Here is a 288,358-nt window from a genome sequence, read left to right on the forward strand (position 1 = left end):
TATCATTTACCCTTATATTCAATTTTTGAGAGTCCTCAATGTGCTCTACCATTGAATCATTTTGTTTGAGATTTATCAATTGGCTAAAGAAGGTGTTTCTCTTTGTATCCTCATAATGTGCTATCATTTCCTCCATAAAAATGGACCAAGTGACCATTGTTTATGAGATGAAAGTGATCGATACCATGAAAACTAAATGGGTTCTAAATATAAAGTTGCAATATGTACCTTCTGTGTGTTTTTCACATTATAGAATCAAAATATTTCTCCATCTGTAGTCTCCATGTTATGGGATCCTTACCATCAAACTTCCTCATATTGATCTTTGGAATATGGTGGGTCTTTAATCCAATGTTAGATTCTATGAAATCATGTTTAACATTTCTTTTTTTTTCTCATCATGAGTTTCCTCAACTACCTTTTCACGATTAGGAGGCCTTTCTTGTAGGAGCTTTGTCCCACCTTCCTTCAAATCTTCCATGTTTTTCTTCAAATATTCCATGCCTTTATTCAAAAATGCTTCTATAACATCGATATTAGCTTCCATGGCATAGATAAAATTATTTATCTTAGCTTCTATCGCATTCTTCAAACCATCCATCCAATTTTGCTTACTAGGTGTTTGTATTTTCTTGATTCGAGTCATTTGTTTTCTTGCTTTTAGGAGCTCGATATTTAAATGACTATAACTCTGTAATTTAGGATCTCCAAGTTCTGAAATTTAGTCATGTGGTAGCCCTTTGAGTCCTCTTTCCAATGCCACAAGTCTTATTGAAATTTGATTCTCCAAGAAAACGTTATGCTAAATCTCCCAAGATGACCTGATTATATACGTTTTCAGTAGAGCGAACTTGTACGAAGTGCCACATGTCACGGTTTATACTTTCGGCTCTAAAAACTATACCCAACAAACTAGAATCCATCCTCTTTCTATATTTTTTTACGAAATTTGAATCTGATGCATAGAGAGAAAGTTATGATGATTTTCCCACGGTCACCTGCTTATGATGGAATTCGGGAGCCTGCAAAAACCCTAACTTTCTCATATCATATCTCCGAAACTATAGCAAGCCAAGACCTGAAATGTGGAAAAGAGGTTCACCAAGATTTCATCTCAAATGGGTTTTAATTTCAACTTCTGAGAATTCATAAAAAAAAGTTAGAGCGAACATTCCACGATGACCTGTTTGAAGCAGTGAAACCCTAGAATGCAAAGCTCTAATACCAAACGTTATGCAACCAACTCACAAAAAGATAGAAAAGTTAGATCAACGACTTCAAAATCAGCCTCTTCGAGGGGGAAACCTCCTTTAAATTACACAAATGAACAATGCTTGGATGATACAAATGACAAGACCTCCTTTTTATATAAAGGAGTCTAAGGGGTCACAATATAATGAGAGTCAACATAACAATAATAATGTAAGGGCACAACAATAACAATAATGGGCTTCTATAGCACACAATAATAATAATATGGGGACTACATGATCACAACAATACAATAAGGGGGTTTCACTAATAACAATAAGGGAATGCACTAGTAGTATAGGGACCTAACAAATTGCTTGGAAATGTCATAATTTTATTGCAAATACTTAAATTCAAATGACTTGGTGAAATTTTGCATTTAACAATAATCTCCAATCTGAAAGATTAATGACACAATTTTAAGATCAGCTTGAAAGTGAAGCATTGTGTAAATTCCTTTTGCCAAGTTTCTGTACCATGTCAAGTAAATGTAAATGATGAAAATGTGTCGCAGCATATTGAGGACTTGATATAATAAATCTATTCAAACCTGGCATGTCAGGCCTCTATACATTCACAGCAACAATTTCTCCAAAATGAAGTTGAGCTTTATAAACCTATCCCTACGATACTGCAACAATAAGATTTGAACTAATATTAGTAAAATATTTGATACTGATGTACCAATATGAAGATGAATGGAATGGATTGTCACTAACATTGTGGGACTCATTTATTGCCTGGCATGCAATCTAAATGCCTCTAGCGAACTTTGTTTGGTAGAAACCTAAACGGATGTTGTAGATTTGAATACATTTATTTATGGAAGTTGTAGTTGAATTCTAACATTTAGAAGTTAATCTAGAAAGCAATTAATAGACTCGCAATGCTAACATCAACTACACTAATAGTTGGAAATTTGGCATGCGGGATCTTTGCTCTACCAAAAGATATAAAACCACCAATATTTTACATAGAATTATATTTTTTGTTAAACGCATACATGGAATGGTGAAGAAGATATGAAAGAATAGGTGTTCATTTCATTTATTATTCACAATGACGTACATTTATACATTTTACATGACCATTGGATTTATATTCTAAGGTCTCTAGAGTCCAATGATTGTTCAACTTCCACACCATAACCCTTGGTGGATTAGGTGTCCAACATCCCCCCCCCGCTTAATCCAAAGGGGTATATACGAGTTGAGAAGAGAGTTGTAATAAAAAAATATGGCAACCAATGGTTGAACGTGCTCTCTGAAAAAATGTTTAGGTGGGAGAAATTTAGGTCTCAACTAGTAGTGGATTAAGGATGACCACCAACATTGGAACACTTAGTGTAGTTCCTGAAACTCTTCCAAATATGGAAAGAAGTTAAAGTCTTCTACTAGAGGAAGTGCTCCCAGTTTTTGTGAAAAGGGAGACCTTTGGGTCTCAACGCAGAACGCTTAGTTTGATTCCCGATACTCTTCCAAATCTGGCAAGAAGTTGAAGTCTTCTACAAGAGGAAGTGATCCTTAATTCTCTAAAGGGGGAGATCACCAATCTGGAAAAGGGAGGTCTTCAACCTGTGGTGGTTTAAGGAAGGCCACCAACCAAAGGAATAGTTAGGGGCTTCTTTATGTATATGGCTACAACTCTAAAGTTGGGTATGGTTGTCTTTGGTTGTAGGCTCAGGTAGCAGGTTCAGGTTGTGGTTCGAGCTCGCTTGATGTGGATTTGAAGCTTGTATATGACCATTGATTCCCTCCTTGTCAGATGCAAGGTAAGAAGATGAAGAAAACACAACTACAAGGCTTTTTAATACTCAAGAAGAAATTCTATGATATGATCATAATATCTTCTTGTTCATTGAAGCCCATTTCCAAGAAGCAATTCATCCAAGATGAATATTTGTTCTTGCAAGAGGCTTGTTTCTGAGGAATTTGTTTGAATGATGAGTGTGTTGACCATAATGCTCACATGGGTGAAGATAAAAAACATGATCTTTCACATGGCCAACTCTATGACAATGTTGGCATTTGGAAATCTATTGTATATGAGGAGCAGGAATAGGTGAAGATGAATCGTCATGAAGAAATCTAGCAATCTGAAATTGAATGGGCTTGGAATAGTCTAGAGTATGAAAGGGCATCTCCTTGTCATATCAAAGACTTATTTTGTGCTTGTTGCTGACAAGCTCTTCTCAAGGTCGGATGATAGGCTTGGGAAGTGCAGTTTGAATTTTTACATCTACATGGAAATCTACTCTTGAAATGGGCACATGATTGGAGTCAACTTCAGGCTCAAAAAGGGGATTATTCTAAACAAACACAAGTTCAGAATGATTTATTTTTTATTGTAATTCATCTAGTTGTAGTTCTGATTCAAGCTGCAAAAATTCAATTTTCTCTTGTGCATTTTGAAAAAAATTCTAATGTCAGAGAGTGTTTTTGTTGATTATCATGGTGCTTTCAGTAATAGATACGATTAGAGTTCTCAATAACTCTAATAAATAGTTAATTTGAGCCATTTAAAATGTCAATTTTTCTCTTACTTTTTTTTTGAAACTCCACCTGGGACAACACAAGAGCACCCAACCACCTTCCACAAACGATTCAACGCAAATGAATCACTGTCCAACACACATAAATCATTGCTTAATATACAAACAATGTATAGCCAAACATTTTGTAGTCCCTTCGTCTAGTGTGCGAACAGAGTTTGTAACCACTCTATTATATGCATGTAATACCATATTTACAAGCGCACCAACCTTAAAATCTTCGTTGAATGATCTTTGATACCTGGTCCAACATCAAATCACATGCATCGGTTCACTCCAGTGCACAAAATTCAATGCACATTATTTTTTCCCAACACAATATATCCATCCAAGGAACCGACTAGAAAAACATTATGCGCACAATTCTCACTTCGATGTACAACCTATAGAACAGATCCTGTTCAAGTAAGGTCCACCACAGACAATGGATGAATCCACCATGGACACAATAAATCCATTTCCCAAACCAAAATACCCCATAATCAATAGGAACCCACCATTCACGAAGACAGTGGCCAATTTTATCTTCATTAATTACCTCTGGATAACCATCATCATTAGAGCCTTTGTGCCCTTTGGTTACCTCGCAAGTGGTAACTGCAACTTAAGAAGAAAAATGTGTAGAATTAAAAGTCCATTAGTAGCATTGAAATGGTCATAGCTTTACCACTTCTAATGCTTTCCATTAATTCAGAAATACTAAATTGAGTTTGAACAAACCCAGGAAAGACAGACTCTGAAAGAACAAATTGAACACAAGGTACGTGAATATTGAGTGCGCTTACAAATAAAATTTGAGCCGGTTCTACTCAAGGCGGAGAGGAATGTGTATCCTTATTGCACTAATAGAAGCACACCATTTCGTTTGGTGAAATATAGAATATTGTAAAATTGGTTCTTTTGGGCGAGCTCACTAGAGTCCTTTAATTCTTAGATGTGTTGTGCTTTTGCCAAGTCAAAAGCAGTGGAAGGATGTATAAGACCATACATTAGATTATCGACAATCCCAACTTCTTAAGCAACAAAGCGACCAAGCAATGGAGGGACCAAGCAAAGTAATGTACATTGTATTTTGGAGGGTCAGTTCACTAAAAATTTGGATTCTATGACACACTGTCTCACATTCAGATTCTCAATAAAACCCTAAACCATATAGATTGTTTCACGTTACCCACACTATCAAATTAATTGTTCTCTTGCTTGCTCCTCTCATACCATGAATTATGCTTGTCGAACTCAAGTGACTGTCAAGAAATGCATGTGAATGGGTACAAAAATGGTTGAATATCAAACACTGACTATGGTATGTAGTATGGTCGAAATCCAGTATGGTTGAATATCGAAGACTGAGTATGTAGTATGGTTGAATATCAAAGATTGAGTATCGTTGGGAAAAAATTTATACAATCAACTCAATTCCTTCAATAGGCTATAGGGTCACAGATAAATCTTTGAGTGGATGTTAGAGCTTAAAGAAACATATCTGACAAGCCAAAAAATGGAAAAAATATAAGTGAGACAAGCATGAATAACATAACTAATTTTGGCACATCAGGGAAACAACGGTTGAGAAGGTTGAGTGCACGCAGGACTTGAGGAGGACAGGTCTGACAGGTGCATAATTGAAAGGGTATGGACAGGGTCGAGGTCTGGCCACAAACATGCAAATAAAGGCCACAAAAACAAGTGGCTCTTGAGCAAGGCAGGAATTTTTCAGCTATGATACCATGTTAAACACACAGAAAATAATATACAATAGATTAAGATGAATCAGTGCATGCATTTATATTCACAAAGGTATACATTTATAAATTGTCTAATGACCCTTGGTTTTCATATTCCAAGTGGTCTCTTGGACTCCAATGATTATTCAACTTCCACACCATAACCCTTAGCAGATTAGGTGTCCAACAATTTTTAGCAGCAATCCTTTACTCTGCTTCAAGAACCTTTAGTGGGAAAATCTCTGGAAAACTTTCAATTTTGTTTTCTTGTTCGGTTTTACTTATAAAATATTTGAAATTTGACCTTCAAAGATTGAGCTGCAACAACAGCTCCAACTAGGGGCAGCGCCTTGCTCACAAGTGATCCGGAATCTCTAATTTACTAGCATTAACCAAGATATTTTCTTTAATTTATGTTAGTAGAATTGTGTGAAAGAGCATCTAAAAACCATGTATGCAAACACATAAAGGATATCATAAATACAATGCACACAAAGGTCGATAATAGAGTTCGTCCAATGTGGACTACGTCTCTAGGCCCTGCTTAAATAGTGGGGAGGTTGCTTGACTCATCTCATTAAAAGAAAGGAAAGTACATGGAAAAATACATCATTATACCTCCATTCCTGAGAGTGACTTGAAATTTGACTGCTCAAATCACAACACCAATATGTATGCCTCGTCCTTCTGAGACATTTGACTGTAAACATTACCTACTTCTGAAAGGCGTATTTTTGTCTCAAACTTCATGCCCATCGATTAATGATGAAGGTAGGTTTCTTCCATGACCCCTAAATTTCGCTGCCCATATGCAAAAAATGACTACACTATTGCAATACTTGTGAATTATGGTTAAAATGAGTACAAAGTTTTCCACATTCCACTAACTGTAATTTTGGCCCCACATGGGATCTTTTAGATTCCTCAAAGATTCTGCACAGAATATTATTTGGAATATCCCCCCTCGAATCGTGTCTTTAAGGTTCCATCAACTATGGGTTTCTCTTGCTCATGGTTCCACTCTGCCTGGTTCCACGAACACGTGGTTCCTCCTTTTGGTCGCTCATGGCTCCATTGGTCCTTGAATGAAAATGATATGGTTTTAAATATATTGATTTGGGCAGACTTTACAAAGTCCAACTCATTGGTTTGTTGTAAAAATGCTAAAATGGTGTGTGGGTGGCTTTGGGACAAACCTCGTAGGCTCCTAATATGGCCTTTTGTTAAAACAAAATTTTAAAAATGAAATGCTTCCTTTCCTACATAACACGTTGGTTTTTAAAGACGTTGATATAGTTCAGTGTTTCGTAAAACCATATAAAAAACAAAAACGGTTTGCCAAAATTCATGAGGTTCCAAGGCCACTTTGACTATTTGGAGGTGCCACATGGAACCATGTGATTTGGACACGTGGCATGATCTCATTGGTGAAAAACTTCCCAATCACTATGTTGCATATCCTGTCAATGAATGTCATGTATCGGCTTGCGGTGTTGCCATGTCACTTTAAAGTGCGACATCAACTATTGAGGGTCCCACCTAGGCCTATGTTGATGCATTGCCACATGTCATCTATATGGCATACCATGTGGCATAAGGTTGACTTTGACTTTTGACTTTTTGCCAAGTTTGACCAAAACTTTAACTAGGCATAAAGTTTGCATACAAACTTGGATTAAGGCATCGTCTGTGTCATTGAGAAGCTTGTGATGAGCTCTTCAATCTGGTCCTAGTTTCACTAAGATTTGCTAACTTTGATTTTGAGGTTTTCCAGAGACACCTAGATCATTCCTCCCCATGAAGGACTTTTGGTCCTCCAAAAGTATAAACAAGTACTACGATCTCAATCTGCATAATAGATGTCTCTAAAAGGCCACCTACCCTTTCCTTCACCTTTGTAATTTAGAACTTGGAATGATGAAACTGACACATGTATCCATATGAAAACTTGTAACTGTCAATACATGTTCAACTTGCAAGACCAAACAAGACCATACTTTCCAAGAGTTTATAACAGAGTCATGGTCAAGTTTTACATCATAAACCATATTGTTTTCTATCCAACTAAAAGGCCAAAATATCATTATGTTGCATATACAAGTGATGTTATACATTCATCACTTTTTTTAGAAAATTGTCTTCAGTATCCATCACATGAATGAATTAGTTAACAATGTTTTTTGATCGAACTAATGGGTTCATCATCAAGACGAAAAGAAGGAGAAAATTTGATCCAACAAGGAACTATAAAGAAAAAAAGAGTCAAAAGAAAATGATCGTTAGAAAAAATGAAAAAATTGGTCAAATAATTGTTAAGAAATAATAATAAATTAATATAAACACATAATATAATTATCTGTTTATGTGTTTACTATTATTTATTAACAGTTATTTTACTAATTTTTTCGATTTTTATAACAGTCATTTTGTTTTGACTTTTTTTCTTTATAATTCCTTGTTAGATCATATTTTCTCCATCTTTTCATCCTAATGATGAACCATATTAGTTGGTTCGAAACATGTTGGAAACTAATTCATTCATGTGATGGATCCTGAAAACGATTTTCTAAATAATTCTACCCACAGTTAAATAATTCTACCCACGGGATCCACAGATCTTGGTTAATGCCAGTAAATCAGAGATAACCATAATCATACCAAACTTGATCTGGAATCTCTGATTTACCAGCATTAACCAAGATCTTTTCTTCAGTTGATGTTAGCAGATTTGCATGAAAGAGCATGTAAAAACCATGTATGGAAACACATAAAGATGAAACAACACAAAGGAGATCATAAAGACAATACACACAAAGGTTTGATAATAGAGTTCGTCCATTGTGGACCATGTCTCTTAGCGCCTTCAATAGTGTGGAGGTCACTTCATTCATCTCATCAAAAGGAAGGCAAGTACATGTAAAAATAAATCATTATACCTCCATTCCTGGGAGTGACTTGAAATTTGACTGCTCAAATCACAGTAATCACAACACCATCATTCGTCTCATCATCTTGAGACTTTTGACTATAGGCATGACCTACTTCTGAAAGACACATTGTTGTCTCAAACTTTATGTCTATAAATTAACGATGAAGGAAGGTTTATGCCATGACCCTTGAATTATACTACCAAGATGAAAAAACTAACTACACCATTGCGATCCTTGCAACATTCCGGTTAAAATGAGTATAAAGTTGGCCACATTTCGCCACCTACAGTTCTACCCCCACAGAGAATTTTTTAGATTCCTCAAAAATTCTACATGGAATATTCTTTAGAATATTCCCCCTAGAACCATGTCGTCGGGGTTCCATCAACTTTGGCTTTCCCCTGCACGTGGTTCTGCACACTCATGGTTCCTCCTTTTGGTCACTCACAGCTCCATTGGTCCTTGAATGAAAATGATGTGGTTTTAAATATATCGAGCTAGACAGACTTTAAAAAGTCTAACTCATTGGTTTGTTGGAAAATAGCTAGTGGGTGGCTTGGGGTCATACCCTGTTGGCTCCTAATATGGCCTTTTGTTAAAATAAAATTTTAAAAGTGAAATGCTTCCTTTCCCATGTGAATTTATAGTTATGTTGGTTTTTAAACACGTTCATATAGTTTGGTGTTTCCTAAAACCATTTTTAAAAAAAATGGTTTGCCAAAATTCATGAGGTTCATGTGCTCGCTCCAAGGCCACTTGGCCTATTTGGAGGTGCCATTTGGAACCATGTTATTGGGACATGTGGCATGCTCTCATTGGTGAACAACTACTCAATTAATATGCCACATTCTATAAGTGAATGTCATGTGTTGGCTTGCAGTGTTGCCACGTCACTTTACAGTGCCACATCACTTGTTGTGGGTCCCACTTGAGCCTCTGCTAATGCGCTACCATGTGTCATATATACATATTGCCACGTGGTGGAAGGTTGAATTTGAATTTTGACTTTTTTCCAAGTTTTACCAAAACATTGAATGGGCATAACTTTTGCATACGAACTCTGATTGAGGTGTTGCTTACATTGCTATAAAGCTTACGACCAGCTCTTCAATTTGGTCCTAGTTTCGTTGAGGTCCAAGGAATTTTATTTTTGAGGTTTTCCAAAGCCACCTAGATCAGCGAGATACTGAGAATAGAAGACCAGGTGCCTTATTGGGCATGGAGTCAAATTAAAAACTGAAATTGTCTTCAATTAGCTCTAAAATTTATGAAAAATGAAACCTCCCTGAGATGGAAATTGGGACGTTTCTCAATTTTATCTTAGATTTCCTTTACGTGATAATTTCTTGTGAGTCTTTTAGTGTTATTATTATTATGTTTTCTTTCTTCATCAAGTAATTACCATAAAACATGAATATCACATAAGATAATAAAACACAAAATATAGGCTCCAAGCCAAGGCAAAATCCCTCAAAGGGGAAAACCCAAAAAATATCTTCTTAGAGAATCAGTTCAAATGAGATATCCAAGACCCATAACCACATAAATTTCCACCTCTAGATACCAAGTCAAACCTTCCTTCCTTCCGGCAGATTCATCATTAAGAGACCAATAACAAGAGGCAAACAAAGACAAATATTCCACAAACCCTAGCTACAAGAAGAAATCATTTCTTCCAGACTTCATCCTCTAAGTCTTCTGTTAGAAACAATGATCACTACTAAGTGAGGGGGTGAATCATTAGTGATATCCTTTATATAAATTTTCACCAATTTAGAATTTTTCCACAAACTCAAATATCCATGCACATCGACAACATTAGTTCATCAAAACATATAAGCAACAATAAACTCAAACCATACAATCATGAGAAATAACCATGTGAAATACAATCATGCACACATAAGAACACAAGTATTTCCGGTGGAAACCCTTTCGGGAGAAAACCAACCTGTTGTTGTTGCACTGCTCAATTATTTTATTAATTTGTTGAACAAATTGTACATGGATTAACTTACACCCATAAGTTGGAATACTTGGCTTCCTCTATAGTATGTTGGCATCTATCAAGTCAGAAATGTGTTTCTCTTGTAGATCTATGGACTACCATCTACTAGAATATTCCACGACCAATGATCCTCACCCAACTACTATTTTAATGTCCAACTCCTATTGGATGGAGAGATATCTTCCTATTATTGAATGCTAAATCATTGTCTATACTGAAGCCTCCATGCCTTCACTTCCTCCATGTGAACCATGTTTCATAAATGTTTCATACTAGGTTCACAATTTTATCAACATGAGAAACCCAACAACACCATTGTTTTGAACACAAAATATGAATCAAAAACTTTCCCAGAGAGGGATTTTACTTCTCTTCTACTCACACCAAAACACTACTCCCAAACACACCACAAATGGTCAAATCTTCTCCACTCTGCAATACATAAGATTTGAATTTTACATACACACTCTATGCAATAAAATGTGAGTAGCTTCAGTAAATTCTACTCACACAAAATTCCCCCACAATATCATACTCTCACACTCTCACAAAAAAAAACCAAATAGACTCAATGCCTTCTCTATTTATCAATTTTCTGTGTTGAGTCACTTAGTAAATGCTGCGGGTTATGGACCACTCAAAAATCCTTTTCAGACACTTCAGATTTGGGTGAGATAGGCTTCTTGACCAAATCAACCACTAAATCTTCTAGCCCTTTGATATCTTCAACCTTGATCATCTTCTAGAGGGCCCACGAAAATTTTCAACCATATGTCGAAAAATTCTGATCAATATCACAACAACACCAAAATTAGTTGAGCAGCGCGAGGAATGAAGAGAAAAACTCATGAAAAACCTCATTCGCTCCCACAAAACAGCCTCCATGTGCCTGGAGGTCCTCAGTCACTCCCATATGCTTGGATCCATGCAACTGGAGCTTTTCAGCCACTCCCATGACTTAGCATGCATGCAACTAGGGCTAAGGATGATCAAAACTCACTCAAGTTTTCTCAGAAACTGCTCAAACTTCTTCCAGAGCTTGAAAAGCCTTTGTAGGACCTTTGTAAGTCTCTGGAACCTCTGCAACACTTCATCAAGTCACTACAATATCACCAACATCATCACAAGTCAAACTAGTTTAACTAGGATGCCAACCAACAACCATACTAAACATATGGGCCATCAACCTTCTCTACAACATCTCTGCCATCAGTATGCAACTCCATAACCTATCATACATCCTCCAGTATCTTCACAACCATCTAAATCATTCACAAACACATGTAGATCATCTCCAAGCCCAAAGTATAACATCATCAACATGAGAGACATAATCTGGGACATGGAGATCAATCAAAAAGGCTCCTCAACTCTAACTCCTATAGCAGCCACGAACATCTATATATAGCAACATGATCAAGGAGATCATCATCATCTCCAAGCTAGTAAACATGCCAAGGACCATCCATCACATCTCCAAGCTATTTTAGGCTAGCATATATTTCAAGGACCATCTACACCTCAACCATACACAAGTCACCTGCAGCCACCTATACACATACATATCCAACACAACTACAACCCAAGCAACCAGTTTGAAATCAATGCCAAGCAACCAATACATCTTCAATGCATATCAATGCCACCAATATCCCCCATTGGCATTGATGTCAACCCCTGCTGAAGCAATCATCTGATCAAACAAACTCGCATTCTCCCCCTTTAACAACAATGGCAAAGGGCTAAACATGTCAAGGATGAATGTTATGTACTCCTCTACATGTAAGGGGCTCCATCAAAAAAAAAACAAACTCCACACACAATCATATGCAAGTGATGAACAATGGAGTGCAGGATAACAACACTCCCCCATATAACTGAAAAATATGTGCAATAACTCCCCTTGGACACAAGATATATCCAAACAAAAAAAAGGTGTGGAAACACATATCTCCCATGGAAGCATGATAATAAGCAACAACATTAATAATTGGAACACATGATCTCTCTCCTTGAAGCAGTAGCAGCATAATCCATGTCATAATAATAGCAACAGACCAAATCACCAACACATGACAGTAGCAACATAATGTGACCAACTAGAATCAACAACTCTAATAAACTCCATAGTAGTAGAAACATATATCTGACCAACTCTGTAGCAACGGTAGTAAATGCATCATCTTCACAATGTACTCTCTAGCAGTAGAATACTCAAATATCACCAACAGCAATGCAGCATCTCTCTAAAGTAAACATGGTAGTAGAAAATCATGATGACAGGTCACAACAGTATGACCAACATACTCCATTGAATGCAAACATCTCCATGGTTGAATGTGTGTATGTATATATATATATATATATATATATATATATATATATATATATATATATATATATATATATATATATATATATAGATATATCACTTCCAATCCCTCATTGCCACATGCAAGAGGCTACTCCACATGGACCAAAAACTATGACCAAAAGATATGCAACAAAGTACATGGCTTCATAGACTTATCACATGGCTACAAAGATGATAATACATGGTTGTACAATGACATCAATAAGCCCATATATGCTTGAACCATAACTCACATGACTCTCTCTCAATGCATACATGACTCTATATAGTCTTTTCATGACAAGTATGAGACTATACATGAATGATACATGAAATACATGGTTGTGCCGACACTACTATCAGCCAATACATAGCTGAACCAACTCCCATAACTCAATATGTAGCATATGTCAATCATGGCTCATAATTCTATGACCAATACCAAATGATTTACAATAAAAATCCATGATCTCATGTGTATAATACAAGGCTCCATCAATGAGATATACTGCTGATAAATGAGACCGAGTGATGAAACATCAGAATGCATGGCTGAAATATACACTCACTACAATGACCATACACCATGGATCACCTCTATCCTTGACATGAATGAATACATGACATAAATGATTAGCAATATGACAACAAGATGATAACAATACATATCATATGAAGACATGTGACAGTCTCTCCAAATCACCAACCATAAATCATGATCTCAGCAGTAGTAATCAATAGTAGATAACAATACATAGTGGCCCATCAATAATATGCATTAGCAACATCATGAACCAGCAACATATATCAGCATCATGAATCAGAAATGTAGCATCTAAACAACCCAATATATCGTATCTTTACAGCTATACATGGCAGCAACAACAACCATCATATGGAGTATGATCCTCTACAAAATATCCAAAAATTGATAGCAACATATAATGATGTAATAACGGTAGCAAAGTCACATCAGCAACCATACTCAAAACATAAGCATCATCAAATGTAGCAGCATAAATATGAAACACATCCATCATAAATATAAGCAATGTACTAATCTCCATGACACCAACACATGCATAAAATCATCAACCCAAATGCTTAAAATATCCCAACCACATGCCAAATCATATAAGAAGCATATAATCCATGCATGATCAAAAAATATACATCTGCAACTTATGAGCACATAGCATGAGATGCATAGCCAACTCCTCCAAGGGGCCATAATGCCATTGAAATATTGGAAGCATATAAAGTGCTCCCCCTAAACATGTGCCATCTCTCTTCCTGATCACACCTTAGCAAAGACAACATCAGTAGAAAAAATCCATCATCAAGAAATCATAATCAAAGAAATAAGCATCAATAACATCACATCTAACTGCATGCAAAAACAAGATGCGCCATATACTCCCCTTGATCCTATGAAGGCTTCACATCCATTTTGCAGTCTAAAAGATCTATCATGCAAGAGTAGAATGCAATATGTGTTGATCTCTTCTACTTTGAGTCTGATGAGGAAGAGTACTTTCTTGGTCTCTTCTTACAATTCACTCTTCCTTTCAACACATATATATTATCTAGGATCTTGACTCCTCTTGCGATCACTCTTTTTAATCCTTCTTTGTTGATAAAGAAACCTTTGGATTTGAAGACCACTTCATTACCTCCATCAACCATCTGGATCACACTTATAATATTGTGCTTTAGGCCCTCAATGAGTCATACATCTTCAACATTGGTCCTCTTTTCACCAAGGTTGGCCTTGCCACTTCCTAAAACTCTTGCCGGTTCACTTCTTTCAAAAACAACATGACCACTTTTGACTTTCTTCAAGAAGTGAAATTTTCTCCTATCTCCTGACATATGATGTTAACATCCATTATCAAATTTCCATTTATTATCCTCATCACATGAACAAAGAGCAATACCACACTTTCCTAACTGTTCCTCATTTTTTTCCACATAACTCCTTATTGGTTCCTTTGATGTCCATGCACTTTTGGTTGTTTCTTTTGTACTAATGGTCTCATGTATCTAGGCATCAGGCAATCCTTGGCCATATGTCCAAAGTTGTGACACATATAGCATTCTACATGACCAAGATAAGAAGCAAAAGGATCTATTATTTTGTTCCTCGTGCTAGATTTCCAACTTCTCATACTAGACCTACAATCAATGGCCTTATGGCCAAAAAGGTTACAAGCATAACATAAACCATTAAACAAATGTGTATACCTAAAGGAAGATCCCATCCTTTGTTGTCCAAACTGCTGCATAGATGTGTCCAATTTGCTCCTACAAAAAGTTGCTATATTTCCAAATTGATGGCAATTGAAACAATCAACCTCATTCATCAAGGGAGAAAATGAATTATGATTTCTCCTTTGAATTCTACTATTATCAACTCTAGTAGCGTATGATCTTATTGGCATAGAAGCTCCTTTCAAATTTCTACTTTTTTTTTTGTGATGAAATTATTGTCTCTTCTCTCCAATATTGTCATGGCTGCTCACAATCTTCATTGTAGGCTTATTTGAATATGTTCTATTAATTTTTCCTACATCTAAACTTGCATATCCTCTTTGAAGGTTAGAGCTAGATTTGTTCATTACTATGTTTCTCTTAACCTTTTCAAGTTGCTAGTATTTTTCTTCAAGTTGCTTTCTCAATTTATCTGCTACATTTTCAAGTGCTTCTACATAATATTTCTTTTCCTTTTTCTTGTTGCAAATTACTTCTTAGTCTCTTTTTTAATCTGCCAGTTTGGTTCTCAATGTAGTGAGATCCTACTTGAGACTTTTCTCCTTCTCACCACAAATCTGCAACAATTTCTTATGATCTACATGCAGCTGTTAGTTTTTCCACTTGAGCAGCTAATTCTTTGATCACAACCATTAACGATTCATATTCAGCTTTAACAATAGAAATATCCTTCTTATCTTCACTATGTGGCTCTAGAGAATCGTCAAAATCATAATTCAAAAAATCTTTCAAAATATTACCTCGTGACACATTTTATTTGGCCGAGATTTCAGAATTTGAAGCTTCTTTTGCAATGGACAGGTTTTCTTCCTTCTTCAAATTCTTTGGCTTTTGAGACATCCTCCTCTTGCTTTTGGCCATAATCCATGATCTAATCTCCAAGCAAACAAGCTTCACTAAAGAGCACTAGCTATGATACCAATTGTTGGAGACAATGATCACTATTGAGAAGGGGGGGGTGAATTAGTAGTGATGGCCTTTATATAAATTTTCACCGATTTAAATTTTTTCCACAAACTCAAATATCCATGCACATCCACAAAATTAGTTCTTCAAAACATACAAGCAGCAATAAAATCAAATCATAACAATCATGAGAAATAACCATGAAAAACACAACCATGCACACATAAGAACACAAGTATTTCTGGTGGAAACCCTTTCGGGAGAAAACCACCCTGCTGTTGTGGCACTGCTCAATTCTTTTATTAATTTTCTGAACAAATTGTACATGGATTAGCTTACACCCATAAGCTGAAATACTTGGCTTCCTCTACAATATGTTGGCATCTATCAATTCAGAAATATGTTTCTCTCACAGATCTACGGACTACCATCTGCTAGAATCTCCCACGACCAATGATCCTCACCCAACTACCATTGGACTATCCAACTCCTATTGGATGGAGAAAACTCTTCCTACTACTGAATGCCAAATCATTGTTTATATTGAAGCCTCCACACCTTCACTTCCTCCAGGTGAACTATGTTTCATAAATTTTTCATACTAGGTTCTCAATTCGCTCAACATGAGAAACCCAACGACACCATCATTCTGCATACAAATTTTGAATCAAAATATTTTCCCAGAGAGGTATTTTTCTTCTCTTCTACTCACACCAAAACACTACTCTCAAACACACCACAAGCTGCCAAATCTTCTCCACTCCAATACATAAGATCTGAATCTTGCATACACAATCTCTGTAATACAATGTGAGTAGCTTCAGTGAATTCTACTCACTCAAAATGCCCCCACTATAGCATACTTTCACACTCTCACAAGAACTAACTAAATAGACTCACTGCCTTCCTCTATTTATCAATTTTCTATGTTGAGTCACTTAGTAAATGCTACAGGTTATGGACCACTGAAAAATCCTTTTCATATGCTTCAGATTTGGTTGAGATAGGCTTCTTGACCAAATAAACCACTAACTCCACTAGTCCTTTGATATATTTAACCTTGATCAACTTCTAGAGGCCCCACGAATGTTTTTCGACCATATGTCAAAAAATTTTGATAAATAACATCACCACAACACCAAAATTAGCTGATCAACGCGTAAAATGCAGAGAAAAACTCGTGAAAAAACTCATTCGCTCCCACAACAAAGCCTCCATGTGACTAGAAGTCCTCAGTCACTCCTATAGGCTTGGCTCCATTCGACTAGAGTTTTTCAGTCACTCCCATGACTCAAGATGCACGCGACTAGGGCTAAGGATGCTCAAAACTCAATCAACTTTGCTCAGAATTTTTTCAAAATTTTTCTAGAGCTTGACAAGCCTCTATAGGACTTATGTAAGTCTTTAGCACCTCTGCAACACTTCATCAAGTCACTGCAATATCACCAACATCATCACAAGTCAAACTAGGTTAACTAGGATGTTAACCAACAACCATACTAAACATTTGGACCATCAACCTTCTCTACAACATCTTTTCCATCAGTATGTAGCTCCAAAACTTGTCAGACGTCCTCCAACATCTACACAACCATCTCAAGAATTCACAAACACGTGTAGATCCTCTCCAAGCCCAAAGTATGACATCATCAACATGAGAGACCTAATTTGGGACATGGAGACTAATCAACAAGGCTCCTCAACTCTAATTCTTGTAGTAGCCACTAACATTTGTATGCAGCAACATAATCAAGGAGATCATCATCATCTCCAATCTAGTACAAGCTAGTAGACATGTCAAGGACCATCAATCCCATCTCCAAGATAGTCCATGCTAGCAAACATGTCAAGGACCATCTACACCTCAACCATACACAAGCCACCTGCAACCACCTATACACATGCATATCCAACACACTTGCAACCCAAGAAACCAGGTTGACATAAATTCCAACCAACCAACACATCTAAAACATTGCAACACACATCAATGCCAACATCCTCTTTGCAATTCTTTGAGATATTTCAGACTGAAAATCCACCCAACTGTGTGTGCAAATGAACTCCATCTTCCCTCTAGTTATATAGTTTAGAGGGGTGCAAACAAACATGTCCTCTGGGGCAAGGTTGACTTAACATGTAGGCTGACTTGGAATTTAGAGGGATTTTTGTCTAAAAATTACATAATTAAAAATCCTTTTTCTTTTTATTTTACATTCAATCAAAATTGGACTTTGACTCAAAGACCTAAAAGCATGAAGAACATGTTTGTCTAGAAAAATAATAATATTTTTTCTTTTTCTTTTTCTTTTTCTTTTTACATAAAAATACATAATGGTATAATTTATGAAGACCGAAACTAGTTACATTATTCAACACTCCCTCTTAACTAGGGACGTATTCATAATTATATACCCAGTACATGGATACTCTCAAACTGAAATATTCTCAAGCATCAACATCATGACAAATAATGTCAACATGGCAAGGCCTTAACTTGACAAGCTCTTTCTTACATAAGAGCATAATGTTGGGAGGCTTTACATGAGATACCACACTACCACTTCAAGGCACATACCCCATCCGGATGTTCACTAGGTGTGTCATTTTAGGACTATTATTATCTTGGATTCCTAATTCTCAAATAATATTAGTCATCTTTGACCACTCTAATCTTTGATACTTCTCCAATCCTTAAAGAGTGTCAGTCCACTTCCTATCTTGAATTCTTTATCATCAAGGAGTATCAATCTCACATACTTATCCAATCCTCTAGAACCCATTCTCCCTTCATGGCCTTCACTAGACGTATAGTTGTTAGTCATGTTCTAGTGCATGAAACATGAAGAAGAGAACATAATTTCCATCTCACTCTCAATTATAGAGGATATCCTCATTCCCTCTTTATTAGGGAATATATCCTTGCTCCCTTTTAAACATTTAAGGAAACTTCTTACTCCCTCTTAAGCATAGAAGAGATCCCTTATGTGGAGTACTGGAGAAGGTATGTTTTTATTGACTATTTTGTCATCTTTTCTTTAGAACTTGTAACATATTTGCATCATGAACTGGGTAGATAATAGGAAATCATGACAAATCTATAAGATTTATATGCAACATGAAAACGCTAATAATTGCCATTTCTTATGCAGGAAAATGGAAAAACTAAAGATTGCCGCTCCAAAGAAAAAGATAGGGCCAAGCTAACTGTTGTCCCTTTGGCGAGGAACCATATGCAAACAAGACGATCTAAATTAAAACATCTCAGCCAAGGAAAGGAAAAGCAGACTCAGCATAAGAAAACGATTGGATAACTTAGGATTAACAGCTTGGCGAATCCCTCAGGATCCTTTGATCCTGAGGGATCGTTGCTTTAACTATTTTCGCATCCTTGATATCTCTGCTTCAGCTGTTATAAGTAGGGGTAGCACTGCTAGCCCGGGGAGGAGACTGTTAATTTTTATGTAACTTTGCTTTGTATTTGAAACTTTGATCATCGAATCTTGTTGAGAAGTGATCCACTGTAACTCTGTTTTAATGCTTTAATATAAACCTGGTTGTTGTTCCATCTTTGATCCTAGAATAATTTCAAGCGGTGTGTCCCTAGAGGCTAAGGGCCTGGCCCTGGTGGAACACTTGCTCCTGTATCATTATCTTTAGTTCGTGTGTGGTTTTCGTTGTCAGCTTTGATCGGTAATCTGGTGTGTTTTGTTATTTTACATTACAGCTTTGTTATATTTATAATATCGTTCTCTGCAACAAGAAAGTCGTATTGTTCATTTTGACCTTATAACGTATTGTTGTTCCTTTGAGTCATTAATGTAACATTACTGTACTTTACAGAATGCTATTGCCGTTAAATTGCAGAGTAACCAAGCTATGATATTCTTAAGTTGGTATTACTGTATTCGTCTATGGTTTACACTTCATACGATTGTTGTTCGATTGACATCGTTGTTCCATTATGAATTGTGATCGTTATCCTCTCTAACTGAGATCAATATTTGTGGTATCAGACGCAGATTACTATTTCTCTTAACATCTTCGTGTGTTGTGTGTTATTTATTTCGGTACTGTATATTCACAATTGGCTCTAAGCGTTATTCTATATTTCATTGGTAATCGGTTGTCGTTCCATTTCTATTTGTTGTCCGATTCATCCTTTAAGTAAAGATTGCCCTCTGATTTCTGTAGGATACGATTGCTGCACTCGTTCCTGTAGATTAAGGTGTTGTTGTTTATCAGATTTAATTGTTGTTACATTTTCTAGTTGCTATTCCATTTCTTAATTGATGTTCCATTTCCTGTTATCTGCGTTATTGTTGCTTTGGTGTGCAGAACGATCTGAAACTGTAGTGGGCGTTGGCATTTGTTGTCTAGTCCCCAAATTGATGATATGTTCCTTGATTACCTTTATTTACATCAGTTTCCAAAGGGATGAGTTATTGTTACTGGACCCTTGATTGATAAATTGCTTAGTTTTCTGAGTGCATGATTTAGTTTTTAAAGTATTTTGTTGTAAGTAGGTCTTGTTTCAAGCATCCGTTTACTCTTGTGTTTTCTTGAGCTATACTACTAGCATTACTCTGACAAATGACAACCTCAAACTGAGTACACTCTTTGAGATAGCAAATCGTTCCTAGATTGACAAGTTAATGTGAGGTAATTAGAGGTGAAAAAGACCCTTTTTACGGCTCAACACCTTACTTCCTTTTAATTGGTAACTCATAATCCACAAATATATTAGTTTATAGTCCTTCATGAAGATCTTAGCTACATGGTTCCTCCTTTTCTTCACATCTCATTAAATTGAGCTTTCATCTTCCTAGAACTAGATTGTGACAGGATTCAGGCCATCAACCTCTGAAACCACTTTCCTCTAGTCATCATCAAGAAAGGCATTATATTGAGTCAAAAAAGGTAGAGCTAGACATAGCTTTTTCTCATCATGAAAGTTATCTTCATCATCGTATGAACATCAAGTTATCATTTTGTATTGCTACCTTTCCATCCAAAGATTATATAGACATCTTGACCACATAATCTTCCAAGGATAACCAAAGCCATCCACTCAATACATGTATTCATTGTATTGAGTTACAAACAAACAAATGTAGATGCACTTGTCTCAACTAACATTCTTCCAAGTGGAAAAACCATATACCAACAAAATAATTAATGCCAAAACATCAACATCATGATTACCTCAGCCTGATGGAATTTCATCAAATTGTGATTATTTGTTCCTTTTGAGATCAACATCCTTTTGTATGGTCTATCTCCATACTATAGTACTTTTACATACTCCTAGCCATTCAGTCATTAGTCAAAGAGAATTCTTCTTTCTTCAACTAGTCATCTTAGTCCACTTCCTTTGGATCGAACTACTTCTTATTTTGAATATAGGACTTTGTTCATGTTGTAATTGTATCTGCAAACTTCTAAGAATCTTGCTTCCATACTCTGTGAGTATGGTATACTTTTGTTATTTCATCATAATTCTTCTTCTATATATTGAAGAATCTCCTCATAAATTTGTTCATGTGGAGGATCGTCATGAACCTTTCTTATCATTACATGAGGTGAAAATGTTGTTGCATGAATAGGTTCCAATCCTTCTTCTATGGATTTATCTTTATCGGTGCTCTCTTTCTTTAAGAGTCCATATCTGATGTTGATCAATATCATCAAACGAACTCTTCTTCCAACTTCTTTACATGATTTAGCAATATGTCTTGTTCCCTCTAAAGTCATGATTCCTTTTTCTTGTTTTATTTTCCTATTGCAATAAGGTTCTACTTTATTTTTCAATCATCAATATGTTATTTAATGAACTCATTAGTTGGAAGATTCAACATCATGTTTATCATTGTCCTTACAGTTCCCTCCCTCCATCATGCTCATCATCAACAAGGAGTCATCATCAAGTATGAGTCTTGCTTTGCTTTGATATTTTTTTCCTTCTCATCTTGCTTCCTTTATGATATAACTGCAATTTTCACCAACAAGTACAACCAAGAAAAATATATAAAGACAATAGAATGACGTCATTATTGGCAATTGAGGGTTTTCATGGTTTCTCATAATATGTACTTTAAAAGTTCTAATTACAAACCCTGTATTTATTGATCTAACCCTTGATAGGCTTTTCATTTTCAATGGAAACATTAGTCCTAGGGTTTCAACTTTCAAGTCTTAGGATTTATTCTCTTCAACCCTTGCTAAGGTTTTATCACATGCCCTAGATTATCCTTTGCAAACCCTAGATGTTAATGGCTAGGGTTTTCTTAGAGGGAACAACCAATTATGGTTATGGTTTTTACTATACTAGGATCCTCCAATCCAAGTCCCATCTAGGGTTTATGAATCCTAAACACTAGAAACCTTCAAAAATGTAATATTTAGAAACCCTAGATTCTTATCATGCAAAGTAAGTTGCAAAATCCTAATATTTAATAGACGCTATGAAATGCACATAAAATGAATTGTACATACCTTTGCGCCTCTTCTTTAAATTATGTATTTTGCCACATATTGTTCTTCAAGTACATGCTCCACAATGTCTTGATCTCACAATCCAAAACATTGTAGAAGTATTTGAAACAGGCTTATTGTCATAAGAAATCATTGTTATGTATGTCCTTTGTTATATGTGTGACTTCCACTCTTGGACCAATGTGACCAGGATATAAATACATGGATTGTATCTTCACTAAAACAATGTTTCTCACATACTCCTCTGTATATGAGTGGTCAAGGTATATTCCCGAGCTAGTGTTTTCCTACAAGCTCTCTATGAAAAACCTATGATCAAGACGGAGTAAGGTAAACTGATCTACTTTAAAGAGATCCCATGCATGAGCATTAGTATTCATACATATCAAGAGTTCTTCAATGAACTCCTAATTCCCGATAGATCATGTTGTCTTCAGTTTATCACATAGAAATTCTTTATTTCTTTTGGCATACTTCAAAGGTAGGTTGAATTTATTCCATGATTATTGCACAATCATTGTAATACATATCATAAGACAACATTGCATTGTTATATCCAATGGACGACATCATCAACTTCAAATCACATACTCACACTGTGTATTATTTTATAGATAAAATCATGAACCATTGTCCAATCATTACATGCCATACAGACTTGGTGGTGCCACAATGATATGTTGATGCATGTACCATAACCAATTTCGTTGTTGTGTATCTTATGAGCCATTACAACCTATGAACGAGTTACGACTTACGTGATCCATCAGGCCATCGTAATTACAAAATGGACTATTGTATACTAAATAGAGAATGAGCCATAATAGTTCATCGAATCATTGCCTCAAGCACCCGAGTCATTGAAGTTATGGAGTATAAATATTTACGCAATAATTAGCTATCCATAATCCATTTTAGATACCAAACAATTGATATCAACAATTTTTTGTTATTTGACGAGAGTTTGTGATCCACTGATGAGTTATGAGAGGAGCCCCAGAGATAAATGTCGAACTCTAGATGAGCCACAATAATTCGTGTGAGCCTTAACTATGAAGAATCATAGATAGATAGGCATTGAACAACAAACTCGAGCTCTTGTAGAAATGTAAACCACAAGAACAAGACGAGTCATCTGAATCATAGATAATGCAAGTCTCATCACTTTAATACGAGTTATGCCACCATTATTAGATGTGATGTCACTTCTTTAAGACACATGCGTCATTTATGCTTGAGCCAATACCATACAAGGGTCATAAATAACAAAAACAAGCTGCTATTTTCACATATAATGCTAGGGTTGCCATAGTGACAAGCAAGTGAAGACATTGAAACAAGTGTACAAAATATTGTGCGGTTAGAGACTCATCAGTGTAGATTGAACCTTTAGGGTTTCCGCAGAGACATCTTTCATACGAGAGAATCATAGAAAATATATATTGATTTCTTATCGAGGAGAGCGAGCTATTTTGATGAGCTTGTCCATAGTTCTGAGGCATAGTGTTGATGGTGTTGGACCGACCAACATGCAGGGGATCTCCATGGTATGAAGTCCCAAATAGACCTCACACCAATTGGTGTAGGAGTCTCATCCGGTATGATGGCCTGGTTGCCATTATCTTAAATATTTTCCTTAGCTCTTGCTTGTCAGCACATGAGATTGGTCTGTTTTGTCTTCGAATAGCGAGGTTCGAATTCTTGGTGAGTGATTAGTGTTACTTGTGTCAAGGTTCTTTCACCGCAGAGGGAGAGGGTGGAAGTGAGTCTCAAGTCGAAAGGGAATAGTCCCAACTCTGTCAAAGACACACAACACAACAGGACATGTGCAGATTCCGATAGAGTAGTCCACACGAATGCAACAGTCACAATCACACAGTGAACGGATGGCACATACAACACCCAACAGAGTAGTCCACACGAGTGCGACGGTCGTTATAACAAGTTTATGGGAATGGTTCTGTTGAGTGTCTGGCGAGATAGCCCACACGGGCGAGACAACGTTAACAACTTATACAACACATTTTTGTAAGCATATGTATTAGAACAACCGAAATAGTTCAAATGTTTTAACATAGGTTAAAGAAACATGCATTACAAGTGTCCAAAGAATAGTCTTACAAATAAATACAATACATGTGTGAAAATGTGTTGGGTTGTTATTAGGCTTCTGAATTAAGCGAAAGTTCCAAGACACATCGGTACACTATACATCACTAACCCCGATATCGGGGCGTTGGAGTCGTTGCTCGCTCCTCAAAGAAAAGACTACAAACTCTCAAGGCTATGTGGGAGGAGCTAAGGTGAAAATTATTTTGCATGTACAAATGAGGGGTATTTATAGCTAAGGGTAAAATTGGCCCTTGTGACTGTTCGACTTCCCGCATGACTGTTTGACATACATGACTCTTCAGCTTTACATGACTCCTTATATTTACATGTGGGTCTCTTGGATTTCCACGTTACATTACATTGATTACAATAGTGTGGCCCACAATAGTTATGTGGCCGAGATGACTCATGACATGACTCAACACAACAGAGCTAGTGTGTTCATGCTGCTAGTGGTGTGCATGTCGAGTTGTAGTGCTGCTGAGTGATGGATGTGCTCTTTGTGTATCATAGCTTCACCTCTGCATGGCAAGGTGTGGGGAGTCTTTGATGGTGTTAGTGTTCGCTTGATGTTGCATGTGCACGTCACTCCTTCACTTGTACTTTGGCATGCTTCATGTGTTCGCCTGCTTGCAAACAACTCTCCTTGCATGCGCTCCTTGTTCATCACATTCGTCATCGCGCCATGTCTCATCCAATCACTCATGACGAGATGACATCAAATCCAAAAATATCCTAGTATACCATGATGCATTGTCATTCTCTTTCGGATGTAGGTGACCGAGAGAGAGGACAAGGCTCTGAAACTGTGCAAGGCAGATTTCAAGCCAGGATGCAAGCTCCAGGCACTATCTATGAAAACTGCGTAGAGGTCACTAGGAGACTGAGATGGGCAATCCGGATCAGCAGTGACTATTCGCAGGATCTGACTCGGTTGGAGGTATGATCTACACAATTTTTATAGGGAGACAGTGCAGGAAGCAAGGGAAGACTAACAACAAAAATTGTGCAATTTCTCCGGGGAGCTAACAGCGGGTTGTGGGAGGCTGCTAAGAAAAATTGCACAATTTTTCTGGGAGCTGGCAGTAGGTTGTTGGAGGTTGTTGGCAAAATATGTGCAATACTAGGAGGCTGGCCCACTAGACATCCTTGCACAGTTTCTGAGCTGAGCGAGATGTTGGTAAGATGGGAGATTGCTCATGAAAACTGTGCAGTTTCCCAAGTGAGTAGCAGGTCGATTGACAGGGTGACTGACTAGAAAAACTGCACAATTTTTTAGGGAAATGTCGTGACGGACACAAGGTGTTTGTTCGTCAGATCTGTGCAGTTTCTTCAGTCAACAGAAGCGGGCATGCTTGGCAGCTTCTACACAATGTTTTGGAGGAGTGAGGCCTAGGGTCACTGCCCGGTCAAACTCTCTAGTTGACTAATTGGAGGCTTGGTTGATGTGCTTGCGGGCAGTGTAGATTGAGATGGCTTGCTGGGAAACTTCTATGTTGTTCTAGGTGACAGTTAGTAGAGTCGATACAAGGATTGCGCAATGCAGACTGCACGAGAGGTAGGGTCAAGCTTTGTGCAATTCTAGGCAACATACCATGTTCACTGAGGGTTGAAACTACGCAGTGCAGCTCAGCGGAGGTCCAACTGTTGGGGTTGTTCTGGTCGACATAGCTTCAGAAAAATGACTAAGTGTGTGAATGATTGACTTCGTACATGCATGACCTTACAAACACACACTCAACATGACTTGATGACAAGACGCCTCAAACCATCAAGGCAACATACACTCAGTGTGACTAACCGACGGTGCGAGCAACAAGCGCGACACTTGTGATAGATCGTTGAACGACCGCGAAGACACTTGCGTGACAATGCATACAACTTCGTGTGTGAGTGAGACGGATGTTTACATAGCGAATGCAACTTGTGTACACGAAGAGGGACCTTGCGCATAGCCAGAACATGGCTACAAGCATGACAATGTGACCAACATGCAAATAGATGTTCAATGAATGGTCAAGCAAGAAGGGTGCAAATACTCAACAAGATCTCATGGAATGAGCCCGACTACTTGAAAACATAAAGGAAAAACCCAAGGAAGGCTCTAAAATTGGATGTAGGATGTTGCAGTTGCTACAACACTTAGCGACACACTAGTTGAATTCCAGCTTCTTTTTTTTAGTCCACTGACAGCACAGGTCCTTGGTCTTTTAGGGAGTATTGAATCGATGTGTGGGTTACATCAGCTTCCCCACTTACCCCGTGGATAGACCTGGTTCACCTTTCACCAACTCAGTCAAACACAACAATAAGTTTCATCTTGATCACAGTGTTTTGAAATCGGGAAGAGTAGTTTGGCTTGCGAGTTAAAAAATTTCAAAGTATAAGTTTTCATCTCTGGTGTTGCTCCACTACCAGCAGGCCTGGACAGTACCCCGACAGAGTCACAGAGGAACACACGCATATCTCCACTACTATCGAGCCTGGTCAGTACCCTAGTGGAGTTGCATGCTTCACCTCTCTATGCGGGAAGCCTTTCTCTTCTTTCGCCTTTGTATTTTTCAAGAAAACTATGCATAGGAACTTATTTATCTTTGGGGTGAAAGAGGGATCCCGACTTATTGAGAGTTGAAGATTTTGTTCCTTCAGAAAATCATGTAAGACCTCTGACATAGGTTTGCTTGTTTAGATTTTTCCCCTTCTCCGTTTCTACTAGTTAGATGAGCTTGAACACACAAAGCAGAAGGATGAGTATAGGCATGGGGTTTCCTAGTGTGGACATAGGTTCATGGTTGGACCCAAGCTTCCCTTGTAGATGGCTCGTATTTTCCATCAAGACTTCATCATCCGAAGGTTACAATCAATCACAGAGAAGACGGACGCAGGATTGGCCAAGTGTTGCAGTGTCACAAGGCTCTTTAGATCTCAGCCACATACTCATTCAAAATCCAAAACTCAATAGAGGGAAGCACTTATTTACAAAACCAGAAATAGCATGATACTAAACAAACAAAACAAAATGAAACAAAAATAGCATGCAAATCGGAAAAACAACAAACAGTAAACAAACTATGTACATGGAACGGGGTGCAGCCCAGCCTACTGAAAACAGAGTTTGAGAACTTGGTCGTTAACAGGAAGGCTGTCAACCCTCCTGTCAAGTGATTGCAGACAATACGTGTGCAGGCCAAGCTTCTCTTGAACCAGTATCATACTATCAGGTTTCGCTACTGGAACTTGGTGGTATCCCAAAAGACAACTAAGAAAAGACAAGATTCCTACTCCAGATACTGCGTGTAACAGAGGTTCCAATGACGGCACAAGGTAGTTGTTTTTGTTTTGGGAGTTGTTCAAGTTTCAGAAATCAATGCATAATCAGATTCCCCCGGATTTCTTACGTACATAACTTAAATAAGAAACCCATGTAAAATAATGAACTTTGTAAGTGATCCAAGCATCCAACAACTTAGTTAGTTCTTTATGTATAAGGGGTTCAAGTGATGGATGTACCTTACTCAGTTTTTGTTGCAATGGCTTGACTCCTTCTTTGAATTGAATCCTATGTTGGATTATTCACATGTCGTATGTACTCATTTCATCATATTCTCACACAGATACATCCTGATACTGTTTGAACAAGCGAACAAAAACTTGTCGCTCCTACAGTGTGTAGCACGTACCGAGACTAACGAACTTCAGATCGTGGTCTATTCCGCGATTGATCTGTTCATTGATCATGGTGGAAATGTAGTTTTTGTTGTTTCTTGACCCTTGAAAGAAGTTTTTCAAGTCATAAATCCTTTTGAGAGAAACCACACCCTTGGAGATGAGGTTATCTTTCTTGTCATCAGTTGCAGCTTGCAGGGACTGCTCGTGCTCATCTTCATCAGTTGTTGTGTCCTTGAAGGCATTAGCATTGTCCATGAAGTGCAGTGTTTGTTGATCATTATCAAAAAATGCGTAGATTAGTTATGTTATCAGGGATAGAAGGCTTGTACAAAATTTCAATAGTAAATCTATCCCTAAGCGATGACATGTTAGCAGATGTGTTTTTGCTAAGGTATCAGTAGTTGCATTACGCGTTCTTGGCACAGCAATTATATTGAATGCTTGGAAGTTCGATATTAGTCACCATACCTCTTGCTAGTAACTTTTGAGATGAGGTGATAAAAAGTATATGGTGTTACATACCTACTGTATCATGATTTTTGCATCACCTACCACTTTGAGCACAATATTGTTGAGGCTAATGGCTTTTTTCAAGCCTAACACGAGTGCTTTGTATTCAACAATGTTGTTCGTGCACTCGAACTCCAAGCGACTCGAGATCAAATGTTTCTTGTGCTTTGGGTCAATCAAGAAAAACCCAGCTCCACAACGATCTTGTGTCTTTGATCTGTCAAAATACATGGTCCATATCTCACCTGTACATGGACTATTTGACACACTTGTACTATTTCTACTACTGTTGCTACTACTAATGTTACAATGTGTTGTATAGGTTTCATTTCCATCACTTCGGCAAGGAAGGAGACCCAACTGCGTGTCTGGTGGGGTTGGAGCTCGTCGTGCGAGATAACACCCCAGTGTTGTTTCCAAGAGGCATTTGTCGAACATGAGCTCTGTGAAGGCAAACGGTTCATTCTCGCCATTGATGGGAGTGATGTTATGCCTCATGTATCTCTCAGATAACACCTGGATTTGATTTTTTTTTCCCTTATACGGAAGCCACAAGTGTGACCAGTCTGTAGCGAAGTACCCATTCAACTTTCTAGACCAATCTTTGTTGAGTAGTAAGTCATATGCTTCCGGTATGTCCACAAAAACAATGTTTATGCACTGGTGAACTCAGTCGTCATGAGATATTCAGATAATTACATCCCGAGGTTTGCCAATGGATCGTACGCATGTCCGATCGAGTTAGATATTTTGCGCAAATGTCTTGCTCCATTGCGCATTGATCTTCTTGGCAATGGTGAGCGGTATGACGTTGGCTAATACACCAGAGTCATGCAAACAGTTGTGAACATTGCAGTTAAATATTTCAAATGAAAGCAAGAATGGAGAGCAAAAAGAGTTCACTTCTTCCATCCGAAGTGTGTTGAGCACAGTTGTGAGTGAACCAGGAGATGTGCAAGTTCCATTGCTCGTAGAGGTTGTGTTGTCTATAGATGTTTTCCCCAGAGCAGGCAGTAGAATATCCCATTGACTTTGAATCTTAGCCAACTCGAACAAATTGATGTTTGCATGATTTTTCTGCATGTCTTCCACAATGTTGTAGTCTAGATCGGGTGGACTCACCAAGATGTTTGGGGTCAGACTTGTGTTCGTATTGTCTAGCGCAGTGTTTTGCAGTTTTCTACTCATGGACGTACTCTTGTCCGCCACTGTCTTCCAGGGATTGTTTTGTGTTTTCTGCTTTTGGATGGCTGGTGGATCAACCTTCCTTAGCAGTTCAAGCCTTTCTCGCATTTCCCCAAGTGTAGGGGGAGCCCCTTGACTCCTGAGATTGTAACGACCATTTTTCCTTTGGGGATGCTTCTTGGTGTTTATTTTATGCACTGCTTTTGAGCACTGATACATGTTGATAACATGCCCAGTGTTGGCTACCTCATCAGGTGCAGCATCTTTGTCATCGTCTGTGTCTCTCGGCTAACACTGTGTATTGCTCACTACATTTTTCATACAGTCGCATATTGAGCCTGTAATTCATTACCAATCCGAACAAGACCCTTCCGGGTGATGGTCTTCATGGAATGAGCAAAAATATTCATTCACGCATTGTTTGGTTTGGAACATTGAGCTGGAGCTCTACATAGCTTTAGTCGGGAAGTGATTGTTTCCTGATGACATGCTTCCTTTCTATTGTCTGGGTGGTCGGCTGCTCACATATGTGTTGATCATTTGTTGTTTCAACTCAGACACTTCTATTGTCAAGTTATTGACAAGACGAGTAAGGGTTTCAATGTCACTTGCTTTCTTGTCTTTACCCTTACCTTTTGCAACCTAGGACCTCCTGCTCACATCTCTGGAGTCTTTTGCAGGTTCATCATCCTTGATGACTCCAATTGCACGCAGGTCCTTCTCTACAGCAATTGCCTCGTCATAGTTTTCTAATAATGTTGGTTTCGTAACTCGCTTGAGGAACTGCGCAAAATTGGTTGGTAGTGTGGACGTGTAGTAGTCGACAGTGATGGAGTCATGAGGTTTCATTTCCGCTGCAAACTTATTCAATATGCAAAGAAATGTCTGATTGAAATATTTTACCTTTTCTCTCGACTCCATTTTCAAATTGTCCAACTCTTTGAGAAACATGGTCGAGGTCTTGTCATCAGCGAATTTTTCCAAAAATATCTGTTTGAACATAACCCAGTTATGGATGGAGTTGATAGGAAGGTTGTGATACCATACTGTTGCATGGCCATATAAGGTACATGGAAACAATTTGCATGCAACGTCATCATTCCGCACCTCAAGTGTTTTCAATTATAGGTAGAAGTTGTCCAAGTGGTCTTCTACCTTCATTGTGCTATCGAGGTCAAACTTTGTGAGCATTCTCTCTAAATGCTTTGGCATCCTGTGCAAAGCACCCGGGAGAGCCAATGGTCCCTGAGTCACCCATTATAAGTTTTGTTCAACCATGTCTTCTTCTTCTTTGTCCTCCTCCTCTTCTTCAGAATAGGACAGTTCCAACTCTAAGTTTGTTGGTTCTTCTCTTCCTCCACCTCCTTCGCTGCCCTCCCCTCCGCCTCATGTATCGGAATCTGAGCCCAAGATCACGAGGGTCTCTCATTCTCCATGTTGGAAGACTGAAGTTTCCTCTCCATTCTCAACAGCTTCTACCAGACCTTCAAGTGTGGCAAGAATTGCTTCTTCCACTGATGATACAACAACCCATGTTGGAGTGGTTTTTGGCTTCCTTTGATACGTATGGAAGATGATGTGTTCTTGGGATCAGTCCGACTACTTTTGCGAACTGACGGGTGATGGGATGCACAGAGCGGAGGTTCTGATACAAAATTTCATGTTCACATCTAGGAGGTGAGGAGTAACCAACTTCAGAGCTGCGCGTAGGTGAGAGTGAGTGCGATTTACTGCCTTGACCAGATGATCGATGCGTGGGGGTGAGAGGACATTCATCCATAAACAACTGGTAGCCCTCCTTCTAGTGCCAAAAATTTTCATGGTGCTCAACCCACCAACATTCAAGGGATCTCCCCAATATGAAGTCCCAATTAGACCTCACGTCGTTTGGTGTAGAAGTCCCATCCGGTATGATGGTCTAGTTGCCATTATCTTAAAATTTTGCCTTAGCTCTTGCTTGTCAGCGCATGAGAGTGGTCTTTGTCTTCGAACAATGAGGTTCGTTTCCCTGGTGAGTGCTTAGTGTTACTTGTGTCAAGTTTCTTTCACTGCAGAGAGAGAGGGTGGAAGTGAGTCTAAAGTTGAAAGGGAATAGTCCCAACTTTGTCATAAACACGCAACATAACAAGACATGCGCAAGTTCCGGTGGAGTAGTCCACACGGATCTGGCAGTCACAAACACACAGTGAATGGATAGCATGTACAACACCTAGTGGAGTAGTCCACATGAGTTCGACGGTCGTTATAACAAGTTTATGGGAATGGTTTTGTCGATTGTTTGGCGGGATAGCCCACACAAGTGAGACGACATTAACAACTTATACAACACATTTTCGTAAGCATATGTATTAGAACAAACGAAATAGTTCAATTGTTTTAACATGAGTTAAAGCAACATCCATCACAAGTATCCAAAGAATAGTCTTACAAACATATACAATACATGTGTGAAAACATGTTGGCTTGTTATCAGGCCTCTGAATTAAGCGAAAGTTCCAAGAGACATCGGTACACTATACATCACTAACCCCGATACCAAGGCATTGGAGCCACTGCTCGCTCCTCAAAGAAAAGAGTACTGACTCTCAAGGCTATGTGGGAGGAGCCAAGGCGAAAATTCATTTGCATGTACAAATGAGGGGTAATTATAGCCAAGGGAAAAACTGACCTTTGTGACTATTTGACTTCCCTCATGACTATTTGACTTACATGACTCTTCAACTTTACATGACTCTTTAGATTTACATGTGGGTCTCTTGGACTTCCATGTTACATTACATGGATTACAATAGTGTGGCCCACATTAGTTGTTAGACACATACAAGGAAAACACAGAATATGAATGATAAACATTAGACTGCATATATTATTGACATGATATACATTTATAGTACATTGATGTGACTCTTGGATTCATATTCCAAGTGGTCTCTTGGACTCTAGTGGTTTTTCACATTTCACACCAACCCATAGAGGATTAGGTGTCCAACATTCCCCCCCTTAATCCTAAGGGGTATGTATGAGTCCAAGAAGAGAGTTGCAATACAAAATGTGCAAAAATGAATGGCAGCACTAGGATGAATGTGCTCTCTGAAATGTTGGTATAAGGGGGGTGGTTTAAGGATGATTTCCAACATTGGAATTCTTAGTGCAGTTGCTGAAACTCTTCCAAATCTGGCATGAAGCTAAGCTCTTCTGCTAGAGGAAGTGCTCCTCATGTTTTGAAGAGGGAAACCTTCAACCTTGAAAGGGAGGTCTCACCCCGCATAAAAAGGGAGAACCTCAACCTAAAAAGGGAGGTCTCAACTTGAAAAGGGAGGTCTCAACTTGTGATGGTTTAAGGATGACCACCAACTCTAGAATGTTTAATGAAATTCTTGGAACTCTTCCAAAACTGGTAAGAAGTTGAAGTCTTCTACTATAGGAAGTGTCCCCAATTCTTTGAAGAGGCATCACCAACTAAAGGCATGCTCAGAGGCCTCTATGTCTCTAGCTACAACTCTGAATCTGGTATGGAAGGTTGTGGATCAAGCTCGCTTGATGTGGCTTTGAAGCTTGTAGATGACCATCACTTCCCCCCTTGTAAGATACAAGGTGAGAAGATGGATAAAACTCAACTACAAGATTGGTCAATACTCTAGAACAAGTTTTGACATATGACCGAAATATCTTCTTGGCTATTGAAGCCCATTTCCAAGAATAGATCCATCCAAGATGAATCTGTGTTCTTGCAGGAGGCTTGTTTTTGAAGCATATGTTTGAAGAATGAGTGGTTTTATGACATTTCTCACATGGATGAAGATCAAAACAATGATCTTTAATATGGCCAACTTGGTCACAGCATTAGCATTTAACAACTTTTGGCAGTGAATGTGGAGCAGAATCTAGAATAGGTGAAGGTGAACTGTCATGAAGGAATCCAACACTCTGAAATTGGATGGGCTTTGAGTAATCTAGAATGTGAAAGGAACCTCCTTATCATATCCAAGATCTATTCTATGCTTGTTATGAACAATCTCTTCCCAAGGTTTGATGACCGACTTGGGAAGTGCGGGTTGAATTTCGGCTTCTGCATGCAATTCTACTACTTCATTGGGTACTGGATCTGAATCAACCTCAATCTTACTAATTTCATCACTTGTTGGATGTTGATGGGTGTTTATTTTAACCTTAAACAAAGGATTGTTTTGAGAAGAAAACAATTTAGAATGACAAATATGTTGAAGCTCATCTCGCTGGAACTGGGATTCAATTTGCAAAAAATCAATCTTTTTTTGTGCATTATGTAGGTAGGCCTGAATGTCATAGAGAGTTTTTTTTCTGATGTTTACCTTCCCATCAATAGTGGAAAGTATTAGGGTGTTTAGTAGCTCTAATAAATCATCAAATTTGGCCATTTTCAAGTTAACGCAAAAAATCAAAGAGCACTAATTCACCAAGTGCACTAACAATACACAACTAACACTAGCGTGCATACACAGTCCATGGTATAGTTGATTCAATGCACCAAATATTCCATAAGAGAGTTCAATAGACTCGATGCCAGAACAAGTGGTGTTGAGACCAAAACTTGCTAAAAATATGTATATACAGAGTATAACCTAAAAAAATAAAGTTGGTTACAAAAGCTCACGGGCAATGAGATTCTTCCATAAAACCCTTATCCACTGCTTTCCAACCACTGGAAAAATGGGAGGAGCTATCATTCCCTTCAGAAATTACTATATGCAGTGGCGGGAGACCGTGCCAGAAAGCTCATCCTCAATGAAAAAAACCATATTTCTAGAAATGGACGGCTTCATGGAAATAGTATGCTCTGCATCATAAGCTTTAACTTTGGATGGCTTATTGCTTTCCAAAAATAGTACTCTTCTTAATTCAGCTAGATCTTTATCAGTCAGCAGAGGATTTCGATGCTTCTCTACATGTTTCGACGGCTTAGGCGTTGCAGGAAATCTTAATGGACTATCATTTATGAAAGAAGAATGTGCAGGGCTTATACTTTGAAATAACAAACATTTATGTCGCTACCCCTGGTCCAGGGTTTTAAAAGCAAAATGTGTTTCCTTTGCAACTTTAACAGCTTCTTTGAAATCCTTTGAAACGTAACACAACGGCTCTAGTTCGTGGTGCCCGAAGTTAAAAACTACCTTTACCAAGACATCTAAAGGCAAATACGACAAGTTCTTTCTGGGATAATTCTCATTTTTATCCACAATGAGTATAGGGAAGGGTTTCACCGGAGTAACGCAAACTTCCTCCTCGTCAGGCTTCCATCGCAAATTGTAGACCCACTATATGGGAGTCCACGCCTTTGCTGCGCCAACTACTATCAGCCTAAAATACAGGCAACGACGTATGGTGGTGGGTAAGCGATGGCTTTGATATGTTACCAGCAATATTATTCAACGGAGTGAGGAATAAAAACAATGGATGTTGTCAAAGGCTCACGCTCAAAACTTGCTCCTCAAAACACAAGAAATGCCAAATTCGATGTCCATGATTTGAAGGACAAAGTGGCATCCTTCACTTCTCCACTACGCCTCGTAAGGATTTCTCATCCTCAGAATGTTCAATGCTTCAATTATTCATTAGAGATGCCTTATGCAATCTGCAACATTCATCAGCTATGAACATAAAGTTGGGTTTTTTTGGCATTCCTTCAAATAGTCAAAAGTTTTACAATGTCGACACTCATGACCTTGGGAAGGCATAACTTCTTAGGATTGTACACTCAGAGCCTATGCCAAATGAACATTCGAGCTACAAGAAAAGAATTAAGATTGTAGGAGATGAGGAACAAGCACATTTACCAGTGAAACAGACATGTGCACGATGAAATGAATACTAGATTTTGGGAATCTTTCATAGAAATGATAAGGATTCATAAAGATGAATGCACCATTCAATGCACATAACTCACGCTCCATTATTCGTAGAGGACATAGAAAGACATATTCCTCTCCATAGTCACAAGGACGAGTCTTCTTAGGATAGAGGAATGGCAGAACTGAGGGACGTTACCTCTATCAGAACCCACAAGGAAGAGAGTGGTTACTGGGATTTCATGACTAGCACTTACTACGATTTACTGCGATTTCGTTGAGAGAGAGGAGTGTTCGTTGGTTTGATGAGTGACATGATGGTACCACATTAACATTAATAATTCTTCTAATTCATGGGCAGAGCTGAGTGGGCAGGTCTATTGGATGGAAACAAAACTGATAGGGAGAGAAAGTGTTAAGTTATGGTATGTTCTATTCTTAGAGCAGTTTACTTATCTTTCTTATTATTATCCACGGATTAGCAATCACATGTACATAAAGTAAAGTGCAGATACAACATTAAACGATCGACAGAAAACAAGCCAAGACAAGAGACACAGGATGTGGCGGCTAGCCAGGGACAAACCCCAATATGGGAAAACCCTTTGATCAAATCTTCTTTTATCTTCAATAATTCAACAGATAGAAATAGTACATAAATCTGATTTACATCAGCAGCAGCAAACCCTAGATCAGCCCTTAAACTAGGGCATACAATATCTTGCAAACCGGCCGTCGGATCGGCTTGATTCCTTCACCAAAAAATGTGGCCTTCCACAGAGTCAGGTTCACCTACAGCGCAGTTCTAAGAGGGAGACTAATGGTCAACGTGGTCAAACTTCCAATCTGCAGTTGCAGCCCTAAATCTATGTCCTTCCTTCCACACGTGTGAGAGAAGAGTCTCTTTTTGCGCAGTAGGAGAAGAGCCTCTTTTCTGGGCAGGAGAGAGAGAGAGATGTGATGAGATGAGTGTGTCCAAATGAGGAAAAGACCTCCTGTATTTATACACAATTTTTTATGATGAATAGATGCATCTATTGGGCTTCTGAGCCTACATGAGTTGCTAGTCGGCTTGATAATTATTCCATCATCAAAATAAATTCATATCTCCATAAATACTTATCGGAATCGAATGATCTTTAGATCAATCCTACACCTCTTGACGAGAGGAATCTAATAAAAATATTATCATCCATGAATAAGATGACCCACATGGAGTTTGTACCTAGTTGCCAATTTCAACACTCCCTCTTAATTAGGGAGAACTCCATCTACAATTCGTCTGTCAATTGCTACTATTCATCCATCAAATGCACTGCCCTGTACAGCGTGACCCTTGCCCTGCTCTGCTCTATTCTACTTTGCTCTACTCTACTTTGTTTGAATTATGAAGAAGAAGAAATGATCAAGGATGTATCATACCATCCTCCACTGACTCAAAGTCAGTATTAGAGTGTGTACCACTAGTCCCAGACCAGTCCTCAACTGACCCGAAGTTAGTGTCATGGTGGGTACAACTCCTACCATTGGTCCCAAACCAATATCATTGATCCCAGATAAATGAAGGTCATCCTAGCATAGGGAGTACGGTAGATACAGCAATGTGTCCATCGGTACTACTATGGTCCCTATCCTCATTTCCCTGCTCATTGATCAAATGAGAGGTACTTCCCATGAGTCCCAGACTGCATGGGTAGGATGCCTCGATAGGAGAACTAATCAATCCTATCCACAGGAGAGCAAATTATCCTGCCCCACAAGAGAGTGAATCATCTTGTCCCACAAGAGAGCGAATCATCTTGTCCAGTGGATGCCACGGAGAACTAATCATCCTAGCCCACAGGAGAGTGAATCATCCTGTTTTACAATCGCCATGGAGAACACATCATCTAGGCCTCATAGGAGAACTAATCATCCTGCTATACAATCACCATGGAGAACACATCATCCAAACCTCACAGGAGAACTGATCATCCTGCTACATAGTCATCACGGGGTGTCACAGGGAAAGTTTTGATTCTTTTACCTTGTACACGTACACCACCAGGGGATGGTGAGTCACCCTATGGTCATATGTCGCTCTAAGAAGTACCCCCCCCAGAGCTCCCAAAGATTAATACATCATATAGGACCCTCATCAGAGAGTCTTTGAACGACACCAAGTCGTTCTCAGAAAGTCAGGAATTCGACCTTCCATAGGGGCTTTGTCAGAATTTCGGCGACCTGTTCATCTGTACCAATATCTTGGAGCCTTACTGCTCCTCGCTGCACCATATCTCGAATAAAGTGGTACCTGATATCAATATGCTTGGAGCGATCATGAAATATGGGATTCTCTGACATACAAATCCCACTCTGGTTGTCACATAGGATCACGGTGGTATCCAATGTAAATCCAAATAGCTCACTGAAGAGCTTTCGCAACCAGACTGCCTCACAAGAGGCCATGTAGCAAAAATATACTCTACTTCGGTGGTGCTCAAAGCCACCAACTTCTGCTTCTTGCTCATCCAGGATATCGAAGCAGATCCCAAGGAGAAACAGCACCCAGAAGTGCTCTTACAGTCCACCACATTGCCTGCCCAATCAGCATCAGTGTATCCAAGTAGTCTCACATCTCCGACAGTGTTTCTCAATCCATAAGTAATTCTTCCACAAAGATATCTTAACAGATTCTTGGCACCAATCCAATATATGTGGTGAGGTTCAACCATATGTTGACTTAATGTTTTGACTGCGGAGCATATATCTAGATAGGAGTTCACTAAGAACATTAATTCTCCGACGAGTTGCTGATACTCGGTGGAATTTTGTAACACAGGTCCAGCAGCACTACCGCTTAACTTTTTGAAGTCAAGCTCCATCGGGGTAGTTACAGGCTTGCAGTCCACCATACCAAATCTTTCCAAAATTTTCACCACATATTTTCCTAGAGATAGGAAAATTTCCCCTGGCTTCTGCCAAACTTCAAGTCCTAGGAAATAGTGCATCAGTCCTAGGTCCTTCATTTCAAATTTAGAAGCCAACTCCCTTTTACATTTGTGAATGAGAGGGTCTGCACCTGTTAGGAAGAGGTCATCCACATACAACACCAATATGAGAGGTTTGTCATCTTCAACCTTAAAGTAAAGGTTAGGATCGGCTTCACTCCTAGTGAATCCCAGCTTCATCAAGTAGCTATCAATCCTCTCATACCATGCTCGGGGTGCTTGCTTCAGCCCATATAGAGCCTTCTTCAACCTGCATACATGAGATTTTCGATCATAAATCTCAAATCCTTCAGGTTTCTCCATGTAGACCTCTTCTTTGATCGAACCATGCAAGAATGCGGTCTTGACATCCATCTAATGTAGGTTCCATCCTTATGAAGCCACAAGGGCTATGATCGAGCGGATGGTGGTATATCTAGCAACAGGTGCAAATATCTCGTCATAGTCTATACCTTCCTTCTAGGAGAAGCCACGAGCAACAAAACGAGGATTATAATTTTCCGTACTTCCATCTGTTGCATGCTTTATCTTGTAAATCCATTTAGAAGTGACAACTATCTTGTCCTAGGATCTAGGAACTACTTCCCAGACATCATTCTTCATAATAGACTCATATTCTTCGGTCATAGCATCCTTCCATACTTGGTGCTTGACGGAATATGAGAATGATGAAGGCTCATTTTGTATGATCGTTCTCATGATGGTCAGGTATCCCTGATACCTGTTAGGTTTCTTACTTTCACAGAAGGTTCCTCGGGGTGCAGTGTGTCCTTCAGCATCATCGAGTAGCCCCCTAAGCCAAGAGGGCCTCTTCCTAGAAGAGGAAGGATCAGGTGGATCAATATGATCCATGGGTTCATCCACATCAGGCATTGTTACGTCATCTTTTTCTTTTGGTTCCCTAGTGTCAGCTTCTTGAGATCTCCTTGAAGTAGGAAGATTGTTCACCTTGCTGAGAGCCATATCTTCGTCAAAGGTGACATCATGATTAATCATGACTTCCTTTGACTGACTACATAGATTCTATAGCCCTTAGTATTTTCACCATAGCCCACGAAGATTCATTTCTTTCCAAATGCACCCAATTTATTCCTTTTCTCTTTCGGCACATGAAAATATATAGGGCTTCCAAAAATTCTAAAATGAGATATGTCAGGTTTCTTACCGGTGAACACTTCTTCAGGAGTCTTGGAGCCCAATGCTTGATGAGGGCAGCAATTTTGTACATATACGGTGGTGTTCGCAGCTTTGGCCCATAGAAACTTTGATCATGGAGCATGGCACAGACAGCTTCCCCAATCGTACGGTTCTTCCTTTCCACCACACCTTTATGTTTAGGAGTATATGGCGTAGTAGTCTCCCTCTTAATGCCGGTCTCTTTACAAAAGTCATGAAACTTGTTAGATTCATATTCATTCCCATTATCAGTCCTTAAGATCTTGATCTTATTTTCAGTTTGATCTCGATCAACGCTTTGAAGTGTCGAAACCAAGAGAACACTTCATCCTTCTTTTTCAACAAGTATATCCAGGCCTTTCGAGAATAGTCATATATAAAAGTAAGGTAATATGAATATCCTCCCAAGGAGTTCACAGGCATCATACCAGATATGTCTGAGTGAACCAACTGTAATATATTGAAGGTCTTGCTTTGGCTTGAGGGGAATGGTCCCCTTTTGAACTTTCCTTCGGCACATCCCGAACATACACCTTCTTTCTCTACTCGGAATTCGAGCATCCCTGTCACCATTTGTCTTACATCGGGTAGAGCTTTATAATGAAGGTGGGAAAACCTCTGATGCCAAAGTTCGAACTGAAGAGATGTGTCACAAGACATGACACCTAGTGAACTTCCATTGATCTGATATAATGAATCAACACAAAACCCAAGAGTAAAGGCATCTTTAACATTGTTTTTCCATACATGTACCTTGCCATTGATGAAGGTCACCTTGTAGCCTTTGTCTTCCATTGCTGAGATGGACACCAGGTTCCTTTTGAGGTCAATTACATATAATACATACTGTAAGTGGATCGTATTACCTTGATTCAATTTAAGGGAGACATTGCCTACACATTTCACGGGATATTTCATATTATCTCCAAGGACAATTTCCAGGTTAGTTTCTTTCTCTATCAGATTATGGAGAACTTCTTTGTAACCAGTGAAGTGCCTTGAGGCACCACTATCAATAAGCCAATTTCCCAGCAAGTCCGGAGGAGCAGAGGTAGATAGAGAAGCTGGTAGATAATATTCATCCTGCTTATTGTCAACAATGTTAGATTCATACCTGGAATTTCTTGCCTTCTTGAATGGTTGTCCTCTTCCTTGATTCCCAGCACTCCTTTTACCTTTGCTATTAGATTTTCCATTCCTTTGATTTCCATGAGAGGGATTTTGATCGTCGTCCCGGTGAGAGTTCCTTCTATCAGGGCATTCCCTTGCATAGTGACCTGCTTTATCGCAAATGTAACATTGTCCTTTTCTTCCACCCTTAGGTCCAGCCTTTCTTTTTTATTTAGTCCCAAAATTATTTATTTTCTTAGTATGAGAAGAAAAGGCAGCAGGAGGACCTTTAGGCATGGGCATTTCTTTCTCTTCTATCCTTGTTTCTTCTTGAATGCATCTTGCCATTAATTCCTCGAAACCAGGAATTACGTTATTGTTGAGAAGAGTAGTCCTGAACATGTACCATTCGAATGGTAATCCTCCAAGGGTTGAGAGTGCCATTTCCCTATCAGTAATAATTTCTCCAATAGATAGGAGATCGTTCTTGATCTCAGTGATTCTTAAGAAATATGCTTACATGCTCTCATCTTTGCCCTTCTTAATTTCCTTCAACTTATTTCTAAGAAACAAAACTTGATTTGCATCATTAAATTTAAATAAACTCACCAGTCTATCGTAGATTTCCTTGGAGGTGTTCAGGTTGGATATGTAGGCCACCAAGCGCTTGTTGATAGAGTCCCAGATGATTTTCTTTGTTTTGACTTCACCGGTTTTCCATTTGTTCCTGGCAGCAGCGGGTGCATTTGATGGAGGCTCAACAATATTTCTTCTCACACGGTCCAACATTCCTTGATCTTCTAATGTTAAATCGAGTGACATCTTCCATCCATGATAGTCTGACTTCTCACGGAGCTTGTCTTCGGCAAGGAAGAGTGTTGAGGACCCCATAATTCTTTTAGGATAGCCTTGCCAATCTTCTCTTCGGTGATTTCTCTTGCTCTTGCTCAGGCTTTTTCTTCACCTCAACTCCGATGCCATGTTAAGTTATGGTATGTTCTCTGCTTAGAGCATTTTACTTATCTTTCTTATTATTATCCACAGATTAGCAATCACATGTACATAAAGTAAAGTGCAGATAGAACATTAAACGATCGACAGAAAACAAGCCAAGACGAGAGACACAGGATGTGGCAGCTAGCCAGGGACAAACCCCAATATGGGGAAACCCTTTGATCAAATCTTCTTTTATCTTCAATAATTTTACAAAGAGAAATAGTACATAAATTTGATTTACATCAGCAGCAATAAACCCTAGATCAGCCCTTAAACTACGGCAGACAATATCTTGCAAACCAACTGTCGGATTGGCTTGATTCCTTCACCAAAAAATGTGGCCTTCCACAGAGAGTCGGGTTCACCTACAGCATAGTTCTAAGATGGAGACTGATGGTCAACGATGGTCAAACTTCCGATCTGCAGTTGCAACCCTAAATCTACGTCCTTCCTTCCACACATGTGAGAGAAGAGTCTCTTTCTGCACAGTAGGAGAAGAGCCTCTTTTCTGTGCAGCAGAGAGAGAGAGATGTGATTAGATGAGTGTGTCCAAATGAGGAAAAGACCTCTTGTATTTATACACAAATGTTGATGATGAATAGATGCATCTGTTGGGCTTTTGAGCCTACATGAGTTGCTGGTCGGCTTGATAATTATTCCATCATCAAAATAAATTCATATCTCCATAAATACTTATCGAAATCGGATGATATTTAGATCAATCCTACCTCTTGACGAGAGGAATCTAATAAAAATATTATCAAACATGAATAAGATGACCCACATGGAGTTTGGCCCTAGTTTCCAATTTTAACAGAAAGGCCACAAAAATAGTGGCTCAAATATGAGCAGGGAAGGAGATCGCCCGCTCTGATACCATGTTAGACACATACATGCCAGACACAGAATATGAATGATAAACATTAGATTACATATATTATTGGCATGATATACATTTATAGTACAATGATGTGACCCTTGGATTCATATTCCAAGAGGTCTCTTGGACTCCGATGGATGTTCACATTCCACACCAACCCATAGAGGATTAGGTGTCCAACAGTAGTGATGTGACTGAGATGGCTCATGAAATGACTCGACACGACAAAGCTGGTGCGTTCATGCTACTGGTGGTGTCCATGTTGAGCTGCAGTGTTGTTGAGTGATGGATGTTCTCTTGGTGTATCATGGCTTCATCTCCGCATGGCAAGGTGTGCAGAGTCTTCGATGGTCTTGGTGTTCACTTGATGTTGCATGTGCACGTCACTCCTTCACTTTGTACTTTGGCATGCTTCATGTGTTCGTTCATCCATGAACAAGTCTCTTTTCATGCACTCCTTGTTCATCCCGTTCATCATTGCGCCATGTCTCATCCATGTACCTGTATCTGCAATCAATCATGATGAGACGACATCAAATCCAAAAATTTCCTAGTCTACCATGATGCATTTTCGTTCGCTTTCGAATGCAGGTGACTGGGAGAGAGGACAAGGCTCTGAAGCTACGCAAGGCATATTTCATGCTGGGATGTAGGCTCTGGGCACTTTCCATGAAAACTGCACAGAGGTCACTGGGAAGCTGAGATGGGCAATCTAGATTAGCAGTGACTGTCTGTAGGATCTGGCTCGGCTAGAGGGCAGATTTGTGCAATTTTTTCAGGGAGACAATGTAGGCAGCAAGGGGAAACTGACAGCAAAAATAGTGCAATTTTTTTGGGGAGCTGACATCAGGTTGTGGGAGGCTGCTAAAAAAAGTTGTGCAATTTTTCTAGGGAGCTGGCAGCGGGCTACGAGAGGTTGCTGGAAAAAACTACGCAATGTTGGGAGGCTGTCCTATTGGACATCCTTCCATAGTTTCTGAGCTGAGCTAGATGATGGGAAGTTGGGAGACTGCTAGTGAAAACTGCGCAGTTTTCAGGGTGAGCAATAGGTTGGCTGATAGGGTGACTGGCTAGAAAAAATATGCAATTTTTTAGGGAAGTGCAGTGACGAACACAGGGTGTCTATCCGGCATGTTTGCACAGTTTCTTCAATCAGCGGAAGCAAGCATTCTTGGCAGCTTCTGCGCAATTTTTTGGAGCGAGGCCTAGGGTCATTGCCCAGTCAAACTCTTCGGTTGACCATCTGGAGGCTTGGTTGATGTGGTTGCGGGTAGCGTAGATTGAGATGCCTTGCTGGGAGACTTCTGCGATGTTCTGGGTGACAGTCAGTCCAGTCGATTCTAGGATATTGCAATGCAGACTGCACCAGAGGCAACCTCAAGATCTGCGCAATTCTGGGCAGCAATCCATGTTCACTGAGAGTTGAAATTGCACAGTGCAGCTCAACAGAGGTTTGACTATTGGGTTTGGTCTGGTCGACATAGCTTCATCGAAATGACTAGGTGTGTGAATGATTGACTTCATACATGCATGACCTTGCTAACACACAGTCAACATGACTTGACGACAAGATGCCCCGAACCATCAAGGCGACATACGCTCAGTGTGATTAACCGACAGTGCAAGCAACAAGCATGACATTTATGATAGATTATTGAACGACCACGACGGCACTTGCGCGAAAGTGCATACAACTTCATGTGTGATTGCGACGAATGTTTATATAGTGAATGCAACTTGTGTACATGAAGAGGGACCCTATGCATAGCCAGAACATGGCCGCGAGAATGACAATGTGACCAAAATGAAAATAGAAGTTCGATGAATGGTCAAGTGAGGAGGGTGCAAAGACTGAACACGAGCTCATGGAATGAGCCCGAGTGCTTGCAAACATCAAGGAAAAACCCAAGGAAGGCTCTGAAATTGGATGTAGGCCAAAAATTTGGAGGGTGTTGCAGCCGCTACAACACATAGATATATCATTCTAAGCCAAAAAAATATTGATCTTCATACCTCCTTATTCAACCACAACTCTAATACCATGTTGGAAATCAGGAGGGATTTCAATTGTATCTTATATTTTCTTTACATGATAATTACTTGTGATTTTTTCAACATTATTATTAATATGTTTTCTTTCTTCATCAATCAATTACCATAAAAATGAAGATCGCAAAAGATAATAGAATACAAAATATAGGCTCCAAGCTAGGGCGAAACCCCTTCAAGAGGAAAACCCAGAAAATACCTTCTTATAGAATCATATCAAATGAGATATCCAAGACCCATAACCACAAAAATTTCCACCTCTAGATGCCAAGTCAAACCTTCCTTCCTTCCAGCAGATTCATCAACAAGAGACCAACAACAAGAGGCAAACCAAGACAGATCTTCCACAAAACCTAGCTCCAAGAAGAAATCATTTCTTCCAAACTTCGTCCTCTAATTCTTCTTTGCCCTTCTCTGCGATATTTCAAACCAAAAATCCATGCAAGTGTGTGTGCAAATGAGTTCAATCTTCCCTCAATTTATATAGTTTAGAGGGATGGAAATATATGTCTTTTAGGGCAAGGCCGACTTGACATGTAGGTCGACTTATCGTCTAGAGGGGTTTTTGTCCCAAAATTACATAATTAAAAATTCTTTTTATTTTTCTCTTACATTTTGTCCAAATTGAACTTTGACTCAAAAACCTAAAAGCATGTAGAACATGCTTGTCTAGAAAAATAATAAAAAAATTTATTTTTGTTTTGTTTTGTTTTTTACATAAAAATACATAATGGTACAATTTATGAAGACTGAAATTAGTTACATTCTCCAACACCCTAAAACCTTTGTTTTTTGGACCCTTATTCTTCAACTGACCTACTAAAATAAAAAAATTTGAAAGTTGTAAAGAAATGATCATCAAGTGAACTTATTTATGTACAATATTTTTATGGATAGGGTAACTGAATTCCATCAAGTTAAATCAATTTTCCAATGGTACCAAGATAGCATCAAGGCATTTAATCTCATAGCATCTCCCTTTTGAACTTTAAAATGTAGAAATTTTGAATAATTTAACACATATTCAACAGAGATTATCCTGATCGTGTACTATTTCGGAATACATACACAATACATAAGCTCCTCTACGTTGATCATCAATATAGCAGCATCAATAACAATAAAACATCAAGAGCATTCACACATTAACATAGTATGTAACCCGGGAAAGCATCTCGCTAAAAACCCCACACTATCTGTATATTAATGATTGAGAACATGTAACATTACAAAGTACAATGCTTATCACAAGCAATCCAGTACCAAATCCACCTGTTACACACAATACAGCTAAGATCTGATCTCCAAATCTATTCCACTGCTTGCCTGCCTCTCCAGCTCAATACCTGCTCAAGAACTGATGAGAATGGTTTACCAAACTCATATTCACCTGCAAAGAATCACTCACACTCTATTGGACGTGAGCACAAGCTACAATTCTTGATATTGGCCAATTCATTGGCATACTCAATCCCTCTGATTGTGCAAATCATCATGCACAGCTATAGTCACAACTGATAGCAATCTGATCCTCTAACACCTGTCCCTGCTGAACTGAACATGCACTGACATGCAACTGAGTTAACTGATGTATTCTATAGTTGCATTATGAGTTAATAACTTGTGAATTAATTAATAACTAATTCACCCAACTCATCTCTAGTCTATTTGCCAGTTAGACTAAATACAACCAGTTTAACAAAGCTAAACTGAACACAACTCCATCAACTCCACAATCAACTCCACCAAACTCAACTGATTGAGTTCTAACTGAAGTCATGCATGCAACAACTCAACTGACTCATAAGAAAAGCGTACTTCCTTCTGACAGCTGCATGGGCCACATCTATAGCTCAAACTGAAGTGCTCCAAGAGAATAAGATCAAGTTTATAGCCCAAATATTATTATGAGACAATAATATTTGACTTTTCTATTTTTGACAGCCAGTCTAAAAATAGACTTTGATCACTCACACTGTGATCACTCACACTATGGTCACTCACACTGTGATCACTCACACTGTGATCATCCACACTGTGATCAAAAATAGAACATGCGCCATAATTTGCCTGCGGGCCCACTTAGTGAAGGCGACTCTTTTCACTAAGCTCCATCATCTTGTTGCAATCTCAACACTCCCTCTCGACAAGATATGGATTATCAGCAACCCCTATCCTGCCTCGGTGGTACTCGAATTTGCTCCTGGTGAGAGCCTTCGTCAGAATATCAGCATCTTGATCCTCCGTTGGAATGTATGAAAGCAACATGATCCTCCGCTACACACAATCTCTGATATGATGGTACCTGATGTCAATATGCTTAGATCTATCATGAAATACAGGATTAGCCGAGAGTTTAATGCAACTCTGGTTATCACAGTAAATCACAGTAGGATCCAAATGAGAACCGAACAAACCAACCAGGATCTTCCTCATCCATATAGCCTCGCATGCAGCCAAACTTGCTGCCATATACTCGGCCTCCGCTGAACTGAGTGCCACGGATCTCTGCTTCCTGCTGTACCAAGAAACTGCTGTCGATCCAATACTGAAGACCTCTCCTGATGTGCTCTTTCTGTCCGTTGGGCTCCCTGCCCAATCTACATCCGCGAAGCCACATAGCTTCACCTCATCCTCTTGTCTGTACCACAAACCATATCCCGATGTGCCTCTCAAGTAGCGCAATACATGCTTGCCCGCCTTCCAGAAGAGCTTGGTAGGCTTAACCATAGCTTGTGAAAGCTGGTTAATTGCATAGCATATATCGGGTCATGTATTGACCAAATACATCAGCGACCCCACCAACTGTCGATAAACAGTGGCATCCACTTCTTCTCCTGAAGTGGCATCCTCCTTCCTCCAACCTCCAGGAAGAGGAGTATCAACAGGCTTGCAGCTATGTATGTTGAACTTCTCCAGTATCTCCCGAGCATACTTGCCCTGAGAAACAAACAGTCCACCACTGCGCTGCCATATTTCCAATCTTAGGAAATAGTGAAGGCGACCCAAGTCCTTCATCTCAAACTCTGTAGCAAGATCCTTCTTGCATGACAGTATCAACAACTCATCACCCGTTAGAATCAAATCATCAACATACAGTACAATGATAAGCAACTTACCCTCCACCACAATCTGGTATAGGTTAGGATCCGCCTCGCTCTTGGAGAATCCAAGTCCTGTGAAATAGCTGTCTATCCGTGTGTACCAAGCACGTGGTGCTTGCTTCAACCCATACAGCGCTCTCTTGAGCCTACACACATGCGACTCGCTACTGAAGACCTCAAAGCCTTCGGGTTGCTCAATGTACACCTCCTCCTCAATGACTCCGTTGAGGAACGCAGTCTTCACATCCATCTGATGAATGTGCCATCCCATATGCGCTGAGAGAGCAAGAATCGTCCGTATGGAAGAATACCTTGCGACAGGTGCAAAGGTCTCCTCATAATCGATCCCCTCTATCTGTGAAAAGCCTCGGGCAACAAATCTTGCCTTGTACTTCTCCACACTCCCGTCAGCTGCCTGCTTGATCTTGTAGATCCATCTCGAACCCACCACTGATTTCCCTTCCGGTCTAGGAACAATCTCCCATGCACTGTTTCTGACAATAGAATCATACTCTTCCACCATGGCGTCTACCCATGCGGGATCCTCCACAGCTTCCTCGAAAGAGGATGGCTCAGTCACAACACATTTGCTCATCAGAGCCATGTATCCTATGTATCGATCAGGTGACTGTCTCTGCCTGCGTTGGGCTGTAGGTGGTCCTACAACTTTCTCTGCATCTTGATCCAATCGCTCAGCTTCTGTCAAGCGCTTTCGCCCTCTGATGGTTGGCGTTGCATGAGTGGTCTCTTCCACTCCATGAACCTCATCCTGTGGCTGATCCACGTCCTGAAGCTCATCCTTAGGAACTAATAGCTCCTCATATGCATGCAAGTGTAGCTCCCTCTCAAGCGAACACTTCATGGCTTTCTCCTCCTGAAATTTTATATCCCATCGCACGACAGTTTTACCACTGTCTGGCAAATACACACGATAGTTGTGGGGCGTATCAGTGTACCCCACAAATATCCCAACCTCTGCGGTCGGCTCCAACTTCTTCCTGGCATCCTTCGTCACATGCATGTAAACGTTAGCACCAAAAATCCTCAAATGAGAAAGATCAGGCTTCTTACCAGAATAAGCCTCCTCGGGTGTACTCATGCCAAGTATCCTATGAGGGCAACGGTTCTGCACATAAACTGTTGTATTGCATGCTTCCACCCACAAGTGAACGGGTAGGCCCTGATCATGCAACATTTCCCTTGCAGCACCCAAAATCATTATGTTCTTCCACTCAGCTACCTCGTTCTGTTGTGGGTTATGGGGAGCTATGACCTCTCTTCGAATCCCTTCTGCCTTGCAGAAATCCTTGAACTCGTCCGAGATTTATTCACCACCATTATCGCTCCTAAGAGCCTTCACCTTCTTCCCTGACTCCTTCTCGACCAGTGCTTTGAATTCACAAAACTTTGAATATGTCTCGCTCTTCTTCTGCATGAAGAAGATCCAGCACTTACGAGAGAAATCATCAACAAAAATCACATAATACCTGTGTTTTGCTGTCGAAGCAACTGAGAAAGGTCCACACACGTCTGTGTGAATTCTCTCAAGGATCGTCGTGGCACGACTATCCTTCTCGTGAAAGGTGGCTTTCACAAACTTCCCCAAGGTACACCCCTTGCACTGATCTGACTGCGCAAGTGTGCCTTTAGGAAGCCCTGTAGTGATCTGCTACAGTATCTTCAAGGCTCCATGGTGAAGGTGACCCAATCTCCTGTGCCACAACTCGCCATCATCCCAGCTCACCAATCCTTCTGCCTTGCCTGCCATTGTTGCGCATCCATCTACATGCAACTGATAAAGGTTCCTCACTCGAACCCCTATCTTTCGGGTCTCACCAGTTTTCTTACTGCACAGGAAAGCCTTTCCCTCGCTGAAAACAACATCATACCCCTTGTCTTCTAACATCACCACTGAGATGAGATTCTTCGTCAATCTTGGAACATGCATGACTTCCTTCAATACGAAGGGTTTACCAGACTCCCTCTCAAAGGAAATGGTACCGATACCGGTCGCACTGTATCTACCATCATCGCCCATCTCGATGTGCACTCCAAGATCTTTGTCCTCCAGATCAGAGAACAAATCTCTATCTCCCGTCATGTGAAAAGACGCACCACTGTCTAAGAACCACACCGATCCCATCACACTTGAAACCAAGCATGCGATCAATGAAAAATCAAGCTCAAACTGTGAGGCTAGAGCCTCTCCTGCTGAAGATCCAGCAACCTGCTTGTTCTTCTTCTTCTGCGGACAATTAGTGGCATAGTGTCCGTGCTGGTGACAGTGAAAACACTTCACCTTGGACATATCCTGCTTCTTGCCTTTCGCACCAGACTTAGAAGCTTTCTTGCTCTTCCCTTTCTTTGCTTTGGCAGCCAAAGCACAATTCTCTTCATCATCTCCCTTTGAAGAAGATCCGTCCCTGGTATTCCACCTAATCTCCTCCTGCACAAGATCTGACCATAGTCTTTCCCATCCTGGCAATTTCTCCCAACCATTGACAGAGTCCTGATAGGAATGCCAACTCTTCAGAAGACCAAGGAGATCCAAGCTCACCAAGTCCTCATCATCGACAGTAACCCCCACAGTTCCCAGCTCATCTCGACACTGAGTGAACTTCGTGAGATACTTGGGAATATTGTCACCCTTCTCGCATTTGATGTTTCTGAGTTTATCTTTGAGCGCCAGCTTCCTCTGATCGCTCTTGCTTTGGAATAATTCTATTAATGATTTCTACATCAAATATGGAGTAGCCTTTCCATGGAGGCTAGACACAATGTGATCCTTCACGCCCTCCAATAGAATCCTTCAACATTTTGTGGTCTTCTTTTGCCAAACTTCCGCCTCAGCAGCATCAGTAGGCTTTTGGATATCCGTATCTATGAACTCCTTCAGCTCGTTATCATCCAATACTGCCTCTATCCTGTCCTTCCATGTAATATAGTTTGAGCTGCCCTCAAGAGCATACTCCAATCGCAATCCGTTGAAAGACATTGTTGCGTTGTCACCAAGAAAACACTGCTGCAAATTCAAATTCCACCAGCAACCAACTCAACCGCCTCGGATCTAAGATTCGTGAGAACACAATATTTCTCGTACAGAGATTGACAGTATGGGCATTCACCGGATATCTCACCTTCCAAAGGAAGGATGAATCCAGAGGCTACCTGGCCCGATTACAGACTCTGCCTAAAGAAATAGAATGTAAACACTTCCTGAATAGTAGATCTGATGATCAACAGCTCTGATACCATGTAGAAATTTTGAATAATTTAACACATATTCAACAGAGATTATCCTGATCATGTACTATTACGGAATAGATACACAATACATAAGCTCCTCTACGTTGATCATCAATATAGCAGCATCAATAACAATAAAACATCAAGAGCATTCACACATTAACACAGTATGTAACCGGGGAAAGCATCTCGCTAAAAACCCCACACTATTTGTATATTAATGATTGAGAACATGTAACATTACAAAGTACAATGCTTATCACAAGCAATCCAGTACCAGCTCCACCTGTTACACACAATACAGCTAAGATCTGATCTCCAAATCTATTCCACTACTTGCCTGCCTCTCCAGCTCAATACCTGCTCAAGAACTGATGAGAATGGTTTACCAAACTCGTATTTCACCTGCAAAGAATCACTCACACTCTGTTGGACGTGAGCACAAGATACAATTCTTGATATTGGCTAATTCATTGGCATACTTAATCCCTTTGATTGTGCAAATCATCATGCACAGCTATAGTCACAACTGATAGCAATCTGATCCTCGAACACCTGTCCCTACTTAACTGAACATGCACTGACATGAAACTGAGTTAACTGATGTATTCTATAGTTGCATTATGAGTTAATAACTTGTGAATTAATTAATAACTAATTCATCCAACTCATCTCTAGTCTATTTTCCAGTTAGACTAAATACAACCAGTTTAACAAAGCTAAACTGAACACAACTCCATCAACTCCACAATCTACTCCACCAAACTCAACTGATTGAGTTCTAACTGAAGTCATGCATGCAACAACTCAACTGACTCATAAGAAAAGCGTACTTCCTTCTAACAGCTGCATGGGCCACATCTGTAGCTCAAACTGAAGTGCTCCAAGAGAATAAGATCAAGTTTATAGTCCAAATATTATTATGAGACAATAATATTTGACTTTTCTATTTTTCACAGCCAGTCTGAAAATAGACTTTTATCACTCACACTGTGATCACTCACACTGTGGTCACCCACACTGTGATCACCCACACTGTGATCACTCACACTGTGATCATCCACACTGTGATCAAAAATAGAACTTGCGCCATAATTTGCCTGCGGGCCCACTTAGTGAAGGCGACTCTTTTCACTAAGCTCCATCATCTTGTTGCAATCTCAACATAAAAAGAGGCAGGAATATGAGTAGGAGAAAATGATCCATGGGAACTAACACATACCCATAAAAAAAGAGATTACCTAAAAAAATGATCTTATTCCCAGACTGCTCATAGACTCCATATAATCTGCTATAGGATCATAAAATATATGAGAAAAGAAATCAACACTATCAACAAATTCCTTTTCTTTGAATTCTTTAGCAGCTCACTAGTTATATTATGAAAATTTTCCATCAACAAATTTATGGGATTGTTGGAGATATTTTCTTTTACAAGGAAATCATCATTAATTTTGTATTCTTCAACTTTGGGATGTCTGTAAAAAATAGTGATATTTGCCTGAAACAAGATGCATATGACCAGTTTCTTGAAATTTTCTTACCTTCATTTCAAGAACACCAATATTTTCTTGTGGTTGTGTTTGACATGTGCTCATAGCTTGTTCTTGGTCTGAATCATATACATCATAAATAGTAATGAACTATGAGGATTTAATTTAGCTCAATAACTCATTCTTTACTGTTGAACAATGGTTCTTGGTGTAGACTTTTTTTCTTGAATCTCAACTTCACAAGTGCCTTCAACTACATCATTATGAATCTTGAAAAAAAAATCAAAGTCAAAATGCTCACAACGGTCTTCAAAAAGAATCTCTTGTGAACACAAGGTCCTGCAAAATGAATTAAATGTTGTATGGAAACTCTTCACAGAACAAATGCTTGAACAAGGTAAATATATGTACCAAAGCCTAGAATCTTGGTCCAAAGAAAACATGAACAAATTAATTTTCACATCTTCACAAAGAATGCCCCGTTACTCCATGCATTCATGAAAGTCGTTAAGATGTTGAACCAGACTTTCATATGCATTTCCACTGAATCTTGGAAGATACTCATCCCACTCATGAAATGCAGTTGCATGATGAGGATAACTATCAATACAAGAGAAATATAGTGGGGCAAACTTATTGGCCAAGAATGCAAGGATTTCCATTACTAAAACCCCAGAGAAAGAAGAACACCCAAAGTGAAGTCAGCAAGTGATGATATACAACCATTTATTGGTTCTTGTCACCCTCAAGAATCAATTCATAAATTCAATAAAAACCTAGGGAAAACATTTTAAACTTCGTCCCCGGCAATGGCACCAAATAATGTTGTCTCCTGGAGACAACCTCTTGTTACAAGAGGTCAGTGCCTAGGACATCCACAAAACTAATAAAGATTTAATGAAAATTTTTCGTTTTTAAATGATTGGTTGAAGCTGGAAAAATTAAAATCTGCGATGAATACATCTAATTCAAAATAAATTTATAATTTCCAATCAAAAATCCCTCATCTGAGGATTGCAAACTTTTAAATTGATATGATGGAGAGAATAAAACTGAGAGAGAAAGTTTTAAATAGCTTGAGAAGAATAGAATTCAAACATTAAACCTTGAGAATGAAAGATGAATAACATAAGCAATTGAGAAATTATGAGGGAATTTATGGAAAGATGGAGAACCCATTAAGGAAACTTCCAGTCAAATCATAGGTACCATTTGCTACAAACCGTGACATTGGTAAATCTATAATTTTGATCAAAGTTAATCATGTTGCTCATACACCTTTCTCAGCGGATGAAAATTTAAATGAAAAATCAAAACACAAGAAGATACATACAACAATTCTTGCTCAAAATTGGGAATTTTCTTCAAAAAGTTCCATTTAGAATTTTTGTTTGCTTCCCTAAGAGTAACTGTCAAAGATTAGTTACGAAACTATTTTTTTGACAGTTATGGAACTTTTTTTTTAAATGAAAATCAAAATTTTAAATATTATATATATTAATATATAATATTTATAGTTGCTTTTAAATAAAACAAGATTTTCCCTAGTATAAATATGTACATTACATCATATATCAGGCTTTTAAAACTATGACATCAGATATATATAAATAGAATGTGAACCCCAGTTGAGTCCCAATTGTACTCATGCACATGTCAGAGATGAGTTGGAATGGTTTTGGAAAACCAAAAAACCATTTTGCAACACTTCCTGTGGTGGTTTCAGAAAATGTAAGAGAAGGGTGTCGCAATAGATCTCGGCCAGATATTTTCAAATGGGTGGTTTTACCAAACCGCTTTGCGACACCCCTCTCTTGTTAAATTTTGATGGAGCAAGAGCCATCACATGTCATTGATATGGAGTATAAATTTTGTAGGCCATTGATTGTTTTGGCACTTGTAAGAAATATAACTTTTTACTTTTTTTGACCTGTACTCCATAAGTTCCAGTCCCAAATTTCAAACTTTTAAAAGGAAGGTCAATGTTTTCAGTCTCCACTGTTTCGCAATAGATCATTACTCTATCTCAATCTGTTTATATCTCAATGTTGTTGTGACAAATTTAAGTTGCAGTCAGTCAAAGTTGATATCTCCTTTACTTAGGAGATGATACCAATTGTTGAAGAGTGTAGAATGTCTCTCAAGAACTACAATGCTCGCCCTTTTTAAATCTACTCCTTCATATTTAGAGCTCTAGAATTTGTATATCTCAAAACACAAATTATGTATTTAAAAGTAACTGTCACAGTGAATGGTGAGTCACATCATTGAGAACATAAACAAGCTTCTGCTTCTCATAGGATCTAATCATCATAGCTTGACTCTTAGGATCCACTTCCAAATAGTGCCCTGGAACTATTCTCATTGAAAAATGTGTTCAGAAAGTGGCAATCATTTTGATATACTAGGCGTATATACTTTAGAATAACTGGAAAAATCGTTCACAGTTTTTTATATCCGCTCGCGAGGAACTCAATTGGGGTCCTTCTACAAAAAACCCAATCGTGAATTTTAAAAATTTGGATTCATTTGTCAAAAAGTGCACTTGAAAATCACTGTCTGAAAACCCTACCTTTTTCTCAATGCTTCATTTTGTCCATTGTTGTTTTAGAAAAATGAAAAAAGCAATGTAGAAATTATCAACACCATTAGTTTTGTTCCAATAAGGTTATTTTTGAATAATGTTAGAAATGTATTTCTTGATGAAGTCTTGAATTCTGTGAACATTATTTCTTTAATCATGCCTCACAATATTTTCATATGTAACTTGTGTGTTTTTCCATTTTCTTCTGTAAAACCCAATTCTTAGGTTTTTGCTCATAGTTGTTGAGTATGACGAGCTCACTTTGAACATTGTCTCTTTTTCTCTGGAATTTTAGAGTTTCCAAAATTCAAACTCCCAAGCCACGCATTTTATTTTAGCTCACATGTCAAAGAAACTTACCCTTTGAAGTTAGTTTGATAAAATTTCACCATAACCTAGCATGTATGAAATGATTGCCTAGAAATGTCATAATTGTATTGCATTTACTTAGATTCAAAGGAATTGGTGAAATTTTGTATTTAACAATACTCTCCAATCTGAAAGATTAAGGACACAATTTTAAAATCAACTTGAAAGTTAAGCATTGTGTAAATTCATTTTTCCATGTTTTTGCACCATGTCAAGTAAACCTAAATGATGAAAATGTGTAGCAACATATAGAGGACTTGATTTATCAGAAGGTAAAAATGTCACGCCGAGCCAATTGTGTTGTATGACTAGTGTTATGTTTGATAACCTGCATCAAAATCATACAAGGCAAAAAATACCTTGCATTCTATGCCTCTAGGATATAATCAATCTCTTCAAACTTGCGGCATGCCAATCCTCTATACTTTAACAGCAACAATTTCTCCATAATGAAGCAGAGCTTTATAAACATGTCCCTGTGATACTGCAACAATAAGCTCCTAAGTAATATTAGTAAAAGATTTTAGATTAATGTACCAAGATGGAAATGAATAGATTGGATTGTCACTGATATTGTGGAACTCATTCCTTGCATGGAATGCAATCTCAATGCCTCTGGCAAACTTCATTTGGTAGAAACTTGAATAGATGTTGTAGATTTGAATACATTTATTTATGGAATTTTTTTAAGTCTAACACTCAATAGTTGATCCAAAAAGAAATTAATAGACTTGCAATGCTAACATCAACTGCACTGATAGTTGGAAATTTGGGATGCAAGATCTTTGCTCTACCAGAAGATATAAAACCACCAATATTTAACATAGAATTATCATTTCTAGTGGTAATCCTTTCTTCTACCCAAGAACCTTCAATGGGAAAAGATCTGAAAAAACTTTCAATTTTGTTTTCTTGTCAGGTTTTGCTCGCAAAATATTTGACATTTGATGTTGCAAGATTGAGCTCCAATAGGTGCCAGATGGCATGCTAAGGTTGACGTGAACAACATTTATGAGAAAAAAATTCTCATAAGCATAACTTTTAATCCAGGTCTCAAATTGATGAAATAATTATAACGTTGAAAAGCTCTCACCAAGTTGGACATGATGATAACATTAGTATCTAATTCCACAAGTTTTTAGAAAATGGCATTTTTCCATGACCCCATTTTCTTGTTAGATATTAAGAATCGGAATCAAGACATCAGTGACACCTTCTTGTTGTAGCAGCTACAACCACCCTCCAAAATGTTGCCTATGCTTCAATTTTGGAGCCTTCCTTCTTATCCATGGGAGCTCATCTTTCACTGATCCAGGTATTCAAGCTTCGTCTTAGACTTATCTTTTCATTTGTGCTTGTGCTCGCTTTATTTCTAACTCACAAGTTAATCTCCCAACTTGATCTCACAACAGTTTTTGAGTGTAGAAAATCTATGTAGGTTAACCCGATAATGCAATATAAATCAAAGCAGAATACTACAACCTACTTCTACTTTCAATTTGTGGAAGCTTAAAGATCAAGCTGAACAATATAACCAGAAGAAAAATAATCAATGGCACAATACACATGAAAATACTTTGGGGAAAGCCTCAGCCAAAAACCCCACACTATTGTATTATCATACATGGTGGAAATACATAGGAATTATACAAAGCCCTAGCTCTCAGTACAATCCTCACAGATGCTCACAGGAAATCTTGGCTTCTCTCTGGCCTTCCTCTCTACCCTCCAAGCTCCTATTTCCTTGTGTTGTTCCTTGTGGATGATTTACCTATTACCAAGTGGAAAACCTTTCCTTCAAAACTATGCAATCCTCAAGGATAAATCCTTGACTACATGCATGAGTTTTCTACATGAGAAAACACATGAAACTAATAGTACATTGTCCTTAAACATTAATCTCAACTAGGTATTTCTCATAATAGACATGCATGAGTTTCTGATGAAGGAATATTCAGTTAACTAGAGTAGCACTAGTTGAGTGCATTAATGCATCAACTGACTTTTAACTCATTATTAGTTCCTCAAATAGTTTGGAACTAATTTAACTGGACTTAATTCAGTAAACTGAGTTAACTAATTACAACTCAAATATAACTCAATCTTATCTCCTTAATTTAAGGGATAACTCTTGCATGACTTCAGAAAGAATTCTAACTTGAATTTCTCCAACTAATTGATTTAAAATAAATTAATTAATTATTTCCAAGTAGCTGTTAAGACTAAATTCGATTTTAATTCACAATTTAATGCAAGGACAAATTAAATTGGAATATTCTTGTTGTCATATTTCAACACTCCCTCTCAACAAGAAAGGGATTATCTGCCACCCCGATCCTGTCTCTATGGAACTCGAATTTACACTTTGACAATGCCTTTGTCAAAATGTCAGCATCTTGCTCCTTTGTCGAAATATATTGCAGCAACATGATCCTCTCTACCTGTGAAAATCCACGGGCAACAAATCTTGCCTTATGCTTCTCCACACTACCATCAGCAGCTTGCTTTACCTTGTAAAGCCAACAGGAACTCACAACTGACTTGTTCTTCAGTCTCAGAACCACGTCTCAAACACTGTTACGAACTATGGAGTCATACTCCTACACCATAGCATCAACCCAAATCGGCTATTGCACTGCTTCCTCAAAGGAAGATGGCTCGGTCTCAACACATTCCACAGCAAGGGCTATGTATCCAGTGTACCTCTTAGGTGACCTCCTCTGTCTGCACTGAGAAGATGGTGCTCCCACATTCTCTCTCGCATCCTCCAACAATCTGTCAGCTTCTCTTGTGTGCTTTCGTCCATCTTTGGAAGACTCTGCTTGAGTGGATGTCTCGACTCCTAGAACCTCTGCATGCGGCTGCTCCGCATAATTCTGAGGATCGTCCTTCTTAGGAACCAACAGTTCCTCCACAACCTGTAGTTGGAGCTCCCTCTCAAGGGAAACTCGCATGGCCTTCTACTCATCAAACTTGAGATCTCTGCAAAAGACTGTCCTCCGACTGGTAGGCAAGTACACCTGATATTTGTAAGGTGTATCAGTGTACCCCACAGATATCCCCAACTCTGTTGTCGGCTCAAGCTTCTTCCATGCATCCTTTGTCACATGGCAATATACCGATGAGCCAAATATCTTGAAGTGACCCATATCTGGTCTCTTGCCAGAGAAAGATTTCTTTGGTGTCTTCATCCCAAGTATGTGATGCAGGTTCTATTCTGCAAATAGACCATTGTTTTGTATGCCTCAGCCCACAAGTGAAGTGGTAGGCCTTGGTCATGCAGCATTGCCCGCACTGCCCCTACAATAGTTATGTTCTTCCTCTTGGCCACCCCATTCTGTTGTGGCTTATGAGGTGTCTTCAACTCTCGTTTAATTCCTTTCACTACACAGAAGTCTTTAAACTCTTGAGAGACATATTCTCCACCGTTGTCACTTCTCAAGCCCTTGATCTTCTTCCTTGACTCTTTCTCGACCAAAGATTTGAACTCACAAAACTTTGTGAAAGTTTGGTCCTTCTTCTACATGAAATAAATCCAGCATTTATGAAAATAGTCATCAATGAAAATCACATAATACCTTTGTTTTTTTGTGGATGCCGTCGAGAATGGTCCACACAAATCAGTATGAACTCGCTCTAAGATAGTCTCTGCTCGACTGTCTCGATCATGAAAGGAAGACTTGGTGTACTTTCCCAAGGTACAACCTTTGCATGTGTCAACTTGCTCAAGTTTACCTTTGGGAAGTCCTATAGATATCTGTTGCATTATCTTCAAAGACCCATGATGCAAATGGACGAACCGCCTGTGCCACAACTCGCCAATGTCTTGGCTTTGCACCAATTCTGCTTTCGTATTCAATGTTGCACAATCATCTACCTCTAGTTTATAGAGATTCTTCACCCGAATCCCAATCCTCTTGGTCTGACCCGTGGCTATGTGTCTTAGGAATGCCTTTCCTTTACTAAAGACAACATCATAGCCTTTGTCCTCCAACATCACAACCGATACCAATTTCTTCTTCAGTCCATGCATACACATCACATCTGTCAAGGTGAGAGGAGCTCCATGCTCCCTCTGAAAAGCAATTGTTCCCACTCCTGAAACACTATACCTTTTATCGTCACCCATCACCATGCACATCTTAAGGTCTTTCTCCTCCAAGGCACTGAATAAATTTTTATCATCAGTCATGTGGAGTTAGGCTCCACTGTCAAGATACCAAACACAACCCATCATCGATGACACCATGCATGCGATGAGAGTAAATTCCATTTCAAATTGAAAGGCTAATGCCACACCTTCTGATCCTTCCGAGGATCCCTTCTTGGACTTATTCGATGGGAAATTAGTCGCATAATGTCCCATCTTGTGACAATTAAAGCATCTTACTTTAGACATGTCACCCTTCTTCCCTCCATGAGAAGAATTCGATTTGAAATGGGAAGCCTTCCCCTTCCCTTTCCTTGCCTTACTCGCTAAGGCCAGATTTTCTTCATCATCATTCTTGGATGAAGAACTATCTTGTGTGCTCCTCCTAATCTCCTCCTACATGAGATCTAACCACAGTCGTTCCCAATCCGGCAGTTTCTCCCTTCCATTCACAGAGTCCTGGTAGCTATTCCAACTCTTTGGAAGGCCAAGGAGAGCGAGGCTCACCATATCATCATCGGCAGTAGTTATTCCCACACTGCCAAGCTCATCTCTACGGGTGGTGAGCTTGTTCATATATGTGGAAATAGTATCACCCTTCTCCATCTTGATTCTTCGAAGCTTATCCTTGAGCACCAATTTCCTTTGGTCGCTAATGTTATGGTAGAGGTCCTTCAATGTCTTCCACATTGAAAATGGAGTATTCTTCCCATGGAGACTCAAGACAATATGGTCTCGAACTCCCTCAAGGATGATCTGTCTCACCTTCACCACACACTTCTTCCACTCAGCCAACTCTTGTGCATTAGTTGAAGCTGACTTTTGGATTTCTTTATCAATGAATTCCTTGAAGCCATTGTCTTCTAATACAACCTCTACTCTATCTTTCCATGCTATGTAATTCGAGCTACCTTCCAAGGCATACTTGAGTCACAAGCCATAGAACACCATTGGCCAACCTTAAAGTATGATATGAATTCGATTTGCACCTACAACCCTGAACTTCAAACTTTGAATTCTCTTCTCAGTATATTGTTCATAGCTTCGATACCATGTAGATAATTTCTACAAATCCAGCTCTGATACCATGTACAAAATTTGTGTAGGTTAACCTAATAATGCAATATAAATCAAAGCATAATACTATAACCTAGTTCTACTATCAATTTGCAGAAGCTTAAAGATCGAGTTGAAAAATATAACTAGAAGAAAAAGAATCAATGGCACAATACACATGAAAATACTTTGGGGAAAGCCTCAACTAAAAACCCCTATTGTATTATCATACATGGTGGAAATACATAGGAATTATACAAAGACCTAGCTCTCACAGCTAGCCATCTCTTAGTACAATCCTCATAGATGCTCAGACACAATCTTGGCTTCTCTCCAGCCTTCCTCTCTACCCTCCAAGCTACTATTTCCTTGCATTGTTCCTTGTGGATGATTTACCTATTACCAAGTGGAAACCTTTCCTTCAAAATTATGCAATCCTCAAGGATAAATCCTTGACTGCATGCATGATTTTTCTACATGAGAAAACACATGCAACTGATATTACACTATCCTTGAACATTAATCTCAACTGGGTCTTTCTCAGAATAGACATGCATGAGTTTCGAATGAGGGAATCTTCAGATAACTGGAGTAGCACTAGTTGAGTGCATTAATGCATCAGTTGACTGTTAACTCACTATTAGTTCCTCAAACTGTTTGGAACTAATTTAACTAGACTTAACTTAGTAAACTAAGTTAACTAATTACAACTCAAATATAAATCAATCTTATCTCCTTAATTTAAGGGATAACTCTTGCATGACTTCAGAAAGACTTCTAACTTGAATTTCTCCAACTAATTAATTTAAAATTAATTAATTAATTATTTCCAAGTATCTTTTAAGACTAAATTCGATTTTAATTCACAACATAATTCAAGGACAAATTAAATTGGAATATTCTTGTTGCCATATTTCAACATTGAGCTTGCCTCCAGAAACTACGCAATCCTTGAGGGCAAGCAGCCTTGATGATGGGAATTGCGCAATCCTGACTAGAAGTCAATCTTGAGCTAAGAAATTGTGCATTCATGGAAGGCAACCCAACACTGAGCCTAGAAATTGTGAAATCCCTCACTAAGCTCAAAAACTGTGCAGTGCACTAAGTCGGAAAGTTGCCCAATTCCCCGGAACTACGCAGTATCTCCCAGCAGTGTGCATGGCAAGTTTCCCCAGAAAAAGAAAAAAATATAAAAGGGAAAAAGCATCCCTGAAAAATAGGGATCTAATTTTAGCATCCTGAAGGAGGCACTTTCGCCATTTTTAGAAACTTCCACCAAGTGTCACTTTTTCCTTGATTTTCAGCATGCGTGTCATAAACCCTAATTCGCTCAAATATGTTTAATCAATGCCTCTAGAACGATGATTGCATATCTAAGCTCCTATTGAAAAATCACCCAATTTCAAAAAAAATGGGTTGAATCGGAGTTCGGATGTGGGAGATATCGCTAATTTAAAATCAGTTGTTTTTTCAGAACTTTTGTGACGGCGAAACAGTTGCAGCACGAATTTGAGATTCTAGAGTGTCCAGATAAGGATTTCCAACACGTGGGAAGATGCGTAACGGTCATTCTGTTTCCAAAAACATGTTATAATAAATATTCTGAGTTATATTGACCTATTTATGTCCATTTTAAATCTACAGCAGCATTTGGGGCGAGTTCCCTTTGGAGACATGCCCTCCCACCCCGCTTTAATAGGCACATGCTTCACATTCATCAATTTCAGCATAGCAGCATTCGGCTTAGGTTCTTTGGAGATGTCCCTTTCCACTCGAGGATATGTAGGCACCTACTACTTCATCAACAATCAACATCACAGTTATGGGTCAATCACACAAAATCCTTGTCATTGAAGTCCATTTGTTGGGCCACACACTGTTAGTATCACAGTTGGTCACAAGCATTATAGGGTAGCTCTATCCTTGGATCTTCATTTGTCATGGTTATGGGTCATCCACAAACCCACACTTCATCGAAGTTCATTTGCTAGGCCGCACACTGTCAGTATCACAGTTGGTCACAAGCATTTAGGTCTATCCTCAGATCTTCGTTCATCATGGTTATGGGTCATCCACAAACCCACACTTCACCGAAGTCCATTTTCTAGGTTGCACATTGTCAGTATCACATTTGGTCACAAGAATTATAAGGTATTTCTATCCTCAGATCTTCGTTCATCATGGTTATGGGTTAACCACATAAAACCCTTCTCTTCAGTGGCACTTCATATTCAACAAAGGCTTCACATGAGGGAAATTCACGCAATGGGGACCATTGCTTCTTAAGGAAAGAGGAAAGATCCGAATAGAAAATGGCATAAACCCATGGTATTGTAAGTGACATCTACCCATGGTATTTATCCACCCATGTTATTTGCCCATGGTATTGTGACATCCACCCATGGTATTCATTCACCCATGGTATTGTAATCGAAAAAGGATATAAGTAACAAGTCGTATTTTGTAAAAGGACAGATTGTCCACCACAATGTAGTTTTTACAGTTATTATTTATTTTAATAAAAGTTTCTTTGTAGTTTTATTTACTGTGTGTTCTCTCATTTTCTTTCTGGCAATGCAATTTTTCAGATCTTGGGGGCCTCCCCCAAGATCCATTTCAATTTTTTAGATATTGGGGGCTTCCCCCCAAGATTTGGATCACTGGGACTGCACAGTGCGTAGTCCTCATAGGCAGCCAGCCCCTCTTGTAAATGAGAATTGCACAATCCTCCCTATCAGATGCTCGGTTTGCTGCTTGACCATGCGTTGCAAGTAGATTTTCTTAATACTGATATTTTCTTGCCACGAGTGTCTTTTTTGTCTCATAGGTACAACAATTTTTTAGCACCTCTCCAACAGTCACTGTTACCATGGCACCTAAGAGAGCTGATTCAAAAGAAACCACTGAAATTAGTACTGGGGAAGCAGTTGAGCAAGTGCCAGTAGACTTGTTAGTGTATGCAGACACTCAGTTGTTTATAGAAAATGGATCATCATTGACATGGCAGCAGGTTAAAGATGCTTTTGCAAAGGACTTTGAGGCAGACTTAGAGGACCAGTAGGTGTATCTCAGCATCCGACAGTCAAGACTATACAAGGTTGCATGCAGGTATCCAGCCTTCCCGTGTGCATATGTCATCAGCTGGATTGTCTCACACATTGATGAGAAGACGATGACATTGAGTAGTGCCAGCGGACAGAAGCTTTCCACCTTCCGGGCAGAAGACTATCAGCGCATGTATCACTTTCCCGAGCCAGTAGAGTGCATGGACTCACTTTTCTATGCCACCCACAACTATGTGAACACAAGAGACATTGTCAAAGGTTGGGTGAAAGAGCCATCAAAGTTTCGACAGACACCCACCCATGTATACAAGACAAAGTCCCTCAAGAAGGCCTACCATCTCTTGGTTATCTTAGCTTGCAGGATCCATGGTCAGCATAGCACAGAACCTTTCTTCAAGGGTGGGCATTCTTATTGGACCAGGTGGTGAACGAGGGGAAGCCTTTCAACTGGTCAGATTTGTTGGCTCGGCAGTTGAGGGCGAGTGTAGCACAGGCTTGAAGTCCTCCCGATGGTGAGAGATCAAGTTTTTATATGTATACATATTTACTGGATGCAATCTATGCACAACAGCAGTTCCCTAGCATGAACTAGACATGGACACAATGGGAACCTTCTGCACATATCCGTTGCAAGTTGATTTTGGATTGATTGCAGTTAGAAAGGAGTAATGGAACAATTAAATGACCACTTCATCATCCCATTGTACAAACTCATCTTTGAAGAAGATCCACCTTGCATGTCACGAGGAGCAATGGAGGCAATAACAGACATCGCATATTTGTATGCCTCACTAGATGGCACCTTTCTTAGAGCCTTTGGCGGAGAGAAGCCTCTGCATGTTTTACCAAGGTGTGCCGCCGACAAACTTCTCATGCAAGAAGTGTCATATCATCTCACCACAGAGTTGTCAGCAACGCTGCATAGGAAGAAGAAAGCACCATGGCCCACTCTTGCTTTGCAAATTGGATTATACGAGATAAAGAACTTGAAAGTCGTGGATGCCGAGGGAAAGGAGATAGTGAAGTTTGAATTCGGTACTCGGGACTTTAATCCATATGATCCTCGTGGTATTTGTAAAGACCATTGTGCAAGAGTTTACTTTCCATGGATCAGCGGGGAATTCCATTGGCCAAAGGAGGATCCATGGAGGTATTGCTACAATGCCTCTAGACTCCATGAGCTGGTCAGTTTAGTAGGGACTTCACAGGATGCTCCACAGACGGCAGAAACTCCGAAAGAAATAGCAGCAGAAGGAAGCAATCTCGTGCAGGAAAAGAGAAAGAGGAAGAAATTTGATAGTCTAGAGGGAGAAAAAAGTTGCAAGATGAAAGAAGATCCTATTATCATGAAAGCAGCTTTGGAAGCAGAAGCAAAGAGGAAGCAGAGGATACAGAGAGCAAAGTGGAGGAAGAGAGAAAAGCAGAGGTTGCAGGAAGCATAACTGAATTTGTAGGAGACAAAGCAAAAACTGAAGGAAGAACAGGAATTGAGGAGGAGAGAACAAGAAGTAGGAAGAAGAACAAAGGCAAGGAGCAATGACAAAGGAAACAACGTCAATACATGTTGAAGAGAAGAAACATAACCAACTAGCAGCTGAGGAGGAAGGTGAACAGATGTAGGATCAGGAGCTTGCTCAGCAGATTGAGCACTTGATTGAAGTGATAGACATGGATATGGAACAAGAGCCGCAAAATGAAGATGTTGATCTGATGTCGAGCACACCACAGGTCATCCCTTAGTCTCCACCACCTCCAGCAGCAAATCCAACCCCGAGCGAGGAAGGGGGTTTTGTTCCCCTTGATGATGATCTGGTAATGGATGTGTACATCTGTCATTTTTTGAGTTCCAAAAGAGAATTTTACAAGCATGAAGAAACATCCAAATTCCGTTACCGAAGCCAACTTGGCCTATGCAAGAGCAAGAAGATCAAACATCTAGTATTTGACAACCAAGAATGAGCAATTGGCATAGAACTTGCAGGCTGCTAGGCAAGGGGTAGAAAACTCCGTGCTGCAGCACAAAATGAAGTTTTTGCATAGGTTTACTTAGAGGAGATGAGAGCAGCGATACTTTTTGAGGCATCAACACTCGGAGAAACCATGCAGAAGCTTTATGAGGGGTTTGTCACTATACATAAAGCAGTTGTATGTTTACATGGCTTATAGTATCAGAGCAAAGAGTTTGTTAAAATTCTCAAGAACATACAAGTTTTCATTGCCCATGTTCAAGAGTGGACAATGCAATATAAAGGGGCACCGCTTGACTTAGTGAAGAAGATGAAGCCACAGGCGGAGCTGGAGAAAACGAAAGTTCGGATGTTGATTCATAAGAACAAGCAGCTCACCTCATTTATTGGTAGAATTCAGGCCTCATATGTACGGTTATTCAATAGTTTGGATGTCTTGGTGAGAACACACCAGATCCCATCAGTCGATTCACTCACGAAAGCTAAATCCAGGAACCAAGTCTAGCAAGAGATCGAAGAGTACTTGGAGCAACTAAGACGATTGCCACCAAGGAGGACTTAGAGTTGAACAAATAAAACATGTAGAAGTACATCGGTGGTCCTGTCCAAGTCAGAAAAATGTTGCTCATGCTTCAGAATGAACTTGAAATTGGTTCCAAGACATTTTACCGATATGCCATGGAGGCTAGAGTCCACTTTCAGCAAGACACCATAATGCAGTTTGGGGACATCATCACACAGTATCAATCTTGGCACCAATATGTGACCGAAAAGAAGCAAGTAGAGGTTGTTGAGCTAGATTTCTCCCAAACTCAAACATCAGTATTCTATCTTGTTAGGTTATCAAGTTGTTTGTACCCTATTTTGTCTTATATGGGTACAAGTGTAAAATGTAATATTGTTTGTAATTATGTTGTAAGTGAAATTCCAGGTGTCAATATTGGAATATGAAGAGTCATCATGTAATGTAATGAGTCATTTTTGTAAATAAGTTGAAGAGTCATGAGGATAGTCCAAAGGTCACAAAGGGGAGTTGAAGAGTCACCCCCTCTTGTTATAAATAGAACCTCATAACTCATGTAAATGACTTTTGGGAGCCAAGATTTTGTCTAGGCTTAGGCTTAGAAGGAACTTGGGAGTATTGTGAAGAGCCTTGGCTTCTTCGTAGCATAGAGCGAGTATACTTATTTGGAGGAGCAGGTGTTCTTCACTTTAATATTCCACTATTGGGGCTAGTGATTCGTCAATTGTGTATGTATGAATGGATCTTTCACTTCTAATAAAATCAGAGTTAGCATGCTTGATCTGAAAATGGAATGTACTTTTCTAAGGGTGCAAGGTATCCATTTCCCATAATTGCAAATGTGAGCTACACACTCCAAGTGACCTCTAAAAATGTGAAAACTTATTATTTCTTATACAAAGATAGACTGTAGTGGCATTCACCAGACATGTCACCTCTAAAGAGAGGATGAGTTCCAGAGGCTACCTGACCCTCTACAGGCTCTGCCTAAAGAAATAATAAAGTAAACACTTAGAAGTCTTTGACATACATATACTTGAAATTTGATGTCTTGCGGAATAAGACAAATAACTTTCTGCAGCTGAATAAGTGATTATGTGTGTATGCAAGTTATGTATATTTGTTGTTTAATACTTTATATTAGTTTTGTTTAGCATATCATCTTCAGCAAATAAAGACATCAAAATGATAAAGCAGTTCACCCCTTCTGGGCTACATCTGCTAGACCAAGCCTGTCCAACTAGGCTTGTATTCTTGTATTAAAAATGCTGCAAAGGCTAATACAAGAATATGGGTGTCTCAAAAGACAGATCTGACTATAAATACAGAATCAGAAGATATGAATTAGCTAAACATGCTCTTTCCCAAACACTAAACAGTGAAATTTGTACCTTATACAGTACTTTCCCCAATTGGCCCCAGTGGCCCTTTAAACTTGCATGGAGAATTTCGAGGTGAAGATGACCTCAATTGGTTCTGAAACCTCTTCCATTTGACTCAGAAGGTCGAAAATAGTAGGCATAGGCTTTTGAATCACCAAAAACGGATGAACATAGCCTCCAAACAGCTCAAGCTCTGAAATGGCCCTAGTGGCCCTGAAAACTTCCCTAAAGCTAAATAGTGAGAAGAATGCCTCAGAAGGCAAAACGAGCTATAGAAATGGATTCAGAATGCTGAAAACCTTCAAGAATGACCTTCGTTCCACATTCAATGGCTGCACAATTCCCAATGTAGCTCCCAAACTGATTTGGCCCTAGTGGCTCCCGGAACTTCCACGAAGCTAAAACACCTGCAAATGACCTCAGATGGCTGTGAAACCTATGCCAATGGCTTCAGAAGGTTGAAGATACCCAAAATCAAAAAAAAATTCGTCCAAAAAGGACTTTCCTAGCCAAAGTTATGGCCATTTACTCCCAACTGCCAGCTGGTCCTAGAAAGACTCCAGCTAACTTTAGTTACGGCCAGATAGGCCCGCCAAATATGGCGGGTCCGCCCAAATTTGGCGCTCCGCCAAAATTTCCGCCAACTTGACTGCAGTTATTAATGCGCATGTGACCAAAAATTTCGGCTGGCAGTTTGCATCGGATTGCGCGCCGGCGGTTTAGGGGGTTGAGCCCACGGTTATGGGCCGAGGGTCACATGAAATGGGGCTGGCCCCCTTAAGGCCCTGCCAAAACAAATTTAAACTTCTTAATTAATTCATTCCACCCATGTATCAAAAGTCAACCATATGGTGTAATGGTAAAGCGTTGGAGTGTTATTGCACAGGTTGCGTGTTCAAACCCCTTTGCTGCCAAAATTTTAACGCACACCATAAAATTGCGCTGACATCATGATGTTGTCACTTGGGCCACGTGGCATCCTCTGATTGGCCTGCCCGAAACCAACACCCATACATATGCTGACGTTACCATGGACACGTGGCAGCCTCCGGGCCTGCCATGTGTCAGCCATTGATTCGCTGCCTAAAAAGAATATTCCCTAGAATATTTCAAGGAATATTCTTTTTTTTAATTTTTTTGAAAAATTCAAAAATTAAGGGTTATTGGGCGATTTTGTTTTTGGCATAACTTTCTCATACGGCGACCGTTTTTTGAACCGTTTGCGGCGCCAAAATCAGGAAGACGAGATCTATCCGGTCATTCAAGTTCCAATCAGTTCTGAGCACTTTCATTTTTGACCATTTTACGACACTTGGTCCTGAGCTCCTGATCACACCTCCCAAATGAGAAGGCTTTTGGTCTCCAAAAGCTCACTGAATCTCTGACCTGAACTGTACCGCACTTGAGGAACAGAAATATCCTCTTCCGTTCAGCCAAAAGAGCATACTGATGCCAAAATGTCCTACCTTATCAATTGTCGTCATGGCGAATGTTGATGCATAACCCAAGTACTCGTCGAATCCCGACCAAGCTTGTTCACCAGACAAAATGAAAGTTTGCAGAAACCAGCAATGAAACTTGCTGTATATGAGCTGAAATCTTTCTCTAAACATGTGGGCTTTCCAACTGTCACAATGCCCATCCATGGCACCTCTGCTCCAGAAGAAGAGCTGCCTCCCAAATGAGAAGGCTTTTACAAAGATGAAACACTTCATCATTTCTCCTCTTTACAATCTTGGAGATCAAATTAACTGTTTCCAAGTCAATATTACATTACATGCATGGTTAAAAACAAAGTAATCAACTCTTCAAGTTAATCACACATACATGTTTAAAATACAAGGAAATCATCATGATCCCTGTGCTCATGCATATCATTCTCATGCATGCAGTTTATCCTTCAACTTTCTCTTACGTAGAATATCCTTGATCACATGTTAATGTACTTTCAAAGCTGAAATGAATATAACTTTCGCTGCGATAGAGTGAGTCTCATACTCAGCTTTTCCATCCTGCAACTTGCATTCCCTTAACAAAGAAATGCATTCAATCAAAAGACATGCAACTTTAATTGGATAAGAATTTTAACCATTTCTTACCAATCCATTTGAAAGGCGCTTCCTTTAACTGCACATTGATATCAATATGTGTATCATCCTAACACATATCAATGATGGAAACTTCCTTCCCATTCTTGCCATACTCTTCCTCCAATTTCTTCAACTTTCGTGGAAGCATTGTTGGATTCAAAGTCCAACACCTTTCAGCAGTATGTCCATGCTTATGGCAATAAGTGCAACACATGTTCATCTTCTTGACAGCCTGATTTGCATTGTTCAATGGAACTTTGGCTTCTTGCCTCCTTTCCTTCAAAAGTTTCATGTATGTTGCCATTCTTTTCCAACATCTAGAAACATTATGGTTAACCAAACCACAAAAAGAACATGCAATTCTTTTCCGATGCTTATGTGGAAATTTTCCATGCTTTACATGATCAAAGGAAATATGATTGAAATCAGATTTATACCTTTCTCTTTCACCTTCATGACCTTCATGAGGAGGTGAATCAAATGAAGAAGAAGCTCCTTTTGGAACACCATGAATCCCTTCAATGGTTTTAGAGCTTTCACCACTCCCTTGTTTAAGTGCATGCTTATGCACACCTTCTTCTTGCAAGGTATGTTTCAAACTATTGCATTCCTCAAGGATACAACCTTCACAACCTTGAGATAGAGAACCTGAAATGAAACTCCTTCTAGGAACTGTTTCAATTGCCTTCATGGCTGTTTTGGAACTTTCTCCATAAGATTGTCCATAGCCAAGACCCAAATTCTTAGGCCTTACCTCAACCATTATTGGCTCAACTATACCCTGTGCATGTTTGCCCAATCCTTTTCCTTCATATCCCATTTTGGACATCAACTTGGACCCTATGCCTCTGGTATGTTTCTCAAAAGAACCAACATAAACATTCTTATAAGAATTTGAAGACGAACTAGAATTGTTTACCTCTTCTTCAAGCTGATACTTGGCTAAGGCTTCTTTGGCAACAAGGAGTTGTGTCTCCAACTCATGCATCCTTTCTAGATTCATGTTTGCAATATGAAGTTGGCCTTCCATTTCCTGCAATTGGTCAGAAAGCAACTGCTTCTCTTCCCTCATGGAATTCAACTGCTCTTGAAGTCTAGAGCTCTTTCTTTCATCCTCATACATTTCTCTCACCATATTCATCATGATGAAAAATTCTTGCTTCAAGCCTTCATCAAAGAATCTTGTGAAGGAGGACGATTTTGAGAACTCACTTATGGAAGTTGTCATTATAAAAATGAACAAAAGAGCTTCAGCCAACTCAAACAACAAGTAGTTTGCAGAATAATAAAGCAGTCAATCTTCAACACTGCTTAAGACACCTTTCAAGCTACACAATCAAGCTAGTGATGTCAGTCAAGCAAACCTAGTGCTCTGATACCATCTGATTTGAAAATGGAATGTACTTGTTTGAGGGTGCAAGGTATCCATTTCTCATAATTGCAAATGTGAGCTACACACTCCAAGTGACCTCTAAAAATGTGAAAACTTATTATTTCTTATACAGAGATAGACTGTAGGGGCATTCACCTGACATGTCACCTCTAAAGAGAGGATAAGTTCCAGAGGCTACCTGGCCCTCTACAGGATCTGCCTAAAGAAATAATAAAGTAAACACTTAGAAGTCTTTGGCATACACATACTTTTTGCATTTCATGTCTTGCGGAATAAGACAAATAACTTTCTGCAGCTGAATAGGTGATTATGTGTGTATGAAAGTTATGTATATTTTTTGTTTAATACTTTATATCAGTTTTGTTTAGCATATCATCTTCAGCAAATAAAGACATCAAAATGATAAAGCAGTTCACCTCTTCTGGGCTACATCTGCTGGACCAAGCCTCTCCAACTAGGCTTGTCCTCTTGTATTAAAAATGCTACAAAGGATAATACAAGAATATGGGTGTCTCAAAGGACAGATCTGACTGTAAATACAGAATCAGAAGATAGGAATTAGCTAAACATGCTTTTTCCCAAACACTAAACAGTGAAATTTGTACCTTATACAGTACTTTCCCCAATTGGCCCTAGTGGCCCTTTAAACTTGCATGGAGAATTTCGAGGTGAAGATGACCTCAATTGGTTCTGAAACCCTGCCATTAGACTCAGAAGGTCGAAAATAGCAGGCATAGGCTTTTGAATCACCAAAAATGGATGAACATAGCCCCCAAACAGCTCAAGCTCTAAAATGGCCCTAGTGGCCCTGAAAGCTTCCCTGAAGCTAAACAGTGAGAAGAATGCCTCAGAAGGCAAAACGAGCTATAGAAATGGATTCAGAATGCTGAAAACCTTCAGGAATGACCTTCGTTCCACATTCAATGGCTGCACAATTCCAATGCAGCTCCCAAACTGATTTGGCCCTAGTGGCTCCCAAAACTTCCACGAAGCTAAAACAGCTGCAAATGACCTTAGATGGCTGTGAAACCTGTGCCAATGGCTTTAGAAGGTCGAAGATACCCAAAATCAAAAAAAAAATCGTCCAAAAAGGACTTTCCTAGCCAAAGTTATGGCCATTTACTCCCAACTGCCAGCTGGTCCTAGAAAGACTCCAGCTAACTTTAGTTATGGCCAGATGGCCCGCCAAATATGGTGGGTCCGCCCAAATCTGGCGCTCTGCCAAAATTTCCGCCAACTTGACTGCAGTTATTAATGCGCATGTGACCAAAAATTCCAGCTGGCAGTTTGCATCGGATTGCACGCCGGCGGTTTAGGGGGTTGAGCCCACGGTTATGGGCTGAGGGTCACATGAAATGGGGCTGGCCCCCTTAAGGCCCCGCCAAAACAAATTTAAACTTCATAATTAATTCATTCCACCCATATATCAAAAGTCAACCATATGGTGTAATGGTAAAGCGTTGGAGTGTTATTGCACAGGTCGCGTGTTCAAACCCCTTTGCTGCCAAAATTTTAACACACACCATAAAACTGCGCTAACGTCATGATGCTGTCACTTGGGCCACGTGGCAGCCTGCGGGCCTGCCACGTGGCATCCTCTGATTGGCCTGCCCGAAACCAACGCCCATACATATGCTGACGTTACCATGGACACGTGGCAGCCTTTGGGCCTGCCACGTGTCAGCCGTTGATTCGCTGCCCAAAAAGAATATTCCCTGGAATATTCCAAGGAATATTCTTTTTTAAATTTTTTTGAAAAATTCAAAAATTAAGGGTTATTGGGCGATTTTGTTTTTGGCATAACTTTCTCATACGGCGACCGTTTTTCGAACCGTTTGCGGCGCCGGAATCAAGAAGACGAGCTCTATCCGGTCGTTCAGGTTCCAATCAGTTCTAAGCACTTTCATTTTTTACCATTTTACAACACTTGGTCCTGAGCTCCTGATCAATGCTTTCATGCATATGTTGTGAATATAATAGGACTATTCTTGTTGTATTTGCAATGTATGTTATTTAACTTATGCTTATGCTTATGAACTATTTCATTTGCATTTGTATGAATCTTGTTGAATGTGTGTTGTTGTATTAATTCATCACTTTAACTTGTGGACTATTCCGCATCTTAGCTTGTGATGTCATTACGCTCGTGTGTTCCTTTCAAGATGCATATTATTACAGGCTTCCAAGGGGCACACTTCCTTTCCCCTTCGTCTGTTGGAACCTTCATACATTGCACTTGACTTTCCACATGGTCACACACTTTCTCTCACCCAAAGTTATCATACTTTACTCTGTGCATTTTTGCAATCAAGGCATAACATTACCACTCACCGCTGGGACTCCTACTCCAAATGGTGTGAGGTCTAGTTGGGACTTCATATCGGGGAGATCCCATGAATGTTAGTGGGTCCAGCATTATCAACACTTCTATATCCACATTGTTACAAGGGGGTGATAGGGAGTGTTACAATTGTACACAAAATATTTTCATAACCATGTTTTCATTCCACTAGCATACACAATAGTAAAAAATAATCAACCCAAAGAAATAGAAACAAACCTTACACAAGAATAGATGATATGGTCTATACGCATATAAGGCTAAACCCAAAATAAGACTTGTACAACTTGATATCCATGTGATTATTTCATAATTTCTCATCTCCTTGTTGTACAAATAAGGTAAATAAACCCTCCATTGATGCACCACTCACAATCTACAATGATCCACTAAACTATAATCAAACATGTGGGAATGACATAAGAGGACCACTATATGGAAATAGTGATTCAAACAACTACCAAAGTGTGCCATTAAGGCTTAAATCAAAAGTTATATTACATAGAATGCCACTAGGAAATAGTAGATAGCTTGACAGAGATGTCTCCTAAGAAAACATTTTTGTCTCCTCTAAACCCACCCAAATTATAAAAGATAAATTTTTTCCAATTAAAAAAAAAAAGTATATTCAATAGAGTATGGAACATATTCATCATGTGTCAAAGAAAAAAATACGACAAAATGGATTAACCAATAACCTCCCAAGTCCAAAATATTTTGCCACTATCTATATGCCCATCGTCTTTCATCCTACACTTCAAAAACAATTAATCACATCCAAATGTTTAGTTATAATTAGAGTCTCCCTAAGAAATTATAGAAATACCATAGTACCAAAACTCATAATAAGTTTCAACCATTGATTAAATACTTTTTAAAACCCCTAATGATCCGAATTTAAACAGGAATGCAACAAATTACAATTATAACCATAAATACAAAGATACAGCAGAAATAATACTTCATTTCATTGATGTAAAACACTGAAATATGCTTACAAACAGAAATGGAAATAAACTAGCTCGGGCGATGGTAGCTTATCTCTTAGGAGAGATGTGGCAGCTACATGCCTCTGAATTGTCTTACAATGAGGCTCGAAGGCCTATTTATTGTTGAGAAATAATGGAAAACCCTAAACATCCAAAACCCTAACCCTAGGAGATGAAGCACCAAACTATGGGCCTCGTTTGGGTAAATTGATACATCAACTTCCCGGGGTCGTAACTTTAGCATACGATCTTCGTTTGATGTGCACAATACCTCGTTAGAAATATCTATCTGACTACAACTTTGGGAAGAGCAACATCAATCCATGGACCCATGTTGATCCTAGTTTTCCCAAAAAACGTCGTTTAGGGCCTCAAAATAGCTCCAGAAGTTCAGGGCTCGAAAAGCTGCCAAAAATAGTAAATTGTGCTACAAATAAGAAAACTTAAAGAAACAATGGTGGGGGTCCACGTGGAATTGGCGGGTGGCCACCAATATCGACCTAGATCACCTAACTATCTAAGTACTTTTCTAATCAAATATCAAGTCTAGGTTAAGTTGTGACTCCATCGAGAAATTCTTTCAATATTAGAAACCAAGGATATTATAGTGGACCTTGTTTTTAATGTTCTTTATGTATGTGAATACAAGTGATCAATTCAAATCGTGATTTATTCTCTTTTAATTGTATGGCTAAAGGCTAAAGGGAAATATATATTGAATATATTAATCATCATTCATCCACTTAATGACAAGCATCAAATCACCATAAATTTGCAACCTATTGATCCCTTTTGCACTTGCCAACATCATTAATGACCTAAGAGCCATTAGTTTAGCATAATTATTATATCCAATACCTAAACATGCCTTAAATTTATAGTAGTGCCTCCCCTCCATAAATAAAATCCCCCCCCCCCCGTCCAAACTACTTTTATTATCATTTCCTTGATAAGCCCATGGGGCATAAAATAGTCAGCCAAAGAGTGTACTATTAAGGCGTTCCTTTTGAAGGTCATCAGTTCAAAAACCATACAAGGGTATCTAACAAAAGAAAAAAACCATTCTCTTGACAAACCCCAGCAAAGAAACCCCAAGGCAGTGAATTATATACCTAAAAGACTCCCAAGTATCAAGTAATTTGACTTTTAAAGAATCCTTTTTTAGAATTTGAAATATAGCAGCGACCTATAAAGAAACTTGAAATGAAGGGATGGTTCTATTTTTAAACAAAAGTGCATTACGAGCTAAACGCCCCAAAGTACAAGCACTAAAATAGATCTAAGCTCCTTGATCCCTCTAAAACCGAATCTATAAGCAATGTTCGATATTGTCCCTAGACCAAACATTTCCAAGGCCATAAGTCTTGTTAATATCCAACTATACTAAAAGTAAGAGGACAAAATATGGCCAAACATAGGATGGTTTCTTCACAATATTTGCATAAAATACAATAAATAGACCCTTGTACCTACCTCTTCTAAAGAAATTCCCAAGTTAATATGCTATTACTCAAACCTAGCCCCGTGCTTATGATAGATTTTTTGGGAGCTCTTATCTTCTATAGTTCAAACCACCACCACTCCAAGTCATGCCTTTCCTCAAAATGCAAAGCAATATAAGCCAGTCTAGCTATATATTTCTCCCCAAACTTATTCATATTCACCAGTTCAAATAGTCTACTTCCTCCTTAATATGAATATGGCCCTTTTTTAACTCCAAATACGAATTCCATAAATTTGAAAATGTCATTGAACTCGCAATATACCAACATTATAGTGAATAAGTTATATCATGTTATCTATGATTTCAACCAACGTCTTTTTAACTTTGTTAAATATAGCATCAGTAAATTATTAACCTAGTAGAAGCGAGATCTACTAAATAACTTACACAACTATGTTCTTAACTCAGTTAGCGGAAGTAAAGGAAAATAATCAATCTCATAAAAACGACACCAATTCTACCAAATCATGTTCTTTCATTAATAATCCAAATTTACTTGGGCTTTCGTCTAGGGATAATCGCCCAACTAAGAAAATATATAATACAGAATAAACATGGATTTGATCCAGCAAATCTACCCTAGATTGGTGTTGGATCTTGTTTTCAAATCTAGATCCCCAACTTCTCTACAATCCATCGAACCCAACACGCTACTCATTGAGATGCTTCTCTAAACCTTGTGTTGTTGTAGTGTGTCTTTTCCATCTCCCTAGCCTTGTCTTTATAACTTTACATCGAGATAAATCCATAACCCTAATCTCCCAAGTGATCAACGACTGAGATTAGATCTCACCTCGCTTGAGATCAATGGTTGAGATCAAAAAATATTCACTAAAGTACTTTACTTTTCCTAAGTTTACTTTAGCGCAATGAGCCAACATAAAATATGTGTTTTCTCCTAAGTTAGACTTAGGCTAAGTTATATTAGAAGCTTGCTCACTCTAGAATAAGCACCTAAGAAGCCTATGCATGACTTTTACACTCCTAGACACATAGGCCTATGCAAAAGTATCTACCTGAGATACAAGCATCAACACTCCCTCTTAGCGAGGGAGGTAATTATTCCACCTAGAAATGGCTCTGATCTCAAACTTGCATCTACTGGCATAGTTTCTCCCTCTAAACTAGAAGACTTCCCTACCATGATCCTCAAAGACTCATTCCATGTGAACTTGTTGCTAGAAGCCTCCTGCTCCTGAACATCCTGTAAGATTGTACCAAGAGACCTTCTTAACATATTGGGAGGTTTTTGTTGACTGCTCCTCCCCTCCTAAGGTTGAAGGTTGACTCCCTCTAAGCTACTCAACCTTCAGAGCTACCTACTCTGTATTCTTTGTAACGATTATAATTCATGTTGTTACTCATATAGGCTGGCCCTTTAGCCTATATAGGTTTCTCTCTCTAACTCCAATGATGTGACCATTGTCTGAGCTAGATCCCATTGGACTGATTAGTGCTTGTCCACCTTGGAATGCTACACCAAACCCATTTTCTCAATCATTAAGATTGAGAGTAAACTCCACCTAATTTCTAGGACCCATAGCACGTCCTTCACTTCCATCCTGCCTCCTGACTCAAGTTGGAATAATATTGATCCAACCCCCCTAATTGCATGCTTCGTATCAACACCTAACTTCACATCCAGTTTTGAGTCCCACTTGGTCAAGGTGGTGAACTTCCCTCATGCTCTTATCATATGTCTTGTGGCACAACTATCTAACAACTACACACTCACTCAAAATCCACTCGAGATAAGGTAGGAAACAAGTGTGAATTTTGTCTCAAACTTCCTAGAAAATTCCTCCTAGCTTTTGTTGATGTAGCTACAATTGGTTGTGTGCCCTTTCCCCCTTTATTCCTCTCTGTGCACTATGAAGGATAGTGTCTTGTCTTATGACAAGAGAAACACTTGAACTTAGTCAAGTCATCCTTCTTCAAGTGTGATATTCACTCCTCACTCTTGCTCAAGCTATTTCCTTTGCCTTTTGCAATCAAAACCACATTCTCATAATCTCCCTGATTGTTGATCTTGTCCTTTGATTGTAACCTGATTTCCTCTTGTATGCAGGCATCCTTGAGCCTATCAAATGTGGTTAGCTTATCTGGAGCAAAGGCTCCTCTGATGAACAGATCCCATGCCTTTAAAAATAGTTCAACGCCACATTTACTAGTTTTAAGTCTTCTACCTTTACTCCCACTGGTACAAGTTGATCATGAATCTACGTGATCTTCATCAGATATCTCATCACTGAGTCAGATCTAGTCATCTATGTAGTCCAAAGCATATCCTTCAATACCTTCCTATTTATTGTCCAGCTTTGGTATAATCCTAAAATTTCTTTGAACATCTCATTGATTGTCTTCTTCTCGATTAAGTAAGGGGTCAACTGATCATTTATAACATCCATAAGTACCCTTTGTGCCTTTATCTCCTTCATTGCCAAAAGGGCCTTCTCCAAAGGATCTAACAACTCTATAATCTCGGTCTCAACAATCTCCCAGAGATTCCTTGGGAATTTTGATTCTATCCAATCTATCTTCGTACTAAAAATCCATCGTAACCATTTTTAACCAAATCTTGTTGAATACTTTCTAAAGAAATCCTTTTATTTATTTATGTTGTCTATCTACTACCTGCAACTTGTACTCTTCTTTATGTGGGTGTGGCATCTCTACATCACCATGTTGTTGTGTGTCACTGCTACAATCCAACACGACCTGTTCACCCACAACACAGTCTCTCCTGACCTATCTACTCACAGCTCGACCGACTGAACCTTGTTGTTTCTGACCTATATGTGTTTCTCTAGAATGTTTTGTTGAATTATACATCCCTCTCGATCTAACTAGTATGCAGATATTTAATTGTTGATTTTACTTTTGGAGCATTGTCATTCGTAAGGATTCATACGCTAAGTACAGTCTCACTCGATCTAGCAGTTGTTGACTAGTTTACCCTTTTTTTTCCAAACTCTCAATGGTTGTCACCTATAGCACACCTTGACATCACCCTACTGACCCCTTACGCCGTTATCTCATGACACTATCAGCTACTCTACCTAACTGTGTCCCCCCCCCCAAGCCACTGTCGTCTACCTCACATGTCGTCTCTCAACTCCCCAATTGCCTTTAAAAGATCGTGCCTTGAAAAAAATGGCCCTACACCTGCGGCCTCGACTCTATTTTGTGCCTTTGTGCCTTGGTATCCCAATTTGTTTTATTGTGGCCCACTGACAGGGGTTTCTCATATATCTGCCACCCCCGAGTTATTTCAACAATTAGTGTGGAAGCAAGATATGTTATTGGATGGGCCATCGAACTTTTCAACCACCCAATCCCCCCCCCCACCAACCTTTTTGGCCCCTTCTTTTTTTCTCTCAACCAACCATGTCATAGAATGTATGGTTTGCAATCCCAACCCCTTTAAAAAATCTTGCCATTATATAATTGCAGACAAATCTAATTCAGTGATCATGTACAAACCTAGCTTCCTGTAATTTTGAGATCATTTTTCAAAGATCAGGCTCTGAGACAATGTTAATTTTGTTAAAACTAACACCAATAAATTATTAACCTAGTAGAAGAAAAATATACTCAATAATTTACACAGTTAGGTTTTTACCTCACTTAGCAAAAGCAAAAATAAAATAATCAATCTCATAAAAATGACACAAATTTTGCCCAATCACAATTTTCATTAATAGTCCAAACTTACTAGGGCATGACCGAACTAATAAAATACAAAATACAAAATAAACTTGGATATGATCTAACAAATTTTCCCAAGACCAATACTCGACCTTCTTTATAGATTTAGATCTCGTACCTTTTGTTATCACCAAATAGGGGTTTACATTGTTCCTAGTCATGTTCTTAGATAAGTGTCAAGTCACCATATGTTTTAATGGGTATGTGATAGGTTAGGAGTCTCAAAGGTTTCATTTTTCATATCCAAATAAAGTCTAACATCCTTTTTCCATGTTTCATGAGTCTTACATTCTTTTTAGAAACTCATAGCTTAAGCCATTTTGAAAATTTTTGGAATTAGCCCCGAAATCACGTTTTCGTAGCGCAAACAGTGTAAAATCTCTGTTTTGCGCCACAAAAACGTTGCTCTTTTCGTAGCGCTTTTCCCTGTGCGCGATGAAAGCGTGGATTTGTAGAACAATCTTGTCAAACATCAATCCGTTAATATTCTGTTAAAATTTTCATTATTAGGTGTCAGTCCTTAAGCATGCTGCCATCCAAACTCATTATTTCGAATTTAGGGTTCATTATGAAAGATAATTTCAAATTTGAAAGGGTTCGCTAGTCTCATCATTTTAGTTTGCATGCAAACCCTCAAACAGAATTATTTTCGAATAGTAAGCTTTGGTAATTTTTCACCAAGGTTTTCCTCATCCATAATTCAGGCGAGGCTGACCGCCATTGGCAAGCGAGGCTGATCAACATAATTTCAAGCGAGGCCGGTTTTGTTACAAGAATTCAGAAGGAAAGATGACAGAGGAGAAGAAACGTCACAGGTCTGGTCATTGTTTAAGAACAGAACTTGAAAGCACCGAGGTCTTAGTCAGAGACAAATCAGTTGTAGAAGCCTTCAAGAAAGCAGGATGCTAGAAGTTTTGTAAGAAATTGCAAGGAGGACATACTCAGGTGACAAAGGAGTTTGCACTACATTTCATTGGCTCAAGCACAAATGTCAGAATCCTGAGCTTGCAAATTTCTCCAGAGGTCATAGCTTTGGTGACAGAGATCCCTAGGGGGCAAGATACATGGTTCAAAAACTTCAGATTCGACATGGAACCATGTAAGGTGTTTCTAAAGCCAAAGTTTGTAGAAACCGACTTAACCAAGGCAGTTCCCAGAGACTACATCAAGGACAACTATGCCAATTTGCTCTTCAATATTCAACGTTATTTTACCTGTGAAGGCAGATATCAAAAGGTTTATTCATATCATTTTAAACTCCTGTTACATTTTACTGGTATGATTTCTTTAGATTTGCCTTACTTCTTATTTCGAAGTGTAGCTAAGATGGCAGATAAAGTACAGTTGAAATCTCAAGGATGTGAAACTTCCATGTTTCATCATGGTCTAATTAAACTGATAGTTCTACATGAACTCAAAAAAATCAACAAAGATTGGTCTTCGTTTTTGTTTTTATGTTTATTTGGGGCAGAAAAACAAGGTGTAGACATTAGCCCTAGGGTTAAAAGAACTCCATCAGCAAAAACCAGCAAGTCTGTAATGTCCAGGGCAGAAAGGTATGTTAAGTTGAAACCTAGGAAGCAGGTGAAAGAGCAAGTAAGAAAAACACCAATAGTCATTCTTGAAACTCCTAAATCTACAAAGGAAAAGATATTTGAGGTTAAAGGAATGACACAAGAATAGTCAACCAACAAACCAGTTCAAAGGAGATTGACTAGAAGTCAAATTGCAAAGGAGAAAGGTAAAAGAGTGATCTTGGGACAAGGTTCAAGCTTGAAGGGTGATTTAAATGATATTTTAAAAGCCATTCATATTGCAGAATCCCCTTTGATACAAGCAGATGTGATAAAATTTGATCAAGGAAAGTCGAAGAAAATGAAACCCTCCAAGAAATTGGAATTTGAGGATGATGTTACAACATTTGTTTTCAAACCCAGAAAACCCTTAACCAGGCAATCCAAGAAGATGCAAGAGTCCAATATTGAGCTGGAGAGAACAGAAGAAGCCTCTGTTGTTCAAGAAGCGTTGATAGACTTTCCGTCTCCAAGACTTGAAGGTGACAAAAACACAATTCCTGCCACTCAAACAGAAAAGGTCAGTTATGAGGTTATGGAAGAAAGGTTAAAAGCTGCTAACAATGAAATTGCTAGACTAAGAGTGAGAGCAAGAGGGCATGCTATTGAAAGGACAGATTTCAAAAGGATGAAGGCTCTCTGGGAAGCTGAAAAGGTTTCCAAACCAGAAATAGTAAACAGTGAAACTCAGTACTACACCTGGATTGTTCCTGCAATCAAAGAAGCCAGATTTGTAAGGAGGATTAATGCTCAGCTGAGAGCTACAAACAGGAGATTGAAGAGACAAATTGAAGACCTAGAAATACAATTAACCAAATCTGGAAAAGGGTCTACAGCAATAATGAAACAAGGTGATGAAAAAGGGCAGTGAAGGATATATCTTAAAACAGTTTTGGCACATAAAAAGAGTTTTGGGCATATAAAAGGAAGGACAGCTGTGAAGAAGAACATCCTATAAGCGTAAGTGGTTTTGATTTTTGGTTAATCATATCAGTCTTCATGGAATTTTGAAAAACTTCCAAACTACAGATTTTTGAAGGTCGTGTTGAAAAAGAGCATACACAACAGTTTCGTAGCGCGCTACGAAACTACTGAAGATGATCATTTAGCACTTATGGATGTTTTCCGGAGGTAAGGTCTGATTAGTTCCAAATTTTGAAGTTGTTGGTAGACATGGGATCATATATGAAGTTTCAGATGGCAGTGGTGTAGAAAGCAAACTTCCGAGAATTATTTCATAAGTGATGTAAAGGTTGTGCTACGAAAACAGAGTATTTTCGTAGCACAGTAATGTTTCATCCTTTCCTCCATATATTCGAGTTTCCTTTTTGCACAGGTGGAAAATGATGTTTTAATGGATTATTAATGCATGCCACATGTACACCAGCAAAACTGCTCGAAGATAAGCATAAAAGATTAAGGGCCTTAAAAGGAGGAACTGTGTCTCCTAGTTTTCAGGACAGTTAGGTCATGATTCAGCTGGTTTTGTAACAACACTGTGGACATCATCAACCTCGAAGACATGGGTTGGCAGCTGATTAAAGAATGTATTGAAGTCATAGATAAGGTTGTTAAAAGCATGTTTTAGGAGTTTCACTCCTATTTGTATTAGGACTCTTAAAGACAGCAAGCTGTCAAGTTGTAGTTAAGTAGTTTGTTTTATGAATAGATAGGTCCAAAGATGGATCATAGTATCCAAGGTTGTAAAACTCTATATAAAGCTTGAGAATCGAATTCCTCGGGGTTGGGAATTTCATTAGCAAAAGAAAGTTGTGTTACTGTAAGAAACTGTGGTTTTTCAAACTTAATACAGAGATCAGTTTGACTACTCAAGATTCACAAGGAGGTTATGTGTTTGATGTTCTTATGGCTTTTTACAATTATTTATTTGTAGTAGTATGAGGTTTTTATACTTAGAATTCATTGGAAATGCTCTAACTCCCTTCACATGCTTGTAGACTTTGTTGATTCACTGTGATACTGTTTTATTTATAAACCTAAACTCTAAGTGCCTTGACTTCCATGTTTTGTTGATCATGTTGTTTTGTTGAAGACTATCTTGACTCCATAGCCCAATAGATGTTTGCTAATCTTTGATTCAACCAGTTATACATTTGTCCATTTCTGTTCCTAGAGTTAGCCATCTAATCATTAATTAAAAATCCTAAACCTATTGAGAGAGCCCTCTCAGGTTGAGGAGGCTAAGCCTCAACCAAAAGATTGGTTTGAAAGAGTTACTCAGAGTCTACTTGATCAGCAGCCTATCAGGGTCAGATTTTGATGCACTCCCTCAAACCTAGCACACTGCTCACTCAGATGTCTTCCTCAATCTTGTGTTGTTGTAGTGTGTCTTTCCCATCTCCCTAACCTTGCTTTTATAACTTTACATTGAGCAAAATCTCTAACCCTAATCTCCAAAGTGATTGACAACCAATATTAGATATTGCCTCACCTGAGATTAACAATTGATATTAAAGCATATTCATTAAAGTAATTTACGTTACTCTTCCGAAGTTTACTATAACTCAATGAGCCAACATAAAAATATGTGATTTTTCCCAAGTTAGACTTAGGTTGTTACCTTAGCAACTTGCTCACACTAGAGAAAGTACCTAAGGAGACTATGGGCAACTTTTGGATGCCTAGACACATAAGCTTGCACATAAGTACGTATTGCAGCTACAACCATCAACATTTCTTAGGGAAAGATACAAAGAACAATTCCAATAGACAAAAGAGGAATCATTTTCTCTCATGGAGAAATGGTTCATATTGTAACAAACTTCATAGAAGAAGAAGCAAGGAGAGTAAGCATTGAAGAGTGTAGATTGAAAAAACTTTGCAATGGATAACAAAAGATGCTTGTGAAATACAAACCTCCTATGTATATCGAAGAGAACCATGACCCACCAAGTTCAAACAAGAACTATTCTAATGCTTAAAGATTCTCTTATGTTTTGTTTAATATTTTGTAAGATTGTATGTTTATAATATTGGGTCAATTCAAATGTATGGTTCTATCAAGTTTAGTGGTAAGGATAAATTTGAAAATGAAAAAATTTGCTATATTTTATATTTATGGTGATATGGGCCAGATGGATAAGCCCATTTTCGTTTGTTTAATTGTTAAGTATGGATAATGTTTTTTGGATCTATTGTGCCAATAATACATTTTCCTTGTAAAAGGGCGTTGAAAAACATTAGTATCTCCTTGTAATTCTTAAAAATAAGATGTTTTACATAAATTTAAGTTTTCGTTTATCAAAGCAAAGAATATAATCTAGCATGTTTTAATAATAGGGATAATCATAACTGACTCCCATATTTGGTAAGCTTTTGTACTCTAAATTTATTTTTCAAAGTTTTAATATCCATGCAAATAAGAGTTTTTAGACTTATTGCTTAAGAATCACTACGTTGGCATCCATTACGAAAATTAGAACCCCATCACCAAATAAATGTCTTTTTGTGATGATTGATAGGACAAAAATCATTTGAAATTCTTTGACCATTAAAATTGAGAGGGTTGGAGGGGTGGCAAGATTGGAGGTACTCTATCACCCCGGTGGACAAACAGAAATACGAAACTCATTGCTTAATATCCATGCAAATAAAGTCATTTAGACTTATTGCTTAAGAATCACACTAGCATCCATCACCATAATTAGAAATCTAGGACCAAATGAATGCCTTTTCGTGATGATTGATGGGACAAAAATCATTTGAAAGTCCTCGGTCATTAAAATTGATAGGTTTGGAGGGGTGGCAAGTATGGAGTACCCTATTGCCATGGTGGATGAATAGAAATACTTGGAATCAACTTGACAAACTAACTATCTATCCATTCCCTCAGTGGAAATACTTGGAATCAACTTGACAAAATAACTATCTATCCATTCCCTCAGTGGAGTGACTCTAACAACACGATCAAGCACTTTAATCTTGGTACTACTCTAGTGGATCTTAAACTAAACTCCTTGTATAAAAGAATTCTAAGCAAACTTTCTTTTCACCAACAAACCAAGCATGTGCTAAGAGATCTCAACATCTTGGAAAATCCCCACGCCAACCAAGGGATCAACCTAACTCCTGGCACAATGAGACTAAATGGAACATTGAAGAAGGCTCTAGTTCCTTCAATCTTAAAATAATGAGCAAGGGAAAAGGAGGCAGCTTCATGATTAATAGTGCATGAAAGGAAACATGATTCAAGGAGGGGATCAAAGGCCACATAGTTAACAAGGAATAGAGACAACCCATCTACGAACAATCATTCATTCAGGCTGAAGTACGAAACCTGCATAATGCTGAGGGGGGTTTTGAAGGCTGAATGAGTGGAAATTGTGCTTAGTCGAAGGGATGCAATCATGATAGCTTCAGGTCAGCAGTCCCCTATGTAAAACGACAATGGATAGAGAATCAGCAGGGCATGGGATAATGGAGGATCTAAGTGGGATTGCTGGTGCGATAAATTCCAGGTCATCAATCGAGAATCTTCTCTATTGTCACAGGTTTCAAAGGTGGCGTTGCAGGGGAAAATCATATGCCCATCCTGCAGAAAATTAAAAGGCCCATTAAATGGGCTCCCCTGGCATGACGGCGTAAAATTGGAATGCTATGTTTCTCCCGAGTTGCACAAATTAAGCGCAAGAAAGATTTTGCCTCTATCCATTCGGGGAAACCAATGGCAGCCATAAGGGGAATTTTGAGTCTCAAACAACAAATGTAATTAACATTAAAAGAACCTTTAGATTTGAAATTATCATTAAAAGAACCATTAGATATTAGATTTGAGATGATGATGTTATTCCAAGAGATTTGAAATTAGATATTAGATTTGAGATGATGATGTTATTCCAAGGGTGAATACTTTTTTTAAGGGAAAAGAAGAAAACTACTTTTTTAATCGTATTTTTTAACTTTTTACTGAAATATATTAAGAGTTTACAAAAATGTCAAGTGTAGACACCCCGATGTGGAATTTATATTAAATTCCATGTGCTCACTTTGCACAAACATTTTCAAAATTTCGAATTAATTTTCAAATTTCGAATTTCTTTCTTTCTAGAGTAAGATTTTTTTTTCTTAACTTTCATTTAAAAATTTGTAACTCTTATTTTATTATTTTCCTTCCAATGCCATTTTACACCTCAAAATTCACCTAATAAACTATATTTTTTTTTCACTTTCATTTAAAAATTTGTAACTCTTATTTTATTATTCTCCTTCCAACACCCATTTTACACCTCAAAATTCACCTAATAAACTATTAATCTTACTCCAATAGTGGGAAGGCAATACAAAGGATGGGACTCAGGTGCAAAACCCGACAGAACCCGACAGAATGGAAGCTCCAGGTCAAATGAAAATTGCTCTTCTGACCAGGGGACTTGACAGCCACTCTTATTTTATTATTTTCCTTCCAACGCCATTTTACACCTCAAAATTCACCTAATAAACTATTAATCTTACTCCAATAGTGGGAAGGCAATACAAAGGATGGGACTCAGGTGCAAAACCCGACAGAATGGAAGCTCCAGCCCAAATGAAAATTGCTCCTCTGACCAGGGGACTTGACAGCCTCTCAACTTAATGGGACACCCTCATGGGCATTCTAATGACTCAGAGGAACAAAATCTATGAACTATGAATTAGAACTGGAAATAAGAGGATTAAAGCAAATTGAAGGAAATGCAGGTGCTGCAATAGGGAGGAACTGGAACTTCTAAGGCAGTGGCATCTACTGCAAACTCAGTGCACGTTGCCTCAGCTGGAATATCAGACCTGAACCCGGTAGATCCTTTAGAGAATATAATAATCTTAGATGACTAGTTTAGTTCCTCTTCTCTCAATTTTTGCAAATGCCAGCCAAATGTTATAAGGTTTCAGGCATCTTCTACAAACTCTATATTTTTCAGTTCTTATGAATGTATGTAACTGATCTTGATCACAGGAGATCCGTGAGAGATCGGTGATTTTTAAATATGCTTTAGAAAATGCTGATATTGCTGTGCATCTGCATAGAATTTGCTAATATAAATCTCACAATTATTTTTACAAATTGATAGGGTTGGGAAAAAGCCATTGTTATACTGCCTCTGAAATAACCTTGCTAGGTTACCCTTTACAATCAAGCTTCTGTATAACAAAAAATTTAAAAGCAAATATGCTGCAATAGAAATCTGACTTGCAACTTGTGTAAGCAAAAACAAGTGACTAGATACCTTAATCGAGGTATGCATGTCTTAGAACAGAAGTAACATCATTGGAGTAGCTAAGCGTCTAATTACAATGAGCGAGACTATTGATGTATCATCTGCTCATCAAACAAAACATCATATAGTCGAAGGGAAAGCTGTAATGTCCCTTAACATGGAATTACATACTCTGGGAATAAAAGACTACCGACTTCAGGAAAATTTTATGCCACTCCAACAAAATGGAGACAGATCAACCAATTTAAAGTGCTTACATTTTTTTATAGCCTTTTGGTTTAGAAGGAACACCCTCAAAAAGGTCCACGCGCTCTTTTATGAAATCTCGACAAGTTCTTGCAACTTTATCATTTGGGTCAAAAATAAGTGCTTGATTATATGCTTTGAGTGCAGCTTTCAGATCCTTCTTCTTCTCAAAGGCATCACCCATATTATTCCAAGCTGTTACATATCCCGGCTGAAGTTCCACAGCCTTCTCATAGTGTATGATACCCTTATCTAATTTTCCATCACTTGCATAACTGAAGCCAAGTGCATTATGAACCTGAATAGTGTAGAGAGAACATTAGAACAACACTATGAATCACTTGCGAAAGCATGGGCAGAAAGTGGATTACAGACAGAACTGTCAATAGAAGATCCCAAACAAGTATGATAAAATGACACTAGTAGCATAAAAGAGATAAACGGCCTAATATTCCATATATTAAATTTCACGCACAAAAAATTACATTAAACAATACACTAGGGATGAAGGACTAGAGGAAACAACTCTTATTTGCTTGTTTCCTTCAAAACAATGTGCATATGTAAAAGATAATTTTTAAAAAGAAATTCCACCTGTGCCAGATCTTGAACATCACCCTCCCATTTCTCGATAGCCTGTTCAAGGTATTTAGCAGCAAGAGGGTAAAACTTTTTCCTCAGCATCACTGCACCCAATTCAAAGTATTCCACTGCATTGGCTTCACCACTACGAACTCGCTCCTGTACATTTGTGCATTTTTTTTCTAATTTTAGACACAATAATAGAGAAATAATGTCAATAAGTTTGCTAGATATTTCCACATAAATGCAGTCCATGACAGGTTCTCCACTCATTTAATAAGCAACCCTCACTGCAGGTATTGTCATTGGTCCCATGCAATTCGGTTGATTGATCTTCATTAGCATTCCAAGAAGACAAATTTTGGTTAAGCAACCACGAATATCTTCTGCTCAGTAACTCTAGAGAATTTAGTATGTACGGTATAAAGATGCTCATTCATGTGGCATCCATAATACACTTTGAGCAATACTTTTAACATTGTCTTTAGAGTTCTAGTGTCGCTGATGGAATATAGTAGATGATTGACTCAACCTACTTTGTGTAAAAGAATGCCTTTCAGTCTGTAGTCTAGAACTTCTCAATATGAATATATATGCATGAAAGTATAAGATTCAATCTCACCACAGCTACATCATGGTTATCTGAAGTTTCATCTACAAAGTATCCCTACTCTCAAGCATTGCAGATTTTTCATCAAATATTCCTTAAATCAGAAAATACAAAAACTTGCACATAAGAGAAGACATCAAGAATGCATTCACCTGCAATTCTTTGGCAGCATTTTCAAGCTCTCGGCGAATAACGACTTGGCGAACAACAAAAAAGCTCCCAACCCCAAGCAAGCTAATTAATGCTCCAAGGTAAATTAACTGTATTCCAAATTCAAATAATTCACCAACTTCATAAACTGCATTTGGTGTCACAGCTTCACTAGCAAATGCAACTTCTGCAAAGCTGGAGGAGGAAGAAAATCCAGACAGAAACATCCAAGTCCAAAAATGAGAATCCAAACTGTGCTGCTTGTCCTTGCCCGGATGTAAACTCCTTCTGGAAACTTGAGACCCAAATTATCAAAGAATGTTAAAACAAGTGCCCACACTGATATTAAATGTAACCACATGAAAATAGAGAAAAAATAAATTGCATTAATGGAAAGGTATGAAGACAAGCCCCGGCCCAGCAAACATGCAAAAGAATAGGACAGCTAAATATGTTGAGAGAAATTATACTCAAAAGATACGGGTACAGTAGAATGACTGATAAATCCAAGGGATGAAGGTATGATAGTAATATGTACCTTCCGGATCAATTGCTGCCACTATACGTAGCTCCCTGTTCCCTCCAAATAACTGTTTTCTTCCAAAGCAGGAGAAGAACACAAGATTCATCAATATCAGTCTTTTGCATCACCCAAAATGTACATGTATCGTCATCATCATTGAAAGATAATTCAAATAAACTGATTCAACACATCATTGGAAGTTAAATGATGCAAAAACTAATATTATAAAAATCATAGAGCATTCCTATATTATTCATTCCTAATCAGGAATGCTCCTCTGATTGAAATTTGCCATGTAAGATATGAAAAAGGTTTCCAATTAAAGCATGGTAGGTTGTGTTTGAAGACCAACAGAGAGAGATCATCCATTATCAATTCAATCTGTTTAAGGTGTCAAAGCCTACAGATTTTAAGGAAAGTCCAGTGAAAAGTAATAACTAGATTAACCCTCTTTTATTGAAACATAGTTGACATATAACATAACTTAGTAACAAATCGGCAATAAAGTATGTTATGATAGATATAATGATATAATCTGAATCTTGACAGCTAGTTATTATTATTTAATCATAAAAGAGACGTGTTTTCTTGATACAGAAATTACTGACAGTTGTGTTATTCTTGATTCTAACAAAGCATAGCAAAAGGAAAATGTGCTGAGCATTTAGCAAAATTCACTAGCCAACTGAATTGAGGGTTTCAACTTATGTTGCACAGGCACTAAAGAGAAGTCCCCAGCATTTTTCCCACCTCCAAGGGACAAAGGACAGCAGGAGATGTCCCATGGGACATAGGGGCATACCCCACATCACCAGAATGTTTCCCGAAACATTCTGGGGACATCCACCTGCAAATCCAGATATCCCTCAACCATACCAAGAACATCTATCGAATCCCTCTCAAAATTGGCACCTCTTAAGCATTTGTTTCATGACATTTAAAAAAAATGCCTTTACTGTCATTTTACTTCGCATGCTTTAGATTTCATGGTCCTTGCTTGCAATTACAACTGTGTCCATAGTTTGGCCTTTCCCACCAGCTAGGCAAGTTAGCATTACCTGGTTGCTCCAAAGGTAATTCGGAGCATGGTGCACTTCAGCAGACTGGCACACTCAGCAGATTCATATAGCTCCAACTTCTTGCAGCATGGAGTTTTGTGTTTGGGGATTGCAGCAGCATCAGACCTCTAAGAAGGTGCAGTAGTAATAATCATTCAGTATGAGTGTATGGCACATGCATGCAGTAAGCATGCATGTGCTATGATTAGACTTTCAGTTCCAAATTTAGAATTCCAGTTTCCCATGAGATTTAGAATCGCTCTTTCATATTTAGATGAGATTGCTTTTCTCACATTTAGACTAAGCTCTATTATGTTTAGAAGTAATGTTCCAGTTTGCAATAAGGCATATGCCTTTTCATGTTTTAGCAAGTGATCTTCTGTTCTAGTTTTAAAGCACTGTGTACGAGAATGTTTCCTAGAATAAGTTTGGTGCTGATTCCAAGGAAAAAACATGCATGCATGCTTGTTTTCTCCTAACTGGGTACTCCGTCTTAGGAAGAGTATTGTCATGCACAAATGGGCACACTGCACTAGGAGAATAGACTCAGGGTTAGGTTTTTCATGCTGGGAACATCACCGGGACTATCCAGATACATTGTAGCCACAACCTTCATCTATAAAAGAAGGCAGTGTGGGTGAGTTATTTATTCCAGTTTTGAGCCAGTGATTTCAGTTTTAAGCGAGTGTTGCAGTGTTTTCTAATGCCTCTGTTCTCAGTAATATAGATTTGCTGACTGTTTGAGTAAGAAATGTACTTACAACCCAGTAATTGTTTTCTAATACCTCTGATCTGAGTAATATGGATTTGTTGAGTGATGACACTGTTTAGTATGAAATTTGCTTACAATTCAGTAATTTTCATAACATTATTATATGTAGGAAGTGATATGTTCTAGTTTTAGAGTGCTGTGCATGAGAAGGTTCCGGGAATAAGTTGGATGCTGATTCATAGGAGAATGCATGCATGTATGCTTGTTTTCTTCTAACTGGGCAGTCAATCCTAGGAAGAGTATTGCCATGCAGGAGTGGGCATACTGTTCTAGGAGAATAGAATTAGGGTTAGGTTTTTCATGCTGGACACGTCACTGGGACAGTCCAGATACATTGTATCCACAGCCTTCATCTGCATCTATTAAAGAAGGTAGAGTGGGTGAGTGATTTAATCCATTTTTGAGCTAATGATTTCAGTTTTGAGCAAGTTGAGTTTTGCAGTGTTTTCTAATACCTCTGTTGTGAGTAATATAGATGTGTTACGTATTTGAGTATGAAACCTGCTTACAATCCAGTAATTTCCTTACATGTTTTATATGTAGATTAAAAGTTAATACAGGTGGCTGTTCTGATTTCTTTTCTTAAATTATTATGCAGTATCTACACTTGTGAACTAAGTCACATGACACGAGGACACGAGACACGGAGGACACGTAAATACGAGTATTCAATACGAAACGCAGCGACCTGGAAACAGGACACGAGGGACACGTTTTATATTTATATATACACACCGAAATATAGTTTTTTATCCATATTAAATTGCAGGCTGCAGCTTATCTAATCAAATTAAAATATAATTACTTCAAAGTTCACATTTCGTGGGCTTAAGTCGAGGAAGTTGTTCCAGATGATGTTGGGCTTATACAAGAGCTATCCTCTTTTTAGAAGTGTCTTTGCATGAGTATGTGGAGAATAATGATAAGAAATTGGTATAAATCTGCCTTAAATCCTAAGTATCTCTCACACTTTGGGGTAGTAAATAATTATACATTGGAAATGATTCCTCTTGCAAGTTAAATGGATTGGTTAGTCAATGAATTAATACTAGTATAGGAAGGGATTTGGAGTTTAACTAGCATGACATTTAATAGTATCATGGAATTTCAGTTTGAAAGAGGGCACAACCACAACATATTTCCATATTATTACACTTTGTGATGTGGAGGAACTGTGTAAAGGATCAAAGAAATGCAAGAGTGATGTGGCAAATTAAATGTAGTGTCTAATTAGTGATGAGAACAATAGTTTGAGAGAGTAAGAAATATGATCACATGCATTCACATAAATACTAGTTGGTTGGTTATAGAAATACCTATGCCAAATGTAAAATTAAAATAAATCACAAATATAAGAAAGAATTAAAGATCAATAGTCATATTAATGGCTCCATGCACTTGTTTATAAATATAATAGTGATTGACCTAGCTATATATCAAAACTTTTTCTTGACTTTCATGGATCATTCTATGCCATATGCAAACTATGATCCTCTCTCCACGCTCAATTTCTAGAATATAGCCCTAGAGGCTACCAAATTCAAATAAACTATGGTATTCACACAAGTATATCACGATATGGATGAAATTCACTGTCGACTATATTATGCTTATCAATTATTAACCTTCTACCTGTATAATAAATAAAAGAGAAATGTCTACCTGTTTGGTCCGAGGAGGGTATCACATTTGCAGCAGGTGGGTGGACAGAAACTGAATGCGTTGCATCCAGTGATTGGACAGAAACTGATTGCGGACAGAAACTGATTGCATTGGTGCCGGTTGTTGAACAGAAACTGATTGCGTAGTTGCTGATTCAGATATTGCAGGCATTTGTTGAACAGAGACTAAAGGCGTTTCAGCCTGTGGTTGAACAGAAACTGAAGATGTTGCAGCCGGTAATTGAACAGAAACTGAAGGCGTAGCAGCTAATTCAGATGTTGGGCTTATACTCGAGGAAGTTGTTCCAGATGATGTTGGGCTTATACTCGAGGAAGTTGTTCCAGATGGGCTTTAAAATCTATGTTACCAGGATTCGGATACGGATACGGATACGGATCCGGATCCGGATCCGCTAGTTTTTTGAAAATGCAAGATCCGGATACGGCAAGGATACGTCACGTACAAAAAAATAAAATATAATAATATTTTTAAAATTTTAAAAAACACTTTAGAGTTCAAAAATCAATTACTCCATTGAACCATCAAACACTTTTAGAACCGAAACCATTAGATATATTATGAATAGGAAGACTGAAACACTGAAATGATGCATCATCCGTCATACAAAGTAACAAAAAAGATCATAATATCATAAATGTTAACAGTAAATACATTTACATATCTTCAAATGGATCTCTATCTTCTGCATATTGCAACTCTACATCATGAATAGATGATGGGGGTCCTGGAATGTAGGAAGTTGCATCAGTAGGTTGGACTGGTGGTGGAACAATGTCCTCAAGTGGGTTGAGGTGAGTCATGGCATTTAGTGTCAGGTTCAAGTCAGAGATCTTAGGCTCCACATCCCACATCCTATTCGGACCTTTTTTATACTCTGGTTCAACATGTGATAGAAGACGGAGGTTGGAATGAACATAAACAAGATCCTCAGCCTTTGCCGCTCCCAGCCTGTTTCGCTTCACTGAATGGATGAAGCCATATGTACTCCAATTCCTCTCAGCTGATGAGGAACTAGCAACCTGTGATAATAACTTGGTGGCTAAAGTAGAGAGATGAATGCTATCCCCACCATGGAAGCCCCACCAAGTAATAGGATCAAGATGTCCTCGATCGTCCATAGCTACTGGATCTGAAAAGCTACCTGTAGACTGTACAAACCCTCCAAATTCTTGGCGGACTTCTATTGCAACTCCCATATCTCTATAAATTTTCCTCAAAGCTATTTTGTATCCTTGTACCACTTCAGAATCCTTGTTTGGTGCTGTTCTACCTGGTAAAGACAAAACTTTGGAATGATAGTATTTAGGGTGCAATGCATATGCCAGAAGGTGTAATGGTGTGGTCATTTTGTTCCACCTTTCTGTAACTATGTCTTTCACTAAATAATAGAATGTTTCATCAAGGTCATTTTCACTTGCCCTGATAATTTCCCTTATCCTCTCTAACATACTATCAATGTTTTCATAAACTTCCCCCAAGCAAGGTGTATCTGTATCAAATGCCCTGATCAAGGTCAAGATTGGTTCAGTGAACCGTAGAAGATATTGGACCTTGTCCCACCATGCATCATCAAGAATGATGGACTTGATATTTTGCCCTCTATCAGAAGTGGAAGTCCTCCATGATTCCCAAAGAGGGTCAATGACCATTGCTTGTAATGCTTGTCTCACCTCCACAAGCCTCTTTATGACAAGAGTGTGGGAGGCAAAACGAGTTTCAGCAACCTACAAGTTTCAAAAAGTACAAAAGTCAAATCTCAAATTGAAATGAGAAATCATATATAAATTTGCAATTAAAAGAATTTCCAATACAAATAATATTGATTAAAAGAGAATACCTTTAGTAGCTCCAACTTTGCAAAACCTCTATAAATGGCTTGGGACATTGAATGATTGGTTATGAACATTTGGATTTCCTTTGCTGCTACATATATTTCATTAATCCATTCAATCTCACCAATCTTGGCAAGCATAAGGTTCAGTGAATGTACTGCACATGGAGTCCAAAAGATGTGATCATATTGACTCTCCACAATCAAACCTGCAGCTTTACAAACTTGTGCATTGTCCGTAATGACTTGGACAACATTATGTGGCCCCACACTTTCTATTGCCTCAATAAGAATTGTGGATATGAAAGATGCATCTTTCTCTATTCCACTGCAATCAATAGCCTTCAAAAACATTGCCCCTTGGGGGCATACTGCAACAACGTTAATTAATGGACGGTTTCTTTGATCTCTCCATCCATCAGAAATGATGGACACCCCTGTTTCTGCCCATGTATCCCGGATTGCCTGTAGTTGTCTATCCACAGATTGTCTTTCTGATGCCAACAAAGTAGTGCGGACCTTTTCATATCCAGGGCTTTTGTACCCTTTCGGCGCTTCATTCACTGCTTTAATCATTTGTTGCCAATAAGGGGAACGCACCAAATTGAATGCTAGCCCATTTGCATAGATGCAACGAGCTACATGTTCATCAGCTATCTCTCTACCTTGATTATTGAATGATGCTTCAAGAGGACCTAGAGTGGGCCTTTTATTAGTTGTGGCAATAGGCCTAGATGGCAATGGAGGCCTAGTTGTAGAGCTTTGCACAGGGTACTTTCCCTTAGCATGCTTCCTATCAGCAACGTCTTGCAAAGATGCATAGAATTGCATTTTTCCAGGACTCAAACCTTTGCCAAGTTTGCCATTTGCATCTTTTGGTCCGGTGCATACTTGCACCCCTGTGTTAGTTTGACCAGTGAGATGGGCCTTCACTCTAGTATATGAGCCATTTTTTATATCTTGGCATTCATTGCACTTCCATTTAAATGAACCACCTCCGGGATTTTTTCCAATAATCTCCACATACTGCCATAGAGGAGATTTTGGGTCTGTCTTGATGATTTCTCTTTCACTCTGCGCGGGCTGTGATGGCTCCATAATGATATATAAATTACGTTACTGATACTCACAACTGCATATAAAATTCAAAATATAATGTATTAAAATTTAATAATATTAATTATCCATACACAATTTGAATTAAATAACTAATATATTTATATATAGACAAAAACTAAAATATATATGAGATTTTAAAAAATTAAATATTCATTTGAAAAATTGAAAGCTACATATATTATATATATAATTATAGTAGCATTGTTTTATAAACGCTGATAATTTATATTTATAAACTCTGATAATTTAACAGGTATCAGATGCCAGAAAACAATGCTACTATATTTATAAACGCTGATAATTTTTACTAAATTAATAATTTAATATTTATAAACCCTGATAATTTATGATTGATATCATACTGAAGTCTGATAGTAATAAATTAATAATTTTTACAGTTATAAACGCTGATAATTTTCACTGTTACAGTTATAAACGCTGATAATTTTTACAATTATAAACGCTGATAATTTTAAATTTTTACAGTTATGATTTATGATTTTATCACACCCCTATAGACTATAGTCTCTACGCTAATCCGATGGTCTCTACGCTAATCTGATGGAAGGGCAGCGCCGCAGCTATTAAATGTCCGAACCAATAAAGTTATAAACGCTCCCGTGGCTTGATTCTAGAGCTCGTATTTCTAATTTGTAAACGCTGACGGCTGTGGTAAACCCAGAACCGTGGACCCGTAATAATGGTTATAAACTTATAATATATAAAGGTTATAATATATATGAATATCGACTGAACGCTGATAAACCCAGAACCGTGGACGGTGGACCCGTAAGTTGTAACAATGGTTATAAATTATAATATATAATGGTTATAATATAAAACAATGCGGCTGTAATCATATAAAATTTAAAAACAATGCGGCACATTCCAATGGCGATGATAAAATACCTTGCCCGGTTTCTGGTCCAGCCGACACAACTGGAACGCTGGGCCCCTTGAAGCTAAACGCCAAGAAACTCAGAGGTAAACGCCAAACGCTTCTGTTCCACTGTTTTTTTCTGTTCCGCCTGACTGCCGACCAATGGGGGACCACCTCACTTTAACGCAAACATCAAAGCAAAAACCCTAAACTAAACTCCCACGCATACAACGCTTTTACTTTTTCGCTTTTTCGGTTTTAAGGTATGCAGGTTCCGGCATTCGACTAACCATACGTTTCCAGGAAAGACGAGCCGTTTCCAAAAACTGATATTCGCCACGTGCCGTTTTTCCCAAGTATTTTTCCGTATCCGGATCCGGATCCGTATCAGATCCGCGGATACGGAGATCTCGGACCCTCAGCTGCCGGATCCGGTAACGTAGTTTAAAATACACATTTCGTGGGGTACGTATTCAACCGGAGGAAAAATGTTAGGGCAACGTTTTCGATCAACCGAATACTCGTTTTCCAAATGAAGGACATTACGAAAAAGCCAGAATATGTTTTACGTTTTACAGGACACGATGAAAAACGTTTTTGACGCGTTTTAGGGCCGTTTTCGTGTCCTGCACGTTAAATACGGGACATGGGACCTTGGAGGACGTGTCCTGTGACTTAGCTTGTGAAGCATACAGTCTGGAATTCTGGTTTTGAACATTTTGCTGTTTTCAGTGGTGTTTAATCACCTTTCTTCTGGTTTATGTTCACAGAGAGTGGATATCTTTGTATCATGAACTGAAATTCAATTTGGCATTTGTTACCACATACATCGCATGGTGGTCTATGCAGCATGATCCCATGGTCTCATAGCAGTTTCAGAGCAGCTTACATGGGCATATTTCATCGCACACATTGTTATAACAAAATCTAGCACCTTAGTGCAAAGCCTTCACAAAGTGCTAAAACTAGTGGAACGTTAAAAGTGTTGCCACTGTCATCTAAACAACAATTTCCCTCGTTCTAGTGATGGGCAAGTCCAACACTAGGGAGGCTTCCCTAATAGGACTTGGGACTCCTAAGGCAAGACACAATCAAATTTAAGGCCTCCTAAGTATGTATTCAATTCACCACCAAAGAAATGTATCAATCAAGGATAAGATGATTGCTCAAAGTAAATCCAGATTGGGTTTTCTATACTGTAAGGCTAATTTAGGGAGCTAATCAAATTATTACCAATACCAACAACAAAAAAAATCCTCAAACACTAAAAATCTAAAACAATACACAAGGCTGTTACAAAACTAGAATAAAAAATATTTAATTACAGTAGAAATACAAGTCACAACAGCAATAAATTTAGCCCTTGAAACAAGTTGTAAACAATTAGAAATTAGGGTTAAAACAATAGATAAAACTAGTGTTTGACTATTGCATTCTGAGAATGAAAGAGCATATAACTGGCAAACATCCAGCCTTAATTAGTCTGTAATAAAAATCAGCAAAATAAATTACGACAATAAGATGATTTTTTGTTTAAATACATGCACAATTACCAAGACACCTGGGGTTTTCTATGGCTGTTGTAAAATGCAAGATTTACTTAAAATAGCAAAGAAAAGATATAACTTTGAGTTTTAGATTTGATTAGATGGGAGAAGACTCGCGCCTAATACTTTTTTTGGACATATGGGGTCAACTAAGGACTCTGTTGAGAGAATATAGATAGATCTAGGATGATATATAGGGTTGTCCACAACAAACCCTAGAAGATCTACCTAATACCTAAGATACTCCACTAGTAATATTCCAAGGGTTTAAAGAAGAGATTTGCCCAAGAACAATATGAAAAGTATGCATCACCATTACTAGAGAAGTGAAATTACACTTAAAATCATCTACAAACAAAATCCAACAAGATTAAGTGAGTCCACTTACTCAAGAAATCATTTTCATCCATAAACCCTAGACATGAGAATCCATAAAGTTGTAAAGCCATCCACAGAATATCTCCTCAAGAAATCTCTCTAGCTATCTAAACATAGCAAATACAAAAGAAAATAAATAAAAGTAGACAAGTAGTTGTTCTCCACGAGTTGTAACAATGAATCCAAATGAGAAGTGCTTCATATGAGAGATCTAGCACCCTTGTCATTAAAATAATAGTATTTTCCTAACAAAACCCCTAAGAAAATATAAAATGCCTTTATCTTTACAAACCCTAAAGATAAAATGCCTTTATCTCCTTACAAGATAACTTCTCTTGCAAGTTTGATCTAAGTTTTCCTCAAATATTGGGGTTTAGCTCTCAAGCATATATAAAGGGATCCTTGAAGATCTTATGGCGGTTGTTACAAGATTGCACGAAGCGGGAGTGTTTTTGAGAAGCAAAGCATCAAGAGCATCATATTCCAAAAATCTTCGGAATCAAAATGTCCTCGAAGTGTCTTTATATATATATATATATATATATATATATATATATAAAATAAACATCCCAAATGCAAAATTAGTTGCGGAATATATGAAAACATGCATATTTATACATAAATCAAGCTAGAAATAGCATCGATAGTACATTAATGATTAATTATTCGAGCATCAACCATCTAGATTCTAGTAAGTACAAACAAACATCAAATTTTTAAACATATAATAGAAAGTATACCATTAGATCATTGAAATAGCTTATCTAGCAATTGTCAACACGACCAAATGGTAATGTTTACAAAATAGACCATCTACACACTTAAGTAGGAAGACTAAAAAGTCCAAATTCAAAACACTCATCTATCATCTATGGCAAATAAAGTACTGAATCTATCTACTATTCTCTCCTTACACCACCATGTTAGGAAGCGTGCCAAAATTGTGTATGGAAATGTCAAACTGAGGATCGTGCAAAAAGCTCCAATGTTTATTCATAAATGAGTGAAACATATTTATTACAAGAAGAAACGGTTGTCCAACTACGTGGGTTGTTAGTTTGCCCTACGAACTATCCATTACATATTTGCACCTAATTACTATTTACCATAATCCTAGGGTATTAAGGTGTCTAACATTCCCCCCTTAATTTGAAGGGGTGTTTGTGAGCCCAAGCATCGTTTTGAACTTTTCCAATTTTTCTCTTCCAAGTGCTCTGGTGAAGATGCTTGCAATTTGCTCATTCATGGAACAATGTGTTGATTTGCGGTAGCATCGGATGTGCTCTAGCCATGAAATTTGGTGGAGAGGTTAGGACACATGAGATCTCCAATACCCAGAAAGGGTTTGGGTAGATTCTAAACAGTTCAAGAGATATTAAATACAATTCATATTTTTAATGGAGTCCCTAAGTCTAAACTTAGGGAAAATAAAATATTAATGTGGATTAATATGAAACTATGTTAGAATGGTCCAAAAGACATGGATCAAGCCAGATCTAATCTTAGCCTCGATTAGGGACTTAATCTCGACTGTTGATATGTCAACAGGAAAAATATAAGAGGAGGCTTGAGGGTCACTTGGAGAGTACACCAAAGAGAGTACACCAGAGTGATCAGTCATTCTATTCTCTAAAGTGGGGTTTGCTAAGAGAGAGAGAATTAATGACCGGGAGATGCAACTGATGGGCATTTGAGTCAGAGAGACAAAGAGGCAGAGATAGTGTCAGGAGAGCAGCACAGTAGCCAAGGAGAGTGACGCAGAGCCAGCCAGGGCTCACGCAGAGGCAGCCAAGAGTTGCACAGAGCCTCAGAGAGGCTAGCGCTGCTGACGCGGAGTGCCAGAGCACTAACGTAGGGCATCCCTGGATTGACGCAGACCCATCCAGGGTGACGCGGGGCCCGCGTGGGACAAAGAGGGGCTGACGCATTCGAAAGAGAGGCTGACACTAGGGTTTCTGGGGCAGATTTGTGCTGAGTAGCTGCCAGAGGGATTATCCGGGGTTTCAGCCAGGAGATTCGTCAGACGCTGAGAGGTATCACTGCCAAGGAAATTCTCTGTTGGGTAGGCCAGTTTTGGCACCCAGATTGTACTCTGGTATTGCTTAATAAGAAAACCCTCAGACAGCTACACTGGTTTTCCCACATTGGGTTTTTCCGTGGGACATTAGTCCAAAAATAATGGTATGGTGTGTTTGTCTTTGTTTCTTTTAGTTGCTAATCTGTAATATGTTGAGCATGCACTAGTGTTTATTTTCAGTATTTACATTGTAAATAACTTGTTAAGGAAAATAACAAGTAGGTAGGAATAAATCAGATAAAGTGCATGGAGGGTTTCTAACTAAGTAAACTTAGAAACTTCAACATGGTATCAAAGCGTGATTGCAGATCACAGGAGGACTAAAGGACATCAGTTGAGCGGAGCAATAGCAGCAGAAAACAGTTGTCTCGAGGTGATAGAAGTTGTTTCTAGCAGAGCAGCAACAAGGAAGGGTGACGCAGTGCCTGCATCATCAAGGGTGAGCTGGGAAGAGGCAGCGCAGAGGCTAAGGAAGGCAAAAGAAGCCTCACGCAGAGCCACACAGTAGCTGGGAGGGCTGACGCAGTTGGCTGAGGAGGTCGGGTTGCTGGTGCCAGGATTGCGCAGAGCCTAGGAGCTCTCACCTTCAGGTTGTTGGGGTTTAGAAGGCTGCGGGAATATTGCAGAGTGGAGCTGGTGAGGTACTGTAGTCAAAACAGTACCTAACAAAGCAAGGCTAGAGGAGTTGCTACCGAGGGTTTCTAACCGAGGAACCCAAATCAGTGGTAAGGTTGCACAAGACTATCAGAGTAGGGGGCATCTCAACAGCAGCAGAAGGATTTCCAGGAGGGAAATCAGGACTCAGAGGGAGTCCAGAAGAGAACTTCCAGACGGGAAGTAGAGACTCAGAGGAGTCGAACAGAGAACTTTCAGGAGGGAAGTAGAGGAGCATCATGGCACTACACGGAGTAAGAGACCAGGATAGACTGGACGAAGCATCGAACTTCGCAGTCTGGAAGGCCAGAATCTTATCCGTACTTGATAGGAATTGTGTCAAGAACTTCGCCTTGAAGGTAATAGCTATCCCAGTCGACCCCAATGATAATGATAGGTACGAGGAGGCAATGGCGAGGGCCAAGAGCTTTATCCTTGACGGGGTCAAGGATCATGTAGTACCACACATAGCCGAGAAGGAAACGGCATTTGAAATGTGGGAGGCTCTCAAGAAGCTATACCAGCATACTTCTGTGCAAAGAAGAATGTTGCTTGAGAATCAGTTGAGGTCGTATCAGATGAAGAAGGGAGAACCGATTGACACCTTCCTCAAATAACTGAATGAGATCCAAGATCAGTTGACTGCTATAGAGGCGACACTGGATCAGGAGCTGATGATGAGGACAGCTCTAAATGTTGTCTCAGAAGACTGGGAAGTATTTGTCCAAACTATACTAGGCAGAGGGACTCTCCCACCTTGGGATGAGATGTGGGCAGCTCTTCGCCGGGAAGAGATCAGACGGGAGTCGAAGATAGGAAGCAGCAGCAAGGGGATCAAAGTCAAACAGGAGGAGGAAGACATGGCCCTAGCATCTGAGGAAAAGCAGGAGAAGCGGAAGAAGAAAGATCTCTCCAAGATCAACTGCTTCTACTGTGGGGAGTTGGGTCATTATGCGACCCAACGTCAGAGGAAGAACATTAAGGGAGAGTCTTCCGAGCCAGCACGGGCGGAGAAGGAAGTTTTGACAGACGATGACTGTGCCATGAGTGCACATGCGCCACTTGAGAAGAAGTGGGGAGACATCGAGTTGTAGTCAGGGGGACTATAGGCGATGAGGAGCAGGATCCTCGAGGTACCCAGCCTCTTGGATTAGACCTTGCTACGGGGGCCCCGATGAGGAGTAGCAAGACTGGCTGACGTGGGTAGAGACAGATGCAGATGGAGTGACAGAGAAAGCTATAGTGCAGGAGTCCCGAGACAGCACGAGGCTAGCAGGCTGCAGCAGTGCGAGAGGCATAGGAGTGTTGCACCAGTGCAGGATGGCACAGAGAGGTGTGCAACAGTGCGGGATGCAGGAAGTTGTTGCAGCAGCACAGAGGTCAGGGAGGAAGCACTTGTCAGCGGCAGAGGGAGCTTCAGCGTCAGGAGGGTGTCTCTAGCCCAACAGAGAGGTCAGTTGGGAAATCAATTACTTACTTCTCAGTAACTGAGTTGCAGTGCAGCAGTGGGCAGCACGATGCAGGATGATGAGAGGAGGAGCAGTGCGGATGCAGTGCTAGGAGAAAGGACCAGCAGCAGCACGGATGCAGAGGGAGTTGTTGTACAGATGCAGCAGTGGCAGTGGTAGAACCATGGGCAGCAGTACAGGATGCAGCAGTGTAGAGGATGTTGGGCAAGAAGGCCTAGCATCAGCACAGGTACCGATGTCGGATGATCAGAGTAATACTCAGTGAGGAGTATTGCTAGAGCACAGTCCTCGCTAAGAGGGAGTGTTGATTTGGAGTAGCATCGGATGTGCTCTAGCCACGAAATTTGGTGGAGAGGTTGGGGCACATGAGATCTTCAATACCCAGAAAGGGTTTGGGCAAATTCTAAACATTTCAGGAGATATTAAAATAATTAATATTTTTAATGGAGTGCCTAAGTCTAAACTTAGGGAAAATAAAATATTAATGTGGATTAATATGAAACTGTGTTAGAATGGTCCAAAAGACATGGATCAAGCCAGATCTAATCTTAGCCGTCGATTAGGGACTTAATCTCGGCCGTTGATATGTCAACAGGGAAAGTATAAGAGGAGGCTTGAGGGTTACTTAGAGAGTACACCAGAGTGATCAGTCATTCTATTCTCTAAAGCAGGGATTGCTAAGAGAGACAGGATTAGTGATCAGGAGATGCAGTTGAGGGGCATTTGAGTACAGAGAGACAGAGAGGCAGAGATAGTGTTGAGAGAGCAGCGCAGTAGCCAAGGAGAGTGACGCAGAGCCAGCGAGGGCTCACGCAAGGCCACGCAGAGGCAGTCGGGAGCTACACAGAGCCTCAGAGAGGCCAGCGCTGCTGACGCAAAGGGCCAAAGAGCTGACGGACAGCATCCCTGGCTGATGTAGACCCATCCAGGGTGACGCAGGGCCAGCGTGGGATAGAGGGGTTGACGCAGTCCAGAGAGACGCTGACACTGGGGTTTCTGGGGCAGATTTGTGCTGAGTAGCTGCCGGAAGGATTATCCGGGGTTTCAACCAAGAGATTTGTCAGGTATTACTAACAAGGAAATTCTTTGTTGGGTAGGCCAGTTTCGGCACCCAGATTGTACTATGATATTGCTTAATAAGAAAACCTTCAGACAGTTGCACTGATTTTCCCACATTGGGTTTTTCCGGGGACATTAATCCAAAAATAATGGTGTCATATGGTGTGTTTGTTTCTGTTTCTTTTAGTTGTTGATCTGTAATATGTTGAGCATGCACTAGTGTTTATTTTCAGTATCTACGTTGTAAATAACTTGTTAAGGAAAATAACAAGTAGGTAGGAATAAATCAGATAAAGTGCATAGAGGGTTTTTAACTAAGTAAACTTAGAAACTTCAACACAATGTCTTAAATGAATAGTTTTGGCCTCTACATAGTGTACCACTGGAGTGGCACCTGATGATTATATGAAAACTCCATGCCCAAGGATGATCCAGCGGACACTTGTACCATCAGATATCATCAGTCAACGGGAGTTTTTTAACTCTACTTCTATCTTCTCATCATCTTTCTTGTACCTAGACTCCACACCCTACAGGGAATTGTAATAAGTGATAGTAGTAATGATGAGTTTTGAGTCTGTAACAAGCCTAGGATGTTGGGACTCCATCAGCAAACGAGTACACCTTGGAGTGTTTTTTTTATCTGGTTAATTATCCCTTCTTTTTCAAAAGCGGATAATTTTCTAGGTTTTTTCACTCACGTTTTACCCCAAAGCCGCGGTGACGGTTTGAAGGTTGAGCCCCTGACACATCTTAGTGTCTAGAGTCGTATATTACCATACTAGATCACACAAAAAATTTCGTGGAATTTGGTTAGGTCTAGGTAGTCATTTTTTAATCTTTTAGATTTCCCACAAGTCAAAAATTGCAAATAAAATTGTATTTAAATTGTAATAAGTGTAGTCTAGAGAAGTTGTATGGGGTAAAAGTAATCAAAATTACACCTCACCCTCAACTTTCTACTTGACACACTTTGAAGGGTTAATAATGTGTTTTGGACCCTCAAAACTCATTTTTCCTAAGTTTAGTGGGAAATCTGGCAATTAATTAAGCCAAAAATTAAATAAATGGAGAAAAATAAATATCCACACATGCTAAATGTTGTGGAAATGAGGTGGAAAATTATGGGGGAGTTAAAGTGAAGTCCCAAGGTGATGTGGACTCCTAAAATCAAGGAAAGGACGTGCTCAAATAAAATCGAATTTCTGGCATTAAATGAAAACGTTGCTTGGAAATTCGAATTTGTGAAGTTAATGCACATTTGGAAGGATTTGGGAGAATATTTGGTGGAGATTTTTGTTGTCTCCACATGGGTTACCACCCATATACACTTGTCATTCCACCATAAAATTCGAATTTGACACATAAGGAAAGAAGAAAGTGATGTCCACTTGCCAGAATTCGATTTTTACACTTGGCATTGGAGCTCCATTCAACAAATTTGAATTTCTCTTTGGGATTGTCACCTCATGCCACTTGTTTAATCACTTTTACATTAGGATTGGCTCCAATGCCATTTGTCATTGTCATTCTTCATTGGGATTTGCTCCCAACTCTCTATATAATAGAGCCATGGGCTTTCACATTGTAATAATATTGTTACTAGCTATTGTGCTTGCGGAAGCGTTGCTCCCTTGTACACTTTCAGAAATATCAATAAAGACTTTGGGGTTTCATTCATGATGTTCCTCTTTTTTGAGTGCGATGAATTGTTGAGCATTGGTATAATTCCTTTTACTCATGCTTTGATCTAATTTTCTTCCATATGCTCTCGTAGATTTGTTAATGTAAAGCTATCTTGCATTGACATTTGATTTAGAAGTATGCTCTAGGTATAAAATGCTCTAGTTGGTTTTAAATAAATCTCTAGAGTTTCTTATCATTGTTTATTGCTAAATCTATATGGAACTAATTCTTGATTGAAGTTTTGTAGAGGGAACATCTTGTTGGGATTACAGAATCAAGTGTGAGGGGAAGTCTTTAGAGAGACCAACCCACTCTTGATACATTCTTAAAGGAGCTCTCATTTGTTCTTTGAACCTTCATAGTCTTATCTTACAAAGTGGTTTTGCAGGGATTTCGGCACATAGCTTGTACACAAGCCGAGAACTTCTAAATTTAAATCTCTTTTAAAAAACATTGTACTTCATTTCTTTCATTTGCTATCTAAGAGCTTGAAGATGGCTAAAGAAAAACGAGAGTTTACTCTCACTTTTTAGCTTAGCCTTTTGTAAATTATAATTGTACATATACATTTATCTTGCTAATTGTTTCATTAATATTTAACTTATTTTGCAGCCATTGTTTGGATTGTTTGGATTGTTTGCTAACTCTTGTGTGGCAGATTTTGAAGAGCAACTTCCCGCAACATCTAACAAGTGTTTGCAGGACCTTTGGCAAGTGTTGGGGGTTCGATTTCCAAGGATGTTGTGAGCCCTTTTGAGGCTTATTTTGGCCAAGTCGAGTTCACTAGAGGGTTGCCCATTTTCCTCTTTAAGCCGTGGGCATTTGGAGGAAACTCACACCTTGTTTCCCTTGCATAAGTTTGTGATATCTTGTCACTACTTTCTCAAGAAAGGTCTAGTGTCCAAGTTTCAAGCAATTATTATGAGGACTCTCCTTGAAGTATAGTTGAGAACTTTGAAGGGCCCTCTTCTCATTGTAATATTAACAAAAGATCTAACTTGCTCGTGGGAGCTTGGGATTTCTCCCATGGTATCCTATCTCCCCATTTAGAGGGAGACTTCTCTTGGGTGGATTGACATTTGCATGGTTTAAGCTTTCATACTTCATTCACTTACATGCATGCTTTAATTGGGAATTAACACAACCTCACTATCACATTTCATTAAGTTAAAGTTTGTTACAATTTCATTTGAGCTTTGCATTATCTATCTCATTGTTGCTTGAAGCTACAAGCTTACACTTTACTTTGGGCAATTCATCCTTTACATGCAAGCATTTTATATTCTTAACAAACTTTGATTCGTTTCCATTTACCTTCGTAAATTGTTTCATGAGCACTTGAATACATGCTTCAATTTTATGCTACATTGTTATCTTGAATATTGGAGCAATTTATTGTCATTGTCTATTTACAACAAATTTTACTTTCAAGCAAATTACTTGTATCATTTTAATTCATTGATGAAACACATGCAACACTTGTAAGCTAATTTTATTCCTCCAGTTGAAGTTATAATTGCAACTTATGTTGAACACTATTTCATTCTCAAGCATTGCAAATCAATCTCTTTGAAGCATTTGCATGTATCATTATTTTAATTTGGGGAATTAACACAATTTGCATTTCATCTAGGCATTTTAGTGTAGGAAGGCCCCAAGCCTCATTAAAATTTTACCTCCAACATAAATTGGTTGAAGTAGACATCTTAGGAATCCTTTACTCCTCTATTGACTCCTCACTGTGAGATCCATATCATTGGGCGAGGGTGAGGTCTGAGGATTGAAAAGTTAAATTGTAATCTTGTTATAGAGCTAATTAATAAAATTAACCAAGAGCACTTTCCATTACATTTACTTTACTTGTTTCTTGATGGTTTGAGTTTTCATATGCAAAGTTTATTCCAAAAGCAAGTATTGTAATCATTTCAAACAAGTGTTTTTTTTCATGTTTCGAGTCTAATTGCATATTGATGTCTTGGTTTAGCACTTCCTTTCTTTTACATTTCCAAGTTAATTACTAATTTTTGTGTTTTGGCAAGATATGTTTCACATATTTTGATTTATAAAGTTGATTATCTCAAAAGCATTTTGTATCTTACATATCTTGTGCTAACAATTCTTATTTACATTTAAGGGTGACTTTGTTTTCTCTTTTGAGAGCATTGCATCTTACTTTGAGCAAATATATCTTTAAATTGTTGAGCAAATTCCTTATAAGGCACTGGTTTTATGGTTTTTAATCATATTAATGATTGGCATTGTTATTTCAAGTTGCTCACTTCATATTTGCTCATAAATCTTTAAAAGTAATCCATTTTCACTACAACACTCTCTTAGAAACTCACATCTTTTAACTTAACTTTTTATTAGGGACCACCCCCCTTAGCTAACCTAGGAGATAGCTCAAATGGAGAAAGTCGGGATTAGTGTGACAGCCCCTTCTCTGAATTCCCTGCCACCAACCACACCTTGTGGTGTTGAAGGCTTTTCTCACTGACTTGTAGGTAGGTGTAGGCAGCAGGGTCAACACATGGTATCGAATCTAATTCGTAAAGTGTCGTGGATATTCCACTGGACAGTTTGTCACAACAGATATGATAATATTATATTTAAAATCTGAAATTTTACACTATTACAGTTTTATTAGATTTCTATACCTAGATTTTACTGTGAATAGTGCATGCATGCAAATGAAAATTATGCAAAAAATAGAAAATGGCAAAATAAAAGCTCACCCACACATTAGACACAAGATTTTCTCTGGGAAACCCTCTTGAGAGAAAAACCCAAATGGAAGATGAGGTCGCTCTGCTCTCTTTGTCTATCTGGAAATATGGCTGCAAGTACAAAAAAGTATGGCATGTGGCCCGTGCACTACTACAGTGCACAAATCCTCTCTGTGTGCTCTACCTCCTATCCCTCTTGGCTACTTTTTTTAGCTATAGAACAAATGCAGTCAAAAGAATGGAATGCCTTTTCCTCCTAGTGGCCTGATTATAACACAGCCCGATAGCCCACTAGTGATTAGGTTTGACTACCTCAACTCTTAACCAGACTTACAATATCGACTCTTCTAGAGTCTTTTACATCATAATCATGTGGCTAGCCCCTTTTCCATGAATAATGAGGGTTGAGGCAGCATCATTTTGAACCATGGTGGTGAAAACAGGAAGGTCAACTTCTGAGTGGCATAACTTTCGCATACAGACTCTGATTGATGTGCTTCTTATGCCATTGGAAAGGTTTGTGTGTAGAATAGCATAAATAGGTGCGATGCTAAAGCGGAAAAAATCCCCCTTTCCCCACCCACCCCCAAAAAAAAACGTCTTTTGAAGCCTCAAAACGCTCCTAGAAGGTTTCAGACCCTATTTTGCCAAACTAGGTCCCATCGGTAAAAATGGTCTCGTGAGCTGATTCCTCCACTTTTTCCACTCTAAACGCATCGAGATGGATGACAAAAAATATAATTGAATCACACCTCCCCATTTTGGGAGACTTTTGGTCCCTAAAAGCTTATACTAAATGAGGTGAGGAATTTTTCCTCTGCCTTCTCTCTGGTGTACCATTTAGCCTTGCCTAGAAGTTGTCTTTTCAACCCAATATACCAAAGGTCATGCTACCCCTATCTTGTAGTTTTGGACCTCTTCTGCAAAATTGTATCTTTTGTCAACTCTGCCTGAGCATCCGGTGCCAAATCCTCCACAGAAGGTAGGACTTGTTCCTCTTCCTGCTCTAGCATGGAAGGCTCATAGAGTTTCAAATTCTCTACATTCACAACTGAATAAATGCACATATAGGCCGGTAAATTGATCGATAGGTATTATCTTCCACCTTTTCCAATATCTCAAAGTGACCATACCTCAAAGCCTTGATTTTCTTACCAGGCCCCTACAACCTCTCCTTGTTCAATTGTAGCCATACTCTGTCTCCCACCTTGAACAACTTCTCTGTTCTATGTTGATCATCCCTGGCCTTATATTTCTCCTGCAACTTTTGCAGTGTCTCTTGTACTTGTAGATGGATCTACCTGATCTTCTCTATAAACTTTTCAGCCCTCGAAGCATCTCCTATAAGATCTTCTTTCACTCCTCCTTGATGCCCATATGCAATATCCAAAGGTGAAGGTGGAAAATATCCAAAATAGGTTTCAAATGGGGACTTCCCCGTAGAAGTGTGGACTGCTCTATTGTAAAAATGTTGTATATATACCAGCTTTTCATCCTAAGTCTTTGGATGCTTCTAGTTGTATCCCCTCAGAAGTTGCACCAAAGTCCTATTGACTACTTTCGTTTTCCCATTTGTTTGTGGATGGAACGTTGTAGATCTTTTCAACTTTGTGTCCATCTTCTCCCACAATAGTCCAAAATGCACTGAGAAATCTTGTATCCCTGTCTGAAATGATGCTCCTTGGTATCCCAAAGTGCACCCAAACCTGTCTAAAGAACAAGTTCGTTGCTTCTTGCCCACTGATGGTCTTTTTGTAAGACATCAAAACACACATCTTGTTGAACCTGTCAACTACCACGAACAGGTAGTCATGTCTCTTCCGAGTTGTTGGTAAACCTCCCACAAAGTCCATGGAAATGTTTTCCCAAAGATGAGTATGTACAGGTAAGGGATGATATAGACCTTATTTCCTATTGCTAGGCTTGCTGGTAAAACAAAGCATGCAGCCTCTTATGAACCTAGCTACCTACTCTTGCATCTTGGGCCAATATACATACCTTTGCAAGTTGGCCACGATCTTCCCTACACCAAAGTGCCCTGCAACCTTGGAGGTGTGAGCCTCTCTAATAAGCTGCAATCGCTCACCTTTAGGAACACATAGTTTATCTAACCTATAGAGTAACCCATCCTAGAGATGGTAGTCAACAGTCTTGTCGCCATCATGCACATGACTCTGACTTTGCAACTGTTGATATGTCTCCTTGAAGTCCCCATCCTCTGAACATGCCTCTCTATATGCATCATGGGTAAATGGCTCCATGTGCATAAGAGTCCTCCAAGTTGTGATCTTTGATGTGGGTGGCCTTAAAAGCATGTCAGCCAACCTGTTTGTGTTTACCTTCTTATACTTGTGTTGACGTGGCGAATGTTCCCTATGCCAACAAGGGGAACTAACCCGATCGCAAACCCCAATTAGATCTACTTTCGTTTGGAATGGCTAGTTCCAACGGGTTTTAAAGGATCCCGTAAACTATTATAGGTGTTGAAAGATTGCTTCTTGGAGGAAGACTTCAATTAAATCAACAAAAGAAACAGCTAACCTATATGTATCAAATCCTATCTACACTAATTCTAACTACTTATGCTAATCCTAACTATTCTAATCTATCCTGCGCGAGCATAACAAAAGGAGATTAAACATCATATAATGATTCCAATTCCAAATGAATCAATTACTGGTTCACAAACGGAAAGGTTGTATTAAATCTTTAATTGCAATCTAGTTATTCATACAAGAATGCACATTCTTGTTCCTACAAATAGACTTGCAACTGATGTTTAACATAGTTTCGAATCGGGGACCGCTCATGAGTTAACCATGATAAAGAATTACATTCAAATAACCAAGACTAGTCATAAGTTGTATCGTTATCTATTAGCACAACACAAAACACATTTATATTTATGCCAGCAACAACACCCTGATTCTAAACACATGAAAGAAGAGGAAAATAAATCTGAAAAAGGCTCCTCCTTGACCCAAACAGTGTTGTTTATTAGCACAATAAATCAAAATTTGTTCTGCCCAACAAAAAGTCCTCCCTCCATCTTCGGAGGTAATACTTATGCAGGAAGAAACTGACTCTCTGTATCCCCCTGACCCTCCATCTTCCTGGCTTATTCAATATACAAATTAAATATATGGATGTAGAACGATCCGTCAAACTGCAGACACCTTGAGGCTACATTTGCTTGGGTGTTTTTATTTTCTGGGGAAAATGAAAGGATGTCGATTAATAGAGCGTGACTGCATGTCATCTCTCTGCACCTGCATGGAGCGGACGTTATTCCCTATCATTTCCTGAGCGAAATTGAAGACACTGCATTCATCATCCCACATCTGGCATGCTTTAATTTGTATCTGGAGGTAATGACATCTTGATGGATCAGCGTTGTCATGAGTGCTTCCACTGAACATAGAGCGTGCCTCCATTATGCACTATGGCAGTTCGTATCCCTTTCTTGCAGAGTATATCTTTGCAATATCGACATCGACAGTGCAGAGGTGTCGTCTTGATATAAATCGCATTCATCCATTACCGGTCCACTCAAACGCACCTCTCTTCTCTTGGTCCTTGCTGAGAAATATGACAAACATGCCTAAAAACACAAATCTTGCTCTCAATAACACTTTTATAAAATCAAAAGGAACAAGTGTGAAAGAATCGGCCCTTGGTTCAGCCAAGGTTGCGATGCGATCAAGTCGCAATCACACATCGCAGCGGGCAGTCATAAGCAACATCCCCCTCATCCTGCCGATTGCGATTTACGATTGGCCGTACCCGAAAATATATGTGTTATGGTTAATAATTTTGGCGGGTCCGCCAATGTCGCAGAGCGCCTTATGTACAAACCTTGGGTTCCGCCGATTGCGATATGCGATAGGCCAGACCCGAAAATATATATGTTGCGGTTAATGATCCCGGCGGGTCCGCCATATCGCGAAATGTTTGAAGCTTGGGCCTATATACTGGTTGAGAGCGCCGATTGCGAGATGTGATGCGATCAGAGACTTGATCGCATCACAGTTATTCATGGGAGATGGACCTTTAGCCTTTGCCAATGCGAAAAGCGATATGCGATGGAGGCATGGATCGAGAGATGTATAAAGACCGAAAAAGCGCAGAAAGGGTAAGTTGCATATGCTTGCAAAGTATTTCTATTACAAAAGTGTTATAATAGAAATAAAGGCACGATATAAGGTTTTGTGGGTTGAGTCTGCAACACCCATAGTAAAGAGTGGGGTGATTATATGTGCGGGAATAGAGTACCATGAATGTTTATGAGGATTGAGAAAAGTCCTGATGAAAGCACATGAATGAAGGGCCAGACTCGGTTATAAATACGTCATTCCGCAGAGATTTATAAAGGGGGCGTGGTCATTCAGCTTAGAAGACATAATTCCATGTAACAACTCCAGTCAGATACGAAAGGTCAAATGTCTAGGGGACCCATTCAACTTTGCCACTAGAGCAGGTTTTAATAGGGTGGTGGTTGTGGCCACAACAAATGGCGAACCGTTGGGCGAACCAGTTATCTCTGTTACCAAATAAACTCTGGATCAGTAGAACATCAGGGTGTTAAGATAAACTTGAAATGCAAACTGTATAGACGGATAGGCATGGGTTCCACTTCAACATTTAATAGCTTTAGGCGGGATAAAGACAAATAGCTTCTACTTACTGATAGGGTTTTGACAGGCATTCTCCAATGGTCGTATTATGGGATTTATTGACCTTCCTTTACCTGTTTTCTACTTTCAAAATCCTTTCGGGGCCATCACCGGTCTGTCAATACCTGTTTAGGTGTGTACCTCAGCTCTTTATCGCTCATCAAACTTGATGTAGATATGTTTATCTGCACTTTATGTAAGAATTTTAGTGCTATACTTTCGTGTGATTGAATGGGGCGCAGTCATGGATCATGCCATATTTTTAAACCGCTTAAGCAAGGTTGGGCTTGCTGTGTCAACCGGTACTCTGAGTCCAGCAACAGTCCCTACTCTAACCGGCTTCCCAAACAACCTGTCCTTCCAAATTGGCACAAGGACTCAACATTTCATTTTCTTTTACATAAGTCCTTCCAGTTTCAGGCACAAGGACTAGAGCACAATTAAATTTGCCACAGGATATACGACAGCGAGCTTAGCCCATGAGAGGAGGTTTACTTGTAGATGACAGATATTGGAAATTTTAGTGTGGTGAACGGAACCAATGGAGAATGATTGTAAACCTTATAGACAAGTATAGGCTAGGTCTAGATGGGATTTTAAAAATGCAGCGTTCCCATTCCGCCATGCCAGTCCATCTGTCGTTACACATTTTTCGTTTTATAAAGATGCCCCTACATGCTCTGGTATCCAGGTTATCAACAGATCCTACCTAGTTCCCAATAGATGCCAATGAGTGGCTCTGATTTGAATTTCACTGCTGATTTTCCAATTCTCATAGGCTCATTGAAAGTTTGCTTGATTTGCAAGGTAACGATGAATTTAGGATTGGCAGACTCATCAGCAGGTTACTGAGGGAGGCAAAAAGCTGAAGGTGGGGAATGAGGGCAATCTGAAGAGAGTTATAAAGGTGAAAACGAGACTGAAGGACCGAAATCAATTGGCTGAAAAGGACTGAAATTCAAAAGGAAAATAAACTTTGCGTAAAACAGGAAAGGACAGGACGAAAATGTAACTAAGCTAACAGCAAAATAAAATGAATCCTAACCTACTCAGGAGGTAACCACCATGTGGTGGCTACTGGAAGTATCTCTTAAGATGTTGGCCATTAACAGGGAGTTTCTCAGTTTCTCCCTGTAAAGTTTTCAATCTGTAAGTTCCCTGACCAATTTTTTCCTCAACTTGGAACGGGCCCAGCCATAAGTGTTGGAATTTCGTGTGCTTACCTTTTGGCTCACTCAACTTGTCCCACAGTGCTCCTACTTGGTAATCTTTATCTCCTGCTATATGGTGATCAAACCATCTCTTCACAATCATTTGGTGATTTCTAAATTTATTTCTGGCTTTGTCTCTCAATTCCTCCAACCTCACCAGTTGGTTGATCCTTTTTTGAAGTAAGGCTGAAGGGGTCCCTCTCGAAGCTTGGGAGAGCTGTAAAGAGGGAAGGGTAACGTTAGGAGGCAAGATGGCTTCCTGTCCATAGACGAGGAAGTATGGGGAGTTTCCTAATGCTACTTTTGGGGTGACCCTATCGGCCCAGAGGGCATTTGTTAGAGCGTTGTGCCAATTCCTCTGGTTGTCGACGACAGATTTATGGATTATGCGGATGAGGTTTTTATTTGAGGACTCTGCAACTCCATTTCCCTGGGGGTAATAGCTTGATGCATATCTTATGCGAATTGATTTATCGATAGCAAATTCAGTCAATTTTAGTGATGAAAAATAAGAAGCATTATCAAATATGAGAGTGTCAGGGATGCCAAACCTGTTGATAATAAATTTCTCAATAAAAGATATTACCTCGTCTTCACTCTCATTCACAAGCCTGTCATGCTCTTTTTCATCAATGAGTGCATTTTTGAATGTCTTCTCGCAATGCAGGAACTCAAGGATTTGCTCGTCACCTTCGAATACCTGCGAATTTGAGATGTTATCAAGTACGGTGGTCTGAAAATCAATTCAACATAATATGTGTTCTTGTTTAATCTAAGATCAGGCAAAAGTTTTGCAGCTATACCAACCATTAGATCGGCGTCTTGGTTTTGCCATCAAGGTATGTGTATGATATTAAAAGAATCAAAACTATCAATTAAGCTCCATACCTCATGTTGGTACCTCACCAGGTGTGGTGAATTGCAATGTATCCTTTTCCTTACCTGGTCCCCAATCATCTGTGAGTCACCAAAAACTTTAAGATTTCTCATCTTCATATCAATGGCTTTCTTCAAGCCCTGTAGCAAGCCTTCGTATTCTGCCGTGTTGTTGGTGCATGCGAACTCCAACCGGCTGGCCATCAAATGTTGGTTCCCTTGCGGGTCAATGAGACTACTCCCAGCACTTGCACCTTCAAGGCAATTAGAGCCATCGAAGTAGAGTATCCAGAAAATAAAATCTAATGTTACATTAAATGAACTGCTTCCTACGAAGTTGGTTCTATCATCTACTATATTACAGGGTGGCTCATCAGTTGGACTACAGGGGAGAGCTTCCAACCGTGTGTTTATTGTAGTTTCTTCAACTGTCTCTGCATGGAATTCTCCAAAACAAGTTTCCGTGGCACAAACGTCGAAACTATAATTCCCAAGGATAGAGTTGGTAAACATTACAAGTTCATTGGGGTCATTTAGTTCTGTCACTACATACTTCATGTATCTTTCTCAATCAACTCTCAGCATATCGCCTTTTCCCTTCTGAGGCAACAGGAGATGGGACCAATTAGTTGAGAAATACCCATTTAGATTCGCTGACCAGTCACTACTAAGCAGCATTCCATACGCCTCGGGTATGTCGACTACCACTATGTCAATGACTTGTGTGTATTGTGGTTTGGCAACGATCCAAATCAGCACATCTTTCAATTCTCCAGTTACTTTCACATTCGTTCTGTCCAGTTGCATAATTCGAGTTCCAGTTTTCTCGGGCACTGCATGAAGTCTTTTAGCAACAGCGTGAGGCATAACAGTGGACGAGGCACCGGAATCTACCAGGCAATTGTATACGTTCATGTTGAAGATTTCAAATGTGATAAGGAAAGGTGGAGTCATGGATTTAGATTTCCTTCCTATCATGGTTGCACTGACATCATGAGGCGTTCGATTCATTTTTGACAAAGTGGCTTCCATGGCTGATGGCGTTTGGGCTATACTGGGGTACTAACAGGTCTGGATGCCGACTTCTTGGTTTGGCTACTCGTCTTGGTGCGAGATTTGCAATTTCATTCATTCATAGCCTTCAAAAGGAGATCTCTTTGCTGCGTTAACTTTAACAAATCGAAGTATGTGACATTAGCTCAAGATTTCTTAAGATAATCCACAATGTTGTAATCAATGTTATAAACAGGGTAGGGCAGAGTAAACATACCTGTTTTGCCATTCTTAGGTGGGAGTTTACCATTTTGAGTCGCCTTCGTTGCATTTAGTGATGTATTATCTTTCTGTGGACAATTCACAACTGGAGTACTCTTGGAATCAACATTAGGTCTACCTTTCTCAACAGGAACTTTGGGAGCGGATGCCTTCAAAGGGCGAACATCTTTCTTTGCCTAGTCTACAGGCTTCATCACGCCCACAAGTGGCCCTTTACTTTGTGTGTGGATTTCATTTGTGTGGATTTCTGTCGTACTAACTCCTTCGTCGTCATCGTTCTCATTTGTGTAGAAATATCATAGTACATTGATTTGAGATTCTTCGTCCAAGGGCTCTTCTACTTGGTATTCTTCCTCATTTTCTTGTTCTACATCCAATTCCGTTATAGGTTCCTCTTTGGTAAGGAGCGATCCGATAAGAGCCAGCTCTTCCGTATTTAAAATCCCTTCATTGGGTGGAGCAGGCAGCGCAAGTTGGCCATGACCACCTTCTATCTTCTTACGATAGAAAGGTTTGAAGGATTTTCGGGTGTTATGATCTCCTCCATTCCCATTTGTACTCTCCCCAGAATTCCTTTTCATATCGATGACTGTGTTCGTCAATTTCTTAATGATCCGATGCAAACCTTCCACATTTGTGGTATCCTTTTCTTTGATCTCAGCCACTTTGTTATCACTCCCATTATTCTTCTTAGATGATTGAGAGGCTTTCTTTTCTTCAGATGTATGATGACATGTTGTGAGACTGATCATTTGATTCTCGACTTTTACTGCTTCATCGATAGCACCCTGTAAGGTTTGTGCGTTACTCCTTTTGACCCACATCGCAATAGGGACAGGGAGAGCAGTGATGTAAAATTCCATGAGCACCTCCTCAGTAGGTCTAGCGTCAGCCAGTATTTTGTTGAACAGAGTGTTGAACCGGATGTTAAAGTACTTGACCTGTTCTTTGGCTTCCATTTTCAAACGGGATAGTTCTAAAACTAAGGCCCCAGGTGTTTTGTCTGTTATCACCCCAAGAAACTATCCTAGGTTGTATATCAGAGATGCTCGAGAACATTACAAACTCAACAAAAATGTTGGAAAATGGTGGATGAAATGAAAGAATGATGCATATTCAAGCCAGATAACCACTTCTACTATTCTTAACCCCAGACATGGGTGAACACCCCCAGACTACAAGGCTTTAGACCACCAATCACTCACAGTTTAAAGAGTAGGTGAAGATGGAGAATATTGACCACACCAGCAGATGCACAAGACCATGTGATGGCTGGCTGCAACCAGTTAAAAAGGTCTACAAATCTGTTTCTTAATGCACAGACAGGATGACAGCTCTCTGTCACTAAGCAAACAGAAACCTGAATAATACATTTACTGAAATAAACAAGACTTTAACACAAAGGTGGGATGATAGCCCCTCTAATGCCAAACATCAAGAATTCAAGACAAATGCATAACAGGCACAGCCTGGAACAAAGAAGAAGTGGAAAGTGAGCAATTAACAGCAAAAGAAGCTTGTATTAGCTGAAAATGAAGACCAGACGCTGCAGGTATCACAATAGTTACAGTCTCCAAAAGTTGAACCTTACATCAGAATAACATTCATCAACCCTCATTACATCTCTTTTTTGGGTATATATAGAGTTTCTTTACAAAAATGCTCTATTGTTCCATGCGTGGAGGGGTCATAATGGACCACCAACTGCTTTAACTATCTAATATGGGTCTCTGCTGCAATCTGATTGTGTCTGCGAATGAATTTGACCTTCTCGGATGTTCTGCTATCCTTCTTGAGCCGGTAGAGTGTAATATGAAACAAGCTCCATAACTGATAAATGTTGTGACCGGCTCGAGGCATGTCCTTTTCCTTCTCGGCCATCCTGCTTGTTGAATGCGGTGGTTGAAGATTAACTGCGCAGAGTGCTGAATACTAGCCACCTTTGTCCTTTCGGGAGCATGAAATGGTTGAGCGGTGTTGTCGATGCCCATGATTGCTTCTCGGCCTCTGTCTCCCGGAAGTTATTTCCCGTCCTTTGTTTATGTGATAGAAAGGGTCTTCAGGCCTCTGTTATCTTCTAAATACAAACGGGTACTGCTTTCTGCTATAACAGAGAAATGATGCAACTGTGAGAAATCCCGCCAAATCTGCTTCTTTTGGACTCCAAAAGTCCTCAAGTATGGTTTAATTGTCTATCGGGTCCGCCCTTGGGTCGTTGTCGCCTATCGCAGACGGCATGTTCCCTTCGTTCCCTTGTTCCTAGAAATACTTGAAAAACACGGGAAAAAACATGAAAAAGGCCTCCCTCCGGACTTCAAATATTTAAACAATTTCATTCCGGAAACCCATCGGGTCTGGGTCTTATCGTATCGCAAGGCTCCAAGGCTCCCTTTGGTTTCCGCCAATAGCAATCCGGCGATGTAACGTGGGCCGTCGATCTACGCGCGCGATCGACGGTCCATATTGCATCGCTGGTCGCAATCGCTCAATGCACACTGTCTGCGCCGATTTGCCTCTGCCGATGCGATACAGCGATGCGATCCGGTCGCAATCGCTGATCGCTCAATGCCTTAGCCCCTTTATATAAATAACATAGCTCCTCACCGATGCGATGTGGGCCGTTGATCTATGCGCGTGATCGACGGTTCACATTTAATCGCTGATCGCGATCGCAATGCCTCTCCTATCCATGCCGATTGACACTGCCTGCCTATGCCGATTGCGATCCGCCGATTAGATCTGGACCGTTGACCGGCCAGATCTAACGGCTGCTGTGCCACCATCGTTTAAGCCTACGCCTGTGGGTTTTTTCATGGTTTTGTAGTGTTTCCGCCTCCCGATAGTGCATTGCCAACCCTCCAAGGGCTCTCCTCTTGCAACTATTTCGATCGGTGGATGACCTTTGACCAAAATTGGAGATTTCAACAGCATGCATGGATCCCTTGGCATGATTTTAAGCAGATTTGCAGACTTTGGGAGTGTTTTTGGATCCATTTTTATCCTTTTGTATAGCAGCGCTAACACTGGCTCCTTCTGGGGATGAGATCCTCCCTGTGAGGTCTCAAGAACCTACAGATCAATGCCTTCCTGACGAAAAACAAATTAGCAAAATTCCTAGTGTTCCATTGGGCATGGAGTCTGACTGATCCTACACTACAACTGATAAAACAAAATATTTACAATTTTTAAGGCCAAAAGACCTTAAACCACATAAATTTTGAGAAAACACCCATTAACTGGGCCATCAAAAACTGCTTCTCCCCCCATACTTTTCAGTATGAAGGTGTTGTTCCCTTGAATCTGTGAAATAATAAAAGGGCCTGTCCAGAAAGCATCAAACTTTCCATGATTGCCTTTCTTTTCCTTCAGTGCATCCCATTTCAGGACCAAGTCTCCAACCTGAAAATTATTTGCTTTTGTCTTCCTGTCAAAAACATCCTTGATCTTTTTCTGATGTGTTGCAGCCTTTTCAACCAGTTGTTCTCTAATCTGATGTAACTCTACCAAATCAGTGATCCTTCTTGCCATGTCTTCTTCCTCATCCTGCTCTTCTTGAAGGAATTTTGCCACAGGGAGGGTAAGTTGAATCAGAAATACTGCCTCTGTGCCATACACCAACTTGAATGGAGAATTCCCTGTGGATCTTTTGATGGTCACTCTGTCAGCCCAAAGTGCATATTTGAGCTTGGAATCCCAATTCTTCTTGTTATCCTCCAACAGCTTCTTAATTATCCTTATTAGACTCTTGTTGGAAGATTCTGCTAGACCATTGCCTTGAGGGTAATATGAGGTGGAATGAACCAGTTTAATGCCCATTGAATTACACATTTCCACCAATTCTTTTGCTCTGAAGGCTGCTGCATTATCTGTGACTAGTTTGTGTGGACAACCAAATCTGCTGAAGATATTTTCTGCCAAAAACTTCATGACCACATTATGATCAGTCTTCCTGGTAGGAATTGCTTCAATCCACTTAGTGAAATAATCAGTGGCTACTAATATCCATCTATGCTGGCCACTGGAATGTGGATTGATCTCTCCAATAAAATCCAAGCCCCACTGCTGAAAAGGTCCTTTTGCCTGTATGGGTTTTAGGGGCAGGGACTTCAACTGCTGCTTTCCTTCAAATCTTTGGCACCTGTCACAAGATTTAACAAATGAAAATACATCAGAAAATAAAGTGGGCCAATAGTACCCAGCTCTGAGGATTTTATGGGCTGTAGTCTTCCAATAATGGTGCCCTCCACACATGCTGGAATGAAATTGTTGCATGACTTCTTTTGACTGTTCTTCGTCTAGACACCTTAACAGCACTCCAGATGGATCCCTCCAGTAGAGCAGATTTTGATTGATGCAATATTTAGCTGCTCTAAGTTTTAAAGTTCTAGCTTGACTTTGAGTAAATCCTGAAGGGATTTCTAGCCTCAGCAAGAAATTAATTATTGCAGCATACCAATTACAAGAAGCTAGATTCTCGGCCACTAACTGCTTCCTCTGTGGTTCAGCTGTTTCTTCCTTTTTTGCCTGACCATTTTCTGCAATTGTGCATAGGAAATCAATATCCAAAGATCTGCAATTTTCTTCAGCCAATAACTTAGCAAGACCCTGACCTCTGACCAGTTTAGTGGGCTTCAATTCTATATTAAATTCTATCATCTTTGCAATCCACTTTGCCCTTCTTCCATCAACATCAGGTTGTGTTAAGACATCTTTTATTGCAGCAGAGGGTACATATGCAATTATCTTGGAATGCAGAATATAAACTCTAAAAGCTTTCAAGGATTTGATAAGAGCATATGCCTGTTTTTCAATAATATCATACCTCAGTTCAGCATCCCTCAAGTTCTTGCTGAAAAATGCTATTGGATGCTCTGAACCTTCTTCATCTGCCTGCAATAAAACAGCTGCAATGGTGTCTTCAGAGGCAAATGAAAATATATGGAACTCCTTGCTGTAATCTGGGCTGCTTAGTGTGGGAGCTTCCATAATGGCTTTCTTGATGGAATCAAATGATTTTCTTGCTGCATCAGTCCATCTTACCTCTGACCCTTTCTTCAACATGGAGGTCACGTGCTTAACCAATTCTGCAAAATTTGCAATAAACCTCCTGACAAAATTAATTTTACCCAGAAAGGATTGGATATCCTTCTTTGATCTTGGGACAAACAAAGTCTGTATTGCTTTTACTCTTTCTGGGTCAATCTGAACACCTGCAGCGGACACAACATGTCCTAACAGCTTGCCTTCTTTTAAAGCAAATTGAGATTTTTTGGGATTGACTGAAATTCCAAACCTCCTGCACTTCAGAAACACTTTTTCCAAATGCTGCAAATGATTTTGATGGCTGCTGGAGTAAACTGTTATATCATCAAGGTAGATAAGGACAAATTTATCCTTCTCCCCCACAAATGCTATATCCATGGCTCTCTGAAAGGTTGCTCCAGCATTCATCAACCCAAAAGGCATTTTGGCATACATAAAAGTGCCCCAAGGAGTGGTGAATGCAGTCTTTTCTTGATCATCTGGATGCACAGCAATCTGATTAAAGCCTGAAAAACCATCCAAGAAAGACATTACTTTGGCTCCTGAGACCTTTTGCAGCAAATGCTCCATCTTTGGTAAGGGATAATTATCTTTCTTTGAGCATTTGTTTAGATTTCTGAAATCAACACACAGTCTGATTTCTCCACTCTTCTTCCTCACCACCACTAGATTGGCCACCCATTTTGAATATCTGAGAGGGACTATGATCTTAGCCGCCAGCAATTTTTTAATTTCTTTTTCAATCAATGGAAGAAGCATAGGATTTATTGGTCTTAGCTTCTGTCTGAAAGGGATGGTGTCTTTCTCCAGAGAGATTTTGTGCTGGATTATGTTTTTATCATACGTTTTCAGATCACTATACTCCCATGCAAACACATCAGCAAACTGCCTCATTAATTTGCAGTATTCAGCACTTTGATCAGCTGACAAATGAGTGGACAAATTTACATATCTAGGCTGATCTGGACTTCCTATATCATGCTTACAGACTGCAGATTTGTCTTCTTTTTGGGCCGCCTTGTAAGGCACATCATTTTGGTCAAACAATCTCTCAAGAGGAATTAGACCCTTAGGAATATGATTGTTGGGAAGCTGAACAATATTGTCTTTACCAATTTTATTTCTAAGCTGGGACTTGGGGTTTTCTAACAAGGCTTCATTATCTTGGTCAATTTGCATTTCGGAAAACTCATCAATGACTTGCAAAAATCTATTTATCTCATCATCATCATCAAAAACTTTCCAATGCTGGACATTATCAGGCAAGGATGGTCTATACTTCATTTGGACTTCATACACTAGTCTGGGAGGCATTGGAGGGATAAATAGACTAGCAGACACAGCAAGGGAATCAGCAAGCTGATTTTGGGCTCTAGGAATGTATGAAATACAAAAATAATCAAAAGAATCTCTGATTCTCCATACCTCATCTCTGTATGCTTTCAGCCTTGGGTGCTTTGCCTGAAATGTTTTATTTACTTGCTGAATAATCAAATCAGCATCTCCAAACACCTTTATGCATCTGATTCCTCTGTCTTTTGCTGCGTTGAGGCCCAATAGCAGAGCTTCATATTCTGCTATATTGTTGGTGACTTGGAAGGCCAGCTTAAAAGACAGCTCTGTGCTTTCTTGTTTCAGAGATACTAGCACCACCCCTGCTCCTGCATTCTCCCTGGAACATGCTCCATCAAAGAACATCTCCCAAACCTGATTTCCTTGCTCTTCCTTGGCCTGAACTATTGGTTTCCTGAGCTGCATTGAGGCCTTCTGAGATTCTTCTATTTGGAGGATACATGCTCCAAAATCAGTGTCCACTACATATATGGGATGATTTGTAGGATTCTTCTCATTACTGATGATGTATGCCAACTGTGCTTCTCTGTACAATCTCCTGCTTTCTCCTCCAAAAACTGGGACAGTTGCATAAGATAGATCATTTTGTAATGTCCCACCTAGTCTCTTAATCCATCCTCTGGACAGCAGCATGCCAAATTTAGGAGGGACATCTGCCACCACAATATCCATCATCATACTCTTCATGGGCAGCTGGGTTAGGGTAATGGCTAAATCTTTGATCAATCCTAGACACTTTACTTTCCTTGAATCAAATGAGAATAGATCATGGTATGGTCTGGTGATATCAAGGCCTAACTCTTCCATGACAGCTTTTGGCATCAGATTGTGGCTGGCCCCTGTATCTAGCAGGCAGTTGTGAAGGATTTTATCATGAATGGTCAAGGAGACATAAAAAGATGGAGAATTATTATCAGCAGGTTCAATCATGGGGCTGAGCACAATGGCAGGCTTATCATCTTGCAAATTAACAGAGTCAGTGGAGGTTTGTTTGGTTTCTAGCTCAAGGGCTTCAAGGATAGGCTTTCTAAACATTTCACTCTTTACCAACTCTACCAGAGGCACAGATATTTTTAACTTCTGGACTTCTGACTCGAAGCTGAAAGAAGAAGGTAACTTATCAGAACCTCTTACCTCTTGAACTGGGGCTTTGAGGATGACTGGGTCAGTTGCTGGTCTTCTCTGCCTGATATTTTGTGACTCTGTTTGGACAACAGCTCTTTGGGCAGGATTCTCCTTGACATTGTTTGCTTGTGATCTTAGATTATACCTTTGCTGTTCACCAGTCTGCAGAACAGCCTCTGTGTCCCATTCTCTACTCATTTGGTCCTGCAGCAATGACTCTTCGTATGCAGCTATTGTTAAAAAGGCAGCACTGCCTTTATCTTCCATGCAATGAATATCATCCTCATCTTCGAATTGTTCCTCCTCCATGACTACATTTTGGAAAGGAGCTTTAACTTTTTGTTCTTCTTTTGACTCTTCACCCCTCTGAATAATTTGTAACTGTTCATTTGCTCTTCTGAATGGATTTGTATTCCTTGGAGCAAATGTGTTTTGCTGCCTTGTTTTTCCTGAATTCTGCTCAACCTCCAGCTTAGATATCTTAGCAGCTAATGACTCCATCATTTTAGTCATTTTATCAAATTTGGGGTCGGAAGATGATGCAGATGAAGTAGAAGGCTGACCTCTCTGCCTCCTTCTATCAGTTTGACTTTTTAGCTTTTCTGCAGCCATAATATTAGATTCCACCTCTAGTGCTACATCCTGCATATCAGCTAGAGTGGCACATCTCCTTTCTCTCAATAACAGGCAGAAATCGGAGTCAAAAGCATTGGCATAAGTGAGTTTGGCAAAGGTGGGGGTAGGCTTTACCTCAGCTGGTATCTTACTATACATTCGATTGAATCTTTTATTAAAATCAGGCAAAGATTCCCCATTTTCCCTCTTCAGGTTACCAAACTCAGTATGATAATACAGCAAGTCCTTTTTATCTCCCCAGTGCTTCAAAAATGCATCATCTAAAGCTTCAATATCAGCAATAGATCTAGGGGCTAGTTCTCTGAACCACTTTCTGGCCTCTCCATCAAGGCTCTGGACAAAAACTCTCATCCACACATCGTTTTCACTTATATCTAAGTTATCAGCATAACTATAGAAAGCTTCAAGGTGTTCTTCTGCTGTTACTCCCTCTGTACCAGTGAATTTGGGCATATACTTCTGATATTCTCCCACAGGCATGGGATTCAACGGAACAGGCAAGACCAAAGGTCCATATCTAGCAGCAACAATTCTTTCTATCCTCGTGGGTGCTTGTTGTCCTGCCATGACTGGGATATGTGGGAAAACACTGGCAGATTGACTAGTATGAAACAATGAAATGGATGACAGAGGCAATGGGATGTTATGGACTGTATGGGAAACTTTCTTTGGACTGAGATTCAAAGGGGAACTAACTGAACAAGGGGCTGTATAAATCTCTGAAGAAATTTCCTTACTAACAGTGCTGGGCTCTAAATCTTCAAACTGTATATCTTCAACTATAACTTTATCTTTCAGAGATACATGAATTTTCTTAGGCTTACCTGATCCTAATGCCCCTTTCTGTGATGTTTTCTTCGATTTAACAATCTTCTCAGGGTCAGGCACTGGGTCAGCTGGTGATTTCTAAGGATTTCTTCGAGTATGTCTCACAAACTGAGCCAGAACTGCAATGTGGAGTCGCCACTAAGTAGGTCCTCCAGTAGAGTCGCCAGATAGATGATTACAACCAGAAATGTGCCCAGACTTTGTCTATCATCAAAATCTGGAACTGTGTCGTCTCCCAGGGAAGCTGAGCTTCGATCTCCTCTCCCCGGCAACGGCGCCAATTAATGTTATCACCCCAAGAAACTCTCCTAGGTTGTATATCAGAGATGCTCGAGAACATTACAAACTCAACAAAAATGTTGGAAAATGGTGGATGAATGGAAGGAATGATGCATATTCAAGCCAGATAACCACTTCTACTATGCTTAACCCCAGACATGGGTGAACACCCCCAGACTACAAGGCTTTAGACCACCAATCACTCACAATTTAAAGAGTAGGTGAAGATGGAGAATACTGACCACACCAGCAGATGCACAAGACCATGTGATGGCCGGCTGCAACCAGTTAAAAAGGTCTGCAAATCTGTTTCTTAATGCACAGACAGGATGACAACTCTCTGTCACTAAGTAAACAGAAACCTGAATAATACATTTATTGAAATAAACAAGACTTTAACACAAAGGTGGGATGACAACCCCTCTAATGCCAAACATCAAGAATTCAAGACAAATGCATAACAGGCACATCCTGGAACAAAGAAGAAGTGGAAAGTGAGCAATTAACAGCAAAATAAGCTTGTATTAGCTGAAAATGAAGACCAAACACTGCAGGTATCACAGAAGTTTAACCTTACATCAGAATAACATTCATCAACCCTCATTACATCTCTTTTTTGGGTATATATAGAGTTTCTTTACAAAAATGCTCTGTTGTTCCATGCGTGGAGGGGTCATAATGGACCACCAACCGCTTTAACTATCTAATATGGGTCTCTGCTACAATCTGACTGTGTCTGCGAATGAATTTGACCTTCTCGGATGTTCTGCTGTCCTTCTTGAGCCAGTAGAGTGTAATATGAAACAAGCTCCATAACTGATAAATGTTGTGACCGGCTCGAGGCATGTCCTTTTCCTTCTCGGCCATCCTGCTTGTTGAATGCGGTGGTTGAAGATTAACTGCGCAGAGTGTTGAATACTGGCCACCTTCGTCCTTTCGGGAGCATGAAATGGTTGAGCGGTGCTGTCAATGCCCATGATTGCTTCTCGGCCTCTATCTCCCGGAAGTTATTTCCCGTCCTTTGTTTATGTGATAGAAAGGGTCTTCAGGCCTCTGTTATCTTCTAAATACAAACGGGTATTGCTTTCTGCTATAACAGAGTAATGATGCAACTGTGAGAAATCCCGCCAAATCTGCTTCTTTTAGACTCCAAAAGTCCTCAAGTATGGTTTAATTGTCTATCGGGTCCGCCCTTGGGTCGTTGTCGCCTATCGCAGACGGCATGTTCCCTTCATTCCCTTGTTCCTGGAAATACTTGAAAAACACGGGAAAAAACATGAAAAAGGCCTCCCTCCGAACTTCAAATATTTAAACAATTTCATTCCAGAAACCCATCGAGTCCGGGTCTTATCGTATCGCAAGGCTCCAAGGCTCCCTTTGGTTTCCGCCAATAGAAATCCGGCGATGTAACGTGGGCCGTCGATCTGCGCGCGCGATCGACAGTCCATATTGCATCGCTGGTCGCAATCGCTCAATGCACACTGTCTGCGCCGATTTGCCTCCGCCGATGCGATCTGCCGATGCGATAAAGCGATGCGATCCAGTCGCAATCGTTGATCGCTCAATGCCTTAGCCCCTTTATATAAATAACATAGCTCCTCGCCGATGCAATGTGGGCCGTTGATCTATGCACGATCGACAGTTCACATTTAATCGCTGATCGCGATCGCAATGCCTCTCCTGTCCACGCTGATTGACACTGCCTGCCTATGCTGATTGCGATCTGCCGATTAGATCTGGACCGTTGACTGGCCAGATCTAACGGCTGCTGTGCCACCATCGTTTAAGCTTGCGCCTGTGGGTTTTTTCATGGTTTTGTAGTGTTTCCGCCTCCCGATAGTGCATTGCCGACCCTCCAAGGGCTCTCCTCTTGCAACTATTTCGATCAGTGGATGACCTTTGACCAAAATTGGAGATTTCAACAGCATGCATGGATCCCTTGGCATAATTTTAAGCAAATTTGCAGACTTTGGGAGTATTTTTGGATCCATTTTTATCCTTTTGTATAGCAACGCTAACATTGTCATCGTCAAACTTGTCTAAAAAGGCCTCTTGAAAGGCGACCCATGAGGTGATCGATCCTATTCTCAAGCTAAAGTACCATGTGGAGGCTGCACCAATCAGAGTAAAAGGGAATAAGCGACATACTACATCTTCATCGTCTACCACCAACATGCGCACGGCTAGGAAGAAAGAGTGAATATGGTTATCAGCAGTGTCTCCCCGCTCAGGGTCAAATTTAGGCAATACTCTTTCTGCATTCTTGGGTAAGGCATGCTGCTGTCCAGGTACCGCTACAGCATCCTGAGCGAGCCAGGGAGCGAGTGCTCCCGGAGGAGGTGGGGGTTGATTCCCACCAGGTAGAAGCTGATTCCCACCTAGAGGAGGAACGTTAGCCATATTATGGATAGGGAGGTTCTGGTTGTAGGTTTCTTCAAGGCATTCTTTACTAGGATTTCCCAAATCGGGCCAGGGATTACCTTCAGAGAGTGGATCCTCAGGAATTTCTTCCCAAGGAGTGTAGATACTTTGCAAGGACTCTAGCACAATATCTTCAAGAGAAGGGTTGCAGATGTCTCTTCGTTTACAGGATAGATCCTTGGCTTTCTTTTAGTTGTCGGAGGTAAACATTGAAAGATGGGGAGCTGAGAGAGGGAACGAGCGTAAGCCCGAGTAAGTATTCTGACCAGTTGTTCCTGAGTGATAGGATACTCCCACAGTCTCTCTTCTTTGGGTGACCTAAACACAGGACTTAGAGGGATCTCTGCTTCTTCGAAATGAGGCTCTTCCAAATGAGCGGAATGATCTTTTCGACCTTTACGATCCATACATTAATCTTTTCGAATCCATGCGCAACATTTATAGATGAAATCATGAAAAGCTGTGGACAGCGGTTCAAGCCCTCCTTCTAGCACCAATTTGTTGACATGGCGAATGTTTGCTATGCCAACAAGGGGAACTAACCCAATCGCAAACCCCAATTAGATCCGCTTTCGTTTGGAATGGCTAGTTCCAACGGGTTTTAAAGGATCCCGTAAACTGTTATAAGTGTTGAAAGATTGCTTCTTGGAGGAAGACTTCAATTAAATCAACAAAAGAAACAACGAACCTATATGTATCAAATCCTATCTACACTAATTCTAACTACTTATGCTAATCCTAACTATTCTAATCTATCCTACGGGAGCATAACAAAAGGAGATTAAACATCATATATAGATTCCAAGTCCAAATGAATCAATCACTGGTTCACAGATGGACAAGGTTGTATTAAACAATGTTCCACCAAGACTCCGGTGCGGGGAGACGCGGGTGCTGGGAGACGCACAGGGGGGACGTGTGGGAGTACCCTCAAATTTTAGGGAAATTTCGGGGGTGCGGGGAGTCGTCGAGGTGTATATGTCTATATATATATATATATATATATATATATATAATTCAAGTTCATATTCATTGTTCACTGTTCAATAATGAAAGCATAAAAATATTAAATAGACAATTGAAATTTGAATCATTAACCCATCCTCATCATTCATTTTGATACATACATCATTCATATGACATACTCAAGTGACAAGTCTCATTATTGAATTAATTATTATTCATACATACCATGAGATTCGAAAAACAAAAATAAAAATCAATAATAAAATATTCAAATACATTGATCGATATCATTCATCATTCAATGGTTCATCATTCTACAATCTACATTGATTTAAAAACTAAATTCATCATCCATCATTCTAGAATCTAAATTGAAAGCAAAACATACTAGTATATTTTCAAAGTTTGAACACTAAATCTATATAACTCAAAGTTTCAAAGTTCAAACTCAAAAATAGTTAAGAGTGAAATGGAAATGACTTTGGGTTGAAATGAAATGAGCTTTTAACTTTAAGGTTTAGGCTTTTAAGTTTTAGTTATTTAGTTTTAATTTTTTTATTTTTTTTAGACTTTTAAGTTTAAATTATTTAGTTTAAAAAAAATAAAATTTAATGGTTTTGAGTTTTGAATTTTTGATTTTGAATTTTGAATTTTTAAGTCTTATTAGACAAATTTAAAGGGGGACGCCCAGGCGCACCCTTTTTGGGGAGTCTAGACTCCCATACTGAAGGGGGACGCCCAGAAGCACCCTTTTTGGGGAGTCTTGGGGAGTCTAGACTCCCACACTGGGGAAACGCACCCCCTTGCGTCTCCCCAAGACTCCCCAAAAAGGGTGCGTGGGGAAACGCACCCCCAAGAGACTCCCCGTCCCGGGTGCGTGGGGTGCGAGGGGTGCGCGCACCCAACCCTGGGGGACGCGTCCCCGTGGAACACTGGTATTAAATCTTTAATTGCAATCTAGTTATTCATACAAGAATGCACATTTCTGTTCCTACAAATAAACTTGCAACTGATGTTTAATATAGTTTCGAATCGGGGACCGCTCATGAGTTAACCATGATAAAGAATTACATTCAAATAACCAAGACTAGTCATAAGCTGTATCGCTATCTATCAGCACAACACAAAACACATTTATATTTATGCCAGCAACAACACCCTGATTTTAAACACATGAAAGAAGAGGAAAATAAATCTGAAAAAGGCTCCTTCTTGACCCAAACAATCTTGTTTATTAGCACAATAAATCAAAAGTTGTTCTGCCCAACAAAAAGTCCTCCCTCCATCTTCGGAGGTAATACTTATGCAGGAAGAAACTGACTCTTTGTATCCCCCTGACCCTCCATCTTCTCGGCTTATTCAATATACAAATTAAATATACGGATGTAGAACCGCCGACACCTTGACGCTACATTTGCTGGGGCGTTTTTATTTTCTGGGGAAAATGAAAGGATGTCGATTAAGAGAGCGTGATTACGTGTCATCTCTCTGCACCTGTATGGAGCGGGCGTTATTCCTCATCATTTCCTGAGGGAAACTGAAGACACTGCGCTCATCATCCCACATCTGGCATGCTTTAAGATGTATATAGAGGTAATGACATCTTGATGGATCAGCGCTGTCATGAGTGCTTCCACTGAACATAGAGCGTGCCTCCATTATGCACTATGGCAGTTCGTATCCCTTTCTTGCAGAGTATGTCTTTGCAATATCGACATCGGCGGTGCAGAGGTGTCGTCTTGATATAAATCACATTCATCCATTACCGGTCCACTCGAACACGCCTCTCTTCTCTTAGTCCTCACCTACTGAAATAGTTCACATTAGCTATGATTATGAGAAATATGACAAACATGCCTAAAAACACAAATCTTGCTCTCAATCACACTTTTATAAAATCAAAAGGAACAAGTGTGAAAGAATCGGCCCCTGGTTCAGCCAAGGTTGCGATGCGATCAAGTCGCAATCGCACATCACAGCGGGCAGTCATAGGCAACATCCCCCTTGTCCCACCGATTGCGATTTGCGATTGGCCGAACCCAAAAATATATGTGTTATGCTTAATAATTCCAGCGGGTCCGACAATGTGGCAGAGCGCCTTATGTACAAACCTTGGGTTCCGCCAATTGCGATATGCGATAGGCCGAACCCGAAAATATATATGATGCGGTTAATGATCTCGGCCGGTCCGCCATATCGCGAAATGTTTGAAGCTTGGGCCTATATACTGGTTGAGAGCGCCAATTGCGAGATGTGATGCGATCGGAGACTTGAACGCATCGCAGTTATTCATGGGAGATGGACCTTTAGCCTTTGCCAATGCGAAAAGCGATATTCAATGGAGGTATGGATCGAGAGATGTATAAAGACCGAAAAAACACAGAAAGGGTAAGTTGCATATGCTTGCAAAGTATTTCTATTACAAAAGTGTTATAATAGAAATAAAGGCACGATAGAAGGTTTTGTGGGTTGAATCTCCAACACCCATAGTAAAGAGTGGGGTGATTATATGTGCGGGCATAGAGTACCATGAATGTTTATGAGGATTGAGAAAAGTATCGATGAAAGCACATGAATGAAGGGCCAGACTGGGTTATAAATACGTCATTCCGCAGAGATTTATAAAGGGGGCGTGATCATCCAGCTTAGAAGACATAATTCCATGTAACAACTCCAAGTTAGATACGAAAGGTGATCTGTTGACCAGGTAACATGCTATCTCCACCGCCTCTGCCCAGAATTCATGTCCTAACCCAGCAACACTAAGCATGCTTCTTGCCCTTTCCATCAACGTCTTGTTCATTCTTTCTGCAACTCCATTTTTCTTAGGTGTGTATGGAGTAGTCTTCTGTCGTGCTATACCACATTTCTTACAGAATTCTTCAAATTCCTTGCTACAAAACTCTCCACCGTTATCTGTCCTCAACACCTTTATGTTCTTCTCTGTCTGGTTTTCCACCAGAGCCTTAAATTCTTTGAACCTGTCAAAGACTTCAGATTTCTTCTTGAGGAAATATATCCATGTATTCCTTGAAAAGTCATCTATAAATGATACATAGTACACAGACTTACCCAGTGATGGAACCTTCACAGGACCAAGCACGTCACTGTGCACAAGCTGTAATATCTGTTTCGCCCTCTTACCACCAGAGCGAAAACTCACTCGATTCTGCTTCCCATATACACAATTTTCACAGAAATCAAAATCCAGAGAGCTATTAGTCATACCTTCTACCATACCTTTACCATAAAGTATTTGAAGGCCCTTCTCTCCAATATGTCCAAGCCTTTGATGCCATAGCATGGTCTTTTCTCCAGAGACCACTAGATTTTCTGCTCCACTTTCAGGAACCACAGAACTGTTGCACCCATCAATAACAGTGCTACCTTGCAGCTTGTACAGAGTTCCAATCCGAACTCCCCGCATCAATACCAGTGCTCCCCGAACCATCTTGCAAGTATCTTTCTCGAACACTGTTTTTACACTTACATCATCCAACTTGCTTACAAAAATCAAATTTCTGGCTAATGTAGGAATATGCAGAACACCCGGAAGTGTTCTAATCCTTCCACCTTGCAACTTCAACTTGACTTTTCTGCGACCAACGATTCTAGCCTTCCTGTCATCCCCCAAGAAGACATCACCACCATCATATTTCTCATACTCGCAGAACAACTCTCTATGGGGAGTGAAGTGAAAGGATGCACCTGAGTCAATCAACCATGCCTCATGATCTACATGTGTACTTGAAGAAGCCAAGTACACATCCCCACCTTCATCTGAAGTGGTTTTCGCCTCTGCAGAAGGAGCATCATCAGATCTCTTTCCTTTGTCAGGAGCTTTAGATTTACAATCCCTTTTGTAGTGCCCTTCCTTTCCGCATTTCCAGCACACCACCTTTACAGGTTTTCCTGGAGATTTAGATCTCCCTCTAGATTTAGATCTCCCACTCGATGACTTATTTTTGTTTCTGTTCTGGGACCGTCCTCGTACAGACGAGGCATCACCATTCTGGCTCTCCATATTTTTCTGTCTCATCTCCTCCGTCAGCAAGGATGAAACAATTTCATCAAACTGCAAAGCAATTGCATTGCTACCTATTGCAATAACCAAACTATCCCACGAATCTGGTAGAGAAGACAACAAACTGATGCACTTATCTTCATCTAAAATTTTAATTTCAACAAATAATAACTGACTTACCACAGTATTAAATGCATTCAGATGCTCTGTCACCGAGCCTCCATCTTTCATCCTCAGATTATACAGTTTTTTCCGTAAGAACAGTTTATTCACTAGAGACTTAGATTGGTACAAAGTCCCTAACTTGTCCCACAAAGCCTTCGCCGTAGCTTCCCCTGATACATTCAGCAATATTTAATCTGAGACACAATCGTATTGTGCTATTTGCCTTCCGATCCAACTTCTTCCATTTTTCATCGGACACTCCCGTTGGTTTAGTACCTAGATCTACTGCGATCCACTGATCTTTATCCACCAATAAATCCTCCATCTTGAGTTTCCACAACTCAAAACTCTGACCATTAAATTTCTCGATCTCTATCTTTCCACTGCTCGCCATCTTCTTTCACCACTAGAATCAATCCCGCAAATCTCCCACTGAACAGGATCTACCACAGGCTCGAGCGAAACCCCTCAGCAACAAAGGCGTCCCCTTGAAGCCAAAAGAGCTCTGATACCAAATGTAGGTTTTAACCCCGTACAAAAATTACCTGCATACGAATTCTAACAACAGAAAAATAAACAATAGCGAAAGCATAACACATAAAACACATATACACAGAGATTTTCCCCTAGATCCCAAAACCGGGACTACCAGCTTGATTTTTCATTATGTTCCTTTCAATGTTACAATACATATATATACATGCCGAAGCATGGGTAAGGCTTTCTCTGTAAGCCTTACCCAATGATAAATCCTCCAAAAAAAAATTGAGAACAAGTATGCAAGAAACCAGGGTTAGTCTAAAAATTAAAAGTGCCAAATTGAAGCCCAAAGAAAACCCAGCGGCTACAAAAAAATGTTTTGTGAACCTTGAAGAAAATTATATGTATATGCAGTGACGGTTTTAGAGACCAAAGGGCCCGCGACTTCCTTGAAGCAAATGGTCCCAAAGCCTGTAAACAAAACGAATCAGATAGTAAACCCCTTAAAGGTTATGAGTCAGAGACTGCAGAAAAGCCAATTGTTAGTGTTAAAACAAATTATAGATCAAAGTAAAAGCCCTTAAAGTGCCTGTGGTTAGGTTTAACAAGCCTTAATAGGTTGCGACTAGGGTAATTTAGGCCGACTAGATTTGCAGGCAAGCTTAGAAGCCCAGAGAAACAAGTGGTTTAGCCTAGTGTTGATAATATCGGTATCGGCAAAATATCGCCAAGGGTCCAAAAAACATCTTATCAGCAATATCGGCAAGCATAAAAATCAATTTTTTTCCAATTTTTAAACATAGCCAATATTTTCAAAATATGGCTATATTTTGCCGATATTTTGAAAATATCGCAATATTTTCTCACCAATATATCGTTTTGCCGAAAATATTGCAATATTTTCAAATATCGCCAATATTATCAACATTGGTTTAGCCAAATAAAATTTCAAATCAAACTTTAAGCTCAAAAATCTCTATATGCCTTGCAAAAATCGAAACCCTAATCAGATTTAAAAATGAGAAAATTTTCACAAAGGAAATTAAAGATTAGAACCCTTGCAAAATCAAATCCTGAAGTGAAAAAGAGGGTCTCAAACCCTTGTGGCTGAGGTAAATAGGCCCTTAAAATATGCAACGTTTGGCCTCCAAACCCTGGCCATGTGGCTGGGTCAGGGCGAAGCCCTCCCTCTAAAATCAGTTCCTTCAAACCCTTAGCAAAAAGACCTGCAAACACAAAAAAAATTAAAACCCTACGCTACTTCCTTCAGATCTGGAATGGAGACAAGGATCAGCTCAACGAATATACAAAACTATAGATATAAAGGCTTAGAAATAAATATATACAATATCCACAATTATTCCCAATAATGTTAGCTCTTAAATAGCGAAATAAATCAATTACAGCACAATGAAATAAGATATTTTGAAGATTAATAATTTCGTTTTAGATGGATGGCTAAGAAAAACCACTTTTAATTAATCTTATGATGAGCCTTTGGGAAAAACCCACTATGGGTTCTTTGTTGTTGTGTGCCAAGGGGACGAAGATTCAAACAAGAACTCGCTTCAAAGGTTTGGCTCGAGGAGATGAAGATTCAAACAAGAACTTGCTTCAAATGCTTGATCTCTGATTAATAATATTTTCTACACAAAACTTGAAAATTTTGTTAGATCCACAGGGGTGAGTCACATAGTGAAAACAAGTTCTAGTGATTCAAGCAAGAATCCAATAGATTTAGCAAATCAACAATGTTCTCAACCCAGATATAGGTGCAAACAAGCAATTATAAATCCAAATGGCTATAGAATTTAACAAATTAAAGCACAAAATAGAAATTTAAAGCATCATTGGAAATAAATTTTACCACAAGAAGCCGAAGAGATTGTTGATCTAGATTGTCATTGATGTCAATATGGCAATATTCTGTGATACTAAATGATGATGTGAAGTAACAAGAGCAAGAAGCCAAAGAGGAGAAGCCATCGTGAAGCCAAAGAGTAAGAGGAAGAAGTCATTGAAAGCCAGCAAAAGAAGAGAAGCAGGTTATTGGAAGCAGTTTATAGGGGTAAAACAGTGTTATCGAAGGAGTTAACGTATCGGAAGAATTAAGATATCAGAGGATCTAAGAATCCAATTCGAGTAATAAACCGTGAAAACTCTTTAAAGACCACAATGCATCGGAGGAATCATATCGGCGGCTTTATTATGTAACACCACCCAAAATTTGTGATTGCGATATCATTGCAGCCCCGTTGCACCATTGTAATACAGCGATATACAATATTGCATCCGTCACATAATCGCAAGCCATAAAGGGATGTTCCGTTCAAATCCGTCGATTGCAATGTGTATTGCGGACCCTCCAGACCATTACAATACTCCTTAATGAAACATCGCATCCGCTGTTAGGATATTCCGACACATAGGAAATAGTTAAGTACAACTTGGTCTAGTGTAGAGTTAGGTATAGAGTTAGGTAAAGTGTGTTTCTTTACCGTTGTACATTTTGTAACTTACAATCCGACGGTCACGATATGTAGTGATCCGATGGTTCATTCTCTCCTCGGTATTACCGACACTTGATCCGTGGCTTGACACCCGATTGGTCCATGAATTCTATTTAAAGCGCATGGAGGGTCATTTGTAGGGTGATCCGTGCATGAGAGAAACATATGTAAATTTTCATTCTTTTATTAATAAATTGCCTGAAGTGGCCGCGTTGGCTCAGGCCGTGGACTGTTTCCCTCTTTGAGGGTTTTAACCACGTCAAAAATATTGGTGTATTGATCTGTGATCTGGTTGTGAGCGGTGTCCTTTTGGTGTTCTTTCTGAGGAACTTACCCTGTAAATTCCTACATGGTATCAGAGCTATTTGAGGACCGCATCCGTTGGTGATCCAAATCTGAAGCCGGTAGAACTGCATCCGACTGCCGTTTCCTAGATCTGTTGTTTCTGACTGCTTTCGGGCCGAGAGGACTACTCTGTTGTGTTCGGAGCATCTGTTCCAGTGAGGAACCCCTTTCGTTTCACGCGAAAAGGTTTCTGGTAGCCCTAGCTGCGTCATTTTTAAGATCTGGAGGTATACAGTGTTTATTTGCAGTTCACTGTTATTTTCTCTCTGTTTATTTCGGTTTCGGTTTATTTAGCCTTTTTATTACCGGATCTATACCTTTCATTTCTGCGTATGCTCTTTGCCCTGCGACTCTGTGCGATCTGGGCAAATCAGAAACAGAAAGGAAGGATTTTTCTCATACGTATGCTCTTTTCCCTGCGCCTTAGGGTGATCTCGAAAAATCAGAAACATTGAGGAAAATATTTAGTTTCCGGCCAAAGCTAACTTTGAGCCGCAAGGTTCATTTTTGAAAATATTTAGTTTTTTGGCTAAAGCTAACTTCGAGCCATAAGGTTCGTTTTCTTTGCATGTCCGTGTTGGGTTTTGTGTTTTTTGTTTTGTAGGGAAAAAGAGCTTTCTCAAAGCAAGCACGCAACCCAAAGCCCCCCCCTCTCTCTCTCTCTCTCTCTCTCAAATTTTTTGTATAGATCAATTGGTTCAAAGCTATTTTAAGAGAGTAGAGGTCTTGGGTTCAAGTCTCCATTTTGTGGGGGCGGATTTTTTCATTTCCGCACATTCCCGCACTTCGTCGGCAACTTCAACAACTTTTTTTCAAAAAGCCGTAACTTCTTCATCCGGAAGCCTTTTTCAGAGCCGTTTTTTTTAAACCAGCCTAATTTTTCGAGATCTATCCATTGGAACACTTACTTTCAGCATCTTCAGCTTCAGTTTCTGTTGAAATGGAAAGTCAATACCAAGTTACCCTTGACAGCACCAACTACTTCCAATGGTTGTCCTACATTGAGGATTTACTTAGAAGTAAAGGTCTCTACAGAATAGCCACAGGCCAAGAGAAGAAACCGAAGGATGAAGATAAGGTTGCTAAATGGGAAAATAGACAAGATCAAGCACGTGGTTTGATAGGGATGTCTATCTCTCCTGATCTTAGATTCCATATTGCAGAACTTGATACTCCTAATGAAGCATTGGAACAAATCACTAAAGTTTTTGGGATTAAAAATGAAATTAGAGCCCATCAACTTGAAAATGAGTTGCTTACATTGGACCCTAATAATTTTTCTTGCATTGAAGATTTCTTGTCCAAGTTCAAGACCCTTAGATATCTCTTGGAAAGTGTTAAGGTTAAGAAAGAAGATAGTAACCTTATTTATTTCATCCTTACTAAGTTGGGAGCAGCCTACTCTGTATTTGTTTCCACCTTCCATTCTACAAGAGAAGCCTTCATTTCTCAAGGAAAAGACTACAAGCCCCCTTCCTTTGACTCTTTTTGTGATTCTTTAATAAGAGAACAAGAAAAACTCTTACACCTTGGTCTTCTTAATCTTGGAAACTCTTCCAAGAAAGCGTTAGCCGCCCAGCAGCAACCAAATTCAAAGAATCCTAAGAAGTCATATCCTAAAAAGAATGGTCCTAAACCAAACAAGGGTCCTAAGCAATTTTAGCCCCAAAATGAAAAATCATTTCAACAAAATGATAAGACAAATAAAAACAAAGGGAAGAAGACCGATAGACATTGCAATTTTTGTAATCGAGATGGGCACTTAGAATCAAAATGCTTTAAGAAGATGGAAGCCTTGGAAGCAGCAATGAAGAAGCATAACATCCATTTGGGGCAATCTTCAACTTCAACTTCATCTTCAGGAATGGCACTTTCTGCTTGTGGTTGTCAAGCATCTCGGTCTGGCTATGCATTAAATGTATCTTCTTCTTCTCATTCTCATGAGTGGCTCATTGATTCTGGAGCTTCTTATCACATGGCCAAAAACAAAGCCATGTTTTCTTCTTTAAATGATTGTAACACCAAAAATATATATGTTGGTGATGATAGATCTCTTAATGTTGTAGGGACTGGAACTGTTCATCTAGACAATGGTCAGTTTAATGATGTATTATGTGTTCCAACCTTATCCTGCAACCTTCTATCTGTATATCAGATAACTCATTCAGGTGAAGGTAAAATCGTTGAATTTTCACCTCATGATGTTGTAATCAAGGACTTAAGAGATCCTAAACAGATTTTGGCTACTGGCATTGCTGATGATTCTACAAGGTTGTATAAGTTTCACAACTTTGGGTCATCAAATCTTCCCTCAGTATTTGTTGCTCATAACGATGAAGTGAGCAAACTTTGGCATGAGCGATTTGGTCACTTAAACTATCACTCCCTTCAGCATCTATGTAAAGAAAATATGGTGACAGGTCTTCCTATGGTATCTTGCAGAGATGGTGTTTGTTCCGGATGTGTACTCGAAAAACATCATCGGGACAGTTTTGAAAAACGTGCCTCTTGGCACGCCTCAGCCCCTTTACAGCTTGTGCATAGTGATTTATGTGGTCCACTTCCAGTTGTGTCATTCTCTGGTTGCAAGTATTTCTTAACTTTCATTGATGATTTCTCCAGACGCACTTGGGTATACTTCTTAAAACTCAAGAGTGAAGTATTTAACACTTTTTTGGCCTTCAAGGCCTTTGTTGAAAAACAATCTGGACATCAAATTCTTAAGTTAAGATCTGATAATGGCGGAGAATATGTTAAAAACACATTCATCAACTATTGCACTGAGAATGGAATTCAAATGCAACATACTGTTCCATATACTCCACAACAAAATGGTGTAGCTGAAAGGAAGAATCGCACCTTAAAGGAAATGGCTAATTGTATGCTACAATCTAAAGGACTTGGTCTTAGTTTTTGGGCAGAAGCAATTAACTGTGCAAATTACATAATAAATCGCACTCCTACTAAGGCTTTAAAGAATATCACTCCAGAAGAAGCATGGAGCTCAATCAAACCAGATGTAAGTCACTTTCGTGTTTTTGGAAGTGAAGCGTGGGCCCATATTCCAGATGAAAAGCATAAAGCTTTAGAACCTAAGAGTGAAAAATGTACTTTTGTTGGATATTCTGAAGATGTCAAAGGCTATAGACTTATTCCATTTAAGTCCAAAAATGTTATCATTAGAAGAGATGTAAAATTTGATGAAAATATATCGGCCTGCGAGCCTAGTCCGGCAGATGTGCTCCAATAATTTATTTCTATATTAATAAGAATAAATAAAAATAATTATAATCAATTTAATTAATTTCAATAATATATAATTAATAGTTCTTATTAATAATTGTTATTTAGATAATATCTTAAGTTATAAAAAAAAAAAAAAAAAAAAAAAAAAAAAAAAAAAAAAAAATTAAATAATTAAATAAATAAATATAATAAAAATTAATTAATTATGGAGGAGCCGACATCTAAAAAAAAAAAAAAAAAAAAAAAACAAAAAAAAATGACAGCCGACCTCCCCTTCTTTTCCCTCCTCATCTCTATTTAAGCCCTAACAGTCTGCTCTTCTTCTATCAAAGCATTCATGTTGTCCTGATGATGGATCCCGGTTGGGATTCGAAACGTTGGCAGAAAATCGTTCTTACTGTGGATTCTCCGATGAATAATGAAATAACAAACCACAGAGGTCTTAAATCTTGAATGTTCTTATTCCAGAAATACTTGAGATTAACTTCACTTACTTTTCACTATATATTGTCCACCACTAGACTTCACTGTTGCTACAATCTCAGTTCATAAACAATAGCTCAGCTACATAACAAGCTCCAAGCCACTATACAAATTGGTCATTTCACTTCACTGCATCATAGAGAATCCTCCACTGTCACTGTTGTCCGAGAAGAGTGTCCAGGTTTCTATTTGAAATACCTTTCCACAGTCCGAGCAATACTGGAGCCAAAAATCAGAGTAATTGTGTTAATGGAGGCACAGTTATGATCCACTGTGATTAAGTATCAGTCACGATCAGAGTCTCTGCACCACAGTCTAAGCCTGAATAAGATGGTCCACCGCTTAAACTGTGTGCAGTTCTCTTTTAATATGATGCCTTTGTTCGCAGTGCTTAAATACTTCTCCACGGCCTTTTACAGTCCACAGTTCATTGATTTAATTTGTAGTTGGACAAACCCACAGTTAAGTAGACCCTTGTGAAGTATAAGTACAAACCCCTTATCCGCACTTTAGTTTTTCAGCACAACAATCCGCAAATCAGTTCTTAAGGTGGCTAGCTCTGTCCTTAGTTCACAAGATGTGAACTGTATATCCTTATCTTTTCACACCAAATTGTTCTGTGCTTCAAAAATGCGGAGTTCCTTCTGTAAATGTACTTGTTTGCATATGAAAAATGAAAGGTCGTGTCTCCTAGCTAAGCCGACATGAATTTGACAAGTTCAGGTCGGCTTACTAACCATAATTATACCCTTTTCTTAAAAAAATCATATCTCCTAAAATATTTGGAGTTTCGGGCATGTGATAGCTCATTAGAAAGCTAAAGTATGCTCTAAAATATGGTATGGGTCTCATGATGATATTCTTCCTCTAAGAAGGAGAAAAATATTATTTAATGTGACTGATCATCATTAGTGTAGAAATGGAGGTAGGGCAGAGTGTCTTTGAGTGTTGGGCTTCTCCATTGTTTGGTTCCTTCATTCATTGCCACCAAGTCCCTGCCTTCTTCAATATATTGACATCAATGACAACTAGATTAACAATCTCCCCCTTTGTCATTGGATGGCAATATTTTTCTTCTCTCCCCCTTTGACATCAATGGCAAAGGAGTGCACAAGGACTCCCCCTGTCGAAATGCTCCCCCTGTCATGCGACATCTTAAGAATCAGCTTAGTGTGATGCTAGAGCAATAAACCCCATCTTTTGGCGAAGATGTTCAAATGCTTCTCGAGGAAGAGGTTTTGTGAAAATATCAGCAATCTGCTCCTTGGTATTGATATATTCCAACTTTATGTTTTGTTCAGCTACTTGTTCACGAAGGAAATGATACTTGATTGGTATATGTTTGGTCTTTGAGTGCATCACTGGATTTTTGCTGAGACTGATAGCACTTGTGTTATCACAATAGATGGTGATTGGTTGATTGGTACCTATGTTGACATCTTTCAGAGCTTCCTTCATCCATAATATTTGAGTACAACAATCTGCAGCAGCTATATACTCGGCTTCAGCTGTAGATAGTGATATGGATGTTTGTTTTTTGTTGAGCCAAGATACTAGACAATCTCCCAGGAAGAATGCATTCCCACTAGTACTTTTTCGATCATCGACACTTCCGGCCCAATCAGCATCGGTGTATGCAGTCATAGTAAGAGTTGAGCTCTTAGGGTACCAAAGACCAAAATCAGGAGTTCCTTTCAAGTATCTGAGAATTCTTTTTACAACCAACAAATGGGATTGTTTAGGAGCTGATTGAAATCTTCCCACCATTGCTACTGCTTGCATAATGTCAGGTCTCATAGCAGTCAAGTATAGGAGGGCTCCAATTAATGACCTGTAATGAGTTGCATCTACCAGAGGAGAGTCATCATCTTTGCTTAATTTGCAATATGTGGTCATAGGTGTGCTCATGGGTGCACAGTCTTCCATTCCATATCTTTTAAGCATGTCTTTAAGATATTTTGCTTGAGATATGAACATTCTTGTTGTGGTTTGAGATACTTGTAGTCCAAGGAAGTAAGATAACTCTCCTATCATCGACATTTCGAACTCTTTTGACATATTTTGAGCAAACTCATGGCTCATCTCATCATTATTGCTAGAAAAAATCAGATCATCAACATAGATAAGAGTGACTAGCAACTTATCCTCATATATCTTCATGTAGAGATTACTTCCTGCCACCCCCTTCTTGAAGCCTTGTTGTTGTAGATAGTGATCCAATCTTGCGTACCAAGCTCTAGGAGCTTGTTTCAACCCATATAATGCCTTTTTCAACTTAAAAACAAAGTCTTTTCATTCTGCTAGATTAAACCCTTCTGGTTGCTCCATGTAGACTTCTTCCTTGAGTTCCCCATTCAGAAATGTTGATTTTACGTCCATCTGATAGACTTTGAATCCTTTTGAGTAAGAAAATGCCAATAACATCATTATAGCTTCCATACGAGCTACCGGTGCAAAGGTTTCTTCAAAGTCGATTCCTTCAATTTGTGAATAGCCTTTACAAACAAGCCTTGCCTTATTTCTAATGATTTGTCCATCTTCATTCATTTTGTTTTTGAACACCCACTTGGTTCCAATTATATTTTTATCCTTTGGACGAGGTACCAGCTCCCATGTCTCATTCTTCTCGATTTGAAACATTTCTTCTTCCATGGCTTCCACCCAATGAGGATCCTTGCTTGAGTAAAAGTTTCTGGTTCTATCATAGATAGGAGAGCAACATCATTTTTCCTTGGTGTACTTGTCATCCTTCTTCGGGTTTGTATCCCCTCATCTACATTGCCAATAATCTGCTCTTCCAGGTGATGTTTTTGGAGGAACTTCACCTTTGAAGGGGTTTGAGATGGTTCTTTTTCCTTTTGTTTTTCTTGATCTTTTTCCTCTTTTTCAGGTTCTTCTTCGTTTTCTTCAATGAGAGGGTCAACTTCATGATCTTCAATTTCCTTTTCTGGAAGGTCTTCATCAATCTTCACATCAATGCTTTCCACTATTTTCCGTAGTCGATTATTGTAGCACTTGTAGGCTTTGCTCCTTGTAGAATATCCAAGGAATATTCCTTCGTCAACCCGAGAATCAAATTTTCTGGGTCAGTTATCATTGATTTTTATGAAGCACTTGCTTCCAGAAATCTTGAAGTATTTTACTGAAGCAGGTCTTCCTTTCCAAAATTCATAAGGAGTCTTCTCATTATTTGGTCTTAGTTGAGTTCGATTCAAGGTATAAACTGTTGTCCCAACTGCTTCTCTCCAAAATTTTCGCTGCAAGTCAGCTGCTAGTAACATTGTTCTTGCCATTTCTTGAACAGTTCGGTTTCTTCTTTCAACTACCCCATTCTGCTTGGGTGTTCTAGCGGCATAGAGTGCTCTTTTGATTCCATGTACTTTACAGAATTCATCAAATTCTTTTGATGTGAATTCTCCCCCTCTATCCGTTCTAAGACATTTAATCTTAGAATCCTTTTCATTTTCTACAAGAGCTTTAAGATTCTTAAAACATTCAAATGCTTCGGATTTATATTTTATGAAATATACCCACATCATTCTAGTATAGTCATCAACAAATAAAGCAAAGTACCTTTCTCCTTGGAGCGTCAGAGTTCTAGTTGGTCCACATAAATCAACATGAATGATCTCCAAAGGTTTTGATGTAAAGAACTCCTTGGTCTTGTGGCTGGTTCTAGTTTGCTTTCCATGTTGACATGGACCACATACACCTTGATTTGGCTTGAATAACTTTGGGATGTCTCGCACTGCATTGATCTTGCTGATATTGATCAAGTTATCGAAACTTGTATGTCCCAGTCGCTTGTGCCACAACCAACTTTCATCTGTTTGACTTAGATAACATTTATCTTCTTGAATTTTGTTCAGAATGTATATGTTATCTGATGTTCTAACTCCTTTCGCCACAAGTTCTCCTGAGGAAGAGTTCCTTATTTCACAATCTTTGGTGTTAAAGACAACATTATGTCCTTGATCATAGATTTGGCTAACACTCAAGAGATTGCATTTGAGCCCATCTACCAGCAAAGCATTTTGAGCCTTTCCTTTTCCAACAATTTTGGCAGATCCACTTCCAAAGGATACATTTCCTTCCTTTTTGTTCAATGAGACAAACTTCCTTTTGTCACTTATCATATGTCTGGAGCACCCACTATCCACAAACCAATGATTTTCATCACTATGAGCACATAGGGCAAGGCCACATTTATCCGTATTGGGATTCTCATTTTTTGCTTCTCTTCTTTTGAGGGAGAAATTTTGTTCATTATGTCCATTATCATTACATAATGAGCATATTGGATCAAATTTGGCCAAAGGATCAAAAGAGTTGTAGGTCTTGATTTGTCCTTGCCCTTTGAGACCATATGTTTGTTTGTTTGATCCTTCAATTTTGGTATTTTATTCTTACGAGCCATGCAATGTTTAGCTTGATGACTAAAACTTTTACAATAATAATGCCCAAAAAAGATACTTTGGTACTTTTTGTAATAGCCATGATTTGAATCAACATTCTTCCTTGGAGTTACTCTTTCTTCATTCTTTGGATTTGAGATGGGCCTTGGATGAAATGATTTTTCTTCCTTTGGGTCGCTGGAAAGTATGTCGGCAAAGCTTTTCGCATTATCCTTAGTACTTGATGATTCTCCTTTAAAACCTATCCCGGATTTGTCATATTGAGGTTTTTGAGCATTTAGGATAATGTCAAGTGTTTGAGAGCTTTCCCAACTCTTTTTGACTTGCTCCAATTCCTTCCTCAGAGATACTATTTTAGCTTCATGATTTTCACAGATTTCTTCCTTTTCTTTTAGCTTATTTTCCAAGAGGTCTTCCCTTCTTTTTGCTTCCTCCTTTTCTACTTTGAGAGAGATGATTTTATTTCGTAATTTCTCATTTTCTTCAATGGCACTCATTAACAATTCATCTACATTTCCTTCTAGTCCTAAATCATCATTATTTGTGAATGCCATGAATAATACTGCTTGGCTTCTAGCATAGTCATTTTCTTCATCTGATTCATCATTACCTCCTTTGTGATGAGGGAAATGATTAGTTGATTTCCTTTTGATGACTACAAATTCACCTTCATCTAACTCATCTTGCTTAGAGAATAAATTCTTCTTATTGAACCCTTTCTTTTTGTATACCATCCTTTTAGAATCCTCCTCATCATCACTATCATGCTTATGAGGACATTTTGCAGCATAATGACCTATTCTTCCACATTTGAAACAAATAAGAGGGTACTTACCTTTTAGCTTGGATCCTTTCTTTAGTCTTCGTACAAATTGCGCCAATTCAAATTCAAAATCGGAGTCATCATTGCTGGTATTCCATCCTTTCCCCTTTATTATTTTGAGGCCTTGAATGCTGCATCTTTGGAACTTGGGATTCCTTTTCTCATCTCATAGGCAATGAGGATTCCATGAAGTTCATCCATCTTGAGAGTATCTAGGTCCTTCATTTCTTCTATAGCACTTACTTTGGAGTCAAATCTATCAGGGAGAGATCTTAAGACCTTTTGAACAACAATGCTTTCTTCAATCTTTTCTCCCAATCCTTTAAGAGAGTTGACCACTTCAACTACTCGGAGAAAGTATGATGCAATATCTTCTTCATCATCCATTTTCAAACTTTCGAATTGCCTTCTATGAGTTTGAAGCTTTGCCTTCTTAACTTTGGAGTCCCCATCGTATAAGCTAACCAGCTTATCCCATACTTCTTTGGCTAAGTCACAATTCATGACTTTTGTAAATTCAGAATCAGTGATTCCACTAGTGATGGAATTTAAGGCTTTTGCATTTGCAATGTAAGCTTTCCTTTCATCTTGATCAGTTGGAAGAGTGGAAGGAGCAGTGTACCCATTCAAAACCGAATGCCAAACTTCAGGTCCAAGGGACATTAAGTAGTAGGACATTCTTTTTTTCCAAAAACCAAAATTTGTGCCATCGAACAAAGGAAGCCTTCCTGACACTTCTTGATTTTTCATTGTGACTAAGAATCCTTCTTCCAACTGTTAGGCTGATTATGAAGAAGCTAGCTCTAATACCAATTGTTGGAAATACTGAGAGGGGGGTGAATCAGTGTTTTCTTTCAATTGTTATTATTATGTTAAGTTATGGTATGTTCTATGCTTATAACAGTTTACTTCTTTTTCTTATTATATTCCACCGATTAGCAATCACATGTACATAAAGTAAAGTGCAGATAGAACATTAAACGATCGACAGAAAACAGGCCAAGACAAGAGACACAAGATGTGGCGGCTAGCCAGGGACAAACCCCACAATGTGTGGGGAAACCCTTTGATCAAATCTTCTTTTATCTTCAATAATTCAGCAGAGAGAAATAGTACAATAAATCTGATTCATATCAGCAGTAGCAAACCCTAGATCAGCAGCATCAGCATTAGCGGCTTCAAACTAGGGCAGTCGATATCTTGCAAACCGTTCGTCGGATTGACTTCATTCCACCACCAAAAGTTGCGGTTTCCAGAGGAGGTTCAGATGAACCTACAGCACAGTTCAGATGAGGAGATCTTCTAGGCCACGCAAGTCAATCTTTACTTCTGCAGTTGCAGCTTCAGTTTCAGCAGTTTCTGGCTTCAAACTAGGGCAGTCGATATCTTGCAAACCGTTCGTCGGATTGACTTCATTCCACCACCAAAAGTTGCGGCTTCCAGAGGAGGTTCAGATGAACCTACAGCGCAGTTTAGATGAGGAGATCTTCTAGGCCATGCAAGTCAATCTTTACTTCTGCAGTTGCAGCTTCAAATTCAACAGCTTCCGGCTTCACATGTGTGAGAGAGAGAGACCCATTTCAGCGCAGTAGAGAAGAGACTCATATCTGCGCAGTAGAGAGAGAGATGTGATGAGATGAGTGAGTCTAAACGAGGAAAAGTCCACTTATATTTATACACAACGTTGGTGGGTGAATAGATGCGACTGTTGGGCTTCTGAGCCTACATGAGTTGTAGGTCGGCTTGATAATAATTCTATAATCAAAATAAATTCATATCTCCATGAATACTTATCGGAATTGGATGATATTTATATCAATCCTACACCTCTCGACGAGAGGAATCTAATAAAAATATTATCAGCCATGAATAAGATGACCCACATGAAGTTTTGCCCTGGTTGCCAATTTTAACACTCCCTCTCAACCATGGAGAACTTCATCTGCAATCTGTCTATCGGTCGTTACTATTCATCCATCAAATGCACTGCCCTGTACAGCCTGACCCTTGCCCTGCTCTGCTCTATTCTGCCTGTTCTGCTTTGTCTTGTTTTGCCTGCACTGATCTGTACTATTTTGCTCTGTTCTGCTCTGCTCTTGCATTGTTCTGTTCTGCTCTGCTTTTGTCCGAATTATGAAGAAGAAGAAATGATCGAGGATGTATCATACTGACTCAAAGTCAGTCTCAGAGTATGTACCACTGGTCCCAGACCAGTCTCAACCAACCCAAAGTCAGCGTCATAGTGAGTACAACTCCAATGGTCCCAGACCAATCTCATCCTCCACTGACTCAAAGTCAATCTCAGAGTATGTACAACTGATCCCAGACCAGTCTCAACCGACCCGAAGTCAGCGTCATAGTATGGTACAACTCCTACCACTGGTCCCAGACCAGTATCATTGATCCCAAATCAATGGAGGTCATCCTAGCGTAGGGAGTACGATAGTTACAACGATGCGTCCATCGGTACTACTATGGTCCCTAACTTCATTTCCCTGCTCATTGATCAGATGAGAGGTACTTCCCATGAGTCCCAGACTGCATGGGTAGGATGCCTCGACAGGAGAACTAATCAATCCTGTCCTCACAGGAGAACACATCAATCCTGCTACAATTGCCATGGAGAACACATCAATCCAGGCCTCACAGGAGAACACATCAATCCTGCTACAATCGCCGTGGAGAACACATCAATCCAGGCTGCCATGGAGAACACATCAATCCAGGCCTCACAAAAGAACTAATCATCCTGCTACACAGGAGAGCGAATCATCATGTTCCACAAGAGAGCGAATCATCTTGTCGCACAAGAGAGCGAATCATCTTGTTCCAGTGTGCACCACCAGGGGAGGGTGAGTCACCCTGTGGTCATATGTTGCTCCAGTAGGAACCGCAAGCCCTTAGAACTCCCAGAGCTCAATGTATGCAACATGCAGGACCCTTGTACAAGGGTTTCTTGCCGACTCCAAGTCGTTTGGGAAAATCACAGATTAGATCTTTCCTCGGGGCTTTGACAAGGTGTATCAACCTGTACATCATCTTAATGTTATGGAGCTTCCTTGCTCATCGACTTACCATATCCCAGATGATGTCTATCTGCTGGAGCAATTGACGAATACGGGATTCCTCAATAATCGAATCCCACCTCTGGTTGTTACAGAGAATCACAATGGTATCCAATGTAAATCCAAACAGCTCACTGAAGAGCTTTCGCAACCAGACTGCCTCACACGAGGTTATGCTAGCAACAATATATCCTGCTTCGGCGGTGCTCAAAGCCACCGACTTCTGCTTCCTGCTCATCCAGGATATCGAAGCAGATCCCAAGGTGGAACAGTACCCGGAAGTGCTCTTACGGTCCACCACACTGCCTGCCCAATCAACATCAGTATATCCAAGTAGTCTCACATCTCCGACAGTGTATCTTAATCCATGAGAGAATGTGTCCTGAAGACATCTCAGAAGATTCCTGGCATCAATCCAGTGAGGCTCAACCAAATATGAGCTCACAATGCTAACTGCAAAACATATGTTCGGACGGAGGTTCACCAAGAACATCAATGCGAATGAGTTTTTGAAACTCAGAGGCATTTCCCAAGTCTGGTCCGACATCACTCCCATATAACTTCTAAAAGTTAAGATCCTCGAGGTAGTCACAGGCTTGCAGTCCATCATACCGAATCTTTCCAACATATTTACCACATATTTTCCTTGAGATAGGAAAATTTCCCTTGGCTTCTACCACACTTCAAGTCCTTGGTCCTTCATTTCAAATTCAAAAGCCATCTCCCTCTAACATTTGTGAATGAGAGGGTTTGCACCTGTTAGAAATAGGTCATCCACATACAACACCAGTATGAGAGGCTTGTCATCTTCAACCTTAAAGTAAAGGTTAGGATCAGCTTCACTCCTAGTGAATCCCAACTTCATCAAGTAGCTATCGATCCTCTCATACCATGCTCGGGGTGCTTGCTTCAGCCCATAGAGAGCCTTCTTCAACCTGCATACATGAGATTTTCAATCATAAATCTCAAATCCTTCAGGTTGCTCCACATAGACCTCTTCTTTGATAGAACCATGCAAGAACGCAATCTTAACATCCATCTGATGTAGGTTCCATCCTTGTGAAGCCACAAGGGCTATGATCAAGCGGATGGTCGTATATCTGGCAACAGGTGCAAATATCATAGTCTATACCTTCCTTTTGGGAGAAACCTCGAGCAACAAAACGAGCCTTATACTTTTCCGTGCTTCCATCTGCTGCATGCTTTATCTTGTAAAGCCATTTGGAAGTAACAACAGTCTTGTCCTGGGGTCTCGGAACTACATCCCAGACATCATTCTCCATAATAGACTCATATTCTATGGTCATAGCATCCTTCCATAGTTAATGCTTGATGACATTTGAGAATGATGAAGGTTCATTTTGTATGATCGTGCTCATGATGGTCAGGTATCCCTGATACCTGTTAAGTTTCTTACTTTGATGGAAGGTTCCTCAGGGTGCAGCATGTCCTTCAGCATCATCAAGTATCCCCATAAGCCATGAAGGCCTCTTCCTAGAAGAGGAAGGCTCATGTGGATGAGGATCAATCGGATCAATGGGTTCTTCTACATCAAGCATTGATTCATCATCCTTTTCTTTCGGTTCCCTGGTGTCGGCTTCTTGAGAGCTCCTCAAAGTCGGAAGATTGATCACCTTGCTGAGAGCCATATCTTCGTCAAAGGTGACATCATGACTAATTATGACTTCCCTTTGACCGGCTACATAGATTCTATAGCCTTTAGTATTTTCACCATAGCCCACGAAAATTCCCTTCGTTCCAGATGCTCCCAATTTATTTCTTTTCTCTTTCGGCACATGAAAGTATACAGGGCTTCCAAAAATTTTAAAATGAGAAACATCGGTTTCTTACCGGTGAATTTTTCTTCAGGAGTCTTGGAACCCAATGCTTGATGAGGGCATCGATTTTGTAGATATACGACAGTGTTTGCAACTTCAGCCCATAGAAACTTAGGAAGACTTTGATCATGTAGCATGGCCCAGACAGCTTCCATAATTGTGCGGTTCTTCCTTTCTGCCACACCATTTTGTTCAGGAGTATGTGGTGTAGTAGTCTCCCTCTTAATGCCAACCTCAGGTATGCCTGAGTAAACCAATGGTAATATATCGGAGGTCTTGCTTTGGCTTGAGGGGAATGGTCCCCTTTTGAGCTTTCCTTCGGCACATCCTGGACATACACCTTCTTTCTCTACTCAGAATTCAGGCATCCCTTGCCATCGCTGAAGGTTACCTTGTAGCCTTTGTCTTCCATTGCCGAGATGGACACTAGGTTCCTTTTGAGGTCAGGTGCATTTAATACATCCTGGACTTTCTAGCCTTCTTGAATGGTTGTCCTCTTCCTCGATCCCCAGCTCTCCTCATACCTTTGTTGTTGAATTTGTCATTCCTTTGATTTGCCATCAGAGGGATTTTGATCATTGTCCCGGTGTGAGTCCTTTCTATCAGGGCACTCCCTTGCATAGTGACCTGCTTTATCGCAGATGTAACATCATTCTTTTCTTCCACCCTTAGGTCCAGCCTTTCCTTTTGATTTAGTCCCAGAATTATTTATTTTCTTAGCATGAGAAGAAAAAACAGCATGAGGACCTTTAGGCAAGGGCATTTCCTGCTCTTCTACCCTTGTTTGTTCTTGAATGCATCTAGCCATTAATTCCTCGAAACTAGGAATTACATTATTGTTCAGAAGAGTAGTCCTGAACACATACCATTCAGATGGTAATCCTCCGAGACTTGAGTGCCATTTCTCTGTCAGTAATGGTTTCCCCAATAGATAGGAGATCGTTCTTGATCTCGGTGATTCTTAAGAAGTATGCTTGCATACTCTCATCTTTACCCTTCTTGATTTCCCTCAACTTATTTCTAAGAAACAAAACTTGATTTGCATCATTAACTTTAAATAAACTCATCAGTCTGTCGTAGATTTCCTTGGAGGTGTCTAGATCAGAGATGTAGGCCACCAAGCGCTTGTCGATAGAGTCCCGGATGATCTTCTTTGTTTTGACTTCTCCATTTTTCCATTTGTTCCAGGCAGCAGCAGATGCATTTGATGAAGGCTCAACAATATTGCCTCTTACATGGTCCAGCACTCCTTGATCTTCAAGGGTTAGATCGATAGACATCTTCCATCCGTGATAGTCAGCTTTCTCACGGAGCTTGTCTTCGGCAGGAAAGAGTGTTGAGGACCCCATAGTTCTTTTAGGATAGCCTTGCCAATCTTCTCTTCAATGATTGCTCTTGCTCGGGCTTTGTCTTCACCTCAGCTCTGATACCATGTTAAGTTATGGTATGTTCTATGCTTATAACAGTTTACTTCTTTTTCTTATTATATTCCACCGATTAGCAATCACATGTACATAAAGTAAAGTGCAGATAGAACATTAAACGATCGACAGAAAACAAGCCAAGACAAGAGACACAAGATGTGGCGGCTAGCCAGGGACAAACCCCACAATGTGTGGGGAAACCCTTTGATCAAATCTTCTTTTATCTTCAATAATTCAGCAGAGAGAAATAGTACAATAAATCTGATTCATATTAGCAGTAGCAAACCCTAGATTAGCAACATCAGCATTAGCGGCTTCAAACTAGGGCAGACGATATCTCACAAACCGTTCGTCGGATTGACTTCATTCCACCACCAAAAGTTGCGGCTTCTAGAGGAGGTTCAGATGAACCTACAGCGCAGTTCAGATGAGGAGATCTTCTAGGCCATGCAAATCAATCTTTACTTCTGCAGTTGCAGCTTCAAATTCAACAGCTTCCGGCTTCACATGTGTGAGAGAGAGAGACCCATTTCAGCGCAGTAGAGAAGAGACTCATATCTGCGTAGTAGAGAGAGAGAGATGTGATGAGATGAGTGAGTCTAAATGAGGAAAAGTCCTCTTATATTTATACACAACGTTGGTGGGTGAATAGATGCGACTGTTGGGCTTCTGAGCCTACATGAGTTGTAGGTCGGCTTGATAATAATTCTATAATCAAAATAAATTCATATCTCCATGAATACTTATCGGAATTGGATGATATTTATATCAATCCTACACCTCTCGACGAGAGGAATCTAATAAAAATATTATCAGCCATGAATAAGATGACCCGCATGAAGTTTTGCCCTGGTTGCCAATTTTAACATATTACCAGTTAGATTCTTCACAATTTAATCAGAGAAACGTATAAGAATAATTTTATTGAGTATAAAAGGATCAATACAATGTAGGATAATTATTCCCAAGCACCAACTTGGTTTTAATGAGGCTCCGACCTCTAGGGCTTCGACCCTATCTAATCCAAGGCACCTACCTTGTGTTTAGGAGCACCGACTCCAAGGACACCAATCCTGTTGTTCTTAATAGACAGTATAAATATAACTTACTTGAATGTTCTTATTCCAGAAATACTTGAGATTAACTTCACTTACTTTTCACTATACATTGTCCACCACTAGACTTCACTATTGCTGCAATCTCAGTTCATAAACCATAGCTCAGCTACATAACAAGCTCCAAGCCACTATACAAATTGGTCATTTCACTTCACTGCATCATAGAGAATCCTCCATTGTCATTGCTATCCGCGAAGAGTGTCCAGGTTTCTATTTGAAATACCTTTCCACAGTCTGAGCAATACTGGAGCCAAAAAATCAGAGTTACTGTGTTAATGGAGGCATAGTTATGATCCACTGTGATTAAGTATAAGTCACAATTAGAGTTTCTGCACCGCATTCTAAGCCTGAATAAGATGGTCCACCGCTGAAACTGTATGCAATTATGTTTTAAGATGATGTCTCTGTTCGCAGTCCTTAAATACTTCTCCACAGCCTTTTACAGTCCACAGTTCATTGATTTAATCTGCAGTTGGACAAACCCACAGTTAAGTAGACCCTTATGAAGTATAAGTGCAAACTCCTTATCCGCACTTCAGTTTTTAGGCACAGCAATCCGCAAAACAACTCTTAAGGTGGCTAGCTTTGTCCTTAGTTCACGAGATGTGAACTGTATATCCTTATCTTTTCACACCAAATTGTTCTGTGCTTCAAAAATGCGGAGTTCCTTCTGTATATATACTTGTTTGCATATGAAAAACGAAAGGTCGTGTCTCCTAGCTAAGCCGACATGAGTTTGACAAGTTCAGGTCGGCTTACTGACCATAATTATACCCTTTTCTTAAAAAAATCATATCTCCTAAAATATTTGGAGTTTCAGGGCATGTGATAGCTCATTAGAAAGCTAAAAGTATGCTCTAAAATATGGTATGGGTCTCATGATGATATTCTTCCTCTAAGATGGAGAAAAATATTATTTAATGTGACTGATCATCATTAGTGTAGAAATGGAGGTAGGGCAGAGTGTCTTTGAGTGTTGGGCTTCTCCATCGTTTGGTTCCTTCATTGATTGCCACCAAGTCCCTGCCTTCTTCAATATATTGACATCAATGACAACTAGATTAACATAAGGGACATTCCAAAGATGTCGAAACCAGATCAAGTTGTATGTGGCCCATGTCAACATGGCAAGCAAACTAGAACCAGCCACAAGACTAAGGAGTTCTCCACATCAAAACCTCTAGAGATCATTCATGCAGATTTATGTGGGCCAACCAGAACTCCAGCACTCCAAGGAGAAAGGTATTTTGCTTTATTTGTTGATGACTATACTAGAATGATGTGGGTATATTTCATAAAATATAAATCTGAAGCATTTGAATGTTTTAAGAATCTTAAAGCTCTTGTAGAAAATGAAAAGGACTCCAAAATTAAATGTCTTAGAACGGATAGAGGGGGAGAATTCACATCAAAAGAATTTGATGAATTCTGTAAAGAACATGGAATCAAAAGAGAGCTCTTCGCTGCTAGAACACCTAAGCAAAATGGGGTAGTTGAAAGGAGAAACTGAACTGTTCAAGAAATGGCAAGAACTATGTTACTAGCAGCGGACTTGCAGCCAAAATTTTGTAGGGAATCAGTTAGGACAACTGTTTATACCTTGAATCGAACTCAACTAAGACCAAATAATGAGACAACTCCTTATGAATAATGGAAAGGTAGACCTGCTTCAGTAAAATACTTCAAGATTTTTGGAAGCAAATGCTTCATAAAGATCAATGATGACTCACCAGGAAAATTTGATTCTCATGTTGACCAAGGAATATTTCTTGGGTATTCTACTAGAAGCAAAGCTTACAAGTGCTACAATAATTGAGTACGGAAAATAGTGGAAAGTATTGATGTGAAGATTGATGAATGGCTTCCAGAAAAGAAAATTGAAGATCATGAAGTTGACCCCTTTATTGAAGAAAGCGAAGAAGAACCTGAAAAGGAAGAAAAAAGATCAAGAAAAAGAACCATCTCAAACTCCTTCAAAAGTGAAATTCCTCCCAAAACAACACCCGAAAGAACAAATTATTGGCAATGTAGATGAAGCAATACAAACCCGAAGAAGGATGACAAGTACACCAAAGAGAAATGATGTTGCTCTCCTATCTATGATAGAACCAGAAACTTTTACTCAAGCAAGGATCCTCATTGGGTGGAAGCTATGGAAGAAGAAATTCTCAAATCGAGAAAAATGAGACATGGGAGTAGGTACCTCATCCAAAGGATAAAAATATAATTGGAGAAGCCATCGTGAAGCCAAAGAGTAAGAGGAAGAAGTCATTGAAAGCCAGCAAGAGAAGAGAAGCAGGTTATCGGAAGCAGTTTATAGGAGTAAAACAGTGTTATCGGAGGAGTTAACATATCGAAGGAATTAAGATATCGGAGGAGCTAAAAATCCAATTCAAGTAATAAACCGTGAGAACTCTTTAAAGACCACCATGCATTGGAGGAATTATATCGGCGGCTTTATCATGTAACACCGCCCAAAATCTGCGATTGCAATATCATCGTGGACCCGCTGCACCATTGTAATATAGCCCTATACAATATCGCATCCATCACATAATTGCAAGCCATAAAGGGATGTTCCGTTCAAATCCGTCGATTGCGATATGTGTATTGCGGACCCATCGGACAATTAGAATACTCCTTGATGAAACATCGTGTCTGCCACATTGGAAGATATTGCAAAGTCTTAAAGGTATGTCACACTAAAAATAGCGATTGCGATATAATATGTGAACCTGAACAAGTTATAGTAACAGCCCTAATATAACATCGTGTCCGTCTATCGTAAGTTACGCTATAATCATAAAGGGTTGTCACCATCGGACTGTCGATTGCGATATTACTGTGGACCCAACGGAGTTATTAAACCAGTTTATTAAATATCTCATCCACTAAGGGGTGACACGTGAATATCGGTGATGTTGATATCAAAAGACAAAACATGTGCACACTTGTAAAACCTCTGATTATCATGAAAGTTGCAATTGTGGGATTAAAGGAATAACGTGGCATGTGGGACCTCCAATTTGGGTATAGCCTCTCTTATGATGCGATTTCCGTAAATAACAAGGCTATGTTATAATTGATTGAATATTAACAAAAGGCCCTCCGATATATTTTTAATGTGCCACCTCATGCACAAGTCGACCTCCCTCCAATAGACATGTTTTTTTGGTGGAACATATATAAATACAGGTTAAACGTTTCACCTTAAGCATTGATCTGGGGCATTGAACATAGAAAGGAAGTAACAGTTCACAACTCGTGAACTCAAAGAAGCTGAAGTACGAGCGAAAAAGAAGAAACAGAGGAAAGGAAGTCGAAGGTCGATTAGAAGAGAAATATACTGGAACATTATATTTGAAGAACATTGATCTCGGGTATCCATTATAGAGAAAGTGAAACATCTCACAACTAGTGAACTTGAAGAAATAGAGGAAGTCGAAGGTCTAGTACACGTCGAAGGTGCAGCGGAAGCTGAAGGTCTAGTAGACGTCAAAGGTGCAGTATAAGTCGAATGCCAAGTGAAGAAGGAAGCTGAATACAGAGCAGGAAGACAAATTTTTTGACTGGGTTCATCTTGGAAGACTCGGACCCGAAGTGAAGCCATAGGGGAGATGGCGACCTGTTACAAGGACTACAAGGACAGGGTTTGGTAAAGAAGTCCTTGGGAGCAATATAATACAATTAAACATTTCTTGACAAAGTAAAACTATAGGGTCGGAGCCCTTAGGGTTGATGCCTCAGAATTGAAAGGATTGGTGTCCTTGGAGTTGGTGCTCCTAAATTCAAAGATGGTGCCTTAGTAAGATAGGGTTGAAGCCCTAGAAGTTAGAGCCTAAAGTCCAAGTTGGTGCTTGGAAAAAATCATCAGATATTGTATTCAATTCCTTTCTATATATAATAAAAGCATTTCTTTGATTTAATTGTAAAGAATCTAAACTAGTAATAATAACAATTGAAAAGAAATACCGATTCACCCCCCTCTCAATATTTCCAACAGAGATACACCATAATTAGCCCCCTAAAGACTTCGCTTTTATTGAAAAATAATGTTACAGAGCTTCCAGAGCCAGATAAACCATCAAAAGATGATACCATGAGCCTCGGGCTTAATTTATAGAAAATAGATAGAACTAGATCCCCCTCCAAGTGGAAAACGGCTAGATCCAAATAAGTGCACAATTTTGGCTTGATCCTGGAGAATAATCGTTGCTAGATTGATCCATGCCAAAATTAAATCTTGTCCCTTGATCTGGATGAAAAAAATCGAATTCCATAATAAACCCCTTTTTTCCTGGTCCAAAAAATATTATTTTGAACTTTTTTCCTTAAAAAATCATTTTTGACTTAACCATCTTGGTCCATAAGTTCAATTTTTCTTTAAAAAAAAAAAATTCCCATGATAGAGGACCTTAAAAAAATAATTTCTTTTGGACCCATGAATTTTCTTCAACCAACTGGACCCAAAAAATTAATTTTCTTGAAAAATAATTATTTTCTAGCCCCATCGAATTTCTTGTGGGTTTTTCTGCCTTGGAATTGAGTTTCCTCGGGAAAGACCACCTTCTCCAAAAATTCGTTTTTCCCCTTTGAGAGAATTTTATTTTCTCTCAATTTTAGTTTGTTGACTATTTTCTGGCTATAATTGTCTTTTTTTGCCGGAAAACCAAAAATAAAAATAAAAAATGAGGGGAAAGACATAAATTCAGCCCTCAAAAGGTGTCTAAACACAAAGTTGAGGTGTAGAGGTTCAAATAATGAGTACTCTATCCCCCTCAACTTTTACAAACATTTGATTTTACAATTTACATCCAAATAATTATTAAATTTCCGACCAATTAGAAATTTTAATAATTAAAAAGACACTTAGACTTAACCAAATTCTGCGAAACTCAAGACATGATCTAGTATGATAATTACATAGACTCTATGACACTAGAACTCACCTAAGACTATACCATCGAGCCCCACTCTAGCTTTGGGGGATGCACGAGAGAAAACCTCTGCCAATTATTTGGGTTTAAAAATGCGAATAATTGGCGAAGGGTAAAAAACTCCCTAGAGGAAACTATTCGTTGAGGGTCATAGGCTACCTAGATGTTTTTACATGGCTTTATAAGCATACTAGAATCATTTTTACTATGAAGGCCCACTGGGCTGCAAAATTTGGAATTACAACTTTGATAAAATGCTGAAGGACAAATGATGTGTTGGAATTTCTAAGTCTATCTGTTAGAAACCCTTCATGTTTTTTTCTGATTTATTTTTGCCTACTTGTTCTGATTAATTAACAAGTTATTTACCATGTAAATACTGAAAATAAATACAAGTACATACTCAACACATTACAGATCATCAACTGAAGGAAACAAAACAAGCACACAAGTGACACCGTTGTTTTTGGACCAATGTCCCTGGAAAAACCCAATGCGGGAAAACCGGTGCAGCTATCTGAGGGTTTTATTATTATGCAGTTTCTGAATACAATCTGGGTGCCAAAACCGGCTCACCCAACAGAGAATAATCTCGACAGTAGTACCTCTCAGTCGGAGACAGATGTTCCGGCTGAAACCCCAGATAAACACTCCGACAGCTCCTAGCTCCAATCTGCCCCACGAAAACCCCAGCGTCTGCCTCTAGGGATTGCGTCAGCCCTTCCTGGCCCAGCGTCAGCCCAATAACCCCTGCGTCAACCTCTGGAGGCACTGCGTCAGCCTCTAGAGCCTCTGCGTCACCCACGCTGGCTCTCTGAGGCACTGCGCAGCTCCTGGCTGCCTCTGCATGGGCCCTAGTTGGCTCTGCGTGGCCTCTAGCTGGCTCTGCGTCCCTCTCTCCCAATTTTTGCACTGATTCTCTCGGTACCCTCTCTGCCTCTCTGCTTCTGTATTCACTGCCCCTCAACTGCAACTTTGATCACTCTTTCGACTTCCTCAGCAAACCCTGCCCCAGAAAATCGAAATCTTGATCAACTCGATGTGTTCTCCAAGTGACCATCAAGCCTCCTTTTATACTTTTCTTGTTGACAATTCAACGGCCGAGATTAAGTCCTTGATCAATGGCTGATAATAACTCTGGCTTGATCCATGACTTTTGGACCCTTCTAACACAGTTTTATAATAATTCATATTAATATTTTATTTTCCCTAAGTTTAGACTTAGGGACTCCATTAAAAATATTAATTATTTTAATATCTCCCAAACCGTTTAGAATCTGTCCAAACGATTTCTGGGTATTGGAGATCTCATGTGCTTTAGCCTCTCCACCAATTTTTATGGCTAGAGCACATCCGATGCTACCCCAAATCAACACTCCCTCTTAGCGAGGACTGTGCTCTAGTAATACTCCTCACTGAGCATCACCCTGATCATCCGGCATCAGTCCCTGTGCTGATGCTAGGCCTGTTGCCCAACATCCTCTGCACTGTTGCATCATGTACTGCTACCCATGGCCCTGCCACTACCACTGTTGCATCTGTACGACAGCTCCCTCTGCATCCGTGCTGCTGCCCATGGCCCTGCCACTGCCACTGCTACATCTGCACTGCAACCCCTCTCATCATGTTGCATCGTGCTGCCCATAGCACTGCCACTGCTAACTGCTGCACTGCAACTCAGTTACTGAGAAGTAAGTAACTAATCTCCCAACTCTGACATCTCTGTCAGGCTAGAAACACTCCTAATGCTGGATCTCCCTCTATCACTAACAAGTGCTCCGTCTCTGACCTCTGCGCTACTGCCACAACTTTGTGCATCTCGCACTGCTGCCTCACGTTGTCTTGGGACTCCTGCACTATAGCTCCCTCTCTCACTTCATCCGCATCCGTCTCTACCGACATCCGCCAATCCTGCTACTCCTTTTCGGGGCTCCCGCAGCAAGGTATAATCCAAGAGGTTGGGTACCTCGAGGATCCGACCCCTCATCGCCTGTAGTACGTCTGGCTACAGCTCAATGTCTCCGCACTTCCGCTCAAGTAGCGTGTGAGCACTCATGGCACAGTCATCATCTGTCTCCAATTCCTTCTCCGCCCTTGCTGGCGCAGCCTTGGTCTCGGAAGCCTCTCCCTTGCTCTTCTTCCTTAGACACTGGCTTGCATAGTGACCCAATTCCCCACAGTTGAAGCATTTGACCTTGGAGAGGTCCTTCTTCCGTTTCTCCTGCTTTCTCTCAAATGATAGGGCAGCATCCTCCTCTTCCTCCTCCTTGATTCTAATCCCCTTGCCGCTGCTTCCCGCCTTGCTTAGCCTTTTGATCTCTTCTTAGCCGCTCACATTTCTTCCCAATCTGGAAGGGTCGCCCTGCCTAGTATGCTCTGGACAAACACCTCCCAGTCTTCTGAGACTACGTTCAAGGTTGTTCTCACCATCAATTCTTGATCCGACGTGGCTCCTATGAAAGTCAGCTGATCCCAGATCTCCTTCAATCAACCGAGGAAGGGGTCGATCTGTTCTCCCTTCTGCATCTGGTATGACTGCAACTAATTTTCTAGTAGCATCTTCCTCTGCACGGAAGTATGTTGATACAACTTCTTTAGGGCCTCCCACATCTCATTTGCCGTATTCTTCTCGGCAATGTGTGGTACTACATGGTCCTTGACCCCGTCAAGGATGATGCTCTTGGCCCTCGCCATTGCATCCTCGTACTTATCGTTATCAGTCGGGTCAACTGGGACCGCTATTGTCCTCAAGGCGAATTGCTTGAGACGGTTCCTATCTAGAACAAATAAGATTCTGGCCTTCTAGACTACGAAGTTTGAGGCTTCGTCCAATCTGTCCTGGTCTCTTACCCCATTCACTACCATCTCGCTGCTCCTCTACTTCCCTTCTGGAAGTTCTCGGTGTGACTCCCTCTGAGCCTCGATTTCCCTCCTGGAAACCCTTCTGCCAATGTCGAGATGCCCCCACTCTGATCGTTAGTGCAACTGCACCACTGATCCGGATTTCTTGGCTAGAAATCCTCGGTAGCAACTCCCTCCTCCTTGGTCTTGCCCTGTTAGGTACTGTTCTGACTACAGTACCCCACCAACTTCACTCTGCAACTTACCCACAGCCTCCTAAGCCCCAGCAAACTGAAGGTTAGAGCTTCTAGGCTCTGCGCAATCCTGGCACTAGCAAAATCCACACCTCCTGGCCATAAGCGTCAATCCTTCCTGACTGAGAACGATGACCGGACACTGCGTAGGTCAAGTCTGCTACTCTGCCACTGCATTGATCCTCTTCCCGGCTCAAACTTGATGACGCAAGCACTACGTCACCCCTTCCTTGTTGCTTCTCTGCTAGGAACAGCTTCTGTCACTCATGACGTTGTTTTTTGTTGTTGCTGCTCTGCTTAGCTAATGTCCTCAATACTCCTGTGATCTGCAACCACGCTCTGATACCATGTTGGAATTTCTTAGTCTATCTGTTAGAAACCCTTCATGTACTTTTTTTATTTATTTCAGCCTACTTGTTCTGATTAACTAACAAGTTATTTACCATGTAAACGCTGAAAATAAATACAAGTACATGCTCAATACATTACAGATCATCAACTTAAGGAAGCAAAACAAGCACACAAGTGACATCGTTGTTTTTGGACCAATGTCCCCGGAAAAACCCAATGCGAGAAAACCGGTGCAGCTACCTGAGGGTTTCATTATTATGCAGTTTCTGAAAACAATCTGGGTGCCAAAACCGGCTCACCCTATAGAGAATAATCTCGGCAGTAGTACCTCTAAGTCGGAGACAGATGTTCTAGCTGAAACCCCGGATAAACACTCCGACAGCTCCTAGCTCCAATCTACCCCACAAAAACCCCAGCGTCTGTCTCTAGGGACTGCGTCTGCCCTTCCTGGCCTAACGTCAGCCCAATAACCCCTACGTCAACCTCTGGAGGTATTGTGTCAGCCTCTAGAACCTCTGCGTCACCCACGCTGGCTCTTTGAGGCACTGCGCAACTCCTGGCTGCCTCTGCGTGGGCTCTAGCTGGCTCGGCGTGGCCTCTGGCTGGCTCTGCGTCCCTCTCTCCCGGCTTCTGCACTAATTCTCTCGGTACCCTCTCTGCCTCTCTGCTTCTGTATTCACTGCCCCTTAGTTGCAACTCTGATCACTCTTTCGACTTCCTCAGAAAACCCTGCCCCAGAAAATCGAAATCTTGATCAACTCGGTGTGTTCTCCAAGTGACCCTCAAGCCTCCTTTTATACTTTTCTCGTTGACAATTCAACGGCCGAGATTAAGTCCCTAATCAACGGCTAAGATTAACTCTGGTTTGATCCATGACTTTTGGACCCTTCTAACACAATTTTATATTAATTCACATTAATATTTTATTTTCCCTAAGTTTAGACTTAGGGACTCCATTAAAAGTATTAATTATTTTAATATCTCCCAAACTGTTTAGAATCTGTCCAAACCATTTCTGGGTATTGGATAGCTCATGTGCTTTAGCCTCTCCACCAATTTTCATGGCTAGAGCACATCCGATGCTACTCCAAATCAACATGATGATATATGGATGTTTGATTGTTCGAACATGATGGAATCCTTTTAAAAAATGTATTCTTCTATAGGGTAGTTGACACGGAGTGGTCAACGCTCCCCTTCATTTCCACATTATTATTCACTAATGCCTATTGATTGAAGGGTGGACCAGGGAATTGTTACTTCCCCTTAGAGGCTAGAAGCACCTAATAGGGTTGACCTTTAGCCACTCCTACCTAGGGAGAAAACACCTTTGCAAGATTTTGGTCCTAATTTTGGAAAGGGATCCTTGTTTGAAGTATTAAACTGCCCTTAACATTCAAGTTGGGTTCACTTAGATGCATTATTGATCCTAGTCTCTGTTGGATGGTTGCTTTCACTAGAACCCTTGTTGATTTATGTTAGGTGGTTTAGCAGCCTAGGCAATGGACACCCACTCCATAGGTTACTCAGCGCTTTCAGAGGAGTACATTGGCCTAAACAAGTGTAACGTTGAGAGTCTGGAGCCTCATAGGAGCACTAGCAGATGACACATGTCCTATAGTACCTCCATGACCCAAGACATTGGTCAAATTTGACCCAGATTTGAGGATTTTTCAAGATGACACTAATTGACTCAGCATGTGCCTAGGTTGGCCTTGACACAACTTGATGGGTAGGAGTTGATTCAAAGCCCAGATGATGATGGTCTCCCAGTGAAAGACTAGGGAGGGTTTATTGTACTAGAGGATTTTGAATTTTCTAAGTCTATCCGTTAGAAAATTAATCTGTATTCTGCTGGTTTATTTCTTCTCTGTATTTTACAAGTAGAACATCAGCTAAAAGAAAACAAACACACAAGTGACACCATTATTTTTGGACAAATGTCCCCGGAAAAACCCAATGCGGGAAAACCGGTGCAACTATTCAGAGGGTTTATTATTATGCAGTATTTCCTTGAGTACAACTGGGTGCCTAACTGGCTCACCCGACAGAGAAAAATACACGGCAATAATACCTCTCTATTCGGAAACAGGTATTCAGAAAACCTGTCCCACGAAACCCTCTCCAACAACTCTGAAGCTCAGTGTTGGCCCTTTTGGCCTCTGCGTCAGCCCTATAAGGCACTGCGCAGCCTCTGGGACCCTCTGCATCACTCTCTCTGCCTTCTGTGTGGATGACGCAGTTCCTCTAGGCTCTTCGTGGCCTACTCTGGCTGTTGCTGTCACTCTCTGCCTCTGCGCTGGTCTCTCGGCACTGTCTTTGCCTCTCTGTCCAGTACTCACTGCCCCTCGCTACTGATCACTGATTCAATTTTGCTTAGCAACCCCACTCTAGCAAAATGAATGGCTAATCACTTTGGTGTGTTCTCCAACTGACCCTCAAGCCTCCTCTTATACTTTTCTTGTTGGTCCTTCAACAGCCGAGATTAAATCTCTAATCAACGGCTAAGATTAGATTTGGCTTGATCCATGACTTTTGGAACCTTCTAACCGAGTTTTATATTAATACCCATTAATATTTTATTTTTCCTAAGTTTAGACTTAGGAACTTCATTAAAAATATTAATTATTTTAATATCTCCCAAACCAGTTACAATCTGTCCAGACCATTTCTAGGTCTTGGAGATTTCATGTGCTTTAGCCTCTCCACCAATTTTCATGGCTTGAGCACCTCTGATGCTACCCCAAATCAACAGAGGAAGCCCTAACATTGAAGAGAAGGAGGCCTTGTTTGATAGATGGAGACCCATCAAGACCACTTTATGGCACCCGAGCTGGATCTTGGGACCCCACTAGAGATATTGAGGTGAATTTGAGGGACAAACCTTAAAGCTTGGACCTTACAGGCATCTACACCTTCTTGGACACCTCATCACCCTTGGACATGGCATTTGGAGCACTTATGATGGATGATGTTAGTTTTTTGGAGGCTACGAATCACACGTGTGGGCATATTTTGCTTACTTTTATGTTAGCTAATAGGTTGGTTTGTAACCCGTGGTCATTTAGTGATCAAAATTGTTTTTAGGGGCTTTGCAGATATCATTGGGTGACGTAATCATCATATAAGTAGAGGATATGTTCATCTCACTTGCTCATATTCACATTTGACTATTTCAGCCCTCTTAGAGAATTCGGCCTAGCTGAATTGTGTTCTTGTATCTTGTGGATATGTCATCTATGGTGGATTTTTGTTAATGGAGCTATTCATTGACTTTGGAGATGTCATTTTGAAGCAATAAAGGACTTGTTCATGCATTCTATTTTGTAAGTGTACCCTGTATTTGATAAATCTTTATTATTTTGTGGCTATTGTATGGAATGATTGATTATCTAGGGTTTCTATGTGCAAATTTATGGTTTGAAATTATTCTATGGACTCTTGATGATAGTATTGCATGCATTATCCACTTATAGAATGTGAATGACAATCCCATGGGTGAACCTTTCAACTAGCTCTCCTCGTTGACTTTGCTCCCTCACAAAAGTGATAGTTAGGGTTTGAAACCTAGGGCTTCATATTCCCTTACTCTTTTTCCAAGGTTTAGTTACCTTTAACCATCTCCTAGGCTCCATCACCCAAGGTTAAGGCATTGGCATTTGTTACATGGTTGATCACCTTGAAACTCATCTTCAACTCACTTCTCTTCTCTAAAACCTGATTTTCAGCCTCATAAGGTACCTCACTAGGTAGTGCTAGGGCACCTTTCTCAACTAGGGTTTGGAATGTTCCTTGATAGAGGGATTCCACATGTGGAGGAGAGGTTTTTGCCTCAAAATCAAGTCATTCCCATGGATAATTTCTCTATTTTAGGGAAAATGTCATTTGCCCTAGGTAGATTGTGTCCTAGAAAAGCCCTAGTTTGCCTTAGGCTTCAACTTGGGGCTTATTGAAGACTTCTTGTTCCATAAATTGAAGATATGCATTTGTTGTAAGCCTTTTCATGGCCTCGTAATCCTAGGAAGGCTTATCTATGTTGCTATTTTTCAAGCCCTGGGTCATGTTGTGCCCTAATTAGGTATTTTGGTGGATACGAATTGCCTTGTTATGATAGTTGAGCCCTGTCCTTAAGTAGAGGAATCCTCCTTAAGCATATCTTGTCACCTTATCCCTTATCCTTGATAGATCCTTTAGGTGACCTAATATAAGGAAGCCTCCCTAGTGGTGAAAATCCAAAAAAAGTAGGAGATAGTGGCTATGGTGACTGTGGGCCACACCTCATATTAGTGTCCCTTGGTCTAGCTCTTCTCTTATGAGATTAGATTTTGAGGCAACACAGAAACTAGTTGCAAGGTGTTGAGAGATTAAGGGCAGCTAGGTTGGGTGATTTCTCTTACTTTGTTAATTGCTTGTTATGTTCTTTTACTTAACTTGATGTACTTGTAATTAGCTTCGTCTTTTACTTTATTATTGTGTTCTTATCAACAAATAGCTACCAAACTATGAAGATAAATGAGACAAGAGAACACAAAATGTAGGTTTCTAGCCAGGGCCAAAACTTCTCCTCTTGAGAGGAAAACCCACAAGAATTCTTCTCTTCTGATAGAATCTTCAAATTACAAATTCCAAGACAAAGACCCCTCCAAGACCAAGTCAACGTCTCCTTTGATGTAACTTCTCTTCTTCAAAGTCAACCCAAGTCAAACTTGCTTCACAACTATTGCAACTTCTCCTTCGACCTCAATTTCAAACTTGCAACTTATGACTGCAATTTTCGACCTAACTACAAAAAACCCTAGCTTGCACGTGTGGTTGGAATATGTTAAAATATGTCTTCTCTCTCCTTCGCTTGGGGATCTCTTTACTCTTTAGCAATTAGGCCTTCAAATTGATTCTTCTTGACACTTGATTTCGGCTCCTTTTATGACTGTAATTTCTGCAACAAAAGATGCCCTAGATGCTACGCATATGTGGGAGAATGTAGCCCTAAAACAGATCCCAAAACTTTGATTTCACTTCTCCTTTTGTTCTCCTCTTTTCGCTGGCTATTATGCTTCTTTTCTTGGTGATCGAGCTTGTTTCTTGCTTGATCGAATCTATGCTCCAAATGAGGTCGATGGCACACTTATATATACCCTTCATGTACCTCAAACAAACTTAATGAGGCTAACTTGTCTCTCTGCTTGTAGGTCGACTTGTTATTTGCTAGGTTGACTTGATCTTGGAGGGTCTTTATGACACAAATTGACTTACATAACTTCCTTTGACTTGATACATGACGCCCAATAGGGTCTTTTACATATTACAATGACTCTTTGACTCCTAGTATTTATGACAAAGACCTAGAAGCACTCAATGGGTGCTTGACCTATAAGCAAAATGACCTTGAGCATGAAACTCGTGCTACAAAATAACACTAATAAATTTTCTTTTTCTCTTAATATAAAATCATGATTACATGAAACATTATGAAGACCGAACCTAGTTAAATATTTTAACACTCCCTCTTAACTAGGGAGGTATTCATAATACATACATAGTACATGGACATTCTCATCCTGAAGAATTCTCACAAGAAGAGTCGAATTGGCAAGCCATCTCATAAGCTATCTTCTCAGTTTATATCAGTGCATCTCACCATATCGACCAACATTGTCATATAGCAAGGCCTTGACTACCAGCATTGTCATATAGCTCTATCTCTCCACAAGATCAAAGCACAATGTTGGGGAGACAATGATTTATAAACACCTTCATCATTGTCTCTCAAGGCACATACCCCATCCGGATGTTCACAAGGTATGTACTTCTAGGACCATTCCCATCTTGGATTTACACATCCTCATGGAATTTCCTCTTTGACTACTCTTGCCTATTAGATGCCCTACCTCATCCTATAAGAGTATAGGAATTCAGATGCTTACCCAATCCTCCATTATTTCTTCATAGCATGAAGACAAGAATGATGTGTCTATCTCTCCCTCAACTATGAAGGATCTACTCATTCCTATAAAAGGAATACACCCAAGCTCTCTCTTACCTAGGGACTTACCCAAGCTCCCTCTTAACTAGGGACTTGTTTACAACAACAACTATCTGCTCTTCAGTGGAGATCATGGTACTATCAACTGCTTGTAGAGATCCTCTTTTTTGCATCATCATGTCATGGATGAACTTCAACGTCTTCATCATGGAGCCATCTTCTTCCAAAACTTCTTCGTAGGGCATCAACGTTTTTCTCCAGCACTTCCCTTCAACGAAACATAGTGTTGAACCAATAGTCATGTCATCCTTCTCTTCATCGAGAAGTGACCTTCTTAGTCATCATCTGGTTAACCTTCATACTGCTACCTTTTCCAAGTCATGTTTCTTTCAGGATCTTCCATCCAACCTCATGTATACTAGTTGTAGAAAAAATTCTAAAACCCTTTTTCGGTAGCCTTGTTACAACCCAACCAAATGTTTTCTTTCAAAAATAAAAAATGAACATCAAATCAACATTACCTCTTTATGATGGCCCTTTGTCATGACATCTGCTTCTTGCAACATCAACATCCTTTTGCATACTGTATCAATCCATCTCCAAGACATACATTACCAAGGTTCTTCATACCTTTTCAAAGGAGATGTCATAGCTAATCCTTCTTGTTATTAGATCTTGATCACTTATCTTACATGACTATAAATACATCTTTCACGAACTCTTCTTTCATCTTTCTTCACATATTGCTTCCTCAGGATCTTCTAAACTAGTTCCTTCATCATAGAAACCATCGTTGTATTTCCTCATATCATATATGAGATCATGTTCATATAGATTCTATCATGTAGAAGAGTTCAAGGCACATTGTATTCATGCCTTCATGTATTTTTTCAAAAGGAAGAGTTCCCTTTTCTTTCATCATGCTCATTAGAAAGAGCATTTCATCTACAACTATGTGATGACATGACTTTATCTATTTATTACCAAATATATACATACCTCTTCCTTCAAGTGGTCATCTAGACTTCCTTTGGCAGCTTTCTTTCCTTGCTTGAAGATGATAATACTTCAACCAACTTAACATGTTGCACATCTTTGTCATCATACCATCATCCTTATAAATTGTGGATCCCACACAAGGTGGAATGTAGACTATCTGTGAGACACTTGCTTCTTCTAAGTAGAGGTGAATCTTCTAACAAAGATTCCAATGGAGGATCTTGATGATCCTCATTCTACAAATGCTTCTTTCTAATGAAGATGAAGTGTGACAAACTTTTATCTTCTTATATTGCTAGATGACTTGCTTCAATCATTCAGTCTGTTACTTTGGTTATCCTTTTATGCTTCCAATAAAGATGCCATGAGCTACTTCCTTTCTATCATGATGACTGCTTACGATGCCATCTCAATCAATGCATCCTAGCATACTTGTGATGTTGTGATGCTTTCCATCATGACTGTTATCTTCTACAAACTGAAAAGAACTAAGTATATAATGTTATCTCAGTCATAGTAAAGGTATTTCACTTCTTCCTTCTTTGACTTCTTCTTTTCAGGTTCTTCTACTTCTTTGGTGACATGGGCTTCATTTCTTTCCTTTCTCTTCTTGTTGTCCTTCTTGAGTTTAGGAAAATTTCTTTTGAAATTCCCATATTCATTACATTCATAGCATTGAATCTTAGACATGTCAATTTTCTTTTGAAATATTTTTCGAGGCTTCCCTTTCTTCCTTGCCATCGTTGCATATGCTTGAGTTTGTTCACTTGATCCAACATTGTTCTTTGCCTTCAATCTGGTTTCTTCAATTTTGCATAATGACCATAGATCATTGAATGGGGTAGTTTCCTTCTTTCCATAGATACTTGATACAAAGTTGCCCCATTCATCAAGCAGTGCATTTAGTATGATGGTGGTCATTTCTCGGTCAAACATTACTTCTCCTAGCTCTTGTAGTTGATCTCTTATTTGAGATACCCTCATAAGGTATGAGGCTACCCCTTCTTCCTTTGATACCTTCATCTTGTATAGTTTGGTTCTTAACGATATAATTTCTCTTGTAGTACTTACAGAGAACAATTCCACCAATTTTTCACAATCTCTTTCGGTGTCTTCAACTTTATTACATAGGGGATGAGAGAATCCTTGATTGACTCAGTGAGGATCCTTTGAGCCCTTATCTCTCCTTTCATATATTTCGATAGAGCTTGAGATTGCTCTTGAGGAGATTTGGTGATTGAGCCCGTGACATTTTCACTAACCTCATTTTCTATGAGGATCAAATCTATTCTCTTCTTCCATGCAAGGTAATTCGATGACCCAACAAGTTTGTTGTTCTCCTTTCACAGAGAAGTCATTGTAAGTTGAGACATAAAATATAGAATACCTACTTGTCAAGTGAAGATGCTCCTTTGATAATGATATCTTCAACTTGACACCTTTTTGGTGGTGTTGTCTTCTACCACTCTTTTGACAATTGAAGATGCCTTCTTGATGATGATTGCTTGATGATTTTCTTCAAGGATGATTGAGATGTGATTTTTTCTTTCAAGAGAAGGAGATTGCCTTGATTCCTTTGATGATCACGAAGTGCATCTTCTTACTTCCTTTGGATGTAGAATGTAGAATGTGGAGACTTCTCAAGATGCTTCAAATGTGTTAAGTCCTTCTTTCAATGGAGGTAGGGTCTTTGAGGTCTTCTTCTTCCAAGAGTTATGATGATGTGTTCCTTGTGATGCGATCAATAGTCCTCCTTGATGCTCTTCTTGTGCTCGTCCCTTGTGTATCATTCTTCAAATGGATGATCTTCAGGCTACCTTTCCTTCTTGTTGTCATCTTAGCCCTGATACCATGTTGAGAAATCCATGGCAACTAGATTAGTGTGATTTCTCTTACTTTGATAACTGCTTGAGATGCTCTTTTACTTAACTTGATGTACTTGTAATTAGCTTCTTCTTTTACTTTATTATTATTGTGTGCTTATCAACAAACAACTACCAAACTATGAAGATCAATGAGACAAGAGGACACAAAATGTAGGCTGCTAGCCAAGGCCAAAAGCTCTCCTCTTGAGAGGAAAACCCACAAGAATTCTTCTCTTCTTATAGAATCTTCAAATGACGAATTCCAAGAACCTAAGACCCAAGACAAAGACCCCTCCAAGACCAAGTCAACCTCTCCTTTGATGTACCTACTCTTCTTCAAAGTCAACCAAAGTCAAACTTGCTTCACAACTTCTCCTTAGACCTCAATTTCAAACCTGCAACTTATGACCGCATTTTTGGCCTAACGATAGAAACCCTTGCTCGCACGTGGTTGGAATATGGTAAAATATGTCTTCTTTGTCCTTCGCTTGGGAATCTCCTTACTCCTTAGCAATTCGGCCTTCAAATTGATTCTTCTTGACACTTCATTTCAGCTCCTTTTATGATTGTAATTTCTGCAACAAAAGATACCCTAGACCCTTCACACATGTGGGAGAATGTAGCCCTAAAACATATCCCAAAACTTTGATTTCACTTTTCCTTTTGTTCTCCTCTTTTTGCTCTCTATTTGCTTCTTTTCTTGGTCATCGAACTTGTTTCTTGCTTGATCAAATCTACTCCGAATGAGATCGATGGCACACTTATATATACCCTTTATGTAGCTCTAACAGCCTTAATGCAACTTGTCTCTACTTGTAGGCTAACTTGTTATTTGGTAGGTTGACTTGATCTTGGAGGGTCTTTATGACACAAATTGACTTGCATAAATTCCTTTGACTTGATACATGATGCCCAATAGGGTCTTTTACATATTACAATGACTCTTTGACTCCTAGAATTTATGACAAAGTCCTAGAAGCATTCAATGGGTACTTGACTTATAAATAAAATGACCTTGAGCATCAAACCCATGCTACAAAATAACAATAATAATAAAAAAATTCTCTTTACATAAAATCATGATTACATGAGACATTATGAAGACCGAATCTCATTACATATTTCAACACTCCCTCTTAACTAGGGAGGTATTCATAATACATACCCAATACATGGACACTCTCATACTAAAGAATTCTCATAAGAAGAGTCGGATTGGTAAGCCATCTCATAAGCTATCTTCTCAACTTATATCAGTGCATCTCATCATATCGACCAGCATTGTCATATAGCAAGGCCTTGACTACCAGCATTGTCATATAGCTCTATCTCTCCACAGAATCACAGCACGATGTTGGGGAGACAATGATTTATAGACACCTTCATCATTGTCTCTCAAGGCACATACCCCATCCGGATGTTCACAAGTATGTCCTTCTAGGACCATTCCCATCTTGGATTTACACATCCTCATGGAATTTCCTCTTCGACTAATCTTGCCTATGAGATGCCCTACCTCATCCTCAAAGTGTATCGGAATTCAAATGCTTACCCAATCCTCCATTCTTTCTTCATAGCATGAAGACAAGAATGATGTGTCTATCTCTCCCACTCAACTAGGAAGGATCCACTCATACCTATAAAAAGAATATACCCAAGCTCCCTCTTACCAAGGGACTTGCCCAAGCTCCCTCTTAACTAGGGACTTGCTAACAACAACAACTATCTGCTATTCAATGGAGATTATGGTACTATCAGCTTCTTATAGAGCTCCTCTTTTCTACATCATCATGTCATGGATGAACTTCAACGTCTTCATCATGGAGCCATCTTCTTCCAAAACTTCTTCGTAGGGCATCGACCTTCTTCTCCATCACTTCCCTTCAAAGAAACATAGTGTTGAACCTGTTGTCGCACAAAGTGTCTAGGCACCACGACAACGCTCAGAGTAAGGGTTGTCACTCTAATCCTTACTCACTCCATTTAGACTCTCTCCTAGACAAGTCAAGGGGGTTAGTGTCTAAGGTGAATGAATGAGAATGGCCTGTGAAACACAGGCTCTAGGAGACTTAAAGATGGACAACTTGATGAATTTAGAACAAGTCTTGGTCGACTGACATGGATAGATTAAAATAAGACACAACCACAAAATAAAAATGATTATAGACCAATGCCTTTATATTCAATTAACCATAGACTAAATAAAAACATCCAGAGCAATTTATAAATGTGCCAAAGCGACGAATATGAATAATTAAATGTCAACACCCAAAACTTTATCATACAAGAGTTTCTAGCAATTAAATCCTGTGAAGAATTATAAAATTTAAATACTAAGCAATGATTCAGATTTAAAATGATTTTCATTAATAACGTAGATCTAGAATAATTTATCATTCTCCAATAGTCAATGATTTTAAACATCAATCACACCTGACAATAAAGAAATCACTACCACGAAAGGACACCAAGAAACTTTAGATTAACAATTTAATTATTCCTTAGACAATTAGTTTAATGTGGTAAATGAGGAAATTAAATTTTTAATGTGACTAAAAATCAAAAGACCTTATAGTCAAATTTAAATTTTTATGGGCTGTAGGCTACATAAAAATAAAAATTTATTAAATGTAAAAGCTCAAATTCCTCTTTTGATTTAATTCCTTAGCCATTCTAAAGTCACAAAAATGAAAAAAATTTAAACTTTTTAGATTTTTAAATGTTTTTTTTTTGGACTTTTTAATTTTTTAAAACAAAATCAAAATAATCAAAAACAAAAATAATCAAAATCAAAACATAAAAACCAAAGTCATAAAAACACAAATAAAAGGAAAAGGAGAACTACCAAAACAAAAAATCAAAGCTAAAATAAAAAATGAATCTAGAAGTTAACAAAAGGTAAAAAAATCAAATTAAAACAAAATAAAAAAGAAACTAACTAAACCCTAACACATACACCAAAATAAAACAAATGAAATAAAAGAGAAAAAAATCGAATTGTTTGAGTGTGTTATGCAAGTCGAAGAGGAATAGCGGCGACAGGAGAGCAACTCGACAACAGTGTTTGGCAGAGGAGCACACAGATATGGAGATGCAGGCTTCGATAGTTGAGGGAGGAAAGAGAGGCGGGTACCAGGAGGGATGAGGAAGGCCGCAAATGGGAGACCAGCAGGACGAGGAGCGATGAGGAAGTTGCGGAAGAGGGGGAATGCTACGGGCAAGGGAAGGAGGAACACGCAAGGAGATTGGAGCTGCGAAGAAGGATAAGGCAGCATTTTGGCAGACTGAGCTGAGGGTTTAATGCAGGTGGCGTTTAAACCGCTGCGAAGAGAATAGACTACGGGAATGTTGCAAGGAAGAGGGACGGAAAGAGCACGCGGAGAAGAGAAGAAAGGGTTTGACACAGGGAATGAGGCAACGCGAGGGTGAAGGAGAACACAGGTCGAGATGGAAATCGGAGAGGAGTTTCGAGGGGTTTTGAGGGTCGAATAGGGAGGCCACAGCGGAAGGGTTTTCTCTAAAAAAATTGAATTTTTGCAGCGAATCGAAAAATAGCTAGAAAACCCTTTAAAACATTTCCAAAAATTCTGATTAAAATGTTAAATCCTTTTGCTTCAGATTTATCCCTGAAACCCTTATGAAAATTTCCAGATCCAACAAATATTAAAGCCTTGGACTGCAAAAAAAAAATTGAATAATATCCCTGGAAAATTATGTTGATAAACCCCAGAGATCCAGATCTTACCCTCCAGGGCCTAGATCTGGACTCTACACAAATTTCTTCCTCGGATCTATAGTTGCACGACAACAAGAAAACACCCAAACGATATATACAATGATAAAAACTAAAACCTAGAAAAACCCCATGTAAGAAAAATAATTACAAAATTTACAAACTGCCCTTAATCAACCAGATCTACCATTACACTGCACATAAATTAAAAGATTTTTAAATTTTAAAGGTGCTAACTCGAAACCCTTCGTGCATCACCAAAAAAAAATCTTATGATAAGCCCGAAGCTAATTTAGTTGGGCTCTTCAGCAAACACAGATCGGGAGTTGGCTAGTCCAACTGAAAACTTCCCCTAATGCCTGAGGATCTAAAATCAAGATTTCTCTGCAAAACTTGATCCAGCCATTAAAAATAGAGCGAGAAAATAATAATAAAACTCAGACAAATAGAGATACTTGCTATTACATTCAAAATTTAGATTATTATTCAAACACCAGCGACTGAGCAAGATACATGTATACTCAAATCACTCTTCAGAAGCTATCATCAATGGCTTTAGAAAAAATTATGCATGAAAACAACACATCTTATAGTATTCCCATAAAGAGTAACACCAGCAGAACTTAACCCCAAAGTCTTTCTTTATTATCCAAAAAAATATTACACAAGAGCTTCTTGCTAAGCACACGACTCAAAGGTCGGATGGATCAACTGACAAATGACTTCCAATTTAAAAATAAATCCTCCAACGGCTAGTTCGAGTGATCCTCGTCAAAGTAATCTCGGTCGTTGATGAAGATTAAAATTTCTTTTAATCTCATCCATCGAAATATTTAAATATTTGGGGAAAATCAAAATTTTTAATTTAATTAATTCAAAAATTAAATTTTTGAGTTAATTTCCCCAAAAATTTGACTTTGACTTAACCCGAGGGATCAAAGGTTTAAAATTTATCAAAATAAATAATTTATCTTAGTCCCTGGACCTCTTAAAATTTAATTTTTTAGGACCGACGAATTTTGCCTTTGGAGAATTTAAATTTACCTAGGACCTAGAATTAATTAAATTTCTGGCTTAGAATTTTAATTAATTTTTTTGCCAGAAAATTTAATTAATTAACCTACGAAGGGATAAATTATTTTTCCAACCCTCAAAACACTTTACATAATGATTTTCATAATTTTTACATCATAAGGGGGGAAACCCATTTGTAATAGACCCTCACAGACTACCCATTTCTGCGACACAAATATAATCCAGCAGACCAAGCAATTTGCAATAAAATAATCTAACCAAATAGTTAGGATTAATCCCAAATTACTTTTACATAGACTCGATCTAAAACACTAGGACTCGCTTAAGATCCTAACGACAAAATCCATTCCAGCTTTGGGGTAAGATTGGAGAAAAACTCTATCGACCATCCGAGAATGGATCGGTGAGATAAAAACCTCCCAGCATAGAGATCGTTACTATAAAAGTATGTTTACCTAGGTTGTTACATACATGACACGGATATGTTGAGATTATTTACATTATACACATGCAGAAAGGGTTTACATAACATCTTGGAAGTCAAGCTGATGATGATAGCTAGACGGCACAGACACATCGATCAAGTGCTATCCCTTTTGCGAAAAAAGGGGTGTACTGCTATGGGTCGTTGACATGTAGTGGTCAACATCTAGCTCTACTTGGGTGTTATGCTCTTAACCTGCAAAATGATACCCAAATACAGAATATGCGAGGAAAAGATACCCAGAACACAGAATAGCAATGATTTTATTATTCAGAGAGTAATGTCCACTTGCCTCTTCGAGGGGGCAACCTCCAATAGAGCAGAGCTCGATTACAAAATAAGACACGATGCTCCTCGCAGGGAGTCTCTATCCTTTATATATGACTCATACATGCAATACCACGGACCAATACCGTGGGTTTTATTAATACCATCTATCTAATACTACGGCCCATTTGCAACTAACTGTGGTTCCGTCATTAATTGCGGATTAACCACTTACAATTATTAATATGGGCTTTATTGACTCTTGACTATGACGTGATCCCATTACATAAATAAGGGGGTTAGGGTGGGACCCTAACATGCCCTCCCCCTTAAGACTAGCCTTGTCCTCAAGGCTGAAGTTGCGGAAACTGCTGAAGAATAGTGGCTGGTTCCCAAGTTGCATCTTCCGGAGAGGTGTCTTTCCATTTGACGAGGACTTCCTTAATCATGCGGCCGCGCAGTTGCTTGTCTCGTGTGTCTAGGACCTGTTCAGGTTGAAGCCAGATGGACCCTTCTTCGTCCAATTCAGGTAGACTGGTCTGAATTTTGCAATTGTTCCCAATCACTTTCTTGAGGCATGAGACATGGAAAACTGGATGGATTTTTGCAGTAGGTGGCAAGGCCAACTTGTAAGCCACTTCTCCAATGCGCTGAAGTACTTGATATGGTCCGTAGAATTTGGGAGATAATTTCTGACACCCCTTGTCTTTGAGTGATGTTTGCTTGTATGGTTGTAGCCGTAAAAAGACCTAATCCCCTTCTTGAAATTGGCGCTCAGAGCGATGCTGGTCTACTTGTTGCTTCATGCGGTTCTGAGCTTGATGAAGATTCTCTCGAAGATGGGCGAGCATGGTTGCGCGGTGTTGTAGGAGTTGATCCACTGCTTGTACTTTTGAGCACCCCTTGAGATACGAAGTAGATGAAGGCGGGAGTTGACCATATACTGCTTCATAGGGAGTCATTTTGGTGGTGGCCTGATAGTTGGTGTTATACCACCATTCAGCCAGGGTTAACCACTGTACCCAAAGGTGTTGCTTTTCTGAAGTGAAACACCTAAGGTAGGTTTCTAGACATTTGTCGACGGCTTCGGTTTGACCATCTGTTTGCGGATGATAGGAAGTACTGAGTTTTAGTTGAGTGCCTTGTATCCTGAAGAGTTCCTGCCAAAAATTACTGGTGAAGATCGGGTCGCGGTCGGAGACAATAGAAGTGGGCATGCCATGCAATTTGAAGATCTGATCCATGAAAGATTGAGCGACCAAAGTTGGTGTAAACGGGTGGGGTAGGGCGCAGAAATGAGCATACTTCGATAGTCGGTCCACAACCACCATGATGACTGACTTGTTCCCTGACTTTGGAAGACCTGTAATGAAATCCATAGAAACCTCCGTCCAAATTGATGCCAGAATGGGCAATGGTTGTAATGTGCCTGGTGTGTTGACGGTTTCCCCTTTGTGGCGTTGACAGACATCGCATTCTGCTACGAAAGTAAGGATGTCGCATTCTGCTATGCGACCATAGTTGCGGACAAATTTACGATAATAGCCTGTGAGACCCAAAAATCCTCTCAAGCTCTTCAAGGTCTTAGGTTGAGGCCATTCCTGCATTGCCTGGATCTTTTTGGGGTCCACCTTGACACCATCACGCCCCACAATGTGGCCCAAATACTCTACTTCTGCCATGCCAAACGAACACTTGGACATCTTGACAAATAATTTATGCTTGCGGAGCAGTTGCAAGAGTAGATCTATATGCTGAAGATGTGCGGCCCAAGTGCAACTATAGATGAGGATGTCATCGAAGAAGACAAGGACAAATTTCCTAAGATATGGTTTGAGAATGTGGTTCATAAGGCTCTGAAAAGTAGAGGGGGCATTACAAAGACCAAATGGCATGACCAGGAATTCATAATAGCCTTCATGAGTTCTGAAAGCAATCTTGGGAATGTCGACTTCCTTCATGCGAATTTGGTGGTAGCCTGAGCGAAGATCCAGCTTAGTGAAGAATTGAGCCCCATTGAGTTCATCCAGCAAATCATCAACCACCGGGATGGGAAATTTATCTTGGACTGTCAACTTATTGAGGGCCCTGAAGTCGGGACACATCCGCCACTCCCCATCTTTCTTGAGCACCATGACCACTGGGGATGAATAAGGACTAATGCTGGGACGAATGACACCTGCTTCCAAAATTTCCTTGATGATTTTTTCTATTTCATTCTTTTGGATGAACAGATATTTGTATGGGCGAACATTTGGGGGTTGGGCCCCTAGAACCAAGGTGATGCTATGATCATGTTCCCCTCGCGAGGGTGGAAGCTCATGAGACTTGTCAAAGACCGGCAGATGGTTATTTAAAATTTGTTGCATCTCAAGATGAATTGGCAGAGGCTTGGTTTCGACTGCCTGGATGGCATTAAATTGAGCTACAACTCCATGATTGCCCTTTTTTAACAATTTTTCCATCCTATGCGAGCTGATGATAGAGGGGGCTCCGGTCTGGAGTCCACGGAGGGTATGTGTGTAGTTGTTCTGCTTAAAACTCATATGTAACTCCTGGAAATCCATTGTGATTGGCCCAAGAGTGCGGAGCCATTCAGCGCCGAGGACAATGTCACAACCCCCCATGTGTATGGCAAACATGTGGGTTTTCAACTGATAATCCCCCATTTGAAGTTTGACATTTTCACAGCAGCCTTCACATTTCATTGTGCCTCCATCCGCAATTTGAACTTGGAAGTTAGAAATTGCTCGTACAAAACAATGCACTGCTTCTGCGACTTTTTTATGGATGAAATTATGTGTACTTCCACTATCAATCAAGACTACTACTGGGCGATGTTTAATAAAACCTCTGATTTTGAGAGTTTAAGGGGAAGAAATCCCTGCCAAAGCATGCAACGAAATAACTGGTTTGTCAGAGACATTGTCCTTTGTGATTGTCTTCTTATAGCGGCTCATGTTCCTCAAGTGGTGGATCTTCCTCTGTTGAGCTGTAGTCAGTGGCATCAATTTGAAAAAATTTGGACTCCTTGCATTTATGACCTGGGGAGTATTTTTCATCACAGTAGTAACATAGTCCTTGCTTTCTTCTGTCGGCCATTTCCGCAGGGGACACCTTTTGGACCTTAAGTGTTTGAGTCGTGTTGTGAGCCTGTGGGGGGGCGACTGTATTGGGCTGCTAATGCACGTTCCACGTTACGAGCTACCTTGCAAGCCTCTGTCCATGTGGGAGGGTGGTGCAGTAGGACTTGAGCTTTGATGGCTTCTTTAAGACCGTTGATAAAACATTCCGTGTAGAACACATCTGAGAGACCCCAAGTGCGGAAGGCTAAGGCTTCAAAAGCTGTAATATATTCATCCACTGTACCAGTCTGTCAGAGCTTAGTAAGACGACCCAAAAAAGATGATCCCTGGTCAAAGCGGTCTTGAAGAGCTTTGGTGAATTTGGTCCAAGTCCTAAAAGGTCCAGTGCAACGTTGATGCCATTCCCACCATTGCCACCTTTCATTGTCCAAGTACATGCTCCCCAACATAAGCTGAGTCTCATCATCTAAGATGTGATTCAGTTTGAAATACTGCTCCATTTGTGCTATCCATGCCGACGGGTGAGAACCGTCAAATTTATGCATATCCAACTTGGGAGGTCGCTGACTGGGTTGTTGGTGGGTGTGCCAGACGTGAGGAGAGTGGCTAGACTCACCCTCATTGTGTCCATTGCCATCCTCGTGGGCTTGCTCCTTGCCCTTCGGGATTATTTTCTCGACCATGCTACATAGTCCGCTAAGCTGAATGTGGAGGGTTTGCACTGATTCTTCAAGTTTGTCCATCCTTTCATTAGCCATCGCTTGAGCTCTAGTTTCTACCATACACCCACCTGATTTTTTTAAAATTGGGACCGCCTAAAAAAAAAATTCCACTAAGAAGTGAATGGTACCACTGTGCTCAGCTCGTCGTCCTGATTCTGATGGGCTAGATCACCAATAAGCGCCCCGAAAGATCTCAGACTTTTTTTCTTCTTTTTTTTCTGAAAACTCCAAACGAAGTTTTACTCCTTCCTTATCAATACTGCAGTCGCCAAATCCTCCAAATGTCAATGCGGCCAAAAGTCCTGCGAAAATTATACCCCGGTATAGGAACCCTTCACAACGACTCCGATCTGGTGGATCTGAGAGATCTGAATGGCGGATCTGATAGCTCTGGGCGGCGGAACAGACTGCTTCTGCGGATCTGATGGATCTAATAGATCGGAATGGCTGATCTGCGAACTCGAGACTGCGGGACTGATGTCTGCTGCTACTGCACCCCTTTGCACCAGCGGATCTGGAAGAGATGATGTGTGATCCCCCGATAGAAAAGGGAACTATGGTCTTGAGGAGTGTCAGGTGCTACAGATCGCAATATACATAAGGGTCTGGCAATAGTACTCGGCCCAATGTTTCAGGGCTCTAACTAAGGAGGATCGACCGTACCCTTAGCCGTACAACCCGACTACCCTATCGTACGGGCGAGTAATCTCTCCAAGTGTTGTTCTCAGTGTACTGTAGCCGCAAGACGGCCGACGGTTTATCTATGGCGAGGTTTCAAGGGAGCCTAGGGGGCTTCCGATATACCCAGAGGGTACGTGGAAAACACTCCGTGCGCGGTTCTGTCTAATGCGCTACTACTCGAAGGGGTACCCACAAGGGTTACAAGGGAGTCCAACAGACGTGACCACCTCTTGTATTTCCTGCGTGCATGCCTCCCCAAATCCGCAGGTTTATGCGCTCAAGGACAGATCCCGTGGTTTAAAGACGCCGGAACACGTCTCTAGCCAAAAAAAAAAATTGCTAAGAAATGGAGATCCCACCGGGCCCTGGAAAGTGCTCTGATACCACTTGTTATGCTCTTAACCTGCAAAATGATACCCAAATACAGAATATGCGAGGAAAAGATACCCAGAACACAGAATAGCAATGATTTTATTATTCAGAGAGTAATGTTCACTTGCCTCTTCGAGGGGGCAACCTCCAATAGAGTAGAGCTCGATTACAAAATAAGACACGATGCTCCTCGCAAGGAGTCTCTATCCTTTATATATGACTCATACATGCAATAGCACGGACCAATACCGTGAGTTTTATTAATACCATCTATCTAATACTACGGCCCATTTGCAACTAACTGTGGTTCCGTCATTAATTGCGGATTAACCACTTACAATTATTAATATGGGCTTTATTGACTCTTGACTATGACGTGATCCCATTACATAAATAAGGGGGTTAGGGTGGGACCCTAACATTGGGGACACGTTGTTGCACCAGAGGAATGTGAGAATCCAAAATATGCATCCACGCAACACACAATATAACATAAGTAGCGTCCATCCAAAAATCATCATACAACATTATGCACAGGAAAGACAAGCTCTTCATTTATTAACTATCCTAATGACATGAAAAACACAAATCTAACAACAAAATGAAATACTGAAATAACAGGGTATAAGGTTAGAAATACAATACAAATATGCCCCATGGCATCAGATGCGTTCAATGTAATGGATATTGAGCATTTGCCTACTTTCAGGCAAACCTGTTGGTTGTTTCTCGGATGTGCCATATCCAATCCTGCACACGATAGGACTTTTTCCTATCCGAAAATCAAGCTGCTCGCGGCCATCAGATGGATCAAACCACTTTCTCATTCTCTTTCTCTTGCGCTTTTTCTTTGTGGCAAGTTGTGATGTTGATGATGATGTGGTCGGCGCACAACTTCCTTCTTGATCCGAAAAACGCTCATATGGAAAATTTGGAATGTTCAAGACTTTTGTGACCTGCGCTTCTTTATGAACCTGATCTGTTATGACTGGTGGATCAACCATGTAAGCATCAACCTGATTCTTATCAATTTCCATTTTATCCGAGTCACCTTCAATTAGACACTTCTCTGTAGAAAATCCTGTAGATTCACAAGCTAATGCAATTTGCTAAAGCAAGAGACAAGAATCTACTTCTACTCTTTACAACGGAAGCCCATAAACATTGAGCAAACAATAATCAATAGAGGAAGAGAATCAAAGGCACATAACACAATAAATATCCGGGGAAAGCCACAGCTCAAAACCCCACTATCTGTTTTGTATTAATCTGGAAAATCAAGATGAAATTACAATGCTTGTTCTCTCTAGAACAATCCCAGCACTCAGCAAATTCAATCTCCAACTCATAAGCAAGCTCAAGGCCAAATCTTAGCCTCTTCACAAGCTCTCCAAGTCTCTATTCCAATGTGTAATTCCTATGAAGGATAGCTTGTATTTAAAGCAAAATAAAGCCTCTAAAAATAGCGCAATCCCTCAAGGATCAGTTCCTGATTGCATGCACTATCAGTGCAACTCAAAAAAATCTAAAACAAATAGTACATTGTCCCTACACTCTAGTCTCAACTGGGTCTTTCTCATAATCGACATGCATGAGTTTCTGATAAATAAATATTCAATTAACTAGAGTAGCATTGGTGGAGGTCATTAGTGTCACCACTGACTGTTAACTCGCTATTAGTTATCTCAATCAATTTGAGAAATAATTTAACTGAACTGACTCATGAAATTGAGTCTTCTATTTTACAGCTCACAATTAACTCACACTGGACTCCTACAAAGTAGGGAGAACATATAGATGACTTCCATAAGACTTCCAACTCAAATTTCCTAAGTTAAGTAAGTTTAATAAACTTAATTTAACTATTTTAAGTTGCTATGAGAATAGAGTTCGAATTTAATTCACAGTTTAATTCAAGGACAAATTAAACTGGTATTTCTTGTTGCCATTTCTCAACATTTTCAATGAAACAAATGACCTCCTCATAATAAGATGGAGCTTGTTGTATCAGACAGGGAGGCTTATGATCTGTTGACGTTTCCTTGTTTCTTTCATCCTCTGATCGATGCTGAAATTTTTGTATCTCTATTCTTATGGCATCCATCTGGTTAGAGTGTTCAACCTTCATAGCACTAATTTCCTTGGCATGCTTTTCCTCTATGGTCAATAACCTATTTGAAGACATATCTGACCAACTTCCATGTCCTTTATAATTTTATCATTCTTTGCTTTCATGCCCATGAAGCAGTTTTGCATATAGTTTCTCTTTCTTATGATTTGCTTACATGGTAGCTAACTGATTATTATAATCGAATCTCACGACGGTCATTTCTTCATCCATAGTTGACAATCTGTTATGAATCGAACTTATTTCTTCTTGATAACTTGCTTTCATGGCAGTCACTTGATTTGAATGATTGAATTCAATGATCGTCATCTTTTCCTCTAGGGCTAATAACTTGCTTTGCATAAAATTAATTTCCCTATCATGATCAGTTGTTAATCTTGCTTGATTAAGTTCCATATCTTTAATAAGTTGAGCTTGATTAACTTCTGCATTCTTGACTACTTGAGCCTAACTTAATTGTATGTCTTTAACCATTTGAATTAACTCCTTGAAATTATTGTCAACTTCTATAGTTTCCTTTCCTACAACTTTCGCTTTAACGTTTTCTTTGTCTCCATATCTATCTTCAAAGGCATCAATGATTGATTGTAGAGAATCAAAAGTGTTATCAGGGAACTTAACAAACCAATCTAAAGCATCTCCAGATAAGGTGAGAACGAAAATCTTCATCTTCACATCTTCATATTTAGAATATGGGCGACACTTGCTTATACAGAGGCTGACATTCTGAAGGTGAGTTTCGGTAGTAAAAGCATTGTTACCTTGAAAAGGAGGAAATTCATCGATGGTTTCACCCAAAACATAAGAATAACCATGCAGAGCTCCCTGAATGTTAGTAAAATCACAAGGAGCAAACAAGTCAAAATCCAAAATGATCTGCTTAACAGGAAAAAGATGGGCCAAATGGATATCAGAGAGAGAGAGAGATCCCTGCTCAAGAAAATCAAAACATCTACAAGAAGCAAGCTTCTAGCAAAAATTCTTGTAAGAAATGGAAGAAGTGGAGTCGCCACTTCAGCATGAATCTCTCACAAAGTTTCCAAAGGAAAAACCGAAAAGCTAGTGGATGGAGGCATGGATATTCAGAGAGGGCTTCTTGTCTAAGATTAAATGAATGAATAAGTGGAGTCGCCACCCAAACAGGGAACCAACCAGAAAGGCCAGGTGCAGAAAGTGAAGATGAAAGGATTAGATGAGAGAGATGACGAGAGTTAGGACGATGAGAAATGAAGAGACGAAATGACACTAGAAAAATGAGATGAAATGTCGTAAAGCCAAGGTCCAAAAAATTGGTCCTTGGTAGCAATGCGAAGAAGCGTTAGCTTTGTCGGCTCAAATGAGAGATAAGAAATGAGAAGCAGCGACATGATCAACATCGAGTGCCACACAAGTTTCAAGTGGGTGACGAAGTCTGGTTGCATTTGCAAAAGGCACGCCTTACCGGAGCCTATCGGAAACTCAGACCACTCCAATATGGTCCTTACACCATTACCAAAGTTGTAGGAGACAATGCATTTGAGCTCAGCATTCCCCCATTCCTTGGCCTACACCCAGTGTTCAATGTGGACCGCCTTCGGCCATACTTTCCACCATTACTAGACACATCCGACATTGCAGAACAACTCACACCAACAGAGTTAAATCCAAATTGCATGGAACAAGCTACAACTAATCAGATCATGGACACGCAGATCAAGCACACTCGCCGGCAGAGGATCCAACTGTATCGAGTTGTCAAAGCAGGCTAACTTCTTCACCAGGGCAAGTGGCTCACCAAGGACAAGTTCAGCAGAAGTTTCCTCATCTCATGGAGGAACTCAACGCAATGGGGACCATTGCTTCGTAAGGGGGGAGTAATGATCCAGGTGGATATTGGTGGCCACCCGCCAATCGCCAATTCCACTTGGACCCCCACCATTGTTTCTTTCAGTTTTTCAGTTTCCTTAATTGTAGCACAGTTTACTATTTTTAGAAGTTTTTCGGGTCCTAAACTTCTGGCGCCGTTTTGAGGCCCTAAACGACACTTTTTTGGCAATCTACCGCCAACGTTTATTTGACAAAATCATCTTTTTCGTCGTAGTCCTCGGAGAAATCTTTCCAACGGGGTATGATGTGCATCAAACAGAGATAATATGACCAAGTCATGACCCTGGGAAGTTGGTTGTCCAACTAACCCCAATGGGGCCCATAAACTATTAGTGTTACATCTCCTCGAGTTAGAGTTTTGGTTGTTTAGGGTTTGCTCTTATTGTTCAATAATAAAAAAGCCCTTGAGCCTCATTGTAAGGTAGTTCAGAGGCATGTAGCTGCCACATCTCTTCTCAGGGATAAGCTACCATCGCCCGAGCTAGTTTATTTCCATTTCTGTTACTAAGCATATTTCAGTATTTTACATTAATGAAATGAAGTATTATTTTTGCTACATCTCTGTATTTATGGTTATATCTATAATTTGTTGCGTTCCTGTTTAAATCCGACATGGTTATATCTATAATGAGAAATGAGAAGAATGATGAGGAAACGGCGCCAAAAAATGTTGTGCCGGATGACGGGAAGAATAAAGATGAGATGATTAAAACAATGTAAAGGAAACCAAGGACAGAAAAACTTTGTCCCCGGCAAGGGCACCAAAAAATGTTGTCACACAAAGTGTCGAGGCACCGTGACAACACTCAAAGTAAGGGTTGTCACTCTAATCCTTACTCACTCCATTTAGACTCTCTCCTAGACAAGTCAAGGGGGGTAGTCCCTAAGGTGAATGAATGAGAATGGCCTGTGAAACACAGGCTCTAAGAGACTTAAAGATGGACAACTTGATGAATTTAGAACAAGTCTTGGTCAACTGAGATGGATAGATTAAAATAAGACACAACCACAAGAAAAAAATGATTATAGACCAGTGTCTTTATATTCAATTAACCATAGACTAAATAAAAACAAGTTATCCAAAGCAATTTATAAATGTGGCAAAGCGATGATCATGAATAATTAAATGTCAGTGCCCAAAACTTTATCATGCAAAAGTTTCCAACATTTAAATCCTATGAAGAATTATGAAATTTAAATACTAAGCAATGATTCAAATTTAAATTTTTTTTCATTAATAACCCAGATCTAGAATAATTTATCATTCTCCAATAGTCAATGATTTTGAACATCAATCGCCCTTGACAATAGAGAAATCACTACCACGAAAGGACACCAAGAAACTTTAGATTAACAATTTAATTATTCCTTAGGCAATTAATTTAATGTGGTAAATGAGGGAATTAAATTTTTAATGTGACTAAAAATCAAAAGACCTTAGTCAAATTTAAATTTTTATGGGTCGTAGGCCACATAAAAATAAAAATTTCTTAAATGTAAAAGCTCAAATTCCTCTTTTGATTTAATTCCTTAACCATTCTAAAGTCACAAAATGAAAAAAATATTAAACTTTTTAGATTTTTAAATGTTTTTTTTTTTTTTTTAAAACAAAATCAAAATATTGAAAAAAAAAAAATCAAAACATAAAAACCAAAGTCATAAAAAAACAAATAAAAGGAAAAGGAGAACCACCAAAACAAAAAATCAAAGTTAAAATAAAAAAATGAATTTAGAAGTTAACAAAAGGTAAAAAAATCAACTTAAAACAAAATAGAAAAGAAACTAACTAAACCCAAACGCATACACTAGAATAAAACAAATGAAATAAAAGAGAAAAAAATCGAATTGTTTGAGTGTGTTATGCAGGTCGAAAAGGAATAGCGGCACGAGAGCAACTCGACGGCAATGTTTGGCAGAGGAGCACGCAGATATGGAGATGCAGACTTCGACAAGTGAGGGAGGAAAGTGTTGCGGGTAGCAGGAGGGATGAGGAAGGTCGCAGATGGGAGACGCAGCAGGACGAGGAGCAATGAGGAAGCTGCGGAAGAGGGGGAGGGGGGATGTTGCGGGCAAGGGAAGGAGGAACACGCAGGGAGATTGGAGCTGCAGAGAAGGACAAGGCGGTGTTTTGGTAGACAAAGTTGAGGGTTTAATGCAGGCAGTGTTTAGACCGCTGCAAAGGGAGTGGACAGCGGGAATGCTGCATGGAAGAGGGACAAAAAGAGCATGCGGAGAAGAGAAGGAAGAAAGGGTTTGACATAGGGAATGAGGCAGCGCGAGGGTGAAGGAGAACACAAGTCGAGATGGAAATCGGAGAGGAGTTTCGAGGGGTTTTGAGGGTCAAATAGGTAGGCCACAGCAGAAGGGTTTTCTCTATAAAAAAATCGAATTTTTGCAGCGAATCGAAAACCCAGCCAGCAGATCGGAAAACTCAATCAACTGATAAATGGTAACCAGAAAACCCTTTAAAACATTTACAGAAATTCTGATTAAAATGTTAAATCCTTTTGCTCTAGATTTATCCCTAAAACCCTTATGAAAATTTCCAGATCCAAGAAATTTTAAACCCTTGGACTACAAAAAAAAAATTGAATAATATTCGTGGAAAATTATGTTGATAAACCCCAGAGATCCGGATCTTACCCTCCAAGGCCTAGATCTGGACTTTACACAAATTTCTTCCTCAATTTTGTAGCTGCATGACAACAAGAAAACACCCAAACGATATACACAATGATAAAAACTAAAACCCAAAAAAACACATGTTAGAAAAGCAATTACAAAATTTATAAACTGCAGGCTCTAATCAGCCAGATCTACCTTTATGTTGCACATAAATTAAAAGATTTTTAAATTTTAAAGGTGTTAACTCGAAACCCTTCGTGCATCACCAACAAAAAATCTTATGATAAGCCCGGAACTAATTTAGTTGGGCTTTTTAGCAAACATAGATCGGGAGTTGGTTGGTTCAACTGAAAACTTCCCCTAACACCCGAGGATCTAAAATCAAAATTTCTCTGCAAAACTTGATCCAGCCATTATAAATAGAGTGAGAAAATACTAATAAAACTCAGACAAATAGAGATACCTGCTATTACGTTTAAAATTTATATTATTATTCAAACACCAGCGACTGAGCAAGATACATGTACTCAAATCACTCTTCAAAAGCTATCATCAATGGCTTTAGAAAAAATTATGCATGAAAACAACACATCTTATAGTATTCCCATAAAGAGTAGCATCAGCAGAACTTAACCCCAAAGTCTTTCTTTATTATCCAGAAAAAGATTACACAAGAGCATCTTGCTAAGCACACAACTCAAAGGTCGGATGGATCAACTGACAAATGACTTCCTATTTAAACATAAATCCTCCAACGTCTAGTTCGAGTGATCCTCGTCAAAGTAATCTCAACCGTTGATGAAGATTAAAATTTCTTTTAATCTCATCCATCGAAATATTTAAATATTGGGAAAATTCGAAATTTTTAATTTAATTAACTCAAAAATTAAATTTTTGAGTTACTTTCCCCAAAAATTTGACTTTGACTTAACCCTAGGGATCAGAGGTTTAAAATTTATCAAAATAAATAATTTAGCTTAGTCCGTGGACCTTTTAAAACTTAATTTTTTAGGACCAACGAATTTTTCCTTTGGAGAATTTAAATTTACCTAGGACCTAAAATTAAATTTCTGGCTTAGGATTTTAATTAATTTTTTGGCCAAAAAGTTAATTAATTAACCTACGAGGGGATAAATTATTTTTCCAACCCTCAAGACACTTTACATAATGATTTTCATAATTTTTACATCATAAGGGGGAAAACCCATTTGTAATAGACCCTCACAGACTACCCATTTCTACGACACAAACATAATCCAACAGACCAAGCAATTTGTAATAAAATAATATAACCAAATAGTTAGGATTACTCCCAAATTACTTTTACATAGACTCGATCTAGAACACTAGGACTGGCTAAGATCCTAACGACAAAATCCATTCCAGCTTTGGGGTAAGACTGGAGGAAAACTCTATCGACCATCTGAGAATGGATCGGTGAGATAAAAAACCTCCCAAAATGGAAATCGTCACTAGAAAAGTATGTTTACCTAAGTCGCTACATACATGACACAGATCTGCTGAGATTATTTACATTATACACATGCAGAAAGGGTTTACATAACATCTTGGAAGTCAAGCTGATGATGATAGCTGGACGACACGGACACATCGATCAAGTGCTACCCTTTTGCGAAAAAAGGGGGTGTACTGCTATGGGTCGTTGACACGTAGTGGTCAACAGAACCAATAGTCATGCCATCTTTCTCTTCATCAGGAAGTGACCTTCTTAGTCATCATTTGGTTAACCTTCATACTGCTACCTTTTCCAAGTCATGTTTCTTCTATCCAATCTCATGTATACTAGTTGTAGATGAATTTCTACAACCCTTTTTCGGTAGTCCTGTTACAACCCAACCAAATGTTTTCTTTCAAAAATAAAAAATGAACATCAAATCAACATTACCTCTTATGATGGCCCTTTGTCATGACATTTGCTTCTTGCAACATCAGCATCCTTTCCCATACTATATGAATCCATCTCCAAGACATACATTACCAAGGTTCTCCTTTTCCAACATAACAAGGTCTTCATACCTTTTCCATGGAGATGTCATATCTAATCCTCCTTGTTATTAGATGTTGATCACTTATCTTACGTGACTATAGATACATCTTTCACAAACTCTTATTTCATCTTTTTTCACATATTTCTTCCACAAGATTTTCTATACATAGTTCCTTCATCATAGGAACCATTTTTGCCCACCACCTCATATCATATATGAGATCATGTTCATATAGATTCTATCATGTAGAAGAGTTCAAGGCACATTGTATTCATGCCTTCATGTATCTTTTCATAAGGAAGAGTTCCCTTTTTTCATCATACTCATTAGATCTAATCATTTCATCCGCAACTATGTGATGACATGACTTTATCTATCTATTACCAAATATATGCATACCTCTTCCTTCAAGTGGTCATGTAGACTTCCTTTGGCAGCTTTCTTTCCTTGCTTGAAGATGATAATACTTCAACCAACTTAACATGTTGCACATCATTGTCATCATACCATCATCCTTATAAACTATGGATCCCACACAAGGTGGAATGTAGACTATCTACGAGAAACTTGCTTCTTCTAAGTAGAGGTGAATCTTCTAACAAAGATTCCAATGAAGGATCTTGATGATCCTCGTTCTACAAATGCTTCTTTCTAATGAAGATGAGGTGTGACAAACTTTTATCTTCTTATCTTGCTAGATGACTTGCTTCAATCATTCAATCTGTTACTTTGGTTATCCTTCTATGCTTCCAATGAAGATGCCATGAGCTACTCCCTTTCTATCATGATGAGTGCTTACAATGCCATCTCAATCAATGCATCCTATCATAATTGTGATGCTTTCCATCATGACTGTTATCTTCTACAAACTGAAAAAGAACTAAGTATAGAATGTTATCTCAATCATAGTAAAGGTCTTTCATTTCTTCCTTCTTTGACTCTTCTTTTCAGGTTCTTCTACTTCTTTGATGACATGAACTTCATTTCTTTCCTTTCTCTTCTTGTTGTCCTTCTTGAGCTTAGGACAATTCCTTTTGAAATGCCCATATTCATTACATTCATAGTATTGAATCTTAGACATGTCAATTTTCATTTGAAAAAAATTTCGGGACTTCCCTTATTCCTTGCCATCGCTGCATATGCTTGAGTTTGTTCACTTGATCCAACGTCGTTCTTTGCCTTCAATCTGATTTCTTCAATTACGCATAATGGCCATAGATCATTGAATGGGGTAGTTTCCTTCTTTCCATAGATACTTGATATAAAGTTGCCCCATTCATCAGGTAGTGTATTGAGTACGATGGTGGTCATTTCTCGATCAGACATTACTTCCCCTAGCTCTTGTAGTTGATCTCTTATTTGAGATACCCTCATAAGGTATGAGGCTACCCTTTCTTCCTTTGATACCTTCATCTTGTATAGTTTGGTTCTTAACGATATAATTTCTCCTGTAGTACTTACAAAGAATAATTCCACCAATTTTTCATTGGTTTCTTTTGGTGTCTTCAACTTTGCTACATAGGGGGTGAAAGAATCCTTAATTGACTCAATGAGGATCCTTTGAGCCATTATCTCTCCTTTCATATATTTCGATGGAGCTTGAGATTGCTCTTGAGGAGGTTTGGTGACTGAGCTTGTGACATATTCACTAACGTCATTTTCTATGAGGATCAAATCTATTCTCTTCTTCCATGCAAGGTAATTTGATGACCCAACAAGTTTGTTGTTCTCCTTGCAGAGAGAAGTCATTGTAGATTGAGACATAAAATATAGAATACTTACTTGTCAAGTAAAGATGCTCCTTTGATGATGATATCTTCCACTACTCCTTTGACAATTGAAGATGCCTTCTTGATGATGATTGCTTGATGATTTTCTTCAAGGGTGATTGAGATTTGATCTTTTCTTTCAAGAGAAGGAGATTCCCTTAATTCCTTTAAAGATCTTCTTTCTTCCTTTGGATGTAGAATGTAGAATGTGGAGACTTCTCAAGATGCTTCAAATGTGTTAAGTCCTTCTTTCAATGGAGGTAGCTTTGAGGTCTTCTTCTTCCAAGAGTTATGATGATGTGTTCCTTGTGATGCGATGGACAGCCCTCCTTGATGCTCTTCCTGTGCTCGGGCCTTGTGTATCCTTCTTCAAATGGATGATCTTCAAGCTGCCTTTCCGTGTTGTTGTCACCTTAACTCTGATACCATGTTGAGAAATCAAGGGCAGCTAGAATAGGGTGATTCCTCTTACTTTGATAATTGTTTGAGATGTCTTTTACTTAACTTGATGTACTTGTAATTAGCTTCTTCTTTTACTTGATTATTATTGTGTTCTTATCAACAAACAACTACCAAACTATGAAGATCAATGAGACAAGAGGACACAAAAATGTAGGATGCTAGCCAAGGCCAAAACTTCTCCTCTTAAGAGGAAAACCCATAAGAATTCTTCTCTGCTTATAGAATCTTCAAATCATGAATTCCAAGACCTAATATCTAAGACAAAGACCCATTCAAGACCAAGTCAACCTCTCCCTTGATGTACCTTCTCTTCTTCAAAGTCAACCCAAGTCAAACTTGCTTCACAACTACTACAACTTCTCCTTCGACCTCAATTTCAGACCTGCAATTTTTTGGCCTAACGATAGAAACCCTAGCTCACACGAGTGGTTGGAATATGGTAAAAAATGTCTTCTTTCTCCTTCGCTTGGGGATCTCCTTACTCTTTAGCAATTCAGCCTTCAAATTGATTCTTCTTGACACTTCATTTCAGCTCCTTTTATGACTGTAATTTCTGCAACAAAAGATGCCCTAGACCCTTCACACATGTGGGAGAATGTAGCCCTAAAACAGATCCCAAAACTTTGATTTCACTTTTCCTTTTGTTCTCCTCTTTTTGTTGGTTATTATGCTTCTTTTCTTGGTGATCGAACTTGTTTCTTGCTTGATCGAATCTATGCTCCAAATGAGGTCGATGGCACACTTATATATACCCTTCATGTAGCTCGAACAGCCTTAATGAGGCCAACTTGTAGGCCAACATGTTATTTGATAGGTTGACTTGATCTTGGAAGGTCTTTATGACACAAATTGACTTACATAAATTCTTTTGACTTGATACATGACGCCCAATAAGATCTTTTACATATTACAATGACTCTTTAACTCCTAGACTTTATCACAAAGCCCTAGAAGCACTCAATGGATGCTTGACCTATAAATAAAATGACCTTGAGCATGAAACCCATGCTACAAAATAACAATAATAAATTTTATTTTTCTCTTTACATAAAATCATGATTACATGAGACATTATGAAGACCGAACCTAGTTACATATTTCAACACAAGGTGGCATGGTGGCTGAGTTCTAGATGAAAGACATTAATACGATGCATTACTTCTTGGGGTTAGAGGTTTGGCAGAGAGCAAGAGAGATTTTCCTTGGGCAGGGTAAGTATGCAGTTCAGATCCTAAAGAGGTTTCAAATGGAGGATTAAAAACCTATGTCCATACCCATGAACACTAATTTGAAGAAGGTGATAGCGTCAAATTTAGAGTTAGTGGATCCCACAGTGTATGAGCATCTAATAGGTTTCTTGATGTATTTGGTCAACACCAAGCCAGAAGGTAGCAGCAAAACATGTGCTCGGGTATTTGAGGGGCACAATGGAGTATGGTCTAAGATATCCTAGAGATGGTGAAACGAAGTTGTAGGGTTATTCAAACTCAGATTGGGTAGGCAGTGTAGCAAACAAGAATAGCACCTTAGGGTGCTACTTTACCTTGGGATTAGAAATGGTATCGTGGTTCAGCAGAAAGTAAACTATTGTGGCACTTAGGTCAGCAAAGAAAGGATACATGGTAGCTAGTACTGCTTGTTGTCAGACATCTAGCTTTAGAAGTTACTTGTAGGATTGTTTGATTACGAGTTGGAACTTACAGTCATTTACTGTAATTAGTTGTATCAAATTCTGAGAATCTTGTGTTTCATGACAGGTCCAAGCATAAATAAATCAGATATCACTTCATACGAGACATGGTTCTAAAGGAAGCAGTGAAGCTCCAGCATATTCCCATGGATCAGTGGGTAACTAATATTGTGGTATCGATGAAGAGTAGTAATTGATGAGATTGATTGGTTTGATTGACTACACACCTAGTTAGGAGTGAGGCGGTACACCAGAGGGACAACACCCATAGTTGCGGGTGGACCCGGACACTGGTTGATGACAATATTGATGGATGACATAGTTGGAGGTGAAACGGGTCAATGGACAGACGGATCAAAACTGACCCAAAAAAGAAAGAAAGAAAGAAGTATCTGTTAGTTCCCCAGATAGAGTTGTTCAGTTTTAGTATCCAAGCCCTAGCAAAACGGAAGTCTGAGGCATTCAAAGACAGACTTGTATTGGTGCAGAATTCCTTCCTCACTAAGAGGAAGTGATGAGAATTATAGCTCGGACAGAAACTTTTGCATAGGTTGTCTGAATGTATGAAAAGTAGTTGGAGATATTTTTTGAAAAAATAATTCTATGTTTTGGAAAATTAATTATACTTTGTAATTCACTTTCATAAAAAAATGTGAAAGTCTTATAATTAGCAGTTGAATCTAAAAGTTTATCTCATGCACGACTTAGACTAGGGGCAATCTTAAAAACATATTCTCCACTGAAAGTATAAAGACAAAGCAAAGTAGAGGCTTTCAATACACATGAACAGTTGAGCAGCTTGAGCAATCAAGAGAGAGAAAGTATGATTCAGGAATAGCAAAATCCAGGAAGCTTTCAGCAGGCTGTAGTACATATCTGTGTAGTCATATGGTACAATCCATAAACATTTGTACTGTACAATCCTACATTTGTACAGACAGACCATACAAGCATCCATACAGTCTGTACAAACAAGTATGATCCACACAGTCAGTTGTACAGCAATCATACTCTCACCACAGATTGTTCCGCTCAAATTTAGGGTGTATTTTGGTATACATACAGTGCTGTTTTTAGGGGAGCTTGTGGAGGTTTCCTTGTAAATTTTTTGAAGGAATGAAAAGCTTATTTGAAGGATTAATTACTTATGTATGTGTGAAATTAATTTTTATGCTTCCACTATTTAATTCTTAGCTAAATTTTAGCACTAATTAAATTCACAATCTGCTTGTTTGATTCAGATCATAAGGACATTAGTCACCTAGGAATTGAAATTTTTAGGTGGAGAACCATATTGCATAGATATTCAAGAAAAATGCTAGTGGTATCTTTAATGAAGATGAATGACGAATTTTTTCAAAAATACCTGAGTTTCCACTGGGCAGGTTAAGACCATCTGCCATAAAACCTTGATGATAGTGATGGGCTGAACAATGTAATATTTTTTGGTTTATGGAAGGCAATACAAATTAGCTTACAAAAAAGGATGAATGACGAAATTTGAAGAGCTTGGAGACTTAAGGAGGGCCCTATTGAATTGGGAAAGTGCACAATGGAGACTTAAGCATAGAGCTATTTGTATTGAAAATGGAGATGAAAATATTCATTTTTTCCATAATTATGCCAATATAAGGAAAAGTATGAACACTATATGGGATATACAAAAAAACAACAGGTATCGGAGTGAACAGCTATCAAGAAATATCAAAGATATGGCTAGGTCATTCTCTTTTTAAGGAGCCAGAAATCGCCAACATTGAAAAGATAGTTAAAATCTCCCCTTTTTTGCCAAGCTTTATAGAGGATAACCAAAATGAACAGCTGATGGACCCTATAACTAAAGAGGAATTCAAGAAAATGGTTTACTCCTTCCAGAAAAAAAAGAAAGCCACCCATCGAATTCTACATGATTTTTATGAGGACATTGATGATGATCTGCTGAGTTTGGTAGAGGAATCCAAGAGCTCTGGGAAAGTCCAAGGATCTTTTAAGTCACTTTGCTCTCACTGATTCCTAATAGATCTGTCCCTTCATGACTTTAGGCTGATGTCATTGTGTAATTGTATATGTAAAAATTATTGGAAAAGTCAATGCGAGGATAAAAGCAATCTTTTGCAAGGTTATTTCAATTTTCAACTAGACAGTTCAGGGACTTGAATGGAGACAAATTCATAATGCTGTTGGGTGGCAGAAGAAGATTTCCATACTGTCAAAAAAATGCAGCATTCATAATCAAATTAGATCTTTCCAAAGCATATGACAGAGTTTCAAACTTTCATGGTTCTATGTCATATTAATGTTGATTCATGTGGGTTTCAGTCTTCCTATGGTCAACTGGATAGAGGGATGATTGAACTCAACATCAATCTTAGTAACAATAAATGGATCTGATCTGAAAATGGGGCACTTAGGCTTCCTGTCTAATTTACAAGAACCTCTCCCACTTCCAAGTCTTATTGATTAACCAATGCAGAATTAAAAGTGCTTGAAAACAATGGTGTATGCTTGTATTTGATTTTAAACTGTTCATGTGCTGTAAATTAATGTGCTGAAACTGATATATAAATGCATATAACAATAAATAAAACAGCAGAGACAATGCAGCAGTAAAACACACACAAAAACAGCAATTTAATTTGGAGTTCACCCAAAACTCTTGGGCTACGTCTCCATGAACTCTAGTCAACTCAACTAGGCTCTCTGGGATTATGGTATAAGTCCTTTTTACAAGCTCTTGGCTCAACTCCTGCTGTTCTACACAAAAACAGTGGGTTCAGACACCATTTTATCCCTTGGCTCTTGAAGCTCTGGCTCTTGGCTCTTGGTTCTGGCTCTTTGGCTCTGACTCTGGCTCTGGCTCTGGCTTTGGCTCTGGCTCTTCGGCTCTGGCTTCTTTCTGCCCTCTATCAGTTTATAGCTCTCTGGGCTTTTCACTTGAACTCCAAGTGACTCCCTTGGCTGCCTTTTTGCTTTTGCGCTGCCTCTTTTTCCTTAGCTTCCTGCGTCGGCTTCACTTTCAGCAACAGAAACCCAACAATCAACCTCACCAACCAACAGTCCCCCTTGTCTCTGTTGTTCTGTGGCTTTTAAGCCAAATTGGCATTGTTGGTTCATTTTCCCTTTCTGGCTCTCTGTCTTCCAGCCACAGTCCACTCAAATCTTTTCTCTGAGCGTTAGCAATCATTGCTAAACTCCCTCAGGGATGGATGCCACCTATTCTATAACGGATGAGTGCATTGGGCTTGTGAAATCCCTAAAACGGCTGCTTTCTGTTAACACAGAGAAATGCACTAACACGGGAAAAATCCGCAGAGAACACTATTCACCGGACTTCAAATTTCCATAATTGCGCACTATATTCCTATCGGGTCCGCCCGTAAGTCGCCATCGCATGTCACAAGGGCCTGCTCCTTTGTATTTTAGAATTGCATTAAAAACTGTGAAAACACCGCAAAAATGGCTTATGACGGATTTCAAATATTATGTGTTTTCATTTCGGAACCCTTTCGAGTCCGGTTTCATCGAGTCAAGCACTTTTCCTTCGTATTTTGTTTATTCAACGAAAAACAAAAATACAAAGAAAATCGTCGTTTGATGGATTTCAAAATGTATTAAATCTGGTTCATATTGTCGTCGGGTCCGGCCATCGCATCGCATATATAACATATAACATATAACCGCTCCTCTGTAATGCGCCGATGCGATATTGCGATGCGACAAGTCGCAATCGCAGATCGCACAAGCCCGAGGTCTTTCCCATATGATAGGGTCTATGCCAGCGCCGATTGCGATCCGCCGATATCGACGATCACGGTATCGCATCGGCCCGGTCCCATCGCATGTTATGCCTCCGATTGCCTCTGCCTGTCACTGCCGATGCGATATGCCGATCGGATCTGGACCGTTGATCGGCCAGATCCGACGGCTCCTGTGCATTCACTATTCATGCCTCCAATAGGCCTCATTTCCACCATTTCTTTAGATTTTTGGGTCCCGATAGCGTTATCCGATAAGTCTAAAACTTCTCATTTTGCAATGGTTTTGACCTTTTAGGAGATTTTGAAGACTTGAAGATATAGAGGGTTATCCATGATCCATTTTTGGATCACACCTTCCCACTAAGAGAACTTTTGGTCTCCAAAAAACTGATATGCTGATCTGAACAGTAAATGAGAGTGACTCACCCTCCTCTTTCAGCGTCCCTACACTTGCTTTGCATAGTGCCTCTGAACCAAAGTTTCTAACCACTTCCCTTCTTGGATGGGCTGGTCTTCTGAGGAAGAACTGTCTTCCTCCTTGCCTTCCTGCAGAACTTCTGCTGAATGGTCATAGAAGGTGGTTTGAACTTCTTTGCCTTGATCATTGATCCAAGGTGGCTCAAACAAATGTGAAGTTCATCTGCTTCACAAAAACTTTCATTTGTACCTATTTGACAAGCTGTCAACAACAATTGTTAACTACAACAGAAACACAGACAACAACTGGATGGCCTAAACTCCTGCTTCAACAAAGAAACAGATTTCACATCTTGTGAATACCTCCCTGTCTTACATCTGCATACAAATGATGGACTAGACAACAAGCCCACAAAACATGCCTTTAAACAATGACCCTTCAAGTCAAGCAAGTAGAAAAAGACCATTAAGACTCTTTTTCAAAAGATGAAACACTTCATCATTATCTCCATTTGGAGACCAAGTTAACTTCTCTCAAGTCAACATGGCATCACATGCATGTCAAAGCAATCAACCCTGCAAGTTAATTACACATACATGTTCAAAAACAAGGAAATCATCAACATCCCTGTGTTCATGCATCTCATGCTCATGCATGCATTTCATCCTTCAACTTTCACTTAAGCACACTGTACTTTCGAAGCTGAAATGAAATATAATGTAGATGCATCAATAGACATGCAATCTCAATCGGATAAGAACTCTAACCGTTCCTTACCAATCCCTTCCAAAGGTACTACCTTTGTCTGCACATCAGCATCATCATGTGAATCATTCTGAGACACATCATTCATGGAATCTTCACTTCCATTTCTGCCATCTTCTCTTTCCACTTTCTTCAGCTTTGTGGAAGCATTGCTGGATTCAAAGTCCAACATTTTGCAGCAAGATGTCCTTGCTTATGGCAGTAAGTGCACTGCATGTGCATCCTCTTGACAGCATGATTTGCCTTGTCCAATGGACCTTTGGCTTCTTGCTTATTTTCCTTCAAAAGTTTCCTGTGTGTGGCCATTCTCTTCCAACATCTAGAAACATTATGGTTATCCAAACCACAAAAGGAACAAGCAATTCTTTTTCCATACATATGTGGAAATTTATCATGCTTTGCACAATCAAAAGGAAAATGTTTAGAACCAGATTTATACCTGCCTCTTTCACCTTTATTGCCTTCATGAGGAGGTGAAGCAAATGAATAAGTGGCTCCCTTTGGAACACCATCAATCTCTTCAAGGCTATTGGAGTCTCCCTAACTCTCTAGTTCAAGTGTGTGCTTCTGAACACCTGCATCCTACAAATGATGTTTCAAGCTATTGCATTCCTCCTGAATACAATCTTCACACTCTGTAATGCAACTCCTTCTTGGATCTGTTTCAATGGCCTTCATGGCAGCTTTGGAACTTTCTCCATAAGACTGTCCATAACCAAGACCCAAATACTTAGGCCTTTCCTCAACCATTATTGGTTCAACAATACCTTGTGCATGCTTTCCCAAGCCCCTTCCTTCATAGCCCATCTTGGACGTTAGCTTGGAACCTATGCCTTTGGTATGTTTTTCAAAAGAACCAATATAAACATTCTCAGAGGAATTTGAAGACAAACTGGAATGGTTTACCTTTTCTTCAAGCTGATACTTGACTAAAGCTTCTTGGGCAACAAAGAGCTATGTCTCCAACTCATGCATCCTTTTCAGGTTCATATTTGCAATATGAAGTTGCCTCTCCATTTCCTGCAATTTGTCAGAAAGCAACTGCTTCTCTTCCTCCACAAAATTTAACTGCTCTCTAAGTCTGTTGCTCTTCCTTCCATCCTCATACATTTCTCTCACCATATCCATCATGGTGGACAACCCTTGCTTCATCATGTCTTCATCAAAGAATCTTGTGATGAAGAAAGAAGAATTCGAGGACTCACTTGTAGAAGTTGTCATTATGCCAATGACTTCTTCTTTCTTTTTGTCCTTTGTGGACCGAGCTTTCTATAAATTTATCTTCACCTCTGCAAACTCAGAAAATAGTCAATTTGCAAAACCAGCATACATCAATCAGACAATCAATCCTTGACTGCCCAAACACCTTTCAGACAAGCAATCTTTGCTTTGTCAATCAAGCATTCTAATATAACCTTCCTTGAAGGTGGGGTTAATCAATCTTAAGCTCTGATACCACCTGATCTGAAAATGGGGCTCTTAGGCTTCTTGTCTAACTTACAAGAACCTCTCCCACTCCCAAAGCTTTAAATATTCCCAAGTCTTATTGATTAACCAATGCGGAAATGATAATATGCTTGAAATTATAGGTGTATGCTGATATTTGTTTTTAACTGTTCATGTGTTGTAAATTAATGTGCTAAAACTGATGTATAAATACATGTAACAGAAAATAAAGCAGCAATAAACAATCACACAAAAACAGCAATTTAATTAGGAGTTCACCCACAACTCTTGGGCTACATCTCCGTGAGCTCTAGTCAACTCAACTAGGCTCTCTGGGATTATGGTATAAGTCTTTTTTACAAGCTCTTGGCTTAACTCCTGCTGTTTTACACAGAAACAGCGGGTTCAGACACCATGTTATTCCCTGGCTCTTGAAGCTCTGGCTCTTGGCTCTTGGTTCTGGCTCTTTGGCTCTAACTCTAGCTCTTCGGCTCTAGCTCTGGCTCTGGCTCTTCGGCTCTGGCTTCTTTCTGCCCTCTATCAGTTTACAGCTCTCTTGGCTTTTCACTTGGCTTCCAAGTGACTCCCTTGGCTACCTTTTTGCTTCTGCACTACATCCTTCGCCTTAGCTTCCTGCTTTGGCTTCACTGTCAGCAACAGAACCACCAACAACAGCCTCAGCAACCAACAGTCCCCCTGTATCTGTCGTTCTGTGGCTTTTAAGCCAAATCGGCGTTGTTGGTTCATTTTCCCTTTCCGACTCTCTGTCTTCCAGCCATAGTCCGCTCAAATCCCTTCTCTGAGCGTTAGCAATCATTGCTAAACGCCCTCAAGGATGGATGCCACCTATTCTGTAACAGATGAGTGCATCGGGCTTGTGAAATCCCTAAAACGGCCGCTTTTTGTTAACACAGAGAAATGCACTAACACGGGACCACAAAGAACACTGTTCACCAGACTTCAAATTTCCATAATTGCGCACTATATTCCTATCAGGTTTGCCCGTAAGTCGCCATCGCATGTCGCAAGGGCCTACCCCTTTGTATTTTAGAATTGCATTAAAAAATGTGAAAACACCGCAAAAATGGCTTATGATGGATTTCAAATATTATGAGTTTTCATTTCGAAACCCTTTCAAGTCCGATTTCATCAGGTCAGGTACTTTTCCTTCATATTTCGTTTATTCAACGAAAAACGAAAATACAAAGAAAATCGTCGTTTGACAGATTTCAAAATGTATTAAATCCGGTTCATATTGTCGTCGAGTCCGACCATCGCATCGCATATATAACATATAACATATTACCGCTCCTCTGTAATGCGCCAATGCGATATTGCAATGCGACAAGTCGCAATCACAGATCGCACAAGCCCGAGGTCTTTCCCATATGATAGGGTCTATGCCAGCGCCGATTGCGATCTGCCAATATCGGCAATCGCGGTATCGTATCAGCCCGGTCCCATCACATGTTATGCCTCTGATTGCCTCCTCCTGTCACCGCCGATGCGATATGCCGATCAGATCTAGACCGTTGATCAGCCAAATCTAACGACTCCTGTGCATTCACTGTTCATGCCTCCGATAGGCCTCATTTCCACCATTTCTTCAGATTTTTGGGTCCCGATAGCGTTATCCGATAAGTCTAAAACTTCTCCTTTTGTGATGGTTTTGACCTTTTAGGAGATTTTGAAGACTTGAAGATTTAGAGGGTTATCCAGGATCCATTTTTGGATCAGGATCTGCAGTGCCTTCAAGCCCTCCAGAGGGCATAAACAAAGCTGCACCCTATCTCCTCTACTATTTCTTCTTGTAACAGAGAGACTAAGCAGGGTTTTCTTTTTCTTAAAACAAAGGAGAGCTCTAAAAGGCATAAAAATGGGAAGACAGCATATTCTAGTTCATTTGTTATTTGTAGATGACGTTTTATTGTTTGGGAATGGTTCAATTGGGGATGCAATCAAGCTCCAAGAAATTCCAGATTAAGAGGTATGAAGATTAACAAGGAAAAGTCATCCCTAGTGATACACGCATTCCTACGGCGCAGTGGAGACTTCTCAAGACTATCCTCTAGCTCAATAAGATTCCCTTCCAGAAAGGGATTAAATATCTGGGATTCAATCTAAAGGCAAATGAATATGGCTTCAGTGATTGGATGTGGCTCTACAAAATGATGGGCAAGAATAGAGGTTTGGTGCAACAAATGGCTATCATTATGGGGGACGCGGGGGGCTGTGATTGACTCTAATAAATTGAGTCTTAAAGCCAAACCTGGTTTACTGGCATTCTATGTTAGTTTTTGTAGCATCGTATGTATTCTAGTCACAAAACTTGGTGGAGGGGCTAAATACATGAGATCTCTATAACCCATAAATTGTTTCTGGAAATTCCACCTAGAGATGATTTAATTAGATTAATAAGCTATTTTTTAATGTTTCCTAAGTCTAAACTTACGAAAATTGGTTAATTAATCAGAATTAATTAAGTCAAGGTGAGAATTCTCTAGAAACTCATATGGATCGACTCCAATATGATCTTGGCCCTTGATTAAGTTTTAATCTTTGCCATTGGTGCTCCAACAGAAAATTATAAGAAGAAGTTGATGGGCACTTGGAGAATACACTTGAGCAGTTTGATTTCCTTGGCAGATCAATTTCCAGAGAGCCACAACAGTTGTCAGAGAGCCAGAGATCGAAGCAGAGGCAGTGAGGGGTAGAGACAGTGATCCGGAGGAAGTTTTCTAGATCCGAAGAGGCAGCAGCAAGTGACAGAAGTGATCCACGCAGAAGCAACGCAAGGACTGCGCAATCGCTGAAGCAGAGCAGTTCGATTTCGTTGGAGAGGAAGTCGATTCAGCGTCCAGAGGCTGTGGAAATCTTCCAAAGCACTAGAGAGTCACTTCCAGCAACAGAGACAGGCAAGATGGCTTGCTTGGAGGTTGAACTAAGCCACACGTGTGAGACGCAGCGCAAGGACTGCACAGAGGGCCTACGTTAGGGTTTGGATGGCTAGTTTTTCAGGAGGAGCCAGTGCCGGGATTGCTTGTGGAGTGAGAGAATTTCTTCTCTCTAATTATTTTTGTCAGATACTTGTTGTTTGGATTGCCAGTTGGGCATCCATAGATTGTACACAGATTTCACTGTTGCATAATAATAAAACCTTCAACTACTACACTGATTTTCCCAAGTTGGGTTTTTCCGAGGACATTTGTCCAAAAATAACTGTGTAAATTTTATGTGTGTGTGTGCTAGATTTTCTCAGTTTCCAGCGCTATCATCTTCCTCATAATTTTTATTTGTGAAGTTTGCAGTAGTGAATTATTCGTTGTTTGTATGGGCGAACAAACTGTTAATTAATTTACAGTTAGAAGAATAATTTCCAGTCGCTGCAATAAAATTTCGTAGCGAAATTTTCTGAGCTGCAAAATAATTTCGTAGCATCGAAATTTTCACATGGTATCAGAGCGTGAGTGATCAGTCGGGAAGCTCAGAAGCGGAGGAGAGAATTTTATTGTTCAGTGGGAGCAGCAGACCAAAATTCTCAAAGGCTACGCAGTACCCAGATTGGTAGTTCAAATTGCTAGGGCAGGAGTTCAATTTTTCAGTGCAGGTTGGCAGAAAAATTCGATTTTCCCAGGACGGTGATTCTAGCAGCAACTCATATTTTCACTGAGCAGATTTTTGGTTGGACGCAGAGGGTTTTGCAGTAGCAGAATCAGCGTCAAGTGGAAGAGAAATTGCACACACAGAGGGAGGTTTCTCTCAGAGGGTTTCTCACCAAGAAATCCGTTTTTTTTTTCCAACTATAGGTGGCAATAGCAGCTAGCAGAACTGGGCATTCCAGGAGGGAGTGCGAGTAGCAGAGCAGCAGTCGAGCAGAGGAAGAGGGAGTTTCCAGATCAATTTCAAAGATGGCCACAGTTGGGCTTAGAGATCAGGATAGGTTGGAGGGAGCCTCCAACTATGTCATCTAGAAGGCTAGGATGTCCTTCCTTCTAGATGAATATGACCTAAAAGCCTATGTGGACAATGTTGTAGTAGTACCCCAGGATGCAGATCAGTTGAAGGAGTACAAAAAGGAAATGGTGAAGGCGAAGCGGATGATCTTGGATGGAGTCCAAGATCATATAGTCTCGCATATTTCTGGCAAGAATACTGCCAGGGAAATGTGGGTAGCTCTCTCTATGCTATATCAAAGTTCTTCCGAGCAGCGGAAGATGTTTCTCCAGGAGAAGTTGAGAACCATCAGGATGCAGAAGGGTGAAGGCATAGATCCCTTCCTCACTCGAATTCAGGAGGTCCGAGATCAGCTAGCAGCCATTGGGGAGGCACCCCAACCCACAGAGCTTGTACGATTGGCACTAAACAGTGTCTCAGAGGACTAGCAAGTGTTTGTCCAAAGCATATTAGGCAGAGATACTTTGCCTGGTTGGGACAGAATGTGGGCCGATCTGCAGCAGGGGAATTGAGGGGAGCTCTAGTAAAGAGCACCATCAGCAGTAGCAGCAACAAGGCTGTGAAGAGTGAGAAGGAAGAGGAGAATGTGGCCCCAGCATTTAAGGGTCCCAGTCAAGGACAGGGGGTACAGAAGAAGAAGAAGAAGGACCTATCAAAGGCCAAGTGCTTCAAGTGTGGTGAGTTTAGTCACTACAGCATGCAGTGTCCTCTCAAGAAGAAGGACAAGCAAGAGAAGCAGGATCAACAGGCAGCATCCGCGGAAATAGACAAGCTTTCCTCTACGCTAGAGGAAGAGTTTTCTATGTTCGCACATATACCTCCGAGGAGTGAGGTAGGGTGATTTGGTGTTGTAGTCCCAGAGAGCTACAGGTTTGGGCAAGGTCCACTGAGGACTCCACCTCATGGATCATTACCTGGCTACGAGGGCCCACAATATTCAGTAGTAGGATGGATCAGTGCCAGTTGATGCAGTCAGATTCCAGGATGGTAGTTGCAGACTAGTAGCAGTCAGGTGCTGAGGAGCGCAGTTTAGTGTTGGCAGCAGTGCAGAATGTCACAATGTAGAGTCAGCAACAACGCAGATCCTTAGTTGGACAGTGCAGAGGCTAGTACCAGTCAAAGCTCAGAGACAGATGCATCATACTGAACATAATTGATTCAATATTTTGGATGCTTCTCAGTTGCAGTAGTTGCAGTTGTAGCAGCAAGAAATGAGAGGGATTTGCGGTGCAGATGCAGGGTTGGCAACAGTATGGCAGTGTCACCAACAGCACGGATGCAGCATCAGAGTTGCGCATTGGTTGGTGGGTAGTAGCACCCAGACATCAGCATCGTGATAGGAGATGGTATAGAGATAGGGTGTTGTGGCAGGTTGTGCAGCACTAGAACACAGTCCTCGCTAAGAGAGAGCGTTAGTTTTTGAAACATCGGATGTGTTCTAGTCACGAATTTGGTGGAGGGTCTAGAATACATGAGATCTCCATAACCCATAAATCGTTTTTGGAAATTCCACCTAGAGATGACTTAATTAGAATATTAACCTATTTTTTAATGTTTCCTAAGCCCATAGTTTTAAAAACCGTTCCGGTCCAACCGGTTACCGGCCTAACCGGCCGGTTGGGAGGCTCACCGGTCAGAACCGGTGAAAAAACCCGGTTTACAGCACCCTTTGCCCAGAAAATTGCCCTAACCGGTAAAAATCGGCCGGTTTAGGGCGGAACCGGCCGGTTTATTGCTAACCGGCCGGTTCCGTCCTAAACCGGCCGGTTTATGGACAGGCCGCCGGTCAAGCAAAAAGCGCAGCGGTTTTTTGGAACTGAGGGCGGTTTAGGGGTTTTGGGGGTGAGGGAAAGGGATTTTCCCTCCAAAAACACCCTCACACTTGCTATAAGACACCCCTCTCACTCTCATTTGTCTCACACAACTGATTTGGAGTGTTTGTGAGTGTTTGTGAGTTTGTTTGTGAGCTTGGAGAGTGTGGAGTTTTTGCTGAAGTAGTCATCTTGGAGTTGGAGTTGGAGCTATTTTGGAGATAGTGTGTAGCTGTCAGTGGAGTTGCCATCATCAAGAGGAGGCTAAGGGAGCTACTTTGCATTTCCAGGTAAGGATTTGCACTTGATAATTCCTCATTTGGGTCTGCTGTCCATGAATTATTTTTTTTGTGCTATAAACTTCTCACTTCAATGATCTATCATCTATGCTAAGCCTATGAACTCTCTAGCTCTATGCTATCAATTTTTGTAGCTTGCATGTGCATTTTTTTTCCTACATTTATCATTGGTTTTCCATGTTCCTTAGCTGCAATTTTTTTTTAAATGGCAGATTTCTTTGCAAATTGTTATTATTTCAAGCAAACATGGCTCCAAAAGGAAAGGACAGTGCATGGGTTCATTGTGATGTAATTGAGGGAAAAATGATATGCAAATTATGCCATAAATCTATTGGAGGTGGGGGTATTCTTAGGTTGAAACAACACTTGGCTGGGGTAAGAGGCCAAGTAAAGCCATGTGATGCACCAAAAGAACTGTTAGGTCCTATTAGGGCAGAATACATTGCCAAGCTTGAAAAATTTTATGAGGATAAGGCTAGGGAGAAGGCCATCCAAGATGAAATTGCAAGGAAGAGGGAATTAATGGAAGCCATGAATCTTATGAAAGAGAGTGGGTATGATGATTATGAGATTCAAGACTCCACTTCTATCCCTTCCACCAATGACCCCTTTCACTATGTTCATCCTTCTGTTGGAGTTGGCCAACCATCAAAAGGAGCAAAGAGACCAAACATCCAAAGTTATTTCTCATCTTCTGCCAACATTGCCTCTTCTAAATCTAATCCCACTTCCTCCCAGCCAAGTTCTCAACCCACTTTGGATCAGCATTGGAAAAAACAATGCAAAGAAACTTCTCACCAATACATTGCTAGATGGTGGTATGATTCAGATATCCCATTTAATGCTGCTCGCTCACCTTATTACCAAGCTATGTGGGACTCTGTTATAGCTGCAGGAAAGGGCTTCAAAGGCCCTAGTATGCATGACTTGAGGGGAGCTCTTTTGCAAAAAGAGATATCTTCCATTGATGAGTATTTGGCTGAGTTTAGAGAGTCATGGGTCAAAACAGGTTGTTCCATTATGTCAGATGGATGGACCGATGGAAAGAACCGCACTATCATTAATTTCCTTGTTTCTTGCCCTCAAGGAACCATGTTTTTGAAATCAGTTGATGCATCTGATAGGGTAAAGGATGCAAGCCTTCTATTTGAGCTTTTGGATAACATTATTCAGGAAGTTGGGGAGCAGCATGTTGTGCAGGTCATCACTGATAATGCCTCAAACTATGTTCTTGCTGGAAAGATGCTTGAGGCCAAATATAACACCATATTTTGGACTCCATGTGCTGCACATTGCATAGACCTCATGCTTGAGGATATAGGCAAGGTGGAGTGGGTAAAAAACACTGTAGAGCATGCCAAGTGCATTACAAAATACATTTACAACCACTCATGGGTATTGAGCCCAATGAGGAAACACACTGGAGGCAAAGAGCTTGTTAGGCCTGCAATTACGAGATTTGCAACTCACTTCCTCACGTTGCAATGTCTCAATGGTCAACATAGAAACTTGCAGAAAATGTTTTCCTCTGATGAATGGTCTGAATCTCGGTGGGCTCGTAGACCAGATGGAAAAGACACCAAAAAGAAAGTGTTAGACACTTATTTTTGGAAAAGGTCTGTAGAGCTTGTGAAAATTACCGAGCCCCTTGTTAAGGTGCTAAGGTTGGTGGATGGGGAAAGATTGGCCATGGGCTACATTTATGAAGCTATGGATCAGGCAAAGGAGCAGATACGGGCAGCTTACAATGACAGGTTAGCTAAATATGGCCGTATATGGGAGATCATTGATAACAGATGGAACAATCAACTCCATCGTCCTATACATGCAGCCGGGTATTTTTTGAACCCAAGGTATCACTATAAAAATCGGCTAGGAGATCAGCATGATGGGGAGGTCAGAGCTGGATTGATTGATTGCTTGGAGCGCATGGTCCCTAACCATGTAGACCAGTTGGATATACATAGACAGCTTACTATTTTCAATCAAGCAAGTGGTACTTTTGGCAAAAACTTGGCAAAGATGGCAAGAGATGTGGACCAACCAGGTAAGCAATTCCAATTTCCATTTTGTTTTTCATTTCAAGTTAAAATTGTTTACGTTCTTTACAATTCAAATTATAAACTAAGTTACTAATTATTGTCTTTTTCTTTGCAGCACATTGGTGGGAGTCATTTGGTGGCCAGTGTCCTCAATTGCAAAGGTTTGCAATTAGAGTCCTCAGTCAAACTTGCAGTGCTTCAGGTTGTGAGCGCAATTGGTCTGTTTTTGAGCGCATACACACGAAGAAGAGAAACCGTTTGGAACAAAAACGGTTAAATGATCTTGTTTTTGTGCAATACAACCTTCGACTGAGGAGGAACCAAATGATGAGCAAATCACCTGATCTAGATCCCATTGTGTTGGACGATATTGATCCAACATCAGAATGGGTGGAGGAGACTGAAGATCCTGTGTTTGAGGCTGATTTTGATATCGACATGGCTTTAGCGGAGGATGAGGCAGATTATGTGGCGGCATCAGAACCAGGATCAGTAGCGGCATCAAGGAAAGGCAAGGAACCAATGGAAGGCACTAGTCGTGCAGGTCAAAAAACTCGTGCTTCCATTAGGTCCACTTCTATTGTCATTGGTGGCATTGATACTGATGTTGCAGATGAGGCAGAGGCATCCTCAGACTCTAAACCAGATGATGTCTATGTAGCTCCTGATGATGATCCTGTGTCTAGTAGTGGTGATGGACTTGATGATTGATCATGTGTACACTGTAGACTTGTAGTAGGCCAATGGCCTCATAGCTTGCAGCATTGTTTTTGGACTTTATAGGCCATTTAGAGCCTCATTTCTTATGTATTTTTCTATTTTGTCGATGATATGTATTGCACTCGGTGCCATTTTGATATATTCACCTTTGCATGGTATATAAATGAGCAAACTTTGCATATTTTGTCTCTATTGGCTTGGAATCATGGTTTTACATCTTAAAAATAGTTTTGTTTCATTAAAAATTAATTATTTAATGTATTTTTTAAAAACCGGTTCGTTTAGACCAAACCAGTCCCGGTTAGACCGGTTCCGGTCGGTAAACCGGTTCATTAGGTGGACCGGTCCGGTCACCGGTTCCGGTTTTAAAAACACTGCCTAAGCCTAAACTTAGGAAAATTGGTTAATTAATCGTAATTAATTAAGTCAAGGTGAGAATTCCCTAGAAACTCACATGGATCGACTCCAATATGATCTTGGCCCTTCATTAAGTTTTAATCTTGGTTGTTGGTGCTCCAACAGAAGATTATAAGAAGAAGTCGATGGGCACTTGGATAATACACTTGAGCAATCTGATTTCCTTGGCAGATCGATTTCTGGAGAGTAGAAGCAGTTGTTGAAGAGTCAGAGATTGAAGCAGAGACACTGAGGGGTAGGGACAGTGATCCGAAGGAAGTTTTCCAAATCTAGAGAGACAGCAGCAAGTGGCAGAAGTGATCCAAGCAGAAGCAGTGCAGGGACTGTGCAGTAGCTGAAGCAGAGCAGTTTAATTTAGCTGGGGAGGAAGTCGATTCAGCTTCCAGAGGCCGGGAAAATCTTCTAGAGGGTCGAGAGTCACTTCCAGCAACAGAGGTAGGCAAGACAGCTTGCTTGGAGGCTGATCTAAGCCACACGTGTGAGAGGCAGCGCAAGGACTGTGCTGCCTCTCACATGTTGGGGTTTGGACAGCTAGTTTTTCAAGAGGAACCAGTGTCGGGTCTGCTTGTGGAGTGAGAGAATTTCTTCTCTCTAATTATTTTTGTCAAATACTTGCTATTTGGATTCCCAAATATGGATCCATAGATTGTACTCAAATTTCATTGTTGCATAATAATAAAACGCTTAGCTGCTACACCGATTTTCCCACGTTGGGTTTTTCTGGGGACATTTGTCCAAAAATAACTGTGTAAATTTTATGTGTGTGTGCTAGATTTTCTCAATTTCCAACACTATTATCTTCCACAGGATTTTGATTTGTGAAGTTTGCAGTAGTGAATTATTCGTTGTTTGTATGGGCGAACAAATTATTAATTAATTTATAGTTAGAAGAATAATTTCCAGTCGCTGCAATAAAATTTCATAGTGAAATTTATGAGCTCCGGAATAATTTCGTAACGCCAAAATTTTCAAATTCTATAGCATACAACTCCCTTAGGGATTCAAAAAAAGATAAGGAAAAGAGTGTTTAATTTCTTCTGGAGAGGGAGGAAAGAACGAGATATAATGGCCTCAATCAACTAATGAAGACTTTACAAGCCCAAGACACTCAGGGGATGGGTATTTGTTAAAATTGGCAACTAGGGCCAAACTCCATGTGGGTCATCTTATTAATGGCAGCTGATATTTTTCTTGGATCCCTCTCATCGAGAGGTGTAGGATTGATCTAAAGATCATCTGATTCCTACAAGTATTCATGGAGATATGAATTTATTAATGTTATGGGACAATTCGTCAAGGTCGGCCAGCAACCAAATAAACCCACTTGTGCTCAACGTTTTAGTATAAATAGAGGTGGCCTTCAAGTCATTTCACACACTCACTCTTGTGATCTCTCTTCATTTTGTTTTGGGTTTGATGAAGATGAGATCTAGAGGGAGTGCCCTAGGTGATACGCTGCCCTAATAGAAGATGCCCTAGAAGCTGTCATGGACAAGGTTCTACGCTGCCCTAAACGTGACCTTCCTACACAGCAAGAATAAGCCTAAATGATGCCCTAACGTTGCCCTAACAAACTGTTCTAGGACGCAGTTTAAAGAGGGTTCTTATGTGCCCTGACTGCTGTAAATGCAAGCCCTAGCCGCAGTCCTATTGGGAGGACTATAGCCTTAACCTAGCCGCTGATAATGGAAAGACTTGGCCGCAGTTCTAGGAGATCTCTAGCAGTCAAAGAGAGCCACCATACGCTGCCTAAAAGGTTCCTCATCCATTGTCCAAACACTCAGTCTAATCCACAGTTTCAAAGAGGCATCTATCTGCCCTAGCCGCAGTGAAAGTTGAAGGTTACAGCCATAGAAATAAAGGGTCTCTAGCAGCTGTCATTTGTGCTACAAACCGCAGTCCAAGTAGGGCCAATACTGCCCTAGTCTCAGCCCTCAAGGAGGTCATCTTGGCCGCAATTGGAGAGGACCCTATCAGCCAAAGGATGAAGTTTAAGAGGTCCATAACTCTGTAAGGAAGGAACCCTTAGACGTTGTAAGGAAAGTCAGATCTAAGTCACATTGTTGTAGATGACAACGTGACACATTTGAGATCTGTTCTGAGCATGATTGTGTAGCAATAAGGCTGATTGGTAGACATTGTTCTTCAAGGGTAATAGCTGGGTACTGTATGACAACCTTGCTTGCTGTTGGGCTAGGCCGCAGGCCATAGCCAGCAGCATATTGTGTTAAGGGTTGCACAAGGATAAGGACTGAAGGTTGATGTGACTACTTGTGTGGTCAGCATGTTAGACAGCATGGTTAGATGCAGCAGTTGGATGCAACATGGTATTAGAGATAGCAGTGAAGTGCAGCATAGTAATGATTGGGTGCAGCATAGTGACAGATGCAGCATGATGATGAGGTGTAGCACAGTGATGGGTGCAGCATGGTGATGAAATCACCTTGGAGGATCAATTGAAGCAGTTTTCCTTCACCTGAGTTCAGATCAACTACCTCATGTGTCATCTTCTTAAAGAAGATCTCTGCTCTCATTATGACTAGTCAAAATGTTGCCTTCTGATGTATATGTACTATCTCTCTCTCTTTGTTGAACTATTGAAGAATATATAAGAAGAATTGATAAAGGGTTTCCCCACATTGGGGTTTGTCCCTGGCTGGCGCCACATCTTGTGTCCTCTTATCTTGGCTTGTCTTCTGCGACTTATGTTTATGTTCTATCTGCAGTTTACTTTAATGCTGATGTGATTGCTAATCTGGAAAAGATATTGAGCTAACTGTGAAAATTGAATTAAATTGCTCTAAGCATAGAACATACCTAAACTTAACAGTATTGAAGAATATACATATCTTCGGTCACACTTTAGTCACAAAAAGCTTATGGAGACTCTTCAAGGGAAAAGATATCATGCATGTGAAGTATATTTATTATTGAGCCTCTAACCTTCAAGCACTGAACAAGGAAGAAGACCAAAACTCATAGAACTAAGAAACTGCTTAATTGCTTGGAAAGCATTACATGAAGCACTTCCTAAGTTAGGATCATGGTTGGCCTGGAGGATTGTGAATAGAAATAAAGTGCATGTGGAAGCAAACCCTTGAGTGGGAGAAAAGGAAACTGTAATCTTTCATGAGACCTTTAAGTATATATAAATCGGTTGAACATCCAATGCACCTATACAGGTCAATCTGTGGAGAGAAATGTGGAAATCAGCTCAGGAAATGGGATTTGCAGGGGCTTTGGCTCAGGAGTGGACTGCTTATACTCGAACCCTTATAAACAACATAAGTACGCTGAAGACAAGAGAGGGTGAGCTAATCTGGTCAAAAATACCCTTCCATAGGTAATTATGACCGCAAGGTTGGGATATGCCTCTTTGTTTGTTGAGAATGTAAGGATGGACAAGGAATGGTGCTAACATATCATGTGGAAACTCAAAAGTGCTCTGAAAGCAAAACTATTTTTCTGGCTAACCCTCTCTAACAAGGTGCCTACTTGGGATTTCCTACAAAAAAGTGCAAAACAGATGCCATGTATATGCATGTTGTGCCAAGAACGTGAGGAAAATATTGTTCACTTGTTAGTGGGATGTCACTACACAAAAGCACCATGTGCAGCTCCTTTAACACTACTAAATGACTTAGTTAAATGGGAAGGGAACTCATTACCAAAAGCTTTCAAATCTTGGTATGAAGACCAGGAGGTAAGTGAACTTCGATCATTCCCAATTGTTGTATGTTGGGTTATTTGGTGGTGCTCTAGGAATGAAATAATTTTTCAAAATGCTACATACAATCTGGAACAATGGTTCTGCTCTAGGAATGAAATAATTTTTCAAAATGCTAAATACAACCTGGAACAAGTCTATTATAGAATAAAATTTTGTTACAAGGAATATAGAGACACAGTTAAGGAGAAGCAACAACATCAAATCGATCCTTTAGTGATTGATGAAACTCGCCCATGGGGCTTCTTTGATGGTGCTTCCGAGCATAATACCGGGAAATGTTAAGCAAGGGGTTGTCCTTTTTTTTTGTTCTTCTTATTATATCTTTTTTTCACTAAGCCTTAGGGAAGGATCCAATAATTGGGCCAAGCTATCAACCTTGGCAGCTCTACTAAGCATAACCACTGAGAGGAATTTCGATCATCTTCAAGTCTATGGGGACTCAAGAATTACAGTGGACTAGCTGAATGGAAAATCCTCTTTGCAGAATATACGTCTTCAAGTAGTCATCGATCAAATAACAGCTCTGAGCATCCTTGGTTGCTTCTCAGTTGTAGTAGTTGCAGTTGTAGTAGCAACAAATGAAAGGGAGTTGTAGTGCAGATGCAGGGTTGGAAACACTATGGCAGTGTCACCAGCAACACGGATGCAACATCAGAGTTGCGTAGTAGTTGGTGGGCAGTAGCAGCCAGACATCAGCAGCGTGACAGGAGATGGTATAGAGACAGGGTGTTGTAACTTGTGGCAGGGTGTGCAACAATAAAACACAGTCCTTTCTAACAGGGAGTGTTAGTTTTTGTAGCATTGTGTATGTTCTAGTCACGAAACTTGGTGGAGGGGCTAGAATACATGAGATCTCCATAACCCAGAAATAGTTTCTGGAAATTCCACCTAGAGATGACTTAATTAGATTATTAACCTATTTTTTAATGTTTCTAACAAGGAGTGTTAGTTTTTGTAGCATCGAGTATGTTCTAGTCACAAAACTTGGTGGAGGGGATAGAATACATGAGATCTCCATAACCCAGAAATCGTTTCTGGAAATTCCACCTACAGATGACTTAATTAGATTATTAACCTATTTTTTAATGTTTCCTAAGTCTAAACTTAGGAAAACTGGTTCATCAATCAGAAATAATTAAGTCAAGGTGAGAATTCTCTAGAAACTCACATGGATCGACTTCAATATGACCTTGGCCCTTGATTAAGTTTTAATCTTGGTCGTTGGTGCTCCAACATAGGATTATAAGAAGAAGTCAATGGGCACTTGGATAATACACTTGAGCAATTCGATTTCCTTGGCAGATTGATTTCCGGAGAGAAGCAGCGATTGTCGAAGAGCCGAAGATCGAAGCACAGACAGTGAGGGGCAGGGACAATGATCCGAAGGAAGTTTTCCAAATCCGGAGAGGCAACAAGTGACAGAAGTGATCCACTCAAAAGCAACGCAAGGACTGTGCAGTAGCTGAAGCAAAGCAGTTCGATTTCGCTGGGGAGGAAATCAATTAAGCTTCCAGAGGCCGAGAAAATCTTCCAGAGGGCCGGAGAGTCAATTCCAGCAGTATAGGCAAGCAAGATGGCTTGCTTGGAGGGTGATCTAAGCCACACATGTGAGAGGCAGCGCAAGGATTGCGCAAAGGGCCTACGCTAGGGTTTGGACAGCTAGTTTTTTAGGAGGAGCCAGTGCCGGGATTGCTTGTGGAGTCAGAGAATTTCTTCTCTCTAATTTTTTTATCAAATACTTGTTATTTGGATTGCCAGTTGGGCATCCATAGATTGTACTCAGATTTCATTGCTGCATAATAATAAAACCCTCAGCTGCTGCACTGGTTTTCCCAAATTGGGTTTTCCGGGGACATTTGTCCAAAAATAACTGTGTAAATTTTATGTGTGTGCGTTAGATTTTCTCAGTTTTCAACACTATTATCTTCCACAGAATTTGTATTTGTGAAGTTGGCAGTAGTGAATTATTCATTGTTTGCATGGGTGAACAAACTGTTAATTAATTTACAGTTAGAAGAATAACTTCTAGTCATTGCAATAAACTTTCGTAGCGAAATTTTCTGAGCTGCAGAATAATTTCGTAGCGCCGAAATTTTCACATTCTATAGCATACAACTCCCTTAGGGATTCAAAAAAAGATAAGGAAAAGAGTGTTTAATTTCTTCTAGAGAGGGAGGAAAGAACGAGACACAATGGCCTCAATCAACTAGTGACGACTTTACAAGCCCAAGACACTCAGGGGATGGGGATTGAAGAATATACATATCTTCGGTTACACTTTAGTCACAAAAAGCTTATGGAGACTCTTCAAGGGAAAAAGATACCATGCATGTGAAGTATATTGAGCCTCTACCCTTCAAGGACTGAACAAGGGAGAAGACCAAAACTCATAGAACTAAGAAACTGCTTAATTGCTTGGAAAGCATTTGATGAAGCATTTCCTAAGTTAGGATCATGGCTGGCCTGGAGGATTGTGGATAGAAAGAAGGTGCATGTGGAAGCAGACCCGTGAGTGGGAACAAAAGGAAACTGCAAGCTTTCATGATACCTTCAAATATATATGAATCAGTTGAACATCCAATCACTCCATGTATGTTTTGGCACCTATACAGGTCAATCTGTGGAGAGAAATGTAGAAATCAGCTCAGGAAATGGGATTTGCAGGGGCTTTGGCTCAGGAGTGGACTGCCTATACTCAGACCCTTATAAACAGTGTCAGTAAGCTGAAGACAAGAGAGGGTGAGCTAATCTGGTCAAAAAGCCCTTCCATATGTAATTATGACCGCAAGGTTGGGATATGCCTCTTTGTTTGTTGAGAATGTAAGGATGGACAAGGAATGGTGCTAGCACATCGTGTGGAAACTCAAAACTGCTCTGAAAGCAAAAACTATTTTTCTGGCTAGCCCTCTCTAACAAGGTGCCTACCTGGGAGTTCCTACAAAAAAGTACAAAACATATGCCAAGTATATGCATGCTGTGCCAAGAACGTGAGGAAAATATTGCTCACCTGTTAGTGGGATGTCACTACACAAAAGTACCATGTGCAGCTCCTTTAACACTGCTAAATGACATAGGAAAATGGGAAGGGAACTCATTACCAAAAGCTTTCAAATCTTGGTATGAAGACCAGGAGGTAAGCGAACTTCGGTCATTCCCAACTGCTGTAAGCTGGGCTATCTGGTGGTGATCTAGGAATGAAATAATTTTTCAAAATGCTACATACAATCTGGAACAATGGTGCTGCTCTAGGAATGAAATAAATTTTCAAAATGCTACATACAACCTGGAACAATGGTGCTGCTCTAGGAATGAAATAATTTTTCAAAACGCTACATACAACCTGGAACAAGTCTATTATAGAATAAAATTCTGTTACAAGGAATCTAGAGACACAGTAAGGAGATGCAACAGCGTCAAATCAATCCTTTAGTGATTGATGAAACTCGCCCATGGGGCTTCTTTGATGGTGCTTCCGAGCATAATCCTGGGTAATGTGGAGCAGGGGGTTGTCCTTTTTTTCAGTTCTTCTTATTATAGCATTTTTTCATTGAGCCTTAGGGAAGGATCCAATAATTGGGCCAAGCTATCAGCCTTGGCAGCTCTACTAAGCATAATCACTGAGAGGAATGTCGGTCATCTTCAAGTCTATGGGGACTCAAGAATTACAGTGGACTGGCTGAATGGCAAATCCTCTTTGCAGAATATAGGTCTTCAAGCAGTCATGGATCAGATAACAGCTCTGACGAGCAGCCTTGGCATAGTTTCTTTTACTCACATCTGTTGTGAACAAAATTCCAAGGCAGACTCATTATCAAAAGCTGGAGTTCCCATGTAGACTGGAATGATGAAGCTTAAGGAGGAAAATGAGGGGTTCATCACAGACACACCTTTCCACTTTAGAACTTTTCTGCTGTTTCTATTTTATGTTTCTTTTGGTTGCGTTGTCAGGTGGCAATTCTGGACCGTTATTCGAATGTCCGTTTTGATGGTACACTTTGTCTATGAGTCTGGTTTGTGTATTGCCTTTAATTGCCAGTGTAGTTGAGTACTCTGTGCTGGAGATGTAATTCTGGTGATGCTGTTGACAAAGTTTAAGTGGACAGGTTTTTTAAGGTCTGAAAGTATGGTTTTATGCGTTCTGTTTATTCAATAAACCTACAAAGGCACAAAGTTTGATAAGGGGATTAAACGTTTTCCTAGTTTTTAGAGTACCAACTGAGGGCTAATAAATTTATCAATGAGCTCGCCTGTGAAATTCTCTAGGACGGTCCATATTCAGAGTAAATATAGGAGACTGAAATCTACCGTCTACAAGTGCAAAATGGCAGTGTTTTAAATTTGGGCATTTGAATTTTAATGATTCCACAGTACCCAGAACAATTTTGTAATCTAAAAGCCAATATACAACATAGAAATAAACAATAAGAGTGGAGAGAACCTGTGATGCGACCGCAGCTCTTGCAGAAGACGTATAATCTATCCCACATCTTGCCAAAAACAACCTCTGTTTACTCCTGAGACCATTGTGTTCTACTCTGGAATTGAAGAAGCGATACCTGCAGCCGAAGCCCATGGCCGGCTGTATGATGGCCGCTGCCATTGTCATTGTCATCTGCGAGCCGTTCTATCTTTTCTATCCATACATAGTTATTACAAACACATCTTTATCCAATTTTCAAATATCCCATGACACAAAAACTTGGTCCATGTGGTTAATTAAACCGCTGGAGATTGTTCAAACCAATCCTAAGATTGTCCATGGGAAGGTATTAACCAATTTGAAATCAATTTTGGGTGGTAGCCTTAAAATTCATGTAATAACATCCTCAAATTTAACACTAACATTATTATTTTTCCCATTTCAATCTCATCGATTTCTTATCAAATTTATTTCGTAATGTTTTCACAATTTTATTATAAATTTATGGCATAATTTTTTCCCTTAATTGGACAAGGCCATATAGCTAGCGTTCCTTCTCACTTAATTTAATTATTAAATTTTGAAAAGTATAAATTAATTGTCACATTTAAACAAAGATTGCATTCTAGATACTCTTGCTTGATTTAATTATAATTAAGTTAGAGTAAAAAACAATGAAGACATATATGAATGGAGGAGCAAAGTCGACAACATATATGAATGGAGGAACAAAGTCGACCTTATACATTATAACATCGGGGTTTAATTTGATTGGCATTTTTGTTAAGTATGTCTTTGCACATAATATTTAAAATACCCCTTTTCCCTATAGCAAATATTTTGCACAATATATTTAGAATACCTTTCGAGCTTCACAAATCTCACTAGACAGAAATTTGCTTTCTCGTAATTTCATGATTTACTCAAAATGGTTAATGTAAATGTATTAAAATTTAAGAACTTATAATAAATGTATTAAAATTTTATAAATTTAATGCATAATTAAGAAATGAAAAGAATAATCAAATCATTTATTTTTTTAACTTATTAGATATAAAACGATGACCGACGAAATACGCTAAGGAATTTTCCTTTGATATTCCCCCAATTCATACGTTACTTTGGAAATCCCCCCAATTCATACGTTACTTTATTGGAAGATAAATATGTTACATATTTCACTCTTTGAGAGAGTGTACAAAGAGAGTTGGAATATAATAACATAAAACTCGCATTTAGTTGAAAGTAGAAATTTTAAATGTCAACATGTTGATGATTCTAAATGCGTAGAAGGGAAGAGACCAACAGAGACACGCAAACAATCGGTAGCTTCCAAATGTTGAAGTCATCATATGCAGGAGCAGTTATATTGAGCAAATTTTAAAAACATTTTGATTTTTTGTTTTTTTTTGTGCAATCTGCAATCAACAAGGATTTTCTGTTTGTGTGCACAATCAGCGAGCAACAAGGGCAAGGAGATGTGACAAATCACATTGAATTGCAGGTCTGTCAACCAGAATCTGTGACGGAACTATGATTACAGAATAAGACCTCAACCCAGTTAACTAATCAAAAATTTTAAAAACAAAAATTAAAATAATAATAAAAATATTTTTTTTTTCTTTAATGTTAACATTATAACATGGGTTTAATTTATGATAGTGCTAAAACTAATTAAGTGCCAACACATTTCCAAATGCGTATATCCACTGTTGCGACAAAGATAATAATATATGTATGATTTTTTAACATTTAAAATTTTATTAAAATTATAATTCTTAATTATTAAAATTATTATTTTAATATATAAATAAATTTAATATTTCTAAATTATATATTAAATTTTAAATTAAATTATATTATTCTATATATCTTAACAACTATAATAAAATGACTTTTATTTTAACAACTATAATAAAATGACTTTGTATAAAAGGTATGATATGTATTTGCATTCTACATATATATAAAGATTGATGTAGCCTATCAAATATATGTTTAAAAATTAAATAATCATTTCATCAAATAATCCTTTTATATAGAAGGTAATTAGAATTTTTTTAAATATATAATAATAATATTTATAATAAAATGTGTAATTTTGTGTAAAAATTTTAATTCAAAAATAAATAAATGGAAATAAGTATAAAAATATAATAAAATGTGTAATTTTTGTTTAAAATTTCAATCAAAAATAAATAAATAGAAGTATAAAAAATTTAATTCAAAAATAAATAAATAGAAGTATATGTATATAAACTAATAGTAAATTAATTTAATGACATAGTTTGTGCGGTTAAGTGTTTTAAACTTTAAGCATAAAGTTTTTAGGGTACTTTTATTGCATGCTTTATATGATGTCTAATTCAAATTAGATTATTGTATTATATGTCATCTATTATGATGGTTTCAGAATGGAAAAATTGGAGGAATAAACTTGTATGGTCATTCTTACTATTGGGTACCAGTTTGGAGAATTAGGGTCTAAAATGTTATGGAGTCATTTTGAAGCACTAAAAGACTTTTTTAGGATAATTTTCTCACTTTAGTGCGAGACCCAAGGATGTTAATATACACTCATAGACCTTTCCAATAATGCAAAAATTGTGCCAATCAAAGTTCATATGCAAATATTATGCCTCCCATAAGTTGACTTATTATGTTGGACCCCATGGTATGAATGGATACCATGTCAACCCTTTTTACTCATGCATATGGGGCTAGCGACATGTGGACTTTGAAGAAAAATCTAGAAGGTTCAAACCCATAACTCTAGTCGAGAGTTGAGGAAATCAAACTTTACCCCTAGTTAGTTATCGGGCTATGTTAAATACTAAGCCACTAGGAGGAGTAGGGATTCCATTCTATGTTATTATATTTTGTTTCATAATTTAGCAAAGCAATTGGGAGTGGGAATTTAGATAATATGATAGAGGGTGTTAAGGTTATGTAGCAACTTTAAAGGCCAGAGGTCTTAAGGAACTCAATAGAGAGTACCTCTTCCTTTGTATTGGCATTTTTCTATACTAAAGAAAAGAGAGCAAAGCAACTTTACCTTATAGCTGGGTTTTCTCCCATAATGGTTTCCCAAGGCAAAATTTGTGTCTTTTATGGATGGTGTGCGTATTTCTTTCGATTCTATATCTCTCGTTATTTCATCTAATCAAGCAAAAATCAACTAACTAAAGAATCTAAAATCTAAAGGAAAAATTAACCTTCATGGTAAAGATTTCAATCATTTTAATTTTTTGGTGACAAACTATTCCAATGGAATATCCATGGCAGTTTTTAGATCATATTAGTATTAGAGTAGGTTTCTTGGGGTATTTTGTGGGAAGTTGCAGGGATCTAAGAATCGGTTTAAGGGTAAGTTGAAAAACGATATCCATGGCTAAATAGAGTGTTCACAATAACCCTCATGGCCCAACAAAGAGAGGTTTGCAAGGACAGTAGCGTAAGTCACCAACATTAGTCACGATATGAAACTCGTTGTGGCTTGGACCATTCAAAGAAGAAGGAGGTTGTAACTCAAAGGCCAAGTGGGAGGGAAATCGGGAAATCATGAATACTTAGAAAAAGTCAAGAAAAGAGCTCGAGAAATAGCAACCAAGTTTGAGTGTCATTAACCATTCATAGTCCCTATTCAATATGGAAGTGAAAGGGGATATAAAGCCATAGTAATGTTAGATTCATGCATTAAAATTGAATAGTCAGTTACATCAATCAAAAGTTTATTTCAACATTCACCATTTAGACGAGGAACAAAATATTTTATTTGCTAGACTGAAGTTAAAGGGGCATGCTCTAACTTGGTGGGAAAGTCGTACAGAAACACCTAGGATGGAAGGTGGTCCATCAATAACTAGGTGGGAGGACTTAGAAACCCTCATTAAGTCCCATTTTTACCCTAAGGGGTATGTAGAGGACCAGTGGATCTAATGGCACTAATTTAGGAAGAGGCAGGGACATAGTGTACAGGAGTACACCATTTAGTTCAAAACGATGGTCATCATGTTGGGTATCTCTCCCAATAACCCAAATTTACTCCTCAAGTTTGGGGGGGGGGGGGGGGGGGGGGGGGGTTACATAGCCATATATGAAAGAAAGTGATGTTTTTCAAGTTAAGGATAGTGGACAACGCATCTGTGCAATCACAATGTTTGGAAAGCATATTCTAAAAGAAAGGGTGTATGAGTGGTTTGAAGCAAAAAGAGCACGAAGAAGCTTCTAAGGAGGGGAAGAAGATGTGAAAAGTGGGAAAGGGTGAAAAGACAACAACCATTTCACATTAATGCAAGGATCCTAGCAATCATTTTAACCATTACAACATTGATGGTCGCACTAAGGAAAAGTGTTGGAAACCACATCTAGAGCTGAACTTGAAGAACCGCAAGAAGGATGCAAAGAAAAAGAATATTCTAGCCATAGATTTGAGTAATCAAGTCAAAAGCATCTCAAATATGGACAAGAATATTACACATCAATGTAAAAGGAGGTGAATCCAAGTGTCCTTCCTCATCAGGAAGAGAAGGAGATGACTAAACTCGTCCACATTAAGATACATGTCAAGGAGATCGAGATAGATGCTTTATTCAGCTCGAGTTCACAAGCTAATCTCATGGTAGTGAATCTGGTCAACAAACTTGAATTGGAGGTTTGCAATCATCTTATCCCATATCTATTGAGATGGGTAAACAAGGATGCAAATATCAAGGTAACAAAATAGTGCAAGGTAAAATTTGTTGTAAGTGCTAATTATATTGATGAAGTGGATTTGGGTGTAGTACCACTTGATGTATGTGGAGACATGTTTGGGAGTTTCTACCTATATATATGAGGGATGTAATTTTCATGCGGAGACCTAGCCAATACTGCCACTTCAGGGATGGGGAATCCTTCATCATCAATCCACACAAGGGTAAATCAAATATTTCATTCATAAGTGCCAACCAAGCCAATTAGTTCCAATAAGAAATATGTTTTAATTTTATTAAGAGAAAATCAATCTGATGAAGAGTTAATAAGAGTAAAGGCATCCTTAGATGAGTGTACTAAAGGATAGAAACCTATGTTAGAAAATTTAACTATGTTCGGCCTTCATTAACGTACTTGAGTCATCATGTAATGTACTTGTCAAAAGGATAAAGAAAAGAATTATTATTATTATTATTGTGACTTAATAAAGCATGGGTTTCATGCTTGGGTCACCATGTTTTAGGTCGAAGTTCCCATTGAGGACTTCTAGGATTTATTCTGAGATTATAGAATTGTTGTACATTTAAAGAGACCCTTCTTGGGTTTTTGAATCATGTAAAAAGGTTAAGTATTATGTCAAATATGAATTATGTAACCTCCACACCATGTCGGCCTAAGGGAAGGTCAAGTCGACCTAAGACCCTATTCGACCCCACAAGAAGCTTATAAAAGGAAGGACATCAAATTCATTTGGAGCATCACTTCTCATCAAGTGTGAATTCTTTCTACTAGGCAGAAGTGCAAAAATCTTATTGTTGGGCAAAAGTGCGAAGTGGGTAGCTGGGAAAGTCTGTTGCTAGGAAGCTGAAGTGAATGCGAGTTTGGGTGAGTCTAAGGAGTCAAGGAAAGTTGAAATTTTGGTGGTGGTCTCTCTTTGTTTCATGCTCTGGATTAGGAGATTGAAGTCTTGTAAGTTGGACTGTTACCAGAAGCTCTTAGCTGCTGCAAGTTACTACATAGTCGAATTTGTTGGGAAGAGGTCAATCTTCTGGAGGCTGACTTGGTGTGGAGGGAAGGTCTACTCTTGGTCTAGGGTGAAGAGTCTCAAAGGATACTATTGAAAGGAATAATTACTTTGACTGGGTTTTCCCCTCAAGGGGGGTTTTGCCCTGGCATGTGCCTACATCTTGTGTTCATTGTTTTATGTGCTGCTGCTTTTGGTAATTACTTGATGAACTAAAAAAACAAGATATAAAGAATCGTAATAATAAGAAAGATCACAAGTAATTATCAAGATCAATAAAATCTTTATTGCCTTTCTGATTTTCCAACATGGTATCAGAGCTTTGGTGAAGAAGGAAGAAAAAGACAGTCTCAAGAACTTGATCCATTCATAGGTACTATCTCAGGGAAGGAGTCTATTATATTCAAGGAAGATGTCTAACTCAATCATGGGTGAGAACAAACTTGAAGGAACATCTAACTTCAGATCCTGGAAAAAGAGGATTGACCTAATCCTCGAAAAGAACAAGGTGTTGAACTTGGTAAAAGGAAATGTAAAGAAGCCAATGATGTCGACAAAGCGAAATTCAAGGATTTAGAATTGGTGGCTATGACTTTGATGGTAGAAGGGATAAAAGACAATATTTTCCCATTCATAGCTAACATCGATCATGCTCAGGAAATGTATGAATCCTTGTCGAAGTTGTTCACTATTAAGAACAAAGGTCAAGTAGCAAGTTTGAAGAATGAGCTGAGGACAACGAAGATGACTAAAGAAGATATTGTGGCAACCTTATTTGTGAAGATAGCTAGACTCAAGGATGATATCTTATCCATTGATGAGATTATTATGGAAAAATAACTTGTGATCACTACTCTATTAGGATTGCCACCCTCTTGGGGTGCATTTGTTGCAAGTATTAACAGTTGGAACAAAGCTCTCACCTTTGAATAATTATGGACCGCTTGTAGTCAAGAAGAACTAAGGGTCTCAATGGTTGCCAATTCTGAAGGAGTATCAAATGCTTATGCTGCTCATCACAAAGGAAAGAGATCGAATGGATCAAGGAAGAAAGTTGGCATGTCCAAGATAGAGTATTATCAATGTCATAAGAAGGGTCACTACAAAAGTGATTGTCCCAAGAATCCAAAGAATAAGAAGGGAGGAAGAGATCAAGCTAACCTTGTTGTGGAAGGAGACTCAAATAAAGTCAAGCCCGAAGAACCCCACGTTAGGGACTTACATTATTAATTCCTTTGCTTGTAGCTTTACACATATTGTTTTATATGTTTTAGAATTTATAGGTTTTTAACATATTTTGGAAAAGACATTTTTGTATCGTTTTAAGTTTGTAGGTTTCCCTCAAGCTTTGGAGTGAGCCCCCAAGAACTCCCAAAGATAAGTATCTCATGTCTTTTCAATTTTGGGTTCATGTACTCATTTAGTTTTGATTATATTAAAATATTAATCACCTCTCTCCCTCTATTTTCTGGATTAGGGAAAACATCTACAAGAAGGAGGATCTCTCAAGACAAGGAACAAAGGTATGCTTTGAATACATTGATTAAAAGGACTATTCATTTGATGATCTATTACTAACTTTGTTATGACTAGTTGTATTGAATCTTTGTGATTCGTGTTTGGGTGATTCATCTCTTGATAAATCTACCCACCCCACTCTTAACTGGTTTTGTAGAACCCTAGACAAGTTCTGGAAAACCCTAACCGAAGGGTATGCTAATGTGAATGCATGAAACCCTAAACTGCATAGGGATATTGTGAAATGCTAATTGAAGTTTTATTGATAATTTATGGGATTTTGGTATGATCGGGAAATCCTAACTTGTTAGGGTTGAATGATAAGGTCTAAAATCTTGGAACCTTTGAAGTCTTGGTGATATAGGGTTTGATATGTTTCTACATTGGAACCCTGACTCATTAGGGTTTGGTGGAATGTGTAAGAAAGACCCTTATACTGTTTTAGAAATTCTTTCCTTGGTATGGGTGTATTTTTCTGATAAAACCCTAGTGTAATCTAGATGGTTATGTGTCTAACTCTTATTCATATTTGTGAAGTTTGGTGTGACTAACACATGATATGAAATATATTTGCATGATGATGAAATCTAGGCATGTATAGATGTGACCTCTTGGTTGAATCCCTAGCTTGGTCTAGGTTAGATGTATTAATGTTGTTGGGCATATGATATGATTATGTATGGTTATGAATGCTTAGATATGTGCATTGGCATAGCCATTGATGGTCATGAGTTTTAGGATTTAATGGAAGTCCTTGTATGAGATTCTAGGATGATGATATCTGGAAATCTAGGGTGTTATAACTAAACCCTAATGAAGTTAAATTGTCTAGTATGTGTGATATAACAATCCGAAATCTATTAGATGATTGTTGGAAAATGAAAATCTAGGTTTTTGAAATTAAATCCTAGTAGTGACATTGTCTAGTGTGAAATGTAACAATCTGAGATCTATGCAAGATTGCTCAGATTGTGAAATTGGAATTCTAGGGTTTTCGAGTTAAACCTTAGTCGAAGTAGAAATATTTGATATATGATGACTATATGATAATTTGAGAGTTGTGAAAGATTATTGAAATTTTTATTTTTGGTTGAGTTTGTTGATTGCTCGGAAATCTAGGGTTTTGCAAACTAACCCTAGTGGTATTTGGTCATGTTAGTGACTGATTGATGGTTGATTGAAAATCTAGGGGTTGGAACTAACCCTAGTGGAAGCTGGTCAGGTTAATGACTAAGTTGTGAGTGACTTTGATTGATTTGTTTGTATAAACTCTAAGATTTGTATAAATCCCTAGTGAGAAGTCTAGCCTATGTATTTTGAAAGATTTTTAGATGCTTTGTAGATCTATATGTATTTTTAATTGTTTCTAGGGTTTTCTATATGTTGTAGTAAGGTATTTCATACCGTTGGAAGACACATTGAAACCCTAGATGGAATAAATGTTGTTATGAAGTAGTCTAGGGCGTCCTAGCAAGATGTTGAAGAGTATATGTCTCTTGTTTATAATTTGGGTATCTGATGTTCATAAATATGAAATGCTTTCGTGATTTTGATGTGAATAACATAATGCTTTTGTAGATTTGGTTGTACTTGTTATTGAAGTTGTGCAGGTACACAATCTTCAACTTGGTGAAGATGCTCATTGATGTGATAAGCATGATGGGAATGATGATAACTCTGATGAAATGGTTGGAAGCCACACAAGATTATTCGATGTCGAAAAGAAGTTGGTCTCATGGAGGAATCATGAATAGAAGAGATCTCCCTAAGATCAAGAGGGAGTCTGGATAAAAAGGTGTTCCTTGGTTGAGAGGGAGAGCATAGCTTGGTTTTAATTAAAGAATGAATTTCAGAGGATATGTTACTACAAGAGAAGTAGGAAGGAAAACATATGATTGAGGAATATCTGTCAAAGATTCGGTTGATAGTCCTATTATGGAAAGTTGAAAAGCAACATCAAGTTGTCTGCAAAACCCTGGAGGTTTGTATTTGATTATGTACATGTGAAAGTGTATTATTGATTGGCGTTGTGTTTGTACAAGTGAATATCTCGAAGGATTTGATAGCATGTTGGATACCAATTAGTTTGATTGGGAAATATTGGTCATGTTAGCGCTTGAAATTTCACCTCAGGCTGAGAAAGGCAAACTCCAAGGCAACATCAAACCACTTAGCCTCGTAGCTAGCCCTACGGGGCAGGAGAGGGCTCTCTCCGGTATATCTCGGCAAAGATCTTCAAAGGGCGGAGATAACCAATATAGAACACTGATTTTAGGCTAGTAAATTGATAAAAGGGGTTTTTAATAAATTGATGGGGTTTTTTTGGGCTGCATGGGGCAAAGGAACAGCTTGAACAGAGAAATGTAATCAAAAACACAGATTATCTCTTGAGGCAAGGTAGGCAAGAAATTTAACATCAAATTGAGATTAAATGGAATGGCAAGACTGCTGAGGAGCTGACAAGGGCATAGAGGATGAATCCTTGTCAAACAAAAGAAAACATTAAATATGAACAAACTTATAGGCAGAGCATAAAATATTATGAATTCTACCTAAACACTTCATTTGTTCAATTGGAAATGATCATGAAGTGAAATGAAAACATAACAGGTTACATATGAAACAGAAGGAAAACTTATGCTAAATTGTCATACCACAGGAATCTCAGAAGCCAGAGCTGTGTATTTTCATTAAAATCTCTGTCAAAGACTGTACAATGGAAGCTCTCTGTTCTCCACCAGCTCTCAGAACTCTCTCACTTCCTAACTCCTTCACAAATGATTTTTTCATACATTAAATAAACTATACTAGGGGAAAAACAAATCGACCCCAAAACAGGGGCGTTGTTTCACCTGCAGTTACAAAAATAGAGATAGAGTCATTTCTTTATTCTAAAACATGAGATCGTTCCCCTTAAAATCCTCTGATGGCTAATTAAGAGATAAATGCTGCAGCGCAGATCCCTTTGAATCATTAACTGAAGTCTTGAAATAGGAATCAAATCCTATATCTTCTGCTGTTTTGGCTCCGTTTGAATAGCGCTCGTGGGCCATATTCATGAGCCAGAAAAGGGTCAAATGACAAAGATGAAAAACTCCACGATCTTCCATTTGTTTCCAGCTTCGATAAGAACGTCACTGGGTTTAGAATTCTCAGTCAAAATTGCTCCATTGAAAAATCTCAGAATATTCCAAGACTCGAAGATTTGCGAGTTGCAGCTTCAATAAGACGATACATCCATCGATCCAGCATTCCTGTCAGAGCAAAAGTGCCCCCAAGAACAACACAAAGACGCGTAATAAAGTGAGTGAAACTACGCTTTTCCTCCCTGATGGTAACAGTGATAGGAGAAAGATCATACAAAAAATAGATAGCTGGCCAGCTCCAGTCAGAATCCTTCATTGCCACAAAGTATTCTGTTACAGAAAATTGATTTGTTGGCAATACTTCCTTTGACAGATATCTGTATTCAGTGGGAACAATCTTGATGTAATATTTGAAGGTGCCACTTGCATCGCGAAGAATGCGGACAGTATCATCAAGTGGATTGTGTATTCCAGGGTATTTGAGCCTAAATGATAGATCATGAATTACATGGCTCACATTAACATGATTTGCCCCCTCGAATATCTATTGAGCAACAATAATATTCAAGCCATGCACCGAAATGTGGAAATTTCCAGCGACCCTTTGAACATCCAGAACACCAAAGACCCGACATCCTTCACCATCATCTATTGCACGCTTAACATCCTTTATCATCTTTACAGGATCGTTTCCAAGCCGAAACAAGCAATTGTCCATAACTGTGATTCCACCTGCAAACCTTCATAGGTACTCTGCACCTTGACACAAAGTATCCGAAATACCAAAAACTGAAACAATAGATTAACCAATGTTTACATCATTTGCATTTGGGGCGCTCACGTCCACTGATGATACCAGCGGATACTTTTGTCCCTACATAACCAGAAACATTCAGCGCTCAATGGAACTTGAAAAGAAGATCCAGAAAAAGGAAAGAGAGCCACCCACGCACAGGCTTTTATGATCTATCTCCTCTGTCCATCAAATCAAATCTAAAGCATAGATTCCTGGAGAACAACGACCCCTGAAATCAAAACCACTGCATATAAAAGCAAAATGCAGTAGGCTAGGAATGGAGAAACAAAAACAGTAGTCATCGACACATTTACAAGGCCCGTTAATATATTTGCCAGGAGGAAAGTCACAAGCACATTCTGATCAAAGACTTCCTCAAGGACCAATGATTTTCTTGTGGGGACCAAATCTGAGAGCATAAGCATCCCAAGAACCTCAAAGTTTTGTGCCAGAACAAAAGTTACATATGCCAAATTGCACATGCGACGAGAAATTTTTCTCTACAAACTTATCCAAAAAGATTGTTAGCACCCAAAGGAAACCGTCAAGCAGCCAAACTTCGATTGCAATACTTGATTTCCCTCCAATTGAAGCTACTCTAGAACTAATGGGTTTCTTTAGGAAGAAGAGATGATAGCCTAAGTTGACACTGACAAGGTATAAGCCCCAATATCCAAATAAACTGAAGATGCCCTCTTTGTTCAGACTAATGATATTTGCACCCCTCTGATCTGAAATGAGGTAACGATTTAATCCACACAACAAGACTGCTTGATAAACTATGAGAATTGCACATCCAAAGAAGCCATAGTATTGGGGATGAATATTGATTATTGATGTCACAATGGCCACTGCTGCAAGAGTGAAAAAGAAATTCCAGTGTACACCATATTCCCCAACATGGACACCGAATCAATGTTGCGTGCCTGTTTTGAAACTAGTGCATTTGCAACTGCAAAAGATCCAACCCCGAGATCCATTAATCCTGTACCATACGTTTTTGTCTTAGCAAATCGCCTGGGAAATATTTTGAAGTCCACAGCCAGGATTGACAAGCATGTCACCAGCATCATTGCAAATCGATATGATGAGAGGTTTTTTCTTCCAATAAGACACAGACAAAGTACTACTCTCTGCATGGGTTGAAATTCCAGAATGTGACAACAACCTTGTGTAAAAAAAATCTCAAGCAGTACAAGAAGCATCAAGCATATAGAACAAATGTAAGTCTGGTCTGCCATAATTGTTAAGCAAGAAAGCATTGGTAAAACAACGAGAAATAAATCAACAATCAAAGAAGATGCATAATTCCTCCAATCTTTCAAATGTTTACTCCTGCTGCTATGCTCCTCCATTTGAATATTGGTAGATCCACCTTGGTCCCATCTGAGTTGCAACACATTCCATTGTCGCAGGAGGATAAGAACAGGCATAATTGCAGTGAGGGCAGCAATTTCAAGAATTGATGTACCATTCAAGTTGCTGACAAAATCTTTCTTAATCTGCTTGTGAGGATTGAGGTAAGCACTGTAGGACTCCATTGATATATTATGAAAAGTGAATATTCTTCCACTGCAATGTTGAACATAAGCCACTTCAATGGAAGAGCAGAGTAGGTGACTGCCAACTACTTTGACAGGTTTTTCCTTTAGCAGTTGACGAGAGATAAATTTTGATGAATTTGACTTTGATGGAAGACTGACAAGACAAAGTCTAACATCGGCTCCACTTGGGATGGCAGCTGCCGCTTCGTGGAGGTGCCAAGAACCGCAGAACTTTGGGAGAGCAGACAGTGCCTCCATCCATTGGGCAATGGAGTCCATTATTTCAACAAATCAACACAACTGAAGACTCAACTTATTAACTGGAAACTGACTGAATTGATTGAAAGACTAATTCGGCAAACTTCAAACTAAACTGTAATGAAACTGGAACAAGATGCTGCCTTTTGGCTGCTTATTTATTTACAAAATCTACCCTACTTTGCTGTACAAACAATAGATCAGGTAATACTAAAATGCCAGATTAACCATTCAAGTAAACCTGAAAATGATGCCGCTTTAGAATGCTTCCACCAGGACGGAGATGTTATTGCTGGCAGCCCTTCATGCACATAATGAGCCTGGTCACGTACAAGACAGCCTGATCTATCAATCAAACTGAAAAACATGTCCATGTATGTTGCCATTGGATCGCGGAAGCCGGACTCTGTTGGCTGCCCCAACTCTGCAATACATACTTCCAGTTGCACACTGTCAATGTAAACATCTATAGGCAAGTCTGTTATTTCTTGTTGTGAAGGAGGAAGGATTTCCAAGAACTTTTTAGGGTCTTGGAAATCATATGGCTGAATCTTCGAATAAATCCTTGGTAAACATCATAAAGAAATTGTTGGAAATCAATAAGAAGAGCTGGCACAAAAAGTTAGTAAATGCATTATGGGCTGATCGTGTCAGTCAGAAAAAGTCAACTGTTATGTCACCTTTTGAACTGGTTTACGGGACAGATGCAGTGTTTCCTACTTCACTTAGTATTCCGGTAGCAAAGTTGCTTCAAGAAGCTGGTGGTGAGGAGGATCCCATGCAAAGGCGGATTAGTCAAATGATTCATTTACAGCAGAGACGGGAGGAGGTTCTTCACAATACTCTCAAGTTGCAGGAGCGCATAAAGAAGATCTATGACAGGAAAGCAAAACCGGATGATTTCCAAATCGATGATGTTGTTTTGAGGTGGGATGCCCGAAATGAAGACAAAGGGAAACATGGAAAGTTTGACAACTTGTGGAAAGGTCCCTACAAAATTGCAGCATACCGTGGTCCAAATGCCTTTCTTCTCAAAGAAATGAACGGTGATGATTGTCTCGGAGGGTCGGTCAATGGTCGACTGCTCAAAAGGTACCATGTTTGAGCATTTTCTGCTCTAGTCATTATCATTGTAATTACCATTTTACTTTTATTCCACTGCAAGTGTGAACTGATCTTTCATCTTTAGTCTGGGGCCCGCGGTGAAGGCTATAATTCTGAAGATGAAGATTAGTTGGTGTGAGTTTGTTATGTTGTTTTTATCAGTTCATTTTCTGTTTAAAGTTGAGTTAGTTTGAGTCAAAGTTGGTCTAATTTTCAGTCAGTTGTCAAGTCAATAAAGCTGTCCCAGTTTGGGTCCAAATATGTAAATAATGACTCCATTGCCCAATGATTAAAAGGCACTGGTCTGCTCTCCCAGAGTTCTAAGGTTCTTGGCACCTCCAAGGAGCTACCATCCCCATTGGAGCCAATGTTAGAGTCGGTCTAGTAGCCCTCCATCAGCGATCAAAGCTCTTTGCATTTGCATTAGTAGGTGTCTCATCAGTGTCATCCTATTGCATTCCATTAGGCATGCCATAACCCTGATGGAGGAGCTTGTGTCTTTATTCCCCTCTTGGCACTGCTGGATTAAGTTTGTTTCAGTCAATAAATTCTTTACAGGGTCACTGGTCTTGTCTTGAAGTCAAAGTACTAGGTCTAGGGTTTAGTCCAATTTTGTCTTTTAAGGTCATGTATTTAAGGTCAATAAATGCCCAGCAGGCCAGAGGGATGTCCAGCAAAGCATCACTTCAGAAGATTTCATATTGTACAGCTAATTTTTACCTTGAGTTCAAAAACCCTGTTTTTGAAGGCAAGGTCATTTTCTCATTTTTTTTAAAATTTGTAAAAATTCAAATTCTCCAGAAGTCGGCATGCGGCCCTGGTCTCCTTTGCCAAGACTCCTCAGAAGCTATCCCTGCAAAAAATTTCAAGAAAAAGCATCATTTCAACCAATTTCATGACAAAAAGGAAACCACAAGTCAGCAGTAATTAGTTTTAAAAAGTGTCATTTTATAAACATTAGAAAGTGGGTTTGAAGGGAAATTAATTTAAATCAAACTTATAAAATCCCCTCTCTCCTCATTTTGCAATTCATTTGCCTCCAAGACTCTAAGAGCAAGTGTGAAAGGCGATTTAGTGTGAAACTGGGTGAAGTGAGCGACTGCACTTGCGCGCTACGCATCAGGGCCCGCGCGCTACGCGTTAGGGCAGAAGTTCCAGTGTTAAAAGGCACGGGCGCTACACGTAGAGCGGGCGCTATGCATCAGAACCCGCGCACTACGCGTTGGGTTTCACCTACAGCAAACCGCCAGTGAAGTTTCAAACGACCTCAAACTTCCTAAATTGTTCAGGTAGGCCTCCAATCATCAATGTTTTTTGCTTGCCTAAAGAAAATGAGCATGGAAAATGTGTCTAATACCAGCAAGTGTGAAGCATGAAGAAAATCATATGTATCATGTTAAAAATTTCAAATTGCAAGTGAAGCTAGGGTTTTGAGTTTGCTGCCCAAGGTCATTCTTTTTCAATCCCTCATTTCCCCACATTCCCATTATCACCTCCCTTGTCATCTTCACCTAATTTCCCTAACAACAAATCAAAAGCCCTAAAACCCTACCTATCCCTAAACTTCAAGAAAATCTCCCTAAACTTTACCTCCTATCAAACCCCTGCAAACTATGATTATGTGATGGTGTATGTGTCATAATTCCTTCCCTAAATTCCCTTTTATATATATATTTTCCCTAAGTCCCCTTAAAATTCCCCCTCCCTAACTGTTGTGGGGAAAAATGCCTATTTAGGACGATCCTATCCACCTAAGGTGTGACAGCGCCTTAGCAACAAACGAATACAACTATCATGATTTCTTCCTTTATGAAATGTGAAAGAGAGGAGATCGGCAGACTTACCGTTGTCTTCCGGTTGTCCCTTGAACTAGATCCTCTTCTCTTTGTGTGTCCACAGCTACTTGCCTCCTCGCTTGATCAAGAGAACAGCTACTTGAATCCCACGAGATCACAAGAGAACAGCTACCTGTGACAAGAGAACAACTACTTGCAACAAGAGAAGAACACAATACAAAGGCAAATATACATATTCATAAATGATTCAGGATTAGAAGTAAATCAAATATACTAATGCAATCATACAAAATACACCAGCATATAGGAAAGAATCAAGATAGCTTTATTGAAAGTAACAGGGTTCAGGAAGAGATACAACCCATAGGGCTCCAACCCAGCATCTCCTTCCCAGCAGAATGGAATTCCTTCTTCAGCTCCCTTCAAAGCATAACACACCCAATGTTTCTAGCCACAAACCAACAACAATTCTTTGCAAATACCAAATTCCAGCCTCCTAGATCTCATGGAGAGAGATCTATATATAGATGTTTTGGAGAGAGGATGAGTCAGCTTGAGATCTGACTAGTGTCCTCTCCCACTTCAGTTCTTGAGTCCACTTGGAGGTTCTTGCTTCCACTTGGAGATTTGGAACCTCTTACTCATCACCAGTCGAATTCCCTGATCCAAGTGTCATTTTGGAAGCTTCCTAGGCATTGACACCTTGAGGAATGACTCTGCCACTTGTCCAAACTCGCTCAGCGCAGGTAGCCTTCTTTGCAGTTGACATTCAACGCAGGTAGACAGTGGAGTAGTTGACATTCAGCGCAGATGCTCAATGGAGCAGTTGACATGATCCAGAATTGCCTTGTTTTGAGTGTTTTCAGGTGGAGAACTTTTGTTAAGTGTTGTGGTTTGCTGGCCTTGTTCCTCTAGGGGTAGGAACAACATGTTTAGGGACTTTGGATCCCTTGATTATTGACATTTCATGCTCAGTGATGCAAGGCACAAAAATGTCTATAACAATTGCCCCCTAAAGTATGAGGCCATTTATCGGGTGAAATGCTTTATCCAGGAGGGTCCGAAGTTCATCCATCTGCTGGGAGGAGACCTGTAGTAAAATACAATACAATACATTATGATTCATACTGCTTTCATGATCTAGCTGAGGCGGGCATTCCCATGCTCAGCTTTATAAATTCATTTTTGTACATAGAACAGACGATCCTCTGATGGTAGACTGATAATTTTGGTGAAAATTATCATCCTTTGAGTAGGATGATCATCTGCTGCAATGATGTACATGTCAAATGTCTTTATTTTTCCTGAATATATATCGCAGCCCGGATGGATGAAACTAGATCCGGGGTCTTCAAACTCGTTCGATCTTCACTCTAAGTACAAGTCGATCCATGTGAGAATTGCGCTGAAGTCGAACATGGAAAGACATCGCTTGATTACCGGTCAATGATGTGAACCGTTAACAAGCGCGAGAGGAATCACCGATAATGATAATGACCCTCAAGGTACTGCAGTACAATTCACGTGGTGTGAATAAAGGACTTGGCGTCGAACACCACACAAAATCTTCTGGTCGAAGGTCATTGATGTATACCTGTCGCCGGAAGTGAGAAACTTGCCATTGAGGCATGCAAGCTTCAAAGTACTGAAGGGGTTGTACCTAGATCAACTCCTTGGATAATGAGCTGATGTCGACAAGGAGCGATCCGTCAAAGGAGGGCCTTAATGAATCCCACATCAGTGACACGGAACGAAGCTAATGATTTTAATGGAGGTGAAAACAATCTGTGACATATGATTCAGGGTGGCGGTCATGAATGGATGAAGGATAATGTATGGCAGTGGATGGGACCCGGTTGACTCTTTTTGAACGATTTCTCTTGAACATATGGCGACACTGATGCGATGGATTGGTAGCATTACCCCAAATCTGGATGGTATGGCAAGACCATGGTGATGTGACCGATGAATGAAACAACCCAACCCGAATGTGATACGGAGGAAAAGTGTCATGTTCAAGAGCGACCTACTACCATCAAAGTTTTCTTGATTTTTTCCCAATTTTTCCCCAGTCATTGCTGACCAGTACCTCTTTATTTTTGTCAAGCTTGAGGAGGATAACATATGCTTGTTCTATAACCTGCCCTTCGGGCAAGCCCATCGCTATGTTTTAACGAGCTTAGCGATAGTGAAACTCATTCTCGTCTAAAGACAAGTTTGTCGCTATTTAATAATTTTAACGAGTCTAACGACAAGGATAACTCGGTCCTTTTCATTTTTAGAGAGTCTGAAAAGGTACATAAAGTTAACTCCAAAATTCATTTTTCGTCATCTAATCCCTTAAGTCCGAAAAAGTATAAAACAATACAGAAGCTATGAGTTTTCGATAACTTTAACGAGCCGAATAAAACAAGCGCTCGACCTTTTTGTGCAATAATCCCTCAGGTCCAAAAAGATTAAAATCTAGAGGAGGGATAGCTCTTCCGGTCCTTTAACGAGCTGGAAGGCCAAAACTCGGCAATCTTTTCATATTTCACGAGTCAGTTGAAAAGAGCTTAAAGAAGACTCGCCTTTTGAGGAATGAGTGATAAACAGGGATAGCAACTGATTCCAGGTACAGGTTGGAATTTTCCAATCACGGCAGTGTCACAAGGATGGCTAGGTGAAATCACTCTTCGCAGCTGTTCCTCAAAATGGGTAAACAATCATATGGAGGTGAACGATCGGCCAAATGAAAGTGGAGGTGGCAGGTGCAAACACGACCAAGGCTTTTATGGCTGATAAATTTACGATCACAGCGGTTATTTACCGGGATAGGTTCATTTTTTAGTTAAAAATGAGCTTAAACTCTGGAGGAAACATTGCTCACTGCTTATATTTATTTTTTAACGAGCATGAAGACCGCGTTAAAACTGCTCGGATCTTGCGTTTATTTTTTAACGAGCATGAACTTTATGCTAAAACTGCTCGATTTACCCAGTCTTTTGATAAGAGTGTCTCATCAAGATTCTATTTTTTATGGAGCTTCATCTCACTAAGCTTTGCTCCCCATCCTTTCTTTATACAAGTTAGGAAACGGCTAACCCAAAAAACAGATAAATAACCGCTCTTTGCTTGCACTCCAAAAGGTTTGCATGCCCCCAGGTATAAAACAGAGTTTCAAGGTTACCTCTACTTACCCTCCGCCAAAACATTTGTTTTAATCGAGAGAGGCTTACCTCTTTCAGGTTACCCAAAGATTGTCTCGTTAATCTTTCAAACAAAACACTTCCTCGGCAATGTCTACCGAAATAGACAAGGGTGAATGACTGGTGCCAAACACGTAACTTTGACAAAAGAATCTTATTCTAGAACAACCCCTCTTCCAACCACGGACGGGGTACAGACTAGTCATATTCTCCCGCGGAAACCTACCCTATACCCAAAGTTTCCCTGCCGAAGCAGGCCAGGATGCATGCCCCCTGGGTTCCGGTCATATCCTCTCGGATTACTCGCGCTCATCAGGAGGACGGACCGTGGGTTGAGACACTTCTTGCATGAATAGACCATTTAGGGATGGCACATGACTATTTGCGATGTGTGATCCGGGAAACGAAAGTTGGTCCACGAGCTTGACCATTCTTCCTTCATGTGGAAAACACATTACTCTAAAGAGTGAGGAGACTACAGCTCCCATGCAATATATATAGTCTCGTCCAAGGAGTAGGTTATAATCCAAGGGTCCTTGAACGACCATCACGTTCATATGAACGGTCTTCCCTTTCAATGTTATAGGCACATTGGGGAGGATCCCTAAAGGTCGACTGGTTCCTTTATCAAAACCTGATAGATTTCTCATCTCAGGTAAAAGCGCCGGCGAACCAAGCGCTTTCCAAGCAATAGAGGAAAGGATACTCATAGATGCCCCCTCATCAATGATAGTGCCAGCCATTACCATTCTGTATATTTGACAAATAATTCTGAATGGCACACTGGCTGGCAACCGGGGTCTGCCTAGTTGGTTCCAATCAAAGGACACAACCAGGTTGCTTGGTGGTGGGACCGAATACACGGCCGGATAGCGCTCTGATGAACTTCCTTCCTGCGACAAAGGAATGGTGGCATTGCCCCCTTGATTATCAGAGTCAGTGCTGATGAAGAGAACTTGGACGGTGTTGTCTGTATTCTCCTCTGTGATGGTGTCATTCGAAGACGGAGCCTCTGAAGGCAAAATCGGGTCAACTGTTGTATCAACCTTTTGACTTTCGTCATGCATGGATCCAGACGGTTCTTCTTCAATGACAGGTGCTTCGGCTGACCATCTAAGTGGCTCAGCCGGATTCTCAACTAGTGAGGGACTTGGCAGGAGTCTTTGATATCCAGGAGGGAGACTCGCTCGTAAAATCGGGCGATCTTCCAGAACTCTTTTTGCCTTGTCTAAGAAGGTACAACGGTGGATGGCGTGATCGCCTTTCACACAGTCTGCAGGGAAATTTAACTTTCCCATTCTGTCCTGGAGCTTCACTCCCACTAGTTGACGGTGAGCAGTCGACATGGCTATCAGAGGTCGATGCTCCCGAATTGTGCAAACGGGGGGACCAGTCTCTTAGTATCCGTGGGATACAGGGACAATCTCTATGGAAGTGGTCTCCCCTGCATATGACGCATGGCGATTTAGGCCTTACGAGTGCGGTGTGTGGATTTTTGTTAGATGACATTTGTTTGCCCCCAGTCGCCTTAGGCTCCTTCTTCTTCTTTTCTTTCTTCTTCTTGTCTTTCTTCTCCTTAGGAACCCGATTTTTTGATCGACCAGTTCCGTCAAGCGAAGAGGAAGGAGGGGAGGAAGATGAAGTGGAAGGCTGGGAGGCAACTCTTGTCTGATCTAACTGTTGACTCGACTGTTCAGGAGTGGTGGTATTCTGAACGACATTGGTTGAAAAGAGCCAAACTGGTAGGCCAATTGTCAGTCCTGGAAGCGACAATGTGGCCATGTGGGGCGCACCAACATCTCCCCAAGAGGAGAAGGGACTAGGATTTCCACCCAAGGGAACTCCTTGGTTGGTGTGCTCCATCTTTTCAACCTAAAGATCAACGCAGGATTAAAGGGTGATTGTTCCGTTTAAAATAAATTGTTAACGACGCTTTTAGACACAACTTGCTTTTTCAGTTTTAAAGAGTCGAGAAAAAGCTAAAGATGACTCTAGTCTCCTTCGATGTTTTAACGAGCCCGAAGTGACAAATGCTCAGATGGACTTTTTCTGTTATAGAGTCTGAAAAAGGCCAAAAGAAACTGCTCTGGAGATCTAGGCAGAGGGTGTGCCAAACTTTTCGCAAAACCACAGAATACTTTTTACGGTACGGGTGGTCGATCTTCGTGAATGCTGTGTTCACTGCATTGCGATCAGTAGGGCGGCCGACACGGCTTCCTAAGGATAAAAGATATATGCCTATAGGGGTCTCCCAATATATACGCGACGGTACGTGGGAGCACAATCCGTATTAGCGCCACCGACTCTCAGGAGGAATCACCCACCTTCTTTGAGATCGACAGTCACTATGTTTAACGACGCCGGAACACGTCTCTAGCCTAGACCTCTATGTTGTGCGTTATGTTACAAAGCGTTGTTAGGTTCATTCAGTTTATTTTAGGTTAATATTTTTAAAGTTTTCCTTTCAAGGTTCACCACGAGATGTATGATACAAATTCCTAAATGCAGTCTAAGTGATAAGCAAGCTTTACAATCTTTCAACTTTGAAAATCCTAGCTACTAAGGGAAAAGAGAGCGACTATCTTTTCTCAAAGAGCAATCAGCACACTCTAATGCACTTTCCCTAAATCCAACATGCAAACTTATCAAATGCAAAATGCACAATGCAGGTGTTTGTTTTCAACTTTCTTAGTATAAATGTCTACAAAGAAAGCTTTTTGCACAACTTTGAATTTGCTTTTACAATGATCAAAATAAACAAGTTCACTTTCTTCGAAATCAACAAGCTAGAAGAGATTACAATCACTTTGCGATTTTCGAAATAAAGACTCGTTTTGATACTTTGAAAAGAACAAATTCAAACCAATAAGCAAAAGTAAAACTATGATCAATCTGAACAAACAGCCAATGAACTCTCTTCTAAGATCACTATCAATCAGATCTGAATCAAAGGCTACAGGATGATCACTTTACTCATGCAAAGGAAGACTGTAAATGACGCCACAAACACATAAAAACATTCACAATCTTTTTGTACAAAAATGGGGCGGAATTCAAGCAAAGAAAAGGTTTATCAGACTAGTACCTATGCTGGTTAAAGGCTGCAAAAACAGAGATCAAAACAGGGCAACAAAGGACAAAGAACCCCAGCTGCACAAGGCCACACTGGTTCAGCGCAGGTCCAACACTGTCAGTTTGACATTCAGCGCAGGTAGCCCCTTCGGGACCTGCGTTGAAATGCAGACTGCCTTCACAGTGCCTGCGCTGAAGAGAGAAACTCTCGTTTCCCTTGGTTTCTGGGTCACAAAATGCTCAAAAATCAACTGTTTCAGGCCAAATCAGAAACACAAGCAAGGTATAAACAGAGGGATGCTTTGATAGGGTACTAAAGACTATCACAAGGATCAATCAAATCGTTTGTGGATCTAGTTTAGATCATAGACAAGTCCAACATACTGGATCAAAGCAGCAACTTTTACTTTGCATCCGGGAAAGATGCAGTTCAAGAATTGCTGTCAAGTCTATGAAGTAAACAAATGACGGAAACACAAATGAAATGAATAAACAAGTTCCTCCCCAGCGGAGTCGCCAATTTGTTGTGGGGAAAAATGCCTATTTAGGACGATCTTATCCACCTAAGGTGTGACAGCGCCTTAGCAACAAACGAATACAGCTATCATGATTTCTTCCTTTATGAAATGTGAAAGAGAGGAGATCGGCAGACTTACCATTGTCTTCCGGTTGTCCCTCGAACTAGATCCTCTTCTCTTTGTGTGTCCACAGCTACTTGCCTCCTCGCTTGATCAAGAGAACAGCTACTTGAATCCCACGAGATCACAAGAGAACAGCTACCTGTGACAAGAGAACAGCTACTTGCAACAAGAGAAGAACACAATACAAAGGCAAATATACATATTCATAAATGATTCAGGATTAGAAGTAAATCAAATATACTAATGCAATCATACAAAATACACCAGCATATAGGAAAGAATCAAGATAGCTTTATTGAAAGTAACAGGGTTCAGGAAGAGATACAACCCATAGGGCTCCAACCCAGCATCTCCTTCCCAGCAGAATGGAATTCCTTCTTCAGCTCCCTTCAAAGCATAACACACCCAATGTTTCTAGCCACAAACCAACAGCAATTCTTTGCAAATACCAAATTCCAGCCTCCTAGATCTCATGGAGAGAGATCTATATATAGATGTTTTGGAGAGAGGATGAGTCAGCTTGAGATCTGACTAGTGTCCTCTCCCACTTCAGTTCTTGAGTCCACTTGGAGGTTCTTGCTTCCACTTGGAGATTTGGAACCTCTTACTCATCACCAGTCGAATTCCCTAATCCAAGTGTCATTTTGGAAGCTTCCTGGGCATTGACACCTTGAGGAATGACTCTGCCACTTGTCCAAACTCGCTCAGCGCAGGTAGCCTTCTTTGCAGTTGACATTCAACGCAGGTAGACAGTGGAGTAGTTGACATTCAGCGCAGATGCTCAATGGAGCAGTTGACATGATCCAGAATTGCCTTGTTTTGAGTGTTTTCAGGTGGAGAACTTTTGTTAAGCGCTGTGGTTTGCTGGCCTTGTTCCTCTAGGGGTAGGAACAACATGTTTAGGGACTTTGGATCCCTTGATTATTGACATTTCATGCTCAGTGATGCAAGGCACAAAAATGTCTATAACAGTAACATCTCCCTTGTGTTTTTGTCCCCTTGGAGCAGCATTCAAACAGTCAAAACAACAGGTCATTTGAGCAAAAGCAGCAGTACATTTCAGCCATTTTGCTCTTGAAACCATGTCAGAAACCAAAACAGACTATGAGCAAAGTGATGACCGTGAGTCAACACCGGAGGTTGAGGTGCCAAGGAGGCCTCACAGGGGTGCTAAGGGTGGTCAGCATGTGAGAGAGGAGCCCACCTCTTTGGCCTATTTGCAAGCTTGTCCACTTGCAGTCACATGTTTCCGTCATCAAGCATGCTATGAATATTGCGAAAGAATTTCTCAAATTCAGCACCACAGGGAATTGGTCCGCTTGTTTGTATTACATTTGCACAACGGGCATGTGAATCTTGCAGGGGTGGATTTTACATTATCACCTGAGATTGTTGCTCAAGCAACAGGGATACCCAATGTTGGAGAAGAGTGGAACAAGCGTCAGTTGTTGGACAGATTTCAGTATGAGCCCTACATTAAACCTGTATATATGAGGCACATGTCTGGTGTATTTCCTTTCAGATTCTTGAGGGATGAGTATGCACCCTTGATGAGGGTCATCATTCGCTATTTCACCTGTGAGGGCAGATTTTCACGTTTGTATTCGTACCATATCCGCTTGTTGATGCATTTCACACGGGTACGGATGATGAACATTCCTTTCTTCATGTGCCGGAATATTGAGAGGATGGTGCCCTTGGTACAGAGAAAGAGCCCAACACAACAACACAGGAGCATTTACCATTATGCTTTGATCAAGATTGTGGTCATGCATCAGTTGGCACAGCAGGGTATTCCGTGGGAGGATTTCATCTCTCGAGATTTCTTCACAGTGCCACAGCCACCCCCTGAGGTTGTTCATGAGGAGGGAGGACCTTCACAGCAGTATGACATCCCTGAGCCCAGACATGTCAGCTCCACTCCATTGGTCACATATCAGAGAGGCCACAGGGCCTTATTTGCATAAGCTCGGCGAGTATTTTCTCCACACCAGGTGGAAGGGGTCTCGCCTTCTTCATCAGCACCGTGAGTGTTATCTCCACACCAGGTGGAAGGGGCCTCGTTTCCGACAGTAGCACAGGTACAAGAGAGAGGCAAGTAGCCCAAGATTGATGAGGGGCCATCAGGTGATCCAGGCATAGATGTTGTTGACCTCGATATTAGTTCTCCTAGCCTAGAGCCAAAGGAGATCATCCAGCAACTGAGGGCTGAAAATGACTCGTTGCAGCAAAGGTTGGAAATGGAAAATTGGACGATCACCTACTTAGAGCAGCGCAACAAGCAACTAGAAGATGAACACACTCTTGATGAGTTGCGGAGGATCCATGAAGACCGCAACTTGGCTCGTAAGAGACCCGGTGATTTGGTACCCATTAAGCGAGAGGCTATGCTTCTCCAGGTCAATGCTCATTTGGAGAGGTTGCTGGCCAAGGCTAACAAAGATAAGGACATGCTCCGGAACATGAAAAATCATTATTGGGCTCGAATGCACGTATGTAAGGCAAAAATGAAGGTGCTCAAAGGACGGTTGGCCAAGGCACTAAAACGAAGAAAAAGGCCCGATCCCCTCCACATCTTGGTTGATGCTTCCTTGAAGGAGCATGGTACTAAATAAATCACCTACAGCACAAATTTCAAAAAATTTTGAGCATTTTTGGTCATTTGTGAATTTTTTGGGCAAAAAACAGGTTTTCCTCCCCAACGCGTAGCGCGCTGCGCGCTACCCTGAAGATGGGCAACTCCATTTCATGAAAACTCAGCATTTTTGGATTTTTCATGCAAAAATACACTTGCTCAGCAATTGCCAAGAAATTTCACCAAGTTTTGAGCCTGTAGAAGGTCAAAAAACATGCAAAATATGACTTTCTGCCACTTTTTTGACACACAGGAAGCAGTCTTGGGAGATTGCAATTTTGGAAGGGCAAATGGACACCAAATTCAAAAATTCCACTTGGGTTGGAAAGTAGACATCCAGATCTTTCCAACAAGCCACTTTTGCCTCATTTGGACACCGGGAAGTGCCTCAAAAGCAGGTTCAAAGGCGCGCTATGCGTTGAGATTTAGGGCGCTATTCGTTGGGCTATTTTCACAGAAATGCACCTACAGCGCAGCAAAATGCAGTTTTGACTAGGTTTGACTTTTTGGAGTGGATTTTCATCCTCCTTGATGTAAATGATGTAATTTTATGATACTTTGACACTTATTTATCTCTTCTAGAAGATTCATTCATGAAATAGGCAAAAATTTAATGAATGAATTGGTTTCCTAGCTTATAGAGGCAAGTTGTTTTGACTGCCTAGATTTTAGTGCTTAGTTTGGAATTGGTTGAAACAGCTACTAGGATAGTGAGCTCGACCCCTTGAGGCAAGGAAAGATGTTAGATTTCATATATTATGTACTTTCTTGGTCATTTTCATGGTTGGACTCTTGAGGGAGAAAGCTTCTATTGTATCACTCATTGTATCTCTGCAATTTTGGCAAAGGAAGAAAGACCAGGGTTTTGCAGTCCTTTTTGGGATTCCTATGGTTACATGTATTGATGGTGTGTTTCTCTTTGTACTTGTAAGTTTGTTATGTGAATCATCTTCTCACTTTTCCTTCTGCAAATTAGGCAAATGAAGTGTTAAAGTAGAATTCATGATTGCCATGCTCTGCTTTTAAGTTTGCTTAATATCAATGTTTTCATCTGTTTAAGGAGAACTCAAGGTGTTTACTTGCTCTCCTTAGCTCCTCACCAGTCAATATTACCCATCTGACTCTTTCAAAGGCATCAATACAGTCTCCTACCTTGCCCCAAAGAACCCCCTGCAAAAACTGTGTCCAATCCCCGCACCCAAAATTGCCTTTCCCCGATTTTCCACCAAAATCCCAAAAATCTCAAATCAAACCTTTTATCAGTTTACTAGCCTAAAATCAGTGTTCTTTATTGGTTATCTCCACCCTTAGAAGATCTTTGCCGAGATATACCGGAGAGAGCCCTCTCCTGCCCCGTAGGGCTAGCTACGAGGCTAAGTGGTTTGATGTTGCCTTTGAGTTTGCCTTTCTCAGCCTGAGGTGAAATTTCGAGCGCTAACAGGTCATTCTTGATCTTTTGGATCAAGGTTTTGAGGCTTTTGTGTGAAGCATTTCCTTGGAGGGCATTTAGCCGGCACATTGTGTTGATGTCTAGAAGTTGGAAAAGTGGCGTTAAACAAAGAGCTTTGTTTTGGATACACACCTAGATTTTTGGGTTGATGGTTAACAAGTAAGCCCAATGATACCTAGAGGGGCTGAAAGCTTGAGTCCATCTTAGTCCCACTTGAATAGATTGCCTTGGTCAGGAATCTAGTCCATGGCATTGCGGTGCCTAAACTGTTGAATGAATGTTTGGATAGATTACCCTGGTCAGGAATCTAGTACATGGCATTACGGTGCCTAAAGTTCTTCATGGTTCATATAGTTTGAGATATTCAATTGTATATATACATTATGAATACCTCCCAAGTTAAGAGGGAGTGTTATAAAATGTAACTATGTTCAGTCTTCATTAATGAACTTGTCAAAAGAATAAAGAAAATAATAATAATAATTATTATTGTGACTTATTAAAGCATGTGTTTCATGATTGGGTCACCATGTTTTAGGTCAGATTCCCCATTGAGGACTTCTAGGATTTATTTCGAGTCTGTTAGTGTCAGTCTTTGCAGCGTTCCTCCAGTGATCAAACATGCTCTTACAAAGTGATTTTAAGGTGTCAAGGTCAAATTTTATCATTTCAGTGAGTCTTCAAGTAAAATTTGGTCACTAGGCATTAGGCCTAGGGTTTGCTTTCACTCCTTTCAAAGTTGTACAAATGTCAGTCTATGTCACTATTCAGTTGAGTGTACCATCATTCAGAGGGTTGTCATCATCATCCAAGTTCCACTCGGTCATTTTACACCTTGTTCATGCTTCAGTTACGCCTAGGTAAGGTCATTTCCCTCTCCTAGGGTTTTGAAGGCAATTTCTCTTGGACGGTCAAATCATCGGAAAAAGTTGTATCCTGATGTTCATACACCTTCCCCTATCCTTAAAATACCTTATCAAACACTTCCCATCACTGAGATCCCCCAAATTCCTCATTTTCGCACAAACCCTAGTTTCTTGCTACAACTTGGCAATTTTCTAGGTTGGACCTGTGTTTTGCCTTTTTTGACCCCTTTGTCTCACTAAATCTTTGTGATTAAACTTTCCCATACTTCCTAACATCCCTCCCTACTTCCCAAAATTTCCTCAAGAATTTATAAGCTCCCTATCCCCTTCATTTCGCTTCATTTCGACAAATCCCCTGTTCCACACATTGGGATAGGTTTCACTCAAATGATGTTTCTGAGCAATAAAAGATGATTTTTTGAAAACTGAGAGAGGTTTTTGTACAAAACAGGCCAAGGAAGAAAAACCTCCTTCACGTTTTACACAGGTTTCGTGGTTTTAGATAAATGTCAAAAATACAATCGCCTCGGGAGAATTGATGCACCTCTGAAGTGACCTTGGGAAAATCAAGTTTTCTCCTAGCTTGGTTGGTCAAATGACTTTTTTGATGATCCAAATGATAAATAGACACAAATATATTTCCAATGAGCTATCATGAGCTCAATTTGGAGTTGAGGAAGGCATTCAAAAGTTGACTGCAACAGCACCCTGCCTTTAGGCAGCCTCATTTGGCACATTTTGACCAGTCTTGGGAGATTTGATTTTTGATAGAGAAAATGAACTCAAAATTGAAAAATTACAGTTGGGTTGGAAATTAGACTCAAATACATTTCCAAAGAGCTATCCTGTGCTCAATTTGGACACCGGGAAGGCCTCCAAAAGTCACCTGGAAAAAGGCGCGACGCACACAGAGAGCGCGGCGCACTGGGAGAAAATTTCCAGTGTAAATTTACACTGGCGCGGCGCACAGGGCTAAAAGGCCTGAAATTCATTGAAATTTCTCCAAATTGCCATTTATTTGCATGGATTTGCTAGGTAGGGTCAACATCTTAATGTTTCATCCATTTTTGTGCTCAGTGATGGTGGTGTAAGGGTGATAAAGGTTGAAACAAAAATTCATACCCAACACAAAAAAATTTGCTGCCAGGGTTTCCGAGCTCACAGTTTTGTCACCAAGGACTCTCCTCCTTCCCCATTCTCCCTTGTTGCCTCATTTCCTACCCCCCCACCAAGTTGATCAATCCTACATTACATTCAATCCCGAACCCTAGCCCTTATTAAAATCCCCTCAACCCTATATAACTAGTCCCAAACCCTAGACCTTATTCCCATATACAAAATCCCCCTCCTCTCCCTCAGCACCACAGGTACAGGACAGAGGTAAGGAGCCCATGCAGGATGAGGGGCCTTCAGGTGAGCCATCAGGTGAACGAGAGATCGACTTCATTCTCCTTCATGATGATGCGACAGATACAGAACCGACAAATGCAGAGCTTAGAGAGATCATCCAGGAGCAACAATCAGAGATTGAGGCCTTATCCCTTGACTTGGAGAGGGCTAAGTGGAACATGAAATACCTGGAGCAGAGGAACAAAAAGCTGGAGGATCAGCAGGCGATTATGGAGCTGCAAAACATTCGTGAGCATTGCCAAGCTGCTCAAAGGAGAAGAGCTGAGCTCACATCATTGGAGCAAGAGATCAATGAGGATTGGGAGGCCCATCTCGAGAGCATGAACATGCACTTGGAGAGGCTGCTGGACAAGGCTGATCAGGACCTTGCCTTGCTGAGACACATGGCTTTTCATTACAGGGCACGAAACATGAGCGCCAAGGCCCGAATAAAGAGTTTGAAGGCGAAATTGAGGAAAGCAACAAGAAAGGAAAAAGAGGAAAAAGAGAAAGATCGGCTTTGAATCTTGGCTGAGGCTTCCTTGGCCCATCATAACACCCCATAGAGAACCTCTAGCCCAAATTTCAAGAAATTTGGGGAATTTTTGGTCACATGACAAATTTTTGGGCAAAACACAGGGTTTTTCTCCCTATGGCGCGGCGCTAAAAATCTAGAGCTCCAAATGAGGAATGGTTTGCATTTTTGGATTCAACATGGAAAATCACGACTACTGGTGCCCAGACAAGAAATTTGGGCAAGATCTGAGTCTCCAGGAGGTCAAAAACACCCAAAAAATGGCCTCTCTGCCCCTTTTTTGACACACAGGAAGCAGTCTTGGGAGAATGAAGATTTGGAGGGGCAAATGAGCACCAAATTCAAAAATTCCAGTTGGGTTAGAAAGTAGACAGGACAGGATTTCCAACAAGCCCACTTGGGCACATTTTGGACACCTGCAAGTGCCCCAAAACAGGCCCCAAAGTAGCGCGGCGCACAGAGAAAATGGCGCGGCGCACAGAGGAAAAATTGCCAAATTTGCTTCCGTTTCGCGAAATTTCGATTCACGACTTCTCCAAGTGGGCCCGCTCATCTACACTTCGTTTTTTGGCACCAAAGGTGGCATTTAAAGCATTTTCTTTCCAGATGGACTTCTATCCAAGTGGCGAAGGAAGGCAAACGGTCACCCAAGCCAAATGTCATGTTTGTAGCGCTGCACCTGTAGCTGATGGTTGGCTCTTCATCTCCATTTTGTAATGATTCAAGTAACTCCCCAACCCTTGGGCATTATATCTCTTCATGGCACATTCTATATATTGTATGTAAGCTATTTGCAAAGGGTTGGTTGGCTTGTAACTTCTGGGAGACTGTGGGAAAGAAACTATGTTTCTTCACTGTGTATTTTTGACAGAGAATTAATGAAAGGCAGCGGCTCTGTTTCATGAGATTCTTGTGGTTGTGAGTGTAGCAAATGTGTCTCTTATGTTTTCATATGTATTTCGTTATGTTTCATAATTCAATTCATGTTCATTTCCAGTGAAATTTTCTGAGTGAGATTAGGTAGAATTCAATTTTATTGCTCTGCTTGTGGGAAAATTTCATGTTCAGTGTTCTTCTTCTGTTGAAAAGGATTCATGTTCCTATGCCCTTTTCACACTCCTTAGCAATCTCTCCGTTCCGTGTTATTCCAAACTAAATTGCTACACTTTCCGCCTGCCTTGCCTCATGAAGTAATCTGTGCCTTTGTATTAAATTCTATGTTCTTTGCTGACCGTTGGTCCCATACCATCCCAGAAGCTCGGTCATTCATAAAAATTGTTTCTTGTATCCATATTCACTTACTAGCCTAAGATCAATATTTCATTGTGAGTCATCTCAGACCGTTTTTTGCTTATCTATTCACTGAGCATGACTCGGAGAGAGCCCTCGCCTGTTCTGGTAGGGCTAGCTACCAGACTGAGCGCGGTTTGTGGCTACCCTGAATTTTGCCTTCTTCATCCTAGGGCAGATTTAGGTGCTAACAGAGTCTATAGAAATATTATACATTTAAAGAGACCCTTCTTAGGCTTTTGAATCATGTAAAAAGGTTAAGTATTGAGTCAAATATGAATTATGTAACCTCCACACCATGTCGGCCTAAGGGAAGATCAAGTCGGCCTAAGACCCTATTCTACCCCACATGAAACCTATAAAAGGAAGGACATCGAATTCATTTGGAGCATCATTTCTCATCAAGTTTGAATTCTCTCTATTGGAAAAAAGTGCGAAGTGGGTAGCTGGGAAAGATGTTGCTAGGAAGCTGAGGTGAATGCGAGTTTGGATGAGTCTAAAGAGTCAAGGAAAATCAAAATTTTGGTGGTGGTTTCTCTCTATTTCGTGCTCTGGATTGGGATATCGAAGTCTTCCAAGTTAGACTATTGTCAAAAGCTCTTAGCTACTGCAAGTTGTTGCATAGTCAAAGTTGCTGGGAAGAGGTCAACCTTCTCGAGGTTGACTTGGTGTGGAGGAAAGGTCTAATCTTGGTCTAGGGCGAAGAGTCTCAAATGATACTATTGAAAGGAATAATTACTTTGACTGGGTTTTCCCCTCAAGGGAGGTTTTTCCCTGGCATGTGCCTACATCTTGTGTTCATTGTTTTATGTGTTGTTGCTTTTGGTAATTGCTTGATGAACTAAATAAAGAAGATATAAAGAATCGTAATAATAAGAAACATCGCAAGTAATTATCAAGATCAAGAAAATCTTTACTACCTTTTTGATTTTCCAACAAGCTAAACTATAAGGGTTGCTACCGTTTACAAAGGAGTCTTTTATGAACCTAAAGGGCCACCATCCAGGAGGGAAGTGGAGAATAAAATCCAGTTATTAATAGACTCTCAATTATGAATATTGGGTTGTATAGACAATCTAATCTATAATCAAATTAAGTGAAGAAGCATTTTCAACGACCACCAAAGTAGGGTATGATTCGACCAAGCACTTTATCTTGTGGGTAACCCATCATAATTGTACCAAAGAATGATGGGACTTGGAGAAATGCATATTGATTATAGAGCAATAAAGAAGATTACGCCTAAGAACTAGTATCCTCTATCTAGGATTGATGACCAGTTAGATCAGTTGTAGCATGCAAAAGATTTACTAAGTTGGATTTAAAATCATGGTATCACCAGGTTTGAGTCGAAACATAAGAAACTTAGAAGACTACCTTCAAAGCTAGACAAGATTTGTATGAATGGTCGGTCATGCCATTTGGTTTATGTAAGGCAACAGTTGCATTTATGAGACTAATGAATGATGCACTACACCCATATCTAGATTCATTTGTTATAGTTTATCTAGATGATATACTCGCTTATAGTGCTACTGGGAGGAGCACATGTCACTTGATGCAGGTGTTAGAGACTTTGAAGAAGCACCATTTATTGGCAAACCTCAAGAAATGTGAGTTTGTTCAGTAGTCTTTGGTGTAGGTGATTGGTGGAGGGGAGCTTAAGATAGATCCCATGATGATGGAGGGAACTATGAAATGGTTGGTTGTTATACATGTCTTTGAAGATAGGAGTTTTTTTTTATGGTAACACGGTCCCTACAAAATTGTTTATCTTTATTTTCAATAGTAGTTGCAAACTCCACACTATAACAATGAGTGACGAGAGTTCAAAGTGGGGGAAGAATCAATAGAAGGCTTTTGATGAGATGAAAAGAAAAATCAATCCAACACTAGTTCCCATGATACCAAACTTGCAAAAGCCCTTCGAAGTGGAGATGGATGCAAGTGGATATTCCATGGGAGTAATATTAATGCAAGGAGGAAATCATGCATGCTATCATTCTAAAGTATTTCATGGGGCATTCCTCAACTACTCTACCTATGACAAGGAGCCCTATGCCCAAGTACAAGTTGTAAAAAAGTGGAAACGCTATCTAATGGGAAAGGAAACCATCATCCACATAGATCACTAGCCACTATAGTATCTATAGTTTAAGAGTAAGCTATAGTAGACCAACCAACAAGTGGATGGGTTTCTTACAATTGTTTCATATATTCATTAAGTACAAGAAGGTCAACACAAATAGGTCGGAAAACATGCTTACAAGGCCACCCACATAAAAAATTATAGCTTTGATAACTCTCATGTACATGGATCCTTTCACCCATGATGCATACAAAGAGGCATACACTGAAGATGGGGACTTCAAGGAGGTGTTTTAATAGCTAGAAGGAAGGACTCGTGTAGAAGATGGTGACAACAAAGTTCATTATCATCTCCATAATAGGTTTCTTTATAGGATAGATAAGTTTTATGTTCCTAAAGGTGAGTGACTACAACTTATCATAGAGGCTCACACCTCCAAGGTTGCAAGGAATTTTGGTGTTGGGAATATAGTTGCCAAATTATAAAGGTATGTGTACTGGCCTAGAATCCAAGATGATGTAACATAGTGCATTAGATCATGTATACTTTGTTGTACCAACAAGCCTAGTAATAAGAAGTAAGGTTTGTGCCATCCCTCACTTGTACCCACTCATCCTTGGGAAAGAATTTTTATGGATTCTATGGTAGATTTACCAACAACCATGAAGGGACATGACTACCTATTTGTGGTAATTGATAGATTCAACAAGATGTGAAATCCCATGCCCTATAAAAAAGACCATCAAAGGGAAAAAGTAACAAACTTGTTCTTTGAATAGGTATGGGTGAAATTTAGGATACCAAGGAGCACCATGTCAGGTAGGAACACCAAATTCCTTAGTGCATTTTAGACTATTTTATGGGATAAAATGGACACAAAGTTGAAGAGATCAAGAAAATTCCATCTAGAGATAGTTGAGTAGACAAAAGTAGTCAATTTTACTTCAATGAGGGGTTACAATAAAAAACTTTTGAATACCTAGGAGGAAAATATAATCTATATATAACTTTCTTATAATAAAACACTCCACTTTTCTACTAATAAGTGCTTTTTGAAACTTTCTTTAGATATTTTCCACCTTCACCCTTAGATGTTGTGTATGGATAATAAAGAGGGTTGAGGCAGGATCTCACAAGAGATACATTAAGTGCAATTTTTTTTTTCGAGAAGATTAGGTAGATCATTTGCAAGTACAGGAGACATTGAAGAAGTTATAGGAAAAATAAAAAATTGGGTATGGTTAACATAGAACAAAGAAGTCATTCAAAGTGGAAGACAAAGTATCGTCATAGTTGAACAAGGAAAGACTACAAGGTCTTGGTAAGAAGATCAAGACTTTGTGTTATAGTCCTTTCGATATATTACAAAAGGTGGGAGATAATGCCTATAGATTTAGACTACCCCCATACATGCCCATTTACTCATTAATGGTTGTGGAGAATTTCAAACTCTATGAGCCTTCTATGTTGGATTGGGAGAAGCGACAAGTTCTACCTTCCATAGAGGATTTAGCACCATATACTCAAGCAAGGATGGTAGAGGATACAATTTTGCAGAAGAGGTCTAAAACTACAAGATAGGGGCAAAGTGACCTTTGGAAAATTGGGTTGAAAGGACAATCTTTAGGCAAAGCAAAATGGTACTCTAGGGAGAAGGTAGAGGAAAGTTTTTGTTATCTCATTCAACAAATATTTTGTGGACCAAATGCCTCCTTAATTGGGAAGGTATGATTTGTATTGAATCATTGTATTATTTCTATCTATATCAATGCTTTAGAGTGGAAAAATTGGAGGAATCAACTTGCAGGGTCATTTTCACTAGCAATTCCTAGTTTGGAGAAATGGGATATGAAACCTTTTGAAGCTATTTTGAGGCATTAATCGACATTTCTAGGGTCAAAAGTTCCTTGCACTAGTGTACAATATTGATATGTTGATATACACTCAGAGACATTTCCAATGGTGCAAAAATTGTGCCAATTGGAGTTCATATGCAAAAGTTATGCCTCCCGCAAATTGACCTACCGGGTTGACCATATGGTATGAGTGGATGCCACACCAACCGCCATTAATCATGCATAGGGGATTAGTCACATGTGCAATTTGAAGAAGACTCTAAAAGGTTCAAACCCATAACTCTAGATGAGGGTTGAGGGAGTCGGACCATACCTCTAGTTGGCTATCAAGTTGTGTTAAATACCATGCCACTAGGAAGAGTAGGGGTTCCATTCTATGCTATTGTATTTTATTCCACAGATGAGCACAATAATTAAGAGTGAGAAGTCAGAGAGCATCACAAATGGGGTTTAAGGTTCTATAGCAATCATACATGCCATAGGTTTTAGGTAACTCCAAAGAGAGTACTCTTTCCTTTGTATTAGCATTTTTCCATACTAGGGAAAAAAGAAAAGATCAATCTCACATTTTACTTGGGTTTTCTCCCACAATAGTTTTCCAAGGCAAATTTTGTATCTATTGTGGATGGTAAGTGCACTTCTTTACGTAACCTATTAAGCACAAATTTAACGAACTAAAGAGTATGAAATCTAAAACAAAAATTAATCTTCATATCAAAGATTTCAATATTTCAAATTTTATTAGACCTATTGTGAAAAATTGTTTCAATAAAATATCGACAAGAATTTAAAAATCAATATCACCACATAAACACATAAACACTCAATATTAAAAAAAGAAACAAAACAAAAAACAAAAAAACACTTAAAAATTTTCTAAAAAAGTTTTTGATTTAAAATTAATACTAAACCATTTTTTATTACTCATTAAAATATATAATCAATAAAAAATTAATTTTAATTAATTTATAAAAAAATTACAATTTATAAATATAATCTTAATTTATTTATATTAATATTGTTTCTAAATATTATATTAACTTATATTCCTAACTTACTAAACAACATTATACATCGCTTTTATTTATATTTATATATACATATATAGTGTTATTTAGAATATTTATTAGGTTAATTTTCATATATATATATATATATATATATATATATTTTTTTTTTTCTAAATAAGACTATACTATTATTCACATTAAAAGTGTAAAATTACAACATAGTGAGCATAATGAGCCAGCTGGCCTGAAAGGAAGGCCGCTTGAAACAGCAAGTGTCCAGAACACAGATGTTGGACAAGACTTTGTTTTGCAGTCCCGCGCAGGGGATCCAGAGGAACACAAACAACAAAAACACACAGCAGAAACAAAAGATTGACCTCGACACAATAGCAGATACTAAGATCGACACATTTGACAAAAAAGCCCTCTCTACTGGGCCGCAAAACCTGTTAAGAAGCTGCAAAGCTTGATTAAACATCCAGAATCTCCTCCACGATCCTGCACCATCCCCCGTCAGCCAGGTCCTGAGCTTGGGTCGCCTCATTTTCGTGCGTGACCAGAGGAACAGGCGCCATTGTAGTGTCATTGACAATGCTGGCCGACGGTTCCATCTCTCGCGGTGAGCCTGCAATTGGCATCGGAGCACTGGATTCGCCCTCTTCTTGGGCTTCCTCTAGAAAGAGGACTGAAACATGGGCAGTGATCCGAGGGCGATTAAGGGAACAGTTGAAAGTGAAGATTGCTGAGCCGAAGGAGGGCGAAGATGAGGAGCTGGGTTTGAGAAATTGGCTGGGCCACAAAATGCTCCCTCTTCCACTGCGAGAGCGTGGGTACTGACTCGAGGCGGCATCACTGGAGGAAGGGCGAGAAGGAGCGCCCCGCGCGGTGCCTCTGCGGCTGAGCATTCTTTGGCGGAGCTGAGGCATGATAACACCGTAATTGTTTGCAGAACAAACCACTAGAGAGGTGTAACGCAGACCAAACACACAGGCCAGCGGACGGGTGCCCAAAGCCGCAGCGGGGGACGGTGAAGTAGAGCCAGAGCCCAACCAACACGGAGACTTCGCGCTAGCAGCACCCGCAACCATCCAACACAACACAAGAAACAACAGAGTGTAACCATGGCGGAAACTGGTTAATAAGCAATTTCCCCTGCCTCGAGACCCTCCCGCCATAACTATGGCATTCATGGGAGCCGAGAGCCGATACCAGCCAGCGCGTGCGAAGAGGGACGACAAATTAATGTTAACATCAAACATTCCCTTACACCCTGTTAAACCCACCTGCATATGATCCTCCCTCCACATGGCTTTCGGTCCGCTGTACAAGGCTGGCAGGTGGCGTCTCGGCTCCGCCCACTCCAGTCCCATCGTAGTGAAGGCAACGTTAAACACCCGCATCCGGGGAGGTTAATTTTCATATTAAGTAAAGACATTCAATTATAATGTTTTAAAGTATACAATAATAAAATGGTGTAAATTAAATAGTATACATGATTGGTAGATATTGTTTTTACAACAGTTCAATTATATTAATTTTATTAAATATATTTTAAAGAATATTTTTTTGAAAACTTTTTGGTTATTTATTTTAAAAAAATGATATTTCAGGTGAATATTTTCTTTTACTTCATGGATAATAGGTAAGGTAGATTAGTATTATTTTTATTTTGGAAATAGTGCATAGAATATGTTAGAGTCGGTCTAGTAGCCCTCCATCAGCGATCAAAACTCTTTGCATTTCATTAGTGGGTGTCTCATCAGTGTCCTCTTATTGCATTCCATTAGGCATGCCATAACCCTGATGGAGGAGCTTGTGTCTTTATGTTCCCCTCTTGGCACTGCTGGTTCAAGTTGTTTCAGTCAATAAAATTCTTTACAGGGTCATTGGTCTTGTTTTTAAGTCAAGGTCTTAGGTCTAGGGTTTAGGTCCAATTTGTCTTTGAGGTCATGTCTTTAAAGGTCAATAAATGCCCAGCAGGCTAGAGGGATGTCTATCCAAGCATCACTTCAAATGATTTCATATTGTACAACTATTTTTTCTACCTTGAGTTCAAAAACCCTGTTTTTGAAGGCAAGGTCATTTTCTCATGTTTTGTAAAAATTTGTAAAAATTCAAACTCTCCAGAAGTTGGCATGCAGCCCTGGTCTCCTTTGCCAAGACTCTTCAGAAGCTACCTCTGCAAAAATTTTCAAGAAAAAGCATCATTTCAACCAATTTCAAGACAAAAAGGAAACCATAAGTCAGCAGCATTTAAATTTTGAAAAGTGTCATTTTATAAACATTAGAAAGTGGGTTTGAGGGGAAATTAATTCAAAACAAGTTTATAAAAGCTCCCTTCCCTTCATTTTATCATTATTTGCTTCCAAGACTCCAAAAGCAAGAGCAAAAGGCGATTTAGTGTGAAAACTTTGCAAGTTGGTGGACAGAGCCCGCGCGCTATGCATCAGGACCTATGCGCTACGCGTTGGGCAGGCGCTACGCGTCGGGGCGGTCAGCACAGTGGGAAAAAGACACGGGCGCTACGCGTTGGGCGCGCGCTACGCGTCAGGACCCGCGCGCTACGCGTTGGGGTATAACACACAAAAAAATTTGCCTACAAGCTTCAAACGACCCCAAATTTCTTCAAGGTTGCAGGTAGGCCTTTGATCATCAAAGTATTTTGCTTGATAAAGAAAAATGAGCATGGGAAATGTGTTTTAATGTCATCAATTTGAAATGAGAAGTTCATGTGTATTTGCTTAAAAATGTCAAAGTGCAAGTAAAGCTAGGGTTTTGTTTTGCTGCTCTCAAGGTCATCTCTTTCACTCCCATTTTTTCCCCACATCCTAGCCACCTCCCTTATCATTTTTACCTAATATCCCTACCAAAAATATCAAAGGCCCAAAACCCTACCCCTATCCCTAAAATTCAATAACATAACCCTAAACCCTACTTCCCATAAAACCCTGGCAAATTATAATTGTATCATGTTGTATATGTCATGATTCCTTCCCTTAATTCCCTTTTTCATATATTTTCCCTAATTCCCCTTAAAAGTCTCCCTTCCCTAACATCTCCCTTGTGTTATTTTTCCCCTTGAAGCAGCATTTCAACAGTAAAAACAGCAGGTCATTTGAGCAGAAGCAGCGGTACATTTCAGCCACTTTGCTCTTGAAACCATGTCAGAAACCGAAACCGACTATGAGCAAAGTGATGACCGTGAGTCAACACCAGAGGTTGAGGTACAAAGGAGGCCTCACAGGGGTGGTAAGGGTGGTCACCATGTGAGAGAGGAGCCCACCTCTTTGACCTATTTGAAGGCTTGTCCACTTGCAGTCACATGTTTCCACCATCAGTCATGTTATGAATTTTGCGAGAGGATTTCTCAAATTCAGCACCATAGGGAATTGGTCCGCTTGTTTGTTTTGCATTTGCATGACGGGCATGTAAATCTTGCAGGGGTGGATTTTATATTGTCACCTGAGATTGTTACTCAAGCAACAGGGATACCCAATGTTGGAGAAGAGTGGAACAAGCGCAAACTATTGGACAGATTTCAGTATGAGCCCTACATTAAACCTGTGTACATGAGGTACATGACTGGTGTATTTCCTTTCAGATTTTTGAGGGATGAGTATGCTCCATTGATGAGGCTCATCATTCGCTATTTCACCTGTGAGGGCAGATTTTCACGTTTGTATTCGTACCATATCCGCTTGTTGATGCATTTCACACGGGTACGGATGATGAACATACCATTTTTCATGTGCCGGAATATTGAGAGGATGGTGCCCTTGGTGCATACAAAGAGCCCAGCACAGCAACACCGGAGCATCTTTCATTATGGTTTGATCAAGCTTTTGGTCATGCATCAGTTGGCTCAGCAGGGTATCCCATGGGAGGATTTTATCTCTCGAGATTTTTTCACAGCACCACCACCTCCTGAGGTTGTTCATGAGGAGGGAGGACCTTCACAACAGCATGATATCCCCGAGGCCAGACATGTCAGCTCCCCTCCATTGGTCACATATCAGAAAGGCCACAGGGCCTTATTTGCATCAGCTCGGTGAGTATTTTCTCCACATCAGGTGGAAGGGGTCTCGCCTTCTTCATCAACACCGCGAGTGTTATCTCCACACCAGGTGGAAGGGGCCTCGTTTTCGACAGCAGCACAGGTACAAGAGAGAGGCAAGCAACCCAAAATTGATGAGGGGCCATCAGGTGATCCAGGCATAGATGTTGTTGACCTCGATATCAGTTCTCCTAGCTTAGAGCCAAAGGAGATCATCCAGCAACTGAGGGCTGAAAATGACTCGTTGCAACAAAGGTTGGAAATGGCAAATTGGACAATCACCTACTTAGAGTAGCGAAACAAGCAATTGGAAGATGAGCACACTCTTGATGAGTTGCGGAGGATCCATGAAGACCGCAACTTGGCGCGTAAGAGACCCGGTGATTTGGTACCCATTGAGCGAGAGGCTATGCTTCTCCAGGTCAATGCTCATTTGGAGAGGTTGCTGGCCAAGGCCAACAAAGATAAGGACCTGCTCCGGAACATGAAGAACCACTATTGGGCCCGAATGCACGTATGCAAGGCGAGAATGAAGGTGCTCAAAAGACGATTGGCCAAGGCACTAAAACGAAGAAAAGGGCCCGATCCCCTCCACATCTTGGCTGAGGCTTCCTTGAAGGAGCATGGTGCTAAATGACTCAACTCCAGCACAAATTTCAAAAAAATTTGAGCATTTTTTGGTCACTTGTGAATTTTTGGGCTAAAAACAGGTTTTCTTCACCAACGCGTAGCGCGCCGCGCGCGACCCTTTAGATGGGCAACTCCATTTCAGGAAAACTTAGCATTTTTGGATTTTTCATGCAAAAATACACCTGCTCAGCAATTACCAAGAGTTTTCATCAAGTTTTGAGCCTCCAGAAGGTCAAAAAACAAGCAAAAAATGACTTTCTGCCACTTTTTTGACACACAGGAAGAAGTCTTGGGAGATTGCAATTTTGGTGGGGCAAATGGACACCAAATTCAGAAATTCTACTTGGGCTGGAAAGTAGACATCTAGACCTTTCCAACAAGCCCACTTTTTCCTCATTTGGACACCTGGAAGTGCCTCAAAAGTTGCTCCAAAGGTGCGCTACGCGTTCAGAATCAGGGCGCTACGCGTTGGGCAATTTTCACACAAATGCACCTACAGCTCAACAAAACGCAGTTTTGACTGGATTTGACTTTTTGGAGTGGATTGTGATCCTCCTTGTTGTAAATGATGTAATTTTATGATATTTTGACACTCATTTATATCTTCTAGAAGATTCATTCATGAGATAGGCAAAAATTTAATGAATGAATTAGTTTCCTAGCTTATAGAGGCAAGCTGTTTTGACTACCTAGTTTTCAGTGCTCAGTTTAGAATTGGTTGAAACAGCTCCTAGGATAGTGAGCTCGACCCCTAGAGGTAAGGAAAGATGTTAGATTGCCTATATTATGTACTTTTTTGGTCATTTTCATGGTTGGAATCTTGAGGGAGAAAGCTTCTATTGTATTACTCATTGTATCTCTACAATTTTGGCAAAGGAAGAAAGACCAGGGTTTTGCAATCCTTTTTGGGATTCCTGTGGTTACATGTATTGATGGTGTGTTTCTATTTGTACTTGTAATTTTGTTATGTGATTCATCTTCTTACTTTTCCTTCTGCAAATTAGGCAAATGAAGTGTTAAAGTAGAATTCATGATTGCCATGCTCTGCTTTTAAGTTTGCTTAATATCAATGTTTTCATCTGTTTAAGGAGAACTCAAGGTGTTTACTTGCTCTCCTTAGCTCCTCACCAGTCATTCTTGCCCATCTGACTCTTTCAAAGGCATCAATACAGTCTCCTACCTTGCCCCAAAGAACCCCCTGCAAAAACTGTGTCCAATCCCCGCACCCAAAATTGCCTTTCCCCGATTTTCCACCAAAATCCTAAAAATCTCAAATCAAACCTTTTATCAGTTTACTAGCCTAAAATCAGTGTTCTTTATTGGTTATCTCCGCCCTTTGAAGATATTTGCTGAGATATACCGGAGAGAGCCCTCTCCTGCCCCGTAGGGCTAGCTACGAGGCTAAGTGGTTTGATGTTTCCTTGGAGTTTGCCTTTCTCAGCCTGAGGTGAAATTTCAAGCGCTAACATATTGGCGACCATACTGGGGAGAACAAACTTGTTTGTGGGTTGATGTGTTTGTTTTATAAGCTACAGACGGAGCCTGAAGTTATGCCAGGTAGTCTTCGAAATGCTTTTGCTTTGCATCAGCGCAAGTAGATAAACGTTGCTTCAGTCAATCTCTGGTCTAGCTTGTAAACGTGACATCTAACTTGTTAATTACCCCAGTACATATATCAAGTTCAGATCTGATTGTTGATGGTGGACAACGATCAGACACTGACAAGGCTGAAATCATTCACTAGCGACTCCTTCACTGAAAACTCCAGAGATCAATGCTTCATGGTAACTTCACTGCAGAGAGATCACTGGCTGTGAGATTTTCAAGATGGACCTAATCACAAGAAGATATGCTCCCATGAGCCGAGATCACATCCTTGGTTTTCCAAATAAAATTCCAAAGGTAGATTGGTCAAGGAATCTGCCTACATTTAAAGATGATGGTAGGAAGGACGCTGCTCTACATCTGGTTAGATTTCACATGCATATTCGCAAGTTGAAGGTTGATTTTCCTGAAGATTGCTTGATGAAGATATTAATGGCCACTCTGGAAGGTAAAGCCCAATCTTGGTATGAAAGTTTGCCGCAGGCCTGTATTTACTGTTTAAAGGATTTTCATGCCTTGTTCATTGAAAGATATCAAGCATCTTATCCATCATTAAATTTGGTTCATGACTGTTGCAAACATGCTTCTAATTTTATTGAAAGCCTTGAGAAATATTATGAAGATGATAATTTTATGGATGTTGAGATCATGGAGGCTCTGTACGAGAATCCATTTCAACAACATGAAGAGAACCTAGAGGATTCCCATAGAGACGATTATGAAAATTTGCAGCAGGACCAAGATCTTAGTACGGTGGAAAATGAAACAATTTCGCATCTTGACAGTCAACAGGAATTGCATGAAATGGATCAGCAGTATGAGGAAAATCTGTATACTCCTTCACTTGAAATCAATGAAGACAATCACTGTTTGAACAAAAGAAAACAAAAGGTATTATCTCCTCTATCTGAAGATGAGATAGATCCTGTCAAGAAATATATCAATGGAACAATTTGGTTTCCTGGATGGAAGACAAATTCATGAAGCCATTGGTGTAGCCCAGGAGGTTATTCATAGTGTCAGACTGAAGAAAAAGAAGGGAGCTGTACTCAAAATTGATCTCTCCAAAGCATATGATCGGATCAGCTGGCTCTACCTACGGATGTTGCTGACTCATGTGGGTTTCAGCTATTCTTTTATTAGCTGGATCATGGGTTGCATCACAAATGTCAGCTTCGCAGTTCTGGTCAATGGAGCAACTTCCTCATTCTTTAACAGCCAGAGAGGCCTCAGGCAAGGATGTCCATTATCCCCTCTCCTGTTTCTTCTCGTGGCAGAAGGGCTAAGTAGATTGATTCACAAAGCCAGAAGAGAGGAGAAGGTAAAGGGTATCGAGGTAGCAATCAATCTTTTCATCACTCACCTTCTTTTTGTTGATGATATCTTGATTTTCACCAATGGTTCTTTCAGTGAACTAAAGGAGTTAAAATGCATTTTTGATCTTTTTCTAAAAGCAACTGGAATGCAGATAAACTCTAGGAAATCCCAAGCTTGTGTGGCAGATTTTGAAAGAAGAGAAAGGAATAGAATGGCTAATCTATTCCCTTTCCCCATACAGCCCCTGGACTCTCCCTTCAAATACCTGGGTTTTTGGTTAAAGCCAGCAGCATATAAAAAAGAGGATTGGAATTGGCTCATTGCAAAGATAGAAGCCAGAATTTCACACTGGAGTTTCAGATGGCTATCCAGAGCTGGTAGATTGACCCTTATCAAATCAGTTCTGTTAGCCATCCCAGTATACTGGGCCGCTCTGACTTGGATCCCCAAAGGAGTGATGGAGAAAATCAGAAGAATTTGTTGCAGATTTCTATGGGCAGGATCAAAGGAGTCCTCGGTGTTACCCTGGGTAGCCTGGGACAAAGTGGCCAGACCAAAAGAATGGGGAGGATGGGGAATTAAAAGACTCCCTGAGTTCAGCCTCTCATTAGCAGCTAAATCAGGATGGAGGCTAATAACTATGGAAAATCTATGGACAAGGGTGGTGAAAAGGAAGTACATCGACCCAATCCCTTTGGAAGATTGGATCCGGAGTCAAAATAAGAAGATAAAAAATATTTCAGCCATCTGGAAGGCCACGGTGGAAGCCTTTTCAGTGATCGAGCAAGGATTAGCTTGGAAAGTGGGAGATGGAAGACAGATCAGGATTGGCAGAGATCCCTGGGTAGGATGCAATGAAGCTTTTGCCTTATCACCAGGGCTTCTTAGACACCTTGATAGTAAAGGTATTACATCATTAAATCAGGTGGAGAGAGTTGGACAGTCTACTATCTGGGGACAGGCTTGGAAGAATGATGAAGAATTAGGAATAAATGTCAGATGGAAGATCGAGTGGGAGGGGTTCATCAAAGAATTACAACGCTCAAATGTCAGGATAAAAGATGAACCTGATTGCTTGATGTGGGCACAAAGTAAATCTGGGGAATATTCCCCAAAAGATGGATACTCCTTCTTAATGGGAAAGAAGGGATGGGGAGTACCAGATTGGTGGGCCAAAAATATTTGGAAACTCAAATGCCCAGTAAAGGCCAGGCTTTTTCTCTGGTGCATTTTAAAAAGGAAGGTCCCAACATGGGAAACTTTACAAGCCAGGTTTTTAGTTGGGCCTGGGCGATGCCCGTTATGCAAGTCTGAAGAGGAAACCATCAGTCATCTTTTCACAACTTGTGCAGTCTCAAGAAAGATATGGGAGGAGGTCACTGTTTTGCTCAAGGTAAAAGCTCAGTGGGGGCATGATCCCTTGGATGCAGCCTGGAGGAAATGGTGGCAAAACTATCCGGAGGGGAACATGAGAAACCTGCCCCTTATTTTCTGTTGGGGAGTTTGGCTTGCTAGAAACAAAAGTCTGTTTCAAGATAAGGACACCCCTTCTTCCGTCATTGCCATTAATATTGCTGCCATATACTCTGCCATACCGCCCACTGATGTCAAAAATCCTAAAACAAATCAAAAACCAATCAATATACAGGAGGGCATACCTTGTGGTTTCTTTGATGGGGCTTCCCAAAACAATAGGGCTGGAGCAGGCCTGTGTATACATATCAATCCGGAACACTCTTTAAAAGCTTCTGTTGGGCTGGGTACAAGCACAAATAACTATGCTGAATTATCTACTTTGCGCTATCTCCTATGCTGGCTTCTTCACAGAAATATCAACACAATACAGATTTTTGGGGACTCACTAAATGTCATAAATTGGGTCAATGGAAATGCATCTTGTCAAAATCAGATTTTGAAGACACTTGTTGAAGAAATTTCTTTTTTAAAGGCATCTTTTAATAAATTTTCTATCTGCCACATTTAAAGGGACAAGAATGAGGAAGCAGACCAGCTTTCTAAGGCTGGTCTACAACAGGATCTGGGCAGCTGGACAGTAGAAGAGATCAGACAAGGGCATTCATATATAACAAACCAGCCTCCTTATGCTCAACCACTTTGATCACAACTCTTTTTTCTTTTTTGACAGCAGTCTTCTCGGATATATATGTATGTTTATATTTTATACAGTCTCCTTTATATTTTCTCAGGTTCATAGTCACAGCAAACAGACTTATATATATACTGTTATATGTTTTCTTCATGGTTATAGACACTTAAATACTGTTGTAAGGGGTTGTTTTTCCTTCGTCGAAGGAGACCCCAGTTTTGTATTTTTGTTCATTATGAGTTTATCTATGCCTCCAACAGGGAGGAAGACTGTACAGGTTCTATAAAACAACAGAAACAGCTCCTAAATGTTGAGCAGATCAGCAAACAAATGAGCCAGCTGAATGGCTTAAGACCTAAATTGCATGTAAAACTTTTTATAGTCTTTTAATAAAAAGTTTTGATTTTTTGCTCAGAAAAAAAAAGAAAGTGGGTTTGAGGGGAAATTAATTCAAAACAAGTTTATAAAATCTCCCCTCCCTTCATTTTATCATTATTTGCTTCCAAGACTCCAAAAGCAAGAGCAAAAGGCGATTTAGTGTGAAAACTGTGCAAGTTGGTGGACAGAGCTCGCGCGCTACGCATCAGGACCTGCGCGCTACGTGTTGGGCAGGCGCTACGCGTCGGGGCGGTCAGCACAGTGGGAAAAAGACACGGGCGCTACGCGTTGGGCGCGCGCTATGCGTCAGGACCCGTGCGCTACGCGTTGGGCGCGCGCTATGCGTCAGGACCCGTGCGCTACGCGTTGGGGTATAACACACAAAAAAATTTGCCTACAAGCTTCAAACGACCCCAAATTTCTTCAAGATTGCAAGTAGGCCTCTGATCATCAAAGTATTTTGCTTGATAAAGAAAAATGAGCATGGGAAATGTGTTTTAATGTCATCAATTTGAAATGAGAAGTTCATGTGTATTTGCTTAAAAATGTCAAAGTGCAAGTAAAGCTAGGGTTTTGTTTTGCTGCTCTCAAGGTCATCTCTTTCACTCCCATTTTTTCCCCACATCCCAGCCACCTCCCTTATCATTTTTACCTAATCTCCCTACCAAAAATATCAAAGGCCCAAAACCCTACCCCTATCCCTAAAATTCAATAACATAACCCTAAACCCTACTTCCCATAAAACCCTGGCAAATTATAATTGTATCATGTTGTATATGTCATGATTCCTTCCCTTAATTCCCTTTTTCATATATTTTCCCTAATTCCCCTTAAAAGTCTCCCTTCCCTAACATCTCCCTTGTGTTATTTGTCCCCTTGAAGCAGCATTTCAACAGTAAAAACAGTAGGTCATTTGAGCAGAAGCAACAGTACATTTCAGCCACTTTGCTCTTGAAACCATGTCAGAAACCGAAACCGACTATGAGCAAAGTGATGACCGTGAGACAACACCAGAGGTTGAGGTACAAAGGAGGCCTCACAGGGGTGGTAAGGGTGGTCACCATGTGAGAGAGGAGCCCACCTCTTTGACCTATTTGCAGGCTTGTCCACTTGCAGTCACATGTTTCCGCCATCAGTCATGTTATGAATTTTGCGAGAGGATTTCTCAAATTCAGCACCATAGGGAATTGGTCCGCTTGTTTGTTTTGCATTTGCATGACGGGCATGTAAATCTTGCGGGGGTGGATTTTATATTGTCACCTGAGATTGTTGCTCAAGCAACAGGGATACCCAATGTTGGAGAAGAGTGGAACAAGCGCAAACTATTAGACAGATTTCAGTATGAGCCCTACATTAAACCTGTGTACATGAGGTACATGACTGGTGTATTTCCTTTCAGATTTTTGAGGGATGAGTATGCTCCATTGATGAGGCTCATCATTCGCTATTTCACCTGTGAGGGCAGATTTTCACGTTTGTATTCGTACCATATCCGCTTGTTGATGCATTTCACACGGGTACGGATGATGAACATACCATTTTTCATGTGCCAGAATATTGAGAGGATGGTGCCCTTGGTGCAGAGAAAGAGCCCAGCACAGCAACACCGGAGCATCTTTCATTATGGTTTGATCAAGCTTGTGGTCATGCATCAGTTGGCTCAGCAGGGTTTCCCATGGGAGGATTTTATCTCTCGAGATTTTTTCACAGCACCACCACCTCCTGAGGTTGTTCATGAGGAGGGAGGACCTTCACAACAGCATGATATCCCCGAGGCCAGACATGTCAGCTCCCCTCCATTGGTCACATATCAGAAAGGCCACAGGGCCTTATTTGCATCAGCTCGGCGAGTATTTTCTCCACATCAGGTGGAAGGGGTCTCGCCTTCTTCATCAACACCGCGAGTGTTATCTCCACACCAGGTGGAAGGGGCCTTGTTTTCGACAGCAGCACAGGTACAAGAGAGAGGCAAGCAACCCAAAATTGATGAGGGGCCATCAGGTGATCCAGGCATAGATGTTGTTGACCTCGATATCAATTCTCCTAGCTTAGAGCCAAAGGAGATCATCCAGCTACTGAGGGCTGAAAATGACTCGTTGCAACAAAGGTTGGAAATGGAAAATTGGACAATCACCTACTTAGAGCAGCGCAACAAGCAATTGGAATATGAGCACACTCTTGATGAGTTGCAGAGGATCCATGAAGACCGCAACTTGGCGCGTAAGAGACCCGGTGATTTGGTACCCATTGAGCGAGAGGCTATTCTTCTCCAAGTCAATGCTCATTTGGAGAGGTTGCTGGCCAAGGCCAAAAAAGATAAGGACCTGCTCCGGAACATGAAGAACCACTATTGGGCCCGAATGCACGTATGCAAGGCGAGAATGAAGGTGCTCAAAAGACGGTTGGCCAAGGCACTAAAACGAAGAAAAGGGCCCGATCCCCTCCACATCTTGGCTGAGGCTTCCTTGAAGGAGCATGGTGCTAAATGACTCAACTCCAGCACAAATTTCAAAAAAATTTGAGCATTTTTGGTCACTTGTGAATTTTTGGGCTAAAAACAAGTTTTCTTCACCAACGCGTAGCGCGCAGCGCGTGACCCTTTAGATGGGCAACTCCATTTCAGGAAAACTCAGCATTTTTGGATTTGTCATGCAAAAATACACTTTCTTAGCAATTACCAAGAGATTTCATCAAGTTTTGAGCCTCCAGAAGGTCAAAAAACAAGCAAAAAATGACTTTCTGCCACTTTTTTGACACACAGGAAGCAGTCTTGAGAGATTGCAATTTTGGAGGGCAAATGGACACCAAATTCAGAAATTTTACTTGGGCTGGAAAGTAGACATCCAGACCTTTCCAACAAGCCCACTTTTGCCTCATTTGGACACCTAGAAGTGCCTCAAAAGTTTCTCCAAAGGCGCGCTACGCGTTCAGAATCATGGCGCTACGCGTTGGGCAATTTTCACAGAAATTCACCTACAGCTCAGCAAAACGCAATTTTGACTGGATTTGACTTTTTGGAGTGGATTTTGATCCTCCTTGTTGTAAATGATGTAATTTTATGATATTTTGACACTCATTTATCTCTTCTAGAAGATTCATTCATGAGATAGGCAAAAATTTAATGAATGAATTAGTTTCCTGGCTTATAGAGGCAAGTTGTTTTGACTGCCTAGTTTTCAGTGCTCAGTTTAGAATTGGTTGAAACAGCTCCTAGGGTAGTGAGCTCGACCCCTAGAGGCAAGGAAAGATGTTAGATTGCCTATATTATTTACTTTCTTGGTCATTTTCATGGTTCGACTCTTGAGGGAGAAAGCTTCTATTGTATTACTCATTGTATCTCTGCAATTTTGGCAAAGGAAGAAAGACAAGGGTTTTGCATTCCTTTTTGGGATTCCTGTGGTTACATGTATTGATGGTGTGTTTCTCTTTGTACTTGTAAGTTTGTTATGTGATTCATCTTCTTACTTTTCCTTCTGCAAATTAGGCAAATGAAGTGTTAAAGTAGAATTCATGATTGCCATGCTCTGCTTTTAAGTTTGCTTAATATCAATGTTTTCATCTGTTTAAGGAGAACTCAAGGTGTTTACTTGCTCTCCTTAGCTCCTCACCAGTCATTATTTCCCATCTGACTCTTTCAAAGGCATCAATACAGTCTCCTACCTTGCCCCAAAGAACCCCCTGCAAAAACTGTGTCCAATCCCCGCACCCAAAATTGCGTTTCCCCGATTTTCCACAAAAATCCTAAAAATCTCAAATCAAACCTTTTATCAGTTTACTAGCCTAAAATCAGTGTTCTTTATTGGTTATCTCCGCCCTTTGAATATCTTTGCCGAGATATACCGGAGAGAGCCCTCTCCTGCCCCGTAGGGCTAGCTACGAGGCTAAGTGGTTTGATGTTGCCTTGGAGTTTGCCTTTCTCAGCCTGAGGTGAAATTTCAAGCGCTAACATATTGGCGACCATACTGGGGAGAAAAAACTTGTTTGTGGGTTGATGTGCTTGTTTTATAAGCTACAGACGGAGCCTGAAGTTATGCCAGGTAGCCTTCGAAACGCTTTTGCTTTGCATCAGCACAAGTAGATAAACGCTGCTTCAGTCAATCTCCGGTCTAGCTTGTAAACGTGACATCTAACTTGTTAATTACCCCAGTACATATATCAAGTTCAGATCTGATTGTTGATGGTGGACAACGATCAGACACTGACAAGGCTGAAATCATTCACTAGCGACTCCCTTCACTGAAAACTCCAGAGATCAATGCTTCATGGTAACTTCATTGCAGAGAGATCAGTGGCTGTGAGATTTTCAAGATGGACCTAATCACAAGAAGATATGCTCCCATGAGCTGAGATCACATCCCTGGTTTTCCAAATAAAATTCCGAAGGTAGATTGGTCAAGGAATCTGCCTACATTTAAAGATGATGGTAGGAAGGACGCTGCTCTACATCTGGTTAGATTTCACATGCATATTCGCAAGTTGAAGGTTGATTTTCCTGAAGATTGCTTGATGAAGATATTCATGGCCACTCTGGAAGGTAAAGCCCAATCTTGGTATGAAAGTTTGCCGCAGGCCTGTATTTACTGTTTAAAGGATTTTCATGCCTTGTTCATTGAAAGATATCAAGCATCTTATCCATCATTAAATTTGGTTCATGACTGTTGCAAACATGCTTCTACTTTTATTGAAAGCCTTGAGAAATATTATGAAGATGATAATTTTATGGATGTTGAGATCATGGAGGCTTTGTACGAGAATCCATTTCAACAACATGAAGAGAACCTAGAGGATTCCCATAGAGACGATTATGAAAATTTGCAGCAGGACCAAGATCTTAGTACGGTGGAAAATGAAACAATTTCGCATCTTGACAGTCAACAGGAATTGCATGAAATGGATCAGCAGTATGAGGAAAATCTGTATACTCCTTCACTTGAAATCAATGAAGACAATCACTGTTTGAACAAAAGAAAACAAAAGGTATTATCTCCTCTATCTGAAGATGAGATAGATCTACTTTTGAGAGGTCTTGTTCCAACTCAAGTTAACGCAGAAATGCAGTGTGCACATGGTCAAGAAGATGATGGTGGACCTTCTTCCTCTTCTGAAAAGGATGACAGTCTTGTAAGCAGCTTTATAGATCAGCAGGTTGAAATTTGTTATATGGCTGAAATTGATGAAAGAGAAGAGCTTGTTTCAAATCTTCCCACAGAAGAAGACATGACAGCTACTTCAGTTCTAGATTTAGATTGTGATGACCAAGCATACCTTGTGCTGAATCCTGAAAAGGAGGGTTTTGTTGTTGAGACCATAGAAAAAGTTTTTGATCCATATGTTCTCATGCCATCAGAACAGAGTCTGCATGAGGAGGTAATTCAGTCATTTCATGAAAAGCAAGATGACATCTTCATTCAAGTAAGTGAAACAGTTCCTTTGGATGAATTTATGGTAGATGATAGAAATGTCATTTTTGCACTTCAAGAATCAGCTGAAGTTTCTTTCCTTATGATTGAAGCATGTAATAAGGAACTTGATAATTTGGTTATGATACCATATGAAGATGACCTACCATATTGTCAGACTACAGAAGATCATAGCATACAGGATTACCTTTCAGATTCTTCATATGTTTCATGTGCTGAAATGCTTTTCCAAGAAGAGATTTGCCCATCCATTTGTTCAGAGTTTTTTGAAGCCCATGAGCATACTTTTACCGAAGCACATGATGAAGGCAGATCAGAATTTGAAACAAAGGACACCTTGATCTTTCAGCAGGAGGTGGCAATGGCAAATCTTCATGTTTTTTACGATCCTCTAGCAAGTTTGTTGCAGCCAGCAGTGAAAGTGTTTATTACAGTGTTTTGTTGTAGCCATGGTCAACTATGTTTTTGGATGCCCAGTGATAGGTTTGTATTGTTGACCAGAAGATCTAATCAGGAGAATCAATCAAGAAGGCATCTTCTTGATTGGTTGCATTGGCATTTTGATATAGTTTGATGGTATATTGTCTTGTAAGAAACACAGGTGGTTGTCATCATGATTTCAAATCTTGATGGACTGCTGCCTTTTAATAAGCTTTGCAAGTTCTTGTTTTAGTTAAGTCAGTCATGAGTCATTTGTGAGTCGGTTTTCAGTCATGTTGGTTTCATAATTGTGTCGGCTTGAGTCAGGTTTCATTCAATAAATGAGTCAAATTCTTGTGTCATTTGCCAAAATAATTGACTCCATTGCCCAATGATTGTAAGGCACTGGTCTGCTCTCCTAGAGGTCTAAGGTTCTTGGCACCTCCAAGGAGCTACCATCCCCATTGGAGCCAATGTTAGAGTCGGTCTAGTAGCCCTCCATCAGCGATCAAAACTCTTTGCATTTCATTAGTAGGTGTCTCATCAATGTCCTCTTATTGCATTCCATTAGGCATGCCATAATCCTGATGGAGGAGCTTGTGTCTTTATGTTCCCCTCTTGGCACTGCTGGTTCAAGTTGTTTCAGTCAATAAAATTCTTTACAGGGTCATTGGTCTTGTTTTTAAGTCAAGGTCCTAGGTCTAGGGTTTAGGTCCAATTTGTCTTTGAGGTCATGTCTTTAAAGGTCAATAAATGCCCAGCAGGCCAGAGGGATGTCTATCTAAGCATCACTTCAAAGGATTTCATATTGTACAGCTATTTTTTCTACCTTGAGTTCAAAAACCCTGTTTTTGAAGGCAAGGTCATTTTCTCATGTTTTGTAAAAATTTGTAAAAATTCAAACTCTCCAGAAGTTGGCATGCAGCCCTGGTCTCCTTTGCCAAGACTCTTCAGAAGCTACCTCTGCAAAAATTTTCAAGAAAAAGCATCATTTCAACCAATTTCAGGACAAAAAGGAAACCATAAGTCAGCAGCATTTAAATTTTGAAAAGTGTCATTTTATAAACATTAGAAAGTGGGTTTGAGGGGAAATTAATTCAAATCAAGTTTATAAAAGCTCCCCTCCCTTCATTTTATCATTATTTGCTTCCAAGACTCCAAAAGCAAGAGCAAAAGGCGATTTAGTGTGAAAACTGTGCAAGTTGGTGGACAGAGCCCGCGCGCTACGCATCAGGACCTGCGCGCTACGCGTTGGGCAGGCGCTACGCGTCGGGGCGGTCAGCACAGTGGGAAAAAGACACGGGCGCTACGCGTTGGGCGCGCGCTACGCGTCAGGACCCGCGCGCTACGCGTTGGGGTATAACACACAAAAAATTTGCCTACAAGCTTCAAACGACCCCAAATTTCTTCAAGGTTGCAGGTAGGCCTCTGATCATCAAAGTATTTTGCTTGATAAAGAAAAATGAGCATGGGAAATGTGTTTTAATGCCATCAATTTGAAATGAGAAGTTCATGTGTATTTGCTTAAAAATGTCAAAGTGCAAGTAAAGCTAGGGTTTTGTTTTGCTGCTCTCAAGGTCATCTCTTTCACTCCCATTTTTCCCCACATCCCAGCCACCTCCCTTATCATTTTTACCTAATCTCCCTACCAAAAATATCAAAGGCCCAAAACCCTACCCCTATCCCTAAAATTCAATAACATAACCCTAAACCCTACTTCCCATAAAACCCTGGCAAATTATAATTGTATCATGTTGTATATGTCATGATTCCTTCCCTTAATTCCCTTTTTCATATATTTTCCCTAATTCCCCTTAAAAGTCTCCCTTCCCTAACATCTCCCTTGTGTTATTTGTCCCCTTGAAGCAGCATTTCAACAGTAAAAACAACAGGTCATTTGAGCAGAAGCAGCAGTACATTTCAGCCACTTTGCTCTTGAAACCATGTCAGAAACCGAAACCGACTATGAGCAAAGTGATGACCGTGAGTCAACACCAGAGGTTGAGGTACAAAGGAGGCCTCACAGGGGTGGTAAGGGTGGTCACCATGTGAGAGAGGAGCCCACCTCTTTGACCTATTTGCAGGCTTGTCCACTTGCAGTCACATGTTTCCACCATCAGTCATGTTATGAATTTTGCGAGAGGATTTCTCAAATTCAGCACCATAGGGAATTGGTCCGCTTGTTTGTTTTGCATTTGCATGACGGGCATGTAAATCTTGCAGGGGTGGATTTTATATTGTCACCTGAGATTGTTGCTCAAGCAACAGGGATACCCAATGTTGGAGAAGAGTGGAACAAGCGCAAACTATTGGACAGATTTCAGTATGAGCCCTACATTAAACCTGTGTACATGAGGTACATGACTGGTGTATTTCCTTTCAGATTTTTGAGGGATGAGTATGCTCCATTGATGAGGCTCATCATTCGCTATTTCACCTGTGAGGGCAGATTTTCACGTTTGTATTCGTACCATATCCGCTTGTTGATGCATTTCACACCGGTATGGATGATGAACATACCATTTTTCATGTGCCGAAATATTGAGAGGATGGTGCCCTTGGTGCAGAGAAAGAGCCCAGCACAGCAACACCGGAGCATCTTTCATTATGGTTTGATCAAGCTTGTGGTCATGCATCAGTTGGCTCAGCAGGGTATCCCATGGGAGGATTTTATCTCTCGAGATTTTTTCACAGCACCACCACCTCCTGAGGTTGTTCATGAGGAGGGAGGACCTTCACAACAGCATGATATCCCCGAGGCCAGACATGTCAGCTCCCCTCCATTGGTCACATATCAGAAAGGCCACAGGGCCTTATTTGCATCAGCTCGGCGAGTATTTTCTCCACATCAGGTGGAAGGGGTCTCGCCTTCTTCATCAGCATCGTGAGTGTTATCTCCACACCAGGTGGAAGGGGCCTTGTTTTCGACAGCAGCACAGGTACAAGAGAGAGGCAAGCAGCCCAAAATTGATGAGGGGCCATCAGGTGATCCAGGCATAGATGTTGTTGACCTCGATATCAGTTCTCCTAGCTTAGAGCCAAAGGAGATCATCCAGCAACTGAGGGCTGAAAATGACTCGTTGCAACAAAGGTTGGAAATGGAAAATTGGACAATCACCTACTTAGAGCAGCGCAACAAGCAATTGGAAGATGAGCACACTCTTGATGAGTTGCGGAGGATCCATGAAGACCGCAACTTGGCGCATAAGAGACCCGGTGATTTGGTACCCATTGAGCGAGAGGCTATGCTTCTCTAGGTCAATGCTCATTTAGAGAGGTTGCTGGCCAAGGCCAACAAAGATAAGGACCTGCTCCGGAACATGAAGAACCACTATTGGGCCCGAATGCACGTATGCAAGGCGAGAATGAAGGTGCTCAAAAGACAGTTGGCCAAGGCACTAAAACGAAGAAAAGGGCCCGATCCCCTCCACATCTTGGTTGAGGCTTCCTTGAAGGAGCATGGTGCTAAATGACTCAACTCCAGCATAAATTTCAAAAAAATTTGAGCATTTTTGGTCACTTGTGAATTTTTGGGCTAAAAACAGGTTTTCTTCACCAACGCGTAGCGCTCCGCGCGTGACCCTTTAGATGGGCAACTCCATTTCAGGAAAACTCAGCATTTTTGGATTTTTCATGCAAAAATACACCTTCTCAGCAATTACCAAGAGATTTCATCAAGTTTTGAGCCTCCAGAAGGTCAAAAAAAAGCAAAAAATGACTTTCTGCCACTTTTTTGATACACAGGAAGCAGTCTTGGGCGATTGCAATTTTGGAGGGGCAAATGAACACCAAATTCAGAAATTCCACTTGGGATGGAAAGTAGACATCCATACCTTTCTAACAAGCCCACGTTTGCCTTATTTGGACACCTGGAAGTGCCTCAAAAGTTGCTCCAAATGCGCACTACGCTTTCAGAATCATGGCGCTACGCGTTGGGCAATTTTCACAGAAATGCACCTACAGCTCAGCAAAACGCAGTTTTGACTGGATTTGACTTTTTGGAGTGGATTTTGATGCTCCTTGTTGTAAATGATGTAATTTTATGATATTTTGACACTCATTTATCTCTTCTAGAAGATTCATTCATGAGATAGGCAAAAATTTAATGAATGAATTGGTTTCCTAGCTTATAGAGGCAAGTTGTTTTGACTGCCTAGTTTTCAGTGCTCAGTTTAGAATTGGTTGAAACAGCTCCTAGGATAGTGAGCTCGACCCCTAGAGGCAAGGAAAGATGTTATATTGCCTATATTATTTACTTTCTTGGTCATTTTCATGGTTGGACTCTTGAGGGAGAAAGCTTCTATTGTATTACTCATTTTATCTCTGCAATTTTGGCAAAGGAAGAAAGACAAGGGTTTTGCAGTCCTTTTTGGGATTCCTGTGGTTACATGTATTGATGGTGTGTTTCTCTTTGTACTTGTAAGTTTGTTATGTGATTCATCTTCTTACTTTTCCTTCTGCAAATTAGGCAAATGAAGTGTTAAAGTAGAATTCATGATTGCCATGCTCTACTTTTAAGTTTGCTTAATATCAATGTTTTCATCTGTTTAAGGAGAACTCAAGGTGTTTACTTGCTCTCCTTAGCTCCTCACCAGTCATTCTTGCCCATCTGACTCTTTCAAAGGCATCAATACAGTCTCCTACCTTGCCCCAAAGAACCCCCTGCAAAAACTGTGTCCAATCCTCGCACCCAAAATTGCCTTTCCCCGATTTTCCACCAAAATCCTAAAAATCTCAAATCAAACCTTTTATCAGTTTACTAGCCTAAAATCAGTGTTCTTTATTGGTTATCTCTGCCCTTTGAAGATCTTTGCCGATATATACCGGAGAGATCCCTCTCCTGCCCCGTAGGGCTAGCTACGAGGCTAAGTGGTTTGATGTTGCCTTGGAGTTTGCCTTTCTCAGCCTGAGGTGAAATTTCAAGCGCTAACAGAATAAATTTTATATTTTCAATTTATGCGAGTTTAATTTAAGTGATGAGAAAATTGTTTTTAATTCTTTTCATTTTTGTTGTGGGGAAAATTACTTATAATCTTATTTATTTGTGTTTTATTTCTCTAGAGTTATGGGTTGGCTTGCTATGATAAAACTAGAAGGGTAGATACTTCCAAATGGGATGGGATGTCTCGTCTTTTGTTAGGAATTGGCTGGTGGGTTGTTGTCACTAATCTAAAATGTGAGATTAGTAACCAAATTTGAACCTAAGCCTTGCCCAAGTAATCCTAACCAATTATCACTTCCCTTAGAAAAAAGAGCAACCCTAGATCTTTTGCATTCAAAATCATTAAATATTCAAAATAATATATCCATTATGTGCTCAATATATTACTAGTAAAGTCAAACATAAATAGGAAGAATAACATTCCATTTTACAACCATTCAAACTAAATCCAACACTTATTACTTTACATACAAACTAATTAAATTTTTTTTAACATAATCATAATCATAATAAATTTAGTGATATTAAGCATCAAAAATAATTTACGGAGAGAGGAGCGATGGTGGATAGACCAGGATTGGAGGGCGACATCGAGAAGGGAGATGGTTAGTAAGGAGGGTTGTACGCATGGTAGTAAATGGCAGAGACCAGCTAGCGCATGGGCCGTACCTGGAAACAAAGGAAGCCACCTAGGGAAAGGAGTTGTTTGGAAACAGAGTAAAAAGGATGGGCAGTTTCAAAGGAAGGGTTTACAACATTTTCGTTTTGCTTTACTAGTGCTCTCCCTCACTTTCACGTGCCCGACTCAAGAGGTTAACAACAGGAGGATTTACAGTTGTGGTTTCACCCTTCAGACAAAGACAACAAGAATGGTCCACTCTTGGGACTGTGTCGTCCTGGAACCCGAACTAGAGGATATTCTTTCGGTTTGGGGTTTGAGGCTTACTCAGCAAAACCTAAATAATGTGATTCGTCCAGGTAGGTCTCTAGTCGGGAAACTGAGAGACACAATGATTGATTGGAGCTCGGAAGGCGGTTTATGGTTTCTAGAAGCAGGATTACCTTGTGATTCAAAGGTGGAGGGTTAGGGTTCTGACAATACATTCCTAGAGAGTTAGGTGACAATAATAGTTTTGGTGGGTCACGATGCAGAAGAGTCGGCGGAGAATCGGTAAGTACAAAAAACCCTATGTATTTCCCTGTATCTGGTCTGTTCTCGGGAGATTTAGAGGACATCGTCATTAATAGTGGCATTCAGGGAAATACTGGTTTAAAATCATGTCTGGTCTCAGATATCGAAGAAAATGAAGCCAGTAGGGGGGAAAGACGAAGTAGATCTATTGCATGCAAAAGTCCTTTGAGTCAGAAGGCCTGTGAGGAGTCTAAGATTTGTGAAAACTTCAAGCTGGAAGAGCTGACAGGAGAGGTCTCGCTCCAGGGTTTCTAGGCACACTCGGAAGGGATAACAGAAGTTTCAGTTGAGTTCAGGGGGAAAAATAGGCTGGGAAGTCCCGCACCTGTACCACTGGTATTGAAGATGAAGGGCTTCGGTATCCAGGAGGCGGGAGCATATCCAATCTTTAGGCCCAAGAGAGGCGGGGTAGCTCTTAGTCTCTGGGGGTATTCCTAGTTGGAAATGGGTAGCAGAGGCGAGGTCAAGGCCACTCTCTATAGAAGGGATCAATGAATGGGAGGGGTAGTCATTGTCAAGGGAAGCAGGGAGGGCCCGGAACACCAGGGTGAAGAGGAAGAAAGGGAAAATAATAAAGAGGAAGGCGGCATGTCCGAATTTGGTCCTGGGAGTCGACATCTAGATTGAAAAGGCCATGGAAGCCTAAGAATTAACACTATTAGGAAGAGAAAAGGGAAAAAATATTCAACAAAATACATTTCAGAATGGATAACTAAAGCATGGAGTGAGGCTCCAGATCATCAGATCAAAGTGACCATATTGGCTAGGGTTTGGTTTATGATTAAATTCAACAAAAGGGAGTCATTAGAATGGGTAATGAAGTGAAACTGGTGTTTCAAGAGAGCGTCAATCCTCTTTAAGAGCTGGAATCCTCTTTTGGATGCTCAGAGAGAGAAGGCAACAGAGATTCCAGTATGGGCTCATCTTCTGGCCCTACCTCTGCATCTTTGGACATAGGATATCTTCAAAGCGATAGGTAACATACTAGGATATTTCCTAGAGGCAGGTATGTCTTTTGTGGAAACAAGGAATAGGAGTATGGCTCACATATTTGTATGGTTGGATCCAAGGGAGGGTTTGGCAGATAAAATTCATATCCAACTTTAATATTACTCCTATTCGCGACTCATTGATTATGAGCAGCTATCCTTCTGTTGTCACAGGTGCCACAAATATGGACACTTAGCACAAGATTGTCCTTTGGGGTTCAGAAGGAGAAGAAGGCATAAAGGTGATCCAGGGTTTGAGGATCGACCTCAGGCCGAATAGGAGGAAATGGTACAAGTAGAGGATTTGAGGAATTATCATGAGGGTGAGAAAGTGTTAATGGAAACTCAGGACGACCAAAGTATGCAGTTGGAGACTGAGGTTGTGTAGGAGCAGGATCAAACTCAAGAAATAATTCAGTAAGAACAGGTGGAGATGGGAGAAATCGACTCAACGCATCACCTGACAGGTACTATTCCTCTGCCCTTCTCCTCAATAAATGAATCTCTTCAATCTTTTTTCAATTTGTTCCTAAGGTCTGGTCCTTCCAGGCTTGAACCTTTCGTTGAATCGCTTATTAGATCTATGCCTACTTCCCTAGACAATATTATAACATATATTCCGGCTCTTAATCTTGACTCCCCCTTGTCTAGCCCAGTGTCGTATTCCTCCCCTGTGGACACTATTGAAAAATCCCACTGTAATCTTCGTCCCTGGGAAAAGAAGGTTATCTCTGTGGGAGCTATTGGTGGTTTGGGAAACATACAAGCTCCCTCTTTTCCCGAAAGACTCGAGGAAGAAAGTCTAATCTATCAAAGGCTCAACTAAGAGCTAAAATTGACATTGTTGATGGGAAACAATTATCCTTAAAAGGGGCGCTTAGAGAAGCGTAGGCCCCGGCCAGGGTGTCCAAATGATTGTGTTTTCCTTCAATTGTCATGGTTTTTTGCTAGCACCATAAAAAAACTAGCATTAAAATCTTTGTTTCTTAACTATTGCCCTGATGTCATTATGCTTCAATAAACTCTTGGAGTTGGTGAGGATGTAAAACTTTCCCTTAGTAAAATGATGTCGGGCTGGTCTTTTATGACAACTAATGCAAAAGGAAGATCTAAGGTATTGGATCTGGGAGTCAAAGATAATAGTGTGAAGTTACTTAATTCTTGGGGATCAGATCTAGTGTTGGGGGCTAAGGTCTATTCGCAGGTGCTCTGCTCAGAATTGTTACTCATAAATATCTATGGGTCATGTCAAGATAGGGTTCTATTATGGAAAAATCTTTTTTCTATATCCTTTATGACAAACCCTAATTTGGTTGTGGGGTGGGAGATTTAAATTTTTCTTTGGGATTGTCTGAGACCTAGGGTCCAGTAGCCCAAGATGACCCATTGGCAGACTTCTTTAAGAACAAAATTCGATCTAGTAAGCTTATATACGTAAATCTATTGAAGTCTAGACCTACTTGGAGGAACATGCTAGTGGGGGATGCTAGGGTAGTGAAGATATTGGACCATTTTATTCTAAGAGAGGAAATGGTCATTAAAATCCCTTTCTTTAGACATTGGGCAGGATCTCAAGAATATTCGAATCATCTGCCTATTTTGCTGGAAATGAAAGGGCCCAATCGGAAGCCAGGGTCACCTTTCAAATTTAACCCAGCTTGGCTCAAAGAGACCTCATACAATAACTTAGTAAAAGCTACCTGAAGATCATTTGCTAGTGATCAGGGGTCCTCTTTAGCTCAGTACTTTATGGAGAATCTAAAAATAATGAATATGGAAATGATAGAGTGGGTAAAAGCCAAAAAGATAAGGGAAGAAGCTAAATTAAACAAGATAGGGGAGGAACTGGACTCAATGGAGAGCTTGAAAATGGATGGATACGAGACTGAAGAGAAGTGGGAAAGGATCAAACAACTGGAGATAGAAAGAAGGAAGATACTAAATGATATGGAAGAACAATGGAGACTCAAAAGCAGAGCAATTTGGTTCGCAACTGGGGATGGAAATTCAAAATTTTTCCAAAATTATGCAAAAGGAAAGAAAAATACAAATACAATCTGGGGATTAAAAAGGGCGGATGGGGGCATAGAAAAATCCTTTGAAGACCTAGCCACCATGGGAAGGGATCACTTTAAATATTTATTCAAAGCTCCTGAAGCGGTTTCAATTGCAGAGGTGATTTGAGTGGCCCATCTCTTCCCTCGATACATGGAAGAGGAGGAAAATGAGATGCTTATGGCTCCAGTGTCAAAAGGGGAAGTAGAAGGGGTTTTAAAAGCTATGCAGAGAGATAAGAGTCTAGGGCCTGATGGTTGGACAATGGAATTCTTCCAACACTTCTTTGAGCTAATTGGGGAAGAACTTACTGGGGTGGTGGAGGAATCTCGGGATAAAGGCTCTGTATATGAACCTTTCAATGCTACATTCCTGGCCTTAATTCCTAAAACTGATGACCCTTCATCCTTTGAGGAGTTTAGGCCTATTTCTCTATGTAACTGCATTTATAAAATCATAGCCAAAGTTATTGTTGTACGCCTGAAACCAATCCTTTCAAGCAATATTTCAAAGGAACAATTTGGGTTTCTCGATGGTAGACAGATTCATGAAGCTATCGGGGTCACTCAGGAGACATTGCATAGTATCAAACGGAGCAGGAAAAAAGGATTGATAGTTAAAATTGATCTATCTAAGGCATATGACAGAATCAACTGGCTCTACATTCACATGTTGTTGATGCATCTGGGTTTTAGTATTGGTTTCATCAATTAGGTAATGGAATGTATATCAAATGTTAGTTTTGTTGTTATGATAAATGGTGTTGCATCCCCCTTTTTCCACAGCCAAAGAGGACTCAGACAGGGATGCCCACTGTCTCCTCTCCTTTTTTACTAGCGGAAGAAGGCATTAGTCAACTGATTCTGGCCGCGAAAAGAAGAGGCAAGCTAAAAGGTATAGAAGTAGCTATCAATTTGTATATCACTCACTTGCTGTTTGTGGATGATATATTGTTCTCTAGTGATGGAAGTAGAAGTGTCATTCAACACCTAAAAGCCTCTCTCGATCTGTTTTTAGTAGCAACTAGGATGTGCATAAATACACATAAAGCATCACTAATTCATGATGGATTCTCAGGAAATTAAATAAACATTATTACCTCAGTCCTCTCATTTGAAGCAAATGCTATGAAGGACAACTTAAAGTATTTGGGTTTTCACCTTAATCCAAACACTTACAGGATACAAGAATAGCATTGGCTTTTGGAAAAAAATGAAAATCACTTTAAACATTGGAGTTATAAGTGGCTATCGAGAGCTGGGAGACTGGTTCTTATTAAATCGGTCCTTCTTTCCATTCATGTATACTGGATCGTTATCACATGGGTCCCAAAAGGCATACTTACATGGATTAGGAAATTATGTAGCTGTTTTCTTTGGGTTGGAACAAAGGAGGATAAAATTTTGCCATGAGTATCTTGGGACAAAGTTGCTAGGCCAAAGGCATGGGGAGGTTGGGGCATAAAAGATCTCTCATTTTTTGCATCCTCACTAGCAGCAAAATTGGGGTGGAGGTTATTATCAATGGAGAATTTATGGATGACAGTTGTCAAAAGGAAATATATAGACTTATTCCCATTGATGAATAGATGCGTAGACATGATAAAAACCCCCTACATGCCTCTGCAGTATGGAAGGTGACATTAGACTCTAGCTTGGCACATTGGAAATGGGGAGAGCCTCAGAATAGGTATCGACCCGTGGGTGGGGTGCAATGAAGGCTTTGCTCTTTCAAGGAAGGTTACGTTTTGTCTACATTCCCAAGGGATTCATTTTCTGAATCAGATTATAAGGGAGGAGTTTTCTATTATTTGGCATCAGGAATGGAAATCAACGGAGGACCTGCAACTCGAGCACCCTTAGGAAGAGGAATGAGATAATTACCTTAGTGAACCACAATGCACAAATGTTTGTTTAAGGGATTGACCCACTGTGCTAAGATGGCTACATGCTCCAACAGACAAATATTCTCCAAAGTATGGTTACAACTACCTTATGGACTGAAGGGCATGGGGGGTACAAGAATGGTGGTGCAAACTGTTATGGAAATTAAAAGCCTAGCGAAATCAAGACTCTTCTTTGGTGTATCCTAAAAAACAAAATTCCCACCTGAGATGACCTCTAGAAGCACAACAAACAGGGACCCGATTGGTGTTTCCTATGCAAAAGCTTGGAAGAATCTGTCACCACCTCTTCTTAAGTTGTCCATTCAACAATAATATTTGGGAAGAAACTTTGAGACTATTAGGGATATCTCAAATATGGAATGGAGAAAATATAAGGGACGCCTGGAAAATATGGTGGAATTTTGCTTCGGATGAAAACCACAGAAATCTCCCTTTGATCATCTCATGGGGGGTTTGGTTGTCTCAGAACAAGGGAATCTTCCATGATATTACCCCTTCGCATAACCTGATTGTTGTTGACTATGCTTCTATTTTCGCTCTAATCCCTTTTCTAACTCCAAACAAGACACCTAGAATCGTTGGAGAAGAACAGATCAAGGATGACTTACCTTGGGCATACTTTGATGGAGCATCCAACTCTCAGAATAAATGTGGTTCGCAACTAGTTATCCATGTCAACAACCAATTTAAAATTATTGAAAGCTTCAGTGGGCCTTGGCTCAGGATCAAACAACTATGCAGAACTTCAATCCTTGAAATTATTACTGTGTTGGCTTATTCATATGAGGATGGGATTGGTTCAAATCTTTGGTGACTCATTGAATGTTATAAAATGGTTTAACAGAGTACAGAGATGTCAAAATTATATTTTGATTCCATTATTAGAAGAAATTCTACATTTAAAACAGAGTTTTGATCTCATAACTGTTTGCCACATTTACAAGGAGTGGAATACATAAGCATACCTCCTTTCTAAGGAGGGTCTGCAACAGGCTTTGGGAAACTAGCACATAACTGAAGTAGAAGAGGATCAGATCCGTGTGTCAGATCAACAACCATATAATTTTTTATTTGAATAGTCTGTCAACAAAAGTTTTATTATCAGCTCTGTCATTTGTCCTTTGATGTTATTGTCATAACAAACTTCATAATTTTTTTTGATGGATTCTGGTATACTCTTTATGGCTTCTTTGTAAACATATATGTATGTATGCATCGTTTTCCTCATCATGGGGAGGCCCGGGATCCAGACATGGTTATGTTTGGCATTTGGGTTCGAGTAGCTTTTCGCTGTGATCAACCCAACGATGGTTTAGCTATATATATTTTTTGTGGACATACATTACTTAGAATGCTTAAATGAATCTACAAACGTAACTTTTTACTGCCTTAATAGAAAGTTCGATTCTTTCCTTGGAAAAAAAATCAAAAGTAATTTACACTTTCTAAATATTATATTCACATAAACTCAACCTCATCGTTAAATAAGGTTACTCTGATCCGGATTTAAACAGGAACGCAATAAAATACAGAGATAACCATAAAGACAGATATGCAGCGGAAATAATACTTCATTTCATTACTGTAAAATACTGAAATATGCTTACAAATAGAAATAGAAATAACCCAGCTAGGGCAATGGTAGCTTATCTCTGAGAAGAGATGTGTCGGCTACATGCCTCTGAACTATCTTACAATGAGGCTCGAAGGCCTATTTATTGTTGAGAAACAATGGAAAACCCTTAACATTCCAAAACCTAACCCTAGAAGATGAAACACCAAACTATGGGCCTCGTTTGGGTAAATTGGTACATCAACTTCCCGGGGTTGTAACTTTGGCATACGATCTTCGTTTTACGTGCATGATAGCCCGTTGGAAAGATCTCTCTGAGGACTACAACGGAAAAGACGATTTTTTAACTAAAAAAATCGCGGAGCTAGATTTCCCAAAAAACGTCGTTTAGGGCCTCAAAACGGCTCCGGAAGTTTAGGACCCGAAAAACTGCTAAAAATAGTAAACTGCGCTATAATTAAGGAAACTGAAAATGTTGAGAGGAACAATGGTGGGGGTCCAGGTGGACTTGGCAGGTGGCCACCAATATCCACCTGGATCATTCCTCCCCCCTTAGGAAGCAATGGTCCCCATTGCGTTGAGTTCCTCCATGAGATGGGGAAACTTTTGCTGAACTTGGTCCCTGGTGAGCCACTTGCCATTGTGAAGGAGTTGGCTTGCTTTGACAACTCGATACAGTTGAATATTCTGTTGGCGAGTATTCTTGATCTGTGTGTCCATGATTCGATCAGTTGCAGCTTGTTCCATGCAATCTGGATTTAATTCTGTGGGTGTGAGCTGTTCTGCAATGTCGGATGTATCTAGCAATGGTGGAAAGTATGGCCGCAGGCGGTCCACATTGAATACTGGGTGCAGGCCAAGGAATGGGGGAAGGCTGAGTTCAAATGCATTGTCTCCCACAGCCTTAGTAATGGTGTAGGGACCATATCGGAGTGGTCTCAGTTTCCGATAGGCTCCAGTAAGGCGTTCCTTTTGCAAATGCAACCAGACTTTGTCGCCCACCTGAAACTTGTGTGGCAGCCGATGTTGATCATGTCGCTGCTTGTACTTGGCATTTGATTTCTCCAGAATGTCATGGACCTGCTGGCGAATATGTTGGATGTGTTCAATGAAGCTGGTTGCCTTGTCTGTTTCGGACTGGACATGAGTTGAATCTATATGAGTAGCTGTAAGTGGCATGGCCACATCAATGGGGCATAGTGGCTGGAATCCCAAGCCCACCTGAAAAGGGCTATGGCCAGTCGAGCTATGAAGAACTCGGTTGTAGCTGTGATGAACATAGGGGAGGCTCTCGTCCCATGTGCGTGGATGCTTTGAGTTGTACATGCGCAGAATGTGTACAATCATCCTATTGACAACCTCTGTCTAGCCATCAGTTTGAGGATGGAAAGCTGTGGATTTAGTGAGTTTGGTGTCTAGCATTGACCAGAGGCAGGACCAAAATGTACTAAGAAACCGACTGTCCCGATCTGAGATGATAGACTGTGGGATCCCAAAGTGCACCCACACTCGTTCGAAGAAGAGTTTAGCAGTGGCTTCTACTGTGATATTCTTCTTGCAGGCTGCCATAATGGCCATCTTCGAGAACCTGTCGATGACCACAAAAACACAGTCATTTCCATGCTTAGTGGAAGGAAGGCCTGACATGTAATCCATGGAGATGGATTCCCAAGGTCGACTAGGGGTAGGCAGTGGGTTATAGAGGCCTTGCTTCTTAATGGTCGGTTTGGCAATGGCACAAGCAGTACATGATCTGATATACTTCCCGACATCTTGTCGAAGATTCGGCCAATAGAAATACGTTTGCAGTACTGCCACCGTTTTCTCGACCCCGAAATGCCCAGCAGTTCGACTATAGTGTTCTTCCCAAATCATCTTGGCACGCTCGCTTGAAGGAACACAAAGGTGACCCAGGTGGCATAACAGGGCATCTTGGAGGTGAAAATCTGGAACATGCCGACCCTCCAAGAGTGTCTGGTATGTGTGGCCAAATTCTGGGTCGCTTTTGTAGAGAAGTGGCCAATCAAAAGTCTCGTGCCCACAAGAGATGAGCACAGTGGTTAATGCCATGATCGGTGGTCGACTGAGGCAATCTGCAACATTATTGGTGCTACCCTTCTTATATTTGATATTCAAATGGAACTGCTGCAGGTATGTAGACCACTTCTGATGGCGATCATTCTACAATTTCCCTTGGGTCTGTATGAACTGGAGGGGTCGGTGGTCTGTGTGGATGATCGTTTCCTTCCCCAAAATGTAATGCTTCCATTGTCGGCAGGCCTGCACAATGGAATACATCTCTTTATCATAAGTGGGATACTTCCAGACTGTGTCTGAAAGTGTTTCACTGTGATATGCCACTGGATGCCCATGTTGAGTAAGGACTGCCCCAATAGCATAGTCATAGGCATCTGTCTCGACCTCAAATGGTTGTTGTAAATCTGGTAATGCAAGCACTGGTGCCGTGCAGAGGCGATCTTTCAACTCTATGAATGCCTTTTGTTGAGATTCAGACCAAAAGAACTTTGCTTTCGCTCCTCCCTTGGTGACTTGACTCAAGGGCCAAGTGATATGAGAGAACCCCAACACGAATCTGCGGTAGAAATTGGCAAGACCTAGAAAGCTACGGAGCTCTGTCAGAGTGGTTGGAGATGGCCAATCCCGAATGACTTGGATCTTGGCTGGATCCACATGCACCCCCTGTTCATCAATAGTGTATCCTAGATACTGAATCTGGGTCATGCCAAAAGTGCATTTCTCCAAATTGGCACATAGCTTGTGTTGCCGTAGTGTTTGGAGAACCTGTCGGATGTGGTGGAGGTGCTCTTCCCAACTCTGGCTGAAGATTAGAATGTTATCCAAGTATACCACTACAAATGAGTTGGTGAATGGCCGCAAGATGTCATCCATTAGCCTCATGAAGGTTGCAGGAGCATTCGTCAATCCAAAAGGCATAACCAACCATTCGAAAAGGCCCTCCTTGGCTTTGAAGGCAGTCTTCCACACATCAGAGGGTTCGATTGGTACCTGGTGATATCCTGACTTTATATCGATCTTGCTAAAATATTTTGCCCCCTTTAGTTGGTCCAAGAGGTCATCAATCCGTGGGATCGGGTACCTATTACGGACAGTGATCTTGTTCAGCGCCCGATAGTCAATACAGAGTCTCCAAGTCCCATCCTTCTTCTGTACCAACACGATCGGGCTCCCACAAGGCGATGAACTCGGACGGATGTGACCTTTCTGCAGCAGCTCCTGAATCTGCCTCTTGATTTTATCGTTCTCCAGAACAGAGCGCCGATAAATTGGTCCATTGGGTAGCGGCGCACTTGGGGTCAGATCGATGGAGTGCTTGACCTGACAGTGCAGAGGGACCCCTGTGGGGGAGGTGAAGATGTCCTCGTATTCCTCCACGACCTTGTCCATCTGTAGTTGTCGTGTAGAAGGGCCCTGCCTGGAGGCTGTGGCCACCGTCTTCTTCTTTCCTTGAGGGCGTATCATCAGGAGAACAAATTTCCCGGTTTTGGAAATGAGCTTACTGCATTGTTTTGCAATAATCAAAGAGATGGCGGTAGATGGTGCTATCTCTGGTATCCTATACAACTTGTTTCCCAATGTAATAATAATAGCATGGGGCCTTGATTCATACACAGCATGTTGCTTCCACAAGTATGGTTGCCCTAATAATACATCACAAACTTCAAGGGGAGCAATGTCACACAATACCTCATCCGTGAAGGGCTTGATGTTGTATGGAAGGCGACACTGCTGGCTCACACGAAGATCCCATCCTTGGTGAAGCCACCCGATGGTGTATGGTCGTGGATGTGCTGTGGTTGGTAAGCCCAACCGCTTCAAGACCTCTGCCGAAATGAGGTTCTTTTGGCTCCCGCTATCGACAATGAACTGTAGTGGGGAGCCCTTTACCCACATCTGGGAGTGGAAGAGACGCTCCTCCTCCTCTGGATCTTCGGGTTCATTTTTTTGGACCTTGGCGGTAGCAACAATGGTGTTGGGATCTGCATCAATGATTTGCTTCCCTTTGTCATTCCCCTTGTCGGGTTTTGACTCAGAGTCGGAACATGCATCTGATTATGAAACCTTTAGCTCAGCCACCAGTGACTGCTTGGCCCGAAACTCACTTGTGTTGTGAGTGGAGCTCTTATGGAACTCACACCATTTTCCCGTGTCCTTTTTCGGCTTCGCGACACTGTTCTTTGCTTGCAGCTTTGGCGGGTTGTCTTGGGCTGCCCCGCCTTGGCTTTGTCCTTTGTTCTGTGGTTTAGGGGCACCTTTCCCTTGCTTCTGATTCGCAGATCCAAAGTCTCGCTTCCTTTGTTTAAACTTCTGCTCGATCTTGACGGCATATCGATATGCTGTGCCAAGCGAGGAGATGTTCAGGAATTCTATTTCTTCCTGGATGTACTTATGCAGGCAGCCGCGATATTTGAGTATCAAATGCTGCTTCGTATCCTTGATTCCCAACTTTGTGCGAAGGGTATGGAAAATATCGGTGAACTCCGACACGTCTTGGTCCCTTCCCTGCCGCAGCGTGGTCCACTTTATGTATTCATCCTCATAGCTTCCGACAGGGTAGTACTGCTCCTTGATGGCATCTCGGAATGAATTCCAGGTGGGTGCGGCTGAAAATAGTGAGCCGGTATTTTCATCCTTCTGTTCGCAATAGGTTTCCCACCAATCTTTGACGTGGGGGGCTGCTTTGAGAAGAGAAAAAACAATCTTTTCCCGACTCGAAAATTCATGAACAGAAAAATAACCCTCTAGCAGATTTAACCATTTATCTACGGCATCCGCGTCTATCTGACCCTCGAATATGGGGATTTCAAAATTAACTTGTACCTTAAATGGCGTGGCATTTCCAGAGTAGCTGCTGGAAGCCGATGCGTCGCCTTTAGGTAGCCGCTGAAGGATCTGGGCAAAACTATCCATCATCGCGTTCCGTTGTCGCTCGAGGGCTTCTTCGAGCAAGATTTTGATAGGATCTCCTGCCCCCTCGTCTTTCTTCTCATCCGCCATGGGAGGTCGTCGGGATTTGCGAGGCTGGTCTCGCAAAGGTTCGACCAGTTCAAGCCCTAACTTCTTATATCCCAACCTCGTTGGGGACATGCAAAGAAAAACAGAGAAAAAACAGACCGCTCTGATACCACTGATCCAGATTTAAACAGGAACGCAATAAAATACAGAGATAACCATAAAGACAGATATGCAGCGGAAATAATACTTCATTTCATTACTGTAAAATACTGAAATATGCTTACAAATAGAAATAGAAATAACCCAGCTAGGGCGATGGTAGCTTATCTCTGAGAAGAGATGTGTCGGCTACATGCCTCTGAACTGTCTTACAATGAGGCTCGAAGGCCTATTTATTGTTGATAAACAATGGAAAACCCTTAACATTCCAAAACCTAACCCTAGAAGATAAAACGCCAAACTATGGGCCCCGTTTGGGTAAATTGGTACATCAACTTCCCGGGGTCGTAACTTTGGCATACAATCTTCGTTTTACGCTCCTGATAGCCTGTTGGAAAGATCTCTATGAGGACTACAACGGAAAAGATGATTTTTTAACTAAAAAATCGTGAGCTAGATTTCCCAAAAAACGTCGTTTAGGGCCTCAAAACGGCTCCGGAAGTTTAGGACCCGAAAAACTGCTAAAAATAGTAAACTGCGCTATAATTAAGGAAACTGAAAATGTTGAGAGGAACAATGGTGGGGGTCCAGGTGGACTTGGCAGGTGGCCATCAATATCCACCTGGATCATACTCGAAGCAATTAATAAATATAACTTCAAAGGAAGTGAGCATGTCTCAATTTTATTACTCATGAGCCATTTTATTAGCAATGATTCTAAATCCATCTAAATATATAAGAAATAATAATCAATAAAAATGAAAATTAGCTATACAAAATTTTAGCCTCCAAGGTATATATCACTTGGAAAATCATGTTATATAAAGATTATGAGGTCTTTTATTTAATCTTTGACTTACATGTACGTGTTAGTGGAAAACACATATACCTAATGGTTATAGTGGTAGCTAGCAAAATCAACGTTATATCTTGTGAGTCCGAGACCACTCTAATTACCAATTCCACTAGTCACAAAAAAACCACCAAAAATATTTTAATGTATATTTAAGGTATACTCTCCCATTTTTGAACTTCTAATAAATATGCAAGCAAAGAGTTCAAATAACTTGATTAGGTATCGTTTTTTCCTTTTTTTGTGAGGATTGTCTTCATATATTTTATTAGTAAAGGTGGCATTGCTCCCAGTTTCTGGCCAGGGTAAGCATTTTCCTATCTCTGCTCCTAACATCACTCTAGTTGTGAGTCCCTTTCCTTAATTTGTTGTTGTTTTATTAATTCCCAACAGTGGTTGTCTGTGTTAATTCTAGCCCAGTTTCCCTCCTTAGAAGGCGGTCTTAGGTTGGGTTCACTTCTACTATAGTTTATTGAGTTTTTCCTCTATCTTAGTCTAAGCTTTTCTTCTCTTCAAACTCATGCCATTTAAGCCTTTCTTTCTTGCATGGAGCCTTTCCTCCCTTC

At 39.9% G+C, this 288,358-nt stretch overlaps 2 protein-coding genes and 3 pseudogenes across 2 annotated transcripts; 1 reads left to right on the forward strand and 4 right to left on the reverse strand.

Annotated features, from left to right (window-relative positions):
- Nucleotides 1-34,686: 34,686 nt before the first annotated feature.
- Nucleotides 34,687-35,895, reverse strand: LOC149225485 (F-box protein At4g35930-like; annotated as a pseudogene).
- Nucleotides 35,896-87,682: 51,787 nt separating this feature from the next.
- Nucleotides 87,683-217,620, reverse strand: LOC149225486 (Tetratricopeptide repeat (TPR)-like superfamily protein). Its single transcript, XM_089377100.1, has 5 exons — nt 217,374-217,620; nt 89,871-89,922; nt 89,335-89,627; nt 88,585-88,731; nt 87,683-88,288 (listed from the first exon to the last, which is right to left on the reverse strand). Exons 1-5 carry the CDS (start codon nt 217,545-217,547, stop codon nt 87,998-88,000), a joined length of 957 nt encoding a protein of 318 aa, XP_089233226.1. The 5' UTR covers nt 217,548-217,620; the 3' UTR covers nt 87,683-87,997.
- LOC149225487 (uncharacterized) lies at nt 207,434-216,940 on the forward strand. The gene is made up of 3 exons (XM_089376833.1): nt 207,434-208,073; nt 208,184-208,674; nt 216,884-216,940. The coding sequence occupies exons 1-3, from the start codon at nt 207,434-207,436 to the stop codon at nt 216,938-216,940; spliced, it is 1,188 nt and encodes a 395-aa protein (XP_089232959.1).
- A 10,074-nt stretch (nt 217,621-227,694) lies between the features above and the next one.
- On the reverse strand, nt 227,695-228,396 carry LOC149225488 (uncharacterized; annotated as a pseudogene).
- A 275-nt stretch (nt 228,397-228,671) lies between these two features.
- Nucleotides 228,672-230,015, reverse strand: LOC149225489 (uncharacterized protein At4g17910 pseudogene; annotated as a pseudogene).
- Nucleotides 230,016-288,358: the final 58,343 nt, after the last annotated feature.

The sequence above is a fragment of the Pinus tabuliformis genome, chromosome J (assembly GCF_031772625.1).
Source record: "Pinus tabuliformis cultivar Carrire ecotype Pingquan chromosome J, CPIR1, whole genome shotgun sequence".
NCBI classification, from domain to species: domain Eukaryota; kingdom Viridiplantae; phylum Streptophyta; class Pinopsida; order Pinales; family Pinaceae; genus Pinus; species Pinus tabuliformis.

Bases quoted from the DNA above. Each gene is read 5' to 3' on its own strand.
- LOC149225487 (XM_089376833.1), top strand. From the start codon at position 207,434: ATGAGGAAACACACTGGAGGCAAAGAGCTTGTTAGGCCTGCAATTACG. The intron at 208,074-208,183 runs GTAAGCAATTCC...TTTTCTTTGCAG, and splicing joins AAGAGATGTGGACCAACCAG to CACATTGGTGGGAGTCATTT. The intron at 208,675-216,883 runs GTTGCAGATGAG...TTGCGTTGTCAG, and splicing joins TTGGTGGCATTGATACTGAT to GTGGCAATTCTGGACCGTTA.
- LOC149225486 (XM_089377100.1), bottom strand. From the start codon at position 217,547: ATGACAATGACAATGGCAGCGGCCATCATACAGCCGGCCATGGGCTTC. The intron at 89,923-217,373 runs GTTCTCTCCACT...GGAAGAAAACAG, and splicing joins GAGCTGCGGTCGCATCACAG to TTATTTGGAGGGAACAGGGA. The intron at 89,628-89,870 runs GTACATATTACT...TTGGGTCTCAAG, and splicing joins GGCAGCAATTGATCCGGAAG to TTTCCAGAAGGAGTTTACAT.